The sequence below is a fragment of the Eleginops maclovinus genome, chromosome 7 (assembly GCF_036324505.1).
Source record: "Eleginops maclovinus isolate JMC-PN-2008 ecotype Puerto Natales chromosome 7, JC_Emac_rtc_rv5, whole genome shotgun sequence".
Taxonomy (NCBI): domain Eukaryota; kingdom Metazoa; phylum Chordata; class Actinopteri; order Perciformes; family Eleginopidae; genus Eleginops; species Eleginops maclovinus.
The window spans coordinates 21,265,083-21,553,440 of NC_086355.1; the positions used below are offsets into that span (position 1 = coordinate 21,265,083).

The following is a 288,358-nucleotide window of genomic DNA, read 5'->3' on the forward strand; positions in this document are numbered from 1 at the left end:
AGTGGTTGTTATTAATTTACATTTGTAGTTTCACTGAGTTCAGTTCAGGCTCCCCTGTCCTCCTGGCTCCTGCAGGAAGTTTGGCTGGACTCATCAATAACTGTCCCACTGGCAACTCCTCTCACTGACTGTAAAAGTAACAGCAGACATTGAGACTGTGACAGATACAGGTCATTAAGGACTCTGATGAGTCCATGCTCTAATGCATATCATTAAGTATAACTATTTAGAACTAAAAACGCCATAAATCAAAAGCAGGGCCACAGTTTAGAGAGAAGCATTAATAAATAACATTGTAAAATAAATGTCTACATCATTTAAATTCCAAATGGTTCTTAATAGTTGCAATACCTCTGCTCCCACACATCCTTATTTATATCAAAACTTTGATTATTTAATCAGTGTCCTGCTTTGAGTTTGTTTGAACTAAACACATATACGTACAGAGTTGCCTGTATCACCATTAACATTAAGAATGACAGATTCCATCCTTTACACAACATACAGCAAAGACAAATTATAATACTGTATCACATTTGTGAAGTTGTTTCATCTTGCTGGTTCAACATGTAACGGATTGCCTTGATTGCAACTGTATGATTTCCCTGAAGCTTTCTGGGGTAAACTCCAAAGAGGTATTTAAAAAAGAGAAAAAAAGATATGAGAGGATTTAAGAGTTTTTTGGGCAACCATTGCCACCAATATAGAGATGGATTAAAAATAAGGAAAAGACTGGTTGATGACAAGCAAAAATGTTCCCTAGGTCAGATTCAAACACTGGTCCACTGCAGCGGGAACCAAGCCCCTGATTTGGTCCCAAAGTTGGACATTTTATAATCCAAATTATATTCATTTTGCCACGAAATACGTAGCCATATATTGATTAAAACCTACTTCAAGATCGAATGTGCATTTACTGTAGGAATCCCCTTGTCTATCTCCATTATTATTCAAAAAAATATATACATATTTGTTCTAAGAATGTATTGTTGCAATACTCACTTCGGCCACAAGAGGCTGAATGCACCATTAGCCCCTGTTGTAAATAGGGGATTATCACACTGGTACTTCCGCATTCAGTTATCTTTGTGCACTGCCACTTCCGATGAATCACTCATCAATCTGGCGAACCCATGATGGACGACCCAAAGTTTACTTATACTGCATCCCTGGTAAATTTACCGAAAAATAACTTTTTCTGACGTACATCGACTAACTGAACAACACGCTCCAAAGTGGACAAGGGATATAGTTTATTTTTCGACAACTTCATCTACGACTACGAAGGTGAGTGGCTGCTAGCTAGCTAGCTAACATAACACTACATTAGCTAGGTAGGTTAGCTTATGCTAAGGTCAGTTTGGCGTCAGCTCAGATGTTTGTATGGTTATTAGGTGTTCAACCTACGTTAAACCCAACTAAAGTAAAATGATTAGTCAATTCACATCATTGACAGGGCGGGTGCTGTCAGGTCTAGGTGTTACAGGTCGATGATGAAGCGAGAACAGCCCCATTATTTGAAGGTTATTTTAGGAAGCCAAGGAATAATGGCAAGAAAGTAACCCCTTCCACTGTTGTCTGTTCACATCAAGTCAGTCAACAGCCATGTGCAATAAATTGCTATACCTTTGTGACATACGTACTGTATGCAAATATCAATACCATGATAATGTAACTTTGCATTTCAATTCTTTAATATCCTGTTTGTTGAATCCAACATGTTAATGGTGTAACTACTCTACTGCAGTTGCAGATTTCCTAGGATTTTTGGTTAATTGTAATTAGGGCTGCAACTAACGATTATTTCAGTAGTCGACTAGTCAGTAGATTATTGTTTCGATTAGTCAACGATTATCTCCCTCTGCTATGCTGCTTCCTCTCAGAGGCACTCTCTAGGGCTAGAGCTTGTAGTCTATTCTGCATGCTGAACTTCTCCTCTGGTCTCATGAATTTCAGTTTTCGAAATCTTGGGTCTAGTGCAGCTGCAATGACGTGTTTGCTTGGACTATCATCTGTGACATTGACCACTTTAGAGCAGCATTCGGTCATCGCCAATGAGGCAGTCTGAAAAGCCTGCACTGGCGCTGCATCATAGGCAACGCTGGTAGACTTCAATAGCCCTCTGTACAGAGGAGGCAAGGTAGAGATTGTCACATACCTTTCTCTGCTCAAGTACACAGTGGCACATTCAAATGCCTCAAGCGCTTTTGCAAGGTCTTCCAAGACGGTCCACTGATCGGGTTTGAGGTCAAGGTACCTTTTACCTTGCTGCGTTGTTGTTGGATCTGACAGAGTGGCAGTAACTGGCCATCTTTGTTCAAGTAGACGGGTGATCATGTGGTAAGTACTATTCCATCTAGTGGAGATGTCCTGGATAAGACGGTGATCCGGGGTCTCCATCTGTTTCTGCTTAACCTTTAGTTTGCTTGAAGCCAATTAACTTTTTTTAAAGTGCTCCACAAGTTTGCTTGAAGCCAATTCACTTTTTTTAAAGTGCTCCACAAGAGCCCCTTGCCGCTCCTTGTGCATGACTGATCTGTGTTTGCTTCAGAGCATGGTTGACCACCAGCTGTAAGGTGTGGCCTGCATAACGGACTGACAGCCACCCATGTCTATCTTGTAAAAGGTTAGCAGCCAGCGCCATATTACGGGCATTGTCATGGACAATCCCCACAATCTTGGAGGGAGGGAGTTCAAACTTTTCTAAAGCCTCCTCAATCCACTCTGCGATGTTGGCGCCAGTGTGCCGTTCCTCAAGTGGCATTGTTGTCAGGCAGACGTTTTTGAACACCCAACCATCACTTAAATAATGGCAAGTGATGCCCAGGTATGCTTCTGTGGCAATACTGGTCCAGGCATCGGTAGTCAGGGCGATCTTGCCGCTTGCTGATTTGAGAGCATCTTTAACGTGATTGAGAATTGCTTCTTACTTTCCCTCCATGAGCTTGGTAAAATGTGTTTTCAAGGTTTCAAGGTTTCAAGGTTTTATTTGTCATATGCACAGCAGATACAGCGTATATGTTGGCAATGAAAATCTTATGTCGCGTGCTCCTCCAACAACTCAACATACATGGTGCAAAAGATAAATAAAGTAGTGCAAAAAGAGAGAAGAATATTTACAATATTAACAATAAAGATTTGAGGATGTGAAATATATACATATGTGGAATACATTGAAAGTATTTAAATACTTTACACTGTTGAATGAGGAGGTATGGACAGATGCATATATTATGTATAGCAGATGTATATGGCAGATATGTACAATATATAGATATGTGTACTATAAACAGATATGTATGGCAGATGTGTATAATATATATGTATGTGTGTACTATAAACAGATGTGAGTAGACATTCACAGAGCTCAGGAGTTCAGTAGTCTTATAGCCTGTGGTATAAAACTGTCTCTGAGTCTGGTGGTCTTGGTCCGGATGCTGCGGTACCGTCTGCCAGACGGCAGCAGACAGAACAGATTGTTGCTGGGGTGATGGGGGTCCTTTAATATCCTACCGGCCTTCTTCCTACACCGCTGGGTGTAGAGGTCCTCCATGGATGGCAGCTCCGTCCTGGTGATGTGCTGAGCAGTTTTCACCACCCTCTGTAGAGTCTTACGGTTGAGGGCGGTGCAACTGCCATACCAGGCGGTGATGCAGCCAGTCAGGATACTCTCGATGGTGCACCTGTAGAAGTTGCAGAGTATCCTGGAGTCCATGTTGAACTTCCGCAGCCTGCGGAGGAAGAAGAGCCGCTGTCGAGCCGTCTTGGATATGACCCTGGTGTGATGTGTCCATGTCAGGTCCTCACTGATGTTTACCCCGAGGAACCTGAAGCTGCTGACTCTCTCCACAGGAGTCCCGTCGATGGTGATGGGTGTGTGTGCCTCTCTCTGCCTCTTCCTGTAGTCCACAATCAGCTCCTTTGTTTTGCTGACGTTGAGATGGAGGTTGTTGTCCTGGCACCAAGATGTCAGGGCTCTGACCTCCTCTCTGTACGCCGTCTCGTCGCCGTCTGTGATCAGGCCGATGACGGTCGTGTCGTCAGCAAACTTGATGATGGTGTTGGAGCTGTGTGTGGCCACGCAGTCGTGCGTGAACAGGGAGTAGAGGAGAGGGCTGAGCACACAACCCTGAGGGGCTCCGGTGTTGAGGGTCAAGGTGGAGGATGTGATGTTCCCCATCCGCACTGCCTGGGATCTGCCCGTCAGGAAGCTCATGATCCAGTCACAGAGGGCGCTGTTGAGCCCAAGGTCCCTGAGCTTAATGATGAGCTTGGAGGGCACAATGGTGTTGAATGCTGAACTGTAGTCAATGAACAGCATTCTCACATAAGTGTTCCTCTGGTCCAGGTGGGAGAGGGCAGTGTGGAGGGTGAGGGAGATGGCATCATCCGTGGACCTGTTTGCTCTGTAGGCAAACTGCAGGGGGTCCAGTGAGTCAGGGAGGGAGGAGGTGATAAAAGTTTTGACTAACCGCTCAAAGCACTTCATGATGATGGAGGTGAGTGCAACTGGGCGGTAGTCATTGAGGCAGATGGGTTTTGACTTTTTGGGGACAGGGACAATGATGGACTCTTTAAAACATGTGGGGACTACAGACTGGAGCAGTGACCTATTGAAAATGTCTGTGAACACATCTGCCAGCTGAACTGCACACACCTTGAGAGCACGGCCAGGGATGCCATCAGGTCCTGGAGCCCTGTGTGTGTTGATCCTTTTCAGAGATCTACACACATCTGCACTGGTTAAAACCAGTGAGCAGGGATCCTGGGCCTTTTGTGCCTCCACAGCCGGGGGCTTCTCAAAGCATGCATAAAATGTGTTCAGTTCATCTGGGAGAGATGCAGACACTTCCTCAGCACCACTCGTTGTCCTTTTGTAGTCTGTTATTGTTTTTAGTCCAGACCACATATTTCTGGCGTTGGAGCCCTTGTAGTTCGACTCCACCTTGTCCCTGTATTGTCTTTTCGCACTGCTAATAGCTCTCCGGAGTGCATACCTGGAATTCCTGTACTCATCCAAATCACCGCCGCTGTGCGCGATGGCCCGTGCTTTAAGTTTAGCTCGGACCTCGCCGTTTATCCAGGGCTTCTCATTTGGGAATGTCCGTACAGTAATCCGCGGCACGACGTCATCGATGCATTTGCCGATGTAGCAAATCACCGCGTCAGTGTGTGTGTTTATATCGTCCTCCTCAAACACACACCACTCCGTGATGCCAAAGCAGTGGCGGAGAGCAGAGTCAGACTGCTCGGACCAACGCTGCACTGTCCTTGTCACAGGTCGGTCCCTCTTCAGTCTCTGCCGGTAAACGGGGAGCAGAAGAAGAGATATGTGGTCTGACTTGCCGAAGGGGGGGCGGGGGAGGGCTTTATATCCATGCCGGAAAGGAGTGTAAACATGGTCCAGTGTATTTCCACCGCGCGTGGGGCAGCTGACGTGCTGATAGTATTTCGGCAGGACTTTCTTCATGTTGGCTCTGTTAAAATCCCCGGCCACAATAAATGCGGCCTCTGGCCGAGAAGTCTCTGTCCTGTCGATAATCCCATACAGCTCCTCCAGCGCTGTGTTGTTGTCAGCGTGCGGCGGAACATACACTGCTGTTAGAACAACAGATGTGAACTCCCTCGGCAGATAAAAAGGCCGGCATCCGATCATGATGTGCTCTAGGCTGGGAGAACAGTCCGAAGAAATGATCTCCACATCTGAGCACCAGTTGTTGTTGATCATGAAGCAGACACCTCCTCCCTTGCTCTTCCCTGAGTTTATTGTCCGGTCCTGGCGATGAATGGAGAATCCGTGTGGAGCAATGGCGGCGTCCGGTATCGTGGGGTCGAGCCAAGTCTCCGTGAAAACCAAAACATTACAGGTCTTAATGTCCCGTTGAAATGCCACCCTGCTACGGAGTTCGTCCAGCTTATTATCCAGGGATTGGACATTTGCCAGAAGTAAACTCGGTAGAGGAGGCCTGTTTTCACGTTTCCTCAGCCTGACCAGGACCCCGGCCCGGGAACCTCGTGGTCTCTTCCTCCTGCGCTCCACAGGTAGAGCTCCAGCAGGTAAACACGGAGACTCTCCATTGTTTGCAGGTCGTCGTGGATTATTGCTGTCCACCAGCGACCTGATGTGTAAAAGTTGTTCTCTATCATATTGGATGATAGGGCTCGCTTGGGCGGTTTGCATGTTGCAAAAAAAGTTAAAAACAACCAACAAAGTAAAACAATAAAAACACTAAGATGTGGAGTTGTTGAGGAGCTCGAGACACGGCAGCCATCCTCGGCGCCATCTTGTTTAACTTGAAGGTAACGTGTAGTCAGGATTGAAAGTATGGATCATTTGCTTGAAACCCTCGCATTCCACCATTGACATTGGCCTCATGTCGTAGATGTTTAGAACGCTCTCAGTGAGGAGTCTGGCCATTTGAGGGGTGCAGACGCCTCTCCGCAGAACGAAGTTATCCACACGCCTTTGCTTTGAACTTCTAAAATGGCAAAATGGAAATACAAAACTATTAGGCATAGTTACCACAAGTTGTAGACAAATTAATGATTTATAATTAGTTATGTATACACTTATTTATCTACGGTATTTATTTATCTTCATATGTATTTAGCATACGTGCAGTCATGCAGAGCTATGTAAAGTTAGGTAGGCGAGGTGACCGTGTGAATTTACAATGTTAACATGAGGGAAGAGGGACACTCAGACTGTAGTTCGAGGTTCTTATACAATTGGGTTAACACATTATCTTTCATGAGAGGGCCTAAAAGTAACTAATGTCACTCTGGACTAGAGGATGCGTTTTCCAAAAGGTAAACAACAACCGGCTAACTTACCCATCCGGAACTCCGGGCGCTAGATGTCCTGGGTGTTTGCGTTTAAGATGGTCATGCATCGCCGTTGTAATAATAATAATGATAATACATTTTATTTGAAGGCGCCTCTCTCGGCACTCAAAGACACCGTACATGATACAAACACAAAGACAATAAAAGGAATCAACAATGCAAATAAAAATAAAAAATACAAAAAACCAAACAATTCACGCTGACAGAGGAATTGGCATCAAGTGGAATAAGCCGTTTTGAACAGATGTGTTTTGAGTTGTGTTTTGAAATGGGGGAATGAATCCATGTTTCTGAGTTGGAGTGGTAATGAGTTCCAGAGACGAGGAGCAGAGTGGCTGAATGCTCTACTCCCCATGGTGATGACACGGGCGGATGGAACGGACAGGTGTATGGAGGAAGAAGATCTGAGGGAGCGGTAGGGAGTGGGAACATGGAGGAGGTCGGACAGATATGGGGGGGCGAGGTTGTGGATGGCTTTGAATGTTAACAGGAGGACTTTGAATTGAATACGGAACTGAACCGGGAGCCAGTGGAGCTGTTGGAGGATAGGAGTGATGTGGTGGTGGATGGAGGGGGTCCGAGTTATGATGCGGGCAGCTGAATTCTGGACCAATTGAAGTTTATGGAGAGTTTTTTGAGGGAGGCCGAAGAGGAGAGAGTTGCAGTAATCCAGACGGGAGGTGACGAGGCTGTGGACAAGGATAGCGGCAGTGGGGGGGGTAAGGGAGGGGTGGAGGCGATTGATGTTTCGTAGGTGGAAGTATGCAGACCGGGTGATGTTATTGATGTGGGATTGAAAGGATAGTATGCTGTCAAGGATGACACCCAGACTCCTAACCTGGGGGGAGGATGAAACAGAGGAGTTGTCGATAGTGAGGGAAAAGCTGTCGGTTTTGGATAGAGTGGATTTGGTGCCGATGAGGAGAACCTCATTTTTGTTACTGTTTAGCTTAAGGAGGTTTTGAGTGAACCAGGTTTTTATTTCAGAGATGCAATCGGTGAGGGAGGTGGGCGGGAGAGTGGACGAGGGTTGTACTGCCGTGGTAGGCCAGCTCTGCGTTGCAGACAGTACACTTGACTTGTTTATTAGCTTTTTTTTCCTTAAAAAATGCCCAGACTTTAGATAATCGCCGTCTCAATTTGACTGCAGTCTGCTCACGCTGATCCGGAGCCTCTGCCATGATTCATCTCTGTTAAACTTCGTCAGTGGTTGGTTTAGGACGTAGATGGTGCAAAGACGAAGCTGCTACTTCTTTTTTAATTTTATTGGTGGTTGGCATCCAACTCGGTGCATTACCGCCACCACCTGTTACGGGTGTGGAGCATCAATGGGGATTAGACACTTTATAAACAAAACAATGGGAAAATTAATGGTCCTTTTGCTTCCCCTTCAGAACCGGAAGCAGTCAAATGCTAATCCGCAGCATACAAAATGACGGTGGTGGCTTGCCAACTCTATTGCAGTTTCATTTGCGTGTGTTCTAATGAGTTAAATGCCTGGGTTGCTTAAATAATACGACGCGTCGACAACAAAATTTCACGTCGACAAAATGTCATTGTCGTCGTTGTCGACTAGTCGTTGCAGCTTTAATTGTAATGCTCTTCCTTACATTTCTATATCATTCGCAACAAGATTATCATTTTTGTTTAACTTTATCAATTAAAATTATTAGTTTTGTGTCTTTAATGTAGATGGTTTTCCAAGCTGATGCAGCCGAACTTCAAGAAACCTCATGCAGCTGTACAGCAGGCAAGGTTCTTTGCAACCATCTAGTGGCCTTGTTGTTCCAGAGTACCCATTACAGCATGTTGCAGGTGAGGGCTTTACCACCACCTGTGACCTGCACAAGCTCTCTGCAAACATGGCATCGACCAAGGACAAAGGTAACATTGTAGCCGCGCGGAGCTGCACCGCATTGCAAAGACTTCCAGTCTATTTTTCAGCCGCGGCGTGAGCTGCCCCACGTGCCACCTGTCAACATCATTCCCAGGGGATCCATGCAGAGCCGGTTCAGGACTTGGTTGTTAGGAGACCAAAGCCATCCATCAGGAGTGTATGCAAATCAATACTCTATCAAGCATACACAAGTAATGTTACTACTGTAACTAATATCATACTGTTGGCTGCCATATAATACATAATTGTATCTTGTAGCAAATATAACCCTGCAGTGAGCAATTCTCCAGAAAGACTCTTGACATCAGAATTGAAAACCAAAACAAGCTGCAAGAGATGTGTGGATAATTAAACACTTACTGTTTTTAATTTTACGTTTCAGGATCCCTCCCTCACCCGCAAGTCTTGTCTCTTGGGAAAGGACTGAAAAACCTCAGGCCGCAACCACTAATATTCGCAGTGCTGCATCGCTTGTCTCAACTCTCCATGGTCGACTCCAGGTTTGGACCTGTGCCGTGAGGTTCACCTCTGTCCTACCAGTGTCCTCCTGTGGGCAAACGCGGAAATTATGTCCAACACCTAGATGCACCAACATTCCCTAAACTGCCTTTATAGGGGTCAACATTTCCCACTTCTTTTCCAAACTTTGACCCAAACTCTTGGTCACTGAGCTGCTGGTTGGAGGAGTCTGGGCTCAGAAAGCTGGATGGCGGTTGGGTGTTGAAGGGAGAGTATCCTCAAAGGCGTTGATAAGGGGGATGGGTGGCAGTCGAGAACCCTCCTTTTGTCTCATAGGTCTCCTATAATCACGACTCTCCTCAGGCAGGTGCAGTGATAGGTCTTCAAGGCTTTCTATGCACTGTGTTGTGTCTTTCTCCTGTTTTGATTCCTCTTGTTGCTTGTCCTTGGCATAGGGAGCAGATTGATGACACAGGCATTTGAATATGTTGGAAATAAACAATTTTACTCCTGACTTGTTCAGAAAAAGTCCATCTGCTTTAAAAAGATGTCTGCGGTCCCAGAAAAAGTTAAAATTGTCAATAGAATGGACAGAATGTTCAGTACAGGCAGTTGAGAGCCACGTGTTCAGTGCGAACAATCTGCTGAATCTCTCCACTCCTCTTCTGACTGGCGGTAGAGGGCCACTGATGAACACCTCAGCATTTAGAGAGCTGACAGTTTTCAAGAGACATATAAAGTGTTCGTTTAACACTTCTGACTTGTTTCACGACATAATTTGTTCCAATGTGCAGTACCACATTTTTTACAGTCGGGTGTTCAGCCCCAATATGCAGGATCTAGTTAGCCAAGTCAGAGACCATATCCTTGGGAAAACCGAGTACTTTGGTGTAGTTTAGACTTTTTAAATCTCTTACAGCAGAGTCACCCACAATCAGAGTTTCAGGCCTAGTCGTTAGGTTTCCCTGTAGCCTTTTACTTTCCGAGTAACTTTTGGTCCTTACCCTGCTGTGTGAAGAAGACAGGTTATCCAGGTCATCAGAAAAAGATCTTGGGTTCTGTGTCAGTGGAGCATATCTGTTCTGAAGTGGCACGCTTGGTTGTTTAGGAGGATTGTTTGCAGTCCTCCCTTTAGCAGCTGTCCACGACTGATTCTTAGTATGAACTGGGGTTGAGGAGGCGCTCTGCCTGGGTGATATCAATGCAGGCCAGCCGGTCGCATCACAGACCTCAAAGCGCTGGGCTCTGCCGGTTATTCGTCCTCCCAAATCCCATGGAGATGATTTACTCTTAGGCTTTGCACCCAGAGAGTTCCAGGGAGGACTACCACTTGTATATTTATCACCCAGCACAAAGCCCTCCTGTTCCTTGGAATCCTTGTAGCTGCTAACTAGCTGTGAGTTAGCATGCCCTTGTCGATTCTTTTGGAAAACTGGTAGAGTGGTGTCATTCCCACATAGTCCATTCACTTCCACGTTAACTTCCAACCGGTGCATTTTTATTTCCAACACGGTGATCTTCTGTAGAAGTTTTTGGAAGTCATCTGCAGAGAGGGGTTAGCTGCTAACTAGCTTAGCTAAGTAGCACGCAGTACCAGCAGTCCAGGCTTTAGCTGTTGCTAGGCCACGCTACTATCAGGCTGAGGTTGTCGTAAAACTGCTGAAATATGGCCAAAGCCCTCCGTCTATTTTTGAAGAATAACCATCCCAGTGATAACTTAATGTCCAGGAGCTGCTGCTCGAGGTTTTCAGAAAGGAAAAATAGGAAAAATCATCAAAAAAGTAAGCAAAAGCAGGAGCAAGCAGAAAGGAGACTGTACTGTTGAAGTCCAAGGGCGTCCAGAGCTCAGGTCATCATGGTAGGTCATCATGAGGAGGTAGGCCAACATTTCCGAACACCGGCAAACACTGACATACCTGGTTTAGGAGCAGAACCGTAATCATGTTCTGTCATCACCACCGAAGCTGCAACCTCCTCCATCGCCTCTTCCTCACATGGAAGTGGCTGCTCCAGAGGAAGGGCTGGGCAAACGTCATGGCCTAAGCGAGTTGATGCTCTTTTATAAGCGGACTCCACTGGAAATGGGAGGGCACACACCCGATTTTCAGACGCTTGATGCGACCCCTGTTGGTAAACTTAGCCACGTCAGCTAACGCTAGCCTGCTAGCACTACCTGTAACGTTAGTGTAGTCTGATCACTGAAGTGCCGGCTACAAACAAACGTGCTACCTTGTTTTATTTTAAAGTTTGGCCCTTCATCCCGGCGAACCGCTTTAATCCACTTCTTCCTTAGACTCAATTCAGTCGGGAATCAATGAAAACTTAAGTAGGGTTGGCGTTGTTTGTTTGGTTTGCAAAGTGGAACAGAGCAGTGACATCTAGCCTTCGTTTCAGCCATTGTTGAACTGCGCCGGAAGTGGACATGCACAAAGTTGACAAATCCCGCCCATGAAACCCGGAAGCGTGATAATCCCCTATCCTCCTGAGAACCAAAGAAAGAAAGTGTCTTACAATGTCTTTTTTTGTGTGATTTCCTATCGATTTGGGCCTAAAAAACAACTTACATTTTTATTTTTTAAAATATATTTTTAATTTTAATTTCACAGCATGTCCACTGTAGAGGACAACAGGACAATTTCCGCGTGGAAATAGAACTAAATTTGGAAAATCAACAAATTGAGCAGATTATGTCTTTTAAAATGATATAAGAACACATTTAGTTTGATTTAAAAAAAGTAACATTCTGTTGCTTGCAAGGACAAAAAAAACATGTATGTACAACAGTAAACATGTATGTACAACAGTAAACTATAACACATAGAACATTAGCAGTTCTGCATTTCTTCTTCCTCTGGATATTTTTGCGGTGATAATCCTGGAAGCATGTTTTCTTTTTGGTTATCATCCCTGCAAACTAGTGACCTTTCAGCGAAATTCGCCGTTTTCAACTCAAAATATGTCATTGACGTGAATCGTGTAGATCCGAAGAGGTTTTTTTTAGGGGGGGGGGGGGCTGACCGACGACTGACCGACGACTGACCGACCAACCATAGACTGTATAACGGACTGTATAATGAGCAAGAAACAAGTTTGCTATCTTCACAATAAATAAAATCTTTGTTCAAATGACTCGCGTTCCACGACCACCGACCAATCATAAGCAAGATAAACCACAGCGCGCGTTCTTTTACCCATCGGTCCCTCTTGGAGTGGAGTGCTCAGTCGTCAGCGAGTGGTTCTTCTGGACTATTTTCGGGATACGTTACAGATACAAGTTTTGAGGTAAGTCTAGTAGCAGCTAATCTGGCAAAAACATTGTATGCTGTATCATTTTAACGTTGCTGAAGTAAAATTATTTGAGCCAAATAAAGTGTATTAACATGCTTAAGCTTATCAGCTTGTTAGGTTGCTAGCTAACCTCAGTGAATTGTGTTAAAGTTAGCCGAGCTAGACCAGTTCTACGTCACCTCGTTCAATGCGAAAAGAATGCGTTTGTGAAGGCTAATCTCCACAGCATCCGTCCTGTTACTGTTATTACTGGCGGCTATGTCATTGTGGTCAGATATGAGAGGGATGAAAACGAACACGTAATGAACAAATACACATCCGTGTGTGGTTTAGTGAGTAGCTAGTAGTGGTGCAACGGATAATCTTTGATCCGTGATCCGTTCGGATCAATTATTTCGGTTTCGCATTCATCAACTTTTTAGTAGCCACGAAAAGTTTGGAGTTACGAACAAAATCTACAAACGCTGGCGACCGTGTGTAGAGTTAGTTTACAGTAAGCACATATAACGCTTCACTGTTGGAAATGACAGTATTCATATTGCGCTGTGTTATGTACACAAGACGCAGATGCCTTTGAAACACGCGATCTAAAAACGAAAACATGTTTTATATGTAGTAACAATTGTTGGCAATTGGCAGGTTTAAGATCCAGATTAGGTTCATGGTTGTGAATTATCTATGTAAATCGACTCTATAGATTACACGTTCATTCTACATGTTGAATGATGATAGCGTAATACAAATATAGGCTATACATACAATGACAAAACTGCCGTGGGCGATATGTTATCCGTATCCTTTGTTAAAATTAATGTTCAATAGCTCTATGCCAATGGGAACAACAGAACGTGCGCATTACATATGGACCAATGCGACACGTTCATTACGGCCGTGGACCGATAAACACTCAGTACCGTACGCACACCAACCGGCATTGCGTGTTTAACACCTTGTTTAACACTGGCGTTACCGCCGCTTAGCTTAATAATGAAGAACTGCTTTTAATTACGACTTGGCCGAGATCTTAATGTGCTGTTCATGCGTTTTCCATGAATAGCCTACTACTGTAACTCGGAGCGGAGCAGGATATTATGCGCATGCGCGGCGTTGCTAGGCAACGTGTACAAAGCGAGAGTACAGGTCGTTTTGGTCAGAGCTATGAAGAGAATATATTTGAGGAAGCTCATACATATGATGGGTCACCTGCTGCCACCAGATGCTGACACAGACCAAGAAATTCTGCGTTTCAATGTTGACCAGGCGCTTCCCAGTTTTCAGCATGGAGAGGATGTTGTCAAGTGGTGGGCCGTCGTCTTCAATACAGGGAAGTACCCTGCACTGTGTCAGGCAGTCAAGGCTGCCCTCTCAATTTTCCATGGTGCCCTGGTTGAGTCTTCCTTCAGTGTCATGGGGACCATCATTCATCAACGATCAACGTCAATGAAGATCTCCACCCTCAGTGCTGTGCAGACTGTTAAATACACTTTGCAGACCAGGAACCAGACTGGGGTGGAAATGTTCAGAAGGGATGATTTGAAGTTTGGGGAGGTAGATAGGAGGTTGTGTTCTAACATTAGTGCAGCTGGAACTAGGGACAAAGCCCAACGACAGGAAAATCAGCTTGTAATCAGAGAAAGGAGGGTTGAGTTTGGCTGCCAGCCATCTACCAGTGCTGCTAGTAATAGGGCAGAGGTGGTGGAGAACGATAGTGGGGCCCGAAAGAGGCAAATTGCCAAGCAGCGAAAACGGGCCCTTGAAAGGCTTGTCCAGGCCAAAAGGATGAAAAAATGAAAATAATATTATGTTGATATGTTACCAAATTTGGCCAATGGGATTTACTGTTGACCTGTCCTGAATGCTTTTCACATTCAAAATGTTTTTAACTGACCAGTTTATGGGTCAATAAATGTGCCATTGTTACCATAAGAAAATGTTGTCTTTTCCCTTTATTTTCTTATGGGAGTACACCAGAATGCTTAATTTACATGTTAAAATAGCAAAAAATAGACCCCCCTACAACGGTTGTTTGTCACCTTGTTCAGCCCTTCTGAGTTTGCAGGTATGGGTTATGCAGAAGAACATCTTGCATTTGGTGCACCTCATGTATGTCTTGCCATTGCAGCCCTTGTTCCTGCATCTTTCCGCATGTTTTATGTCCATCATTTCTGGCATGTGTCTGGCTCCTAGTCTGCGTACAGATGGCTCTGGTTCTGGGATCTTTGTTTTGGTTGGTGGCTGATAGTCTTCCTCACTGTCTTCACTGCTGTCATCAAATGATGGACTATCCATCAGCTCTTCAGCCAGGTGCAGTTTGAAGTCCAGGTGCTCGTCGATTCAGCGCTGTACTGTCATACTTGTCGTACTGATCCAAGCGTTTGTGATGGCAACATCAAAGAAATGCGTCATCACACGTGACGTCCACTTCGTCCTGGTTGACATGTGGTAGAAGCTCAGCATTCGGTCACAGAGGTCTACGCCACCCATGTTGTCATTATATTCCCTGATGACTGCTGGCCATCTCACCTGGACATGAGCTCTGTCTTTCTTGGACCATCTGCTACATATATCCTCTGGATCTCTCCCATAGACGGTGGAGGCCATCAGAACTGGTTTATTATCAAACCATTTCGTCACTGCCAGCTCAGGCCCCCTCCGGACCAACGTCACTGAAGCCCCTCTCCCTTTTTTTCTCAGTTGCTTATCTGCGGGCAGCTGGCATTGCTTTGAAACCCTGTTCTTCATAATAGTTGCAGTTGCTGGAAGACCCTTTGAGAGCAAAGCATCCGTGAGATTGATCGTTGTCAAATATCGATCAAAGAACACATAAGTACCTGTAGGAACAGACTCGACCATTCGCAAGACCGCTGCAGCTCCAACTCCCAGTCTTTGGGCCCTGAATGTGTTCTTGCCCTGCTAGACCTCAAAATCCAGGACGAAACCGTTTGGCGAGGCAAGCACAAAAACCTTTAGGCCAGTAGGATTTGGCTTTCCTGCCACATACTGCCTGACTGGGCAGCGGCATGCGAAGGGGATGATTTGCTCATCAACGCACACCTTGTCACACCCTGGAAGGCTGAGACAACCTTGCCTCACACGGTCAAGCAATGTTCTGACTCTCCAAAGAATGTCTGACTTCTTCGTCTCTTCAGGTACATCCAGGTCATTGACAATCTTGAGTGAGCTTCTGAGCTTGAAGAACCTATCCCTTGTCATTTTCCTGCTAATTACTGGTACTTTAGTTTTTTGAGCCGAAAACATTTTCACTCTGGGATAGCCAAGGCAGGCCATGTGTACTGATATGCCAAAGAAAATCTTGATTTCTTGGGCAGTGGTATTCAGTGACACTCCTGTAGTTTGCAGCTGTCTTTGATTTGTAAAAGCTGCCAAATCCTCAAAGATGTTGTCATCGATGTACTGTGAAAAGTACTGGATTGGAATAGCCTACTACTATAACTCGGAGCGGAGCAGGATATAATGCGCATGCGCGGCGTTGCTAGGCAACGTGTACAAAGCGAGAGTACAGGTCGTTTTGGTCAGAGCTATGAAGAGAATATATTTGAGGAAGCTCATACATATGATGGGTCACCTGCTGCCACCAGATGCTGACACAGACCAAGAAATTCTGCGTTTCAATGTTGACCAGGCGCTTCCCAGTTTTCAGCATGGAGAGGATGTTGTCAAGTGGTGGGCCGTCGTCTTCAATACAGGGAAGTACCCTGCACTGTGTCAGGCAGTCAAGGCTGCCCTCTCAATTTTCCATGGTGCCCTGGTTGAGTCTTCCTTCAGTGTCATGGGGACCATCATTCATCAACGATCAACGTCAATGAAGATCTCCACCCTCAGTGCTGTGCAGACTGTTAAATACACTTTGCAGACCAGGAACCAGACTGGGGTGGAAATGTTCAGAAGGGATGATTTGAAGTTTGGGGAGGTAGATAGGAGGTTGTGTTCTAACATTAGTGCAGCTGGAACTAGGGACAAAGCCCAACGACAGGAAAATCAGCTTGTAATCAGAGAAAGGAGGGTTGAGTTTGGCTGCCAGCCATCTACCAGTGCTGCTAGTAATAGGGCAGAGGTGGTGGAGAACGATAGTGGGGCCCGAAAGAGGCACATTGCCAAGCAGCGAAAACGGGCCCTTGAAAGGCTTGTCCAGGCCAAAAGGATGAAAAAATGAAAATAATATTATGTTGATATGTTGTCAAATTTGGCCAATGGGATTTACTGTTGACCTGTCCTGAATGCTTTTCACATTCAAAATGTTTTTAACTGACCAGTTTATGGGTCAATAAATGTGCCATTGTTACCATAAGAAAATGTTGTCTTTTCCCTTTATTTTCTTATGGGAGTACACCAGAATGCTTAATTTACATGTTAAAATAGCAAAAAATAGACCCCCCTACAACGGTTTAGTTTGTCACCTTGTTCAGCCCTTCTGAGTTTGCAGGTATGGGTTATGCAGAAGAACATCTTGCATTTGGTGCACCTCATGTATGTCTTGCCATTGCAGCCCTTGTTCCTGCATCTTTCCGCATGTTTTATGTCCATCATTTCTGGCATGTGTCTGGCTCCTAGTCTGCGTACAGATGGCTCTGGTTCTGGGATCTTTGTTTTGGTTGGTGGCTGATAAGTCTTCCTCACTGTCTTCACTGCTGTCATCAAATGATGGACTATCCATCAGCTCTTCAGCCAGGTGCAGTTTGAAGTCCAGGTGCTCGTCGATTCAGCGCTGTACTGTCATACTTGTCGTACTGATCCAAGCGTTTGTGATGGCAACATCAAAGAAATGCGTCATCACACGTGACGTCCACTTCGTCCTGGTTGACATGTGGTAGAAGCTCAGCATTCGGTCACAGAGGTCTACGCCACCCATGTTGTCATTATATTCCCTGATGACTGCTGGCCATCTCACCTGGACATGAGCTCTGTCTTTCTTGGACCATCTGCTACATATATCCTCTGGATCTCTCCCATAGACGGTGGAGGCCATCAGAACTGGTTTATTATCAAACCATTTCGTCACTGCCAGCTCAGGCCCCCTCCGGACCAACGTCACTGAAGCCCCTCTCCCTTTTTTTCTCAGTTGCTTATCTGCGGGCAGCTGGCATTGCTTTGAAACCCTGTTCTTCATAATAGTTGCAGTTGCTGGAAGACCCTTTGAGAGCAAAGCATCCGTGAGATTGATCGTTGTGAAATATCGATCAAAGAACACATAAGTACCTGTAGGAACAGACTCGACCATTCGCAAGACCGCTGCAGCTCCAACTCCCAGTCTTTGGGCCCTGAATGTGTTCTTGCCCTGCTAGACCTCAAAATCCAGGACGAAACCGTTTGGCGAGGCAAGCACAAAAACCTTTAGGCCAGTAGGATTTGGCTTTCCTGCCACATACTGCCTGACTGGGCAGCGGCATGCGAAGGGGATGATTTGCTCATCAACGCACACCTTGTCACACCCTGGAAGGCTGAGACAACCTTGCCTCACACGGTCAAGCAATGTTCTGACTCTCCAAAGAATGTCTGACTTCTTCGTCTCTTCAGGTACATCCAGGTCATTGACAATCTTGAGTGAGCTTCTGAGCTTGAAGAACCTATCCCTTGTCATTTTCCTGCTAATTACTGGTACTTTAGTTTTTTGAGCCGAAAACATTTTCACTCTGGGATAGCCAAGGCAGGCCATGTGTACTGATATGCCAAAGAAAATCTTGATTTCTTGGACAGTGGTATTCAGTGACACTCCTGTAGTTTGCAGCTGTCTTTGATTTGTAAAAGCTGCCAGATCCTCAAAGATGTTGTCATCGATGTACTGTGAAAAGTACTGGATTGGACTCCAGTATTCACGGGTTTTAGGGTCATCTTGATACGCAGGAAGCCCAGGCAGCACAGGTGTGAATCTATTATGGTGGAGGAAAAAAAAAAAACACAAATAAATTCAAGTTAATAAAAGGAGTAACAGTTCATTTTTTACACATCAATTTTGATTAATGCAGTAACTTCAGTGTCATGAATGTAATATGACTCCCTATTGAGCAACCTCATGAGCATATTTTTAGGCGACTTACATAGATTTAAAAGCAATTACACATAGTACAAATACAACTAGGGATGTCCCGATCTCATTTTTTAGCTTCCGATCCGATCCCGATATTTCCCGATACCGGTTTTCCGATACCGATTTCCGATATCACTTTTTGTGTTGGCAAACAGCATTTAATTTCGTATACATTAAGAAATACAGGCATCCAAGCTGTGCTCAATAGCTTTTATTCTCTCACTATCACAAATAAGAGCATTTTTTTTGCAATAATAATAAAAAAAATCTGATCTTTCAGTTCCCTTTATTCTGGTAAATAGGACTTTGGTTGTTCAAGTTGCCAGTACTTAGAAACTATAGTATGAATATTCTGCAGGTAAACTTTACTATCAAACATAAAGTACCATTTACAACTCAAAAGGTTACTCATTTAACAGTAGTAAATACAACTAAGCTTCACTAAACTTTACTCTTGGAAGTAAGTAACCATAACTTAAAACTGTTTGCATTAATTGTACACATAAAGTAAACATAACATAACGTAAACAAAGTTTTGGTTACTTATTTGAGACAACGAGTTTCCACCCTTTTTTCAAGTAAACTGAACTTATTATTTTTCACAGTGTGGGTAATTAAGGGATCTCAGAGACATGTAATCATCACTAAACTTAAACATAAACATTTTTACAGTGTAATAGAGCTCCTTATTTCCTCCATCTTAATCTACTGCACTGACTGAAACCAACACCTGCACCTTATCGGCTGTCAACCGGTTCCTTTTTTCATCAAGGACATTCAACACTGCACTAAACAGTCTCTCACTGTCCACCAATGTACAAGGTGCACAAAGAAACTTCATGGCTGTATCAGCCAGTGCGGGTCGCTGTGTAGCATGTGCCCGCCAGTAGTGTAGAGGATTCTCTGACCTTGGGATGGTTTGTTCAGCCAGGTAGGCCTCCACCTGAGTGACGGCTGCTGACGTACTCACAGGCCTCGACTCCACCACACTCCCCTCCAAGATCTCGTCATATAGACTGACAAAGCTGCTGTTTGCAGCTGCACAGCCTACACCGCCTCGACGTACTGACTTTCTTGGAGGCTCTTCTGCAGACACCTCACTGGCAGCCTTCCTCTTTCTCTCCATGATCTCCACCTCTCTAATGAGAGCCTCCTTGGCAAGCTCCTGGTGGTCTGGACTTGTGAAGAATCTGAAAATGGATAGAATTTCATTTAGTTAAAAAGGATTATTTGTTTCCTAACATATTTTGTCGTTCCCTTAGCATATCGAAGTTATTGTTGTCAATGTCATAGAACAACATTTGGAACGTTTATTTTGATGTTATTTGATAATTAATAATCAAACAGGACTTGCCTTTCTTTGTATCTTGGGTCAACCAACGTAGCAACGGAGTAGATTGGTTCAGTCTCAGCGTAGTCGAAGCGCTCAGTGACAGCCTCAAGAAGTGTTCTCTTCATAGTCTTGATTCCAGCATCAGTGCACTCTTCACGGGAAAGATGACGCTTGAGGACAGTTATTGCAGGGATCACATCCGCGGCACTTGCAGTCGCAGCACTCACTGCCCTCGTCAGCTCTTCAAATGGACTCAAGACCACAACTGCCTTCTCCATAAGCGCCCATTGGTTGGCAGAGGGCATTCATGGAAGGTCGTGGTCCGCTGCATAGACACTGAGCGGCCTCTTTTGCTGAAGAAGGCTCTGCAAAATAAGTAAATAAATGTTAGTTTAACATTCATGTGTAAAATACAAGTAGATCTATATACCTCACATCTAAATGTATTTATTTAGGCTGATTCACCTGTAAAAAAAATAATCTATTCATTCTTTGCATTCATTCCTTCCATCCATATAGCCTACTAGCATCATGTACTGAGTACTGTTCCATCTGACTGACACGTCCTGCTGGAGTCGTTGTGTTGGCATGTGCAGATCTTCCTGTAAAGTAATAATAATGATAATAATTCAAATAAATCAGCTGTGTGTATCGCTTTTCTAGTAGGCCACTCAAAATGCTTCTATATTTAGGTCAATTATTTGTTGGCTAACATCCTTTCAACACTAGTGTAGCCTAATGATGGATTGCTTTACAATGACATGACAGGGAGGGGGGGAAAGTGCAATTACAAAAAGATAACATAGTACTGCTACTACTACTACTACTACTACTACTACTACTACTACTACTGATAATAATAATAATAATAATAAAATGATAACCACCTGAATGTCTTCGAGGATGGAGTAGGCCTTTGGGGAATGCTTAAAATGACCCACAAGCTTCCGTGCGTTGGCGACAGCTTCGATGATGCTTCGCTTGGCGAGAAGGCCTTGGATGACCACGAGTTGGAGTGTGTGTGCGAAGCAGCCCAGGCTCTGCACCCCCATGTCTGCAAATGCCTACAGTCGAGAGATTGGGAGAGAGGATGATGGCGAGTGTAGCGGCCCCTCAACTTGAATAAACAGGCTTGGAGTGTTTCCTTACGGGTGTACTTTATTCAGACGAGTGTGCATTGCACAAACACCGTGAAAACTTAAAAGGAAAATGACAAAGGCAATTTAGCTAGATACAAATAATGCCTTGACAAATGCACTTAAGCAAGCTAGCATCAAATAGATAACGACATTATCATGAAATGAATCACATTACTATTTACATTACATCATTTACACAAACGTAAGAAATGAATACATATGAAATAGACAGTACATTACAATGAAACACATACCTCGCTCCGCATATCGAGGGGTGCTAAAGAGTGGTGATCCAGGGAAGACTGCCGCCATTAACTTAACGTTGGAGAGCTAGCTAGCAACTTCATACGTTATTTTTTAAACTGCTACTGCCAAGCAAATAGAGCACTCATTCAAACGGGTTTGACCAGGAATGCTGCAACGTAATATAACACTTCAAGGAACGCTTTAGAGAACACGTTAATTTAAAGTTATAATACTATTTTGAGATCTCTGACTCTAGACATGCATTGTCTTGTAACATGCCTTCTTGTGTTATACCTTCAGCGAGCGTGCACGTTCTGGAAGGATTGGTTCACCGTGCAGATAGCATGATGTCAAAATAAAAGTCACATGAGATAAAAAGTAACTCAGAATAAAGGATAAAATATAATAACAGGATAAGCATAATAGACACTGCTAGTGGCCATCTACACTCCCACCACTCATGTTATGAAAAGTGAAGACAAGGATCAACCTGGCTGAACGGCTCATACTTGAGTCCTATCACTGTAAAAAATGTCCGTAGTTTTTACGGTGGAAAAATGTCAAAACGCTGCGGTAAAATGCCGTAAAGTAAAAAATTGTTTAAAACATTATTATAGACAGGGACACGCCGTAAATAAATATACTGGTCAGAACAATAATTTTAACTTTTTTATTCTTTAAAAAATATATTTACAGTCCGTCAAAAGCACAGACACACGCCGTAAATCATAATACATACATAACATAATACTATGTTCATTTTTATGGTTATTTTCTTGAACAAATTCAGTTTGTTACCGTAAAAAGGCAGCTTTTGCAGGGCTGAAATACTTTTGACAGCGAAATACCGTAACAATATTTTGAAAACATTTTCTCTTTAAAAACTACATTTTCTGGCAGTTAAAAATACATTTACTGGCCGTCAAAAGCACAGGCACACATCAATATTATTACTCTTCTATCAAATAGGCCTATCAGAAACATGCCTACTAGGCGACTACTGTTATTAGACCTGTATGGCTCTGCACCTGTGGTAACATAAGTCGGATGTCCTAACTGTTAGCCTACCCTTGGTTCAGTTTGCCAGGCAACATCACTGAATGTTTGTTTTGGTGCACTGATGACGGTCAGGATAATATCTAACTAGCTAGCTAGTATGTATTGTTCAGTTCGTGTCAGGCTTTACTTGATGAATGGATAAATGTCACAGACAATTATTAAATAAAGATTATAGGATCATTAAGCTTTAGGCTATTGTGTTCGGTGGATTGCATAACTTACTAGCAAGCTAGTGTCTGTTGAACCAGTTGAGTTATTGCTAACATTAGCTAGGTGCATTAACTATAGCTAATATCGTGGACATCGTCACTGCTCTAAGGTGTGCTGTGTTTGGCTGTCACCCCTCAAACTTGCCAAAGTTAGTTATACTCAGAAATGTTAAATTAAAGTACTTCAGGGACAACATTTTGGGTGCTTTGTGCAACTGGCATCTTACAGTTATTTTTTTTTGCAACTTAAAGGCATCTTACAGTTATAAACGTCTGTGGCATTTTACGATATAACGCCCCACCCCCTCCCCCCGCGCAAACTCCGCCTACACCTTCTCGCGCTTTGGATTTTACCTCAGCAGCAGCAAGCTAGCTGACGGCAGATAAATACAGAGGCAACAAGTGCACGGTAAACTGTTCATTTGGTACGATTTAAATTTTAAGTAGTTGGGGTATTTTTGTCGAAATTGCATGACAGGGCTGGGTATCTAGCCGTCTACAGAGAGATCTAGACCCTCGGTTGGGAGTTGGAATGAAAATGTGTTGTTAATGTTTTCCCTTCGGATGATTGGGAGGGAAACTCTTTGGTTCAGTCGACCGTGCCGTGCTCCTCCCATGTTAGTAGCTGTCACCACATTCTATATTCTATATAATCATATGAACAAACTTGGCATTCTAGAAACAATTTGCATATATTTACTTGGGAAAGCTTCAAACCTCAAGGATCACGGATACATTAGAAATATGTCTGCACTCAGGGTGGAATTACCCTGTTGCGCTGACTGAACCTGCAGATAAATGCTGTCAATTCTAACAAGAACTAGCAACTCAGTAACTTAATAATGAGTCTATGCTATTTAGCTTGCTAGGTAATTTGCAGTTTAAATTAAAGTTTTACATTTAAGTCCTTCAGGGACAAAACTTAAGGTGCTTTGTGCAACTGGCATCTTACAAACGTCTGTGGCATTTTACGATTTAACCCCCCACCCCCGCGCAAACTCCGCCTCCACCTTCTCGCGCTTTGGATTTTATTTTACCTCAGCAGCAAGCTAGCTGACGGCAGAGAAATACAGAGACTACAAGTGCACGATAAACTGTTCATTTGGTAAGATTTAAAATTTTAAGTAGTTGGGGCTGGTGTCGAAATTGCATGGCAGGGCTGGGTATCTAGCAGTCTACAGAGAGATCTAGACCCTCGGTTTGGAGTTGGAATGAAAATGTATTGTTAATGTTTTCCCTTCGGATGATTGGGAGGGAAACTCTTTGGTTCAGTCGACCGTGCTGTGCTCCTCCCATGTGCATTCTTACACGTGAATTTGAGTTGGTCACTGCTGTTGCTTGCTGACCGTAGTCCTATCAAGTCGTTACCGTGATAGACAAGCTAACTTTTGCATGCAGCTTTCTATATCTTAAATCTGACGTTAGCACTACTGTGAGTTGGCAGATTTGACACAAGAACACAACAATTTTTGATGTTTGCTGTGTTATATGGCTGAGCTGCTTAATCTTAGCAGATTCTGGCTAGTTAGCTAGCTTGGCTATGTATTCGTGTTGCATTTGTGGTGCATCATTTCCATCTGTAAAAGCACATGTTGTCCATTTGAAGCTCCATCGCAATGAACCCCGCGCGTTTTTCAAGTGTGTTAACATTAGCTGCAAGCGGGTGTTTTCCAAGTATCCTGCTTTTAAAGCTCATTACTATCGCCATCATGCTGGTAAATCATTAATTTCTCAGGATTTGGCCACAGCGTTTTTGAATTGCACAGTTCCCCTTTGTGAGCGCCAGTGTGGGAATGTGAAAGAGTTGGTCATTTAGTTATGGTTCACTGCTGATAATGGATCTGAGCGAAGTCAGGTCATGTAATTTGATTGTAGTTAGTGTTATTTCGGAAAAGTATTCCGTGGTGACAATTTCTTGATCACTTCAGAGGGTTGTATTCCAGTTTTGGGGATATTGATGTTTTAGTAATTTACAGAAAAAAGTACAAACTTTAACATGTTGAGCAAAAAAAAAAAAAAAAAGATATTGAACTATGCGTACATTACAAGCCCCAACCCTTAATTAGCAACTCACAGGAGTGAGCAAAGGATTGGCAGCAATAAATTGACTGAAATGTTTTATCTCTGGCAAAACTTTTAAAACATTAAAGTATTTGCTTCAAATGTAATTGATTGTTGTTGTTTTTGAAGTGTAGAAGGCATGGCCATTTGGTGAGTATAACATGCAGTGTTAGAACAAGTATTGAAACAATGAAGGTACCAGAGAGGGTTTAAGTAGTTCTTTAAGCCTGACTTCCTGATGACCACTACACTGTGTTCTCAACCTTTCCTGTCTTCTGAAAACTGGTAAGTATCCCTTCATTTTTGTTTCTATCTGTTTGTATAGCTTTTACATCTTACTTCATCATCCTAGGTCTGCCACTGCTATCTTTCTCCCCTCTCATTATTTGAAACTCCAGATGTATGCAAAAAGTGTTCCCTCTTCTTTCTCCTTATGCAGATGTTCTGGATCCCAACAAAGGCACCAGAGAGGATTGAAGTGGTTCTTCTCTAGCATTCCCGTAAGCCTGACTTCCTGATGACCACTGCACTGTGTTCTCAACCTTTCCTGTCTTCTGCAAACTGTGGTAAGTATCCCTTCATTTCTTGCACAACTTCATCAAACTTTATCCTCTCTAGCTCATTCCTTTTTTTTGAAAGACATCTCTTCCCAACTACTTTTTTATATTAGTCTGCCTCTGCTGTCTTACTTTCATTATATGAATTAGAAACTCTAAATCTCATTACTTGACACCTGTGTTCTCTGTGCTCTCTCCTTATAATGATCAGATTGCCTCCTTGTGTTGGATTCGTGATGTTCACCACGCTGCACGGCCCACTTTTTTGCTTCGCAAGCTATGGAAAGCAACTCTGTTTTGGGAACTCATTTTCATGCAAACATACTGTTCACATTTTTTGCAGTTACTATGCTCTCGTCATAGATACCTTGCATGCTACCCAGTGAGTACATTATATGATTTTGATTGCCAGTATCTGATGGACGTTTTGACTCCCATGTTGAAATACGATTATTTTATCATATTTTCTAATTACAACCAATAATTTGGATATAGGCCCAACAGAAGGAGACATTTTAACTGGCGCAAAGCTGCTCTATATATCGCAGGTCAATATTGTTGACCTTAAACTGACTGATGGAAGTGATTTGTTATTAGTTGTACATTTAGATAATTTCAAACAGTGATGACAACACACTGATATCAATTTGATTTTCAAACATGCCACTGTTCTTGTACCTATTAACTTGGAGTTTGTTATGGCAAAATGTGTTTAAAATATGTGATAGTTGACTTCACAGTAAACACTTGTGTTTGACAAACCCTTCTTCACATTGAACTTGTAGTAGAGTTGTATGCATGACTTAATTGTAGAATAGGCCGTCTTCGTTTTTTGTATTTGAAGCTCATGTACAAGGAATAAAATGTTTTTTTTCCTATAATTATGGCAATGGTATGTTTGGTGAATTTTTTTCAGTGTAAATCTTCATTGTTACTGTTGAAAGTGCAGTTTGTTTACTGTATTTATTACAGACAGGTTATGTAAGCCAGCTGCTGGTATTTCACCTTAAAATAAAAAACAGTAAGGTGCAGTAAGGTTCTGGAACCAGCTGCCGGTATTTCGGCGTTAAAAAAGGATGACATTTTTTCCGTATTTATTATGGTTAGATTCTGCCAACTGAGCTGCCGGTTATTTACCGTAAATAGGTCAATGGTATTTTTCTGTATCTATTACGGTGAGGTTCTGGCAACCAAGTTGCCGGTTATTTACTGTAAAATAAACAGATGGTATTTTTACGTATTTATTACGGTGAGGTTTTGGCAACCGAGCTGCCGGTTATTTACTGTAAAATGAACAGATGGTATTTTTCCGTATTTATTACGGTGAGGTTTTGGCAACCGAGCTGCCGGTTATTTACCGTAAAATAAACTGTTGGTATTTTTCCGTATTTATTACGGTGAGGTTCTTGCAACCGAGCTGCAGGTTATTTACCGTAAAATAAACAGGTGGTATTTTCCCGTAGTTATTACGGTGAGGCTCTGGCAACTGAGCTGCCAGTTATTAACCGTAAAATCAACAGATTTTTTTTTACAGTGTATATCTGTATCAGTGTTCTAGATATGTGCAGGTGAGTACTAATTAGTAACTAAGAGAGGGTAGCCTGTCATAAGAGGGATAAGGTGTAGACAACTGGACTGATCACTCACTCTCGAGGAGGAGAACTAGTTTCTGAATGGGCCTTTCTATAATCAAAGGTTTGGTAGGCCGATCTTGTTTCACTGACGTTCTTTCTCCTACTAACACTTTGACGCGACGCACTAGTCCATCACTCTCCTTTGTGGTTTCAACCACTCGTCCCAGGTGCCACTGATTTCTAGGGGTGTCTTCCTTTATAATGACTAAGTCATCTACCTTAAGATTGCGTCGAGTCGTGTGCCACTTTTGGCGCGTGGAGATGTTCATGAGATATTCTCTCTTCCAGTGGCCCCAGAATTGTTCGACGAGGTACTGGACTTTTCGCCACCTTTTAGCTGCATAGACATCCTCCTTCTCAAATTTGCCAGGTGGTGGAAGGGCAATCTTTGACTTCATCAGTATGAGATGGTTTGGAGTTAATGGCTCAAGTGAGGTAGGATCATTCACCCCGTTTACAGTTAACGGACGGCTGTTTACAATAGCCATTGCTTCATAGAACAAAGTACGAAGGGAAGAGTCGTCGAGTCTGCCTGAGTACTGACAGAGTGTGGCATTTAGGACATTACGGACAGTCCGAATCTGGCGCTCCCAGACACCGCCAGCGTGACTTGCTGAGGGAGCATTGAATATGAATTCACATTGCCTTTCTGCGAGGAAGCTCTCGATTGTTTTGGTGTCACATTGCTTCAGTGCTTCTTTGAACTCATTTTTTGCTCCCACAAAATTGGTTCCTTGATCGCAATGCAGTTGACGAACGGCTCCTCTGAGACTGATGAAGCATCTTAAGGCGTTGATAAATGCATCTGTGGATAAGTCCTCAAGCATTTCAATGTGTACAGATCGAGAGGCAAGGCAAGTGAAGATTAAGCCATAGCGCTTTTGCTCTTTGCGGGCTTTCTTAGTGATGAATGGGCCGAAGCAATCGATGCCGCAGTATGTAAAGGGAGCAGAGACTTCTACACGCTCCTTAGGGAGCTCTGCCATGCGTTGTTCTTCTGCAGGCCGTCGGAGTCTTCTGCACTTCACACATCTGTGTATCAGCTTAGCAACTGACTTACTTCCACCGATGACCCAAAACCCATTGGCTCGAAGTTCTGTTAGAGTTTGGTTCCGTCCTTGGTGACAGATCTTCTCGTGGCAGTGGGTCAAGATCAGCTTGGTAATATGTCCTTCTTTGGGTAGAATCAAAGGGTGTTTGACTTCTAGGCTTAAGGATGACTGATCTAGTCTACCACCGACACGAAGTGCTCCTCCTTCTAAGATGGGATCCAAGCGAAACAGAGGGCTGGAGTTTTGAAGACTTTCTCCCCTTTGAAGTATCTTCATCTCTTGGGAGAATGCTTCTTCTTGTGCAAGCCTCATCACTGATTCGGCAGCTCTCTCGCGTTCTTCCACACTCACAGGTTTGCCAGGATGGGTTTGCTTTGAATTCAGCCTCTTGATTCTTGCAATGACCTTCAGGAGTTTTGACCAGGAGGAGAATCTATTTAGACGGGTAAGAATGTCTGACTTGGACGGTTCAACTTTGGTTGCAAACGCCTGTATTTGCCTGACCTCAGGACACAAGCAACTCTGGAGTGAGGTGAGACTCTGGATGTATTTCCTGTTCCCGCAGGAACTTGGGTCCCGGTAGCCAGTTTGTTGAGGAGATGTCTACTGCATTGAGCCCTCTCGACGCATGGTCAGCCGGGTTTTCTGTTGTATCTATGTAGTGCCACTGGCTGGGGCTGGTGTGTTCTCTGATCATTTGCACACGATTGGCAACGAAGACATGAAACCTTCTTGCTTCATTGTTGATATAAGCCAGGACAACTTGGGAGTCGGTCCAGAAAAATTCAGCATGGATCGGCATTTCAAGTTCGTTTCTCAGCATGACACTCGATCTTACAGCGACCACTGCTGCTGAAAGTTCCAATCTTGGAATGCTTGTGAGTTTTGTAGGTGCAACTCTAGCCTTTGCCATCACGAGGCTGCAGTGAACTTCACCATCTTCATTCTTGCTTCTCAGATAGGAACACGAGCCATATCCTACATTGCTGGCATCTGAGAAGTGGTGTAGTTCCCTCATGACAGTTTTGTGGAAGCCTTGTGGTTGGTAGCATCTCGGTATTGAGACTTCCTTCTGCCTTTGTAGGTCGCTCTTCCATCTCTCCCACCGTGGACTTAAGTCTTCGGGAAGTGGGTCATCCCATTCAATGCCTCGACGGCACAGCTCCTGGAGGATGCACTTTCCGGTTAGGATAAACGGAGCCACGAATCCAACTGGATCGTACAAAGAAGCAATGACGGATAGGATGCCGCGACGTGTGGAGGGCCTGGTTTGTGGGTTCACATTGAAGCTGAAAGTGTCATGTTCAAGGGACCACTGGATACCGAGAGCACGTTCTGCTGGAGCTGCAGTTAGGTCCAGATTGAGTGGTTCAGATGTGACTGCTCTCTCAGTTGGGTCCACAGAGTCCAGGACTGACCTTTCATTTGAGTTGAACTTGTGTAGACGTAGGCCTCCTCTCTTGCACAACTCTCGTGCTTCAGCGATCAACTTCTTTGCTTCCTCTACGGAGGGGACGCTGATGGGCCCATCATCGACGTAGAAGTTCTTTTCAACAAAGGCTGATGCTGATGGGTACTCTTCCTTGTGTTGGCGTGCCAAGTACTTCAAACCGAAGTTGGCACATCCAGGTGACGAAGCGGCGCCAAATAGGTGGACAGCCATTTGATACTCTTGAGGCTCTGCTTCGAGGTCTCCATCCTCCCACCAGAGAAACCGTAAGTAGTTCCGTAGTTCAGGAGAAACGTAAAACTGGTGGAACATTTTCTCGATGTCGCATATGATGGCTACAGCCTCTTTCCTGAAACGACAGAGCACTCCAAGGAGAGAGTTGATCAGGTCAGGACCTGTTAACAGTGTATCATTTAGTGAGACACCACGGAACTTTGCTGAACAGTCGAAGACGACCCTTAGCTTCTCTGGCTTCTTGGGGTGGAACACCCCATGGTGTGGTATGTACCACGTAGTCTGCTGTCCTGTTGCAGGAGAGGCTGGCTCTGCATCGCCTTTCTTTATCATATCTGCCATGAAGGCCTTGTACTGTTCTTTATACCGCTGGTTAATTTTCAGTCTTTTCTTTAGGTGCTGCAGTCGAACTGTAGCCAGCTTCTTATTATCTGGTAGCAGAGGAGGCTCTGTGCTCTTGAAAGGGAGGGGCATTTCATAGTGTCCATCTTTCCTTTGAGTTATGTTGTCACTCAGGAACTGAATGAAGTGAATGTCATCTTGTGACACATACTTGTCTTTGTCTGCATACTTCCTTTCATTGAAGTCTGATTCCAAGGCCTTCAGCACGTCAGTGGTTGATGGCGCTGGTATTTCCTTCACCGTCACTCGATGGACGAACCTCTGGTTTCCCTGCCGATCCAGATGTGGATTGGATGAGCCTACGATGCTCCAGCCGAGTTCCGTTCTCTGGGCGAATGGATCATTTTCGCCTCCTGTGATGACTTCCAGGGGGGCTAACGCGAACGGGCAATCACTTCCAATTAACAGTCCCACCTCACAGTCCTTCAGCAGCGGAAGTTTGTTTGCTAGATGCTTTAGATGAGGCCAAAGCAGCGCTGTTTTGGAAGTCGGAATGTAGGACTTATCGACCGGGATGAAGCCACGAGTGTAAGCTTGGCGTAGCTGAATCTGTTTTTCAGACTGTAGTCCTCGAACTTGTAGACCGTAGACACTTCTACTTGCTATGGGTGTGTCAACAGCTGTCATGGTGCTCAGTTTGAGCTGTACTGGTTTAGTCTCCACATTCAGCTCTTCGAGTAGGTCTTCCAAGACGAATGTCGAATCACTCTGCGTATCCAGAAGAGCGTACGTTATAACTTCTTTCTGTGGTTCATTTGCAGATGACATGAAAACAGGGACGATGCTTGATGTAGCAAAGACACGCTGCGTCACTGCATGGGACGTCACCTTGATCTTCTCCTGGCCTTTGTCTGTAGAAGTGGACTGTTTCTCTTTTGCTTCCACATATCGTTTCTCTCTCTCTTCATGTAGGCAGGTGGGGTGACGTCTGCTGCATGTGCCACAAGTGTGTCGTGTTTTGCAATCTTTACTGTTATGTCCTTTTCTCAAACATCCGTAGCACAAATTGTTTTCCCGTATGAAGGCCTTCTTATCTTCCAGAGATTTAGCTGCAAAGGTAGGACACTTTACGACGCCGTGGGTCTCTTCTTTACAGATAGGACAAGGTGGCCTTGACTTGGTGCTGAACACTTTCTCGACCTTCTCCCAGGGATTGTTCCCTTTAGTGTTTGTGTGAAGTGCTCTAGCTCTCTTGGGCTGCCTGTCATCTGTGTCCTTGATCAGAAGTGGAGAGGCGACAGGGTTACAGGCTATCCGGGCCTCCTTTTGGATGAACCTTGTGAAACAGGAAAAGCTCGGGTAGTCCCCAGATTCGTCCAACCTTTCTGTGACGACTCTGCTCCATCTTCGTGTGATCCAGTCTGGTAATTTCTTCAGCAGCTTGTGGTTCTCTTCACAATCGTCCAAGATGGCCAATCCTTTCACATGAGGCATCGCTTCAACGCATGCCTGCAGGAAATCAGAAAACTCTCGAAGTGCAGCAGGATCACTGTTACCAACCTTGGGCCATTTCATGAGCTTGTCTCTAAAGGCCTTTTGCACAATGAAGTGGTTTCCGTACCTTTCTTCCAGGACTTTTAAGGCACCCTGATATGCTTCTTCTGAGTTTCTATAGAAGAATCCCTCTACAGCTTTAAGTGCTTCTCCACTCAGATAGTTTTTTAAATAGAACATTTTTTCATGAGCTGGGAGAGGCTTGCGGTCTATGAGGGCCATGAAGGACATCTTCCAGTCTACATACTTTAGGGCTTCACCGGAGAACTTTGGTGGCTCAGGAGCAGGCAGGCGATTCATACTGAGTGAGTTAATGAGTGCTTGGGTAAGGTCTTTCTCAGGAGGCGCTAGCGCATTGGCGTGTGCTTGTGGAGGCTGGTATGCGTTGTCCTTTGGATTAAGCTGGCCTTTGTATTCAACTGTGAGATCAACAGTCTCTTTTAGCCAGTTTCTGGAGTCATGTTCAAGGCTCTCGTATGCGTTTACTCTCGCCTCTGCTATTCTTACTTCTGACTGTGCTTGAATTTGCTGTAGTCTTTTCTTTTCCTGACGCATGTTTGCCTCTATCTTTTTAAGAGCTACTTGTTTTTCTTCTTCCAACCTTTTAAGAACTAGCTGCTTCTCTTCTTCTAACTTGCTAAGAACTTCTTCTTGAGCTTGTATTACATACAGTGGGGCAAAAAAGTATTTAGTCAGCCACCAATTGTGCAAGTTCTCCCATTTAAAAAGATGAGAGAGGCCTGTAATTGTTATCATAGGTATACCTCAACTATGAGAGACAAAATGAGAGAAAAAAATCCAGAAAATCACATTGTAGGATTTTTAAAGAATTTATTTTCAAATGATTGTGGAAAATAAGTATTTGGTCAATAACAAAAGTTCCTCTCAATACTTTGTTATATACCCTTTGTTGGCAATGACAGAGGTCAAACGTTTTCTGTAAGTCTTCACAAGGTTTTCACACACTGTTGCTGGTATTTTGGCCCATTCCTCCATGCAGATCTCCTCTAAAGCAGTGATGTTTTGGGGCTGTCGCTGGGCAACACAGACTTTCAACTCCCTCCAAAGATTTTCTATGGGGTTGAGATCTGGAGACTGGCTAGGCCACTCCAGGACCTTGAAATGCTTCTTACGAAGCCACTCCTTCGTTGCCCTGGCGGTGTGTTTGGGATCATTGTCATGCTGAAAGACCTAGCCACGCTTCATCTTCAGTGCCCTTGCTGATGGAAGGAGGTTTTCACTCAAAATCTCACGATACATGGCCCCATTCATTCTTTCCTTTACACGGATCAGTCGTCCTGGTCCCTTTGCAGAAAAACAGCCCCAAAGCATGATGTTTCCACCCCCATGCTTCACAGTAGGTATGGTGTTCTTTGGATGCAACTCTGCATTCTTTCTCCTCCAAACACGACGAGTTGAGTTTTTACCAAAAAGTTCTATTTTGGTTTCATCTGACCATATGACATTCTCCCAATCCTCTTCTGGATCATCCAAATGCCCTCTAGCAAACTTCAGACGGGCCTGGACATGTACTGGCTTAAGCAGGGGGACACGTCTGGAACGGCAGGATTTAAGTCCCTGGCGGCGTAGTGTGTTACTGATGGTAGCCTCTGTTACTTTGGTCCCAGCTCTCTGCAGGTCATTCACTAGGTCCCCCCGTGTGGTTCTGGGATTTTTGCTCACCGTTCTTGTGATCATTTTGACCCCACGGGGTGAGATCTTGCGTGGAGCCCCAGATGGAGGGAGATTAGCAGTGGTCTTCCATTTTCTAATAATTGCTCCCACAGTTGATTTCTTCACACCAAGCTGCTTACCTATTGCAGATTCAGTTTTCCCAGCCTGGTGCAGGTCTACAATTTTGTCTCTGGTCTCCTTTGACAGCTCTTTGGTCTTGGCCATAGTGGAGTTTGGAGTATGACTGTTTGAGGTTGTGGACAGGTGTCTTTTATACTGATAACGAGTTCAAAAAGGTGCCATTAATACAGGTAACGAGTGGAGGACAGAGGAGCCTCTTAAAGAAGAAGTTACAGGTCTGTGAGAGCCAGAAATCTTGCTTGTTTGTAGGTGACCAAATACTTATTTTACCGAGGAATTTATAATTAATTCTTTAAAAATCCTACAATGTGATTTCCTGGATTTTTTTTTCTCATTTTGTCTCTCATAGTTGAAGTGTACCTATGATAAAAATTACAGTCCTCTCTCATCTTTTTATATGGGAGAACTTGCACAATTGGTGGCTGACTAAATACTTTTTTGCCCCACTGTACACTGCTTTAACCTTTTCCTGTTGAGCTGCAAGTTCTGCTTCTGCATCTACATGTTGGCTTGAGGCCTGTGAGTGGATTGAATTTTCTGCTAGAGAGTGTACAGTATCTGTCTCTGTGTGTCCGAAGATAGATCCATACTCATCCTTCTTAAGTGCCATCCTCATTCCTACTTTCTCAAGTTCTGGATTGAAGACCTCTTCAACAGTTTCTAGCCGCTTCTCTATTATTTCGCTGATCTCTGCAGTGAGTGCTATACAAGCATCTATTTTTGGTACAATGTCTGGAGTGGCATTGTGGTTGCGTTGAATGGGCTCATAACATTCACTTACTGCATTGTGTCGCATTTGGATTTCTTCTCTGATTTTATTTAGTTCATCTTGAGAACAGAATGATTTTAGCGTTGTCCTAACCTTTCCTGCCACCTCTTTCCAGGAGCCATAAGCTCTCATGAATTCTCTCTTATGTTTAATGGCTTCCTGTTTGTGCATCTCTAATCCCTTTTCTGTAAATGCTCTTTCACGTGAACTAGATCTGACTGGCTGTGGGTTATCGGTCATGGGTGGGTCATGTGTGTTAGTTACTTCTTCCCTATCAAGTGACATTTTGTTAAAGTTGTGTAGCTGTTTGGTTATATTGAAGTAGTGAACTATAGTTTAATGACTGAAATATAGCTCAATACTTCTCTGCAAATACTTAATATCAAACATGCACTGGACGAGTAGCATCAACAAAATGTAGGCTAACACACAAACAGCTTAGCAATGACTGCTAACATACAGATTTACCCATGAATGAATTTACATTTAACAGGTTCAGTTTGTTCAATTTTTTTTTTGTTAAATTAATTTACCCTTCTGTATCTTTAAATTCACCTTTCATATATGCCTATGATTAAATCAGAGCATCAACCATGTAGGCTACAGTATATTGTTTATAAAGGTGATTTCAGTCCATTAGACCTACATAAATATCACTGTTCACAATCGAAAAGTCCCTGTGATTTTATGCAGCAATCAACATAAACGAAATGGACCGGTCTTGCCTGGATTCCGTTTGAAGTGAGGGCGTTGGAACAGTAGATAGCAGTCTTAGAATGGCGGATGGCAGGTCCTTCTCACGTCGAGTTGAGTTTCACTCCACGTCGAGCAGTCGAGTTTTCACTGTGGCGGCCCCTCAACTTGAATAAACAGGCTTGGAGTGTTTCCTTACGGGTGTACTTTATTCAGACGAGTGTGCATTGCACAAACACCGTGAAAACTTAAAAGGAAAATGACAAAGGCAATTTAGCTAGATACAAATAATGCCTTGACAAATGCACTTAAGCAAGCTAGCATCAAATAGATAACGACATTATCATGAAATGAATCACATTACTATTTACATTACATCATTTACACAAACGTAAGAAATGAATACATATGAAATAGACAGTACATTACAATGAAACACATACCTCGCTCCGCATATCGAGGGGTGCTAAAGAGTGGTGATCCAGGGAAGACTGCCGCCATTAACTTAACGTTGGAGAGCTAGCTAGCAACTTCATACGTTATTTTTTAAACTGCTACTGCCAAGCAAATAGAGCACTCATTCAAACGGGTTTGACCAGGAATGCTGCAACGTAATATAACACTTCAAGGAACGCTTTAGAGAACACGTTAATTTAAAGTTATAATACTATTTTGAGATCTCTGACTCTAGACATGCATTGTCTTGTAACATGCCTTCTTGTGTTATACCTTCAGCGAGCGTGCACGTTCTGGAAGGATTGGTTCACCGTGCAGATAGCATGATGTCAAAATAAAAGTCACATGAGATAAAAAGTAACCCAGAATAAAGGATAAAATATAATAACAGGATAAGCATAATAGACACTGCTAGTGGCCATCTACAGCGAGAGATAGATAGATGAATATCAATAGCCTATTGATACTGGTCAGTGAGGAAAATAAGCAGTCGATGTCACAATAGTATCAAATAGAGCGCAGCCATCTGCTGGTTGCAAAACTGATTGCAGTGTATGTAAGTCAATCAGAGGTAATGTCTTTACCTCTCATTCACTTACATACATTCTGGACTTTCCTTAACTTATTAAACAAACCTCGGGAAATTTCCATAACATTTGTGAGTAATTTATACACTTTGGTCCACCATCTGCATAATACCTCCAAACCATTATGATCTGATGAGGCTTTTTAACATCTCAAAAGTTGCACTGAATATTTTTCCTGCTGATAGGTAGCCTCTCAAAACTAGCTGTTTTGACATTAATGTGGTAGGCTACTTCCAAGTCTAACAAACGTATTGCAAGCCTGTAGTCTTAGATAAGACAGAATATTAATGTTTCGTTTTAATTCTTTGCTGTCGCAATAACAACTAGTGCTAGTTGAAGAAACACACTCCTCAATGTCAGTTTCGGTAATTTATTGACAAGGATGACGACACCCTGAAACAGAGTAATGCAGCAAGATAAGCTGACTAAGTATTACATCCATGCAATTTAATACTATTTAAATTTAAATTATATGTTGGCATCAATAAAATGAATTACATGCCTGAGATGGGAAATGTGTTTTAATTACTATTTGATCCATTAATGCCTGTTGTCGCTAATTTGCATCATACCCCAAATTACTATTTTATCCATTAATGCCTGTTGTCGCTAATTTGCATCATACCCCAAATTATATCTATTCTATGTGCTAAATTGAAATTAATAATCTCCACTTAATTTAGCATCTGCTTGAAAGCAAAAACACATAAAATACAATTTTTAACATAATTGCATTTAAATTCAGGCGTCAAGGGGTTAATCAACACAAATATATACCACGAAACAGAGTATAGTAGTATAACAGTATAATATATATATATAGTATAATATAATAGTGGAAACAGTCTTACATGAATGAGTGGACGAACGTCTCAACTCGAGGCGGAGTGAATGAACAATGTTTGAACTAAAATGGCCGCTCGGCACTCCCGGGTCAGAGCACGGCATAACCGGGCAGCAACAGCAGTGACACTGCCCTCTAGTGGCCGGCGATAAACTCTTCACTAGTGGCTAAGCTGAGGTGAGTTAGCTGACAACAAGCTAGGCTAACTTTTCTGCTAGCCTGTTGACATGGTTGCCGTCTAAAAGACACGTTATCTAGACATCATTTTAAATAAATCCAGGGCACACGTAATTATAACTGGGAATAGGCAACATTTAATATACATTCAGTAGATCATGTCAAAATCATCAAATGGAAGTTTACCCCGTGACCATTCATTAAAAGATGCTGTTGACGGAATTAGCATGAACTTTACTGACTGAATGCGTAGCTAAACATCAGTGGTCAATAACAAGAAGGCTTACCTTCTTCATGTTGGCGGCGTTGTCCCTCATTACAACATGCACCTTGTCATTATCAATGTCCCACTTGGCGAGCATCTCTTCTATAGCATTCCGGATACGCGTTGAAGTGTGAGAGCCACGCAGCTCACTTGCATACAGCACTACGTTGTGCAAAGTAAAACTGGAGTCTATCCAGTGGACGGTTAGACTGAGGAGCGACATCGGGGCTACATCTGAACTCCACAGGTCTGTGGTGAGGGCGATTGAGGTAGCCTCCTTTAGGTGCCGCTGCACTTGTTCACGCACCTTGGTGTGCAGGGCTGGGATTCCCTTTTCAGCAATGTAATGGCGGGATGGCATCCCATAGCGCGGCTCCAAATAATTTATTAGACGACAAAAACCGGAGTTTTCCACAAGTGAAATTGGCTGGTCGTCCTCTGCTATGCACTCCACAATCAGCTCAGTAATCTTGCCAAATCTCTCGGAGTCTCGAGGAAGTAAATCCTTTCCTTTTAAGCTGTCCCGCATGTGTTTGTTGATGGAGTCCATCAGTCGCAGAAGCTGTCGCTTTACAGTAGGCGGCGTGTTCGTCGGGGTGGTGCTTTTTAAGATGTTTGATTAGGTTTGTGGTGTTGTAGGAGACCCTGTTAGCACCACCTCGTGAGACTTTCACACCACAGACTGCATGTCGCAGTCGGCGACTCAAAATGATGCCAAACTGCAGACATTTTAACTAGCTAACGATGTGTCCGTTCCACTTTTCCAACTCGATAATGGCGGGTGATGCAATAGAACAACAACGACAAACAAACGTAACAATCGAATCATGGGAAATATTAAATATGGATCGGCCATGAAGTTTAATTGGATCTGCCGATCCCGATCCACCTTAAAACCCAGTATCGGGGACATCCCTAAATACAACTATAATCTAACATGTTAATACAATTGAATACATTAGGCTGAAACTAAATAAAACATACAAGTTTGTCCTGGCCCACAGAGAACGAAGATGTTCCTGCTCCTTCTCTGGCTCTGACTCTGTCTCATCAGATTCTCCTGCATTTTCTCCCTCTCCTTCGTCACCATATTCCCCTATCACAGTCTGATACTCATCCTCATCCTTTTCCTCATCTGACAGCTCCAAATCTGAGTCTCCCTCTATTATCCGGTACAGGATCCTCTCTGCTTCACTTCTTTCTCCTACTAATGTGCAGTCATTAAATACATTAAAATGGTCCTGGTGTCCTCTACAGTTGACATTCATTAAATGACTTATTTCAAAACAGAAATAATGAAACTGTTTTCAGATGTACAAATATTGTTATTGGCACGTTAATAAACAAGAATATAATTATCATGGTAAAAATAGCAACAGATAAAGAATATTTGACTTACCTCTCCTCTTTCCATAACATGTGGTTACTGGTATGGCGGCCATCTTGATAGAGAAAAAAAGTGAAGTTCCCAGCATGCAAACCCATCACATGACACATCACTGGAAAGCCCAGGATGTCCACTACAGAGTAAAATAGGCCTTGATAGGATAACTCCAAATACTTAAGGGAGATACAGGTGAACAAAATGTCCACTATAATGGACACAAATGAATGGGCCGGGTCTCAGCTATAGTAGTATAGTGAGTTTTGAATACAGAATATTTGTCTTTATTTGACAGTGCAAAAATAAATGGCATATGGCCTGGAAGAAAAACATGATGCCTTTGAACTGAAGCCTCCTGTGGCCAACATTAATATTACAACAACACACACTTATTTATCTTTTATTTTTTCTTGATTTCCTCACAGAATGGCTGATGTAATTTGAATGTAAATGTGTGCATTCTGAACTGTTCAACATGTTGTAATTAGTGTTAGCTGGTGACTTGGAGGATTGCAAAAATATTGCTGTAGAACTATGTACCATGTGTATACAGATTCAAACCTACTCCAAGCTTTAACTTGCATGTTTTGTCGCACCCCCGCTGTCAATTTCCTTTGTTAATGTAGAATAGCATATCCTGCCTGTTTCCTGTCAGTCCACCAATCTTTTTGTACAACAACATACAACTCTGGGCTAAACCTGTCAGCCTTAGGGTGGATTTTGTTGTGTTTTGGGCTTGGTGTTTCTGTGTCAGTATGAAAAGAGGAATGATGGCATCATCACTCACTGGATGCCGCCAAGAGAGTCTCTTAGTTCAATTATTAAATCCTGATGTGTGCAGCCAGCCCTCACACTGAGCCCAGCTTCTCTGCAGCTCGCTGTGTGCTGTATATCAATATGAGACCCAAAGTCATAATTTGCCTTTTGAAATAAACAAAATCATGTTTTTTGACTTTGCATGACAACGTATAAATCAGTAATAAAGAAGCATTTCCTCAAACATATTTATTTGCTATTGTGCTTCTTTCATCATACGTCAAGTAAACACACCGCACTGTCTATGCTGTCTGGGCTTGTCGGTAAAAAACAAACTTTTTTTCCATCAGAAGACTATGTTTGGAACCAGAGTGGGCCCCAAGTGGTTCCCGGGAACAATTTCAATGCCCCCCCCCCCCCCCTGCTCCCCCCCTCAGCTCAGGATAATACGCTCCTGTCACAGAGACGAACAATGGGAGCTGTCGCAGTGAACGCTGGCTATGTTTAGTGTCGTACGCCAACATACATGCTGCCCAAGGCAGGATATACACAATGTGGGGGGGGCCTTGGCGGGAAATCTTACCAGATGCTCAGGCAATGTGTGTAAGTATCAGTCATCTCTGCATGCAGGCTGCAGGGAGGTGTTGTTTTATATACAGTGGGGAGAACAAGTATTTGATATACTGCAGGTTATCCCACTTACAAAGCATGTAGAGGTCTGTAATTTTTATCATAGGTACTCTTCAACTGTGAGTGACGGAATCTAAAACAAAAATCCAGAAAATCCCATTGTATGATTTTTAAATAATTAATTTGCATTTTATTGCATGACATAAGTATTTGATCACCTACCAACCAGTAAGAATTCCGGCTCTCTCAGACCTGTTAGTGTTTCTTTAAGAAGCCCTCCTGTTCTCCACTCATTAGCTGTATTAACTGCACCTGTTTGAACTTGTTACCTGTATAAAAGAGACCTGTCCACACACTCAATCAAACAGACTCCAACCTCTCCACAATGGCCAAGACCAGAGAGCTGTGTAAGGACATCAGGGATAAAATTGTAGACCTGCACAAGGCTGGGATGGGCTACAGGACAATAGGCAAGCAGCTCGGTGAGAAGGCAACAACTGTTGGTGCAATTATTAGAAAATGGAAGAAGTTCAAGATGACGGTCAATCTCCCTCGGTCTGGGGCTCCATGCAAGATCTCACCTCTTTGGGCATCAATGATCATGAGAAAGGTGAGGGATCAGCCCACAACTACACGGCAGGACCTGGTCAATGACCTGAAGAGAGCTGGGACCACAGTCTCAAAGAAAACCATTAGTAACACACTACGCCGTCATGGATTAAAATCCTGCAGCGCACGCAAGGTCCCCCTGCTCAAGCCAGCGCATGTCCTGGCCCGTCTGAAGTTTGCCAATGACCATTTGGATGATCCAGAGGAGGAATGGGAGAAGGTCATGTGGTCTGATGAGACAAAAATAGAGCTTTTTGGTCTAAACTCCACTCGCCGTGTTTGGAGGAAGAAGAAGGATGAGTACAACCCCAAGAACACCATCCCAACCGTGAAGCATGGAGGTGGATCATCATTCTTTGGGGATGCTTTTCTGCAAAGGGGACAGGACGACTGCAGCATATTGAGGGGAGAATGGATGGGGCTATGTATCGCGAGATCTTGGCTAACAACATCCTTCCCTCAGTAAGAGCAGTGACGATGGCTCATGGCTGGGTCTTCCATCATGACAACGACCCGAAACACACAGCCAGGGCAACTAAGGAGTGGCTCCGTAAGAAGCATCTCAAGGTCCTGGAGTGGCCTAGCCAGTCTCCAGACCTGAACCCATAGAAATTCTTTGGAGGGAGCTGAAAGTCCGTATTGCCCAGCGACAGCCCCGAAACCTGAAGGATCTGGAGAAGATCTGTATGGAGGAGTGGGCCAAAATCCCTGCTGCAGTGTGTGCAAACCTGGTCAAGAACTACAGGACACATCTGATCTCTGTAATTGCAAACAAAGGTTTCTGTACCAAATATTAAGTTCTGTTTTTCTGATGTATCAAATACTTATGTCATGCAATAAAATGCAAACTAATTACTTAAAAATCATACAATGTGATTTTCTGGATTTTAGTTTTAGATTCCGTCTCTCACAGTTGAAGAGTACCTATGATAAAAATGACAGACTTCTGCATGGTTTGTAAGTGGAAGAACCTGCAAAATCGGCAGTGTATCAAATACTTGTTCTCCCCACTGTAGCTCTGTATACTTATTTATATACAGGTGTGTTACTGCAGTAAAGCTTAAACTATTACCCATGTGTTTAGATTTTGTTACAGCACAATAATTCCCCATTGCAATAGCAGAATACATAACAGGATTCATATTTCAGAAAGCGTTTTGAAACTGCACTGAATATTATGGAAGCCCTGAGAGAAAACAAAATTCCAGTAATCCTTTTCCAAAATCTTATCTACGAAAAAAATAAATTAAAAAAAGCAATGACTGAAATGTATAAAACCAAGTGTAAAGGTGATCCAAAAACACACCTTCAATCAGTCACAGGTAAAAAAAAAAATTGGAGAGCTTCATGAATGTAACCTAAAATATGAAATGTCTTATCCCAATCTAATTGTGAAATAACTCAACATAAATTCCGACATTATTTGAAGGAGCTGAAGAGCAATCCCCCTTTGAATAAATCAATGTGATGAGACAGGAATGTCGGAATGTGCATTAATCCTGTCCTGCAAAGCATCTCGATGCATCTCATTTCCACATAACTTCTAATGAGTAGCCCGCCGCTGCTGAGAATGCTCGCACTGTGCATCATTTCCAGCCGTGCACACCGATAATAAGTGCTGTGCTTTTCACTTGAGGCGTGGAGAGGGGCTGATTGCTAAACACCCTGAATGTTTCATTCAGCTGAACCATGTTGGCCTCAAAACTGGGTCTGCACTGGACCGTTTGGCTTTGGAGAGGAGGAAACGGACAAATCAGCAATCTTTTGTCTCCTTAGTAGGTCGTTCCACTGGAGACATGCTCGGCTGGTGGGTTGCCAAGATTCATTAAAGCTCAGATCCACATTCTTGCTCATTCTTTTGTACACTAGCAGCTTTGTTTGTTGCGTCACATTTGTTTTGTCCTCTCTTTTGTCTGACTTTTCCTCCATCCTCTCTACAGCTACAACTCTGAGACCCTAGGCTGGAGGATATGGGTGTAAAAAACGCAGGAAGTGTTGATAGAGCAGAAAATTGCCCGTGTTGGTCCCTAAAGTGCAGGCTGGGAAATTAGGTAGCCATGGTGATATATACCTCCATTGCTGCCACAGGGGCTCCATTTAGCAGCTCACCACACTGGGCAGGTATCGACCGTTCCCCTCTCTGCGCCAGACAAGCATCACCCTTTGCTTCCTGATAAATAAAAATAATCAAAATGAATTAAGTCTCAGGGCATATGAAGGGGCTACGCAAGAGCCAAATCCAGCAGAAGTAAAAGAATGAGTGACAGCTATGATATGTGGCTTTTTCTTCCGGTCTTTTGTTCTTCACTTTTTCCATTTTGGGCCAGCACAGCCATAGGGTGAACGACCCTCAGTGAAAGAATATGCTGAAAAAACATAGATGCATTCCTTATCCACTGTATTGTCATTTAATTCAATCAAGAAATGCATGACACACTGATAAGATAACTTCGAGGGCTTTTTACTTAATTATGACTGTATTAATTATTGGCCGACAATTTTCCGACATTGCACAGTGTGAGATAAACAGGGCAAATGCTCATATAGTAGTTTTCTCTCTCTGCTGCATTTGCCTCCCGTTTAAAAAAAATATTGCATTAAGACTCAGAGCATAATCCACAAGACTCTGGAAGAATGAATAACATCTATGATTTGTAGCTTTTTTTGTTTATTCACAGTTTTTTCTATTTTCGGCTGGCAGTTATATAGGGTTACCAACTCTCTGAGGAAGTATTCTGAAACATATCTATAGATGCATTCTACACCCACTGTACTGTATATAATAATATGTATTAAGACATGGTTAGTCACAAGTGTGAAATATTTGTATGTACTTGTATTATGTGGGGAAATACATGTGTGATGTTTTCACTTTGCATGAAGACAATTTTTCCCTGTCAAAGCGAGACGCCTGAGAGCCTCAGTGATTGCCCTTGTCTAATGTTCACGACACAGGGCATATGCTTGTATGGGGGTATTCTCTCTCTGCTGCTTTCGCCTCCTGATAATCAGTGCATATGAGGGGGGTAGGCAGGAGCCAAATCCTTCAGGAGTAAAAGAATTAATGACAGCTGACAGATATGCTTGCATGGTAGTATTCTCTGTGATAAAGAATTGCATACAAAATGGATTTTTTTTTAATTTAAGATAACTTAAATACATTTTTGCCATGAAGTCAAACAATTTTTCGACACTTAGGTAGGGGGGGGGATAAATGGCCTAAAAATAAAAAAATTGGAAAATGATTATGCCCACTTCAGTGATGGTGCATTGGGTCATTTGGGAGATATTTTGTATTGGAAGTTGGTACCTATCATGAAATAAACCCCCCACCCCAACCAAAAAACTAAATCGGACATGTTTTTTGCCCCCTTTTCCCCCCTTTTTAAAAATAAAATAAAATCTTAAGAGAAGACTTTGGTTCACCTGTCAGATGTTGCAATGTTCTAATGTGATAAAGTACATTTACATAATACATTGTGGCTGCTGGTTGACTGCAAGCAAACCGTTGAAATCCCCAAGCAGACAGTCATATTCAACACACCATCAGACAAGCAGTTAAACAAAGTTGTCCCAGGTATGTTTTTTCCTTTTAAACAAAATTATTATATTCTAATTGTATTATTATATGATTTATTGTACTATAATTTTGCTTGGTTTGTGTCAGGTTCCAATATTAGTCATACTTTTAGCTTTCTATCTGTTAAGAACATAGCTCAAACTAGCTAGCTAGCTAGCTTAGTGCAACAGTTGATTTGACATGTTTTTGCTCAAATTAGCCAGCTAACTTTATTATACAGTAATCACTTAGTCAACTGTTACATTAAGCTAAATTAGCAGGCAGCACCGAAGTTAATTAACACTCTCCTAGACCTAGTGCTTGTAACTTAATCTAAATCTAATTTAGAATATTTATCTATTTCAGAGAAGTCACATCAGTCTGATGACATACATCATCAAGCATGGCAGAGCCCAAATGCATGTCCAAAACTAGATCTACTGGAAACATTTATAATGCAGATACTGACTTTCCTCGACAACTACACTACGTTCACAACACCTGAGTATCCTGTAGTGTCTGACAAGCTTTTCAGTAGCGTAAAGAAGACCTACACGGAAGAGGTCCTGAACTCAGTGTCAGACGTGGCTGCCGAACACTTGGATGAAGTGAAGAAGCTGACAGATCTCATGCAGCCCCATCTGAAGACTGTCCTGGCCAGGCAGAGGAGGGACTATGGGATTGATGAGGAGACCTTCCCAATGGACTACCCTGTCAGTGAACAGTCAGTGAACAGGGTAAACATTGATGGCACCCCTGTGCACAACATTGGGATGGAGAGACAATGTGGCAAGGTGGACTACAGACTGAAGAAGCTAGGCACACTGAACGCAGTCAGTAGGTCAATAATTTTACAGAAGAGCTAGGAGCTTAGGGATGGACAGATTCCGTCCTTCAGAGGTTTCAAGGCAGCAGCCCAAGCAAAAAGAGAGGTTGAACTCAACTAGAGTAAACTCATGAAGGCGAAATTCGAGAGTGGGGCAGACGAGAAACAGGAGATGGCTCAAAGAAAGGAGAGGAAGAGACTAGACATGCTGGACACACTGAAATCTAGAGGTGGCCCCTTCACTGACAGTGGGGAAGTTGAAAAGTTCCTTGTGGATGAAAGTCTGAACAACAACGCAAAGCTGCAGAGGATGAAGCTTGAGGTTCAGTTTGCCAGAGAAAGCACCACGCTTCTGCCTAAAGTCGATCCTATCTTCAGAATCCAGGTGACACTGCCCAGTGGGAAGAGGAGGATGAAAACAGCACAGGAGTTTGGAGATGCTCTCATGGCGTACCTAGGCAAGAGGAGTGACCGAACCACACTGGAATATGCAAAATTCAAAGAAAGTCTTGAAAGGCTAAGAAAAATGTGAGGTGCTTCTTAAGACTGACAAGTTCAAGTTCTTTCCATGTCAATGTGACTGAATAAAATGAATTAACTGTTTTGTATTTGAAATAAAAAATGTCCAAATGAGTTTAGTCTTCTAGTATTGGCAGACTGTAAGAATAGTGAATGCATACAAAGGGCAGAACAGCTAAAAGAAACGCTTTTTGTGTTCTTTTTTTAATTTTAAAGAGGGATGGGGGATTATTTTCAAGATACAGGGTCACTTTGAGGTGTAACAGTTCTTCTATTAATAGTGTTTATTAAATATCAAATGGGTTTGAAAGCATTTATTCAACAGTATATAGGCAAACAGTAAGAACAGCTTATGCATACCAGGCGGAATGTGCAGAAAATGCCACTTTTGGGGTTCATTTTTCATTTTCAAGGGGTGGGGGGTTATTTTCAAGATACAGAGTTACTTTTGGTGTCAAAGTTCTTGTATTGATAGTGTTAATCAAGTCCCAAATGGGTGTGTTGAAATTTTGAACTTGATGATTATCCCCCCCCCTAACTTAGGCCTTGATAAAGCCACCGTCATGGAGAGCCGCTGTGATTGCCCTCTGTATAAAGTGCGATACACAGGACATATGCTTGTATGGTAGTATTCTCTCTCTGCTGCCTGATAAGATTAAAAACAAAATACATTACCACCAGTGTTCTGTGTAACGCGTTACAGTAATCTATTACTTTTAGCTGTAACGCAGTAATATAACGCATTACTTCTGAAATTTGGGTAATATAATACCCGTTACAATTCTCAATAATGCAGTTACAACACATTTTAACCCCAAATGATGTGGTGTTTAGTTTTTAAGAAATCACAATCACACACACACATACATTCCGACACCAGAGGAACAATTGTGCCGGTAGAACTCAGCAGACATGTGGACTCGAGTCACATGACTTGGACTCGAGTCAGACTCGAGTCATGATTTTAATGACTTCAGACTTGACTTGATCAAATTCGGCATGACTTACGACTCGACTTGGACTTGAATACTATTAACTCGAGACTTGACTCGGACTTTGCCTCTTTTACTTGTAATGACTTGACATGCCTCGAGTCAAAAGCTAAATTTCCTGATCATGGACATCCTTCCCTGCAATGCGAACCTGCGAAGCCCCAAAGACCGCAAAGTGAGAGAGCCGGCAGGCAAGTGCGAGCAATGCAATCATGTGGTGGATTTTGGCCTTTTTGGATTGGATCAGGGACCTAACCAGCGTGATTGGATAATCCCCGGGTTTCCCCTCATTAATATTCACGATTTCCCCGGATTTCATCTACGGAAAAGATGCAATTGTGCCACGGAAGGGAAGCCTAGTCGAGAGCTGTCCGTCTGGTCTGCGTCTCTCTCAGTTGCAATTGGCAGGTTTAAGATCCAGATTAGGTTCATGGTTGTGAATTATCTATGTAAATCGACTCTATAGATAACACGTTCATTCTACATGTTGAATGATGATAGCGTAATACAAATATAGGCTATACATACAATGACAAAACTGCCGTGGGCGATATGTTATCCGTATCCTTTGTTAAAATTAATGTTCAATAGCTCTATGCCAATGGGAACAACAGAACGTGCGCATTACATATGGACCAATGCGACACGTTCATTACGGCCGTGGACCGATAAACACTCAGTACCGTACGCACACCAACCGGCATTTGCGTGTTTAACACCTTGTTTAACACTGGCGTTACCGCCGCTTAACTTAAATAATGAAGAACTGCTTTTAATTACGACTTGGCCGAGATCTTAACGTGCTGTCCATGCGTTTCCCATGAATAGCCTACTACTATAACTCGGAGCGGAGCAGGATATAATGCGCATGTGCGACGTTGCTAGGCAACGTGTACAAAGGCTGGGGGGGTGGGGGGGGATGCCCCCAGACCCCCAGACCCCCCTACAACGGTTTAGTTTGTCACCTTTTTCAGCCCTTCTTTTTGAGTTTGCAGGTATGTACACAAATAACTAAGATTAGGGAGGTGTCTCTCTCTCTGTCTGTCTGTCTGTCTCTCAAGCGCCTACCCCCAGCACCTTTCATTGTGTGTAGTCATGCTGCTTAATTGTTATGCAGATTAAACATTGTTTTATTGAAATATTAGGTTTCTTTGTGATTTAAGCAAAATGTTGACCTACTGTAACTGGCATCCACTGAAGCATCAATGCCAGTTACATGCATCCACACAGTCCATGCCTCACTAGTCAAGGCGCTTTACCAACTTTAGGATGACAGTGGTGCCTTCCGTGCTCATACATTTCTAACCCACCATTCACACACAATACTTTGAAGGTCTTTGGGCGCATGCGTATATACAGATATATAAAATATATGCATAGTTTAATCTGTATGTATAAAAAAATACTGAAGATTAGGTTGATATGTTGAAATTGTGTGATCGTTAGTCTGATAATGGCATTATTAAGTGAAGAGTACATGATGACTTGTTCAGGACTCGAAGAAGCTTGGGACTTGGACTTGGACTCGACTTGGCTTTGGTGTTACTTGGACTTGGACTCGACTTGCCCTTCTCTGTCTTTACTTGGGACTTGACTTGGACTTGACTGCTGAGACTTGGGACTTACTTGGGACTTGCCAAACAGTGACTTGGTCCCACCTCTGGAACTCAGTGAGCCTGTTTACTATAGGTTAAGAGGGCTGCAGGAACAGTTTCGCGATTGAGAGCTGCAGGCTCGGAGAAAAGAAAAGAGAAACACACGAGTGCGCGCAGGCCAAAGCAACAGAAGGTAACTTTCTCTGGGTCTGCTGCTTGAACCCCGAGAAGTTCAGAGACTCGTGGCAGAGTGTTGAAGATCTGCAGCCTCTGTCCTCTGTGGAATCGCCGGCTTTTAGAAAGCTTGTCAGCCAAATCCCCGTTAACACACCAATGACCAGGTGAGCTAACGTTGAATAGAGACTCGTTCATATACAGCAGGTCACAGGGCCGTGCAGAGGCTCCACTAACATGTTATTAATAACACACAGAGACGTAATGTTACCGGTATCACATATTATTTAGCCCACTTAAACGGAGCATACGTTTAATTTCAGTATACTGCCATAGATAGCTTTAACTAATGAGCTGCAATAAACTACATTTAAGCATTTAAAGCCATACTTTTGCAGTTATTTTTGTAAGTAACTCAAAGTAACGCAAAAGTAGTGTAACGAAATACAGTTCAGAGACAGTAATAATGTAATGTAACTTATTACTTTAAAAAGACAGTAATAAGTAATATGTACTGTATCACATTTTGAAAGTAACTTGCCCATCACTGATTAACTCTCAGGGCACAAATTGGGGTAAAGCAGGAGCAAAGTCCAGCTGGACTAAAAGAATGAGTGACTGTGATAGCTGGCTTTTTCCTTTGTTGGTTTCCATTTTTTTTTTTGGCATAGACCTAGGGTTAACAAACCTTAGTCAGGAAATATGCTGAAAATATTTAGAAATGCTTTCCTCACCCATTGCATTTTAATTTCATTCCTCCAAAGTCACTGCTTAATCCAAAAAAATGGATCACAATAATAATAATAATCACCATAATCATAATCATCACAGGCTTAAGTTACTTGTCTTCACTTTTATTTTTGTGGCAAAATAAACATGACCATGGGTATTGTAATTTAAAAAATGCATGACACGCAAGACGTTTTTTCTTACTTTATTATAACATGATTTCTGAATTATCGCCATGCACTCCAACAATTTTCTGAATCATCTACAAAGCGGATGTCTGGGTGAGCCACTGTGATCGCTCTCTGTTTAATTTGCGCTACACAGGGCATGTATTCATAAGGTTGTATTCTCTGTAACAAAGAAATGCATTAAAAACAGAGGTTTCTTTACTGTAATGTATGATTGCTGAATTATTGGAGCGATGTCCAACAATTTTCCAACACTTTCCTAAAGCATCTACAAAGTCACTGTCATGGAGAGCTGCTGTGATTGCCCTCTGCATAATGTGCGATACACAGGTCTTACAGTATGTTCCTAGTATTCTCTCTCCACTGCCTTTGCTTTCTGATCAAATACAAAACAAAATGCATGAATACTCAGGACACACAAGGGTGGAAAGCAGGATTCAAAAGAATGAATGACAGCTGTGATAGGTGCCTTTTTCCTTTTTTTGGTTGTTTGTTTATAGCTTTTGACATTTTTGGCTGGCATAAAAAACCGTAGTGAGGAAATGTGTTGAAAAATATCTATAGATGCATTCCTCACCCACTGCATTGTTATTTAATTCCCCCACAGATGCTGGCCAGTGTGATATTGCTGCAGGCCATTCCCACACAACAATGAACAGCTCGGGTTGGCCTGATGAGCTGTCATGGAGTTGTCACTATAATGGAGCTTACCAGCATGTTGGCCAACAAAGCGCTTATTCTTTATCCACTTTGCAAAGCACTTCAATATTTGATAAAGGAAATACACTCACCACTGTAGTCTTTCTCTCTCTGTTGACGGTGCTTTGAATGCACTGGAGTTAATTACACACACACACATACGTCACTGGCTCATTGACCTGCATTAATATGCATCAAATAAACATTTTGGCTGCTTCATCACACTACATAAACTGGGTGACAGGTGGGAAATATAATGCGATTTTATGATGCTGATTTCATTTTTCTTTCAAGCATGTCTAATACGTACACATCTGACAGTAAACAGTGTTTGTTGGGTTTCTACATTTATGCTTTCCCCCCTCAGAGGGAATGTTAATGGTCCGGTGCAAATTTCTTTTTGATGAAGTCTTATATGGAGTGATTATTCTTAATGAGCCAATCTGCTGGCACCCTGCTGTAAAGCCTCGCTCATGATAGCGTTAATGCGTATTAATGCGCGCCCGCTGCCTCTCACCTAGTTAGAGACAACACTAGTGGAGCCTTCATGCTTTATGACTGATGAAATGACTCTGACTTCTGTATGGTTTTTGATTGATTAAGCTGTTATATACTTTGGGATTTCACAGCTAAGGATGTACTTCAATAGATTCTCAAATGGAACTATTGCAAATGATTAATGAGAGAGTTTTTTCTATTTAAAAGGAATCCAATCATATGTATCACACTTCTGCATTCAACTTTTTGCAATATACCAAAATTGAAGCATGTTTAAGCCAACAGTGTCTGAAAGAGCCAACTCTATTTGCCTCCGAGCACAGTATTGTCATTATAAAATGTCCTTCAAGTTCCCTCTGAGTGCTGGCAATTTATCTTGAAAGCTGTTCATATTTTCTCTGGCGCATCCTTACAAGCAGGAGGAAAATCGATGGCTAAGCTAAGTAATGAATTCCTATTGGCCTGCAGCAGCATGTGCACTGGTACTGGCACTGTGCAGTGGCAATGAGGGACTCCAAATAATGTGGTGGAAAACAATTTCACCTCTCAGGGATGAGCCATATTTCACACTTTAAAGACCACTCTCCCCATGACATCCTTATCAATACAGCATGCTCCCCCCTGGCTACCACTTCCTGATTTTGGCGCTGGACAAATTCATTTTTCGTACAGCTCTATTCATCATTTCCTCTGCGGTTGGGTGGAAAAAAGTTTCATAAATGACAAGAGGAACATATTATTTCTTCAGCTGGTTATCCATTGAAGCCTTGTTTGACTGAACATTTTCACAGGGAATGTGGAAACCAAGGAAGTGTTGGGCAAGCAGTTTTCTTTTTTGCATAACTTTGTGTGGATTTTGAAAGCCTATTCAGCAAGCAGCCTTTACACTTTCCCTTTCTTACATTCAGCATTTACCCATGGCACACAACCTAAAGCTCTGAGCAATCAATTCTAGTCCGAAATTTGGCAACTAACTCATGAACAAGTATTTAATTTCTTTTTTTCCCTGCCATGGAGGGTATGTTTTCGGAATGTGTCTGTTTATCATCAGGATTAAAGAGACATTGCTGGCCAGATTTGCATGAAACATATTGAAATCGTGAAGCATGGGTAAAGAAAGAAGACTTTACATTTAGCTGCAATTCTGAATCAAGGGGCAGATACACATAGATTTTTAACCCAAAAAAAAGGTATTTTTGGAGGTCTTCGATCTCCAAATGCCCTTCCAGTTCCTCTTAAAAATGTCTTCAAATGCACCTTCAAACTGATATATTTATGAGATTTTATGATTGAATATTTTTCTTTACCTTTTGTTTATTGTTCTGTTTGTTATGAAGTCATTTCCCAAAATGCATACCAATGTTGATGATACCAGAACCAGCTTAACATTGTTTTACCTGAACTAGTCGATCTGAATTGATTGCTAATTCCTAAAGTTTTTACTTTAGTTGTCAATGTGTATTCTCAATGCATGGAATTGTCAGAGCATTTCCTAAAGATCTGATACCGTAAGAAAGAGGCATTGATCTAATATTAATCGATGTTCCCCTGCTGTACGCTTTGGCACCACCCCTGTGTTGATGATGGATCTCTTTTCAGAAACACTACTTCCCCCCCGACTCCTTCACATATGAGAATGAACCTTTTTATAGACTCTGTGCTAGTTAAAGACTTATCACCCATGAGGTCTTTTTTTCTAACCATTGTGGTGTCGGAAATACTGAACCTCAAAGCTGTTTGAAACCTTATGATCCATAATAATCCCGTGGGCAATGGGTCAAATAAGTACATGCAACATGAAACAGTGTTTTATTGTCCCCAGCTCATTGTTTTAGTTTAAGACAAAAGGCATCTGTTTTAAAGGTCCCCTATTATGCAAAATGCACTTTTTAATGTCGGTAATAAATATATATGTCTCCCCTGTGTGTTAAGAGATTCAGAAAGTTTTAGCAAAAAGTTTTTCTCTCTTTACCTCCTGATCCAAGTATGTGAAAGCCTGTCAACAAGGTAATGACTGCTGAGTTTGGACACAGTTCATCGTTACCATCATACTGCTCTGGTGGGGGGGGGGGGAGATTCAGACACACTTCCGCAAAGGGGCGTGGGGAGCAGCAGCTCATTAGCATTTAAAGCTACACACACAGAATCAGCACTTTTGGTAAAGGCTGAAACAGTGGCATTTATGGCATGGTATAATTCATGATCTGTTTGGTATTTTGAGCAAAACACTTCAGAGACTGTTTTTTTTATATATCTGAGACCTATGATATATTATTAAAATATAGTTTAATACATGACCTTTAACAGAGATTGCTCTGATTGACCAACTGCCAAGCAACAAAGAGTGACTGTTAAATGATTTAGCACATAGTTCACTAACAGGCAGACCGCGGCCCGGGTCCGGACCCTGACACCGACCTATACGGACCCTGACACCGACTTATACGGACCCTTACCTATAATCAATACATTAATAAGGGATTTTCATTTTGACGGTGCAATTCCATTTTAACCGGCGCCAACAGGGGGCGAAAGAGACGAGTGAGCGATACAGGGAGATAAACACAAGAAGAAGAGACAAGGTAGAAGGAGACTTGGGGTTTGGTCGAATAGTCAGTTTAGCTTAGGAAGGTTCCTAACGGAGGGAAATGACCTGGAAGAACCCAAGTGGTCGCCATGATAAGAGCTGTTCGAATTCACTAGATCAGGGTTGCCCAATACGTAGATCAAGATCGACCAGTCAATCGCAAAGGTACTGTGGGTAGATCGCATGGCATTGAAAAAAAAAAGTTTGCCTATCATCCATCCTTACTATGGCATTTGCCACTTGATTGACGTGCAGGTAAGCCAGTCAGATCTCATCTTTTCTCAACTTTTCGCAGTTCACCACGCATGCACGGTCAACCGTGCCAGCTGCAAATCAGGGCTAGCTGAATATCTAATTAGCCTTCCAATTTATACAATTCTACTAAGGAAAGGGTATACAAATCAGTGGGGAAGCTGGACCAAGTAAGTAACCAAAAACGTACAACATCCAGAATGGAAGGAGGACTTTTTTTTCACAATGTCAAATTCGAAGTGCGTTTGTCTGATCTGCAAATGTACGATCGCTATTTCGAAGAAGGGAAATGTGGAGCGGCACTTTCGGACAGTTCACAGAACTTACGACACTGACTTTCCTCCAAAAAACAAGCTGAGGGCCCCGGCCCTTGCGCAACTGACTGGGGCACCTGCACCATACGCCGGCGACCCGGGTTAGATTCCCGACCCGTGATCCTTTCCGGATCCCACCCCGACTCTTTCTCCCACTTTCCTGTCACTCTCCACTGTCCTATCCGATTAAAGGTAAAAAGCCCCCAAAAAATTATGCACAAGAAGTCCTTCCAAGATGGAGAGATGGTTAAAGAGGCATTCGTTGAAGCAGCTGACTCGTTGTTTCGGGACTTTAAAAACAAACCGGGAATATTTTCTTCAATCAAAGCTCTCCAGCTATCAAAAAGTACAGTTACACGGCGCTGTGAAGTCATGGCCGAGGTTTTGACACAGCAGCTCCAGAAGGACATCGCGGATTGCGATTGTTTCAAACTGCAATTGGGCGAGTCTACAGATGTAAGTTATACAGCTCTGTTTTTTTTGGTTGTTTTTTTCCATTTTTATTCGGATGGTGTTTACAGATATGACTGCAGAAGAGGAGATGTTAACAATACTGGCCATGAAAGAACACACGCGGGGAGAAAACATTTTTCAAAAACTTCATCGAGAAGACCCAGCTCCCTCACGCTTGCAAATTGGTGTCAATCACCACGGACGGTGCGCCCGCAATGGTTTGCCACTCGAATGGATGTATTGCCAAGTGCAGGGAGGACGATGCTTTCCCCGACTTCTTCAACTATCACTGCATAATACACCAACAAGCATTATGCTAAAAAAATGCTTAACATCATGGATGTGGCAATGAAGATCGCCTGTTCTATTCGGGCCAGATTTCTTCAAAGACGACTGTTCCGTTCACATCTTAAGAAGGCTGACGACGACCATTCTGAGTTGTTGCTACACACTGATGTGAGATGGCTTAGTAGGGGGAAATTCCTGCAGAGATTTCAAGAGCTCTGTCTGGAGATAAAACAGTTTCTCCTTGTCACTAAACATGCATTTCCGAGAACCAGCACCTTATCGTGGTGGAGAGGTTTGTGTGCCCCGATGAACCTGGGGGCTGTGTTGTCTGGAACCTTGTGTTCCTGGTAGGGTCTCCCATGGCAAATTGGTCTCAGGTAAGGGGCCAGACTAAGATTGGTTCAAAAAGACTTCATGAATAACACAATTGGAAGCGAGGATACCCGGCCCGGAGGAAGCCCGGGGTCCCCTTCTGGAGCCATGCCCAGAAGGAGGACTCGTCAGCGAGCGTCTGGTGGCCGGGCTTGCCATGGAGCCCGGCCGGGCACAGCCCAAAAAAGCAACGTGGGCAACACCTCCGCTTCTCCGTCCCGCAGGCCCACCACCTACGGGAAACAACGATGGGGTCGGGTGCGCTGCCAGAAGGGTGGCAGTGAAAACAGAGGGTCTCGACGGACCAGACTCAGGCGACAGAAGTTGGCTTTGGGGACGTGGAATGTCACCTCTCTGGGGGGGAAGGAGCCGGAGCTTGTGCGGGAGGTGGAGCGTTACCAGTTGGATCTGGTGGGGCTCACCTCTACGCACAGCGTCGGCTCTGGAACCTTACTTCTGGATAAGGGTTGGACTCTATTCTTCTCCGGAGTTGCCCAAGGTGTGAGGCGCCGAGCGGGTGTGGGGATACTCACAAGCCCCCGGTTGAGTGCCGCTTTGTTGGAGTTTACCCCAGTGGACGAGAGGGTCGCCTCCCTACGCCTGCGGGTCATGGGGGGGAAAACTCTGACTGTTGTGTGTGCTTATGCACCAAACAGCAGTTCAGAGTATTCGGCCTTCTTGGAGACCCTGAAAGAAGTCCTGTATGGGGCTCCTGAAGGGGACTCCTTAGTCTTGCTGGGAGACTTCAACGCACACGTGATTGGGAGGAACGGCCCCCCAACTGAAGAAGGAGGCCTTCCGGGATATGTTATCCCTGGGTACTCCTGACGCAGTTGCAAGGTATCGACAGGCCCGAAGGGCAGCAGCCTCAGCCGTGGCCGACGCAAAGCAGCGGGTGTGGGAGAAGTTCGGAGAAGCCATGGAGAAGGACTTTCGGTCGGCACCAAAGTTGTTCTGGAAAACCGTCCGACACCTCAGGAGGGGGAAGCAGGGTACCATCCAAGCTGTGTACAGTAAGGATGGGGCGCTGTTGACCTCAACTGATAGTGTGTTAGGGCGGTGGAAGGAACACTTTGAGGAACTCCTGAATCCGACAACTCCGCACTCTATGTTAGAGGCAGAGCTGGAGTATGATGGGGATCAATTCCAATCTCACGGGGGGAAGTCACTGAGGTAGTTAAACAGCTCCACAGTGGCAAAGCCCCGGGGGTGGATGAGATCCGCCCAAAAATGCTGAAGGCTCTGGGTGTTGAGGGACTGTCATGGTTGACACGTCTCGTCAACATTGCGTGGAAGTCGGAAACAGTACCGAAGGAGTCGCAGACCGGGGTGGTGGTTCCTCTCTTTAAAAAGGGGGATCAGAAGGTGTGTGCCAATTACAGAGGCATCACATTACTCAGCCTCCCCGGGAAAGTTTACTCTAAGGTGCTGGAAAGGAGGGTCCGGCCGATTGTCGAACCTCAGATTGAAGAGGAACAATGCGGTTTTCGTCCTGGTCGTGGAACGACGGACCAGCTTTTCACTCTCGCAAGGATCCTGGAGGGGGCCTGGGAGTACGCTCATCCGGTCTACATGTGCTTTGTGGATTTGGAGAAGGCGTATGACCGGGTTCCCAGGGAGATACTGTGGGAGGTGCTGCGGGAGTATGGGGTGAGGGGGTGTCTGCTTAGGGCCATCCAATCTCTGTACTCCCAAAGCGAGAGCTGTGTCCGGGTCCTCGGCAGCACGTCGGACCGATTTCCGGTTAGGGTTGGCCTCCGCCAGGGCTGCGCTTTGTCACCAATCCTGTTTGTGATATTCATGGACAGGATTTCGAGGCGTAGTCGTGGGGGAGGGGGTTTGCAGTTCGGTGGGCTAAGGATTGCACCACTGCTTTTTGCAGATGATGTGGTCCTAATGGCTTCATCGGTCTGTGACCTTCAGCACTCACTGGATCGGTTCGAGTGTGAAGCGGCTGGGATGAAGATCAGCACCTCCAAATCTGAGGCCATGGTTCTCAGCAGGAAACCGATGGATTGTCCACTCCAGGTAGGGAATGAAGCCTTACCCCAAGTGAAGGAGTTCAAGTATCTCGGGGTCTTGTTCTCGAGTGAGGGAACAATGGAGCGTGAGATGGGCCGGAGAATCGGAGCAGCGGGAACGGTACTGCAGTCGCTTTACCGCACCGTTGTAACGAAAAGAGAGCTGAGCTAGAAGGCAAAGCTCTCTGTCTACCGGGCCATCTTCGTTCCTACCCTCACCTATGGTCATGAAGGATGGGTCATGACCGAAAGAACGAGATCGCGGATACAAGCGGCCGAAATGGGATTTCTCCGCAGGGTGGTTGGCATCTCCTTTAGGGATAAGGTGAGAAGTTCAGTCATCCGGGAGGGACTCGGAGTAGAACCGCTGCTCCTTCGCGTTGAAAGGAGCCAGTTGAGGTGGTTCGGGCACCTAGTGAGGATGCCACCTGGGCGCCTCCCTAGGGAGGTGTTCCAGGCACGTCCAGCTGGGAAGAGACCGAGGGGTAGACCTAGGACCAGGTGGAGGGATTATATCTCTTCGCTGGCCTAGGAGCGCCTTGGAATCCCCCAGTCAGAGCTGGTTGATGTGGCCAGGGAAAGGAAAGTTTGGGGCTCTCTGCTGGAGCTGTTACCTCCGCGACCCTGACGGAAAAGCGGGAGAAGATGGATGGATGGATGGATGGACTAAACATGCAGAATTACAACCAACCAAATGACGATCAGTGCCTGCTAGACTTGGCATTTTTAACCGATCTGACCAACATGTTGAATGACCTTAATTTAGAGCTGCAATGAAAAGAAAAAACCTTGGTCAATATGATTAGCTCAGTTAATGCTTTCAAATGAAAATTGCAACATTTGTCCTCAAAGCTGCAGCGCCATGATTTGGGGAACTTCCAAAACCTCGCGTCAGAGCTGGAGACGCAAAGGAAGGCTTGTCCGCAACTTGACATTGCGCGTTACACAGAGCAGATTGGGGCAACATTTATATGCTACCCATTTCGGGAAGATGTTTAGGTTGATTCACACGCATCAAAAATTGCAACGCACTTCCACCTGAACTCCTCTGGAGTGGAGGATGAGATGTTGACACTACAAGCTGACATTCAACTGAAGGCCAGGGCTCATGGACAGTTCTGGAACTTACTTACAGAGGAAAAGTACCCAAACATGAGGAAATGTGCTACCTTCTTGACTGCATTATTTGGCTCCACTTATTTATGTGAGTCAGCCTTTTCCCACATGAAGATTATTAAGTCCAAATACTGTTCCACCATGACTGATGATCATTCGGAAGTCTGCTTGAGGATGGCTACCTGCAGCTACTGCCCAAACTAAGCAACCCTGGCTGATTCCATTCAGTTCAAGTCATCAGAGTAAGGTAATGACCACAAATGTATTGAGTTGTATTGTGCCATACGGGTTCATGCAGCTATGCAAGGTACACCAACATAAGGTATACTCATATGTTTAGCATTTTTAATGTAGGTAGATCATTTTGACTTCATAATTTTAAAAGTAGCTCCCAAGCTTAAAACGTGTGGGCACCCCTGCTCTAGATGATAAGAAAGGAGCTCTGAAACTTCCTTTATAACCTCCCTTAGCTTAGGGAACACTGGCCCTTCATTTAGGAAAGGAAAGGAGAAAATGCTGTCCCACAATGCCTTGCAGCCGCAAGTGGCACAACATTCGGCGGTTCATATCGATCGTGACGAGGAATGCGTTTCATGAAAGTTACGGTGCTTATTAAGTAGTTTAAAACTTATACTGTAACTTGCTAAAGTTCTTTGTTTTGAACGTGCAGCTCTATATTAATCAAAAAGAGAAATATGAACATTACTTTTTTACTGAAATGATCAAATAAAGTCCACATTTCAGTGTAGGCCTACTGGAGCTGTGTGGGGTTTCTGAAACGTTTTAAAACATGTTTGAATTGTGAAATACAAAGTGGTAGGTTAAGGCATAACTAGTTTATTATAAACACATTTGTATTTATTTTCTAATATTTTCATATAATCGTACGTATTCATGTGGGGTTAATACGTGTGAACCGGAGGGTGAGGGTGAGGGTGACAAGAGTAAGTTTCACTTTCCTTTTTTATTTCAATTCATACCTTTGTAATGAAGAATATGTCTCACTGTTGTCCTCGTTCATAAAGGATAAAACAGCACCATCAGAGAGCACGGTGCAGAGTAGATGCGCTTTCAGTAGTCCATTTTATAGAAACCTGTAGCCCCCCCCCACAGCAGACGCACATTGATGGCGCATCATAAATACGTGGGATAGCGGAAGTGCAGTCGGATTCTCAAAGCACCGCAGTCTCTTTTCCTAAATGCTTTTGAATTCTCATATCCACTATTCCTTAACCCCTTGATGTTTCACGCAAAGGTCAAGGAATAGTAGATAGGAATAGACGATAGGAGCTGATTTTTGGATAATTCCACCGTACCCAGAGAGAGAGAGAGAGGTTGGAGAGAAGAGTGAGTGAAGAGACGAGTTAACGGGAGAGAGATAGAGGAATATAAGAGGGAAAGAAAGACAAACCTCAAAAATGTTCAATTGTTATGATGTGTTCGGGCTGATATGTTATATAATTAGCTGAAACTGTTAAGATGTGAAACGGTTAACAAAGAAAAAGGGAAACTCAAACTGCTGCTGCTGCACTTTATTTAATATTTCGAGTGGAACATTAAAAATATCTACAGTATTATACTGTATACCTGTATAGTTCAAGAGACAATACATAATGTTGTTATTGAGTTGTACTTTGTTTGTTTGATGAGACAGTCAGTTGTTGATTACATGCAGACGTTGATACAGCTTCTAGGTCACAGCTAATGTATATCACACTCATTCATAGTTACACATGTTGATGTTCCGGACCTTTGCTTGAGGATAGCGGATGAACATTTAAAAAAAGAAAAGAAAAATCCCTCGGAAGTTGCAGGAAAACCAAATAGAGATAGAAGGTGAATGATTATTGGACTTACACTCATCGGGTTAATAAAAACACGACTAAATATGAATGCTAATGTCACTCTGTGTCTGCTAGATGTATAAAACAAGAAAAAGATAACATCTTTAAGCTGCCTTCACATGATATGCAATTTTCAATTTGCACAACACAAGGTTGCTAACAGAACCTTGCGTCCAAAACAGCTAGCCAAGTTATATCTTTAGGGTTTTATGTCTGTTGTTACTTCCCTGCTAGCTTGCGCCACTAGATAAAGCTGTTATCTGATACTAGAGGTCAAGGTTGAGATAATTTCTACTTTGAGTGCAGTGCTGGAGGGAATTTTGAGCACTAGGCGACGCTAATGGTATAATTTCCGCCCAGTTGGAAGTTGGCCCGCTCTCCATAGGAAAACAACTATGTCAGCACAGAGTTGTTTTATTGTTGCTTATGTAAAGGCATCTAAAGAGGGCTATGATATGTCCACTGTTAGTGTGGTTTTCAGCTCGTTGTGAAGTCTTGCCCTGAAGAAATGGAATAAATGGTGGTTTCTAAACGTAATCCTGTTGCTTTATTGCCTTTAATGATGAGGGATTGAATGTAATCTAAGGTTTTGAATGAACATATGAGGACTGCAGAGTTTAGAAAATGAGGCACACAAATATCATAGACATTTGAATCAGGAGAATTAAATTCCGAATTATCATCATCATTCAAATCCGAGATAATACAGCACACGTCTGTACAACAATAGCTTACCAGCAGGCAACCCTCCCCAACAGCAGCAGAAGTGATTTATAGCAACAGTGAAGAGTCTTGGCTATTATCCTGTAGTCGGAACAGTGTGTTGAGAACAATGATGATGGAGGAACACACCTCCTACTATCAGCTCCAACTCTGCACATTCTGGACCTTGAAACCGAAGCCAGGAGTTAGGAGGGAGAGTGTGGACAGTATTTCATTTTGTTGAGATATTTTTGCAGCCATCTGCAGAGTTTAGACACACAGTTTGTTTTTATACTGAATAGGATTTGATGTATTGCATATGCAGTCTTCTTTCCAACTGCACCCTATCCTCGCCTTGAAAGGAGAGCAATGTTGAGGTGTGAAATTGGGAATCACTTGGAGCGCTATGCACTCATCTCTTTTATCAGCTGGACCATTTTAATGGGATTTCCTATTCCATGTGTTCTGTGCATGTGGGCTCCATCTTGTGTGGGGAACTCATTTGGTCATCTCCCACAGAGAGAGAGGTTTAAGGCTCAAAACAGCCTCCCTTTCACACATCCACAATCATGCAACCAGAGAAAACATACAAAGCCAACTACTCACATATTTATCTATCTGCTTTATACATTTTAATTGTTTCTTGCCTAAGATTGATGAGTAAATTCATCAGTATTTTCAAATGATACACATGCATGCACACACTTAATTACATATCTAATCTACCTCTAATATAAATGCGTTACCATTTTAATGCGTACTTTCATAATTTGAATATCATTAATCCACTAGATTATTAAATGATGTTTATTTTTCATTATAGGAACACATTCCATTATCCAACTGTCACATATTTTATCATCACAATACACATTGCCAGCTTGTAACACTTAATACATAATTGTATTTCATCATTTTCTTTTATTTCATGTCCATGTTATATTTAAAATCCTACAAACTTGTCTCCCTGTGTCTTGTGTGTTTATTTGATTGTGTCATTTATAAAGGAAAAATATAATGTTAAAAAATCTTGGATTTAAAGGTCCCATATTGTGGCCATTTTTACTGATCATAATTCCATTGTTGAGGTGTAGCCTACTAGAATATAATTTCATTGTTCAATGTTCCAAAATCACATTGGTTTTCTCATACAGCATGTTTGTGTAGTATCTCTATTCACTCTCTGTCCTAATGCCTTGACGGAGCTCCTGCCCCCCTTTCCCACAGCTATATAGATACTAAGAGCTGCAACACTCCAATAGACCTCCGTTGTAAAAAAATGGCGGCACTGACTTCCGGGGTATGGACATCGAGATAGTTCCAAACCTTGGCATTTGGGCGTTGGACCCCGTTCACTTACATTGCGGCGCGTCGATTAGTTCCAGAGGTAAGTTCATGGGCGAGGCTAGCCCTAAATTGAAGCTCAGCACCCCTAAAACTTGCAGTAAAAAATGTTGTTATTCTAAAAAATGTGTTCCTCTTTGACAAGCTTAAATAATATCCAAAACATACTCCGTAGTTTGTGGTCCAATTTTATATTTTAAGAATGAAAATGAAAACAACCCCGCCTAGCAAATGGTATCATCCTCTTCTGATACTGCTCCTCTGTACCTGCACCGCTCCGCAGCAATACACACACACACAGTGAGAATACATTTAGTTGTGGTGTTGTGAATCAAGTAAGTTGCTCCAAAGCTGTGTCTCACACTTCTTTCCTTTTACCTTTTTATATAGTCTATCTATGCCTTTTACCTAGAGTTGTTCCGATATCAAATCGGCGAGTACTGGAGTCCAGGCACCGTTTACCAGTTAGCTCCGTTATGCCGGCTGCACACTACATGCGGAAAATGACTCCGGTGGCCGGAATACGCCATCTAGTGGACACCGTACTACCTAAAAAAATAATCCGTACAAGTCGAGGCTCCGGTAAAAAAAAAAAAAAAACATGGCGGACGGGTCTGAGAAAATCATCCTGGCGGTTTCAGGGCACCTTGCACCTTGCTTATTTTTGGAGGGAAAACAAACATATTTTGCCCGCTGGATGCTCATTCATAATTTATTTGTGTGTATATATTTTTTTAAAACACACGTATGTTGGCATGTAAAGATGTTATGTGATAAAATAAGATTTTATGTGTAGCACAAATAATAAATGACTATTTCATTTGTATTTTTGGAGGAAAAATGACGTGGTAAGCAACAAATTGAACCTCATCAACCTTTATTTACATTAAATACAGTAGCATTTAATTTACACTTCAAATTATGAATGAAAAATATTCACAATTACACTTGTAATGTTGTTTTTATTATTATAACAGCAAAGTAATTTACGTTTGTTTATTGGCACCATAGCAACAACAACTTCCGGTCCTACCAGCCATACGGTCGAGCTTTGCGGTTGACCGGAGGAGTTCAATATTTTTAATGTATGCGGAGGGCCTCGGATCTGATCGCATACGGAGTGCGGATCTCCATTGACATTGAATGACTTCCGGTCAAATCGGATACGTATTACCGCATGTAGTGTGCAGCCGGCATTAGCGCCGTTAGCTCCGTTAGCTCCGTTAGCGCGGCTACACTGGAACTGGAGTGGTCTGTTTATTAAACGAAAAGAGCAGCGCTACAAATAACCAGTGTACCTGTGTACTGCGTATGTGTGTCTCTGTTGTTAAAGTTCAGCATTACCTTCGAGACTCATTTTAACAATCGGGAGTCATGTAAAGTTTAACATGAAGCGCTCAGCTCTACTGTGCAGCGTTTGGACCAGAGTGAAAACGAACGTGTACTGTGTACAATAGGGATGTGCATTTCTGGCAAAAATACTATTTTATATTTGCAGACAAGTTTTCGGATATTATTCGATAGTCGGTCCATTTTTTTTCCGGTCCTGATTTTAGGCTACAGGCATGACGGTAGGCTTAATACAACATAAACTTGGCGTCCAATTCTTCTTCCAAAACAAATACTTTTTTGTCAAATACAGGGATTTCCACTTGTATATTTATTATTAAAAGACAAAGGACCATATGACCCCAAGTCTCACGGCAGATAGGCCTACTATAATAATCCCGGTCGATATGTGTGTGTGTGGCCTGCCAGTGAACAATGGATATACGCCAGTTCTTCAAAAGAAAAAAGGCAGATTCAGTTGAGAGATAGGGACAGTCCATAAAGACCTCTGTCTTGTTTTTTTCTGAAAAGTGTTAAGCTGAAGTAACAGATAATATAAACCAGCTATCTGTATGTTGTATGAAATTAGTTCCAAGGGAAAGGGAGAAACATGGAGATGGAGAAGGAGAAAGGGAGAGCATGCAGGAAGAACCAGGTGAGAAAACAACAACAATAAATTGACACATAGTGAATAGTGGCAAGCAAAACAGTAACCACTCATACTCCTATACGAACGTATTGGCATTAAGTAGCCTATATTACGTTTACTTTTTGTAACACGTTATTTTACACCACATCTTTTCATAATAAAGGAGGAGGAGAAGAACAGGGAGAGTCCCAAGGGGATGAGAGGTAAAGAAATGAAGAGACAGAGCAACATACAGACCACCAAGCCAAAGCAGCAGGGACAGAAGAGATCTGATCAGATTTAGGGGCCAAGGATACCGGTCCTAAACAGTTAAAGCTTTCTCAATACCCTCATACTCAGTTTGGCACACAAAAAAGAGCCTTTCAAGAACAGTCGTTCAAAAGTTTCAAATGGCTACAATACTCAGCTAGACAAAATGCTGCTTTCTGCTTTCCTTGTAGGGTATTTGGCAAAAATGTCAGAAATGATGCACTAGTTAATAATGGAGTAAATAACTGGCAAAAGGCACTTGGCAAGTTTCAAAAACATGAAATAACACAATCACATAAGGATAGTGTGGTTTGTTGGAACAGCTACAAAGCAAGCCTGTCAAAAGGGAATGTTGTGGAGCAGATAGAGGCAGCGAGTGCCACTGAAATTAGTGAAAGAAGGGAGTACCTAGAGCATATTGTGGCAGTAACCTGCTTCTTGGGGAAGCAAGGCATAGCATTTAGAGGTCATGATGAAACAGATGAGAGTCACAACAAAGGTAATTTCCAAGAATGCATGTCACTTTTGACAAAATGTGATCCCCTCTTGCAGAGATACACAGCCCCTTCAAACACCACATACCTCTCATCTGATAGCCAAAATGAAAAGATAGAGTGCTGTTCGCAAGAACTAACAGAAAATATCATCCGTGAGATGAAGGGATCAAAAATATATGCCATTATGGCTGATGAGGCCAGGGATGGAAAGACAAAACAGTTGGCACTTTGTGTTACGTGTAGGTACGTGTCTGCAGAGGATGCCGTCAAAGAAAGGCTCCTAGCCCTTACAGAGGTGTCAAAGTTTGACGCTATTTCGATAACAGCTGCAATTGAAAATCAGTTGGTAAAGAAGGGAATTGATCAGTTGAAATGTGTGGCACAGACCTACGATGGGGCAGCTGTCATGAGTGGGGATGTTGGGGGTGTACAAGCCCATTTAAAAAAAAGCACCCTGAGGCAATTTATGTGCACTGCTATGCACATGAGTTAAATCTTGTTTTATGCCACACATGCAAAGCTGTCTCTGAAGCCACGGAGTTCTTCAACATGCTGGAAAGTCTTTATTCTTTCTTTAGTGTCTCCCTTGTAAACCACCATAAGTTAGTAGACACTCAAAAGAAGTTAGGGTTGCAGCCAAGAGAACTACATGCTGGGCATGCCAGCTTCATTCAGTGACTGCAGTGATTGATAATTTCCCTGCTATCATTGAGTGCCTCGCCACAATCAAGACACTTACAGCAGTTGGATTGAGGTCAAAACTCAGTACATTTTCCTCAGTGTATTTGCTGATAGTTTCCCACACTCTCCTGTCTGTAACGGCAGGTTTACATAGATACCTACAGAAGGAGGCCATTGACATTGCCCAAGCAGTGACATACAAAAATGCAGTGACTGACACCATGAAGCAAAAAACAGTGATACCACCGCTGCAGATGTTTACTCCAGAACAAAAGCTATGTGTGAAGCACACCAGATAGCAGTCTCAGAATCATCCTCAGGACACAGGCGGAAGACAAAGAGAATGGATGACTTTGTTGTTGAGTCAACTAGCGGGGCAGGCAGTGAAACCTGTGGCTCTTCAGAGTCTGAAGATCTCAAGAGGAAACTTTTGTTCCCTTGTCTGGACAGAATGATCTGAACTTGAGAGGCGTTTTTCTGGTGTGAATGAGGAGGTGCTCAATGGAACTCAGGCATGCAGTCCAACCTCAGCCCACTTCTTGTCTGAGCCTCATCTGACAGCACTGGCTCTGCATTACCATATTGAACTGCAGTCAGAGGAAATGATAGTTGCAAAAAACTTTCTGAAGCGCAAGAGTGAGGCTGGTACAGTTCAGGACATGCTAACAGTGTACAAACTTCTAGATTCTGAAATGTTCGCTTCACTGAAAGCTGTTATTCAGGTTGCCTTGACAATACCAGTTAGCAGCTGTTCATGTGAGCCGTCTTTTAGTGTCTTGCGTCGGCTCCATACATGGCTCAGGAGGATCACAGGCCAAAGCAGACTCCAGCACCTAGCTGTTATGTCTATTGAGAAGGAGTTGCTTGAAAGTATTGAACGCCAAAGGGTCATTGACAGGTTTGCCACCCTCAAAGTGCGGCGACATAGATTAATTCTCCCAAAGTAGAGTGTATTACCTGCATACATGGTAGATGAGTAAATGAGGATTCAAGGGAAGTACTTTCAAAGATTTCCCCCTCTTTTTCTTATTTTTAATATCTATACTTTCTAAGTATTTTCAAGACCTTGGACTTTTTGGTTTTACCTTATTTTTTTGCCCTTGATGTGAAGCTTGTTTTATTATTAATTATTGATGACGTATATTGGTTTATAAAAGTTCAGACAGGTGTGCAACCAAGTAGGTTAGAGATGGCCATTTGTAAATAATTTACAGAAGGAGACTGTTGATATAAAAGGAGGCACATAACACTTTCATAAGAACTGTATAGGAGCTTTATAGACTGTTTCTGACAGTAATGACGACACAGGTTCATTTGAATTGAGCAGAAGAAGAAAAGTAAATGTCAAGAAATGAGAAAAGACTGGGTTTTGTGTTTGTTACAGGGGGCTGTCTGTGTGAACTGTCACAATAGTGTTCTGGAAAGATAAAGTGTGGCATTAAAGTACTTTTTCAAAGATTTGCGCTTGTCTTTCCAGTCAGTTTTTCCCCAAAATATGATGCTCTTCTCTCACGAATATCAGAATGATTATCCAAAATTATTTTTCAATAGAAATATTTTTTGTTTTTGTGTGAAAAAAGGGTGGGTGGTGGTGGTGGGGCTCATTTGGTGCTCAGCACCCCTAAAGCTCTGACCCTAGAATTGCCCCTGGGTAAGTTGCTGAAATATTGACCTCTTTTGAATTAACTACTGTTTATATTGTATCACAGGCGCTTTATGATGCTTATACTGGTCTTCATTTGTATATGCACAGCAATTATCTATATTTTATCTTGGTTGTTACAATCAATTTGCAAGCATTACCTGCTAGTTAGCTAGTGTGACTTCGCCAGCTGTGAAGGTAAGAGTTCGGTAATGAATCGTTAGTGACTTTTATAAAAATTATTTTGGGTAACTAACAAGCAGGATTTGGATTGATTATCGGGGGGGGTGGGGTTAATTTATTTGAGGTTTTGGCTTTTATCATCAAAGAGTGTTGCAGCTCTTAATATCTATATAGCTCTGCCCGCTCCCTATGAGCCCAGTGTGCTCTGATTGGTCAGCTCGTCCACTCTGTTCTGATTGGTCAACAACCAGAGAGGCTCCGCCCCTGTCTAACAGAGTGCTTTTTTTTTTTTTGACTTGGATTTATAAAGCGCCTTTCATAATACCCAAGGTCGCTTCACAAAGTGGGAGGAGGGAGGTAGAGGGAGGGGTGGGGGTTTAGGGAGGATAGGCAAGAGAGAAGAGGTGTGTTTTGAGGTGCTTTTGGAACTGTGTAAGAGACGTGGCAGAACGGATATGAGGGGGCAGTTCCAGAGGGTAGGGGCAAGTACACAGAAAGCCCTATCGCCAAAGGTTCTGAGTCTGGTGCGAGGAGTGGAGAGTAAGTCCTTGCTGGTGGAGCGCAGGGACCGTGACTGGGAGTACGCCTGGAGGAGGTCGGTGATGTACTGGGGTGCCAATGAGTGAAGTGATTTGTAGGTGAGGGGGAGGATTTTGTAGCAGATCCTTTGTTTGATTGGCAGCCAATGGAGTTTCTTGAGGATGGGGGTGATGTGCTGCCAGGGCTTGGTGTGTGTTAACACCCTGGCAGCTGAGTTCTGGACAGCGTTCTTTCCCAGCCTTATATGTTTGAACCGGAGTCCGATCCTGAAAATGACACGGACCAACGTGATGAACCTGATCCACCGTCCGAAAGTAGACTGGAGCATGCGGTTTCACAGTGGAACTGAAGAAATACACTCCTCAATGTCAGTTTCGGTAATTTATTGACAAGGATGACGACACCCTGAAACAGAGTAATGCAGCAAGATAAGCTGACTAAGTATTACATCCATGCAATTTAATCAACACAAATATATACCACGAAACAGAGTATAGTAGTATAACAGTATAATATATATATAGTATAATATAATAGTGGAAACAGTCTTACATGAATGAGTGGACGAACGTCTCAACTCCAGGCGGAGTGAATGAACAATGTTTGAACTAAAATGGCCGCTCGGCACTCCCGGGTCAGAGCACGGCATAACCGGGCAGCGACAGCAGTGACACTGCCCTCTAGTGGCCGGCGATAAACTCTTCATCCCCCCCAGACCGGAAAGCTATGGGCCGGAATAGGTTAACGGTCTAGATCCCGTATCCAGCTGCCAGACTCGGGCTCGTAACGTGCAGGCGGTCTCCTCACGCGGCCCGGCCGAATCGGCTGGGGCAGCGTCGGCAGCGTCGGCAGCGTCGGCAGCGTCGGCGGCGACTGCGGCACCGGAGCGGTGCACCCAGGAAGGCACCCGTAGGAACAGTGAGGTCAGAGGACGCCTCATCAGCAGGCGTCGGTGGGGAAGCGCCAATAGCCGAGTCGCGGGGCCCGACTGCCGGCCGCTGAGCAATCCCCTGGGGCGTAGCCCAGCCCGGGTGGATAGGTGGGGGCTGATGACCCAGGGCAGCGGGCGGCGGCGACGGCGCAGCCAACTGCTCACGGGCGCAGGGTGTGGCCGGCGTGTAGGCACGGAGGAACCGCCGGTTGCGCAGTGTCAGACGTCCCGAACCGTCAACCCTGACCCGATACTGGTCGTGGCCCGGAGACTCCACCACGATCCCTGACCTGTCCCATTTGTGGGGGCTCGGGCCTTGCTGGTTCTGGAGGAATACCCTTTCGCCGAGTGCCAATGGGCGGAGCGGTCTCGAGTGAGTCCCCAGAGACTCGGTGGTACGGGACATACGGTTCCGAAGGGCGTCCTCCTTCGCCGCCCATGCCTCGCGCCATAGCAGGCGGATATGCGGGTTCGAGAACTTCTCGAGGCGGTTCACGAAGGAAAGCGAGCCACGAAGGGGGCGGCCGAAGATGATCTGTGCTGGCGAGAGGTCGCAGTCGGGGTCAGGCGTGTTACGCAACTGCAGCATAGCGCGCAGGAAGCGGTCCTGATCAAGGCTGCCCGACGGGCCGGTGTTGGACATCAAGAGGCGCTTAGCAGTCTTAACCGCAACCTCCGCCCTCCCATTCGACTGCGGAAAGCTAACGGAAGACACACGGTGTTTGACGTGCCATAAGCGGAGGAAGTCCTCAGTGTGGCTCGCCTTGAATTCCGTCGCTCGAGAGCTCCTCCGGTACGCCGAAGGTGGCGAAGAATGACCGGAGGTGTTGGACCAGGCCAGCTGAGCCCGCAAGGGCAGTACCCGCCGTAGAGCTCAGGACCTCTACCCAGCCCGAGAGCCGATCCCCGACAACTAGGTAGTGACGGCCCCCATAGTCGAAGAAGTCAGCAAACACCGCCTCGAATGGCGTGGAGGGGGTGAGGACGGCCGGGGGGGGTGTAGCCGCCTGTGACGGAGCATTGCGGTTGCAGTCTGCACACCCGTCCCTGGTGGCCTGAATGTCCCCAGACATCCCGGGCCAGTAAACTATGGCTCGGGCATGCTGCCCCATAGCTGAGGTCCCCTGGTGAGCGGCATGGAGATGCCGAAGGACCCTCTCATGGAGGGACGGGGGAACCACGACGCGGTCCCGATAGAGCAGGACGCCGTCCTGGGCGTAGACGGACTCACAGACCGATGACAGACTCGCCAGGGCAGGGTCGTTAACGTCAATCCCACCCTCCTGCTCGATGAGTTGGAGGAGGTGGCCGAGGCATCCATCAGCCGCTGTTTCCCGTGCGAGGAGGGGCCAAGAGACGGCTCCGAGCTCCCGTGCGTCGTCGCGGATGGAGGCCATGAGTGCTGACTCCACGGCGTCAGGTCCGCTCGGCAGCCCCAATGAGAGGCCGTTCGCTGAACCCGAGGGGGAAGGATGCCTCGACGTGGCATCAGCGGCATAGTTGCTCTTGCCAGGCAGATGCACAATGTCGAAGCGCCATGGGAGGGTGCGCTGCTTGAGTCTAAACAGACGCGAGTTTGTGATCTCATCCAGCGTACAGTCGCCAAAGATTTTCACCAACGGCTTATGGTCGGTGACCACGACGAGGTTGTCGGACCCCTGCGTGAAGTACCGCGTCTGTTCCAGGCCCCAGGCCACAGCTAGGGCCTCTCCCTCGACGGCCGCATAGCGCTGCTCCGCAGGGGACAGGAAACGCGACCCCGCGAGGGTGATCCTCCACCCTCCTGGACAGCAGTCCGGTATGCCCGAGGCACAGTGACAATGTTGCTGGAGCAGGAAGTAGCCAATGCCACGCATGGACCAGTCAGGGCGGAGGCAGGTACGCTTCTGCATGTCGTAGACCTCCACGCCCTCGCGGATGGCCTCCATTATGGCTTGCTTGGACGTCTGGAAGGCCTCCTCCAGAACGGGGGACCATAGGAACACACAGCGTGGGCTGAGGAACGGCTTAAATGGAGCCATCGTGTCACGCAACTGGGCATAGTTACTCCTGATGTCCGTCGTGGAGCCTGGGGTGGGGAAGTCCCGGATGGCGTCCAAGTATTTTGGGAGCAGTTCGAAACCCTGTGGTGCCCTGGTGTAGCGCCAACGGCCGAAGGGCGTGATGAAGGTAGTGAGGTGGCGATCCGACTCACGCAGGGGAACACTGTGGTAGCTGTTCCAGGCGTCCGTGACGGTCTTCCAGGTGCCCTTCGGGACGCGGCGTGCGAGGTGGAACGGGGACTCAGTGGCGAAGGTCTCACGTTGGCAGAACTTGTTGAGGGGGGAGAGGTCCACGGTCCTGCGGGGGGAACCGTCGTGCTTCCGAGTGACTACCATACGATGGCACCACGCCACCGGCTCGCCGTATGGCATGCGTTCAATGACCCCAAGGGCTTCGTCCCGCAGGAGGTCATCGTGAACCCTCCGCTGCCAGTGTAGAGGCACCGTAGCCGCGGTGTGGCATGCCTTAGGCGTAGCTGCGGGGTCCACGTGCATCTCGATAGGTGGCCCCTCCATGCATGGTAGTGCCCGATGGGGGCAAGTATTGAATGTCGACGGGGCATATCTCCCGAGTAGCCAACCTTTCATCCGGTTATTGTTCTCTGGCGTACAAGGGAACGGCAGTACTGCGGGGCGCGCCGGGGGGACATGTGCGCTGAGGACATGAGCACTGGGCGTCCCGGGGGTCACTTGGCCCCACGCAGCCGCCGTTGGTTGACCTCGTCGCATTGATGGACAGGGGCTGGACTGGTGTGTCAGCCGTGTCAGGGCTACGCCTGTCCTTGGGCCCCCCTGCAACGTCGTCCGACGGGAAGTTAATGGGCAAGAGGCCGAGGTTGAGCAACGACTCGTAGGAGAGGTACATGGCCCGGACTGAGCTGCTCACGTATACCATGGAACGGCAGGATGTAGTACGCCCCCCGCTGCAGGTCGTCGAGAGCCTAGCGAAGAACGCTCCCTCGATAGCTATAGGGGAGCGGTTGGCGGCCCACAGGCTGAGGCTGACGGGTCGCAGGTCGTCCCGCGCGAAACCGCAGTCATCGGATTTGAACTCGCAGCCGGGGACAGGGCATCCAACAACGACCATGGTGTCGTCATGAAGAAATACACTCCTCAATGTCAGTTTCGGTAATTTATTGACAAGGATGACGACACCCTGAAACAGAGTAGGCTAATGCAGCAAGATAAGCTGACTAAGTATTACAACCATGCAATTTAATCAACACAAATATATACCACGAAACAGAGTATAGTAGTATAACAGTATAATATATATATAGTATAATATATAGTATAATATAATAGTGGAAACAGTCTTACATGAATGAGTGGACGAACATCTCAACTCCAGGCGGAGGGAATGAACAATGTTTGAACTAAAATGGCCGCTCGGCACTCACGGGTCAGAGCACGGCATAACCGGGCAGCGACAGCAGTGACACTGCCCTCTAGTGGCCGGCGATAAACTCTTCAGGAACGTTTTTATTTTGTATCGCTCTTACATTGAAGATTTAATGTTAGAACTGAAACAAAGTAGGAACAGCCTCGTCTTTCAGTACTGCATGCTTTGCATATCGGCATCAACCTGTGCAAGGTTTTTGAAGCTGTCTTCCGTGAAATGCCGGGCACACAGTACAGTACTTCGAACCGTTGAAGGAACAGTGTTAACAATACATTTTAACCACTGACTTCTTCGTGGTAGTGCCTTCAGTAAGGCAAACTGATGACATTTCCCCTCACATGTCAGGGCACAGTACCTCCTTGACATTTCAGCCTTCCAACAAGGTTGGCAGAGGGTGTGCCTATTGGTCTATAGCTATGGGCCTGCAAACTTGCCGATTGGGTTCCAGATTTAGTGACGTCAATAGCCCCCAGAAGAAAAAAATGGAAAAAGAAAAATCTCCAACGAGGCATGGGAGGGCAGCATATACTCGCTACAGGGTGTACTTTGAGGGTTTGTGATGTTTACATGCACGAAAAGCTACATAACACAAGAAAGGACGGGTTATAACTGTAAAAGCATAAAAGGGGACCTTTAAATAGTTTAAAGCTTTCTCATTATAGGAGCAGTATTTTGTTTTAGCCACTAGGGGGCAGCAAATAAAAAGCTAAACACAACTAGTAAGGGCTAACATGCAAATACTTGTTATTTAAATATCCAGCAGGCACAGAACTATGACCTGATGACTATATTTCCCATATTTACTCGAAAACAAAGCTTAGAAGGTAATATCCGGCTTATTTAAGTTCATGAAAAATACTTCACCAGTCAGGTGGTTTTTGTTAGGTCCTGTAACGTGAAGTTTATCAGAGCTTATGGGTAGAATGAAAAATGATCTGCTGCTGCAAACTATATGAGATTAAACCACACAGTAAAGCTTGCAAGCTGTAAAACCCTAAATGACCCTAAAAAAGGCTTTATGGACCTGAAGAAAACTGCATAGTTGGTTCATAATTCTCGGTGGGTTGGTCTCTGTAAACACCACTTTGGCATTGCATTGCAGATAGTTATTTGATCATTCTCAATTGTAGATATTTTAATTAATAGTTTAAATCCAGGAACACTCCACATGAAATTACTTTTTCATCCAACATTCTCATATTCTTTGCAGTGAGGTTTGTTGCACGTATTGAAGAATTTAGGGAACACAGCAGACGACAAACTGGATAACCCCTATAATAGACCCTAAACTGATATGACAACAGATAATATTGTGTTTTAGGCCGCTGAACCAAAGCAGAAACAAAACCTTCAAAACCAGCGGGAGTAATAACATAGCCACAAAGAGCAACAGAAGGTTGCAGAAATGGTGGTAGACATTTGCATCTGATGCTAATAACGTCTATACCGTCACTGATTTCACAGCAAATCATGCAGGAAACAGCTGCAACACAGCGACTTCCTTGTTGTGGGCGGCTACAGTGAGTCATGTAATACAATCCAGAAAGTCCAGTTGGAGTTACATTAATATCATATAGACTCATTAGATGCAAAAAAAACTGCACCAAGGTTTGTGTTATTCCAAACAGCTACCCAGTGGAGAAAACGTAGTGCTCTATAGGTGCCCTTTAAGCGGAGAAAACATGATAAAGTAACATTGAAAAGTTATAAATCCCCCTCAAGGGTGCCCCTTCCATTGATGAATGTAATAAAGAGGCTTTGAAGGTGTCCTTCAAGCAGCCTGATAAAGGGTCTGTGAGGGTGGACTTACTGGAGAAAATTGTACTAAATGCCCCTGAGTGTGGCCTTCCGGTGGAGAATTTGTATAAAGTATCCTCTACGCAAATAAAATGTGATAAAGTGTCCTTGAAGGGCCCTCTAAGTGGAAATAACACGATAAAAAGTCCTAGAGGGTGCTCTTCCAGTGGAGAAAACGTAATAAAGTACCCATGGAGGGCGCTGTGAAAAGAGGTCATGTGATGAAGTGCCCCTCGAATGTGACCTTCCAGTGGAGAAAACATGTTAAAGTTGTTGAGGGTACCCTTGCAGCGGAGAGACGTCATAAAGTACCCTCTCAGCAAATAAAAAGTGATCAAGGGTCCTGAAGCGTGCCTTTTTCAGTATTAGAAAAATGTATAAAATTGACCTGCTGTTTGCCCCTCTGCAAGATAGAATATGTGTGAAATACCCTATATCGTTATGCAAAAAGAAGAGGTGCCCAATAGGGTGCCGTTCCAGAGGACGTGTGATGCAGTGCAATTTAAGCTGCTAGAAAGTTAGTTTGTTACCTGAGTCATAGATGAGTCATACAAATATTGAAATCATATCTGTGGTTTAGACCTTATCCAGGCACCTCCGCCCAAGCACTGATGCCGTATTCAATATTTTATTCCGTCCCTGCCCCTCAGATAGCCTGTGTCTACCACTGAAGAGAGGGATGTGTTCTGTTTATTGAACACAGTCATTACTAAATGTATAATTTGCTAATGGGAAATCCCACTTAACTTAATAAACCTATATGGAATACAGACATGCAGTAGACACATCGATACACACGTAAACCTCTCCTCTCTGATGGACCTCACGGAGAGCTAAATGCGGCATCTTAAATCATTAATTCTAGGTTTGCCTACAAATGTAAACTACCATACTGTTATATTTTACTCAAGTCTTTCCTAAGCAAAAAATAAATCACACAGGAGTCTGTAGCACACACACACACGGACATTGAATCAGCTTCTCGCCATTACCGAGATGAAAAGTCATCTTGTTGTGGCCTTTGATCTTCCATTTCTCTACATCCTGTAGCTGGATAATGAATCAGCAACCACGCTTCTGTGTAATATTTCTCAGCATGGATTCCATAACTTTATTTCAAAGCAAGGCCTCAGCTGAGACAAGTCCGATTCAACGGTCTTACTGATGGATGTGTGACTGCATGTGTGTATAAATCCTCTCCAAGGTCTCAACATGTGACCTTGTTAGTGGAATTAAGCCATGCATTTGATACATCACAGTTGAGGTGATTCAGTTAACATCATGGTCACTGTAGTGTTAAAATAGCTATACTGTATGTATCAGATAGTGATGCCATTAAGTGGACATTTAAAGACCTAGCAGTACTGGGGAAACTCATAGGCTTTCGTAAGGCAATGGACCATGATGCCCTTCAGGGTGGTCCCAGTCGAATTCTCCAATCTTTGGAATGAACGATAAACCATAAAAAAAGTAGCATAGAACAGCAAAATGTAGGAAAGTGCTATAAAGGCTTTTTATGCTATACCTTTTTTTGCATTAGAGCCACAAAAGGCAACATTGGAAATGGTCCCATTGTCTTTTAAAGACATTTTGAGTATGTGGCCAGAACATTTAGACCGAAAACTGATCCACACTGGTTTCATATAATGTGTTCTCAAAGGTATTATACCTCTGTAACTAAAGCCGAGACTCTGTTGTTGTTGTTGTAAAAGCTACCTTGAACCTCGGCAAGGTTCTGAGCAAGGTTCGGTTTTTGATGCCTCTGACAGTGACAGCCACATAATTACATATCCAGCAGCCATGAATCCTGAGTTTAACAGCCACACTGAGAATCAAAGGAAATAAGAAGGTTCACTGTAGAAGATCAGTATAGAGACATGCTGCAGTGAGAAGGCAGCCAGTGACTTTTGACAGGAAACTCAAGACCTATAGCGATACATACAAGCCACTCCGCCCACACACACCAACATACATGTTCCAGCTTACACTTTTATGTAACAGGAAGATCTAACTGCCCTTAAACTCTTATTTAGCGAGCTGTAAAGGTTGTTTCCACAACCAATTCCTACCATGCTTATGCCTCTGCGTTTAACATATCTCTTCAGTCAGTAGCACTTTAATCACTAACATGTGTTTTTTATGTCAGCATTCGTAGATTTCAACAAAAAAGTGGTAGATGTGGGATATGTGTGGTGGGAATGAACAATAAAAGGAAATAACTTCTAAACTGATCCTTAAACCATGGCTAAATGCATTACCTGTACATCATCAACTATAGTGGAAGGCATCATTACACAGTGTTTGGGATGTTGTGTATGTGTGTATTGGTTTGCTTTTATCATGAAAGAGTAGGAATTCAGAGACTTTTTTAGTAAGCTCGACAATGTCTGCTATCGGTCATTAAAAATGCCTACAAAACCAGACAATCTTTATTTGGCTTTGTTTAACCAGAGATCAGTTTGAAATATTGCAGGAAGTAATGGAATAGTCAGGAGCAGCCACAGTAAGCTGTTGGATAAGGAGCTGCAGAATCTTATTGCCTGCTTTCTTTATTAGCACAATATTTGTTTTTCTGTACCCCGGTGTCCTGGGAAAATTAAGACAAATCAAATTGCGTCGTCAACCCTAATCTTAAAAACTATTTTTCACTAAAGCAATGCGAAGAAAAAGTGTCCATGTCCAATCCACACAACAAAAAATGTTCTAGAGAGAGGATGTCTAAGGGGCCAACTACACAATATATAAAGTAATCAGAATCAAAATGTTTGTAGGCTAACGCTAGCTTTGGCTATCACCATTCTGCAAGTGCACATCAGCTTAATTGTATTACAGCTGCCATGCATCAAAAGCCTTATACAGTATTGTCCTATATTTGTTTGTCGTACATCATTCTTCCAAAAACCCCTTCAGAACAATTTGGAAAAAAATGTCTTGCAGTCCTCCAGAAGCACATGACTAGGACAAACATTTTTTTGATGACAGGTATTTGAAGAAAGCACAATAAATAAGGAAATCTGTGTTTGTTGTAACAATGCGTCTTGGCAACACTTACTTATACCTTTGGAAAGGCTGTTCATTTCACTTTTAACAGAGACCTTGATATTGGCACCTGGGTACCAGAAGATTTGGCAAGTTTTTCATGGGCGCAACCAACATATGCAAGTTCCTCTCAAATGTGGCACCATTTAAAAGGTAAATAAACATGCTATGCTATGCTATGCTATGTTAATATTTAAACTGCTAAAAATGTTCTTGCAGGAATGGTTGGTGTGCAAGCATTGATCAGAACATACACATTCATTCTAAATCTCCATGTACGTGTAAATCCGCAATAAGAATTTTCATTTTAAAGTTGTAAATGACAGGGAGATTGATGTTATTATGTAACCCACGGCAATAATGTAAATAAAAGTCTCTCCAATTTGATGGGAATAACCATTTATAACCCTCATTATTTCTGGGTTTTAACATGGGCACCGATTTTATGAAGATCTAAAAATATATTTTCCTGCATATTATATATTATATCTATGCAGTACATTGTTCAAGTTTGTCCTCGAAACAGGCTTAAATGAACATTAAGTAACGTGAAGTTATTAGTTACGCTGAATTAGTTTTATCTGATAACAGCCAAAGCATGTCAGACACAGAAAGATCAATAGAAGTGGCGTCAAATTGGGGGCTCAATCTGGATTTATTGGATTTTGCTTGACAATGCTCCTTCTATGACCTTAATTCCGTTTAGCCCTTTCCTTTTAATGCTCCAGAGAATACCTTATGCTAACAGGTTTCCCCAAACAAAGTCTTTAAGGTTGACGACAAAGCAACATGCTTTATTTCTTCAATAGATGCACACCAGATAGTCACACAGAGCAAAAGTGGTTACAGTTTGGGATCAGGAACAGAACCTGGTACATGCACTGAGACAATGTGACAGTGAACTCCTGTAATCCTCTGCTCTAATCCACCTCTACTAAAGGCAACTTGCCCACTTTTGCAGAGGTACTTCCCTCGCCAGAACAGCTGATTCAGCAGGCACAGTAGCCAAATGGCAGAAATCTATGAAAAACAACTTAAAGAACATCCCATTATCATAATGTGATAATAAAGGGGGATGTGCAGACAGAGCTGTATTCAGCAACAGCTTTGTGAGCCAATTTTAGCGCCATTGAATATTTCCGTTTTTTTCTCTGTAGTGGGGTATAAACAAAAGAAAAGTATTCGCTAGAATGATAGAGAGGTGTTATGAAATCATATACAAGTACCAAAATACATCATCTTATGTCTTTATTTGAATGAACAAGCTAATAAAATATATAAATCTCATCGCCAACAGGTTTTTGTTATGTCTTCCCAGTAGACTTCACAGGGTCATCACAGGTGAGTTGTAAATGTGTTTTTCATTCATCTCATAATCTCTTCTCTGAATGTATTGCATGTTTGGGAGGATCTTAACTTTGCTTATTACGTGCAGGCTTTTATTCCCAGGATTATCACGCTGAGTGACGGCCAATGTTTTTTCCTTGCGGTGGGAATTCTCGGGCCTGCGGGCCTCCGATAACAAGAACTCAAATTGGCAGTGTCTTTAAAGAGAGTAAATTAAAATGAAAAGGATGGGAGTTCTAAATTAGTCTCTGGGAGAGGTGGCTTGTAGTTTGTCTGATGACTTTTCCTGAATGTGTAATGATGAGTCATTTCAGTCGACCTGATCTGTCATCCTAAGTGCAAAAAAGCATATCCAAAAGCTATGATAGGAAGGACGTTTCTTTAAAATTGATAAAAGCCAGAAGAAATGACATAAGATAAGAACAAACCTGTGTGATATTGTCTTAAACAAATGCTTAAGACGATAAATTATAACATTAAATGTGGGAAACTTTGCTTTGGATTTTAAATTGACGTTAAAGAATTGCTTGTTAGTTTTGACTGCTGATCACAATCTTTCACTTTCCCATTACTGTAAAATTGATGAAATTGTAATAATACATCTTTGTTTGTATAGCAGTTAGGATGCATCTCAAAGTGCTTTAACAATTTGGCATACAACACAAGAGAAACAAAAAGCAAGACATTGAATTTAGGTCAGAGGTCAAAACATATAAGCACCCAGGCAGTGTGTGTACATGGTACATACACAATTACAAGAAGGTAAAAGAATAAAAAGAAGAAAGCGTAATCCAAAAGTAAGCAACAGATAACCCACTCATTAGAGGTATGACAGGAATAAGAAACAATTAATAATTACAATAAAATACATATACAAAATACATGTACAAAATATAAATGAACAAATTAAAAAGATGCAATAAAAGATCAATTGTAAATAAATGCCCAGTGGTGTTTAGACTTGGGCAGTAATGAGTCCTAAATCTTGAAAATGTAATTCTTGAGTTAGCATTTCACCACTTTGGGTCCGTCGTCTCAAAGTCAATGGGTTTTTGAGCTAGTTTTTGGTTGGATACCTAAATGAACATCTGTAGAGATTTTCCTGTATCATAAACATGTATCTGCCACGTATCAAATAGATTTTTTGTTGAGGGAGCTGTTGCAATGCTAACTTCCTGGTCAGTGTTCAAAATGACATCATCAGTGCCAAACTCTATTGCTTTTTAAAAGCTTGAGTAAAAGGTTATTTCAGCTGTTGTTTGAAAATGTCCACTGCGTTTGCCTCTCATTTTTCTCTGTATGGTGTTCCACAGTTCGGGGTAAACAGGTTTACCATCTAGTACATGTCTTTGGTTATTACTTTGAAGAAATGATGCTCACATGACTCTTTAGTGTTCCACCAAGGAGCACCATAATGAGGGTAGTTACATCGGCAATACATGGACTCTTCCAAACGGTAATGGAGGTTTGATTTACTCGTATCCACCCTCAGGGTCTGAGTCGCCTGTGGCTGCAATCACACTCAGCGCTTTCATGTTCCGTCTCAAATGGCTTCTCATATCTCTTTTTGTTTCTCCTTGTTTTTTTGTTGGCTGTAAAATTCTGTTGCATGCATGAAATACATAAACTATGAGCCTTTTTTGAACACACGACCGCACAAGTGGAGCATATTGACAAATAATTTACGAGCTGTGTCATCAAGAGTATGCAAAAACCAGTTCACTTTTAAGGTATTGCAAATTTGATGAGATGCACACTGCAAATACATGACTGCTTAGACAGATAACATAGTAATATATGTGGTTATGTATCGAGGTAAAGGGGAGTTAGACTAGCACCTTGATCTAAGAAAAAGGATTGGGGCCATATGTGAAAAATATAGTGTGTAATAATATCTGAAAGGGGCCTTTTTCTGCTTTTGGGCTTTTTCCTTTCCAGTGTTTTTGTGAATGTAAATTGTCTGCAAAGACTAAAATCCCAATGTTCCCTGCAGTGGGAGTTGCTCTCCAACACAACCCCCCCCCCCAGCCTGAAACGCCTCAGTTGGACTCCTTTGTTACATAGTGACATCACTGTGTAACAATTGCCCTTCCAATAGCTAGCGCTCCAACACATTGTACATGATAGACTAAGGGGCTATATATCTCTAAGTGGTTGATCAATCAGAACAGAGCTGGCCAGCTAACCAATCATAGTAGACTGGGCTCTGGTTTCAGACAGAGGGCGCAAAGAGGTGCTGCAGCACAGACAGTATGAGAACAATAAAGAGCTTTTAAAGCATGTACTCATGTCACAGTAGAGGCACCAAATACGAGTATGAACCTGAAAACAGGTAGCATACTGTAATATATCCTATTTAAATATAAAGTTAAAGTTAGTTAACTTGGTTTATAGCTGATATCTGCATGGCTGTGATAATACAAATGCTCTGTATCTTTTTTCTTAATACCTGCAGCCTTACTTTCTTGCTTATTATTTTCTAAACTTTTCTGGATGGAACACTGCCCTTTCATAAGGGTTCTGAATGACAATGATCAGAGAGGAAAAATAATTGGAGGAAACCAATCATCTCTTCTTTGTTTCTTATTAAATAAGGACACTTGAAAATGTTTTCGAAAAAATACCTTGATTTTCTGGTGAATAATAGAATAATCACAACCAGGAAAACAACTGTCTTTTCATCAAAGGAAATCATGAATAACACATTTTGAATCAAAAGAAAATGAAAATCAATGTCCTACATCTCCCCAAACACTTGTCCAAGTTTTTACGGCAGACTTGTATTATTCCTGATGTTCTTCCCCATCTTTAGCAAATGCCCCCAAATTACATGTGTAAAAGTTTTAATTTCATAGACAATAAGGGCATGGAAATGATGAACGTCAGTGCGTCTACAGCAAAGAAGGATGTGTGTGACTTGCTTATTGTGTCACAAAGTCTGCAGGGGGATTAGGTTGATTTTTGGATACAGTTGGAGACAGTTTTTGTGCTGTTTCCTGTACTGATTGTCACTATTGGGTGTTTTCTTTAACCAAAGTTATTTTCACCAAAATCAGATCTTACATGAACCACATCTTGATCTTACCAAACCTTAACCATTGGAACAATGCTGAATTTGCTCAAAAACATGTATTGTCTTTTATATTTTCAGGACTTGTGGGACGGCAGGGACTAGACAAACATAACTTCTTTCTGAATGATATGGTATGTTTAAAGGCAATGTTTCTCTAAAGAAATTAAGGGCTACAACACTGGGTATTCACCAAGGAAAACAATGTGCGTATTTCACATGTTACTTGCATACTTAAGTAATGTCTTTTTTTCTAAACCTCACAAAGTAGTTTTACTGTCTAAAATCAACCAAGTGGTTTCCTGGAAAGATGTACGTTTGTTTTGAAAAGAATGTATGCATGCAACAAGCAGAAAAGGACACCTACTGCTGAACATTCATAGGATAACAGACCAATCATTTTGTAATATATCATACAAACTAACTAATACAAGTTGAACAATAGCAGCAGTTGCACAATATAGAATTCCAATACCTAATATTTTGGGGCAAACCAAATCCAAGAAACATTTAGTATCAACATTTTTAAGATAAGTTCAATGTTTCCATATTATTATCATCAGAAGAAATTAAATCCGCTTTGCATTATCGAAACCTTTTTTCTGTTGCAAATTAGTTGCATATAGATAAATTAAACCACCATCAGAGAGGGTGTGGTGCTACACTTCCCTTAATTTTAACAATTTCAACATGGCTGCTCGTCATTTTGACAGAACAAGCTTCAGGTTTGGTTGTCTCTTGAAAAACAATATCGCTTTCAGTTAGAATCGGTTAAACCATGGTAGAAAAACAGAACTGAAAATAGCTGACAATGATAATGACCTAACCATAGCATTGCGTCACAAAGCTGAAAGTCAGAAGACTGATGGTGACACATATTCTTAAAAAGCCTGCTGGCTGAAAACAGGGGATTAGGATGTTGTTTGTTCTGATGTAGTGTCTTGCTCCCATCACATCTCCTCAGTATTCTATTTAGCTGCTGCCACTGTGTTGTAACTCTCCATTCTTCAATCATTCATGAGACTTCTCTTGTAGCTATTAGGATCTTGCCAAAAGGCTGGGCATGTAGCTCTGCTTTTGTCTTGCTCTACAAAGAGAAAGAAAATTACATTACCTGATCTAATTTTAATCATGACTTCAATTGCAAATGCACTTCCTGCAGCTGAGGAATCTTTTGAAGACAGAGTGATTCCAAATATGGAGAGATCACCTTCTTTTCCTTCGATACCTTTTATATTTAGAGACATACTTGACTAATTATGATGCTGTGACTATTCAATGATGCAAAGCCTGAATAGAGACCCATTTTATATAAAGTGTCATCACCCAAATTTGGTTTAAACTAACTGCATCCTAATCCATTTACTTATCTTTTTGGCATTAATGGTCAATATACCTAATTTGCATACAATGTAACCTTTTTTTGTTAAATAAAGGCATACATTTTAAAATATTTAGACAATATTCAGATGCATCTTGATGGAATATCACAGACTCGTCAGTGGTTTACATAACGGAAAGTATTTTTTGTGTTGGCATTGCTGAGGCCAGATCAGCTGTAACAGGCATTCACTGAAAAAACATACTTCAATGAAAGTAGTGATCAATCATTTTCCTCACAAACAATGTATCCATGTTCAATTTCTGTCTGAAATTATCCCTTCATCCGATATACAAACATTCAATAACTGGCCAAATTAAACCCATGGACAACAGGAGGTTTATTACTGAAATTAATAAATACAATAAACTGCATATTTATTTTAATAAACAACTCGGGAAAAGATAATCACTTTACAAGATCACATTTTAATTATGACTCCAATCAGCAAATGTACAACCTGCTGCAGAGGTATTTTAGGAAAACGTATAAGACTTATTACGCTGCTGTGAGTATTCCAGGATGCAGAGCCTGAATTGAGCTCACATTTATACTTATAAATAAATGTCAGATTTGCTCTCAGACTCACCTTTCTGCCTGGATCCTAAACACATAGAGAGGGAACAGAGAGGAAAGAGAAATTGATGTGAGTGAGGCGTGACAATGAAAGCAATCATGGTGACATTTTTTAAGCCAATGGAATCAAACAAAGACTGGTGAAGCACAGCTGCCTAATGGCTGCAATATGCAACATCAATACTCTCATTTTCTCATGATATTGGATGTACAGGGAATAATGCTGTGCTTCTGAAACAACCCAGAGCTCATTATGGAGCTACATGGATTTCTATTCCAATTATTGCAGCAGCAGATCACAGCTTCCTTTGGAAAACTGTGTGCATGAAATGTAGATTTGAGTTGGTGTGCAACGGTGTATTTAATGTAATAAACATGTTTTATATTCCACCGAAGACAAAGTGGTCTCCAGGTCTTAGTGGCCTCAAGGGGCAGAAACCCTTGAACTTCCTGGTGGAGACTGCTGGTGAGGGAATCCATCAGACTGAAGGAGGCCTTCAAGGATATGCTATCTTGGGGGACTCAGGCGGCTTCATCCGTGGCTGAGGCAAAGCAGCGGGTGTGAGAGAAGTTCGGAGAAGTCATGGAGAAGGACTTCCTGTCGGCACCAAAGTTATTCTGGAAAACCGTCCGACACTTCAGGAGGGGGAAGCAGGGAACCATCCAAGCTGTGTACAGTAAGGATGGGATGATGTTGACCTTAACTGATAGGGTGTTAGGGCGGTGGAAGGAAGACTTTGAGAAATTCCTGAACCTGAAAGTCCGCCCACTATGTTAGAGGCGGAGCTGGAGGATGATGGGGATTCAACAACAATCTCCTGGGTCATTGAGGTAGTCAAACAACTCCACAGTGGCAAAGCCCTGGGTGTTGATGAGATCCGCCCAGAAATGCAAAAACATTTTTTTGTTATGTTTATATAAATATGTATAATCATTTATTATATTTTTGCAATTATTTATCATTCTGTCACAAAACCCAGAAGCCGGGATAAATAAACTATTTAATTTCTGATTCTGATATCTCTACGCATCACCTTAGAAAGAAGATAATCAGCACCATTATTCATATTCTTATGCCTACCCACAGACAGCCGTGACCACAGCTATTCTCGTCAATGCCATGTCACAAAAGCTTATTTTGAGAGTTTATAGAGAGAATTTCTTTTCAATTTTGGCACAAACTTCCATTATTTTTAAGTATCAAAATCACCAAACACAGGACTTTACAAATACATGGTGATGACCAAAACTCAAGAATTCATCAGCTAAAAATTCTAAATCTAGAATAGGATTACATTTTATATTGATGATGTTTTGGATGGACATGGTTGCTGCCACTTGACTGTTTGGCCCAGGCAAACAACCTAGTCATATTTTAATAGCACACATTTATATACCGTGTAGTGTGTGACTGCTTCTATTGCAGTCTTTTGTATGTAATGCCATTGTTATTGTATTATAACGGAAGAACTTAAACACTTTGAATGACTTTGAAAGAGCTTTGAAGCCATGAGAGTGTCTCTGAAAAAACACAAGGGACGTCAGAAATATAGAATCAGAGTAAACAAAGAACACTTATTGTACAAAGAGACAGAAATAGAACCTGCACACTAGATAGAATTAAATGTATACAACATTCTGGTGCAGTAGATGGTGGTAAGCAGATCTGTCTTTAGCTCTGCTTTAATCCTCATCCTCATCTCACCTCAAGGATATGGATGGATTTTGTGAGTATTTCCTGAAATAGAACCCAGTTATGCACAGAGAAGGGGAATGCAAATAAAAATATGAAATAGAGGTGGCTGAAAAAGCTGCTGTTGCAAAAAAGGAAGAACTTCAGAGGAAGTGGGAAATCTAAATTGGATATAAGGATTCATCTGCAGGGTGGAGAAGGTGTGAATCTTTAATATTTGCCTTAAAATAACTGGTGCTGACTGTACAGTTAACCATGTCAATAACACCTAACAAGCAGGGTTTGGCGCGCAATTAGAATCAGCCGGCTTTGACTTCATTCGGAGTCCACAGCATCTCTAATGCAGGGAATCCTTTGAAAAATTATTTTTTTCTGTTGCATGCTCTGTGAAACAGGGAGGCTGAGGGAAACATTGGTAAATTGGGAGAAAGTGGATGGAGCCCTTTGCAGCTCTGCCATGCAAATCAGCAGCACAGGGTTTTATTCTACTGCAATGTATAACAAGGCCACAACCAGCCTTTAAAACTTAAATAAATAAACAAACTGCATATTTAATTTACAGAACAAATGTAGTATCCTGTTCCTACCCAAGGATTGGTTCACGCACAATATTAAAAAAGGAGGTTTCAGTTTTCCTCTCATAATCAGATGTCTTGACCATGAAACGTGACTGATTTTAAAAACAACAACATGAAAAACAATATTGCGCAGCTGTTTTGGTGACCCTGTAATCTTCTTCAGAGAATAAATATTTTTCTTCATCTTGATCAAAGACGAAGTAAAGCTTGTTATCTCACGGTAAAAATGAATCTATAAATCTAACACTGTCTGGATTTGTCTTAACACATTTCACATGACAAAAGATTTGGTTTACTAAACATTACAAAATGTTCTTGCTGAAGTATCTGTGTCTTTTTCATTATTTTCTCCACGGTATGTCATGGAATAAATCTGCTCATAAAATAGTTTGATGGTTTAGGAGCTCAAAGCACTTGGTTATGGGATAGGAAATGGTTGTGGTTAACTTAATCAGCTAATGAAAAAGACATTTAGAGAATATTCTATCATGTACCCATATCTAGCCCCTGAAGACCCCTGTGAATGAGGACTTCTCCAAATGTATTAATTTCAACACATCCAGATGCTCTCTGTCTCTCCTACTAAACACATGAATGCAAACTGAAAATCTTATACGGAATTTTGTAGCAAGGAAATCCACTCCAACACTCCTATATGTTAGTTTAGATCAGTAAATCCTTTAATAACTTAAAACAATTAGACTTCCAGTCTCTTAATATTAATATTCTATCTTGTTTTTGCAAAAAATTCCATGCAATGACTAAAATTATAAAGTAACAATTTCCTAAGTTTTACTTTTAATTTCAAACATTTCTTAATAAATCCATCCATGCTCTGATTCTCCAGCACATTTCACACTCAACTGTGCCCTCACTGGTGAACAAGACCTCGAAACCCTTCACTTCAGTTAAGGACTCATTCCCTACTTGGAGTGAGCAGTCCATCAGTTTCCAGCTCAGAACCATGGCCTAAGATTTGGAGGTGCTGATCTTCATCCCAGCCGATTCACACTCCTTAGCTAACTAAATGTAAACAGAGATGAATAAACATTTGGTTCGAACTATTTTCGGAGTGGATTAATACATGTTTAGAGCTTTACGTAGGGAGTAGGACTTTGAACCAAAGGGTCGCCGGTTCACGTCCCGATTGGACCAACATAATACTGAGCGTGGACTAGTAGCTCAAGGGTACCAGTTTACCAAGGTCCCCTTGAGCAAGGCACCAAACCCCCAGTCTCCCTGGTGCTGGAGACACTGGCAGCCTCTTCGCTCTGGCACCTCTCCAGATGTACAGTATGTGCATGTGCAACCTTACCTCTAAAAGTGTATAGTGTGTAACACTGTGTGTGTGTACTAAAAATGCATGTGCATGTGTTCCCCTACCTCTGTACTGTGTGGTTAATTTATGTTTCTTTGTAAAAACATAAACACAAATCTTCTTCTTCTAAAGCAGTGGGATGTGTGCAATTGACTCAACTGTAATATAATAATAAACTACATTTCCCAAGCTGTTGCTAAATAATGGGTTATAATATTCCTTTTTTTCAAAAGTTGAACTCCGTGGAACAGTTACTAGACTTCGGCTTTGTCAATTGTTATTTTTTATTGCCACTGACTGATAACCAAGCAGCAATTTAGATCAATATTTGACAAAACAAATTTCAATATAATTGCAATGTCTAGGAGATTATTTTGTGTTATCACTGGGGATTAAATCCAGACTGTGCGGCTGGAGGTAGGCCTTTAAATTTAACAGGGGAATAAAACAAGGTATGAATGCTTATTAAACGAGGAAGGTTATCTATAAAATATAATGCAAATATTCACAGTATTCATCCTCATGGACAATTTAATCCATCATTTTCAGGAAGAAAAAAATGTCGGCCCTAACCTGCCATCTGGAAGCCGAGACATACTGTATCTGCAATGTCATCGGCAGAGTCTGTGAAGTTGGTCATTGTGACAGTGCCCCAGTGATCGTCCTCGGATATTGATACAATTTTAGCAAACTGTGGACGAGGGAAAGTCATCTGAAGCCGCCTGTCTGCCTGGTCCTCTGGGATCAGCTCTGTAATCCTCTGTGAAATATAGAAGCCAGACATGGCCTGCCATGAAATGAACTTAATGTCCCTGTAAACGCTTTGAACAAGAGCCGATAATATCTGCCATCGTGGATACACTCGCTGACCTTTTTTCTAATTTTTCAGGGGGAGATTTTCAGTTTGAGTCCTCAAGACATAGATTTACATTTTTCTATATTTTTATAAACGGCCTTGCATTTTCTTCCACATCAAGGCGAATAAATATAATGATTGTGATTATTATGTTGTATTTATCATTCAAGTTTTCTGATTGCTAACGTCAATGCCAGAATTTTGTATTCGTATTATTTTCAAGTATTTTACTTATTTTCTTGACATTAATCAAGTAATAAAGCAGCCTATTTCTATATTCTGTTTGCACAGGTATTTATTTAAATATAATTTATATAAAATCTCAGTTTTTAATTGTTTCTAAAGTCTGCCACTATCAATAGGAAGATTCTCTTTGGGTCTTTTCATGACCTTTGTCGGACATTTCTATAACATATTCTAAGTAATGTGATTGCATTTCCGATAATCCAAATTTAAGTTATGAAATTAGTATTTATAACAATTTTACCATTAAATATTGTTCAAAAATTCAAAAATTAAAAACTAGAGATGAGTCTGCAGCAGCAAGAAACCTTGTTTGCCACTTTAACTTGACAATATATAATTTGGTAAATTTGCATCATAATCATTAACAGCAAAACATTTTTTTGATGACATTTATAAAGCTGCAGTACAAGTTGCTTGTAGCTCTTTGACTTTTTTTTTTCAGTTTTTCGATACCCAGATATTGTCTACAGTGAGACATGCTTTAGTTCAAAAATGTTTTTTCCCTCTCCACTTTGTTCCACAGTCAACATAAACAGATTTTCTGGCTGGGTGAATTGCTGTTATAGTGTGCTCAGAGAACTCTTGCAAAACTACAATAATATCCTCACCAGTCACGGTCGGGGGGGCTGTTGTATTGAAGAGAAAACAGCCTCATAAAATAATAATTTGATCAGCACTGAAGCCTGAGAATGACTGATATGTTTATTTATTCACAATACTTTTTTTTTAGATTCATAATTTAAAAAAAAGTGATTTAAATGAGCTTAGTGTGAGCCTTAATTACAGGCCATAGTCATATCTTCCATGAGCATCCCACTTGCTGCCATTAAAGTAAGATAAACATCAAGCTCCTCAATATTTTCCCCCATTCTATTCATTTTACAGACAAATGCATGTGGTTTAATTGAGAGCTTTAATATGGAACCCCAAACGACCTGACATATGTCTTATGTTTTGTTAAGATGGGGACAAACATATTCCAACTCAGAGAAATCAGTTATTTAAATCAAGATAATGATGCGTTTCATTTGGTTGATATAAAGAAGCATGAGTCAGAGGAATGGTTGTCTACCAAAAGCTGTCATAAATTGACATTTCCAAGTTTAAAAGATATCTTCAAGAGTCACTTTTTAGGTATATCCTCTTGAATGTTAAGATCGTAAGTTATTTAAGATGCCCTGTTGTGCTTTTTGAGGTTTGTCCTGTAGTGTGTTATATAGTTTTGAATGCTTCAACAAGCACAAACGAGCTGAGAAATGTGGCAACTTGACTCTCCGTTTCCTTGGGACATGTGTTCAGAACGGCATTGTAGAAACATACATTTTTAACATGAAACTTCTTTATTCAGTGTTTTTCTCAGTTTCACCCACCGGTTCCATTTGTTTTGTAGAAGAGGAGTCCTCTGTTTTTAATTTGACTGCAGGAAAACATGTGATCGACCAACAATGAATAAATCCTAACCTGAGAACTGACGGCAACTGATAGAAATGGTCATAAATGAAACAACTCAATGCTTCTTCACAATGCTACCCAACTACATCTTATGTTATTGTTTTGTTTTGTTTTGAAAACCCTCGAGCCAGCAAATTATATATTGTGCGTTTAGATCCAACATTTCTATACAGTACAGTTACAGACAGACTTCATTACTGTGGAGGGAAAGTCAGCTCCAGTGATAATTTACAAGGCGTTTCCTAATTTATAAAATCTCACATGAAGTATATTAATCTGATCCGTTGGAGTACTGTTTAATGTAAATGTATTCTGATTGACCCTGACTATGACCATGACAAATCTGATGTTACTTCACTGGGCAGTTTTGGAGAAGATTAAGGGGAAAGCTTAAATTACATTATTAAACCTTGGCATTAATAAAATATAAAATAAATGTTGTAATATATTTGTAAACATTTTCAATTGAAATGCTGTTCAGAATCACCTGGACTATTAAAACAAATCTACATTTAAAGTTCACTAAGGTTATTTTTTGTTGGTCTACATTCTGTGATTATAAAGTTGGCCGGCACGTTAGTCACTGTCAACGGAAACTAACCTAAAAAATAAAATAAAATAATAAAATAAATAGTTTTGTGCTGTTGTATCGCATTTGCACCTGTCGGCCACCACAGTATATATTCAAAATACATTTACCCTTTTACTATCTCACTCCAAACTAAACTGAAAAGTTGGCAGCCTGCTTTTTTTAGTGAACTAAACTGACTGAATGTGATAGCCTTGATTTATATTGGACAACTACATAACTCTGTTTCAGCCTCTTGTCTTTTTTTAGTGAATACTTTTGGGGGATATTTTGAATGATACCCCAATGCTGATGCAGACACACTGGTGCCTATTCACAGAAATAAAGGCTGCTTCATAACTTTTTTCTTAGCAACTGTATTTTCAAATGTACATTCTAAATCATTCATTTTGTCCACTCACTTTATTCACCTGTTAATAGCCTAGGCGCTCCTTTTCCTTTCTTTTTAATGCATATGGCCGTTGTAGTGAAAGGGTAGCCTCTAGCGTGGAGTCTGCCTCCCCGATTCTTTCCGGTCGCGTCTCCCCTCCTTTCCATGTATTATTCAAGTTGCGACCAAAGAGCTCCGCCGGCAGAGACCGAGTGCTCGGTGACGTCAGCAAAGTTATCCGGGAGCAGCAGCTGTAGAGGAGCCGAGGACTGAGGAGAGGAGGAGGAGAGGCAAGGACGCTGCTGGATGTGGATCTCTGACTGTGGAGCACCGAGGACCGGGGCTTTTTTTTTTCTTTCTACGGGACTTCACTGCTCGGACTTCTTCTTCTTGTTTGGTAAGTAAACGCGGTTTCATGTGTGTAGTAAAGATTCCTTCACTGCTGTGCGGAGTGAGCTGTCGAGTTCCGTGTGTTTTGGTGGACACATTAGTCTTGCGCTTGGTTTACAACTCTAAATTGAGATTGTTGTTAGCTTTCTGTTGTCATTGGCTGTTCTTTCCATACTTAATACATTCCCGTCCTAATGTGAAACTTTATTGTGCTAGTCCGTGCAAGGTGTACTGTGAGCTAACGTCGAGTTTGCATGTCTTTGTTGCTTGCAAATCTTTGACGAACTTTGATTTGAAAACATTGTGAATGTCCGCGTGCACTCTCCTCGTTCTGACGCTATTTGACAGGTCGTCGCTAAAAAAAGCTGTCGCTGTCATTTGTAGCGGTTACATCAAGAGGTCTTGTGACAGTGTTGTCGGTGATGGAAGTGGGACACACAAAGGTATATCTTATTCTTCCTTCTGTGTCTACACCCTTAAACCCTTATCTATTCCTAGCAGTGGCGGTTCTAGACCAATTCTTCTGGGGGGTCAGTTATTTTATGAGAGAGGCACATGGAATGCGCGACAAAAGAGACTGTTGACTCATAGCCAACAAGAAGAACCCATGAAATTCCATTATTGATGTTTGTTTTATTTCAGAATTATAGTCAATGACTTAATTCAGATTTTATTTTATTATTAAAAAAACAAAAACACTTTCCTGTAATTTTTTGAACCAATTTATAACCCTATCAGAAATGGTATTATTATATATATATTTTATTTTGGAGTGGGGCCACAGCCAGGTCCATGTTCAGTGTTACAGGGAGTCTGGCCCCTGTTGCCCCCCCAATCGTCCATGATTCTTAGTGACAAATATGTAATACTGAGGCACTATTTCAGAATTTCACTCATAATTGCTGAGAGCGTGTAGCCTATAACCTCCATGTGGAGAATGCATGTGTGTGAATGCACTTTGGATAATTGAGTGCATCGCTTTCATTACTTCAGACGCATGTTGAGACGAGTGGTACTCATAAATGAACAAGCATCTATCAAATGGCATATACCTTTCATCTTCACATGTCAGATATTCTGCCAACATGATTGTTTTCAATAGTTAATGACCATGACAGCATCTTTGTAAATTGTCTGCCACTGTGCGAGATATTAATACACCCATTATTTCGGTGATGGATAAGCATCTGACAGTGGAGCACTTCGGGTTTCTGTTCCCGACTGTTCTCATTTCACAGCCAAGGAGTCACCCTCTTTCTGTGGTTGTGAAACAGAGTTTTTTGAGAGACTTGTCAAAGTCAGCAATAACTATTATTACCCATCTCCGGTGTGCCTTTTAACAGGTTGATGGTGTAACGTCTATTGAACCTGCTCTGGATGTTTTGCAGTCACTGGTATATTGAAAGGGAGTTGCTCTCCAAGTGTATGCTGTAAAAATAAGCACGAGATAGCCCTGAAGGTTTGTGCTGATTGAAATATAGTCTTGTTCCTAGTTGTCTTTCATGAGTAAAACTGGCTTGTCATGAATTTTTAAGGCAGCATGATATGAGGAGTGTGTGCAATAACAGTTGAAGCTTGTTGAATTAAACATATGTATTCCTTTACGTTCATATGTCAAACCAATTATAATGAACACACAAATCACCAATAGAAACAATAATGATATTAGCTATTTTTCAAAAGGACTGTGGAAGCCTTGTATGTTTGTTGTTGACATATATTATTTTGTTGAGGTAATTATTTTGGACACTTGTTGTTGTTGCAGATTGTTAGATGCAGAGGATGTATACAGTGGAGGAAATAAGTATTTGATCCCCTGCCAATTTAGTTAGGCTAGTTTAACCACTTACAAAGAAATGCACAGTCTGTAATTTTTATGGTAGGTTTATTTTCACACTGAGAGACAGAATATAAAAAATAAAAATATTTATATATAAATTGATTAGCATTCAATTGGGGGGAGTACGTATTTGATCCCCTTGCAACCAACAAGGATTCTGGCTCCCACGGAGCGGTTAAATAAGTCCTCTCGCTTTAAGAAAGTGCTCCTGATGTCACTTCTTTACCTGGATACTAATGTCCAGGTAAAGAAGTGACATGGTGGAACTAATGTCTAAGGACATCAGGGACAAGACTGTAGACCGGCACAAGGCTGGAATAGAAGACAAGACCACCAGCAAGCAGCTTGGTGAGAGAGAGACAACTGGTTTGATTATTAGAAGATGGAAGAAGCACAAAATGACCATCAATTGCCCTCAATCTGGGGCTCCACCATCTAAGATCTCACCTCTTGGGGCATCAATGATCCCGAGAAAGGTGAGGGGTCAGCCAAGAGCTACACAGGAGGGATTGTTAATGATCTGAAGGCAGCTGGGACCACAGTCACCAAGAAAACTATTGGTAACACACTGCGCCGTAATGGATGAAAATCCTGCAGCGCCCCTGCTCAAGAAGGCACATGTGCAGGCCGTCTGAAGTCTGGCAGTGATCCTCTGAATGATTCAGAGAAGGCTTATGAGAAGGTGATGTGGTCAGATGAGACCAAAATCCAGATCTTTGGCATCAACTCGACATGTCGTGTTTGGAGGAAGAGAAATGCTGACTATTACCCCAAGAACACCATCCCTAGAGTCAAGCGTGGAGGTAGAAACTGCTGTGGGGGGGTTTCTCTGCTAAGGGGACAGGGCGGTTCACTGCATCGAGGGGATGATGGAGGGGGCCATATAGCGTAAAATATTGGCTGATAACCTCATTCCTTCAGCCAGGACACTGAAAATTGGACATGGATAGATCTCCCAGCACGATAATGACCCAAAACATACGGCCAAAGCAACAAAGGAGTGGCTAAAGAAGAAGCCCAATAAGGTGGTGGAGGGGCCTATCCATTCTCCGGACCTCCCTCTTATAGAAAATCTGTGGAGGGAGCTGAAGCTTCCAGTTGCCAAACATCAGCCTCCAAACCTTAAGGATTTTGAGAGAATCTGCAGAGAGGAGACGACCAAAATCCCTCCTGAGATGTGAGCAAACCTGGTGACCAACTACAGGAAACATCTGACCTCTGTGCTGTCCATCAAGGCTTTCTCCACCAAGAACTAAGTCATGTTTTGCAAGGGGATCAAATACTTATTTCCCACAATTAAATGGACATTGATTTATATCCTTTTTTGGATCTACATTTCTGGATTTTGTTGTTGATATTCTGTCTCTCACTGTTAAATTGAACCTACCATAAAAATGACGGACTTTTCATTCCTTTGTACGTGGGCAAATTAACTTAATTGGCAGGGGATCAAATGCATATCCTCCACTGTATATCGGGCAATCGTTGACAGGAAAAGGAGGGCATTGGTTGAAGAAGCGGTTCCTACGGACCAAACACCACTCACTTGCAGATTCTGAAAACTTAGTAATGTACAACAATTTAAAAAAACAACACAAAACTCTTCTGTTTGTGACTGCATATGATACCTAGCACACAACACACCAATGGCAAGAAGAAAGGGAGGACATTTGGATAAAATGTATTTAACATTACAGGGACGTTTCCTACTGATATTCTTCATAAATGTTGCAACATTGTCTTACTCAGCTGAGGCTGAACGGTATATATCATTTTAGCATCTGAATTGCGATAAGTATAATATAATGTATAGAGCTGAATAGTGTCTGAATAGATCCTAAACATTTGAACTGTTGACATTCCTATGAAGCTGGGATCGCTCAATAAGCTGTTTTACCCAAGTAAACATGCCTATAATTCACTGCTATTCTTAATAGAGAATGTTATAAAAACAAACAATATACAGTAAGGTTTCATGGGACATATTCAGAGGTCTAGTACAATAATCTTTTACTCTATTTTTCCCTTAGCTATATTTAATCAAAAGCAGTTCAGCTGGCAGATGTGTTCACAGACATTTTCAATAGGTCACTGCTCCAGTCTGTAGTCCCCACATGTTTTAAAGAGTCCATCATTGTCCCTGTCCCCAAAAAGACAATACCCATCTGCCTCAAGGACTACCGCCCAGTTGCACTCACCTCCATCATCATGAAGTGCTTTGAGCGGTTAGTCAAAACTTTTATCACCTCCTCCATCCCTGAATCACTGGACCCCCTGCAGTTTGCCTACAGAGCAAACAGGTCCACGGATGATGCCATCTCCCTCACCCTCCACACTGCCCTCTCCCACCTGGACCGGAGGAACACTTATGTGAGAATGCTGTTCATTGACTACAGTTCAGCATTCAACACCATTGTGCCCTCCAAGCTCATCATTAAGCTCAGGGACCTTGGGCTCAACAGCGCCCTCTGTGACTGGATCATGAGCTTCCTAACGGGCAGATCCCAGGCAGTGCGGATGGGGAACATCACATCCTCCACCTTGACCCTCAACACCGGAGCCCCTCAGGGTTGTGTGCTCAGCCCTCTCCTCTACTCCCTGTTCACGCACGACTGCGTGGCCACACACAGCTCCAACACCATCATCAAGTTTGCTGACGACACGACCGTCATCGGCCTGATCACAGACGGCGACGAGACGGCGTACAGAGAGGAGGTCAGAGCCCTGACATCTTGGTGCCAGGACAACAACCTCCATCTCAACGTCAGCAAAACAAAGGAGCTGATTGTGGACTACAGGAAGAGGCAGAGAGAGGCACACACACCCATCACCATCGACGGGACTCCTGTGGAGAGAGTCAGCAGCTTCAGGTTCCTCGGGGCAAACATCAGTGAGGACCTGACATGGACACATCACACCAGGGTCATATCCAAGACGGCTCGACAGCGGCTCTTCTTCCTCCGCAGGCTGCGGAAGTTCAACATGGACTCCAGGATACTCTGCAACTTCTACAGGTGCACCATCGAGAGTATCCTGACTGGCTGCATCACCGCCTGGTATGGCAGTTGCACCGCCCTCAACCGTAAGACTCTACAGAGGGTGGTGAAAACTGCTCAGCACATCACCAGGACGGAGCTGCCATCCATGGAGGACCTCTACACCCAGCGGTGTAGGAAGAAGGCCGGTAGGATATTAAAGGACCCCAATCACCCCAGCAACAATCTGTTCTGTCTGCTGCCGTCTGGCAGACGGTACCGCATCATCCGGACCAAGACCACCAGACTCAGAGACAGTTTTATACCACAGGCTATAAGACTGCTGAACTCCTGACCTCTGTGAATGTCTACTCACATCTTTTATAGTACACACGTACATATATATATATATATATATATATATATATATATATATATATATATATATATATATATATATATATATATATATATATATATATATATATATATATATATTATACACATCTGCCATACACATCTGTTTATAGTACACATATCTATATATTATACATATCTGCCATATACATCTGCTATACATAATATATGCATCTGTCCATACCTCCTCATTCAACAGTGTAAAGTGTTTAAATACTCTCAATGTATTCCACATATGTATATATTTCACATCCTCAAATCTTTATTGTTGATATTGTAAATATTCTTCTCTCTTTTTCACTATTTTATTTATCTTATTTGCACCATGTATGTTGAGTTGTAGGAGGAACATGGGATATAAGATTTTCATTGCCAACATATACGTTGTATCTGCTGTGCATATGACAAATAAAACCTTGAAACCTTGAAACCTTGAATCACAGGCTTTTGAGGTATTCAAAACGTGTCTTCGCTAAGGTTTTTGTATATGGTTATTTTTAGCCATCATTTGGCATGTCAACAACACTATACATGTTCTAAGAGATGTTCTATCAAAGAGAACTATTCAAAATGCAATCTTATTTTTCTAAATATAATGTCAAAAGGTTTTAAAAAACAGTAGAAGTTCAGAATGAATGAGATTGCCGATGTTTAGTAGATATTAGCAATTTGAATCCTTTTCCTCAGAATCTGTAAAACTATGTATTGATAGTGTACTTACACACACACGCACACAAGTCTTTTTTGTTTGTTTTGTTGTTGCTGCTATTTCATTGCCTGTATTTTTGAAATAAAATCATTTTTGGTTCATATTTAAACAAGAAGCATAAATTGTCATGGATATTTCCATTTCCATTTTGGTCACACAGCACACTGACTAATGCCTATACTTTGCATTATAACTATACATTCATGAATGTACTATCAGTTATTTCAATTTTTAATTCTCATTGTTATTGTATTGTTTCTCAGCAGTAAACAAGTGTATCCTCAATGGACACTGCTAGTGCGAGTAATGCATAAGAATGAGAGATTTGTTTTACGTAACATTTGTTATTTCAGAGAAACTGGCAGAGGCGCTCCACTGTAAAATAATGCCTGTGTAGCTAACACACCTGTGTGTCTATGTGGCAGTGTGTGAAGATGTGACTTGTTCTGTGCTCAATTTGCAAGATAATTGATTTGTAATGTTAGCAAGATTCTGAACACTTTGTTGTTGACATTAGTGATACACAGTCGTGATACACACAACTTTGGTATTAGGTTGAGGCCTAAATTCTGTGAAACTAGACCGTACTCGTTTCTTTTCAGTTCAGCCGGTACTGTTGTATCATCATCATGTGGTCCCGGGGAATACAGAGAATACCGCTTGATAACACAGTCATGTTCTGGCTAAAAGCTAGCATAATCCGAGCCAATTACCATTGAGTTAACATATGATCTGTTTGAACCTTATTCAGTAATAAACCGGATAGGTGAAGGTCTGTTCTACTTCATCATGTTGTGTTTAAGTCTCATAAAATGTATCTTTTTAGCCAGAAACTTGAATATGTTTGAAAGAGAAGTTTCCAAAGCAATTGGAATACCAATTATGGTATATAATGACCTGTTTAAACTCCTAAAAGAGAATGAAATAAACTGTAATAAGATTTTTAGTTTTTATATGAAGTGGAATTTCACTGGTATAGGTATTGACTACTACATTTCAATATTTGACATGAAATTTGCTTCATCTTAGAACAAAACCACTTTTAACAAAGACTTATACTGGTTTGTTAGTATGTAAGACACTTTGAACTTGCGGTATAGTGATTGTGATTACCGTAATAGCGTTCACATATTGATTAAATAAATCTAAGAAAGGACTTCTCAGCAGATGAGGACTACTGTAATGTTGACAGCACTCCTGTTTACCACTCACTTCCTGCCTTCAGAAGGTTCAGCGGACACTCAAGCTATCAGTGCGAGATCCCTCAGTGACTGATAACATCATTACTATCAGCCCATGCTCCCCATTCCTCACTGTCATACAAAAAACTCTATTACAAAGAGTTCATTTCTCCGCCTCGAGCTGTTTGCTGTCAGAAGCCTCATCCTCGGTTGGAAACATCAAACAGCTTTTTATTCACTGTGTCTATAGCAGCTGGTACCTCTGGAATCAAATTTAAGCAGGTAGATTACACATGCGCTTATCACTGTCTCTATTTTCTTATTGTCATGTCAAAATAAAATCCTTGTCATAGTCTAAAAGCAACCTGGTGCCTGACTCAAGGTAATAGATATGTTGGTCTTGCTGGGTTAAGGTGTGGTCACCTACAAATGTCAAAGCCTTCGTTCTCACCATCTTTGTGATTGAATTAACCCTCTCAGCATTTATTATACACCTCAATTAATCATGGGCTTTTGCAAATGAGACAGCTGGGGGCGCGTTGGGTCTACTGCCTGTTTTATGTCTTGTTTTCTTTTGTCCCGCTCTTATTCCTATGAGTCTGTCATTGATTTGTTGAGTGGAGGCTCCTTTGCAGCCCTGAATCATTCTGGAAGAATGTTGAGATGCACAAGGAGAAAAATGAAATTAATAAAGATGATGTCCCAGGTACATTAAAAGGTATTTTACAGACTATGTGCTTTGATGCTTGAGCTGGAAAGAACACTTTTGTGCTACTTCCTTCAGCATAAATCATTTGAAAATACAAGCCGGAAATATAGTGTTTGTAATGCATTAGGTTATATTAAATGTGACTGGACCAACCGCTACAGCAAACGTGGTTTGTTTGTGTGATCACCAAATAAATTAGCAATTACATAAATTATACATTTCCCCGTTGCCAACTTTTCAGCTTTGGCTATATTTTGTCAGATTGCAATGTTGTGGGGGGGAGAGAGAGAGAGAGAGAGAAGGCACAGGGTGAGGCAGGCCTGCTTCGTCGCATGAAGAAGCAGGCCTGCTTCGTCGCATGAAGAAGCAGGCCTGCTTCGTCGCATGAAGAAGCAGGCCTGCTTCGTCGCATGAAGAAGCAGGCCTGCTTCGTCGCATGAAGAAGCCCGTAAATTTTGTTTTTTCCAATTCATGACATGTTTTTTTTTATTATTACTTTTTAAAATGCGTTCTGCAGAGAAGGGAGGCTGGAATAAGAGAAAACAGGGCAGAGTAACACGGCGAATACCGCTCATAGTTTTTTTTTGTTAAGGCGGCAGGCGTGCGTTGCGTAAGTGGCCGCCTAAGCTGTAAAGTGCTGCGGGAAACCCTGATCCAACTGCGTGTAACTCGATAGGATCATTTTGATAGAGGGTAGAAAGGAACAAAGCTTGCAGCCCAATATAACTGAATGAATATTCAAAAACACTGCATTTAATAACGCTGACAAAATAACATGACCAAATTCTAGTTTTTCATTCTGAATCCAGTCTAGCATATAAGATATTGTGTCCCTATTAGTTATTTGGTTAATCCACAGAATCTTTTTTTGATTATTCAAAATGTCGAGCAACGACCAAATCAAGCTTCTCAAGGATGCTGCTTTTCTTTATTCATGAAACACTAACTTATTTACTTTGGACCATGGGTTGATGAAACTATTTAAAGCAAAAGTGTGAATTTTATTTTATGGACCAAGTCAGGTAAAATGTTCATTTAGAACCTTTTTGTTTGGTATAAGAATGAATAGTTTGTGAATTGGGTACATCACTGACCAGTTCTAATATCATATAGACCCCCTGTATTAGAAAAGGAGCTGGAGACATTGCTTCTGTAGCTCTCTAAAAACTCTGAAAACCTTGGTTCTGGAAACGTACCACTGCCTTTTGACTCGATAAGAGGCTTGTAGAGGCTTGTGTAATACAATCATGTGCACTTACTGAAAATTGGACTCGATAAAATGTAACAAAAACCAAAGACAAGCCTGTGTTTTGGAAATGTTCTTGTCTGGACTCTGTTTACAGCAGTTGGACTTGCTCCATTAAAAAGCCAAATGAGTCAAGGGTATATACAAGTCAATGCAACAGGGTGCAATACGTTCAGCGTGATAGATGAACCAAATTATTGGTTTCGCTCTTTTGGATGCCACATAACAAACCAGAATGGAAATTGCTTTTCTATAAGATACTTCCTGTAGTTTTGCCTTAAGGTGTGTTTACAGAAACAGCTTTTACTGCCTCAGTATCTGCAGTAAACAATTTGACATGGAATACTTCCTTTCACAAGATAAAATGTGTTTTTCAACTCATAATCCTACACACTGTGTAAGTTTATTGCTTTATTCACAGTGGCTGTGTTTGGATCTAGAGCTTTCTTCTCATTGGTAGTACTTTGAAAGGTCAGCTTTAAATAAAGTCAGAGTTGGAATATGCTGGGTGGCAGAGTGTGTTGCTGACACCAAGGTAGAAAACACAACTTAACCATTTGAAACAAAAGGTCATATCTGTTCCGCCATTGATTATGTGTCCAAGGGAGGGACTCATTGGGTCCATAGGTTTTAACAAGGCTGTTAAATTTAACTCACTGCTTGTACTTATATCTTTAAGTTAGGACAAGACTATTTTGAAGAAGGTCTCATTTGGATTTTCGATTAATGCCATTGCAATATGATTTGCGATCTTAGAGAGAATGATCATTTTTGAAGGTTATTCACATTATCATTTGAAAATATTTTTAATTACTCATTATGCAATTTTTTTCTACATAGGATTTGTAGAAAACTAAATAATTTTTTACCAGGTAAATAGAATAGCGTTTGTAGGCTGGAGCTTCTCTGCAATTCTACAAAACATTGTTCATATATTTTACAAAATATTTTGCTTACTGTGATTTGAATATTGCAATAAATCATTTTGATAAATAATTTTAATTAATGGGGCGAAGCCTGCGAGCTCGTTCAGGCAGTCAACTCGAGCACCAATGAAACATTCGCACATCACGCCCCTCGTCACTCTTGCAACCAACCAAACATAGTCTCCTAAATCTGGCGCTCTATTTGAACTGTTGGTTCCGCCTACCTCTGCCTCGCTAATGCAGCTGCTGCGACTGCTGCTGTTTCCACGCTGCTAATGCGTCCACCTCGCTGCGGCTGCTGCTGCTGCGTTCACGTTGGCGATGCTCGCCTGCCCCACCACAACCCCAGCTTCCTCCCCAGCTTCCACCTGTAGGCTCGGGGGATAGTTATCTAATCATAACTCAATGTTCTATGTTAATATGTGGAGTGATGAGGCCCAAGCCTAGACGCCAAACTCAAACTATATACTGTTTCTAATAAACATATTAATGAAACACGAGAGTTGTCCGACTGAAATCAATTTGATTAATGGTGCTGTCCTACTTTTTAGTAATACCAAGCAACTTAATCCATAAGCTGTAGGCCTCTATGTAAAGTGAGTTGTTGCCAAATCACGCAGCATTTTACTGAAGTAACAATAATTATAAACAATGCTCAGTGACACAAGACATCTCTTCCCATAGATTCTATTGTGTTTTGCAAGTGGAGGAAAAATTCTATCTGGGAGTTAAAAACATGCATATAAAATATAGAGCAAGGTCATACCAACAGAATACTTATAACCCTCCTGCTTACATTATTCATTTAAATGTACGGTATGTGCTAATGCTGTAGCGTCCACAAAGCAGCAGGCTAATATTAGCTCATTGCAGATAAAGTCTATCCGTATTGGCTTATTGTTTTTCAATCGAAAAAACTAGTTTGTAAAACTCTTATTTAGCTTCATTATATTCCTTGAGTTGATACTATTTCATTTAAAGTTGAGCTTGAGGTTCTATATTGAACTTTTAAGTATTAGTTTGACAAGCCTGTCCTTGGTCCCCTTTTTGAAAATGTCCCAAACTTTGAACCACTTTGGTATCAACCAAATAATCTCCATGGCAACTGAGCAAACTCAATGTGCTCATGAAGGCCATGAGACGTAGCTCCTTCAAGTTCTCAGTACCTGTTCACAATATTTTTTATTTGGGATAAATCCATCCATTTTTTTTACTGTTCAATAAATAAATCAATACACAGTATATAGACAATACATCTTTTCTTTCTTTTGCCAGAAGATCTAAGTGAACACAAAAACTAAACAATAGCATAATGGTCAACTGACTGGTTTCTGCATGGTCTCTATTTAATATTAGAAAATAACACATGATTATTTTCATTTTCAGTCTTTTTATTGTTTTCTAAATTAATCCTTTGGTCAAGTGCCATAAATCAAGTTGAAATTCCTTAACACTGTAACTAACGCTCCTGTAAAAAACTAAGTGAAGAACGTTGTAAACAAATCAAAGGGTTTTATCTAAAAAATGGTTCAAGTTCACTCTACATTATAGTCAGATATTTCAAACTGGCACTTGGAAATATACCAAAAATGTGACTTTTGAAGCAATATTTCATTAGAGTCAGATTCTACAACCTCCTACGAGCACCCTTCAAACATTTTTACGAAAAGGTGAAGGAATGTGGAAGGTGCTTTAGTATTCCTGAGCATCTGTTGCCCATTGACATTTGTCAGAAATGTCTTTCACCGTCCCCGGGACGCATCAGATTGATTCTTAGTAAATCACAACTTAGACAGTGGAAGCCAATAACAGAGGAAAATGAGCAGGCGATTTGATTATGGGAAAGCTCTCATCAGCCTCATTACATTATTGCTTTCACACTGTGACTCTAGACTTCCTCTGATCTGAGGCAAATCACAACCGCTGATCTGATTAAATGTGGTCGACATTTTCGGCTCTGTGTGCGGCGCTGCATGCTGGGTGCTGGTTCTGTCTCAAGCTGTTATACTTCCTTGCCCTGCGTGTCTGAAAGCCCTGAAAAACTAAAATTAGTCATACATTTGCAGACATTTAGCTATTTTTGCCAGTGTTATGTTTACATTTAGTAACAGGAACCGTTGACGTGTTTTCTTGTTTTTGTGTTATTGGGAATGACATTCAGCTGTGTCAACATCAATTGACACAGCTGAATGTCAATGGATGTTGCTATACATTGTGACTTAATGGAACTCTCGCCGCAATGTCATTTCCTGATGAATGTGGCTTCTGCCTTTTGTGAGAGATCAGCTAATGGGATCAGAAACATGGCTTCTCACAATTAACGCTCATAGCTATCAAAATGTTATAGCGATGCTAACTTCAAAGCGGACATGGACTGAATGCTGAATTGGTTTTATTCCTCACATCTCCAAGACATCAGAAGAGTTGACCTTTAATTTCTTGTAGAAATCCAAGCTGTTAAACATCCCTATTTCTGTTAGTTTGTGGTCAAAAGATTTCAAAAGTCTGCATCCACAGGGTGATGAATGCTGTTCCCTTCAGAGTACATTGGTATTCCTAAAGCTCTGTGCAAGATCAAGTCCCTGTGGCAGCGTGTTTGACTCATGGCTAACCCGGACTGTAGTGCAGAATAAGCTATCCACTCAGGCAAGAAAGCCTTAATAAAGTCTTTACTCAACATTCAATGGATACACTTGCTATAGCTAGAATAAAAGAAACACTGCCAAGGAAGCAACAAAATAGCCGCCTAAATAATAGCAATGTAAATCTGCAGCTGCCACTGGCTTCACAAAGAGGTATAGGGGACTGGCTCATAATGCATTTTATGTAAACATTATACTTTGACATTTTGTTTTATGGAAAAGCATTCAGGCCTGGGTATCACCACCGTAAAGACATTTGTCACAACATCCTCTTCTCTTGTTTAGTCCCAACACTGGAAAGCAGATGAAGGCTTCAGATATCCGCACTTCATGCCGTCACAGATTGTGTGCAGCGTTTATGGAGCTGACACTCAGTATTCTGGGCTGATGGCTGTTGGCAAATCAGACAGGGAGACAGACTAACGCTGTCTGCATTGGTGTTCCAATTTGGCTGATGCTTTATAACACGTGTCTTCACGATCCAACACCTCCGAAGAAATCAGCGGCATACGCCCGTCCAATGCGTCCCCCGTTAATTCAAGAAGTGGTCCCATTGTGGGGGAAGACAGACCACTTTTTATGGCTCTTTTATTTCTTCATGAGTACCATTAATTTGAAGGGGCAGGCCTCGGTGCTTTGCGGCAGGCTTTTCCTTATCTGCTTTAGACACCATGACTGCATTATCCTTCTTTCTTGTAAAGAATTGGCAGGAGTAACGTGTGTTTTATTGGTATTGTTTAGCACTTTTTGCTGGGAGGCTGATTTCTCTGTTCATTCTCTGAGTATACTGCATATCTCATCCTCGCAGGCCTCAATGGCTATTTATGTCTTCTGGATGTTCTGCCAGAGCTGCAGTCTGGATAAATACTTGTGCTTCTCAAGCACATTTATTTATTTATTTTCCTGAGCATTATTATCTTCCGCCATAAAGATCATTCACATTAAAACTAATTAGATTTATTTGGGCTCGTTACAACGCCGCCTCCCTGTGCACACACAGTCCGGATCCCAGTGTTGTTCTGCTGCTGTTGTTGTTGTTGACTCCAGCCTTCTTTATCTCTTTGACATATACTTGGCTGTCTTAGTTAAGCGGCATTCCTCCATTACTGGGGTTTATTCACAGAAAATATAATATATATATATATATAAATATATATATATATATATATATATATATTTATATATATAAATATATATATATATAAATATATATATATATATATATCGGATTGTTATTTATTTATATTTGTATCGTTTTTTTTACTTTAATGAATTTACTTTTTTTAAGGTGAGGTCTTGTCAGTTGATATATTTTATGTTTATTTTAGGATTGTTTCTTTGTAAGTTTTTTTTTTTTCTGTGTCGTTGTTGGTTTTTGCGTGTCTTTCAACATGGACAATTAAAAAAGTATTTATGGATATCAAATAACCATCTTCTTAGGTATTTTTGATACAATTCATCCTTTTCTCTGATCAGATCCTCCCCTTTTCATTTGCTGTACATATTATTAGTCACTATTTCATCACATCATTTTGGCCAGTTTCTTCTTTTAACTTGTTCTTGTTGATTAGATTTCAGAAATCTTCCAGTTGTGTTACAGCAGCACTACTTTTAAAAAGACAAGTTTATAAAAATATATAGTTTGTATATCCTAGAATTGCTATTTCTTTCCAGCTGTAGCACAGTAATTGTTCACTGCTTGGTAAGAATCAGCAGCAGCTTGAGACGGTCTACTGTTACATGGCGACAGCCGGCTGAGGCTCTCTATCAGATTTGCAGAATTCACTCCTGGCATTCAGTTTATTTGTCTCGGCTGGATAAATCCAAGTCTAACATTTACTCTCTTCCAATAGCTCTGTTTTGGTCTGCTTACTTTGTTGTGTATAGCTGTTTTGCTGCTTAGTGTTCCACTTTGTTAAGCAGCTAGTCAATAACTTACTGTATATGTCTGCTGCTCAGTGCTGAGCAGTTACGGTACAGTGGGTTTTTAGAGCTGTTTTTTTCTACTGCAAACAGAATCCTGTTGATGGGAGCAGTGAATGAGCAAAATCTATAAAGCTAGTGAGCGAAACTGTAGAGCTGGCTGATCGTTGGGTTTATCACAATTTAATGAAGAAGACATACTTTATTAATCCCACAAGGGAAACATCAATATACACTTCCCCTGAAATGAACACAATCTGGAACAGGACTTCTACACAATGGCCCCGAATACACACGTGCAGAATCCCATGCATTATTTAAGATGTGTCAAAGCTAACAGGCTGCCATGGTTTGGCGACAGGAAGCAGTTGAGGGTGCCTTGCTCAAGAACACTCGCAAGCTAACCAATCAGAGCAGACTGGGCTGTGGTTTCAGACAGAGGGCGAAAAGAGGAAGTATACAGGCAGTATGAGAAAAATAAAGACCTTCTTTTTAAAGACCTAACATTAAAGCATGGAGAGATGCCACAGTAGGGGCACAATAAACAAATGTGAACCAGAAAATGAGCAGGATAAGACCCCTTTAATATTTTCACATTTATTTTGATTGTGAAAAGTGTCTTCATGTAGATATCAAGTCTAACAGGCCAAACTCAACGGGTTTCAGTTGAATAAGCACAATTAATGTAGGCTAACTGAAGAATAATGCAATGTTTATGATGATGATTAATATTTCAATGTCATTTTTAGAATAATGGACATAAAAACATATTGTTTATTCATAGGCAATGTTCAAAGAATGACGACATACCATGTCAATTAAAAAGAAGTTCGAGTTGGGTTAAACAGAGGTTCAGTTGTCTCTGTTTCAGCAGCTCGGCTGGCGGCTGCTTTGAAAGCTGCTCTGGCACTGTGGGCAGAAATGAGGCCAGGGAGGAAATCCAGTGTGTAATTGCAGCGGTAACAGCAGCAGGGTTAGCTCTGTGTGCAGGAGCACAGATACACACCCAGGGGTGGGGGGACTCCTCAGAGACTGCTGATGCAAGCTCGGCTTGATAGTGAAGTCAAGACGATTTTTTTTTAGATAGAATAACAGAAATTACAAAGTTGTCTCACAGCCTCTGGCACCCTCTGTCCTTAGACACACGATAACAACATTAAAAACCCAAGATCTTAAAATGAGAGTACAGGCAAACAGAATTAAACATTTATAGAAAGATTATAAATAATTTATAAAAGATGGATAACAGATAATATTTATTCCCCACTAACACAACAAATGGTATTATTATGATTATTATTATTATTATTACTATTATTATTATTATTATTATGATTATTATTATTATTATTATCATCACTATAATTATGATTGTTATTACTATTACAATTATTATTATTGTCATCATTTTCCTTATACATTTATACGTTTTATTATTTGTATTTATTTAGTGATCTTTTAAACAAAAATACATTAGATACATTGATCTTTAGAAGAGAAAATATTATTTATGCCAGATTTATTATCAGCTATTGCCAAACACACAAAACACTCCACCCACTCCTCTCTTTCATTTTTGTATTTATTTGACGAAATTAAAATGATCTCCCGTGGTGAAATAGTAAACATAGGATATTGAAAGTCTTACTTACTCAGTAAAAAGTTAAATTACAAAAAAGCATTTATAGGGCATTTAGTATTACTATAGGAAACCCACCGTGTTCTAGGTTGGAAGAAGTAAAAAGCAAAGGCGCTTCCAAAAGGCTGTACTCCAGTAATGGAAAAAGAAGCAAGATGAAATCTAAATCCATAATAAGTAATAATATTACCCACTTTGTTAAGTGCAGTTCCACGAGAGAGACAGACTTTGAAAGCAGATGAAAATATAACCCTTAAATATAGAATGTTGGCCAAAAGCAGTTTGAGACAGTAATTATTCCTCTGGATTAAGACGTGATTTCTTGAGTAAAATCATTATGTCCAACCACAGTAGTTTTAAAGCTAGGGGGACAGTGGCACTCTGAAGTCACAAATGAACAACACTTCGCAGGATCCAGAAACCTTGCGTTAGGGTAAAGCAGGCAGGTTGTACGAACAGAGACTCTCTGGTTTTCAATTAATATTGTAATTCCAATTCTGCAGAAATAGCTGCAGCTAAAGGAACTAATCCTGTGTCTCATCTAATTTTCTGCAGAACAAATCTCCCCTCTCTCCCCCTGCTTTTGTGAAATAAGTGTTTGCCTTGAGGCGAGGTTGGACGTCTATGAGTTTCAAGCCCTGCCTTTAAATAAAGGATGCATTGATCTGATACTGCAGCAAGGTTGGATCAGGTATAAGGGCTGCATCACTTGGATAAAATAACTAATTGTGCTTATTTTCAGTTATTTTGCCAGTAGGTTATGAGTCGCTTTGAAGGAGGGCATGATTATTAATAGTGAAAAAGTAAGGGAATCTGTTCCAAACAACATTTTCTATTACTTCTGTATATAGCTTTTGTAAGTGGGGTCTTTTCTGCAGCAACACAGTTCTAGTACACAGTTTCTTTTTTAACATATTGCCTTTACCAAATACTCCGCTAACTGTATTTAAGATAGTGCTCTTTAGTCCAAATTGTAATTTTTATACAATTTCAAAAAGTTGTGCAGCCCAATAAGGTATCATTGACATAGTCTGAACTTTTAAATTCAACTCCCATGTTAATGTTATGCTTCAGCTGAAGCTAAGTGCGCAAACGTCAAAAATATCAGTTGCTTGGAGGTATTTGATGGTATTATTTTTGGGACAGGAGTGGTCTAGTCTGTAAAGACTTGGACTTTGGACAGAAGGGTCGCCGGTTCCGCATTTCATGTTCACATCCCTATCAGAACAAGAAATGCGGAGTGTGGATTGGTATAGGTACATGCTTTCTCTGCCAAAAAGTAACATGGCTACTTGCAATATCTGCAGAACAAATGCTTCCAGGGGTGGCATTAGCACTGCATAACAGGACAAAACAAAACAAATCGGGCTGCCCGTATGTGGTGTCTGCTGCCCAGTACAGGGGGCTCGTCTCGTCAAACTTTTAAGGCAATGTCCTCCATTCTGTCTCCGACCCTTCACCACTGTGTCTCTCAATAAATAATTCATTGAATTTATTTAGCGCCTTTCCAGGTGCTCAAAGCGCTTTACAATACATATTACACATATTAGACATGTAACACATCTTTACTGTGGACAATACCCACAGGAGCAATTTCGGGTGAAGTGTCGTGCCCAAGGACACAACGGCATACAGTGGCGGTCAAGGCAGGATTCAAACTGGTGTTCAAAAGGCACTCTCTGGCCCCCAAAAATATCATTAAATATGCAAAACACCTCCAGATGCATCTTGCAAAAATAATTCTACAAATGTGAAAATCTATTACCAAGCTGCTTGTGCAAAATACGTTATTTTATTAAGTAACAATTCCGTTAATCTCAATGTATGTATTTGTTTATTACGTTTGGTTTAACAAAGTTACAAAAGCAAGGTAAGACAAGCGTCATGTTTCCTCAAAGGATCCTGGTCACGTTCACATGATAAATCATACAACTCATATTTTAACACTGCAAAAATCCGATCAGTACTTCCCTTGGTGTTGGCTGACACTTAAAACCCAGGGTTCAGTATCTGTATGGGGACTACAGAGACTGGGGCATCTCTATTTTAAAGCTGCAGTTCCCTGATATGATTTCATTCTGCACCTTAGGGCAGAAGGTGGACGAGGAAGAGTCAGTCAGTAGACAGAGAATGGGACAACACGTCTCATAATAAAGAGCAGTATGAATCCACATGCTGAGATAGAACTGAAATGAATCTTACGTAGAATAACAGCAGGCAAAGTATGATTGATACTATTTGAATACACACTGACGGGGGAGTCTGTGTGACGGGGGTGGGGGGGGGGGGGAAACAATGCCAACAGTAACAAAAGGAGCTCCTGCAGCTTTGTCTTTGTATAATAGACTCATTAAACCAAAAACATTGCTTTGAAATCCCCCCTGTCATGAGGGAAATTAGAAGTCACAACATTTCAGACACACATTTAGTCAACCAGTGTTACTAAGGTGGTGTCGCTTCTCGGGGGGGAAATCAAATATGAGGGAATGGCCACGCTCTGCAGCCCTGCTCTAAGTGCTGATATCTTACATTTGCATTGGATTAGGTTTTTTTTGTGAAATGGAATTGTGGTATGAAAGGTGTTTGAAATGTAAGCTCTAAGACAGAAGTATTGTAATCCTGGAGAGATAAATGTTTGTAATCGCGTTGATCACAATAAAATCATTGTGTTTCTTTATTTTGGGCGAATATAACACAAATACATGTTGTTGTCATAAAGAAACGCATGACAAACTGGTTAGGGAAACCAGAGAGGTTTTTACTTTATTAGTACATGATTTCTGAATAATTGGCATGAATCTAACACTTTTCCGACACCTCCCTAAAGGATCTACAGAGCCGCTGTGATCGCCCTCTGTAAAAGGTGCACAACACGATGCATATTCTCTGTGCTGCTATCATACTGCGAGCGCTATGGTGACCGTGTCCGCTATGTTCCCATCCCCTCAAATTTTAAGAAACTTCTGCGTAGTTTGGCAATGCTTGTCTCGGTATCATGCTGGAATTAGCAGGGGTGATGTTTGGGTTTTATATAATAATGTGATTAATCGTGCATTTTTAGTTAATGCATTAAAGCCCTCTTAACGTCCTGAAAAATAATCAGTGAATGTATTTGTTTTAAAGACTACATTTACATAGTCAGAAGGTCCTTTTGTTCACCCTCACAATACTATTGGGTAGTAAATAAAATAAAGCAACATCTCTTTGTTTTATTGGAGTTGGATTTGTCAATAAGTGAAGTAGATTATTGCAATGTCTAGAACATGTACATGTTTAGGTATTGTGGAATACATTAATCATATTTTATTTAGATTTATTTTATATTGTAATATTACAACATTTAAATAAAAACTTACAAAATGTAAAACATTTGAAAACTCTTTAATTTCTGCACCAGAAGCTTCCTACAACAACGTCTGAAAGGTCAAAAAAGAAAGTGTTTGGCATCAAGTTCCAGCTCTCCCTGTGTCTCTCTGAGTTTCGTCTCCATTGCTTCAGAAGTTTCCATCAAAGGAGGATGCCATGCTTGCAAAAATTAGAACATCTTAAGAGGATAAGATAAGAGGATAGTGTAAGATGCCTTGTAGCATGTGTTAGGATTTGGCAACGCTCCATACTGATGTTTGTCCCAATTGAAAGAACCCTGTAATAATAAAATTCCACCTGAAGCGTACATATTTTTACCAATGCACCTTCCCCAGCTTCCCCAAACACAAACAACGACTATTCAGACTTCTATCATCTCCACACAGCTCACACTTTTCCCCTCTCCTTATCCTGACCTTTTCAAAAGCAGATGTCGAGCTCATCCTCTTCCCTCCCAGGCTTCTTTCTTCTGCCACACTGTGCTGTTTTGACCCCCCCTGATTGTTCCTCCTTCATCTGTCACAGCCCTCAGCCTGTCTGAGAGGAGCAGACAGTGATGGATGCTGATCGCTTTGCCTATGTGCCGCCCCCCCAAAGCCCCAGCGCCAGTCAACACGTTCAGCCCAGGCGTCCCTGTTCCATTAGGTAATGAGCTGCTCTCCTCATTTACAGCACCATACATTGGTCCAGGAATGAGTTCTTAGTACCAGAAATGAGTTTTTCCTGGTTCCATCCTCTCAAAGTCAACTTTTTTTAATCCCTGAATGATTTAATGGTGTCTGAAATAAGGTACATGGAGAATTGAAGCTCATGATATTCCATTTAATACATCATACACAAATAAATACCCCCACTGTAGAACGTCTGAAGCTCCTACATGTCTTATTTGTGGCTGTTGCTAACAACTGAATACATACAGTAATATGACTGGACATCATCACGCTGAACATTAGCCACACTGAGCTTAGCAGTTGGGCAGTATTGTGTCCACAATGTTTTTAATCGCTGGGAGTAAGCAATTTACTTCTGCCAATTGCATTTATGCTTCAACTATTACAAAAGAGGTGTCATATATGTTTTGCAATTTTAAAACACAAAACACAACAGATAACAAATTATAAAAAGAGCAGGAACCGGCCAATAATCCCCTGGGCCTATGATACGATAAAATCAAAAATAAGAACTGAAAGGAACAGCTCTGGAAAAAATTGAGAGATCACTTCAGCATTATATATTTCTCTTGTGTTATTATTTATAGGTACTGTATGTATTTGAGTTAAATTATTCTATTGTATTCTATAAACTACTGATAATGTTTCTGACACTGGACTGGCTGCCATACATGTAGAGATAAAGATTAAGAAACATTTGGAGTGGTCTCTATATTTATTCCAGAGCTGTATATAAAAAGCAGGTCAAATTATTTTCAGACATTTTTTAAGCAATCCATACAGCTCGGGTTTTTTCTTGAACATTATAGCATGAGGGCAATGGATCGACTAACAACAATATGTCATCCCTGCACCACTCTACACTGTTAGTAATTTGCCTGTACTCCATTATTGTTTAACTCAGGCAATATTCATCATTATGTTCATCACATAAAGAATTATGCCCTTAAAACATTGAAAACATATTATCTTAATCATAACAGCATCTCAAATTAAAAGTACTTGTTTTCTTTAGCTTTTCTCTTTTATGTTAAATACAAAGAGTGCTTCGTCTTCATCTCTACTATTCATAAAGTGTTTATAACGTTCTGGGAAATGAAGCACTTCACTGGCTCAGATGCTGTAAAGAAAAATCCAATATGATCTTTTTGTAGCCCAAAAGCATTTATTTTCAAAGCGGGAGATGATGTGCTGGTGAGTAAATGTCTCTGGGTGAAGCTACCTGAAAATAACCACTTTGATCTCAGCAGGCCTCATGTCGTGTTTGTCTGCAGCTTTGTTCTAAAAGATTTATATCCGCGTTTTTTTGGTCACAATAATCGTTTGAAATATTTCCGGGTGGGTGATTCAAATTCATGTCGCACAAACTATTAGAACCCCCAATACAAAGAAGCTTTGGTAGCATTGTTTTGGATTATTTGGTTTAAACTGTTGATTTCTTTATGTGGCATGTGTTTAAAACAGATGATGCGTTTATGTGGTTGCTTTGTGCTTCGCTGAAGGTCTTCTTTTGATATTCAGAAAAAGCATTTTCAGAAACAAATGGCTGAATTCCCTTATTCCCAAGCTATTAAATATCATGAATGTGTCCTCCTGTTATACTGTATAGTTTTTTATGAAAGCATGCTGTCAAAAAAATAATAATTCCAGGGCAATTGGGTTTGTGTTCTTAGCTTTGAATTTTGTTTTATTTTTTCCAGCTTTTAACCATTTTTGGTTTTGGGTTGTCAATCTACAATGTTCCTTATTACTTGTTATTCTGATATCTGTTCTCGATTAATAGAGCTACTATAAAAATACTACTTGGTTTAATTTTATTTTACATAAAACAACAAAAGCAGCATCCTCACATTTAGGAGAGCAGAATGTTTGACATTTTTCTGATAAAAAAGAATTGAGTAATAGATCAGCTGTTTTCTTGAGTTCACTAAAAATATCCATAATACATCCTAATAAGACCAATCAAGTAAGTCAATGACTAAGTGGTTAATATATACTATATAAGCCAGAACACACTCATGGAAAACTCTTAGAACATTTAGCTTTTTTATTTTCTTTTTTTAAGAGAAAATGTTCTCCCAAACAGAGTCTAATTGGAAAAAAAGACTTGGCTTAATATTCCCCTAAAAAATGGAAATGGTCAAAGTATGATTATATATATATATATATATATATATATATATATATATATATATATATATATATATACAGCTCCAGAAAAAATAAAATAAGAGACCACTTCAGCTTTATCAGTTTCTTTGATTTGACTATTTATAGGTTTGTCTTTGAGTTTATTTATTTATTTGTGTTATTGTATTCTATAAACTACTGACAACATTTCTCTGTGTTGAATTCAACAGACACTGGAATGACTGCCATGCATGTGATACATGAGATAAAGATTTAAGAAACATTTGGAGTGGTCTCTTCATTTTTTTTCCAGGGCTATATATATATATATATTCTAGGGTTGACTCTTTGATGCTTTCACAATATATTTACACAATGAAAAGTTTGATAAATAATCATTAGGACTGTGGATATAACAATTAAGTAGGCAGATCTTGTGATTATACAGCGAGAACAGTCTGGAAGCCTTTAAAACCAGGAAATGACAACACTTCTGGAATTACCATATCTAAAATATAAGACGACATCTAGTCTCATATCACAATACCATTCCTTAGTTGAATACTCTTTTCAACTTCTGGTCAACTTGGTCAATTTGTCGATACTCACTCATGCACTGCTGCTAAGGTTAACGTGATGATCGCTAAGGAGTATCAAAGGACTATATGCAGTCATATCATCCACGGGAACGAGTCGTGTTGATTTAACGTCAGCTGTGACAACAGACATTCATTTCCATCCCTGTTGGGTGTTCTTTTTACATTACTGACCGCCTCGCCTCTTACATAACACCCTATCATACCATAATATCTATAGTGTGCCCAGCCCTAGATCCAGTCCATACCCGTGGCACAGTTATCTTGTGTTTCTTCAGGAGCAGCGAGCTGGGAAATCTGCAGCTTATTGAGTATGATGGTTACCACGTTTACAAGGCACTGAAGTGTATTGACCTGAAACGTATTCCACACGAGCTTTGCTTTAATTCAGTAGGCACCATCCTTTTGAAAAGTGTCACCATTATTTGTCCTTTTTTATTCCTGATGACCGATTCATCTTGCTCACTGCATGGCAAGTGATGAATATAAATTATAGTTGCAGTCGGAGAACACAGCACCGCACTAGAATAACAAAGACACAGGTTTGACTTTGACATCTTTATTGAAAGGGAGTCTAAAGGGACTATGAAGTTGATTATTCTCAGTCATGCTGTTTAAATGTCTCACTCAAATGAGTTATAAGAGAAGGTACGGGGATGTTATAAATGATCTTTCTCTATGTCATGACTTTTTGAGAAAAACCTGAAAATGTGCCATGTCTGTTGTCAAGTGCTTGGCAAGGACTGTGATTTATACGCACATTTAAGTAACTGCTCACCTGAATACCCAGCAGAGAGTTTACATTTTACGTTATGTTCTTTTCACAGCTCCTGTACACTGTAAGTGGGACATCTGTTCTTTACGGACTGTGGCAAGGTTATCTGGAGTGTGATAAATACTGCATATCATGAATTATACAGTTGGTCCATCTAGAAATGTCGTAATGCTCGTTTGCCCGATGTACATGCAAGAGATAGCAATTTGTTGGAGCCTAATGGCTTTGGAAATATATTTGTCACACAATGCTCTTACTGTGCCCGAAAGGGAGTTCTAGCTACGGTCATTACTATGGTATCCTAACCTTTGAGTTGAACCACTAAATCCAGATGAGAAGAAATCTGAAGATGCATTTGGCTTGACTAGTCACCCTGGAATAGGTTGGCGCAGGTATAAATCCTAGAACCTGGCTCTAAAACTTAAATAGAAAATCGACTCAAAATTCATGAACTTGGCTCAATGGGAGTTGAAATATGTCCACCTTCTGGTTTAAACTGCGTCTTTGAAAGCTTGAAATGTCAGAAATGGATTCAGCATACTCAATAACCCCCCAAATCAACCCATACATTGACTTGGCCTATTGTCCATATCTTTCATAAGGCTAATTGATGTAAATTATGCAAATTGTTCAACATATGCAGGTTAACATCTGGCAATTTCTAAATGCCAATATCCATAAATACCTTTATACATTTCTAACATTAAACATTGATGTCAACAGTTGTGAATGTGTTTATGCTTAACACAAATGATTGGTGAGAGATATTCAGGTTTTGTTCTTAAAATACGTCAGTAAATACCCCAATCGTGGATGTCCGAGTCTTCTATCTGTCATAACAACACACTAACAAGTGATGAATAAGACTATTAAATGTCATCATGGAACATTATTCTACTTTAGCTTACTGTTTCGCAGCCATGATGTTGTTTTGTTTTTAGCGTTAGCTTTTTATTTCCGGAGGTACAGTTACGCTTCAAAAGTCCAAAATCTACAAGTCATAGGCGTGTGTTCGCCAAAGATCTTGTTTTCTGCAATGTTCTGAAATCCAATGAAAAAAGCCCTTCCTTTTTTGTCGAGGGACCCATTGCACTGCTACCTTCTGAGTCGGCCTACAGAAATACTTAATCACTGCACCACTATATTACCATTTCCTGTCACAGCTACTCTACACTAACACAGAAGGATAGCCCCCTGGCTGATTGTTTTGGTCCGCACATGGATTGAACTTTAAAGTTGGCATGAGGTCCGCCTTCCTTTGTGTGACTGGAATCTACTCCATTGAAGTTCAGTCTGATAGTCTTTAACGTAGGGCTGCTGAAAACATTCCGAAGCAGGGACAATGAACGACTCAACAGCACGATTTAAATAATGTCAGTTAATACTCTTCAACAGATATTTCTAGCTAACCCCTTTCATCCACCGCAGTGAGTCATATTTAATCCAGAGTGAAAAGTTCTACCTCTGCCAGTCATGCTTGTTTCTATAAAAAAGGGAAACAACAACTTCAATGGTGGAGAAGCTGAAGATGAGGAAGAGCTGGTACAGGAAAACAATGGCCAGGTACATTTTTAATATCACGAAAAGATGATACACAAAATAATTGAGGGAGAATAAAGGGGTAATTTGTTCCATATCACAGATCCAAATCATTATGAAGTATGCATTGCCAAGAGAAAGGAAGAAAATAAGGAAGTTTCCCAGAGCAGAACTTTGTCTTTATAGTTTCTATAGTTATCCTAAAACATACCTCTGATGAGATAATAGAAGCCATGAACATCTGATTTTATCCAAAGTTATAATGATTTGTTTTTTAATGCGATGAATCCTCTGGACCTTCATCTGAATGGGTCACAAAAAAATATGTTTATTTTTGACAAATTGTACTGTTACACCTTTGAATTATTTCTATCCTTCTTGAAGAATATATTTTTTGTTGTATTCTAATCAGCATTTTCTGATATGCAAATCTGGAATGTAAACTGAGCATTTAAAAGTGTGATTCAATCCATTAAATGTTTTATACGCTAGTAGTTAGTTTAACATTTCTTTTTCTTTTTTTTCCAAAATGTGTTTATTGAACTTTTTCTCAAGACACAAAAAACCCACAATAAGAAACACAACCACTAACTGCAAAATAAAGGAAAGGGAGAAGAGAAAAAAAAACAAAAACACAATTATGGCACACCCATTGGTACAGAGGTTGAAGGGTGATATGGCTTACTTATGCCCACTGGCTTTATGGAGGGGCAGACTCACTTTAGGGCATTGAGAAATTCTGGGCCCTTAACCAAGTCCAAAAAGGAAGTCCACATTTTTTCAAACAGAGTGTATTTTCCTTTCATTGAATATGTTATTTTTTCCATTGCTATAACTTGAACAATGTCCTCTAGCCAGCATTTCGTAGTTGGTCTTTGTGTAGATTTCCAACATTTTGCAATTGTCCGTCTGGCTTGAAGTAGACTGAGGGTAACCATCTTCATGTTGGCTTTGCTGAGGATCATTTTCTTGGGTATAAGTCCCAAAACACACATTTTGGGGCACATGGGAAGATTCACCTCAGAAGAAGTTGAAAGAATATTAATTACTTCTCTCCAAAATTCTTGTAATTTTGTACAGGACCATAAACAATGGAAAAGAGTCCCTTTATGTGCATCACATTTAAAACACACATCAGGAATATTACCATTGAAAGGATTCAGGACTACAGGAGTGATATATAGCCTCATTGTATGTTTGTGCCTGAGAAATGTTACAAATGGTTAGCCATTCACACTCTAGTTTAACATTTTAAATTATACTGTATAAGCCTATTCTTTTCTGAGAGAGAGAGCTTGCTATTTATTTTTTCTGATAAATTATGTGTTTACATTTTTTTTCACCACTGATAGTGAATAAAAACAGGATCATGTCTTGTGCAAAATATATTCGGCGATGGTAAGAAAATGTAAGTCACTCAATAGTGAGCTAACCAATGGGCAATTAATGCATCAGTGACGCAGGACACATATCTGGAAACATCACTGTAGTCTGGAAATACCTAAAGGGTACAAATTACATTAAATGACATGGCATTTAGATGAGCATTTTGAAAACAAATGCTTACATACATGCACTTCAATATCTTAGACAAATGCCTATGGGAGCAATTTTGAGTTCAGTACTAACTTTCACCACTGACTTTATTGATATCCTCAACTAAATTTCCTTCTAAGTGCAACAGTACTGCAACAATTTCATCACTCGATCTGAAAATGGTAAATGTTTTCAACATGTTATTGTTATGATATTCCACTGATATACTAGTTTCTTGTGTTAAATAGCGATAAGGTCTTGTTATCACAACCAACTTCCCCCTTTGATCCTGCAATAGTATTTCTGTGCAGTTACCTAAAAACAAGGTTTCACTGTATCTAAGTGTAGACTATCACTAATCATCTCTCTGACTACGAGTCCACTGTTATTATGTTACTGGAGCATTGACGTGATTAGTATGACATATAGGCTAACGTAGTCTTTGATACGTTGTGATATAATCATCAAAATCACATATTGTGTAATAGTATTTAGACAGTGTTGATTTAGGAAACTCTTGTGATGCTAACTTCCAATAGCTGCACTTTAAGGATTTGAAGAATTAATTAATGTTACTGACAGCATTCAATTTAATATATGACTTTATAAAAACTAGTTACAGTAATCAGGTATCCCAACATCATGATCCCATAAGATATGTGGTAGAATTGCCGACAGTTCTATTCGTATTGAAACCATTGTCACTGTAGCTTCAACACTGAAGCCTCATGAGATTTACAATAAGTTCATAAGCTCATATCACAATTACAATGGAAGCTTTAAAAGTCAGCAGTGGAAGAATCTGAGTCCTCCAGGTAGCATGTTACCTTGTCCGAGTAAAGTGTAGTGGTTCTAATAGTGGGGATGTTCCAAGAGTCACTACACAGCTTGCAAACCGCAATAGTTTTATATCTAAATTGTCACTTTCCTTCTTCTTTTTAAACCCGAAGTGCTCCCACACATCTGCTTTTAAGCGCGGAGGTGCTGGGTTAATGTCCGCCGCCATTCTCCTGAACCGCTTCGCACTCACCGCGAGAAGAAGACACACTAGATCTGTGTATCTAGAAATGCTCTACAGCGACACTAACGGCTGGCTGACGTAATGGGCAGCGAGCAGAGTGCCAGGCGGAACACGGGGGATTTGAATGGGATTTAATGTATCGATACTCGCGGCTGAAATATCGATACTTTCTCGGGAAACAAAATATCGATATATATCGCAGGATCGATTAAATTGCACAGCCCTAACTGTAATCCAGTTTAGCGTCTATCTTTGTCCTGCTCTTAGTTTCCAAACACTGGAATTTGCCTCAGAGATTTACAGTATTAAAGCTTCTCAGCCAGCCTCACACTGTCATTTATCTTTAGTGGAACGCTTAACGTCAGCAGTAAAGGTAATGAAAACTGATGACTCCCCATCACAGAGGGTAAGACCTGCCGTCTAACACGTTCCTGTCAAATCCAGAATCAAAAGTGAAGTTGGCTATCAACACATCACAGCTGCAGGGATGCTTCCAAAGGTCACCAGATTGGAAAGGTCGCTTTTCCTAAAATAGACGCTGAACACACGGAGTAAAAAGCACCGCTGAGTTTAACTTCCGGAAGAACCAGTAAGTGTCAAAGCTCGTCCTCGGAGTGAAAAAATTCCATTGTGAAAAATGCAGCTTACCCTCTCCGTGACACCCTGCTTATTCCACTCGCTGAAGTGTTTTTTTCACTTGTCTGACACGTTCATAGCTTTGAATTGGGTCAAAATAACTGATTTCTATTTTCATGAAGAAGAAAGAATATAAATATTTGTCTTGTCTATACCTTGACTTTAACTTTGGCATCTCAAACTCTGAGTTTCCTTACACATGTTTGTTTTGGGCCTGATCAAATCTTCTACATTTAAACCTATTACGCTTTTCTAAAGAACATTTGGAAAACATCATCACAGTGTAACCGCGATGAACATTCAGTACCAAGTTATACTTAGGGGACCCTATTGTGCTTTTTGGGGTTTTCTATTTCTTGTAGTGTGTTATTTAGGTGTTTGTGTTTATGGTCAGCAAAGGACAAAATCCCTGTGTTTAGTCCATAGGGAGTTTCTCCCCTCCCCCAACCCCAGTAACGCCCTCCATTGTACTCTTTTGTATACGTCTACACTTACACTCACACTTCTATTGGCTAGCGCTCCAACCCATTGTAAGTGATTTGCTTAGGGGTGGGACATCTCAATGCGGATGACCAATCACAAAAGAGCCAGCCAGCTTACCATCATTACATTACTCTTAAGGCACAAAATACAATTATAAAACCTGGAAAAGAGCAGAATAGGGCCTATTGAATCTGTACCTTATTTGATTTCAGCTATTAGCTATTCACGCAGCTTAAATCTCTTGGTTCCTCTGGCCCATATAATGCTTTTCAGTCAGGTTTTCCTGTTAAAATACCTTTTTTTGAGGCTAGTCAAGTGTAAAGCTGTGAGATTGTTGCATGAGAGTGTTTCAAAAGGAGTGCTCTGAGTGGGGATGATAGCATTTTCTCAGTAAGGAAGCAGGGATGGTCAGAGTGGAACCCCTGCGGTGCTAGATTGGCATCGGGCCGCAGGAGACAAAATGAGAGAATTTTACTCCCAGACAAAGTCTAGTAGCAGTGTAAGTGAACCACTTTCCAAAATGTAAATATAAAGTCTTAACTTATTTTGGGTTTCAAAGGAACAACTTTATCACAGAAGGCAAAAAAAAAAATGCAGACTAAGCAAATTAATTCTCACCAATTACATCTAAACACTGCTCTGCCTTTGGAAAACAAGGTTGATAAAACGTGTTTCAGGAAAAAATAAGTCTGAAGTTTAGTTCTGGTAATTCTTTGCCATAATTAGATTGGCCTTATACACATTCCCATAATTCTAATAACATTTTATTTTGCAGAGTATAGCAGCAAACAGGATTTAAATACAACGTTATTTAACCCCAGGCGAATTGGGTTTCATGCCAATTTCTGCATTTTTGAAGTAAACATGTGCAATAAAAAAAAAAAAAAGAATAGATTTTTCTAAACATAATGACTTAAAATAAAATACCCCAAAATTGATAAATAAAACAAATATATTCATATTAACAAACTGTGTTAAAATAAAATATCCCTAAAATAAAAATAAATAGATAAATATCAGAAGTTACAAATTAAATGTGCAAATTTAACTAAAATATAAACCATTCTATTGTAATTTATATAGTGTTTTATTAACATTAGTACAATATTAATACAGAATCTGGTACCACAATACCTAAGCGGCCTTTGTGTATCACTGAGTGTTACCGAGGTGGAATGCCAAGCTTTTTTGGATAATATGTCCAATTTTGGAATCGAACCTAAACTTGCATGACAGCCAGTGCAGCGATGTGAGGCCTATGTGTAATTTCCCTTTTTGTTAAAACTCTCACTGCGGCATTTTGAATGAACTCACTTCCCAGGCTTTTTAGAAAGTGAGAGCAGCGGGGAGGACATAGCAGTATTGTAATCTCTTGCAGATGAATGCATGTTCACGTTTTCTCTGAAATGAGGGCTGCAATTCTCACAGCCAGCCAGTCCTCTGAATAAGAATTGGGCCAAAGATAAACGAAATATATGTTCTGGGCTCCAACGTCTCAGCTAGAGTATGAAAATCCTTGAGCTCATTGGATAGCCTGAGCCTTCACCGGTTAGCACCTGCATGGACAATCACATTACGGGCTGTTGGATGGAAAGACATATCCGTAATCAATCAGCAATCTTCCCCATGTAGTTTTCACTCAATATCAGCCCTTAGCGCTAATGTTAGCTAGAAGCAATCAGTGGTCCTTGTGGTGTTGATTGAAGGAGTGATGTTTCCCTTGTTCTAGATAGGGAAATTACATCTCATTATAGCCAGTAAAACCCACTTCTTGATTCTTGATCAGTCTTGGAATTAGAACTGCCACCATTAGTCCATTGACAAATACATAATGGCCTACCATTTAGATAATTGCATAGTCGTTAGAGTATTTTTTTGATAAATAAGTGTCAGAAAATGCTGAGAGTACCTGCTTTTCTCTCTTTAATACCATATTAAATTGATTTTCTTTACACTTAAGACTGACAAAATAAGACATTTAATGACACCACCTCAGAGTTCTTGGAAATTGGGATGGATCATTTTGCAATTTTCCTGCAATTTCTAGACCACACAATAAATCTTGAAAAATTGATCAGCACATTAATCCACAATGAAAAGTAGTAGGAATTATTTGCAGCTCTACCCGGCATTCGCTGGTAATATCTGCAAGTTGTATGATTTACAAATTGTATTTCTTGGAGAAAGAATGTTGTTACCCATGTTCTACAACTCATTTTAGCCAGTACCAACCACGGTTTGTCTTCACTATCGGCCACCAAAAGTCGACTAATCAATGACTCTACTGATAAACTAGTCAAATGACGGATAAAGACCAAAAAGCCTAATCAATTACTATTTCTATTTCATTTCAAAATGCTGATTTCGGCCTCTTACAGATGTATATTTTCTGATTTTGTCCTTTTATAAATCAAATTAAACTGAATATCTTTAGTGTTAAGACAAAATGTTATTATTTTTTTGAGGACATTAGCATAGATAGATAGATAGAATCGGAGGATGAAACCCTCTTTATTTGTCACATGCATGCACACAGCAGAGCACACACAGTGAAATTAGTCCTCTGCATTTAACCCATCCTAGTACTAGGAGCAGTGGGCAGCTATCGTGCAGCGCCCGGGGAGCAATGGGGAGGGGGGATTGGAGATGTCCGGTGCCTTGCTCAAGGGCACCACAGAAGGGCCTAGGAGGTGAACTGGGACCTCTCCAAGTAGCAGTCCACTTTCCATATTTCAAGTCTGTTCGGGGACTTGAACCGGCGACCCTACGATTCCCAGTCCAAGCCCCTACTGACTGAGCCACTGCTGGTCCTGCATGGACTCTGATGGATGTTTTTTGCTTTTTTCAACAATCTTTAGTGCAATCAATAATTCTTAAAAAATAATTGCCATATTAATCCGCATGATAAGTAGTCAGTTGTTTTTTGTAGCTCTATTTTGCATTGAGTAGCAATGCTTAAATTTAAACATGCAGACTTATTTTAAACCAGAATTGATGTGACATAAAGCCTGTCGGTTTAAATGCTCAGGTAGCTGCTTTAAGCATCAACTCTATGACAACGGGAGAAAAGCTCTCGTCTGCTTTGCATGTTACGCACAGCAGGGGGTTTTTGTTTTCTGTCGGAAACCTCTAAACCCCATGAGACAACAGTAGATTTCACTCACACACTCTGAAGTGAAAATGTTTATTGTGCACGCTAAGCCTTGCTCAGCAGAAGCGGAGATGAGGAGCCCTTTTATATTTACTCCAAATCAAAGCGGTGTGCGTTAAGTAATGTTTTATCAATAATACAAATCCCCTTGTTGCGTTTTGCTTGTCAGCCAGTGTTCTTGCTGCCTGCACACGGGGGGGAGATTAATTCAGCTTGGCTCGCACCGTGTCACAGTTCAACGTAGCTTGGCTGAGGTTGACATGGAATATCAGTTAGTGTTGAACTGGGTCAGGTTGTACATTAATCCCCTTTTCTTCTGAAGCAAAGGAGAACAGAGCTGCATCAGAAGTATAATCTTCTCAGATGCGGTATTTGACATGAGTACAAACATTGTCTGCACATTTCTCAGACTTCAATATGCTTTTCAGACCTTTATTTTATTCATTACATGTCCAACTCAATTTTCTCCTCCCTATGAGCGTACACACTCTGGAGGACGCCTGCCTCGCAGCTCCTACCGAGGTGATGGAAATATAGTTGTTCACCTCCTGGATCTTATTTTTATGTTGCAATCTTTCCCGAAACATTTTACTCAACAACTCAGGATTGCAGACGAACAACGTCAGTCAACAATGTAAGAAAACGTACTGATAAAAAAGAGCTTATCAACATATATAGTGTGTTTCCAATGCATATGGTGGACACATCTGGGCTATGATGCATTAACCATGCCTGTATGGTTTGTAGTTTATAGTGTCCTCTACATGTCAATGTGTAGGTGCAGATTATTATTTGTATGTAAACTGGCTTGTTCTGACGAAAACAATTTAGATTTGACTGTCATGATTTTACACTCTATAAAATCCACCTTATAACAAAAAAACACATTTAGGAGATTCAGTAGAGTTTTGATCATATAATGTGATTTTCCTAAGAAGAGGTTGGAGCACATTTTCGGATAACTTTAGGACTTTTGGTCAATTCTTAATAAAGTTAGGAAAACAACAGATGAGAGTGCAGGGTTTCCACTTCATCCACTCAGTGCCAATTATTAAAGAGGCATTATGCTTTCTGTAGTTTTCCCTTTCCTGTAGTGTATTCTATAAGTTTTAGTGCATGTAAATGGTCTGCAAACACAAAAATCCCTGTGTTCCCTCTAGAGAGAGTTTCTCTCCCACACACTCCCCCCCTGCCTGAAACGCCTCCATTGGACTCCTTTGTTTACTCCAGGAACATATGACATCACTATATAACATAGCGCTCCAACACATTTTACATGATAGGCTTTGAGGCTGGACATCTCTAAGCCAGCCAGCTAACCAATCAGAGCAGACTGGGCTCCGGTTTCAAACAGAAGGTGAAAAGAGGAGCTGCAGCACAGGCAGTATGAGAACAAATAAAGAGCTTTTTGAACATTGAAGCATGTAGAGGCACAACATACAAAAATGAACCTGATACTTAGCATTTTAGCAGCTCTTTCAGCATTCAGTCATATTGCATAATCTATAACATCAGATGGAGATTTCTGTTTTTGTTTTTTTCTTATCATTGTTGGACATGGTTGAAAGCTCAAGAGCAGCTAATGGAACTGGTTGTTCATATTAATTCTTAAAAAAATTGCATTCATTCTTAAAACCTTGATCTTCTGTACTCAAAACAGTCGTTATGCATCATCTGAGGTGTTTTGACCTTCTGCAACATTTCCACTGAATGGCACCGGTTTCTCAAGGTTCTGAATGAGCTGAGCGGATACGGGAACACGGAGTCACAACACCTCCGACCACTGATTGGTTAGGGTGAATTTTAACTTGGCGTACACAAGTCTAGCCATTTTCAAATAGCCAAGCATCATTAGCCACTGCAATTATTATTTGCCAAAGCCATGTTTTAGACCCTGCATACAATTGACAAACTGCAGCCTTTCCTTTGTTTGGTTGCCCAAGAAAGGATTACGTGAGTGGCTCTTCGATATGATGTCATGACAGTAGAAAATTCCTTCAGTCTAGTGGAGAAAAGCCCAATCACACATTGGAAACAGCATTTTCAACTTCTGTCGTGTTTCCCAGAAGACGCACTTAAAAGTGCATCCTGAGTATACCTGGATCCCAAAATGAAACCCGTATTTATAACCCTTGAATAAAATGGTTGGCGTAAAAAAAGAGAGTCTTGGCCCAATTAAATAAAAAGAAGAAAACACTTTCCAATCCAAGGATAATCACGGATCTGTAAGTTGAAGTCTTTAAATTAATGCTATTAATAAAAGCTCTTCACAGTGGTGTATTTAAAGGCACTTTAATCTTTTCCCGTCGTCATTTTAATGCTATAAGAGCTTTAATGTACCGTGAAAGATGAGCTATTTAGAAGCCAAGAGTCACAAAGTCTCTGCTTGTTATTTTGGGCAACCTATTTTCTCAGATGACTCATAGCTGATGCAGTTTGACTCTGTACTTCCTCTCTCAGGATTCTGCAGCTTTTAAGTTGCCAGCCCGTACCCTTTGCACACACAGAACCTGCAGAACATCTGCCAGGTCCGGACCCTCAGGATGTGTGATGGGTCGGAGCCAGTCTGCTGCTATCTCTGGGTCCCATGTCTCTTATCTCCCACTTCCAGCATGATATACACTGGATCTGTGCTGCTGCCCCATGATGCTGCTCTCTTATCAGTACACTTTTAGAGCCCAGAGGGATGGAAAAGGTTCAAGTTCTTTAGGAAACTTTGTTTTTAATGAGGTTTGTTTAATGGGAGTGCAAGATCGAATGTGCTGCAAGGCATGAACTCAGCCGATTACCCTTTGAACTTAATAGAAAGACATTAGCATTTTTTCTTATTGTAAAGTAATTACTCAAAGTGTTCATAAAAGCTTAAAGTCTGTATAAACTGAGCTCCAAGGTTTTCTTAAGTCATGGAACCAAGCTCATATTTAAAAAATAGAAGAAAAAAAAAGACACACAAATAAAAATAATAATTGATTTCAAACAACACACACCATCATATAACACACCATCAATTACAGATTAAAAGCGGTTTTAAAAGGTGAGTCTTGATTTGAGATTCAAACAGGGTGAGGTCGGGGCAGTCTCGGAGGTTTTTGGGGAATGAGTTCCAGATGGAAGGGGGCAGAGACAGAGAAGGCTCTGTACCCCCCGGGTCTGGAGCTTGGTCCTGTGAGGAAGTGAGAGGAGGTTGGTCTGTGAGGAGCGGAGGCTGTGGGAAGGAGTGTGGTGCTGGAGCAGGTCTGTGAGGTAGGAGGGGGCCTGGTGATGGAGGGCTTTCTGGGTGAGGAGAAGGATCTTGAAGTGGATGCGTTATGGGACGGGGTGCCAGTGGAGGTTCTGCAGGACAGGGGTGATGTGGTAATGATCCAAAACATTTCTAAACATAGTACAATTAGCTAAATATTTCTCAACCCTCAAAAAGTTATTTGAACTATGTGCATTTGTTCATTTTACAAATATGCACATCTTGACGAGAAGCCCCGGCAAACAGTTTTGCACCGCACCAAGGTCTAAGCTTCACACAAACAAATATAAGTTGTTTTATCTATTGTGGTTTTGACTTTGGCTCTAATCCTACAAAGAACAATAACCGGGAGCTCCATTGACATGGGATAGTAACGCTTTTTTCACAATATAATTGCAGTGATTACTTCTTTTTTTTTGTAGTAAGCATTGAGTAGGCACCCTTGAATAAAAGTTAACGGGATAAAAAATATCTAAACACTTTGAGAGCTGGTGTTTTTGTTTTTATAAAAAAGGACACTTCATGGTGACGTCTGTGGTCAAAACTGCATAAAGGACTACAATTCCCACAGCACCTTCCTCTAAAGTGAAAGAGATGGGCAACCTGTTGAAAAGATGCCGTGGAGGCACAGTTTTTAACCGTTTAACTTCCAAAGTTATACAAGCCTAAGATAAAAAGAAAGACAAAAAAGAGCACCTATTGTTTATTATTTTATTTGAGTTTTTCCTCTTTTGTTTGATTTGTTTTGACTATTGTAAAGGCCTGTCTTCTTTGTTTGCTGTGTGAAAAAGCTATTTTATTTTGAGCAAACCTATTGCATTCTATCATCACACCATCTGAGACCCAGCAAAGAAAAACACGTTAGAGATGTCTGCTTAAGATGATTGTGGCTTGATGGAAAAATAGAGAAGGAAGCCACGACAAACACGTTTTGTCAGCAGGAATGCAATCGGTAAATAACTGGTGAGTGTATGTTTTGGTCATTGGATTTTCTCTTCACAAAAGGATATTCAAAAACCAAAAACAAGTGGATATTTCAATTTTTACATTTTAAAAATTGAAATACAAGGCATTTTTCTTTATCATGGTCAAAAAGGCAGTAACTAGGATTTTCATTTTCTACTTCTAAAAATAAACAATAAAATCACTAGAAAACAGAAACAAAAAAACACCAGTTTTTTTTCATATTCTGCTTCCAGAAGTTGCTGTCAAATCAGCCAAAGCCTAATACGTGATCTTTAACCCCTGTGCCCTCCTCAAATGTACTACCCTTCAGACACCTTTGTGACAAAAATGTATATTCTTTGAAATATCTTTCTATAAATCTCTTAAACAACTTCTCACTTGCTCAAAACTACCAAACATTCAATCATTTTTAGGATTTCCGCCCTGTCTGTTTATTTGCAGTATTTATTATTAAAAGCACAAAACATTATTTTTTTCCATTTAATAAATACTTCTTCATTTCTGTTTTCTAGTAATGTTATTTTTTGTTTTTAAAAGTAGAAAATGAAAATGATCCCGTATCCTTTTGTGAATCAAAAATACAATGACCAAAACTAATGTGAAAAACACATTACATGATAGTTGCATGACGTTTCGTGACCGCTGCTAACCTCAAGGCAGCTACCATAGGGTGTGACAACATTTATTGGTCACGGAGCCAAGAAGTGCCAAAATGATAACTCATTTCCAGGTTTAGGACTCATTCCTGTATGACTGTTTATTCTTAATCCACTAAAACGTCACCCCCCCCCCCCCCCCCGCCGTGCCTCCTCTGACCTGCATTAGAAACAATAGGAAGATCTGATTCCGGCATGTGATTGGACTGAAGTTATCCTGGATATATTCCTCAGGTTTATTGTGTAATATACCACAGTATTATTAGACCTGTTCTAATCCTCTTGTTGGCTTTTAATCCAATTACACTTTCCCTCCTTGGTCTACTGCAGCCCTGGCCCTCTGAGGAGTGTGATTTGAGTATTTTTGGAAGCCTTTTTTGTTGAGACCTTCAGCTGGGTTCATATTCTGGGCCTGCTAATCCCCTCTGAGTCATATTTCATATTGGACCATACAAATAAAGTTGACTTGACTTGGAATACGAGAACGAGACCCGCTTCTTTGAGTTTGTTTTGGAGTCGACTTTCTGCTGAGCTGTCAAAACTTGCCTAAGAAGACTAATCCAGCAGACCTCCCTCTTTCATAACAAGGAACCCGCCCCTGTCCTCGGGACTCTCAGCTCCTCATTGCCAGCAGATTGTAATTATGATTTTTGGGTGATTGGCTTCCAATAATGAGGAGGAACAGGGTGAATTAATTTCAGCTGAATAGGGCTGTGATCCTCTGCCATTTTCCTTCACATGATTCTCCAACGTGCAGTTATTACAGGGAAGGGTAACGCAGCAAACTGAAGCTGCCTGCCTTCTAGCTAGAGCTCATTGCTTGAGGGGAAATCAAAATGTTTATGTTTCTTTTCTCTTACATTATTCAGTGCTATATTTACCATGACATGCCACTTTTACACACTGAGAGAATTCCTCAGCTGCAGGCAGATTATTATATCGGCTTTAGTTTTCACTGAGATGGAAATTACATTAAGATTTGAGTTATGGAGTATATTTATCCTCGTGAAATAATACAAGCAGGCTCTGTAGTTAAGACTTGAATGAACCAGTCTCTGAATAAACTTGGGGTGGGTGATATTGCAATAACTTTACAACACATTAATAGTTTATATTAAAATGAGGTCCTTGTTCTGTACATACAGTAAATAAATGGTTTAAATAACCATAAAGTTCTGCAATAAACTAGATTATTTTATTTGCACCACTTGAGACAACAACATCATTTCACAATAATTCAATTTTATGGATTAACAGGTGCTAAAAAGCCATTGAAATACCAGCCTGACATATGTCATAACAATATAAAGCAGTAAGAACAATAACAATGTCTTCTTTTGGGTAGAAAGTACCTCAAAAGAAGAAGAAATAGCCTTGACTTTTCCTGCAGGTATTGCCCTTTTATATCAAAAAAGCTGACAAGATAATAACAGCAGAGTAGTTTCTGCTTCGGATTTTCCGAAGGCAGCTAGATATCAAATCAAAGTTTATTTATATGACAAAACACGTTTGCCTCAGTGGGTTTTACAGAAAAATAAATGTAGATGAATGTAGAATACAGTTAAATTACAATAAAATGTAAAAAAATCATACAAATAAAATAGATGAAATTGAAAAGAGATAACCTAGCTTATTTTTAAATAGTTAAGTTACTCATTTATTTACTTCCATAATACTAGGAGTAGACTGGGCTCTGGTTTCAGACAGGGTGATAAAATACAACAAACAGACAGTAAAAACTATGCAATAAAATACCATAACATGTAGGATTCAGGAGGACAGGCATAAGGACATTTGAAATCATCTGTAAGTATAGACTTTATTAAAAAGTAAAGTCTTCAACAAGCTCTTAACATTTTGTAACTGAAAGCTCTGACTCCTGATCTGGTTTTCTGGATATAAAGGGAGAATTGTGTGATCACACCAGAATACCTACCATGGTACGAAAAGTAATGCAGAAGCTGTACCTGCAGGTACATTTTTACCCATGTGTGATACTGTCATATTACCCAACCCCTACAATGCATTATCATTTTTTTAGTGCATTCCCTTTTCCTTTTTCAGTAAACTGCATCCTTTGCTCGAGACTACACGTTTTCCATTTTTTTCTGGCTGTTAGATTTCTGCTGATGTAATCAATTTACGGGTAAGTATAATATTACCATCTTTAGCAGCATGAACTCGCGGGGCAAAGCAAAAGTTATTATGAACTCAAAAAATGCTGCTCCTAATGACTCGCATGTTCATTTTAATATTTCAAAATGTTTGCATGTGCATGGATGATCTGCAGCAGTACTCACTCAGCACTTATTAAGGCAGGATCTTCCACATTTATGCACTCTCGTTGCCCTTTTACATCTGTTTCCCACAAATCCCTCCGGCACTTTCATGATAACTTCTCAACACTACAGGGTAGCACTTAATAGAAAACTCTGGCCCTCATTTATCAAGTGAAGTAACCTACAACCACTTTAATCTGGAAAGGACAGTGTCCCTTTAAAAAAAACTACTAGTTACCAACCCTCACAAGTTAAAGAAAAGTCCCTAGGACAGAAACTTGGGGGAATGCACGTCTAATAAAGACAAAGGACACATTGCATTCGAGCAGATGGGACTGACCACCGTATTGTTTTTGATCTGAGATTTTCCAGAGAAGCATTTCATCGATTTTTGTTACTCAACGTTGCATTTTTGAGAGTGATTGATCAATGTGTTTGTTTGCTTTCTTTTAAACCATTAATAAACACTGACAGCTCACAAATATCCACGGCTGACACTGCGCTGTAAATTCAATAGCCTATATGAGCAGAAAATGCTTTATAGTATTGAACAGAAGGCACTGCTCATGGGGCTTGAATTGTGTGCTACCAGTGGAACCAGCTGAGTCAGCACCTCGGTTATCAAGCATACTGTAACGTAATAACTCTGGAGCAATATAGTTTATATAATTACGTTTTATTTTTAACCCTAACCCTAACCATTTTTTACACAACCTGCCCAGTGTGTTCCAAGTTCTCATTTGTACTTTGTATTGTGTTGTACTTTTGTATGGTCTGATCTATACACTTCTACAATCTTTAAAAAGGTGTACACTGTTCATACTTACATAAGTAATGCACTATTACTAGTGAGTTTGGTGAATGAGGACAGGTGACATAGTATGAAAAGCCACCCAAACTTTCGGTTGGAAAAGACCGTCTAAAAAACAAACAAAGGCCATTCACCTCTGGAAACTTTGCTTATCTCCCAGGCCAACGTGGATTTATTTGTTATGTAACTCCCATACTTAAGAACCGCCTCTTTCATAGTTGTTTTAATTCAAATCACAATGTTTTTCTAAACCTAACCAAGTAGTGTTGTTGCTGGAACAATTTCTCCTTGTCTTGTTACAAGAGTGCTGATTCTGTGACTGTCAATTTAAATTTGAGCTGACCTGAAGCTGGCCACCCCCTTTGGAGCATCATGCAGCTCTCTTCTCACTCAAGAGAGTTTTCTAACGGCAGAAAAGTAAACGCTGCTGTGATTAAATGCCAGATAATGTTCCAAACCACATCAAACATTATTTCTGAAACAGCATGGAGCTTAAACGTTTCTCTCTCGTGGGTTTACCACAAGGACAGGACCTTTTATATTACACACAGTCTCTCCAGTACAGCGTTAGCTCTGAGTGTTAGCAATGCTTGCTAATGTAAACACAGACCATATTACTTACAAAACAGAGTGGATTCAGCTCGCCGACTGTATATTGCAAATGATAGGTTGGGACTTGTCACTTGGGTGGGAGGTTGCCAGGAGTTCAATGTAAAGCCAACCCACATTTGCCTTATGACGTCATATCGGCAGCAAATCTGGATCAGCTCTGTTGTACCCCCGTTTTTAGAGATGTGGGTATGGAGAAAAAGAGAGGGTTGCATTTTCTCACACTGAGTCTCCTTACACACAGTGGACACACATTTATGTATAAAAGATAGCAAAAAGTGCATTTTGCATAATAGGGGGACCTTTAACTTTAAAGTTTGGATCCTTCTTCCACTTGGCAGTCTGGTCAAAATACATTAACGCTGAACATGTTGTAACCGCCTGCTTGAAAAGTTTTTTAATGGTCTTTCATGCGTGGGTTTGATAAATTCCAATTATTTACTATAGATCAGTGTTTTTTTTGTATGAGGGGTTTGTTATGTTTATTGAGAACAAAACGTTGTACAATGTTTCAATCAGATTGACAATGGAAAGGGCAGAACAAGACAAAGGTACCTCCGAGCAAAAGATCATAAGAGTAGAAGCATCAAAATCTGCACAGGTTCAAAACTAACAGGTTTCTGTTTCATTATCTAGTGCACAATATTCCCTTAAACAACCTTGAATTGATAGGCAACGTGTTGCTTTTGAAAAGACAGAAATACACAATTAGTCTATCGTTAGTTCCATAGGAACGGGAAGGAATATCATCTGAACATACTATGGACTGACACATCCTGGTTGAAGATCCTGATGTTAACACTGAGTAGACTGCAGAGAGCCCAAAGAAAAATGGCTTCACAATATTTCAGAGTTTAATAACAATAATAATAACAATAACAATAATAATAATAATAATAATAATAATAATAATAATAATAATAATAATAATAATAATAATAATAATAATAATACATTGGATTTATAATACCCTTTTCATCAAAGATTTCGAAGTGCTTCAAGTTAAAAACTAAAAAAAGAGAAAAGAAAAAAGGGAAAGGAAATAAAAACAAGATGAGCAGTTTTCTTGAAGAATAAAATACTGTTTTAAAAAAAACATCTAAGGGGGACCAAAAGCTTTGCTAAAAAGAAATGTCTTTAGACCTTTTTTAAACAGTCAGCGGATTGTGGTGCCCTCAAGGTGTCAGGGAGGGCATTCCACAGACGTGGGGCCGCAGCACAGAAGGTCCTATCTCCCATGGTCCTGAGTCTGGTTCTGGGTATGTGGAGGAGGTTTGAGTGAGTGGAGCGGAGGGAGCGTGTTATGTTTTGTGGGTTGAGAAGTTTTTGAGGTAGGGGGGAGCACGTCCATGGATACATTGGTGTGTGAGGAGGGAAACCTTGTACTCAATCCTGGTGGAGATGGGAAGCCAGTGGAGTGAGTGGAGAATGGGGGTAATGTGCTCATGTTTCCGCACTCTCATCAGGATCCTAGCTGCAGAGTTTTGGATGTATTGAAGCCTCTCATGCTCTTGCTAGGAATCCCAATGAGAAGTGCGTTATAGTAATCCAGTCTGGAGGAGATAAAGGCATGAACCAGCTTTTCGGTATCTGAGAGCGAGATAATGGGGCGGAGTTTGGAAATGTTACGGAGGTGGTAGAAGGAGGTCTTGCAGAGGTGATTGATATGGGCTTCAAAGATGAGTTGGGGGTCCATTTTTACACCAAGATTTGTGACTGTTGATGAGAGGGGGATGTTGAAGCCAGAAAAGGTCATGCTGGTTATGGATGACGATTTGGTCTGGTGAGGGGTGCCAACCAGGATGGCTTCAGTTTTGGAGCTGTTGAGTTGGAGGAAGTTGTGCTCCATCCATACCTTTATCTCCTCCAGACAGGTGGTGAGTTTTGACGGGGATGACTGTGATGATGAGGGTAGGGTTGCAGCTGTGGCATTTACATAGAGCTGTGTGTCATCGGCATAGCAGTGGAATGAAATTCCGTGACAGGCTGATGACTTGGCCGAGGGGGATGAGGTAGAGGATGAAGAGGATAGGGCCAAGGACTGACCCCTGGGGGACACCGCAAGTGACTGTGTGGATTTGATTTGGAGTGACCCAGGGAAATGTATTCTGTCCGGTTTGTGAGGTATGATTTGAACCAACTGAGGGCAGTGTCATTGAGTCCAGTGGTGAGGTGAGCCGGTTTAATAGAATGCCATGGTTGACAGTATCAATTGCAGCAGAAAGGTCCAGGAAGATGAGGAGGGAGGGAGAGCCAGCATCGGATGATATGAGGAGGTTGTTAGTGACTCTTACGAGGGCAGTTTCTGTGCTGTGGGCGGAGCTGGAAACTGGACTGGAATTTTTCGAAGAGGTTGTTATGTTTGAGGTGGTCCTGAAGGTGGGTGGAAACTGCTTTCTCAAGTACTTTGGATATGAAGAGAGATTGGAGATGGGCCTGTAGTTGGATAGGACTTCCGGATCAAGAGTGGGTTTTTTGAGCAATGGTCTGATTATGGCATTTTTTAGGACAGGGGGAATGTGACCAGTTTGGAGGGAGTGATTTATAACAGCGGTGATCAGGGGACTTAAGACAGTGATATGGGTTTTTACCAGGGAGGTTGGGAGAGGGTCCAGGGCACAGGTGGAGGATTTCATCTTCCTAATGATGATCTGCACCTCTTCTGATGAAAGCTCAGGAAAGCAGTTTAGGGGTTGGGAGATGGCATATGTTGGTGGAACAGTTAGGGTGGGAGGACCAGAAAGGGCAGAGCGAATATGTGCAATTTTAGATGTGAAAAAATCCATGAATTTATTGCACTGCTCTTCTGTAGTGCCAGTAAGTGGGGGGGATTGTGGTTTTAGAAAGTGGTTGACAGTGGAGAAAAGCTGCTTGGAGTTTCCTGGACTGTTTCTGATGGCATCGGATTAAAACTGTGACCTTGCCTCTTAGAGGGACTGTGCATATTTTTGTTGGTGCTCCCGGTAATTGTGTTTGTGGACAGTGAGGCCAGAGGCTTTGAAGCACAGCTCAAGGACCCGCCCTACTGCCTTCATCTTACGAAGCCCATCTGTGAGCCAGGGAGCTGAGCGGGTGAAGGTGACTGTTCTGGTTTTAACAGGGGCGGGCGTGGAGGTCCAGGAGGCTGCTCAGATGGCTGTTGTAGTAGTCCAATGCTTCGTCGACTGATGACAAGTGTGTGGAAAGATGCTGAAGGTCTGCTGCCAAGAGTTCTGGGTTTATGTTTCTTAGGTTTCTGAAACAGATATTCCGTTTAGGCTTGGAGAGGCTGGATGGGTATGGCAATGCCATAGAAAATGGCCTTGTGATCAGACACACCTAGGTCATACACCTGCAGGTTGTTGAGAGGGGCAGAGTTTGTAATGACCAGGTCCAAGGTGTGCCCCCTGGTGTGTGTAAGGACAGCAGCAAGTTGCTTTAAATTAAAGCAGTCCAGTAGTTGAAGAAATTCAGCTGCAAAACGGCAGGAGGGGGTGTCAACGTGGATGTTCATATCACCTAAAATTATAACATCGGCAAAGGATGTGCAGAAAGTTGTGAGAAGATTTGACATCTCAGTGATAAATGATGAGTCTGGTTTTGGTGGTTGGTAAATGAGGAGGAACAGCACAGGGGAGGGGGACTTACATTTAAATGCAAGGCATTCAAATGAAAACAGTTCAGGTAGTGACTGCAGAGATAACTCCAGATGCAATGTATTGAGTGTGCGAGGAGCGACAGTTCGCGTAGCTGACCAAAGAGCCGGGAAGGTAGGATTTGTATCTGAGTAGACAAACTTTCTGCGGGAACTTCTGTGGATGTAGCGCGGACGGCGGAGAAGTCCTAGTTGTTTAATCACTGCAGTGCACGGTGGAGTGAAGAAACTGTTGAGATTCATCAGCTGGTTGACGGAGTAACTCAACATAGTGGTGGTGCCGGCGGCGACGTGGAAGAAGCGCAGGTTGTTTTTAGCCGCGTAGCCAGGATGCTACAAGGACTTCCAACTCTGCGGCGGTGGCAGCGATGGGTGGTTTCAGGCTTCCCAGGTGCACTACAACATGGCAGGGAGAAGCTGAGTCCACCATTTATTCTTTTTTTGATCTAAAAACAAATTTAGAAAAGTAGATTATTTCAGGCAAAATGGTTCTTCGCTCTTAACGCTGTGGTGACATTGCTTACACAGAAGTTGGCTTAGGGGATAAATGGGTGAATACCAATTCATTCGTCCCCCTGTTTCTGCTGTCTACATGTCTATGTTTCCTTGGCCAAGATACTTAAAGAGGCCCTATTAGGCTTATTGGGGTTTCCATTTCATGTAGTGTGTTATAAAAGTGTTTCTGGATGTAAATGGTCTGCAAAGGCTAAAATCCCTAAGGGAGATGTTCTTGACATCACTATATAACAATCACGCTTCTATTGGCTAGCGCTCAAATACATTGTACGAGATAGGCTAAGGGGCAGACTATCCAAGCTATTGATCACAACAGAGCCAGCCAGCTAACCAATCAGAGCAGACTGGACTCTGGTTTCAGACAGAGGGTGAAAGAGTTGCCGCTGCACAGTCAGTATGAGAAAATGAAATAGCTTTTTTTAACGTTTAAGCATGGAAACTTGTCACAGTAGAGGCACTAAATACAATTATGAATATTTGCATAATAGGGCCATTCTAACATAGTTTCTTTTCAGTAGACATGTTTATGTTATTGAAGTGTTTTTAAGTTGCTTTGGATAAAAGCGTGAAAAATATTATTATTTTTTGGACAAAAAAATATTCAAAATGTTGTCTTAATGTTGTGTCTGCAATATTCAGTTTTTAAAGTTTGGTTAAAAAAGCTGTTGGTGAAGAAAATGCAAACCATCAACAGCCTAGGGCAGGGGTGTCCAAACTTTTTTCACTGAGGGCCACATACAGAAAAATGTACAAAGAGGTGAATATCGCCTCATAAGTTAAGTTATAAGTTAGCAAAACAAATCAAATGTAGGTGAATAATGCACAATACTTGCTTTAAGGAAAACAGCCATTTATTTTGTTGGCAGCTCATTCCTTAAAACAGAAGCCTCAGATTGCTGATAATAAGAGTGAATATGAAGGTTACATTTCAAGCTTGTTATATAAATAAGTGATTGAGTTTTTTATCAACTCAGATTTGTTAGAAAATGTTTTACATTTTAAATGACTACATTTATTTGAAAATTGGGCTCATTAACACCTGAATAATGTGTAATATATGTTAACATACAGTGGGGCAAAAAAGTATTTAGTCAGCCACCAATTGTGCAAGTTCTCCCATTTAAAAAGATGAGAGAGGCCTGTAATTTTTATCATAGGTATACCTCAACTATGAGAGACAAACTGAGAAAAACAAATCCAGGAAATCACATTGTAGGATTTTTAATGAATTTCTTTTCCAATTGTTGTGGAAAATAAGTATATGGTCAATAACAAAAGTTCATCTCAATACTTTGTTATATACCCTTTGTTGGCAATGACAGAGGTCAAACGTTTTCTGTAAGTCTTCACAAGGTTTTCACACACTGTTGCTGGTATTTTGGCCCATTCCTCCATGCAGATCTCCTCTAAAGCAGTGATGTTTTGGGGCTGTCGCTGGGCAACACAGACTTTCAACTCCCTCCAAAGATTTTCTATGGGGTTGAGATCTGGAGACTGGCTAGGCCACTCCAGGACCTTGAAATGCTTCTTACGAAGCCACTCCTTCGTTGCCCTGGCGGTGTGTTTGGGGTCATTGTCATGCTGAAAGACCCAGCCACGCTTTATCTTCAGTGCCCTTGCTGATGGAAGGAGGTTTTCACTCAAAATCTCACGATACATGGCCCCATTCATTCTTTCCTTTACACGGATCAGTCGTCCTGGTCCCTTTGCAGAAAAACAGCCCCAAAGCATGATGTTTCCACCCCCATGCTTCCCAGTAGGTATGGTGTTCTTTGGATGCAACTCTGCATTCTTTCTCCTCCAAACACGACGAGTTGAGTTTTTACCAAAAAGTTCTATTTTGGTTTCATCTGACCATATGACATTCTCCCAATCCTCTTCTGGATCATCCAAATGCCCTCTAGCAAACTTCAGACGGGCCTGGACATGTACTGGCTTAAGCAGGGGGACACGTCTGGAACTGCAGGATTTAAGTCCCTGGCGGCGTAGTGTGTTACTGATGGTAGCCTCTGTTACTTTGGTCCCAGCTCTCTGCAGGTCATTCACTAGGTCCCCCCGTGTGGTTCTGGGATTTTTGCTCACCGTTCTTGTGATCATTTTGACCCCACGGGGTGAGATCTTGCGTGGAGCCCCAGATCGAGGGAGATTAGCAGTGGTCTTGTATGTCTTCCATTTTCTAATAATTGCTCCCACAGTTGATTTCTTCACACCAAGCTGCTTACCTATTGCAGATTCAGTTTTCCCAGCCTGGTGCAGGTCTACAATTTTGTCTCTGGTCTCCTTTGACAGCTCTTTGGTCTTGGCCATAGTGGAGTTTGGAGTATGGCTGTTTGAGGTTGTGGACAGGTGTCTTTTATACTGATAACGAGTTCAAAAAGGTGCCATTAATACAGGTAACGAGTGGAAGACAGAGGAGCCTCTTAAAGAAGAAGTTACAGGTCTGTGAGAGCCAGAAATCTTGCTTGTTTGTAGGTGACCATATACTTATTTTACCGAGGAATTTACCAATTAATTCATTAAAAATCCTACAATGTGATTTCCTGGATTTTTTTTCTCATTCTGTCTCTCATAGTTGAAGTGTACCTATGATGAAAATGACAGGCCTCTCTCATCTTTTTAAATGGGAGAACTTGCACAATTGGTGGCTGACTAAACACTTTTTTGCCCCACTGTATATAGTTGAGAAGTACAATATAAGACAAGCAAAAGTTTAATTTGTGGGCCATATTCCATTATACTTTTAGAGGGCCCTCGGGCCATACTTTGGACACCCCTGGCGTAGGGGGACTTGTGAAAGCCTCTGCAGTTAGGTGGAAAAACAATCTTTGACGGTGTAAACAGAAAAACTAAAAATCAGCTCCACATTATGCGTCTGTCACAGCCTTAATTGCGACTCAAACACGCTGTGATTTCTTTCAATCTTCAAATATATTTTCTCCTGCTAAACGAGAAGAGTAAATAACATTCAGACACATAAATAACTGTATTAAATGGCTTAATGTAATCAGCGCAGGGTCGACTTGCAGCAGCAGCATCAGCGCTCTCTGAAAGCTCGATTCTAAAGTGTGTTTTTTTCTTGTCTGGCAGAAGATGCAGCACTAATGAGCTCCCACCAGCCTTTAGATGAGTGAAGCACAACAAAGAAACCTGAACATCAACAGCACACAGTAACAGTAAGAAACCTTATCTCTCTCACCGCATTCATCAAGATACACCACCATTATCATTACATATCATTATAACTCCCTGAAAGTCAAATCCCCAGCCGCCTACATCCTCCCACTACACATGCACCTGTTTATTGTTCAGTGATTTTCTGTGTGATTATACAGAAGACAGGCAGTAGAATATGCTTACACTCAGCTCTGACACAGCGCAGTGTGTATTCCTGTCAGGCTCTCTTTGCTCTGTGATATAACTTAAAGAGGAGTGAGGTGACATTTTGATGCCATCCTTCTTATCTTCTTCGAACATGCATATATGCTTGGCAGTGCTTTTTCTGCTCTCTTCTTTAAATAGCAATTTTTGTATTCATATACTTATGCTAAAAATCACAGCAGAATAGAGACACTAAAACACGGCCCTATTTTTCCTCCCCTGTCGTGTGTTATATAGGTTTTTATGCATGTAATTTCTTTTATTTTTTACAAGGTCTAACAATAAATAATAAAGTGGTTTTCCTTCATGTTCAAAAGGGGCAAGAAGAAGAAGCATCAAAACTTTTCTTGTCCGACCCCCTCTAGCAAACATTGCTAATCGAAAGTCATACAAAGTTCAGATCATGGTCGTCGACGGTCGTGATATTTGATATTTTTATATAAAGAGCTTTTTGTTGCAGTAAAGAAACAAAATGCAGCCGGAGAATTAACAAGACATTTGATGCAGCCCTGAGGTGACACAGCGGGTTCCTGACCAATTCTGAAGATCTCTTCTGCAGTCCGAGGTTTTAACCAGTTCAGAGTGTATAATCAACATTCCTCATCAGCCAGACTAAACAAATATGGACCCTGAATCTAACTAGAGCTGTCTTCCATGGCAAAGGAATGTTCGCCAGGGAACCTACGTCCCAGATAAGAAGGGTTTCTAGACGTCCCTAAACAGTAAATATCTCATGTCAGCTTGTGCTCGGTCAGAAACTGGCAACCACAAAGCGCCCAAGCTGCCCCTCCTTAAGGGAGATAACAACACATCCCAAGGGGAAGGAGAACATTATGAACTGTGTCAAAGCTTAACTACCTAATACTACAGAAACATGTTTTTTGCACAATTAACACTAATCAAACATGTCATTTACAACATTAATACTTATCAAACATGTCATTTACAACATTAATACTTATCAAACATGTCATTTACAACATTAATACTTATCAAACATGTCATTTACAACATTAATACTTATCAAACATGATATTTGCACCGTTTACATTTGTCTTACATGTTATTTGTACTATACTGTATATACTTCAAACATGTACTTTACTTTACAATGAGGCTTTTGCATCATTAATTCTTATCGAACATGTTATTTGCACTAGTAATATTCATCAAATATAAAAATATCAAAGACGATATAAAATTTAAATGTATGGACATGTAACAGCATGCTTTTGGACATGTGAGTGCAAGAAAATCCAGCTGCATGTTTGTTTAAGACGTCACTAAAGATCAATGATTATATGTATGAGTAAATAACAACAACGAAAAACATTACATTTCCCATCATAATAATACTCTCTGTGGCACGGTTCATTGGGACAGGCTTCTGTCAGGCGCGGACTATGTGCAGCGGTGAGAGAAATATTCAGAAAATACTCCACTATAAATGTAAGTCTTGCATTCAAAACCATTCTTAATCAAAATATATTACATTATCCGTTACATCTGCCAAAAGTTAAGGTACTCATTTTGCTGATTTGTGTGTTATTCTTACTGCTGCGTTAATGTGTGTTGCAATGTACTGCTGTACTTGTTTGACGTTGTGCTAATATCGTTGGGTAGTTTATTCTACAGCCACGTTTTAAATTCTATAAGATCATCATTCTGTATTTTTTTTTACTACACATTGCACTTATCGTGACTGTGTTAACCCTTATGTTGTGTTTGGGTCTCCCGTGACCCGTTTCAAGTTAAAATACAATAACTACCCTCTAGTTTTTTTTATCCTAACAAGCTTCATGATATACTCCACAACAAGTACATAAAACTTGATTTTGACAATTTTAGCCAAGTCTGAAGGTTTCCCAAAAATAAAGTGTATAAGCAGTTGTTGTTGGTGACTCTGGGTCAAAATTGGCCCAATCAAGATTCATCTTTTCCTTTAGACGCTTTGATGTTTTATTGCATTAAGAATAAGGAAGTGGTAGAAAATGTGATCAACCTTTTTTTTTGTAGACCGGTGTGCTCCATAGCAGCTTTTTGCTTTCCACCTCAAAAGGGACCTTATGTATGTTGGCAGAGGTGCTTTATTATGTCTGTGGATCTTTTGACACTTACCGAGTGCCTCCTCTACTTCTCATTATACTTTCATTTAAAGTAAACACGATCCAAACAGTTATTCCTATTAGAGCCTCCCAGTTTAGTCACTACATGTACAACAGTCAGACAGTAAAATCTGGCCCTGGTACAAATAATTTTGCCTGGATTTTATGTTGAAGCTCAGGAATGCCTTATCACGCAGAAACAGAAGCATAGATTACAGGTGAATTATCGAGGGACGATTGGGTCATAAATGGACCATTGAATTCCTTCTTTAAGATTTATGAGTGTGTTCCATCAGCCAAAAGAGGCATTTTTATTCCCCGTGAAACATGTTGGCAATCCTGAGGCAATGTATTTGCTACCTGCAGTGTATTACACAGAATTGTTTTCTGCCTCACAGATTTCCCGTTATTTTATTTACACCTTAAACCTTATTTACATCTAGGAATCTGAAAGGGTATATTCTAGATAGGAGATAAAGAGAAATATGTTTAGTGTTGGGATATAAAAAGGCAATGAACACATGTGTTGCCATCTGTAATAAAGCATAAGAATCCATTCATTATGGATAATGCTGACAGGGGCGGACGTGCTACAACTGCAAGAAAACATTTTCCTTTATTGTTTTGAAGAAATGTCCTTATTTGCGTCAAATAGTCACAGATGAAAAATCATAGGAGAAATACTGTTTGAAAACTTCAAAATAGTTTAGAATTTTTGAAAAGGCCATTGCACTTGTTGCTGTCTGTAATGAAGTGTAAGAAACCATTCATTATGGATGACTTGACAGATTCATGTGATCTGTCTCTGAGACTGATAATGTGTCTCGTACCCATCAGTGATGCACTACTTTAAAAAAAGACACTTTCTATTGATCTTAAAAGCAAATATGGAACTTCAGCAACAGCCCACACAGTTACTTCTATGTCTAGTGTATTGCAAAATATAGGACATTTCACAATAAATATCCATTTCTATATATTAGTTGTTCCTCATACTCTGAGTTAGCAATCTCCACTTCAGTAACACTTACACACACCACTCTTTACACTCCATTTCAAGATTCAATATTCAAGAAGCTTTATTTATCCCGAGGGAAATTGAGGATTTCCATTCCTATCTATATTCTGAAGATTATAACAAAAGGGTTTCTTCATTCACTATTCTTGGAACATGTTATTCCTACAGACAGCTACATCTTTTGACAGTATTTACTGATTTATAAAGGGAAACAAAAAGATATCCACAGTTCCATCTGCTTCAGCTCATAGGACTTGACTGTACAATCCCTCATAGTAATTGGCCCCTTCTTGATTCCTTGAGTGGACAAAGGGTTAATAACTTCATTGGGGTCATCAGGGGGGGATCCTCCTTCCTCAGTGTTTCGTTGATGATAGTCCCACTACACCTCTAGATGGCTCAAGGTGTATGGGGTCGGATTCCAACTGGGCTGCAAGGTGACCAGCATGAGGGGTAAAAGCGGAGGGGGGCTCACCTTTATGGGTTCAGATCAGTCTCATAATACACAAATGCAGGGTGCGATTTGTAGGGGGGGATGGTGAGGATTTCCCCCCCTCTGGTTTTCCTATCCCTACCTCTGCTAAATTATTTTTATCTCCGGTGGGGACAAGGATTTCCCCCCCTTGATAGCGATGAATGCAACTTAACTGCTAGACTACTTAAACTCTTGAAATCTAACGATCTTCAGTGTCTTTACATCAGAGTAGGCTATTCAGCAGCCTTCTGGCAGACGGTGCATATTTCTGAACGTCATCGAACACAAAAACATTGTAACATTTTTGTGCGGGAACTTCGCAGGAAAAACAGCGCTGAACCAAACATGAAACGCGTTCAGAGCAGCATATCATCTTACTTTACAGGACCCATTTGCAGAATTGTGGATAGAAGAGGGCCGAAATGCTGCAGACAATGCCCCGATAGGAAAAACGAAAAAGCCACCACAAATTTGTCACCAGAGCCGACTGTTTACTTTGTCTAGTTTTCCAGACCTGTCCCTGAGTGTTGACAGCACGTTGTGCTATTTAGTGAATTATTTTGAGTGTTTGATTTAAGTTAATTGGAGGGTCTTTTCATGGAGAGCATTGATGCTGTTCTATGGTGCTTTCTGCCTGTTAGTGCGTACGCATGTTTTTGTGACGTTGAATAGAAATCCATGTATGGGTTATTAAAAGTTTTGCCATGTTGTGATGGGGACTAATCCACGGACCCGAAAAAAGGGCCTGTCTACTTTTTGCGTTTTTTTCTCCTATGTTATGCAAGTTAAAAGTCCAATGTTCTTGTCTATGAATAAATTAAAAAAAACATCCCCCCCTCTGTTTTTTTGTCAAATCGCACCCTGCACAAATGCACACAGAACGATTCACACTTGTATTTCATGAGCCGCAAAATAATTTACACTTGTATTTTCAATGCACACACAAATTCTGTGTGTTCCGTTTCACATACATGTAAATAAAATCCAAATACAGAAAAAGTTGTACATGTGTATTTTGGATCCACACATATTTTGTATCCGTTTCAAACCGCTGAACCTGCAAACACAAAGCGCTCTCTGTGCATGGATAGCTGTGCATTCGTGTGTGGGTTTTTTGAGACTGACGGTCACCTGATTAGTACTTATGTAATGTTTTACATCTATGGCCAATCAGATGTCTCCTCCATTCTAAGCCAATCACGTGAGCGCCCCCCACGAGGGTATGATTTCTTGCGTTCATGACGTAGCGCTTCATTTACGCATTTTGCGCTGTCCGGAGCTGACAGGTCAACTTCAACATGGCGTCTAGCAAAATTTTAAGTGATAAGTGTCTCTGCGTTAATGATTTAAAAGGTTTTAGGTATGAATTGTTGTGGCGTTAGTGATGTGTTACTATTAGCATGGAAGTAATATGGGTGGCATGTAATGCTAGCGTTTGCTGGCAAGTTAGCTATATAATGCTAATAGACTACCTAGGATTATTGCCTTAAATATCTAACATTAGCCATAAATGTCTTTAACTTCTTTCATTCTCTTGTTTTCTTTTTTAGTGACAGCTTAGCAAGAATGAATCCAAAGTTTCCTGCTCAAATTATATTCAAACATATATTCCGTTGTGTTTAATGATGGAGTGGAATTGAACATTTAGAGCTGATGTTAAATAGGATTAACCGGTTAAGGTCCTAGGTAGTCTATTAGCATTACATACCTGACTTGCCACCCATATTACTTCCATGCTAACAGGAACACATCACTAACATCACAAGAATTCATACCTAAAACATATTCAATCATTCATGCAGAGCGGACCGGCACCACAAGGGGGCAAAAGGGGGGCTTTGCCCCCTCATTTGAACTTTTTGCCCACTCAGTTTGATCCTCATACATCCATCAAAAAGTACAAAATATGTCACAATTATTAAATAACTATAAACCATTACTCCCCCCAATTCTAAGGGGCCTTAATTTTTCTTGAAACGGTTGTTAACTTACAAAGTAAAAGGACAAATAAATATTTGTTTACTTGTTTCATTCTGTTTCTATTCATCTGCTCGGTAAACTCGCACGCGCCGCTCGCACTTTTCTTGATAGCCCACACACGTACAGTACCTGAGAGCACTTCACTGTCCCACTTAACTGCATGAATTCTGCTTTCTGCCGCTTCGACATATATATATATATATATATATATATATAATACCCACGTGGGGGCGCGCTCATGTAATTGGCTTAGAATGGAGGAGACATCTGATAGGCTATAGATGGAAAACATTACAAGTACGAATCGGGTGACCATCAGGGGAGTCTCAAAAAACCCACACACGAATGCACAGCGGTCCATGCACAGAGGTTTGAAATGAATGAAAAATTTGTGTGGATCAAAAATACACAGAACTTTTTTCTGTATTTGGATTTTATTTATATGTATGTGAAACGGAACACACACAACGGAATTTGTGTGTGCATTATACAAGTGTAAATGCTTGTGCGGATCATGAAATACAAGTGTGAATCGTTCTGTGTGCATTTGTGTATTATGAGACTGATCTGACCCCATAAAGGTGAGCCCCCCTCCGATTTTACCCCTCATGCTGGTAACCTTGCAGCCCAGTTGGAATCCTTTTTTTTCAGCCACAGCCAGTTGCTACATAGGTCAGCAACTTCTGCCAGCGACTTCACGGCCTGTCAGAGTGTCTGCCCTCGGACACCCGTTCCTTTCAGAAGCCTGGTGGTTGATGCAACCGACCTCCACTCGAGGAGGTTGATGCAGCCTTGTTGTACTGCTCTGGCCTCTATGTCCGACTACTTTAACTGTTTGCGCTGTAGATTTGATCAACTGCAGCCTCCTATGGTAATGGTTATTTCAACAGTGAACAGGGAATTTAGTGAGCTTGACCACATGATCAAATCTGGTCTGAGATATGTTGTTTGAGTCCCGAGTCGTGTCCAACTTGTTCAATTCCCTTCTTACAGAATTTTTCGTTGGTAATGTGTTTGTAACTGCTGCAACCTATGGCTCCAGAAAAATTAAGAGACCACTCCACATTTTTCTTAAATCTTAATCGATACATGTATGGCAGCCAGTCCAGTGTCTGTTGAATTCCAACACAGAGAAAATGATAATCCTGAAGTGATCTCTTTTTTTTCTTTTCAATCCTGGTTAAATAAAGATGAAATTGAATAAAAGTGTTCTGTTTGAACAAAGGCAATGTTGTCTGAGCATCCGCATGTTAGTGGGCCGGTGGTAGTTATCCTTACTTCCACGATAATAGTTGTTGGAAGAACATGGTTGTGCCTCCAGGTATAGCGGCCTTGGGACAGACTTGTTTTGCAGCAAGTGAGTAAATGGAAGAAACTTTAACTCTACAAAACCGACCAAAAAACACGCATTTTGAACATAGCTTTATCCAAAGCTCTGATTTCTGTTCTTGAAATACAAAAACACATACATGTATGTAACATACATACAACTTGCACCAAATGAAACCTACCCAGTTGATTACTTGCATTAACTAAAATGATATTTCATATTACAAGTTGTCCCTAATGTTATGATTAAATATGCAAATGGGCATTATCTTATCTTATATGTGCCCATTTGCATCAAGTAGCTTTGCCACAAATTGAATTCATAATGACCACCATCAAGAAAGATGTAATGAGTTCAGAGATTGCAGCTCATACATTTTAGTGGCCATTGCCCTGTCTGGTCCGAATTGTACTATTTTTAGCCTTAGTACAAAACTGTCGGCAGAGTTACTTTAGATTATTCTGCTAAACCTCCCAAGTATTGAACCTACAAGAATATTCAAAATATACTGGGCTGGCCCAAAGCACTTCCAAGAAATGCCCATCATTTTCAAAAACGAGGCAAATAACCAAACCAAAATGTGCTAAAAAACATGCAAATGAACAATCTTTTTCACCAACTTGAAAAAAACATTTGCAGCATTTCCTAAAAGAGCTGCATAAACAAAATGCTGCAAGAAGCTGAAAACAGAAGCTGCATGTTTTCTTAAGTTGGTGAATGTTTTCTTAAGTTGGTGAATGTTTTCTGAATACTGCATGCAGTCCTCCTAATGGAAGTGTTTTAGACTAGATCATTTTCTTAAGTAAAAAAGGTGAATAGAGGGTTGCTTTGGTTTTTTTCCCTTGGCTAATGGAAGTAGGTTGCACTACTTTTTCTCGCTGGCTAACTACCATAAAGAGTTTGAAAACTATTCTACCATCAAACCTTACAAAGACATCCCACAGGGATAAACATATCGGAGTCAGAACAGCCTGAAACCTATTTCCTTCACGCCACTCATGGGATATTTGTACTCCTTCTGATCCTTCGCATCTGAAGGATACGCTAAAGATCTTGGAAATGTTTGAACTTGCACATCACATATCCCAAAGAGATGTATCATTTACCAGTGAATGCCAGTGATCTAAAGTCACAAACATTTGAAGCAAAAGTGTGATTCTGTCACAGATTGGTGTTTCTGAACTGACTTACCACCTCAGCAATCCACAACTGTCCTCCGTGGAATACCACACACATGTCTCTAGCAATATGTTCCGACATTTGAATCTTATGCCCCTTTTCCACCAAACCGGATCCGGTTCAAGATCCGATTTTTTGCTTTTCTGGTTCTAGCCTGTAGCACCCCTTGTGCTTCCACGGCTCAGAGGCCGAGTGGAGCTCAAGTGGAGCTGCGTCATTGCGTCATCGTTTGCGTAATGACGTAACAGTTTACGTGCCCTCTTATGACAACAACGTCAATAGAGGACTGCGTCGGGTCAATGGTTGTGCCGTTTTTAATCATGCTAGGCCAGATTAAATTAAAGAACTACTTCTTCAACCTTATACTTCTCTCTAGAGAGCCGTGGTTCAGCGGCATTTACCTCCCGCTGGAGTGCTGCTCGTCCACCGGCGTTTATTCTAATATTAACTCACGGCGGTGTTCGTTGAAAAGTATTCACTGTCTGACTGTCACACAAGCTGACCCCCCCACCCCATAAGTGAATGTGTTTCAGTCTGAATTGACGCTGTTTGGCATCACAATGCTGTTATGAAAGTGTCTCTGGCTTTAGACAGGTAATGTTAGCATAGCAAGCGAGGCTACTCTGACTATCTTCACTACTTTGCTATCCTGATGTGGCATAAGCCGTTTTCTACAGGCACATTGTACCGGCGTAGTTTTCGTTATGGTTTTACTTCTGATGGCAGCCTGTGTAGCCCATCTATTGATTCCTTCCGATAGCTGCAATAGTACAAAACAACAGGAAAACGTCTGCCTGCTCTGTACTACGGTGGTGTATTGCTATCACACTAAAAAAAAAAATAATTTTCACGTTATAACGTGATATTTTCACGTTATAACGTGAAAATGTAATTATCACGTTATAACGTGATAATTTCACGTTATAACGTGAAAATATAATTATCACGTTATAACGTGATATTTTCACGTTATAACGTGAAAATATAATTATCACGTTATAACGTGATATTTTCACGTTATAACGTGATAATTATATTTTCACGTTATAACGTGAAATTATCACGTTATAACGTGAAAATATCATGTTATTTCAAGATAATGACATGGACGAAACAGCGTTGGCTTCAAAGAAATAGCCTATAAAGGAAGTAAAACGGACCGACGCGCAACCGAATTGCCCGAGATGGATGTTTCTGATAATATATGCTTTTATTTCCTACTTGGCCTGAGACACTGGGAGATATTGGCATTTCTTAGGATGGACGGAATTATAATAAGCATGCCAACGCTAAGGAGGCGACTGAAGTTCTTGGGGTTGTTCAGGAGGAAAGCCCAGTCAGACTTGGTGGATTTCTTATCTCAGAATAACGTGATAGTTGCATATCTTGTAAAAACGTGAAAATATCATATCTTGAAATAACGTGATAATTTCACGTTATAACGTGATATGATATTTTCACGTTATAACGTGAAAATATAATTATCATGAAATAACGTGATAATTTCATGTAATAACATGATACTTATCTTGTTTAAACGTGAAAAAGATCTTGTTATAACAACAAACTTTCACGTAATTACTTGATACTGAGCCTTATTTTTTTTTTTAGTGTGATAGCAATACACCACCGTAGGTTAGTGTTGCCTGACTTTATAAAGTGTGTATTTTATAAGTGCGTGGTCGCGTTGTAGTCACTTTACTGCTTTTTAACTTGTACTCGCTGTACTCGCCATGAACTAGTAAGTAAGTAAGCGTGACATATTTGGTTCTTGGATTTTGAAGGTTCCGGTTTTTCGGTGCTTAAAGTCGGCGCCGCTGCGTTGGAAACACGAAAAAAGGCTCCAGCTCCGGCTCTGGGTTGGTGGAAAAGCGGCATTAATCTCAGAGGGAATTGGTTTTGTCGAAATGCCTTACTTAAGAATGCCTGACAGCTCCTTGACTTGTGGGCACTCTGTGTGGATATTAGGGCTGAAACACTGCAATTTGGTTTCACTAAAAGTGTGTTTCCTCCCTCTTTTACTTTCCATCCTCATGAAGCATACCAACATTTTACTTTTTCAAAATGATGTGGTGGAAGGTTTTCCTTTCTCTCTCCTGAAACATCTGTTTTTTTATTAATGTATTACAAGGGTGTGCAGTTGTGTTTAACCCTAGACCCGCATAACAGGAATAATTCAATGTACCAAGTTGCAGTTGGTGATGTTTAACCAAAGTCCAACTGCGCCCCTGTGAACATTTTGTCAAAACTAGGTAAATCAGAAAGTAAACAATCCACTTCCTTTATCTCAAGTGTAATACAGGAATTCCCCCAAAGATCAAATTCCAAAAAAAGGTTACTTACCACACATAATTATCACCTCCGCAATGATTTAGAAGTCAATGTTTCTCAAGACATATAAACATTGAGAAGTGCATTGAGAAATACAAACAGTATATAACACCAGAAAACAATTTCAGGAAGACTTGTTTGTTAGGAACTGGTACATCAACTTCTGAACAGCTTGAAGGAATAGCTAATGCTATAAACAAACAGTTGCATGACTTCACGTCACCTCCACTAAGGTGGGACTTATATGAGGCATCCGAACGAAAGTCAATAAAAAAGACAAAGGGACATGGAAGTGTTCAAATGCAAACTCACTTTGGGGTTTTAAGACTGATTCCCGCACCACTCCATTGCGACAATGACATTAATTTAGATTCAGACTGTTTACTGTGGAACAGAACCACAAATGGCACTCCTCTTCCTGGAGTAAAGGTGTTATAACATGACTCATTACATTTCATATACAGAGTCTCAATATGGTACTCACTTCCAGTTTAGCCTGAAATTAAAGGAAATGTATGTTGCCTTAAGGATAGTTTAAATGTATGCCTGTATATATGCATGTAGTCAACACTGTAAGAATACATTTGGACCTTGACTGTGGTTGTCCATCTTTCTAACACAGCTTCAGAGTCAAATGTACCTCATCACTGGTCGAACTTTTGCAAAACCTGGAGAGATGAAGCATCTTTGAACTTCCACCATTTATTGTGTACTTAAGAAGAGGGTCAGAATTTGTTACTCCAACATAGTGTATAATAACATGTCAAATGGACAGATGAAATTGATGTGTGTCCTCTGTTGGTTTAGAATGTTACACCAAAAAACCCAAAGGGATCAGTACTTCATAACCTGTGGGTGTGAGTATAAAATCCATATTTGTTTGCGATTTCATCTACGCATGACTATTTGCTCTTCTAACTTTGAACTAGCCGAATAATGCTGTGCTCAATAAAGTATTGACCTTGTCAGAGTAGAGAACTCACTATACTGTCTTACTGTTGCCACTTATAATCAAGCTGTCTTGATAGAGCGTTATTGTATAAATATCCAAAGTACAGGTTTGCTTTTCACACCGACGCTGAAGCTTGCTTATCTTTAAATTACTGAAGGATATCTCTTATACAGGATTTGAATTGAAACCAAATAATCTGTTCCTCCCTGACTTGTGCAAATACCTTATAAAAAATGTGTATCTCTCGCATTCAGCCCACCAATTTAAGCTGATAACCCCCAATAATGTCCTCTGAAAGACTTCTGTCGTCTGGTAAATTGCTCAATTGTCGCTAAATAATGTTAATCCTGTGAATTTGCCAGACTACAAGATGAAACTCTTTGCTCAAAGCACTCACAGTGTTTGTGTGTGTGTGGTAGTGTGTGGTAGTACATAAATGAGGGATGTTAGTGTTGGCGTCTGGCACTGGAGATGAGTAGAATAAAAGATGTTGAATTGAAGAATGGCTCAGGAGGCCAAAGTCCGTGCTAAAGAGGCAGTGTTTTTATTCAACAAATATTTCAATGTACAAAGTGGAAGAACTAAAGTCCCTGGAAAATTTGACTCATTAAAAAGAACTGCATTTTCTCAGCAAGCTGCCAGAAACAACCACTCTCACACACCCTTCTGCCAAACCCTAATTGGGCTAAAACACTGCATTAGAGAAATTACTAATTATACCTGATTATACCAGGAACAAAGCAAACATTTAAACTAGCAGTATTTAAAGGTGAGCAACTAATAATAAAATCTTCAGAATTGAACCTCCCGCTGCCCTAACTACCCTTTGGTCACACAAAAGAATATGAAACGATTACTTGGCCCTTCCTCTTCGACTCCTAATGATCAGAATAAGACTGGTACCAAAAGAAAATTAAGCAAATGTGACTGATGAATACAAACTGTGGAGACAAGCACACAATGTTGTTTTCATTGCATTTGAAGGGCATTCCATCAACAGGTATGGAACAATAAGCTTTGTCAGAGGTTTCCAGATTGGCTATACTAAACTATATTACTATTACTAATAATATTACTAATACTATACGTATTGCTGTAATCCTCCTGTGGAACAAAAAAAAAAATGTCCCAAACAAGAAACAAACCTCGATTTGTCTATTCATTTGTTTCAAATTGACAAATAACTGTTGTCTTAAATCAGCTAGTTTTGGTCTTGTTTCAAACTCTCCAGAAACAAAGACCAAATATTGCAGCAATTCTTGATTCAAAAATGTCTGCTTTTTCTTCAAAGGCAAAAAGTACCTCCAGCTAGTGAAGAAATCTTTTTGCATGATTGAGGAAATTGTATCAAGCTTTTCTGTTTCAATTAAGCTTTTCTGACGGGATAATCTAAAATCTGAATAGAAATGCTTTAATGGATACACAGCTAGTGTGTTGCACATTTCTCAAGAAAGGAAACATTAGGTATTGATATTTGAAAAGCTAGAACATATGACAGCATCTTAGTCTGTTTTAGTTTGACTGGTGCTCTTCAGACAAACACATGGAATCATGGCCAGCAAACCCTGATTGCTGAGGCTTTGATCCATTTTGTCTGTCTCCAATTTTCTATTCTGTTGAGTTATCTGAAAAATAAGATGGGTTTTAACAATACAGAACACCCTTAGTTCATCAAAATCGAAAGAAAAATGCTGCATAGTGTTTTTCTGTGAAACATGTTAGAATTCCTCCTTGGCATTTCTACAAATTTCTACAAATGCCAAGAGAAACCTGTTGGAGTGATTCCCGAGGCTGTCAACATTTTAGAGTTAGAGCAATGTTTGTTTGTCTTGATAAACTTGCAATAAAGAGTCTTGTTTCTGACCACCTGATGAATAAAAGTAAATTATTATTTTAGCTCTGTTGTGATCAACCTCATCATGCTACAGATGCTACCACTTCACGTTTATTAAAACCGACGTGGATAACCCTATCAAATTATATTTTCCAATCAGACTCAGCCATTGCAATGATTGGGTCTAATTACAAGTAAACACACACACTGATGTGATGTTATGATCTGAAACTACAATGCCATGGACAAATGAAGGATATCGCCCTGTTTCATACTCAAATAGTGTGTGCATGTGGCTTTCTGTTTACTGCTGTAGGGAGAAGAGGTTGATCCAACCTTGAATGAAGGTTCCTTGATAAAAGAAACACATTTTTTAAGAGGTTTTTCTCTTGTAAATTTAATCCAAGAGAAATTCAGATTTATTTCTCACAATATTTTAGGTTTTTTTCCTTGGAATATTACCAACCTACCAACCTATGGGAAAAGGAGGTTGCAGAAATAGAAACCTCTCTGGAGCTGGTCAAAGCGACCAGGTCAGTTCATAACCAAATTACTAGCTATTTTTCAGCTTTCACTAATGCTGAAAACCCTCTATTCCTTCTGTCTCTCTGGAATGCGGCATTGTTTTTAGGATTCCTGTTGATGAAAAACTAAAGGTGAAGTTTAAACTCAAAAGTAAATTTATTCATACCAATAGTACAACATGACAGCAGACATTATATGACCTTTTGAGCTGTCGAGAGCGAGTGTGTTTCTCTGCAGTGACACCAACGCCCTGTGTTTCATAATATTGCTTACCTTGTCTCTTTTAATTAGCTTGCTCGTGTAGATTCAGCGAAAAAAGGGCAGTTCATGACCTATTGAGGTTTCATGCTGTACAGTTTGGAGGCAAATTGATCTGTGTGACGTGATTCTGTTTTAAATGAGCGTCAATTCACTTTGCCTTCCAACGACTTACCGCTTGACTTAACAATGAGAACACATTCTATAGATTGCTCCCCAGGTGACATTATGTTTGACTTGTAAACAGGAGCTGAGTATACAGTTCTAGTATGGTACTTTATTTTTCCGCCATAATATAAAGATACAAATCTTATCTGTTTGGCAGCTGTAGTATCTGGTATATAATATTATAATCTTTACATAAAAAGCTTCTGGGCCTCCAAATATCTAAGAACTAGCTTTTTTGAATATTCTGATTATTGAAGTAGCAAATTATAGCCTGACGTCTTCCTGTAGAAATGTTATATCTCCTTCTGTTTTTCCCAATCACTTCAACAAAACAAAAATGTTCTTGAAGCCATCTCGTGGCTGCTTGAGGGACTACACTTCCCTAGAACAACTTTAGCTTTGGTGGTTTCTTGTTGTGCACCTCTAAAGATATCATTTGACTTTTTGGCATAACTCATGTATTCATAGGATGTGTTCCAAATTGCCTTTTTGTACTTTTAGTACGTACTGCAGCTCTCTAAAGAAGTGCGTATGTTGCATGCCATGTGCAAACGATTGGGACTTACTACTTAGTCATGACATTGCGCCTTTGACCCTCTTACTCATATATCTGTCGCAATCTGTAGCGCATAATTATGATGAACTGTCATTAGGCTGTCTGTGCTCTCTAGGCGGCTCATTCACTGTGACCTTTCTCCAGTGCAGAGGATGGTGGTTAGGAATAGCAAGAAAAGATTCCTGTTTGCATGCTTTTAGATACAACTGGAGGCATTTAACATCCTGTCTTTTACATTCAATCTGTTCGGAAATACTCAATCTTTTTTATGGCTTCATAAAGGGTATGGCAGTATAATAATTGGAAGGCATCCACGCTGTATGTTATGAACAAATAGAATGAAGTCATTCCTTCCCATATTTGGTTAAGGCCACCAGTTGAATTCTGCGGATTGGATTGAGATCAAGAATCAAGTAATATTATTTATTGAATGACTGGAAAATAAGTGTACGTTTTGAGCATGGTGCTAGCATCATGCATGCTCAATCCCCCTTTTAATATTTGAGGTTTTTAGTGATGGGGCTCGACAACTATCGGATGGTTTGACATTAGACTTTATAGATTTAGGAGTGGTTCTCTTAAAGTGTCAACATAAGGTCAATATTTGATTGTTTGAAATATATTAAAAACTATTGACATTCAAGTCAGCCTTGGTTGTGCTTTTTGCTCAGTACTTATAGTAAATGTTGACATGCACAACCATTATGAGCATGTACGTACAGCTTCACAGATCAGGTAGGTAGATCATATCTTCGATACACTTTTCTCTGATCATGCTGAACGTGTTTGGCAGTTGTACAATTCCTGCTTTTTGTTTGATGTTTGGAAAATCTGAATGATTTGATAACAAGCTTTGTGAGACCACTAACCCATGGATGACTGTGTTTGTTCTTCCGACAAAAGAGGTACAGACTACATTGACAATGATTCAAGGACAAGACAGTCCGGTCTCAAAATCTTGAGTTCAAAGAATGCGATTGGCCCAAAATTCCCTTCTGTATTTAGCAGTATAGGAAGAAATGTAAACCCATTTAATTCCTGCTACTTGAGACTTTGATTCAAGGATAGGTAAATTATTTCATCTCACATTGGCTTGTGGTAATGTAGTTAAAAGCAGTAGATGAGGATAGAAAGTTTTGCTTTTACTCAGGGCTACAGTCATCATAACGGTTGGTGCAGTGGTGCAGGGACGTTCAGGACAAGCCATGCCAACTGGAAATCCACCGACTGTACCACCGCTACTTTGCATTACTGCTTAGATGGTACACAAATCATGTGGAGGCTGCAAATCTCAATGAGAATCCACTGAGACACTTCTCATTGAGATGCACATTCCTGCTTTTCCACCCCCTCCCCACCCCCACACACACATCAAAGCCAGGAGTGAAATAATTGGATTTTTCTGAAGTTGTGTAAACGTGTAAACTATGAGGACGGTCAGCATTGGTGCAGAAAGAAGATAAAGGTATATATGTTGGGTATTTATTTATCATATTGCTCATTATACTACATATTACAACTGACTTTTTGTTCTTGTACATTTTGCTTACCTTAAACAATGGAAAATTATGATGCGGTAGCCTAGTTACCAAACAAAGTCTGGAAAGATGTCTCATTCAAATTGTTTTCAACAGTTGACCTAGATGCGTTTCAGTTATGTCTGTCCTGCTACTTTTCTTTTTTTTGCTCACTCATAAGACCGCATACAATTCAGATGATGAGCAAATAAGAAATGTGTCAGGAAGGGTAAAAAAAACATTGTCTCATACTTAAATTGCACTGTGGTACATCCAACCAAGCATGCTGTATTATCACTGTTGGCAGGGTTACTGTACTGTATTCTGTTACAACTACTAGTTACATGGGAAATCAGTAACCTTATCTAAGTATCATAATACAACAGTAATGTTACCTGATTACTTTATGTTGATTACCTCAAAATCAAATGATACAAATACATATCAATAAGAGGTTTTTCACTTAAAAAGGCCCTATTTGCTTTTGGGGTTTTAAATAGGTTTTAGTGCCTGTAAATGCTCTGCAAAGGCTGAACGTTTTTTTTACCACCCCACCACCCCTGCCTGAACGACCTCCATTGGACTCCTTTGGTTACTTCCAGAACATAGTGACATCACTATGTAATACTTGTAATTCTATTTTCGAATACATTGTACATTATATTGTAAGGTGCGGGGCATTTCCAACAGATCTCTGAACGGTTGACGAATCACAATAGAGCTAACCAATCAGAGCAGACTGTAAAGACATCATAGGCAGTTTGAGAAAAAGAGCTTTTTGAACATTAAATGATGTAAACATGTCCCAGTAGAGACACTAAATACAAATATGAAACTGAAAGGGAGCAGAATAGGGCCCCTTGAAGTGCATTATGTAAAACAACAGAACAATTAAACATAAGCATGAGAGAAAACTGGGTATTTAGTATCAAAAACATGCATTTTCAAATTATAATCTAGGCCTACAAAGTAAGAATAGCGTTGTAATCCAGCTAATAATCCCCATTTAAAAAACATATATCATTCTGACACAGTTAGCATTTTTGTATCCTGATTATGTAATCCCGTGACAGGAAATCCCTCACTCCCAAAGCTTATGTATAATATAAACATAGACAAATGTGTAAAAAACGGTTACGTATGTCATCAATCATATAGCAAGTTGTTCCACTTCATCTGTATATGGGGCATATTCTTTTCTTTATTTTCCCCCCAAGTTTTGTCCACGGCCCCACTTTTCCCGGAAAGTGTCTGGGCCAACCACTTCCCTTATCCCACCGCAGCTGTTAATACAAGACGCAAAACATGAAATGATACACAAAAAACTAGAAAAATAAAGTGTGAACAGAACAGCCCAAAAAGTCCAGAGACCCTCCCTGCTCTAAATGCTCTCTCATGCAAAACCCAACCAAAGGTCTGCTTCCTGGCCAGAAAAAACACAGCGCCACCCAAGGCCCTGACCAAGCTAAATCTCCAGACCACAGACCATTTAAGGAGTGCCTTCCACTCAGCCTGTTGACCTTTATGAATTGATTGGCAATTGTGTGTGACCTTTTTTATTTTTCATTTGTCTTGTTTTTGTTTTTTGGCAGATTTTTCTCAAACATTCTCCAATGTCACCTACACAATATATTAAAGCAACTCTTTGAAGTGCAAACTACTGTACCAGCACACTCATGCATTCACATCAATGCTAATGCAGACATGCATTCATCTGGGTCTAGAGCACGCTCATTATATTTGCATGAATGTACACATTGTTGTAAAACCAGCTGAAGGCCAATATTTGAAATTCCACTCCTGCCAGAGAGCTGTGTGCTTCTAACAATTTAACAAGACATGCAAGACATTTATCAATGAAAGTTTAATAACAGCCTTTTAGCTTTTTCAATGATGATCATTAACCCAAATGTGTTCTTGTGTAGTTTCTTTATTTCTTAAAATACCCATTGCAGTCTGTAAAAGATTGTTTTGAACTCTTCAAACATTGCCCCTCCTTAAGGTGGCAAAACTCAGTCCAGATTTGTTTATACATTATTATTTTGTTATGTTTTTATTATTATTTATTTCAGTTTAATTTAAAAAACATAATCACACTTTTGGCAATATTATATATGTTTTTCCATTTTCCTCCAGCTCTATATACTCAGACAATACAAAGGAAAAAAATCATGAAAGAAAAGAACATAAATGGAAATAAACAAGTGGACAATTATTTATAAATGATTTCTGATTCAAAACAACGTGCTTCGTGTTGAGTAGTCTCAAAAGTGTTTTGTTGATGCACGAGTATGGAATCTTTCTGAATTGTTTGCATAACTAAAGCTTTGTTTGGTATAAACATTTTCCTGGGAATGTCGCCACAGAAAATCAGTTCGTAATACTGCAAATGTTACGCCCTGAGAAATGGGAAGAAATATTTGCAAGAGGGAAATATTTAGCGAGTGGAAGTGGAGCTTTGTCAGTGAACATTCTATTGAATTGCATTTACAAAAAGCTTTCTTTTGTACACAGCAATTATGTAAGACTCGGCACATACTCGGTTATATCTGTTGCAATGAAATACTTTTAACACCTCTAACCTTTCACAAAAGCCAGTTAAGTGCATTAAACATGGAATGAAAAGATAAAATAATAAATAATTGTAGGTTCACAGCTGAGTTGATCCGAATTTGCGTTGGCCAAGGTTTCTTTCTACTTCCAGGCAGGGATCTCTTTTCTGAACGGTTGCTGCCAGCGCGGAGCTGTTTTACCACGTATCATGTCAATGCAACTTTAGACTATCTAGTAATCAGTGTACAACAGTTTTACCTTGTTATAAATACTAGCATCACAAATACATGCAAACTGCTTTTTTTAGCAAGCATTTCAAAACATTTTGAACATGTAGATTACATTATTTACATTTATGGTTTTATTTGACCATTGTATGTTTAATGCTATATTATCTTTTAGAACTCATTACATATGTTGAGCATCATTACAATGAATGTGCTATTCCTTGCCAACAGTAGCAGGCTATTAGTGTATCAGATTTGAACTTTTCCCAGAAATAAATAAATATTGCAATACATTCATGAGAGGGCCTCGGGCTCTATCACTATTGTGTTGCCTCTTTCAGCGATAATAGTGACATTTATTCAAATTAAAATTGCCATTTAAAGTATTTTAATTGAAACACCTAAAAGCTTGTGAGGACGCAGTGTCAGAAAGAATAATTGGACCCCAAGGACACAACATTTGCATTAAAAAAAATGTCACTGCCCTCCAAGAGCAAAGTAATTGGACTTGTAGGTGTTTTTCAGCTCCAACAGTGTGCTTTTTTCGGATTCCCCTGCCATCTGCTCTTCACTTTGAGGTTTCCCAGACAGTTTATTCTCGTGTGATAAAACAGCAATCTAACGTCACATTTTAAAGTGCTATAACAGCGTTATAGGTGGCCGGGCAGCACACTTTGAACCTTGAATGTGTCTGGAGTGCAGTGGGAAAGGAAAGGGTGTCATTAGGTTGTCATTCACCCTCATGTTAGGGAGGTTTTCGGCACTTCTACTTCATAATGTTTTGGCCGTACCGCTGTTTTGATCGATGCCAAGGTGTTGAACTAAGGTCGTAGCCGGTGTGCAAGGTGTGATGATGAATCACACACTGTGGCTAAAGGGTCAGACTTTAACCTCGCGGCTCTGCCTCAGTGCGTCTCGGTAGAACGCTTCCTATCCAAAGGGGTCTCTTTTTTCTTTTGCACAACTCCAAAAAAGAATCCTTTTGGACTGAATGTGGGCGGAGGAAGTTGGGGTTTGAAGTCAAGTATCATGTGTCGAGGCAAAAACATCTTGTTGAGTTTGCAAACCCCATCATCGCTCCTTGCTGCAGTGCTTAGTGTAGCACCATCTGGCCCACAGCTGAAAACTATTAAGATCCACTGGAACTTCCTCCTCACTATTTCTCTCCGGTTTGAAGGCAAGTAAGTAGCTTTTCATCTCAGTTCTGTTGTTGTTTGCACGTTTCTCTCCATAGAGCTTGCCTGTCTCTTTCCTGTAAAGGGTAGCGGGGAGATAAACCATGTCAGGGTGCTGTATTTGATCTGCGGAAGTTTAAGGCTTGTGAGAGCACAAGCCTGGCTTTTAGATTAGACACCACGGTCGTTTCAACTGAGGAATTCTGACTGGGACTAAATTCATAAACAGATTGCGATGTCAAATCCTTAGCCAGCAAGATTCCAGAGCCTTAGTGAAAGCAAAGTGAAGAAAACAAAGGATCTTTGTCGATTTTCTTCTTTCTCTGAGGCTTTATGTTGGGACCACAGTGATTGCTCTGCTTCTATTCCATGGTGAAGCCCGCTGCCTTTTACTGCATATGGGTCAGATTAGTGACTGGCAGAGAGGCTCTTAGAAATGGGACGTTAACGTTTAGCTTTTCTCCTCTTCCGTTTATTCATTTTTTAAATGAGTCTTTTTAAACATTGTTTACTTTCAACTTGTGCATTATGATTCTTTTTCAGTTTTAGCTTGTTGTTTGGGCTTGAGGGAGTTGACTCAACAGGGTCAAAGTAGGTCATGCTCATTTCCAGAAAAAGTCTTTCCCAAAATAAATTCCTAATGTTTGAGTCACTGAAGGTAAGCTGTTAGACTCTTGACATGGATTTTGCTTTGCATTTAAGAGGATATTCAAAGTGAGTGAAGTATTGGCATATAGTTTCCATTACTTTTAAAACACAAGTTCAGAAACACAATTCAGAACAAATATTTTGCATTTCTAGTTGGTTTCATACCTAAATAATGGGCTTAAGTTATTTTCCAAGCTTTTTTGAGAGTTTTACTTTTATTTCTTTGCTGTGTAACCCCATTCTGTGATTTAAAGTAGCATTTAAACATGGCATAATTCTTGCGGAGAGCCAGGTATGGACTGTTGAGAGACATTAAACCCATTTTTATGTGTTTTCTATACACACTCTTCTAGTGAAGAGCTGAGCAGACTTAACCTGATGCTCCCACTGCAGCTGGCAAACATCGCAGGGAGACTGAGGAAGTTTGCAGCTCAGTGTTAAGTCTGGGTGTATGTGTAGGTGTGTGTTTATGTTTCCATGTGTGTGCGTCCCGGGGTCGACAGCCCTCCCAAGGGGGTGCTGTTGATTCACCAGACAGGAAGCTATTAAAACAGGCCAAACAGTGCAGCTGCCAATCAAAATGAGTGACATCACAGTCAGGTGTCAGGCGAGGCAATGCATTACACCACAGTGTGTCACACACAAACAGAAAAGTAGCCAGGCTCTGATTGTGGCCAGACCAGCCTCTACTTTAAGAACTTAAAGCTCTTAATGGTGACTTTAAGGGACGCCGTAAGCCAATCCACAGGATCAGGATTGGAGCCAATTAAGCTTTTTTTATTTTATTCCGTATCGGAAATAAAAGCCTGATAAGTTTCCAATCCTTCGTTTGTTGCCACAAGTTTAACTTAGTGAATAAAAGCTGTAAAACATGCCTTATGTAATTTATATTTTAAATTCTAGAACACAGCCCCTGTGGGAGTTCATTTAAAAGCTTATTTAGGCTACATTCAAGGTGTACCACACCTCTAGTGCTGCACTTATATACATACAGTATATTGTTCTATGTTCCTGATGGGAATGAAGAGAGGCAGTCTAAATCCCCTCCATACTTTCTGCCGAAAAAACATTATTTTGGTCTCTCTTCCCAGGTTTTGATAAAAAAAAAAACATTGTGTCACCAGAAGCTGTTGAAGAAAAGCTGTATTTTCTTAATACGGTTCTACACTGCAGCCAATGATAGTGATTTTTGCTTTGAAGTGAAACGCAGCAGTGCACCTAAATCCAAAAAGCCAGCTCTCTAAAATACTAAGGCCACCACTGCCAAGGTCTTAATTTGTCAGTCCAGATACAGAAGAGTAGTTTGGTGCTGCGACGTGCAGAATAACACCCTCCACAGCTTTGGTGAAATGTAAACAATAGCAGTGTCCTTGTTCATCGGCCCATGCAATGTCAACAGCAGCATGTTAAACCTGTAAATAAGAACCACAAGTTGTCTTTCTGAGCAGCAGAGATATTCTGTTTTGGCAGACTGAGGAATGTCCCAGTCTCCACCCTGAAGCTTGTTCCATTTAACTTTTTCTCCAGCCCTTTGCAGGGCCTCTTGCATTAAAATACCCCACTTACTGTGAGAAACCACATACATTGTATCTGCAAACTGTTTCCCTCAATCATATATTAATATGTATCCTATTATGTACAGTCTGCAGCTAAGATGTTTTTCCTTTCCGTTTTAGGAAGTTCGAAAAGGCTGTTCAACGCAAAATCAGAAATAATTGGAGCTCTGTCACCAAAGTCTCTATTTTTAAAGGATGGATTGTCACTACCGTCTCCTAACAGATATATGCAGTTAGTTTTTTCACTTGATAGCATAGCTCCATCATTTTGCAGTGGCACCTCACTGCTATTCAGTCGCAGCTAATGACCCATTACCTCCTATTTTACAGTGATCGATTTGTTTCCACATACTTCAGTTTTTATCTATTTTTTTTCAGACCCAACGACTACTGGTGGATAATTGCCGTTTCAAAATAGTTTATTTTTTAAATGGCACACTCATAATTGTAGTTGAGCATCATAAATGGCACTATGCAGCATAGACTTCCTTAGCGTTTGTTGCAGAGGCAGGTGATGTAACAAGCAGAGATTATTGTGAGAAGCAGCTACCCAATGAGAGATACAGGATAAACTATCTGAAATGTAGTCCCATACATATATTTTTCACTGGGCCCAGTACATTATATAAAAAATGTGTTGTGTGATGCAAGATAGAGAGCCAATCTGCATATTGTTGTTGTTTTTATGGAGGTTAGACAGGGTACTGGCAAGTGGGCCTTTTGCTTTGGCACTTGAGACTACTGAAATACATCCTTTAAAACATTCATTTATGTCTAACTTCTGCATCCGGATTTATTTCAATTTGGTTTGTACCTGAGGGGGGTTGACTCAACAGGGTCAAGTAGGTTGAGCTCAATTCCACAAAGCTTTGTCAAGCTAAATTCCAAATGTTTTAGTCAGAAAAGTGAACTGTTAGACTATGGACATATTTCTCACTGCTCTTGAGTAATGTGCTTTTTCTTTGCATTCATTCAAGTCTTTTTTAACAGTCTGTGTGCTCATTTACTTTTGCTATTAGGCCTAATAATGTTGGAGCATTTCAAATAATGAAGTAAGAATGAGAGGATCAGTGATGATGAAAGCCTGGTAAGGACTGCTACACAATTGTGGGTCAAGTTGCTTTCTTTCGGTCTTTTTGACCCTCTGCGTATACTTTAAACCAAAAATAATCCCAAAATGGTGCATTTGCTGTAAATTGGGATGTAGGGAGTACTGAAACCCCTGCCCACTGCGCTCTCAGCAAACACACCTGTGCAAACCCAAGTATAATAGCTGCTTGTTAGGCTTACGGTTGGAGGCCCTACTAACCCTAACCATTGGAACGATTTACCGTCACCAAACCCTAGTTTAAATCCCTCTGGTCAAAGCCTTGTTAGCATATTGGGTGGTTTTTCCAAAGTTGTGTTTCACATAAAAAAAATCCTCATCCTTTTAGATACCTTTGTGTAAAGCTATCATGATTTAAGGTAACACCAGATTTGCATAATTCATCTACAACTTTGATTTCAAACCTAACCATGTACTACAACGGTTTCCAATTTCCCTTTCAAGTTTAAAGACATTTTGAAGGTTGGTATGTTCCTGGTGTTATTTGAGTATATAAGGCAGACATTTGAACTATTTTCTTATCTGATTACCTAGTGGAATGTATTTTCTCCACCGTTTTCATAAATCATATCTTGTTTGAAAATGTGGAGCCGTTTATCTCGGGATACAACATGTTGTCAGTGGTTTGCAAGACATGAATAGGATTTGTCATTCAATTTACTAAAATCTTGTAATCTCTCAGGTTTCCCTTGATAAGTGGAAAATGCCAAAGATGGAAGAATACAATTCATTTTTCTAAATTGCCCAGGGGCGAACTATTTACCGTAATCCTTGCATATTCATGTATGGTAACAGAGTAAAGGATATGTATTGTGGAGCCCGCTGACAGCTACCTAGTCCACTAGACACTTTGTCCTTGTAGTCCTCTAGATTGCTGAACTTTCATGGGGAATTAATGTGAAAGTGTCACATTTTAGAGAAGCTGTGGAGGCCGAATTGTTGTATTTGTTAAAGAAATGGCTTATTTTTCTGTGATGTAGTGTCAATGTTATCTGCAAGTAGTTTTTTAAAGGCAAAACCACTGCTATGAATACAGTACATTTTAAATAAAGAAGAAATGCTGACCATGACCACAGCCCACATTCATCTTTTACTTTATCTGTCCTCTTTCAATACAAGTAGAATAATGGTGTACTACTGTTTATGCCAATGTAGCTTATAAATGTTACACTGAAGGTCAACTATCACATTGATGAAATGATTATAAAATAATGCTTTTATTTGTAAAAGGTTGTTACAGTTTAGAGTGCTAAACATAGTACTTGACTTTATCCCGATTCTAAGACATATCAGCATATTTGAAATACTTTCTTTACAGATGATGTGTGTGGTGTTGTCCAGTGGTAAACAACCGTAATGTAAATGGTCTTGGAGTTAAATGGGAACATATTCTGACAAGCTAAACATTGCCTCACTCTCAGAGAGTGGGGATATTTTTTCAGACTGTATGCGTTCAGACATTCAGTCTTTTTAGTGAAGGCCTGAGGTTGAAGCCACTTTTAACTCACTTCTCCCTGCTGCTTTTCCAGGTGGAATATAGGCAGACACTCCGGAGGCACCTCGGAGACGCACATTTTCCACTATGAACCGCGCCTTCAACAGGAAAAAAGGTGAGCAGAAATAACCAAATGCTCATTGAGTTAATGGTGTTTAGCATGGCCTGTTATAGCTGCAGGAACTGACTCTTTCAGACGTCTTAAAGAAGAACTGTGGGGTATGACAAACTCAGACTTATCTTTGCTATGGGACCATTTATACTGCAAGAAAACTATCATATGAAGTTATTTTAACACTTACATTTAAGGCTGCCTGAAAAAAAAAAGTACATTATTTCAGTAGTGTTCATCTAAATGTTATAAGACATTAATCGCGCCACCAATTGACCAAATTAAGATACATTTCATCTTGACAAGGACCACTGCTTAGCATTTCTAAACAGCTGTATATAGTCTGGCTCTGGAAATAACTCCCAGACGTTAACTGGGTTATCTCAGCCTTGGAATCAGAACGTCTGCAATACATACTGGGAGTGTTGGGTTCTAAAGAAACATGTTCTAGGCAGTATAGGGTGTCTAATATAAATTCTCCCCTGTTGCGTTGTCAGGAACGTAGGATCCAATATGCGCTTGAAACACATTAGATAATAACAGTTTTCTTATCCGTCTCTATTGTGTCTACCAATCTATCGGAGGTTTTTTCTAAGTTCCTTTTCATAAACTATTATAACTTTCAAATGAAATGTCTCTATACAACAGCAATAATCCTAAAGAGCTTTTATATGAATGAAACCCTTTTTTTTGACAAGAAATGTTCTGGTGTACTTATCTCACATTTAAATTTGAATCCTTTAACCCCCACGTTTAATGAATCTACCATCTCTGAACTGAGGTCTGGAATGACCTTAGTATTTGGTCTTATTTCCTTTTCTTTATTTTACACAAAAACATATTTAAGAGATCTGAAAAGATGATGCCTGTGCTACAAAGCCAGTTCCACAGACCCAGGGTGTCTTTTTGTTATCTGGCTTCACTAACCCAAACAAGCCTGACTCCCGCCAAGCTTTTACACAACTTATCAACTAAGTCAACCTAGGTTTACCTAATTAGGCCATTAGAATGCTCACATACAAATGGGTTGGGGCTTTTGCACAATTTAACCACAAACTATAATATAAGACACATACAAATGTATCCTATTGTCACAAACAGCATCAGTAATATACTTTGCAATGCAATGCAAACTACTCCAATGTGTCGCCTGGCAACATACGGCACTAGAAGCTGCCACAGATAAGTCAGTCAAGTATGGTAGGCCTCCCAGGTCTTGTCATCGGGGTCTGTAAGTGAAAATGTGATTTAGGACCTTCTTGAGCCAACTATTATATTAGGCGTCCAGCTAATAGAGTTGTAAAGTCCTGGGATGACCTGGTTCATTTTTTAAGCCCCGTGCAATTCATTAATTTGGCAGGACAATAATCTCTTCACACTTGAAAGCTCCAGATGAAAAAAACAAAACGGTGTGATGTTTGTGTTTATTATCCTGGCTGATCAGATGATTTCATTATTTGGATAAATATCACGTACTGGGTGACTTCAAAGGCTGTATCACCGACACCGGATCCCTATGAAAATAACCCAAAGGGACATTTTTATATTCCGTAAAAGCTGTGAAAGACTAAAGAGCTGTCAAAATAAGGAGAAAAACAAGCCATGCATTCACATTTTGGACATTTAAGGTGGTTGTGCAACGCTGCAGAGTGTTGAGGTGACCCTGCCATGAGAAAGGATATTTGGGAGTGCAGTTTGTGAAACAGCTTGAAGTGTTTTACCACCATCTGTCCTGCTCCCTCTGGTGCTGATCAACAGACCTGGAGGAGCCTTGGACGGCGTTGGAGAAAGTGTCCGTGCCCAGGTGGTGCGATGGGCTTGATGATGTTTGGGTGTTATAATTCACTTTTACCCAATCAACTCCATTAAAAAAAAGCTAAAGAGGGTAATGAGGGTGTATAGTCCCTTTGCACCTCATATTAAATTTCCTCTTGATTGCGCATGATTGAAATGGCTCCAGTCCATTCCTTTTCGGTGAATTCTAGTTGATACCCATGCTGTATATTTGCCTGTGCCTATATTGTGGGGGCATTGTGAAAAAAGGTAATTGTTGCTTAAACTAGGCCAGAAGCAGACAGATAATAAGAGCCCCTGCAGAAAGGAAGTAGAGTTAAATATACACTAGGGCAGGGGTGCCCAACCAGTCGATCGCGGTCTACCATTAAAACTTCCAACTTGTGTTCATTAGAATGATTTTTGACAATATGTGTGTAAAAGAAGAACTGCTGACCATTTTGCCTTTGAAAGGGCACGCAAGAGGCACAGATATTTTTCAGGTTTTTATGGAATTCGTTAGTAAGAGCAAGTTGCCCCTCTTCAAACTCATCTCCATTACAACCGATAGGGCTCCAGCAATGATTGGACGTACTGCTGGGTTCATTGGATTGTGCAAACAGTCTGAATCTTTCCCGGATTTCCTGAATTACCATTGTATAATTCACCAGCAAGGGTTGTGCGGGAAGATTTTAAATATGAAAGACGTGATGGATGTGGCTAACAAGATTGCCTGTTCTGTTCGGGCCAGGATTCTGCAGAGGTGATTATTCCGTGCGCTGGAGGAGACCGGTGCAGAACACACAGATCTGCTGCTGCACACAGATGTAAAGTGGCTCAGCAGAGGTACATTTCCGGAACGGTTTTCTGAATTGTTGCCCGAAATTAAAGACTTTCTGAAACGTTCAAACCATGCTGAATATGCACAGCTAGAAGACAGTCAGTGGCTCTTGGATTTAGCCTTTCTTACTGATCTGACTGAAAAGCTCAATCACTTGAATCTAGAGCTGCAGGGTAAGAACAAACACATCATCAACATGGTCAGCTCCGTGAACACCTTTAAAAGCAAGTTACAGCTGCTATCAAGCAGGTTGCAACAGTGTGATCTGCGGAACTTTCCACACATGGACACAGAACTTAAGCGTCAGGGCAAAGACTGTGCGGAGCTTGAGAGTGCACGTTATGATGATCAAGTGCAAAGCATCTTGTCAGAATTTGACAGGCGCTTTACTGACTTTGCATCCATTGAGCCTGTTGTCAGTTTTCTCAGTTTTTCATTTGGGGAAAATATAGATGTGGATTGTATAACGTCCAAAGTGGCATCACTCTTCAACCTGGATAGTGGTGCTATTGAGAATGAGATCCTCACACTAAATAATGACATTGAGCTCAAATCAAGAGCTACACCTGACACAAATGTCCAATTCTGGAATCTAATGCAGAAAGAAAAGTACCCCAACCTCAGACAAGCTGCAAAGAATTTGACTGCACTTTTTGGATCAACATATTTGTGTGAGTCTGCCTTTTCACATGATAAATCATTAAGTCAAAATACAGATCCACCAGGACTGATGACCACCTTGCTGCCTGCTTACGGCTGGCACTCAGCTCCTACTGTCCGGACTATGAGAGACTAGCTTCCTCCTCTCAGTGCCAGAAGCCCCACTAAGGTAGAGAACCACTTTTCCAACTTGAATTAGGCATTGTATTAATTGGGTTGTATGTTGTTGTGTTGTTACGGGCCAGTCCTAGGCCTTCTTGTGCTTATTCTTTGCACGACGTACATTTACTTCAATTAACGTATTATTATTGTTAAAACTTGATCTTTGTGTCAGAACATTGTGTTATTATATAGGTCCACAATTAATTGTGGCTACGCTATGGCTTTCAATATGGCTTGGTAGATCTCGACACACTATCAACTTTAAAAGTAGATCTTGGTTCAAAAAAGGTTGGGCACCCCTGCACTAGGGTATATAGTTCTCTCTATACTTGCGATGCATTTCTCTACAAATTTAAAGAACTGAACCCAGTCACCCCCAAAAGTTTGTTGAAGCCCTTTTTTACAAACAGGACAACAGTTATCTGGACAGTTATCTGAAATCTAAATCCCAACAGATGCCTGACCCTAAGGCTTCTCTCTTAATTTCATTTCTTGTTGTTACAGTCAGTCTATAGTTAATGGATCCAAAAGGTCAACAAAAGATAGCTTTTTCTCCCAGAAAGGTTTTTTATTTTTTATTTGAAAGCATATGCCAAAATATACAAAATATCTGTGAGCATTCATGTGCATGCTTGGTATATTTAGCTCCTGGCATGCATGCTCAGTGGATCTCAGTAGTATTTCTTTTAGCCATAACAACATGACTGTAGATGAGCAGATTAAATGTCACTTTTAAGTTTAAACTTTAAAGATTTTAATTGAACAATGTGAACAAAGGCCTTTAAATGAGGTTTGGTTTTTGAACTTGCTGGTATCTCGAACTGGAAGATAAGAAGATGCTATAATTGCTCCTCTGGGCAGGACTTTGAATCATATTAGAATAGATTTAGACGAGCCTGGTAGATTGTTTCTTGCAAAGATTTGATTCCTTTGAAAACATGACTTTTCAGTTTCTTCCCAAATTTGACTTTGTGGATGAAATGTCTAACATCAGTCAAAGACATAATTTTATATTTGACATTGTGTTTGCATCTCACAGCCTGAATAATACTTTACTTGCACTCAGTCATTTCACATTTCACTGAATGATTTATGCTTTGTCTTTTCGGTTATCACAGTAATATACAAATAAAACATAAATATATGGGTATTTTTATCAGTATTTAACCTTTGTTGGACTTTTTATGAAGTATTTAGTACAAGATATATCCCTATTCTGTGTGACTCATTTTAAATCACTTCAATGCAACTCATTATTACAAGTTGTATCCTACTTTATGGACTTTATGGTCAACACATCTAAATTACACTTACATTACACGTCACTTGTTAGATGCTTTTATCCAAAGCGACTTCCATACATTCCATACTGTGGGCAATCCCCACAGGAGCAATTTGGGGTGAAATGGCATGCCAAAGGACACAGCAACATGCTGACTGCAGTGGGGATGGAACCAGTGATCCCCTGATCCGAAAATCAGCAGCTGAGCCACATCCTCCACACAAGTTGATGGATAATCACATACTGTCAAGTCATTTTCAAGCACAGTGAGAAATTCAATCAAAATGGACCAATTGAAGACCTAGATGCTTTGAATTTGAACAAACACTAATCATCAACGTAAGAACTGATCATACATTGTTAATGCAAAGAACCTAGGAACCATCCATCTAGTTTTAATGCAAATAAGGACAACAGGAACGTTAATAAATGAAACACCATTTATTTGATTGAGTTAATTAGGCAATCTGTGTTGAATTGGTTCCCCGACAATAAGCCTTGCTAGCTAGCCAACAACAGTTATCATAACCTTTGGTGAGGGCAAAGCAGCTGTGTGTGATTTGAGACAACATTACGCAGTGGAAATGTTCACATTTATTTTAAGTGTGAGACATCAGAAACAGCTTCAGTCTTGATTTATTTAGTTATACACACAAGCAGGTGGTTTTGGATGAAGGCTACAGGATCAGCTTGTGTCTCATTTATTGGTTTTTACATCATGATATGTAATAGCAACAATTAAGCCTCGTGAAACAGTCAACATAAAGTTCACAATGTGTGTAAAAGGTTTTGGTCTTCCCAATGTTTTGCACCTGTCATGCCTGCGTCTGCTCCTCTTGGCTGTGAGAGTGAAGCCTGTCTCTGGCAGCAGGCCCACTCCCCTGATTTACCTCCCTCTTTATCTTTGTAGCTGGCTGTGTTCTGTGGGCCTGATCAGACCGAGCAGGTAATGCCAATAGGGATTTTGATCATTTTTATCTCTGTCTAGGACGTGACTTGCACTGAAGAGTTGGACAGAGTTTTTTGTGATCCATAGAGAAGCAGTTTAGAAAACAGAACTCAGACTAGAAAAGTGCACTTATTGGACTGCAGATCTCCCCGGGCTAATGTTCCTTCTCCATCATAACAAGCCGCGTATGGTATTTATCTGCAGATGTTCGAGTTCAAAATGAGACAAAACTTTTCTTCTGATGACTGTTATTTAGTCACATTGAAGGCCAGACTTGTTCCAAGGCTTGTGTTTATCCCAGCCAAGCATGGAAATGTACATTGTAAAAGCAAAGGTGACAATGAATAAAACAAATAAAACAGTAGACTAACATATTTAATAAAGAGGATAGTACACTAAATAAAATACAAATCTAATCAGTACACATCCAAAGAAGAAAAGATAAGTAGCAGTGTTATAAAAAGTAAATGAACATAAAAAAGAAATGAAGAAGCAGCCAGTACAAACAGTTGTAAAAAGTATATATACACAGTGTTATTTTTAATCAGTTGATCCTGTAAAGCCCCTACCGACTGGTCAAGAGGATAGAAGAGTCTGCAGTCATTGATGGTATAATACAGTCAATAAAATAGTTATTTGAATATAAAAAAACAGGTCATCAGCATACAAAGAGGAGTACAATAAATATAACATTAGCTGTGGAGAAAAAGAAACACAATCACAACCATACACATGATGTTCCTTACATCTGATAAAGTTAATATAATATCCTGTACCTATAAGGGGAGCGACCATAGGGGAAGGGGAGGGCTGCCCAAGGGCCCACCCTCAGCAGGGACCATCTACTGAGCCACCAAACACCGATCAGCTGTACCATTATGACCACTGACAGGTGAGGTGAATAACATTGATTTTCTCTCTATGATGGCACCTGTCCGAGGGTGGGATATTTAAGGCAGCAAGTGAACACTTTGCCTTCAAAGTTGATGTGTTGGAAGCAGGAAAAATGGGTTGGCGTAAGGATGTGAGCGACTTTGACAAGGGCCAAATTGTGATGGATGGATGACCAGACGACAGAGCATCTCCAAAACTGCAGCTCTTTTGGGTGGTTCCACGTCTGCAGTGGTCAGTACCTTCCAAAACTGGTCCAAGGAAGGAAAACCGGTGAAGCGGTGACAGGCTCATGGGCTCCCAAGGGTCATTGATGCACGTGGGGAACAAAGGCTGGCCTGTGGGGTCTGATTGCTGAAACAATACAAAGCATCAGAACTGGACCACAGAGCAATGGAAGAAGGTGGCTTGGTCTGTTGGATCACATTTTCTTTGACATAATGTGGATGGTGTGATGCTCCGGGCAATATTTTGCTGGGATACATTGGGTCCTGCCATTCATGTGGATGTCATGTGGATGGCACCACCTACCTAAACTTGTTGCAGACCAAGTACACCCTTTCATGGAGACGGTATTCCCTAATGGCAGTGGCCTCTTTCAGCAGGATAATGCGCCCTGCCACACTGGTGAAATTGTTCAGGAATGGTTTGAGGAACAAGACAACAAGTTTAAGGTGTTGACTTGGCCTCCAAATTCCCCAGATCTCAATCCAATCGAGCATCTGTGGGATGTGCTGGATAAACAAGTCCGATCCATGGAAGCCCCACCTCGCAAATTAGAGGACTTAAAGGATCTGCTGCTTACGTCCTGGTGCCAGATTCCACAGCACACCTTCAGAGGTCTAGTGGAGTCCATGTCTCGACGGGTCAGGGCTGTTTTGGACGCAAAAGGGGGACCTACACAATATTAGGTGTCATAATGTTGGACCACAGGTTTGTATTACAGCTGGAGTTAGAAAATTAGAAAACTCAATATTGGATAAAATGGCACAAAAAAGGCGATATTCTGAACAGACACTGACGAAACTAACAAAAAAAGAAGGAAAATATGTAACTTCAAAAATACTCTGTTCAGTACTAGGCTTTATGGGAAATGTGGCCTGTGACTACAATATTGAACTTTGAAGCATTATATTGATCCTTTCCCCCTTTGCCCTCTTGTGGGTTGTTTTTTGTAATCTAGCTAGGCTGGGAAATGGAGAAAAAAGTAGCCTGCAAATCGACTGCATTAAAAAGCAATGAGCAGGAGGGTAAGATAAGTTTAATTGCATCCTGTGCTCCTCTTACATTTTAGTTCTTGAGGTCTGAGGCTTAAACATTTATAAGAAAAAGAGGTTTTCACCATGAAGCAGAGGAGGATGTTTTAGAGAAGTGAAGGTTGTGGAGGTTATCTACACATTATCAGCAGTCCTGAGTTGGAAAGTGGTTTATCAACCACTTGTCAATTAAGGTGTTAAGCTTGAACATTTCTTTACCAATATTATCATTGTAATTAATGTCAACAACTTGTATTATGTGACCGCTCCAACAACAGTGAATCCAAAGGCATTTCATTTTTCTTAGTCCCATGGATTAGATATCTAAAGAAAACCTTGATGATTTAAAAAAAAAAATAATAAATGACATTTGGCACATAATATATCCACTTTATTTAAATAAGCCGATTAGAATTTGTTGGACGAAAGTCAATGTCTTTTTGGGACATAACTTCATAATTCATACCCTGATTAAGAACCTGGGAAGAGAAATGGAAGTATATTACAACTTGACGAATTAGCTGAGGCATACAAGGCAGTAAACCTGACAAGCTACATTCTGTCTAATGACCTGGAACATGTCCAAACAAAGACAATGGTCTTAAAAACACATCTGAAAGAGAAAGCCCCCCACCATGTTATTATGTTATTTTACCTATTATATCTGCAAATGTACAACAGTTGGTTTGCTGATTGTTGGTTTGGATTCTATTTAAGACGTTTGCCGCAACATTTAAGGGATAATTTGCAGACCTTGACACAAATCCTTACCAATTAATTTCACATAACATACTGATGTTTGTACTGATTGAATAATTTCCATTATGAAAAAAATAGTACATGTTACTGAATAGCAACAGCAACTGCCATAACCCATACAGTGTTCCCTGAAGTGTTTACTTCCTGTCTGTCTTCTTCTGTGGATTTCTCTGTCGTCTAGCTCTTTGTGTCTTATACGTCTGTCCTTTTTCTCTTGTCCTTGTATTTAAACTCAAAAAGTATTCTATAATGTTTTCTGAAGGGAAGAAAACAAATGTTGTTTTTCAGCCACAGCTGATGTTGAATTGATAAGACTTGCTGAGTGTCCATATTGACCAATCAGAATTGTGTTTAATAAGCCATTTAAAAAAACTAAATAAATCATGTGTAGTCAAAGATTGATCTAGAAAATGTGAACATCTGAGAATCCTTGGGGTGTGACAACAAATAAATACAATGTTGTATGAAGGTGGCCTTAAAAGATGTATATAGTAAAATATAATGTTTATTGCAGTGCCACTACTGTACATACAACGGGTTACAGAACAGTTGAGATAATGAGAAATTGCTACACGTCCAGTTCTATGTCACAATGTCCTGGTGATGTATTAAGAAACTCCCAGACTTATTAATTCTATTAATGATTGCGAGCACACACACAGTGAAGCCACATTGTGTGTTTTTCTGAGCTGGAGAAATCCTTTTTAATTTCATCGAGGTCAGTGCAGTGTGCTGCATCATATCTGAGCTAATTGACTGCAGTAATACATATTTCACAATTATGTCACAGCAACAGATGGTAGCTGATGATAAAGCATGTTAGAGCAGAAGAATAGCCCAGATATAACGCTCCAACGTGCTGGGATTAGACACAAGACGGGGACAGTGCACTGGTCTGCATTCTATAACAGCTAATTTTTCTCTTTATGTATACCTCTCTAGAGCTCTCCTTCCTCTACCAATTACAGAACAAACTAAATGTTAAGTATAACCGTATTGAATATAGGGTTACGGTTTCAGTTGCTTTATTCCCCCTTGATATCTTGTCATTTGTCATATTTTCAAAATGTTCTATAATAAGTAGTGCTGGGCAACGATTAACATTTTTAATCGCGATTAATTGCATAGTTTTCTGTATTCCTCATTGTTATGCGCACAATTCAATAATTTATTCAAAAGTAGTGTATTGCGCACTTTTCTTTTAAAAGTACTGCTATATGAACAAAAGCGCAGTAACATTTGATTTGCAAACACTTTTAACAGCGATATTCCCTTTACACAGTTGCAGTTAAAATATGTCTCGTAAATCTCAACTTGAACATTAATTTATGTAATCAGATTAAATATAAAACCGTCTGGAAGAGATTTAAAATGTCCATGCCAGAGTTCGGTAACTTTCTCCATGTTTCTGTCCCCGCCGGTTCTTTTCTGTTTCGGTTCTTAGGGCCGCCCCAAATACTCTCATTGGTCGAAACGCTTGATGACGCCCATCCTAAGCCAATATTGATCAACATCCCACCCCATGTGTATTCAGAATCAGTGAGCAATGGACTTTCAAAAATAATAATGTTAATAAAAAAACTATTAATTTGCGATAAAATAATTGTGGCCGTTAATAAATGAATGGTTAACACAATAATAACGTGTTCACTTGCCCAGCCATAATAATAATATAAATATTATATTCAACATCATCATCATCATTATGAATCTATAATTACTGCGACAAAATAGATTTCCTACTTGGTGTTTATTTTCTCACTTTTGAACAAAAGCCTTATTTGAGAACTCTCAGGATCTGTGTGTCAATGACAGCAAGTGAAACCGAGCCAACTAAAAAGTGATTGGATGGATCATTCGGGAATGCTCATGGACACTTATTCATTAAAATTGTGACATTCATATCATTTTTAAACAGTTTTTTATTAAGGTCAGATGACCTCAATCCATCATTGTGATGGGATCGGCAGAAAGCGCTCATTCAGAAAATTAGATTGCTCGGGATACACAAGTCTTTTAATTTCTTGGCCTTGTAAGTTTTAATGCCGGACAATATAAAGACAGTCTGAAGGATGTTTCGGAAAAGTACTATGCTCAAGAAGTAATGAATGGTTAGCAATATGATTGGAAATCAGATACATTTATGGTGTATTTTTTTCCTAAATGTAATTAAGGTATGGATAATTGGAAGGACTCTGCGAGGGAAAAGGAGAGTCCGGAGCTTTATATTGTGTGTCATTGCCTGAATGTCGTTTTGCTGCTTTACAAATCCATGTGTCCACGATCCTTGAGCGTTTCTTTTCTTGCCTCTCTGTAATCCGTATTAGCATTGAATGGACCAGAAATATTTTTAGCATTTGATCCCCCCCATTAAATTGAGTGAACCCTTTCAAGAGCTTCTCGGCGTAATGGAGAAGTGGCTTGAAATAAACTTAAGGGAGAAATCACATTTGCATTAATCCAGTACAGAAACCCTTCCTTGTGATATTCAGTTTTTACTGTCAGAGAGGTTCAGTCAAGCTGTATATGCATACTACAGCGTTGTTGTTTTATGGGGTGCAGCCCAGGAGCTTGGCCCCGTTAATAAGACATTAACTCCCATTGAAAGATGCCTTGTGAAAATTTGAGGGGGGTTTAAAATATTGGCAATCTGATTTGTTGCCATGCATTTTAATGTGTTCAGCATTTGTTATCAATGTGGACCATATATCAAATTAGGCTCTTATTTATTGACGGTTAATTTTAATGACTGTCGAGAAGACTTTATCCCATGTAGAGACAGTCTGCCGTGTCCTGCTATTGATTTAATGCTTAAACATGTGTGTGTTTATACAGTTATTCAAGTCTAATCTTTGCCTTTATACTTAAACATGTACTACAATGCTCTGCAGAATACTGAACCCTGCTTTAATTGTGATGTTTGGTTTTGTTACCAATATGCACTTGTGATTTGATTTTGCTGATATAATGCAGGTATATAGAGGCACATGTTGAAAAAGTGAGCTCCCTCCTGTTTTATTGCATTGAATTCCAAATTGTCAAACAGTTGTTGACAGTGTTGCCAACTCCATAGTAAGGAAAGTAGCTATTGGCTGTCCCTTAAAGTTACTGGAAGTCGCTAAATTACCTCATCGCCTTCTTTGCATAATTTGCAATTTGACTGTAATGGACTTTGTAGGAGAGAAAAAGTGGGAAAAAACAGCCTTAATATGTTTCAAACTACAAAAAGCTTCCTTTTGTTGATCTTAGATTATTTTTTATGTTTACCATTGAAATAGGCCCATCACTTGAGGACTTTAAGTCTTTGTCTAGAGTCTAGACAAAGACATAAACATAAATCAATTGTGTCCTGTATTGTTAAACTTTAGAATATCACATTTAATCAAAAGACTGTTAGGTTGGGCTTTATCTGGGCTTGGGACCAGCAATGTGAGAAAAAATCTACTCTCGCCGACGGCTTTGTGCATGCGCAATTCATTTGCAGTCAACACCAGAAAAGTATCCAATGACATCAGAACAAGTAGCTAGATATGTCGCTACTTTTGATAAAAATTAGGAGGAGATGGCGACACTGGTTGTTGACATATGAACATACAGTATGGAGTATGGAGACATATTTAGCAAAACTGCTCTTTTTCTGATAACTGCTAATACATTTGTTTGTTAATCGGCTGTTTTCATTTGTGCCTATATAATGAAGAATAAAGTGCATCACTCTGAATATACTGTGCCCTGCTGTAGTTAGGATATTTGCTTGTATACCTGTGTGGAGGTTTGATGTGGTCATTACCATATATAAGATATGCTGACATAGTAAGTAGCCTTGCGTTTTTGCAGCTTTGAATATTTATTCACAAGTTATTCAATTGTAAGTGTCTTATGATAAATCCACATATTTACTGTAAGTTTGCATGATACAACTTTATGTCCTGGATAAACTCAGTATTGAGTGTTGACTGCTACTTTGGAAGATGCCACCTCCACCCCCGCATTTGTCCCTGGGTGCAGTATATTAGCTACCCACTGCTCCTAATAAGGATATATGTGGAGACTAACTTTCGGTGTGCGGTGTGACGATTAAGCAGGATTTCATTTAAATCCTCTATTTCCATTCCACTGTCACTGTTCGGATTCTACTATTTATGTCAAACATAGTTGACATATGGAACTAGATGGATATTTTTTTCCCCCTTACATTTCTAAATGCTTCTCCTCAAAGTAAGACATGTCCTATTTGGCATCAGTTGAAGTGTGGTCTGGTCCCCTCTGCTCTGAGCCACTCTGTGTTTGTCTCCTGCGCGATGAAGAACTGTGCATGACCAGCACATTCATTGTGTGTCATTGATTGAGCACTGCAGTGAATTAAGCTATTGCCTGCCCACTTCTGGAGACCCTATGGAAAAGATTGTGTACTTACAGTGCAGCACTCAAGCTCTATGGGAGCTGAGCTGGGAGAATTTTAAGAGGGCAGACCACAACACGTATTCATTGAAAAATATATTCTTTTACATAGGGTTGTTTTTGTTGTTATATCAGTAGTAGTAGTGACAGAAACTATATGTTACCATTTATCTGTATTTACCAGTTTCTCACCCGATCTGCACAGGTGAAAAGGCAATAAAATAGACTATTAACAAATAAACATGTTTTTGTTTTTTTTGGTGGTGCTTAATTCGGAGAATGCCAAACGCTTTTTCTTAGACAATTGTTTAAAAAAATGTAGCTGCTTTGACAGCGTGTTGTTGGCCATTTGACTTTTTCTTTTTAATTATTTAAATGATTTTCAGTAAGGTATTATCTTTGACCTTACAGTATTTTAGGTGAAAAAACATATGCATGGAAGCATATGAGGACCAATGTATGTAAACAGACAATATGGAGCCTGGGGACGGAGGTAATACAATAACAAAACAACTTTTTTTGAGATAATAGTCTCCAGTTAACGAGAAAAACACTTTTTTATCAACAAACCACATTTCTTTACCTTCCAAGGTTGGATCAACCTCATCACGCGCACCACTGGTTAGCATGTATAATGCATGTGCCCTCTCCCCAAGCTCTGCACATTTTTCACCCACAACGGTCCTTCGGGAGCCTATCTCATTGACTGTGAATCCCCTTTATCACCTCAGTGCCTGGATCCACAGTAGAATGTGAGATAACGGGGAAAAACAACTGTTAGCTTGTAGATAAGGAGAGATAGTTAGTGATAAAGGTCTGATGGATCGAAACATCAATAAATCCACAAACGACTCTCTCTTTTCCCAAGTATACAACGGAACAAAGACTTGGTAGGCCTGCGGTGCAGTTTTTGCAACACAAAATGTGTTGTTTATTTAAAAAAATAGTTTCCAACATTTTTGGTTTCTGAGTCATAGCTTGGAGAAACTTTATATCTGATAATATGCCGTTGATGTGAACTGCTCAACGCTTCATGTGAATAGAGTGGTATTTTACAGCATTTAAACTCCAGAGCCTTTTTAATTAACCAAAGCAAAACAACTTCGCTGTTGTTTCTCCATGAAAAAAACGGTCTTCTGTCTGCTCTTCGCAATTAGAGAATCTACCTTTGTGAATCATTATAGATTCTATTCCACAGTCTTGCTATGTAGTAAGTCATTCATTTTTCACCAATTTGTTCATCAAATGGGGCCCCACAAGACACTGCAAACATAACAAGCAGGAGAAATAACACGAACAAAACAAATAACTATAATACACCTCCATGCATTTTAAAAAAAGTCAAACTTTTTCTAAACAAATATGAATGCAATCCATTTCCTGCCTTACAGCTACTGAACATTACATCTGAAGCACAGCAGTGCCTTAAACGAATCAAACACAAAGCGGCCTCCTACACATTGGGGGGGAAATTAAAACAACTGAGCCAGGTGAAACTCTTTGTCTGTAAAACAGTTAATGTAGTCTGCATTCATCAGACAGAACAAAGTTTCCGGTTTCCACTGCCTAACACATTTCAACTACAGACAGACTTCTGTTTTTTTCTCAGGTTAACAGGGACAAAGAGCTCTGCATGGAGAATACACAATATCTAACTCACAGAAGTAAGTTAGGTTGCAGAAGTTCCACAAGTAGGATTCTTTCTGCCAGTCAGCAGGAGGTTGCTCCACTGGTTGTAAGAAGAAGGCAGATTGTATAGAAGTCTACAAAAACATGACCTTACTTCACAGTTCATTTGAGTGCTTCAGTAACTATTTCCTGACAAGTTTGTGATCTCATTTGCGATTGTTGAATTACTTATTCCTTGCAGAAGGATGTTAATTTAGTAAATGATGATCCAATCTTGATTAAAATAGACAATAAAGCTGGGTTTAGGACCCGGTTTGCCCCCGTGATTAACAGGTCACTACAACATAGTATCATAGTTAGGGATTTCAGTTCTTCAAAGGTGATTTTAACATTTCGTTTGCCTAATAATATGTTTTGCTTTTCGTGTCCTTACTGGTTCCAAGATACCAAGTTGGGAAAAAAATGAAATGCCAAAATACCAAGGCTGTCGTACAGACACTAATGAGTGATGTCACAGTGACCACATACTCTTCTTATATACAGTCTAAAATGAAATAATTTAGATATATATATTTAAACGAGAGAAACAGAGGTAAACAGTATGCCTCTTGTATTTGAAGTCTTACAGATTTTGATTGTCAGGATCGGAAATGATAAAATACTCATTTTAAAAAACAGCAAAAATGTGAAAGGGGAAACATGACGTCAACTATGTTTAGTAACAGTAGTTGCTGGAGGGTGCAAGCATAAAGTACATGTGACCTTTATGCTTTCACATCTTTACTGGTCCCGCAGGAAGCAGGAAGACATACGACAGTCATGTCGCCTAGAGACATGCCTGCAGTACACTACAGTGTGTCAGAGAAGCATTGACACTTCCCAGACTGTCATCCGTGAATTGTCCCTCATTTTCATCCAATACCTGACAACTCAACCACACAGTGACCTTCAGACGCCACGACTCATCCTAATACTTCAACAGTTACTCTCTGCGTTTGGCAACCCGGACAGCACATTTTATGCAGCAAAGTGGGAGAAATAAGTTTGCCCTCCCCCACCAACCCTCCTTCTTTTAATCAGTACAGTGTGTGCTGACACCTTAAAAAACAGATTCAGTCTACCTGCCATGCCCCTGTGTCAGCCCTCACCACTCTCCTACTTCCTCATTTTGGAATTTACAATTTATAACCCTCCTTAGTGGTACAAGAGAGGAAGAGATGCATCATCCTTCGATCAACTTTCATTCAAGAGCAAATTGATTACACCTCGGAGTTGCAAGGTGCAAGCAAGGGATAATCTCATTGCACAGCTGTTGATTAAATTCAAAAAGTACACAATGTGAGTAGAGGAAAGGATCCGAAAAGAAGTTACCAGCTCTGCATTCTTATTTCCTGCTGTCAAATGGACTTCGGTAGAATTGAACACGACAAGCCTTGGTTTCATGTAAATAATATGACAGCTAATCCAAACATAAGCAATCACAATTAAGCAAATGCAGGCCACTAAATGAACACTAATTAGAAGAGACTTGGAATTCATTAAGCTACTTAGCCAACAACATCAGTGTAAACAAAAGCGTTAGCATTAGCAGAGGACAAGATGAAGTGTGTTCGCATCACCAAGTCTTGATTACGCGACTGACCTACAGGAGCCGAGAGCCCCCAAGGTCACTGCCATGGATCTCTTGTCCCGGGATTCATTAGCAGGCCGACAAGTCATTTATGAAAAGGAAATGAAGTAGGAAATGGATGCTTAATCAGTGGATCATTAAGAAATGTTGAAAAACATCACCCATAGTGACCTCAGACCCACTGCTCATTTTGCCTTTGTGGTAATTATCATAACTTTTGTTTCATTATTTCATTGCAATTTGTCAATCATTTTAGACGTAATGGCTACAAGTTTTTTTCAGTTTTAATAAGTGCGTTTCTGAAGAAATACTAATGTACTGAGGTTATGGTTGGACGATGTGTTCAAGTTTTCCAACCGGCCATCCTCAGCCTAAAGAAAATGTGTCAACACATTTAAGAGAAGACTTCCATAACCATATCTGCAGGGCAAATGAGGGCGGGAAAAGTAAAACGCACCATCCCCCGTCACCTAATTGCCACTTTTAATGTGCCCTTGAGAACTTCCTGTAGCCCCCTGCTGTGCAGTGAAGCTACTCAGTGACCAACCAATCAGACTGTGATTGCACTGGAAACGTGTAAATGTGTTAGAGAGGGAAGCTGCGTATTTTTCAGTGAAATCAACGTGGTTAAACAAAGACTGAAAAATGTTATCTTGTAAAAAGGAAAGCTTTGATCAGGTCCATTTTGATATTTCTCTTTGGTTTGGAAAGCTCCTCATGTAATTCCAATGTCTGTCCCTAACTTCCTTTATCTGGGAGGTTTTTCTTTATTCTATGATATTTATTCCTTGCCCGTGTGAGATTAAAACACTGATACTGATGATTTTGCCTCTGTCGATGTTCTTAAATGAGACCATTGATTCTGATTTATTGATCGAGCTGTTTTTTTATCGTTTCAGACAAATCATGGATGCACACCCCGGAAGCGCTGGCTAAGCATTACATACCCTACAATGTCAAGGTATGTTCCACCATCAGACTGTTGCAGAGCTTTGTGTCTGTAAAATATTTCAAAAACATAAAACCCAGGAGAATATTGCTGTTAAACAACGATGACGCTTTGCTTTTCCCCACATTGAAATATCGAATCCATCCTTTTGTTGCTCCCATCTTTTTGATCAATTGCCAGCTTTCTGTCAGGCCTATCAAACCCATGCCTCGGTCCATGATGCATTTCTCCTGAGACAACCAGGTCATTTGTTGCAACTCAGGATGACAAATTAGTTTTCGTATTTGCATGGCACCTGATGAAACCACCATATTGCCCTGCACCTTTTACCCCTTAACATCGATTTAATTTCTCAAGTTAAATCATTTAAACATACTTCATGATATGGAAATGTAATGGTTTGTTTTTTATTCGAATGCCATTGAACATCTGACCTGTAATCTTTTTCCGCATTTTGACATCAAAGTAGGCTTGTACATTTCAATTTCACTCTAAAGTACGCAATTTAACAGGTCAGACCTCATGAGCCTAGCCTTCAAAGAAGAAAAAGACGAGTTTGCTCAATCAAAGTGACAATTGAGTTGTGGTAGAGGGTTACCTTTGATTGACAAAACTCTAATATATTTTTCACAAAGTTTTGGAAATCAAAGGTAACGTCCATTTGCTGTTGCGCACCATAAGCAAATTGACAGCAACACTGTTGACCTTCATTTTTTCTTGTCTAGTTTGACAACCTCACTCTGGTTCCTTAAGTGAGGACCTTTCTGTCTGGAATGTAAAGTTGAGATTCCGAGGTTACCGTAAGCCTTACATTACGAAAGTTTTTGCTCGCTAGCTTGCTTGTAAACCTGTCCTTTAAACTGCCAGTTACATGTCTGTGTGTTGCAGATGGTTAAACCCACATGATTCTTCATATTGATCATAATTAATCATTATAGCAGCTGAACCTGTTATTGTTATGAGTGGTTCATGGCACCCCTTGCTAGTCCTATTAAGTTACATAAAGAGATAGTCATGCCTCCTAATCACCAGATTTTCCACCATGGCTTATTTACAGTCTGTAATAGTGATATTACATCAATCAACTAGGCTCAGCAGTTAAGAATTGGAAATTAAAATAAAATATAAAAATTCAGCAAATGCTTAAATATCGACATCAGGTAAATCCCTCAGAAAATAAACAACTTTAAAGGTCCATGGTTTAGGGTTAGGGTAAGGGTATTTAATTTGTATTTTGGACAAAAGGAATATGATATATGGATAAATATAAGTAATAATTTGAAAATGCCCCAAAAATCCCTTTCCAGCATTATGCAGTTCTCCAAGACTTTCTCAGGGTTGGCAGCTTTGCTTCAGTCTGAACTGTTGTAATATATATTCTAGTATTTATCTTCTGGAGCAGCTGTTTTCTCCGCTGTGATGGGGGAAGGTTGCACTCGTCAAACTTTAATTGAAAGGGTTTCTCTGAGTTTCAGCCTTCCTGATTTGTTAAGTTATGAATGAGTGCGGAGTGTTTATGTGAAGTGACTCACGCTTCTGTCAAAGCCAGTCAAAAAAGTTCCTGACACGAATAGAATTTGAAATTAGCCACCGCACTGGAAACAAGGCATGTGACAAAACGCTTTCAAAGAAGTATTTTTTAAATATCCGCAATTCTTGATGGAGGATAGTGCTGAATAACTTGAGGAGCACTTCCCTGTCTGACAGGGTTTTCTGCTTAATTTCGGCAAAGGGTTTCTCTCCTGTGAGGCGATGGATCTGTCAGCCTACGTCCTCCTGGTTTTTAGAAATGTTTTGAAGGGAATGTGAAAGAGCTCCAAAATAACTTCCTTACAGTATGCAACTAGAAAGTACCACTGGCAGAAGACACCTCTCTAATATCAAAGAATATTGTCAGTTCTCTTACTGTCTCCAAATTGTCGGCTTCTACTTAAGAGTTGCCTTTCTTCGTACATTTGCTAAGATCTACAGCACTCATCACTAAAGGAATTGGAGGGAATGAGGCAGCCAGATTCTCCGTGCTTTAAAGCAATCAGAATTTCGGTTAGTCATTAACTGCATCTTGTAGCTGTGGTAAAAAAAAAAGAGAAGGACCCCTCAAGAAAAGACAGAATTCTTAAATGATTCGATCTATTCATTCAACGAGATCATAAAACTTCTCTTTGTCTTGAATCATTTTTGATTTGATGGAACCACTAAACTACCTGCTGTATTTGACCTCTTCTGATCCTGAAGGTTTCCGCCCGGGCTTTCTGGAAGTAAACCGAAGATAAGGTGTGATTTATGTGACGTGACTTGTAGTGAAAAGCTGGGCTGTAGGTACAAATATGAACTCTAAGGTCATATTCTCTCTGTTTTAAAATAGAATACCTACATGGGGGGTATTTCTTCGGTTCATTTAGCATGTGTTCATTCGTGACTGTGAGTACTTTCAGGGCCACAACAAAAAGAACCAAATTATTCAGAATTTCTTATAACCAGAATTAAGATGGTGAAATTAGAATGTTACAGTTACCATTTTAGGACTGCAACTTCAGATTATTTTCATTACCTCATTAATCTGTTGTGTGTATGTTTTAATTAGTTTCCGTTATTGTTTAGTCGATAAAAAGTCAGTAAATAATGAAAAACTGTCATTTAAGTTTTCCAAAGCCCATGGTCAGATGTGGAAATTGTTTGTTTTGTAGACCAGTTTACAAAGATATTTCATTTGAATTAATTATCTAAAACCAATGAAAGAAGCTAATCCTCACATTTGATGAGCTGGAACGACATTAATCCTGATCATTTCTGGTTCATCTACAACACATTTAAGAGTGTGGTACTTTCCTAAAAACATGGAATGAGTAATGTGTTTTGGTAATAATAATTTAGAAAGATTTCAAATTCTTGGACTTTCTTGTAGAGAGTTTTACGCGGTGATCGATTTACAAATTGCCTGGAACGAACTGCTCCATTTTAAATCAAACTTGGGGAAACTGTAATTGAACAGCTTACTGAATAAATTGGATATGGAAACATTCAAAAAATATGTTGGAGGTGGGATTAAAGGAGCTTCAACACAACCCCAGCAGGTGGCTTCAGCACAAATCTTTGCTACAGCCCTACTTATAAGTCTCAGAAAGAATAGGTTATCCATATGCTCTGCTGTGTTTCTCTGAAGCTACGTCAGCTGCAATGATCAGTTAATTCCTTTATAAGTCATTGGACAGAATATTAATCACCATCACTTTTTGAGAACTCATTAATCAACTGAAGTTTTTCAAGAAAATTGGCAAACATTATCTTGTGCCAGCTTCCCAAATGTGAAGATTTGCTAGTTCTCTGTAAGACCATGAACTGGATATCTTTTGGGTTTTGGGACCAAAACATTTCATAGGGCTGTGGGGGACTTGCAAAAGACAATCCTTTGTGAAACCAGGATTTATCTGTTTTTAATGTAATACGTTTTATGTTCATGAGGTAAGATTTCATTATAGACTGTCATCTACCTGAGCCCCTCTGATTTAATGCTCTGACAGGCACTTGTATCTGGCTGCTGTACAAAGCTGCCATTGATGCTTTTGATGAGTTTCCATTGACCTTTGCATTTAGCAAATGCAACTGACCTCACAGATGACATGTTGAGAGGTTTCTGAGCAGGCTGGATGTCTAACATCAACAGTCATATCACATTCTGAAACCACTGTAATTGCACATGACATAGATCCTGCTCTTTCTAGAGTAGTGTCAACAAAAAGGATAAAACCCTTCAATCAATGGAAAGCTGTGCAAGGACGATGAGCTGAGGTCAATCAAGATATTGTTCAGATAAGGCTACCATGGAGAAGCCATTTTTGACATGTTTGTTAAAAAGATAAATAAATGAAGGGTTTACAGTCCCACTGAAAGCATATACCTATTGAGATTTATCACCAATACATTAAAGGAAATGCTGTTTGTTTTACATGTATAAGGTAACTTGTTTTTCTTCTGATGAATACAAAAATAAATATTGCAGTTTCTAACTTATATCCTGCATTCATCTATATTTTTTGGACACATAGAGACAGTGCAACAAGTTGTAAACACACAGTTACTCATTGTATCACATCACAAAGTTGACTTTACCATCTACTATGGTAGGTACCAACTACACTTAAATGAACATATTTTACCGTGATGTGATTTTAATTTTAAATGAAACATGTTGTTTCAGGCTAAACTCACATTGTAGCTGCTCCGTCAACACTCACAACAAAGTCATGCAGACATGAATAAAGCAGCGACTGTATTCGCCATACCATGGACAGTCTGCGTGCGGTTTGTAAACGTATAACTTTTCTCCAGTTTGTGAATAGATATGAGGAGCTGGGGGCTCTGTGTGCTAACGGTTAGCGGCTGCCGTTTTGGTTTTCTGATTAAACGTCAGTAACAGCAGGTTGAGATCCTTGTCACTGATTGGCTTATGCGAAAACGCGTTACGCTAATTTGACACTCGAGTTGAAAAAATGGAAGTTGCGCGCCGCCCGAGCGAGTTCACATCTCTCTGCGTCTTTACATGTAATCGCGGCGCGCCAACAAAAATACATCGCATCCAGTCTGAATGCACCATTTGGGTTTGGCCATGTAAACATGTTCCATTTTCACTCAGAATGTTAACACTTGACAATAAAAGTTAAATGTTTCGCAGTGACATAGCCCTCATCTTTTCTATTTGCCTGATATTTTTGCATTGGAGGGTGTAGAGTCCCCTTGAATGCTCATTGCGGGGGCGGCAGGGTCAGGAGTGGTGTGTCTCTTGACTGGACGCACCAGGTGATGGATGAGCCCCGAGGCTTAGTCTTACGTTCTGGAACCTCCCTAGTCACCTCCCAGAATGCACTGGTCAGGAACATGCAGTTCTATTCTGGGCATCTGTCAGCGGCGCGCTCATACGTGTTATGTCCTGAAGTGTGCAGAGTACATTTGTCACAGCAGTGCTGACACTTTGGTACACAGCCTCCATCTGTTTCTGGTACTTTTGGTAACTGCCGTGTTGGTTCACCTCCTTTCATTCAGACATGTTCTATGTACATTACTTACTGTATTTATAAAAATACTTGTTTTAATCCTTTCATTTTTAGTTTATTGTAATTAACATGCATCATCCCACTTTCATGCTAATGGTGTCCATGTTCATTAAATTCCAAGAAATCACTTATAAAGAATACTAGCATTATTACACACATTATACATGTTTGTTTAACAGTGAACACGCATTAAACATACATTTCCACATTTGAAATCTGATGCATCTTACAGAGATATAAGTAAAGACAAGATACTCCAGGCAAAAACATGTTTTTCTCTTCTACTGGTCAACTCTAAAAGTCTGTGTTTTCTATACTTTCATAACATGAGGAATGTAACACCTCAGCTCCTGTCCGTTTACTGAAACTAAAACATCCAAAACACACATTTAGATGTTTTATTTGACAAACTACGTTTTCTGTTGTAGATTTGTCAAAAATGTACAAAAAGCTGTCACTAAATGATGCCTGTTAAACATATTGGAGTTAAGATTTCAGTAATGTGCAACTACCGGACCCCCACATCACTAGGGGTAGTTTAAGATTTGGTAAATATGGATTCTTTTAACAGCTTTTGACACTATTTTCTGCTTCAAATCTTATCTGTAAAAAAAAATTAAACAATCAGTTTGAACCTGGTATTATCTAACCTTTATGAAAGGTATGCGAATGAGCACAAATCAAACATATTTGCATTTTAAACACAACTGATACCCTTTTCATTTGGGTAGTCTCTTATAAACTCATGGTTTCAACTCCATTCCCCGGGCATGTAAACAATAACACAAACTGAACAAATAATACATTATGTACATGGTAACAGGATGCATATGGTATTAACAGAAAAAAAAAACACCTTTTATCACCATAGAACAATACTAATATCTGGGAATTTTTTAATTTAGAATCAAAGAGTTTTTTGTTTGGCTTTAATGGAACAAGTGGACCGGTAGAGTACAAGGACATATTGCCTCCAAACCAAGCTTTGGGATTAAATGGTTGTTAGTTAAGCCAAGTCACGGAGAGCTTCACAGACTCCGCTGTGTGGGAGAAACAACCCCCGTCTGTCTGAGCTGTTTGCTAAGTTCCAGTGGGAGACATTGTTATTCTGTTTTCCCAAACCTTTAAGGGGCTGACACCAGTGTTTATGAAGTCTGATATTGGAACGGGTTACACACATTAAGCCCAGGGAGGCATTGAAGCAGTGTGTGTGACTGCGACAATCACTGCATCTGCTGCTGCTGCTGCTGCTGCTGCCAGATGGAAACACCATACCCGGGCTCAAAGGTTAATGGCTCCATCTGTTGGACGCTGGCAGAAGTGCTCTGTGTGTGTGTGTGTGTGTGTGTGTGTGTGTGTGTGTGTGTGTGTGTGTGTGTGTGTGTGTGTGTGTGTGTGTGTGTGTGTGTGTGTGGAGGACATTTTTGTATGCCTCTGGAAGTTGTGTTCATGAATAATTTGACACAAATGTGAACAAGTGGTGTGTATTTATTATGTGAATTAATTTGAACACAGAAAAAAAAGACCAGATGATATTGAGTTAAAGTTCACCAGTGATTGGTGTGTTCATTCTTTATGCAGTGAAAAATATCATCCTCTACAATTTATGAAATACATTTTTAAGTAAAGGAGGCTTATGGAATACCATGTACCTCCATCCATCCATCTATCCATCTCCCACTTTTCCGTCAGGGTCGCGGAGGTAACAGCTCCAGCAGAGAGCCCCAAACTTCTCTTTCCCTGGCCACATCAGCCAGCTCTGACTGGGGGATTCCAAGACGCTACCAGGCCAGCGAAGAGATATAATCCCTCCACCTGGTGCTAGGTCTACCCCTCGGTCTCTTCCCAGCTGGACGTGCCTGGAACACCTCCCTAGGGAGGCGCCCAGGTGGCATCCTCACTAGGTGCCCGAACCACCTCAACTGGCCCCTTTCAACGCGAAGGAGCAGTGGTTCTACTCCGAGTCCCTCCCGGATCACTGAACTTTTCACCTTATCCCAAAGGGAGATGCCAGCCACCCTGCGGAGAAATCCCATTTCGGCCGCTTGTATCCGCGATCTCGTTCTTTCGGTCATGACCCATCCTTCATGACCATAGGTGAGGGTAGGAACGAAGATGGCCCGGTAGACAGAGAGCTTTGCTTTCGGGCTCAGCTCTCTTTTCGTCACAGCGGTGCGGTAAAGCGACTGCAGTACCGCTCCCGCTGCTCCGCTTAGGCTACCGGCCCATCTCACACTCCATTGTTCCCCTCACTCGAGAACAAGACCCCGACATACTTGAACTCCTTCACTTGGGGTAAGGCTTCATTCCCTACCTGGAGTGGACAGTCCATCGGTTTCCTGCTGAGAACCATGGCCTCAGATTTGGAGGTGCTGATCCTCATCCCACCCGCTTCACACTCGGCCACGAACCGATCCAGTGAGTGCTGAAGGTCACAGACCAATGAAGCCTTTAGGACCACATCATCTGGCAAAAGCAGTGGTGCAATCCTTAGCCCACCGAACTGCAGACCCCCTCCCCCACGACTACACCTCGAAATCCTGTCCATGAATATCACAAACAGGATTGGTGACAAAGCGGAGCCCTGGCGGAGGCCAACCCTCAGCGGAAATCGGTCCGATGTGCTACCGAGGACCCGGACACATCTCTCGCTTTGGGAGTACAGAGATTGGATGGCCCTGAGTAGAGACCCCCTCACCCCATACTCCCACAGCACCTCCTACAGTATCTCCCTGGGAACCCGGTCATACGCCTTCTCGAAATCCACAAAGAACATGTAGACCGGATGAGCGTACTCCCAGACCCCTCCAGGATCCTTGCGAGAGTAAAAAGCTGGTCCGTCGTTCCACGACCAGGACGAAAACCGCATTGTTCCTCTTCAATCTGAGGTTCAACAATCAGCCGGACCCTCCTTTCCAGCACCTTAGAGTAAACTTTCCCGGGTAGGCTGAGTAATGTGATGCCTCTGTAATTTGCACACATCCTCTGATACCCCTTTTTAAAAAGGGGACCCACCACCCCTGTCTGCCACTCCTTCAGTACTGTTTCCGACTTACACGCAATGTTGATGAGACGTGTCAACCATGACAGTCCCTCAACACCCAGAGCCTTCAGCATTTCTGGGCGGATCTCATCCACCCCCGGGGTTTTGCCACTGTGGAGTTGTTTGACTACCTCAGTGACTTCCCCCCGTGAGATTGGAGTTGATCCCCCTTCATACTCCAGCTCCGCCTCTAACATAGAGGGTGGAGTTGTCGGGTTCAGGAGTTCCTCAAAGTGCTCCTTCCACCGCCCTAACACCCTATCAGTTGAGGTCAACAGCGTCCCATCCTTACTGTACACAGCTTGGATGGTTCCCTGCTTGTCAGGGTTGGGGAAACTGGACCCAAGTGCAGTAAATCAAGGGGAAGCAGGTAAGGGTCAAAAACAAAAAGCGAGCTTTATTCAAAAGCTGTTGATGAAAACACGAAGCAAGGGGAACACAGGACATGAAAAACACTTAGCTCCAGACATGAAGGGCGACAGGAACAGGCAGGTAACATGGACAAGATCAGGGAAGAAATGATGACCGAACAACAGACAAAAGGGAAACAGGGACTAAATACACAAGGGTAATCACAAGACAGAGACAGCTGGAAGGGGGAGGAGAAACACAGGGGCAACAGGTGAACACAATAACGCAATCAGGCACAGGAGGGAAACGCAGACAGGAAGTGAAGCTTAACATGAAACAGAGGGGAAACATTTCAAAATAAAACACACAACACAAAGACATGACAGACACCAAACAAAGATCATGACACCCCTCCTGAGGTATCGGACGGTTTTCCAGAACAACTTTTATTGTTTCAATTTATTCCTTGGGCCAATTTACTATATATCCTCATAAACACTAACATATGTGTATGCATTAAACACAAATGTTTGGTTATTAACTGTATATAAATTGCATACACAAAGTGGGACATGTTAATGATTAGTAACAACAATAAGTTTAACGTATTGAATTTTTTTGTGAAAGACATCAGGAAAGAAGCATGCATAGCATTCTCAGTCTGGCAGAAAACTGCAGTTTTTAAGCCTGTACTTTAAGCAGAAAGCCTGATATACTCAAATGCATGATTGTTACTGGAATGGCCCATCATTATGATTATAATGAGTTTCAATTGGGGCATGTTGGCTGCAAATTTGTTTATAGATGTATTACAGGAGCTCAGGTAGAACTTAAAACGTAGAAAAATTAGATGAAACAAAACCCAAACCTTTGCCAAAATGTATTTCATTTGCATTTACGCAGCCAAAAACATACAAAATCCCCATAGCCAAAAATGTCCCTAGGTAGGCACAGAGATTAAGTATACAAGTATTGGTAAGTGGTGGCAAAGTCCATAGGGACTTCGCTTGGGAACTGAAAGGTCACCAGTTCATGTCCCGTATAGACCAAGTGCTACCGAGGTGTCCCTGAGCAAGGCACAGTTCCCTACACTGCTCCCCAGGCGCTGTACATATGGCAGTCAGCTGCTCCTAACCATAGGATGGATCAAATGCAGAATGTACATTTCTCCTCTGTGGGACCATTAAGGGTTCCTTCTTCTATAAACAGCATATGCTTTCATTGTGTTGCTGTCAAATCATAGTTTGCCTCTCTCTCTCTCTCTCTTTTCAGTTCCTTGGAAACACGGAGGTTGAAGCGCCGAAAGGCACAGAGGTCGTAAAGGATGCAGTCAGGAAGTTAAAGGTAAAGCCAGTCCTGACGCTGTAGCCTGAAGGATAGAAAAAGTTTGGTTCCTGAGCGGCCAAACTGGATAACAGATTGACAAATGATTGCCTCCCTCATCAGTTACAGCAAGGTGCCCTTGGAGTTCCAGCTCCCAAGTGTGGGGGCCTGTAACTGCTGGATAAGCTCAGTACAACCTTGCCCCAAGTAGATGCAGTATTCTGTTAAAGAAGGGATATTTATATTCTGTCAAACCTGTTGTTCCTCACCCTGAGCTCGAACCCATTAACCTTAAAATTTTCCCTAAAATGCCAACCTACTGTTTGGGTATGAAAAGTCACTTCATAAAAGCGCAGGTACTTCATTACTCGCTGACAGAACTCAGTGACACATGGTTGAAACTCTTGTCACTTGCCCCGCCACTAGTTCCTGCTTTGAATTATGGGATCTAATTAGCTGCTACAGCCGGAATTTGCATATTAATGGGGAAAAATACATTTCTTGAAACAATATAATCCTTTAATGCTAAAGTACACTGTGTTGATACCACTCATGTACACCCACGTGTGTAATGATAATAGCATTGGATAATGAATGCATTAATAAAAACGGAAAATGGGACTGAATGTCATGTGAAATTAGCACCAACGAGTAAATGAATGCCTGTGTTGCTCTGTTTCGTTTTCTTTAAACTCAGCTTTCTAATAAAGCGTTTAATGACGACACCACTCTTTTTTTCTCTTTTAAGCTACCTTAATTTTTTGGGGGGGCCACTTAGGGACAATATAGCAAGCTGGAATCCCAAACTTTGAAGTTATCACATCATAATGTCCATTTGGTCATTCCAATGTTAGCTCTGTTTTTGGTCTCCACCACAGAAAGAAAATTGTGTTTTTCTTTAGCTGCTACATGTTCCTCTAGATTCACAAGCTAGTCCCCAATTTAAAGGTCATTCCAGTGTACAAATGTTTCGTATTCAATCTGAATTTTGCCACTTGGTAATATAAGTTGGATTTAGCGCAGTGACAGTAGTTGCTTATTTATTTTTAATTTGCCTAATCATTTCATAAATATAAATGTCAGTTTAGCCAGTTTGCAAAAGCTCAAACAGGTTTAAGGTCATACAGCAGACCTTACGCTACCTACTTTATCTTCCAATTGATGCTCGACAGGTAGGGTCCATAACTCATCATCATTAGCCTTAGGACATCTTCATTTACAGACCTACCGTCATTTAAAAAGCTCAGGCTATGAAAAATAAGCCTAACTTTTTTCATAATTTTAACATTTATTCAAAGTAACAGTAAAAACACAGGGCCGTAGATCAGGATAAAAAGCATCCAACCTACTGTGCATACATTTTATTTTTTAAACTATCTTCTTTAACCCTATAGACCTCCTAGAGAAAACATTAGAACAACATGTTTCTTTATAATGTTTGATATTTCGACACCAGATCATAGAAAAACCAAATATTTTGAGGAATACGAGAGAGGTGGGTTAACTTTAACATATTTAGACAGTGTATTTTGTAGTCCCAGGTCCCTTCAGACCAGAGGAGTGTGTTTTCAGGGTCTGATGCAGCAGTCTCTCTTTCTCACAGCTTCTTGGTAATATAGCCGTGCTCTCTCTCTGCTGGCCTGGCCTCTGTCCTCTCCTGCCAACAGTCGAATCTGTGAGGCCACTTGTAAGGGGAGCACTGTTTTCCCAAACCCGTACCTCTATTGTTACACTACATTTGATCTTGAAGCCTGTTTTGAGCCCAAAGCTCCATGGTTACTCTCCCAGATACACTGGCAACTAGGACAGGGCTTAGGTTTCCAAAGATCCTGTGGAGAGATTTAAAGAGCCCTGGAAGGCATTTGTCCACTATGTAGGGCAAACAATTTGGTCTCCTATCAGTTAAAATATAAGTGCTTGTTTTTTTACTCCAGTAGGAATAATGTTCTCTCTCTTCGGTTGTATGTATCTGCCAGCCAAAAAGAGCAAATGTGTTAAATTATAGAAGCTTAACTCAATGCCTTACAAGGGCTTAGTTAAAGTTGAACATATTATGTTTACAGTAAAGCCTTAGAGTGCTGTTGTGTTAGAGCAGGGATTCCCAAAGTGTGGTGCGCGAGATGAAACATGTAATGGTGGTCTGGTGTAAAAATATTACAGTGTTGTTTTTTAAGTGGAATTTTTCCATAGGCTACAATAAAACACAGGGAAAATAAACATTTCCTTTGTGATCCCTTTTATTTTAAATCAAAAAAACTTTAATTTATTAGTTTTTGATAGAAACGTAGAAGAAAACAGTTGTCTTATTCTACGTTTCACTGTAGCCTAGGATATATGCAAATATGATTAACTGGCTGAAATCAGGGAAACTGTCAAGTGGGACATCTCATGACAAAGTTATTTATATGGCGATAAAACAAAGCTTTGTTGCGGGGTTTTTTGTTGCGTTTTTTTGGGGGGTGCGTCAACCCGGTTGGGACGTAGAAGGGGGTGCACCGCAAAAAAAGTTTGGGAACCGCTGTGTTAGAGGCTATTATCACTCTGCAGAAATGTGTTGGCACACACACACACACACACGCACGCACGCACGCACGCACACACACACACACACACACTGTTGAAAAGTGAAATTGAACATTATGTGGTGCAGATTTATTTATGAGTGATGGCATTATATTTATTAGATCCAACTGAAGTCGTGATATGGTTTTATCAGCTTCCTGCAAGTTACCCTGCGTCTCCTTGACTGACAGTGATCACGCCCCTTTTACAGACATTTTTATTGGTTAACGGCTTTAATTCACTGCCAAGTCCTGTTGATATTTATGTCAGTTGGCAAGATAAGAGGGAAGCACATAAATTGTTTTTTGGCAGAGTTTGAAAGAATGATCCACAGAATGAATCACAGATGTTTTCCATGTCCTCTTGAGTTTCCTATTTAACACTTGACCTTAACGATAATATCTTCTTAAACAAATTATAACTGCACTTAAAAGACAACATAGGGCTCATTTTTCCCCCCTAAGCGAGTCACTCATGAAAATAGCTCTAATAAACAAACAGCACATTAAATGATCATCATCAAACAGCAGATATACAAGGTTAAACAAATAGCTGTTGTTTAGCATAGTGGAGCCTTCAGCTACTTAAAATACAGATATCTTGAGACCAAAACCGAGCTAAAATAACACTAACATGCATTGTGCATTGTTCCGAAAGCCAAAAACGACTTGCTAATGTGGCGTTATATATAAACAGCCCATTGATACCTGGCGTGTTCACAGCACTTACTCAAACTTAGTGACTGGAATATTTTTCTACTGACTGCTAGACAGTTGTATACAGTATACGTTTATTATGTTTCACGTGGGGTAATGGTCGCACAAAGTCAGTTTTAATATTTAAAGTTGGGAATTGGTTACATTTAACTATTTGGTACATGTTTAGCTACACTTTTTGGTTTCTCTTTCGGAAAATATAGATGTCTGCGTTAAATGAGAGCAGGGTTTTGCCCAAACTGGGAAACAGGGACGCGGTCCTCATACCAAAATGCCGATTTCCTCCGTAACATTTTAAAGTGACGCCGGAAAACAATATTTCTGCTCGTCAAAAACGGTATAATTACATCACATTTAGAAAATTGTGTCAAATAGACCGTCAGACGGCAGAGACAGCTTTGTTTTTACGGAGAATAAATATGGGATGCATCTCCGGTGGGTCTGCCAGTGGACGAGTGGCAGGCAGCAGGCTGAAGCGGAAGTAAAGAAACCGTAAATCTGGAGTTATTTGTTGTTTGAGGTGCAATATATGACTCAGCAGCTTTAAAGACATGAACAACTATTATTTTCTGCTTCGCTCTAATCTTCAACGTTTTTCAGGCCAGGGACCCCCAAACTGATGGAGAGTTGGAGCAGGGACCCCCTACTATTAATATGGCATACAATTGTGTTTTATATTAAACGGGGCCTAGTGCAGTGTGTAAACATAGATACTGTTATTGTACATTCAATACTAAGCTATTCAAATAATACACAGGTTAATATATTCATGTTTTTATTTTAAACAAGTGCAAGGTACAGTGTGGCCGTACCACTGCCATTTATGAACATATATCTTGCACACAACACAGGGCTATTAAAATAAATCACAATAAAAGTTTGAACTTTAAACAAGTGCAAGGTGCAGAGTGGCTGTGCCACTGTCACTGAGCTATGAGATTTTAACACTAAACATGCATGTAGATGGGACAATGAATCCTCAAACCATCTGTGGATGGCACACGTACTCTCACATCAGTGAGATGTCTGACCCTGATGAGCAGCACACAGCTGATCCAGCCTTGGACGGATGGAGGTTGTCAGGCAGAGGGTCATATCAGCCTCAGGCTGCAGCCTTGACCTGTATTTGTTTTTCAAGTAAGTCAGTGAGGAAAATCCACTTTCGCAAAGATAGGTTGTGGCAAAGGGCAAAAGGCTCATCATGGCTTTTCCTGCCAATTGCGGAAAGTCTTTCTGGCAAGAGATCCAGAACTGGGTGAGTGGTTTTGTGTCATATATGTGTCTGAACGTACTGTCAGTGGATAGTTCGATTAGCTGATCCTCCTCCGTCACTGTCAGGTGTGTGCCGTCTGCTGCGTTGTCTGTGAATGGAAACAGTATCCATGTCTTGTCCCTGCGCCAGGAGTCAGCCTCAGAAAAGTAGTGCCCAAATTGTCCCTCGAGCGCCTCCAAATGCGCAAGAATTGCGCGTGTAATGGGGGGCGAGAGCACAGCAGAATCTCCCAGCTCATCCACTGATGGAAACATGGAAAATATTTCCTCCCCGATGCGCTCCCTCCACCTTTTGATTTTTTTTTTAGAAGGCCTTCCATTTTGTCATACAGTTGAATGGCATGGGTATTGCGGCCTTGCATTGAACTGTTCAGTTTGTTCAGCTCAGCGAAAACATCAGCAAGATAGGCAAGTTTGGTGACCCAAACATTGTCACTGAAAAGTGCAGCCAGCTCTGTGCGCTTTTGGAGAAGTAAAAACTCCCGAATAGACTTGCGCAATTCAAGCACACGTGACAACACTGTTCCACGTGAAAGCCACCGAACCTCGGAATGGTAGAGTAGCGCAGTGTGTTCTTCTCCCTCAGCAGCACAGAGATTCGAGAAGAGACGTGTTTGCAATGCGCTCTTCTTGACTAGGTTGACTACTTTCACTACCGAGTCCATGACATCTGCCAATTCAGCGCTCATATCTTTGGCAACAAGTGACTCCCTGTGTAGCATGCAGTGCGTCCAAATCACTTGCGGAGACACATCCCTTACAAGCGCGATTAGTCCACTTTTTAAACCAGCCATGGCTCTTGCACCGTCAGTGCACAGCGCAATACATTTTGTCCACGGAATGTCATTCTCTCTGAAAAAAACATCGATCACTTTGAAGATTTCAGAACTAGTTGTGCGTTGAGGGAGGCACTTACAAAACAAAAATTCCTCCTGCATTTCCTTATCATCGACAAAGCGCACAAACGCCAGAAGCTGGGCGTCCTTCGACACATCTGTTGACTCGTCTAATTGTAACGCAAATGCATCTGCCTTACTCAGCTTCTCTATCAGTTGCATCCTCACATCAGATGCCATCTCGTCTATACGGCGAGCTATGGTTGTGTCCGACACTGGAATGGTTTTCAGTTTATTAATGTCAATATCATTTCCATACATGGTTTTACACATATCGGTTGCTGAAGGCAATATTAAATCCTCTGCAAGTGTGTATGGCTGTTTCTTCTGGGCAATCCGAAGAGCAATTTGATAAGAGCATTTCAAAGCTAGCTCCCCAACTTTGGCTGATTTTCTGATCAATGTCTGTTGACCTTGGAGGGATTTGAGGCTAGCTCGGAAGTATTCAACAGGTTTGTCTTTTAAGTGGCTGTGTGTTGTCTCCAAGTGACGCTGCAGCTTTGATGGCTTCATAGATTCATTTGAAAGAACAGTAGAGCAAATGACACACATTGGAAACTCAATGCCATCTGTCTCCTTAAAGGCAAACCCGAACTTCAGATAATGATCTGAATATTTTCGTGTCTTCTCCCTTTTGCGCTTACCCTTATTAGCTGCAACATCTGCAGGCGCAGCAGGTTCTGCCTCGTCACTTGCATGTTCACTGGTGGATGGTATCTCGCTTGTGCTTGTTGATTTTTTCGCTCGAGTTACAAAACGATCCATTTTATATGTATGGTCTTCTCAATAATGTCGCTGCGTGCATCCCTGTGTCTGGGTCTTCAGTAAACTGGGGCCTGAATAGGCTCTCGTCCAATCATGAGGAACCTGACAGAGCCAGCGCATAGACATAATATTATGTCTATGAGCCAGCGTGTGTCACACGGCCTCGTGATTGGCACATCTGCCTCCATTTTTCCGTTCACTATAATATTTTGGATTTGTGTTGTGCATTTAAAGACATTGCAATTTGTGGGAAAAAACGGTTTGTAAAAAAAAAATATATATATAAAAAATTGTCTAATCAACCAAAGATTTTGCGACCCCCCTGCAGTACCTCCGCGGACCCCCTGGGGGTCGCGACCCCCCTGTTGAAGACCTCTGCCTAATGCATTATTTTCCCCTGAAAGTGGGCGGGGCCGTATTATAACCGGAAGTGGTGTTAGGTTTGTAGAAAAACCCCTGGAGAGTATTTGTTGTATGTATGTAACCCGAGTAGGTGTACATTACACATGTGCTGTCGTCATTTAGTAACGTATTAACCCAGTTACACATTATCGTGTTAAAGTTGAAATACCTCACCAAAAGACCCATCCTACACGGACTTTGTCGCTCTTTATAATACGACATTTAGTTTCCTCTCCTTATTACGTCATATTTATTACCACCACTAGAGGTCGTCGCCTTGAAACAAAATTCACAAAAATTGCTGCTTGCACAGACCACCTAAACACACCTTTTTTCTTTGAGGTTGGCTGACATCGTGTTTGAGGTGAAAATGTGTTTTTAGCTGGTTAAAACAAATATAAAGATGTTATTTTTTTTAGGTAGGCTACGTAGTTTTAGTGTTGTATACTGTTTAACTAGCATGTGCTTTTAGTACTCCATATTGTTGCTTAAGTAGAGTGGACTCATTTTCTGTGTTCAATATTTCTCTAATTCTGCAGTTTCAGAGACATATCAAGAAGTCAGAGGGACAGAAGACGCCCAAAGTGGAATTACAGATCTCCATTTATGGCGTGAAGATACTCGACCTCAAGACAAAAGTGAGACTAAAGATTATAATTGTGTTTTTGCAAAGCTGTACATGACAGCTTTAGTTCTACTGACCACACCATGTGGAAAAAGTAGTGACTCTTACATGAAGTAAATAAATAATAAATGTGTTTGTTTTCCAGGATGTGCAGCATAACTGTCAGTTACACAGGATATCCTTCTGTGCCGATGACAAAACCGATAAAAGGATATTTACTTTCATCTGCAAAGACTCAGAGTCCAATAAACACCTCTGCTTCGTGTTTGACAGTGAAAAGTGTGTAAGTGCCTTCTCATCCTTCTCTTTTCAGGGGAACAGAACAGCCAGAATGTCAAATTATAGGTTATGTTGTACATTTTGACATCTTGTAATTACTGTGAAAGCTCAAGTCAGCTGTAAACAAGCTTTAGCTAGTGACATTTACGCTGATAAGATGATTATATATAATATTCTTCCTTCCACGCTACAGGCAGAAGAGATAACTCTAACCATCGGTCAGGCCTTCGACTTGGCCTACAAGAAGTTCCTGGAGTCTGGAGGCAAGGACGTGGAAACCAGGAAACAGATCGGGACTCTACAGAAGAGAGTACGTCTCCCCTCTTTAGCTTTTTAATTCAGCTTCACACAGACTTTAATCTACTTTGAAAACTTGCAGCGCCATACTGACACATTTAAATTTCTATTAATTAATGCAGGGCTTGTTTCTATTGATTGGTGTGAGTCACGCAGCGTGGATGATTAAACACTGTTGATGAAGAATGTTGGTAACGAATATTAATGAGCTCTGGTGTTACAACCTGTAACTGGATTATTGTAAACCCTGCTGTAATTATGGAACTTTCCCAGTGTTTTTTTTTAAATGATTGCTTATTAAAACATTCATATGGATTAGAAAAATGAGGGGGACAGTGTGACATGTATATTAATGTTGACTTGAATTGATCAGTTCTGAAATGGGTGTTAAAAAAATGTGTTTTTAAAAGCTTTGCTTTTCTCAATACCAGGGTTAATGCTAACTAATAAATAGGTTTCATCGTTGATGTGATGATTGTAAACACAACCTTACATTTAGTTCCATGTCCTGTGAATTCTAAATGAACTGATTGCTCTTGATTTGATGAAGATTCAAGAACTGGAAACAGAAAACTCTGAGCTAAAGCAGCAGCTTCAAGACCTGGAGGAGCAGCTGATGATCTCTCATGAGCCACCAGTGAGGACACACACACACACACACACACACACACACACACACACACATGCATGAATGCACACCTTGTCAGACTATTTTTCAACTAACTGTAGATTCTACATATTGAATCTCTGTGTGCCTGTGTCTGTAAAGCAAGTAAAAGTGTTTTATTACTGACTAAGCAATATCCACCGAAACATTAGCTTACGTTAGCCACCATAGGCTAACGTTGGGACCACGTCAAGTGAGGCTGCAGCAAAACCTCTGCCTGCAGTGAATTAAAAAAGGGTGTGTTTTATTGCTTATGAATATATACTCTTATATTCTTTCATTAGTTCAGTTAACCAATATGTTTTTCAAAACCAAAATAAACTATACTATGTAAAACTGGTTATATAGGGTTATTGTAATATATAGCGATGTGTTTATGTACTTGTATAACATTTATTTTCTCTTCCTTCTTCCTCCATGACTTTGTCAAACTCTTACCTTTAGACTTGATATTAAAACTAAACTTTTGGAAATGTTTTAGTTATTCCACCGTAAGTTTTGATAAGAAACGATGTAACAGGAGGACTATATTTGTTATGATCTATGCTACCCCATCACACTTCAACTAACTTTAGTTTTCTCATACTTTGTCTTATACTTACTTATACATTTATATTGAATTGGTTGAAATCCCCCCAGAAATGTGGTTGCTTCTTATTCCAACAGATCCACAGTCTTGCCTAACTGCAGACTCAGATCATTTAGCATTCAAATGATCCACCTCAGCCAGAAATTCACAACCACAAACATCTTTAAAATATGAAAGTCTATCAAATGTAAGCTCCCTGAAATGATGTCTCAGGACAGCTGGACTTGCAGATATGTCCTATATGATTAAACGCCTCTAACTCCAGTGTGTGTGTGTGTGTGTGTGTGTGTGTGTGTGTGTGTGTGTGTGTGTGTGTGTGTTTGTGTGTGTGTGTGTGTGTGTGTGAGAGCTGCTGCCTGAAGCAAAGCAATTACACACCTGAGCGCCCTGATGAGGAACCTGATAGATTCAGCATGTAATTGGGCCAAATGCCACTACTGATGACAGGCTCCTGTGAACCTGCCCCCCCCCCCCCTCTGACACTGACTAATATTGTTCCTCTGTGCTCTTCTATTGTGTGTCTGCGCTCTCTTCTCAGCCGCTGCACATAAACGCCTCTAACGAAGCGTACATGCTGCAGAGGCCCTCCTCTCTCTTCTGGTGTCACAGCCTCTCCTGTCTGGAGATTTCCTCTGTCACGCTCACCCCTATGAGCTCGCCGGAGTCCAACCTGTCCAGCGGGCTACTAACTCCTCCACCGGCCAAACCCGCTCTCCTTCCTCTTAAACCTCCCGAGGGATGCAGCATCCCACGGCCTCGCGTAAACACTTTCTCTCTGCTTCCTGAGGGTCTGTGTCCACAAAGCCACCACTTTTTTTCCATCACAATGGCGCTGTTAGGTCGCCAAGGAGAGCCTCCTCCCAGTGTTTCAACCAAAAACACTCCCATTACTATTTCTGCTTAGTTTTATTATCTATTTGCGCGACTATATATTGGTTTGACATAGTTTTTTCACCTTGAACACCAACCAGAAGATGCTTGCTCTCACACTCTGTATGGAAAAGCTCCACCAGGCAGTCTGACAGCTGTAGAACTAGGAGTACATCCCACCTACGCCCATAAGAGTATAAAACTCACAAGTCAACGTATACTGGTCTACATTGACTCGTGGAGCTTGTAGGCTTTTGGTCGTTTCCCTATGAAAGACACGGCCAACAACAAGCTTCTCTGCCAATTACCACAGTGACATCAGGTGCGCTTTCCTGAGAAGTTGACATTTTCTCAGGCTCTAAAAGCATCAGAGCGCTGAGGACAAGACACTGAGTGCTGCACTTCTTCTCGGCATGCTCTCACTCCCTTTTGGAAACAGTTAAAAAAGGTGCTGGCGTTCAGTTCAGGTTGCTTTGTGGACACAGGCCCTCAGTGTCTCCTGCTCTTGTGTCTTCTGCTTTCTTTCTGCGTCTCCTCTTGCTTTGGGATAAGAACATGGCTGTGTGTCTGAGCTGAAATCAGTGTGACCCTGAGCTAACCGTCTTCTCCACACAGGCAGGGAGTATGTCCATGAAGCCGCCGCTGTCTACGGATGTTTTCGACATGATCCCCTTCTCCCCCGTCACCCCACTGGTGCCGACACCGGCCAGCAACGGATGCCCACCCCCACCCCCGACCACGTTACCACCTGATATAAGTGAGTAGTTACCTCAATGATTAGAACAGGTATGAGATTAGTTCTTAGGCTTCTGAAAGATTTGTTTTTTATAATGAGGGAATGCAGCCCTGAAAATAGTTTGTTTTAAGGTTTAACAAAGTATTGCCAATTGGAGAATTGTTATTTTTTAACTGGTATGTTTTCATTAACAGAAAAAAATCTACTTTCATTTGTACATAATTCCTGAAAAAATGCTAATCTCTTTACATAATCAGTTTCTTTTTAATTGACACAAACACCAATCCAACAATATTTGACTATGTCACATAAATAATCATACAGAGTAAATGTGAACATGGTTATAGAGCAATTCTATAAACTGGACGACACACGTAGAGATGTCTTCTTTTAAAGTTGGCACACCTCTACTGTACGATAAGGAGAAACTAACTCCATACACACAGATCCTAATTTCTATCACAGAAGACATGATGGCACAGACAGGCATGGTTTTTTGACACAGAGTCATCCCAAAGTGTCCGTTAGGTAGTACACTGTTGATTTTGATGCACGTCTATTTGCACTTCTACGGTTTATTGTGCTCGCTAACCAAAGTCCAAAGTTGGTCAGTCTAAAGCAGTGATTTTCAACCACTGTGCCGCGGCACACTAGTGTGCCGTAAGAGATCGTCAGGTGTGCCGTGAAAAAATATCCAATTGCATTTCATTAGTCTTCATTTTTTTTCTCAAAAATTAACATTTATGAATTATTATCTGCAAACAATAAGCCATCGTGGAGTGTCTGTGCTGTAATATAGTTACTGGCAGAGTAATGTAATATTCGTCTGGGTGGTAACAGGTATGTAATTGCCTCGTTCCTTCTTAGAGACAAGAGAATTAGTGACGCCTGCGACAGGTCTTGGTGACAGTGAGGCCCTGGACAAGATTCTGACCCAGATGAAGGCCCTATTATGAGTGGTGGTAAAAAGAAAGTAAAGACGGTGAGCTCGAGGCAAAACAACGAGAGCTATCTTTCGTTCGGATTTACTTTCACCGGGGATGAGACGACACCGACTCCATTATGCTTGGTGTGTGGGGAGAAGCTGTCCAACAGCGCCATGGTGCCAAGCAAGCTTAAACGCCATCTCCACACTAAACACCCGTCGCTTCTTAACAAGCTGATGGACTATTTTGTTCGCCTGCGTGAAAACACAGCGAAACAGGCAACTTTTATGAGAAAAACCACAAAGGTAAATGAGAAAGCCCTCAAAGCTAGTTACCTAGTTGCTGAAAGCGTAGCTAAATCCAAAAAGTCCCACACTGTGGCAGAGACATTAATATACCTGCCTGCAAAGCCATAGTCAACGAGATGCTCGGCCCTGACACGGTTAAAGACATAGCTAAAGTCCCGCTCTCAGATAACACAATTGCCAGACGTATTAATGACATGTCTACAGACATCGAAAGTCATGTTTTTGAAAAGATACGCATCAGTGGGAAATTTGCATTGCAACTTGAGTCTACGGACATTAGTGGCCATGCTCAGCTGTTGGCCAATGTGCGTTTTGTGAATGGAGATGCCATTAGAGAAAACTTCCTATTTTGCAAGACACTGCCAGAGAAAACGACAGTAGAGGAAATTTTTCGGGTCGCATCGGGATATCTTGACACACACAAGTGTTTGCACTGATGGAGCTGCAGCCATGGTCGGCACACCAAAGGCTTTGTTAGAAGAGTGAAGGATAGAAACCCTGATCTTATTACCACGCACTGTTTTTTGCACTGTGAGGCCCTTGTTGCAAAGACTTTACCAGCAGAACTAGTTCCTGTGTTGGATGATGTTGTGCGCATAGTGAACTTTGTAAAGAGACGACCTTTGAAAAGTCGTATATTTGCATCTTTGTGTGAGGAAATGGGAGCGGAGCATACAGCCCTATTGCTCCATACGGAGGTCCAATGGTTGTCGCGCGGCAAGGTGCTGGCCCGTGTGTATGAGCTGCGGGAGGAACTTAAGGTGTTTCTGACAAACGAGAGGTCCGATTACTCCAATCTGTTTTCAAGTGATGAGTGGTGTGCAATGCTGGCATACCTGGCAGATATATTTCATCATCTGAATGAACTCAACACCCGGATGCAAGGCCGAAATGAAAACCTGCTTACAAGCACAGATAAAATAAACAGATTCCGTTTAAAGGTGCATCTCTCGCAACAACATGTGCCAAGTGCCAACCTTGAGATGTTCCCACTCACAGACAAACGGCAAGATCACACTGCTGCACTGTGCTTGGTAATAGATAAACATTTGAAAACTCTTGAGGAGAAGTTGTCATTTTATTTCTCTTCAGCCTCCACTGAATGTCTCGACTGGGTTAGGGACCCATACAGCTCAGCATCAGTTGTTGGAAAGGACATGCCTTTACAGGAGCAGGAGGAACAAACTGAACTGAAACAAGATCGTGGGTTAAAGCTAAGATTTGCTGATCTTCCTTTGGACAGTTTTTGGCTGACTGCTTCCAAGGAGTTCCCCATTCTGGCCAACAAAGCTGTTCTGACATTGCTCCCATTTTCCACAACATATCTGTGTGAGCTGAGCTTTTCAAGCCTGACTGCGATAAAAACAAAAAACAGAGAGAGACTGAGAAATGTTGAGGAAGAGCTTCGTGTGTGTCTTTCTTCCATTCCTGCCAGGAGATCGGCTTTGTGTTCATCTAAACAGGCCCAGGTTTCACACTGAGTGAGTGTAAACAAATTGAGAAACTACATTGTAATTGAATATACTGTATTAGGCTACAGAGTGTCATTTTGTAATATTTTTGGTTTGTGGTGTGCCGCAAGATTTTTCCAATGTAAAAAATGTTCCGTGGTTCAATAAAGGTTGAAAAACACTGCTGTAAAGGACGCTGAGACATTAGAAAATGCAGAGACACGATGAAGTACTCATGTAGATGTGATCAAGAGTTCCAGATGTCAATATATTTTTGCTATAAATACCTTTTAATTGCTTGAATTTAAAAGTATCCCTGTTGTTATTAATGGTTTTATTCATATTATTGTATTTAAACATGATTTGAATTACATCATTTCTGTTGCATCGCACAGATAAGGCTTTATTTCAACATTTTTAAAAGCTGTTTTTAGTGTGTGATGAGTCTGTGTGTGTGTGTATGTGTGTGTGTTTGTGCCTGTGTGTCTGTGTGTGTGTCTGTGCAGGGAAGGATCTGTTTGGTGCCGAGCCGTTTGATCCGTTCACCTGCGGCTCCGCTGACTTCCCTCCAGACATCCAGTCCAAGCTGGACGAGATGCAGGTGAGGCTTTATTATCACTGTCAGCTCTACTCATATGAGACAGCCTCTAAGCATTATGGGAGATGCTTCGGTAGTGGGCCGTTTCTAGACTTTAAGAGAGCTCCAGCAAGTTGTGAATTAAAAGTGAATCATTTTAGTAGAGATCAAGTTTGACTTAATACAGCACATAAAGCAGTAAAACCAGCACATCTGTATTCTGATTATATTTCTGTAAATGAGTCCCGCGCTGACTCAGGAATAATTATGACTAGATTTATTCTTATCAGGCACATGAACCCAGGCACACATTAATTTAGAAATGCATTCAATAAAAGGTATTTTATGAATCACTTAATGTGTAATTAGGTTCCTTTACGCGTCTTAATGCACTGCACACAAATGAAGAGGTTTCAATATTACATTTCTATGTGACAGTGTTTGTGGAGGGAATAAATGAGGAGCTGAGTTTTAAATATCCCACGCTGTCTGGAAGAAGGAATAAAAGACACTTGGCAGTATTTCACTTTCTGTGGCTCCATGGTTCTCTAACTGATGGGGAGGGGGGGTCTCTAGGGCGACACACAGCCAACACAAACTGATTTTAATTAACTCAACATGAAAAAACACGTTTTTAATTATCAGCTCTTTGATTAGATTATTACATGGTTCAGTTCATTGTTCTTTACGTGTTTATACATTTTTAAGAATCAATTTTCACTGACCACACATTCTACATGTACCGTATGCAGAGATTGGATACTAATCGTTATCATGGTGCATACTGTTTTGGTATCACACGTCTCTTGAGTTTAATTTCTACTTCCGAAATGTTATGTTGTCAGTAAACACTCTGAGATCCACATTTAGTGTTTTTAATTCTGCTTTTCTTTATGAGATTGTCATTGTCAGTATTATCAAGTTCTGTACACACTCAGATCTATCACACGCTCCAGAAAATGTCTCTCAAAACTAATTCAAAACACTAAAGTATTATAGACCAATAGTAAAAACCAAATAATAAAAAACAAGTGGAAGTATTGATATATGTTTCTAAAAATATCACAGAAAACCTTTATATTAACAAATGATTTGTTCTGATTTAGGTGATTTGTATTTTAGGGCCTCTCTTTTAGGAAATAGTCAGAACAATCAGCAGTGTGTTCATATTCAGCAGTCACAGATGAAACTGACAAACAAATACAATGTATGTATTTACTTGAATTATTATTAAAGGTTAAGCTGTTTACTCTAAAAGCTAAGCTGTTCCATGTGCAGTCTCAAAACATTGTTTATGTTTGGCAACAGTAAATGGGCTGCATCATGAGGGACAATGTAGTTCTGTTCTTTCCAAAGCATGTACAGTATAAGCAGTAGTACTGCACTTACGTACAACTTTTAGGTACTTTTACTTCTACTCCACTACAATTCAGAGATAAATTGTGTACTTTTACTCTACTACATGTATTTAATAGCTGTAGTTGCTAGGCAGATTTGGATTAATGATGGTAAATATAATCAGCCCTCAAATCAGACTTTAGTTCACCTGCAGTAAATCCAGCAGCTACCCTGCAGTATACAAAGCCATTCAAACTAGCTGCACCTTTACCAGCTCTGAGAACACTTTAATGATCAATCATTATAAAACATATCATATATAATATTCTGAAATGGACCAATCAAACAATGACTTCTTTTACTGTCACTACTTTAAGTTCTTTGATGCTAATACTTTTACTTGAGGAACATTTTGAATGCAGGACTTTTACTGTAGCGGAGTATTCCTACACTTTGGTACTCCTGCTTTTACTCAAATACAAGATCTGAGTACTTGTTCCATCTCTGAATATGAGAAACAATTTAACAGCTGCTGCTGTCAGAAAATCAAATACAGCAACAGTAATTATTATATCCACAGTAATCTATAATTCCATGTGTGTCTGTGTGAAGCATAACAAATACAGTAGGATTCTTAAATAATGACTTCTGGAACTGAACATTCTGCAACCCCTATGACTGTCTGCATGAGATTCAGCAGGGCTCGGCCACTAGGTGGCGGTGTTGCACTTGCACTCTTATTCTCACTTTTCCTTCAGAGTCTTCTTTACTATTAACAAGTGAATGCCTCTCCTCTCTTTTCCACCTGTAGCGTCAGAGATGGTCAGTACTCTCTGCCTGTGTGTTTTGCATGCCTTCAGAGCATGTTGCATGCTGGTACATCGTGTGATGTCACTCACCTCGTCCTTCTTTTTGTAGAACTGTGTAAAGGATCATCAGTATACATTCAGTTTACAGTGCTGCGGCTTCAGTGTGTTTATTAGCAGTGTTGTTTCAGCTCTGTAGGTAATGAGCTGCTCCTGAACAGACTGAGGCTTATTAATCAATGTGAGCACACACATTTATTATCATGTAGGATGTTGATTTTCAGCCAATAATTGCCTGAAAGTGTGCTGTAGCTTATGAAATGAATGTCATATTTCATTAAGAAAATAATGCAGCTTTATTATCGAGCAAAATAAAATATTTATTACCCGATGTAAATTAAATAGCTTTTTCATCTGGTATAAATGAGTTCCACCAGTGCTTCTCATTAGCTGCATGCTTTGTTGTGTTTGTTGAGTTTATGATGTTGCACCTAATACACATAAGCATGATGGAACAACAGTAGGTCCTTTTGTTGTATTTCATCCTCTTTTATCACACGTTTTTATGACTTTTTTCCCATTGGCTCCATTCAAACATCACTTAAACATCCTGGACCTGATTTAAATTTGGACATTTGATCTGTGAGGTGTTTGAGGTCGCTGAGCCTCACAGCTCTCTGTTTCTTCCAGGAGGGGTTCAAAATGGGACTGACCCTCGAGGGCACCGTCTTCTCCCTGGACCCGCTCGACAGCCGCTGCTGATGCCATGAAGATGCTCTTTGTCGCGTACTTTTAACCCGTTTGTATGAAGAAGTGCCAAAATCCACTCCACGGTCGAGTCAAGATGTCACAGTGTTCATCTTGAGGTTTATATGCATTTGCATTTCGATTGGTTTTTCGATATTTCCAGGTGAACTCAGATCCATTGTAGAAAAGAACTATTTTTGTAAGAAGTACTTTTGCTTGCACAGGCAATGAGAGATGTAAATATATGTCCAATGGTACACTCTGTGGCAGGATTTTCATATGAGATCGTTTGTGTGTGTGCACTGTTGAATTCTGTATCGTTAACACATTCCTGTTTGTATGCCAAACACAAGCTGGCAAGGAAAATAAATGGACTCTGTATCATAAACTTTTAGCCTACCCGTAACACCACATAGCTTATTTTACTCCACATTAATCAACTCTTTGTTTAATTCATTAATACAGTCTAATATTTTTAGCTTACTCACTTTTTTACTTTTTGACATTTTTTTTTTGACTTTGGTTTTTAGTTTTTTTCACTTCACTAGTATGAGTTGCCATGTCAGTATTTACTACTCGTATTTTTAATTTGTATCATTTAAATCTCCTTTTCTTGCACCAGAAGGCACTTTTTAGGACTCTGTCCATATACAGTACTATTCCATTATTCTTTTGGGTGCATTGACTTTGCTGTTACAGATATTAAAGAAAATGTTACTGCGAAAAATCCCAGCCTGCTTATTTCCTTATTTGATCTGTGTGTGTATTTGAGTTTGAGATGTTCTCTCTTCACTTCAATGAGTTAATAGCAGCCACGCTGTCAGGATGTTATTACAGTATGGACGGTCAATCAGTCCATCATCGTGCCCTGACCAAAAAATCTCAATGGCCGTCACATTGTAGAGACATTCGTGGTTCCCAGAGGATGAACCCTACTGACGTCAGTGATCCTCTGATTTGTTTTGGTACCACTAGCTGGTCAAAACTTTCACATTTTAATTTCCAAAATGATGGTTAATGCATTTAAAATAAAATCTAAACTGGAGTTTACTGAACTCCCTATAGTCAAACTGTCAGCAGTACGTCATTTTAACCAAAAAGTCACTGTTTACTAAAAAGTAGTGTCAATATTATCATGAAAGAAGTCAGACTAGAATATATGAAATAAACATTTAAAACTGTCAAAGTATACTATGTCAAAGAAATTATAAAAAAGTAAAGAGTAATTCCAAGATATCATGAAAAAAGTCACAGTATAGTGTGCCGAAATACGTCTGTATAATATTTGGGGAAATATTGGAATATAATATGAAAATACCATGAGTCATGCTATAGTATCTTTTAGAAAAGTAAAAAAAGCTGAAATATATCAGAAATATTACAGAAAATGACATAGTATAGTATGTCAATGATTGGAAAAAATAATATTATGGTATACCGAAAATATATTAACAAAACAAGTATAAAATGTAAACAAAAAGTGACTGAGTAGTTTATCAAAAATACAACAACAAAAAACATATGGTATAGTACTGTATGCCCACAATGTGAGAAAAAACAACATAGTATTTAGTATGTCGAAAATATTAACTACAAAATGCTGTATGTAAAACCTTTATAGAAAAAAGCGACATGGTATAGTACTGTATGTCCTAAATCTTTGTTTAAAACTACACATTAAGTATTAGGTGACCTACGACCTACTATAGTCTCAACAAATTATTTGTGTAAAAGGTCATATCATGGTTTGTCAAAAATATAAAAAACAACAACATAGTAGATTCAGTCTGTTTTTATAAAAACTGACACAGTATAGTATATCAAAAATATCAGAAAAAAATACATCGTATACTATGTCGTAAATATCAGAAGAACTACTTAGTATAGGAAGTCAAAATGGATGGGACTGTTGGAACTTGTTGGCGTTCAAAGATTATAGCGTTGGTCAACTGTCACTTGAAACGGAAACTTACCTAAAAACCAAGTTTTATTGCCTTATTTAATGAAGTGATCACATGATTCCTTCCGATAGTATTGCAGAGCTGCGTAGTTAACCTAGTCATTTCAAATGTGCTGACAACGACAGCGCTCTTTGAGAGTTACCTTTGGCCAACTCCGGTCCCAGCTGTGAGAATCACTTTTTAGTGTCCCCATTTCAGTTGCAGTTGTGTTCCGAGCTGGTCGGTGAAGATGTCTTAGAAGTTCAGAGCATTTCTTCTGATGTAAGTGTTTGGGCCATTGTAGCGCGTTTTCACCTGTTGGCCACCACATCAAAAAGTGCAAAAAAAAAAACAAAACAACCAAATTTGATCTTAATATTAATCAAACATATTCTGTATTATTATGTTGGCTTTAACTGTGCAGGATAAAGTGTATTCCATGAGTAGACGTCAAGCTGCTTTTTACTTTTCATGGAACAGTTTGGATATTTAAAAACATGTATATTGTAATAATTTACAACCACACAAACCCCTGACATTTTTTCCCCAGTTTGGGATAAATAAAGTATTTCTGATTCTGATTCTGATTCTGAAAATGACCAAACTCTAAGGAGCTTGCAGCACCTGAATCAATATGACAAGAGCTTGGGGGGATTAACAAGCAGTTTGTTTAATTTGTTGCATAGCAAGAAATACAAAGCAAACGCACTCACAGCCACCTTAATCTATAAAACTGGTTATAAAAAAGATTTCAAGAGCATATACGTGTAGGAAAAGGGGGAACTGACATGCATAAAAGAAAAAAAAGGCTGTGCAAGCTTTGACTGTAGGATATGTGATGTGAAAAGGGGAGATAAAAAGTTACAAATCACCACACACCACTCACACGACACCATATTGGTCTCTCCTTCGTCGACAGAAAGATCTTTATTGTACCCCCCACACCCCGCCCTGTAGCGCGCAGCCAGGAGGAGTGCACGAGGATCACACTACTTACAAACAGCACCTGTGATGTACATGCAGTGTCATCGGTGACGAGGTAGCTAACACTGAGGAATGGACAGTCTTAATGTGTCTTTAATGTTCTACGTAATCGGTGGTACAGAGTTTAAAAAATACACAAACTGTCTTGAGAAAATACCAGCGCCAGTGAACGCATCATCGGCTTTATTCGTTTCCTCAATAGCACCACAATGTTGTTGTATATGCAAACAGTACAAACAGTAAAAGGATAGACAAATCTGTAAAAAAAAAAAAAAAGTAACGGGGCAACATTTGGTTTCAGTGGGATTTCTCTACGCTTATAAACAGCAGTTTCATTACTACTTTAAAGCTTTCATATTCATAAATCTTTGGCAATGTTGCTGGGTGAAATAACATTAAAAGGGGAGATATCTTTGGAGCACCGCAGTGAGCCCAACAAGACCACAGAGGAATGATTCTTACCAATTGTTTTAGAGTAAATCCCAAACATTCATTGTAACTTACAAATCTTCGATGTCTTGAACTGGGTAAAGGCACAATAAATATCCTGCCACAGGCCACAATAGTCCTCAGTACTCCGTATGTACAATGTGGCTGATCACGTCAGCTGTCAGTTCAACAGTCTCAGGATTCTCCTCCACGCGTCCCCGCTGACCGTTTTACAAGAAGCACACGGGCCCGATATCGATGCCGAACTCTTGATTTGGGCCGCCAATGTCCACGGGGGCAATGTCCACTATAGGAAGTCTGGCAGTTTTCTGTGTCCTGTACTCAAACACTGTCTTGCCCCAGTTGCCATTTGCTTGCTGTAAGAGATTGAAAAATAAAAGCTTGGTTACTCAATAGTTCTCTACAGTGAAGAGCTTTACGTCTCAAAGACATTTTTCTGGATGAACTTTGATGTATTCATCCAAGACTTAAGTCAAATAAGTCTTGTTTGCTAATTGTTTTAAAATCTCATGAAAAGACCAAAACCAACAATGGAACCGTAGCGTTACCAAGTACTTCCTGCTTCTTCACAGCCTGATTCATCATATTTCCCTGAGCTACAGGGCAACACTGCCCCACTGTACACTTGGTCTTGAATGAGATTGTCGTGGACAGCACACACAAGTGTAAACAACACTAAGACTCACTGTGATGCGATCAACAACAACAATTGCTGTTGTGTTCTAGGATGCATTTGACCACGTATATCACTTGTAGCATTAACACTAATCCGTCCTAATGCTTCCTCAACAAGAACGAAACAGGAAGTACGTTGGCAAAGGGGCAGACTCTTTTTCATAATGTTTCTATTTGACCAAGATGTCTAAATGATTTGAACTTAGAAAAATCATGAGGGCTTAAAACATATTTAGCTATTCAGTGTTAAATGAAACATGGAATGGAAACCCATTGGTTGATTCCTAACAATTTACAGGCAAAATGACCCACTTTAATTACCCGGCAGCCATGATGAGATACATCATTTTTTATTTATATTAGATCAGCCCTTCCTAGTTTGACACTCTGATCACAGTTCCCAAACTATAATGACACTGCAATAATGAAAAATCTGCTCTGATTGGTTGATTATATTAGCGGATTAAATGTCTCATGCACAAATGTTATATTTTATTTATTTAAAAATATATAATTTGTTTCATTCAAGCAACTTCAGTCTCCACCTGGTTTAGGAATGAACTTTACAAACAATAATATATGTGTGATCATCTCAGAAGGCATTGAGGGACAGAATACCTCATTGTTGGTTTTGTTCATTTCATAAGATTTGTAGATATCGTGAGCAAATAATAATACTGAATGACTTACTGAGCAGGAGTCCTCCACCACCGTGTATCTGAAGCGGTTGTTTCCCTCTGCTTTGAGCTCCAGGTCGTTGGAGCCCTTCAGGATCACGGCTTTCTTCAGGTTGCCATTCTTCTCGTCCTTGTAGCCTACAGAGTTCTTGCAGTGGTAGGTGAGGGTCTGAGAGGCCTCTTTGGAGAGCAGGCGGATGAAGGTCATCTGAACGGTGACGGCGTTCAGCGACTGATCTTTGTTGCCGTAAATGAACTAGGGACAGAAACACAGACATCAGTACAGAGGCAATTAACCCAGCCTGTAGATCCATGTTGCTTTTCTTTACACGTGTTCTCCACCCCCATTCTCCCCAAGTGCTCACATGTGTTCCGCGGTTCATGTCGCCCCGAACCACACAGGCTTGTTCCTGGAGGAACTCCACCACTGTTTACGAGGGATGCTGTCTGGGTTGGCGGCGATGCACGTCTCCCCCGTGTCCATGTTGCAGTGCACTCTGATGGCGTCCTCCACACTGCCCTGGTTTGGATCCACCCAGTACTCTCCTGCACAACAACCCCATCGGGGAGGATGGACATGTACGTTAGTGTGTGAGCACGTTAATAATCTAACATAGTTCAAATCAGAGACATCCCACAACATGACTTTAACATGTAGGGTGTGAAAGAGCAGCATTATTCAGCAACAGCTAAGGTAAGAGCAAGAACGATTTGAAAATGTTGTTAAGAAACAAATCATTGCAGCACAGATATCTGCCTTGTGTAGACAGAACTTTTAGTAAGAAGCAAACAGATACACCGCATGATTAAAAGATAAATCAAACTGTTTAAAGAGAAGCTACTTTGTGAGGCGTCTTCTTGTATTTTTTACTTCAGGCGCGCATTTCTTCTTCTACATGATATCAAGCTGCACAGATTTGTTGAGTCCCACAGAACTCATACAGAGCAATACAATAATGGAACAATATTCCCAATGAACAAAAAGCTAACACTATTTCTCATTAAATTACGCAAACATTAGTTTAGCTTTCTGCAGGTTTGTATCGATATTATTAAATCTAAATTTTAATCTAGCTTTTGAATTTTGAAGATAGAAATATAAATGTGTATTAATTTTAGTGCGTGTGTATGAAATATGTTGTGGTATCATATGTGTTAATGTTGTTATTGAATTGTTTGTGCAGTATTTTGTGTTGACCTGTCCAGGGACCGCAGATGGAAATGAGCAAACTGCTATTATCTGGTACAAACTATTTTATCTCTTGAGATTTATGCTCTTTTTGTATATGGTCCCTGACACCTAATCCCATAAACTAAACGGTGTGAGGATGCTCTCCCTGATGAAGAAAACCCACCATGATGAATATGTTTTAACCCCTTTCCACATTAAAACACTTTATTGTTTTATTTTCCCCACAACTCGATCATACTAGCATTTAAAAATTATTTACTTATTCTTTCTTCCATTTCTTGTTTCATATTTTCTTTCTGAGAATAAACTATGTGGATTAAGCTGAAGGAAAGATGTGTTTTTCAAGGTCACCTAGACTGAATAAAATCCAAGTTGAGAACCCTATACTGTCTCATAAAGCCTGAGACACAGGAAGAGAAAGGAGAGTATTACGTTCTGATTGGCCCACGGTAAGTGTAGAAGATAGATTCCTCTGTCTTCTATCTACTGCATCCTGCCCCCCCGACTGACTCACCGCTGGTCTTGGCAGGGTAGCACCTCTTCAGGTCATCACAGGTCCGGGCCGGGTGCTTCTTGCTGCCGTCGGGGCTCTTCATGCTGTTGATCTGGCTGCTGAGGGCCTTCAGGGTGGCCTGCACGCCGGGGTCCACCGCCAGGATGGTGGAGCCATTGCTGTTGGGCATGGCCTCATCCTCGCTGAACTCGGGAGGAGGTGGGGGGCCGCCGTCGTAGTCGTGAAGGCCGCTGAAGAGGTCGTCCCCGGCAGCAGTGGGGGGTCCTGGTGGGCCAGGAGGGCCAGCGGGTCCAGACTCTCCAGGAGGGCCCTGTGGATTAACAGATGGATTATGTGTATGTTTTTATTTCCTGTCTGTGCGGACAGTAACAACCAATCACAGCGTTCCTGTTCCTTCCTACCCAACATCTGCTGGAAACATGTCCAGCAGTTTAATGATGTCTCCTCCCATCTGGCTCTTTAACCGTTTGCTGCCATCGTTTTATTAGTTTAGCTCTGAATAATGAGTAAATACCTCGGGTCCAACTTCTCCACTCAGTCCTCGAGTTCCAGGAGGGCCCATGGGTCCGGGCTGTCCGATGTAACCTTCCTTTCCAGGGGGCCCGATGGGTCCTGGTGGTCCCTGAATCACAATCATGTTAAAGACTGTCAGTGATGAAAGCAGGAGTTGGATTCTAAAGTGATTTCTGGTGTAAAATATATGTTATGTTGCTCCGTGGTTGAGTATATACCCTGGTTCCGCCTGGTCCGACGATTCCGGAAGCTCCCTGCTCTCCTGTTGTACCCTAAAGCAAGAGTTCAATCATTAGCTTTACACACATTATTTACACAATCTGGAATTAAACATGTTCCCAGAATGCACAGGAGTCTATGAGCCTTAGAAAGACACTGAAGCAGGAGACTTTACGTGTCGATAACATCAACATACAGCTTTAGACTATTTCTGAATAATGCCCTAATACAAGATACCCATCTCCAAGTTGCTCCTGTAGGCATGTCTTCGTATTTAAGTGTGTGAAAGTGTCAGCTAAATGACATCTGTATCACAGCTGCTCTAACATTCTCCTCGGTCAGACATCTTGGACAGACTGCAGCGATGTCCTCAGGATACCCGGACATCAGATTTGTGATAGTATTCTTTATATTATTTGATACTGAAATTAAATTACAGGGTGAGAATGTGTTGGAGCCTCTCTTTAACTACAGCACTAGGATTTGAGGATACACTAGCTTTATTAACCCCAGGATTAAATCTGCAGGAGTTCTCCATTCAGGAGGCCTAAATATAACATCAAACCAAAACACATTGGACTTTTTTAAAAAGCATTGCAGTAAATGTTTGGACATATACAGGGACTAAATAATGTCCAAGCGCAAAACTTTACTTGGATAAGAAGACTGTATTCTGCAGATACCGGACAAGCTTACAAGGCGGACCATCAGTTGTCCTTGGTGTGAGACAAAATAAAACAGATGAGGTTCATTTGTTGACCTAGGTTTAGGAGCATGGCCACGCCTCAACCCCATCTCTAATCACGGTTAAGACCACAGCACGTCCTCCCAGACCACACCAACAGACGGCATTTGTCATAATCACATCTTCAGCACCTCCGTATCAATTCATGGTCACTTCTTTCAATAAACCTGCAAACATCACATCGTTGTGGTGTGGTCCCTACTAGTGAACAACAGGAAGACATGAAGTATCTCTGATATAACTTCCTATTTGACATGTATCAAATAAACTGATTTCATTCTGGTTTCATGTGTTATTCAGCTAGTTGGCCTGATGTTCCAAGATTTAGAAATGGCTTTCTTTCATTCTGATCAGACCAAATGAATGCAGGTTCCGTTCTCTGAATTCTTACAAACAGGCTGAGGGGTCACAGTTTATTGAAGTCTGTTCCACTACATCCTGCTAAAGCACAATAACCAGTGTTAAAAATAAGCTGAATGGGAGTCCTCTTGTCCCAGCAGATCACTTCACAGCAATAGAGTTGTGGTAAGGTATATAAAATGGAACTGACATCATTTAAAGTTCAGTTAATGCAGTTTAACCTGTAATTGCTTGCCCACTTCCTGCGCATTTCAAAGACAGTGAGGTGTTCAGGATCAGACTGGGCTACTTACTGGAGGTCCAGGTAGTCCCTGCAGACCGGTGAAGCCTCTGTGTCCTTTCTGCCCTCTCTCTCCATGATCTCCCAGGTCACCCTTATCACCTCTTGGTCCTTGAGGTCCCTGAATTAGAAAAAGATTTAACACAATTCATGATCATTGTTTTTCTATGGTTTTAGTGTGTATTAGTGCACCGTGGAGCTGCATGATGTTCACTCACCACTAATCCTCTCTTCCCCGCTGAGCCAGGGGGGCCGAGGGGTCCTCTGGAGCCCTGTAATATGAGGGATATCATCAGAAATGCCAAAGGCAACACACAACTCTAAAGACTGCTTCCTGTACCTGAACACCTCGATCTGTCTCTCAGTGTTCACACATGTTCCAAACCTGGCTGCGTTCCAATCAGATCCTCTGGAGTGTAATCGTGAGTAAACGTGTTATTAAAGTCTGCCTGCTGATGGACTGACAAACAGAGCTTCACCAAATGCCTTCTGTTTATATTTGAAGTGTCTACTGAGGCTTTTAATTGAAGCTCCAAGGGTCTGTTAGCATATTTAATGTGGTAGAAGTCAAATATCATCATTATCAATCATTTCATTAAATATATTTTTTAAATCTAATAAAGTGTCATTTGAAAGTGTTTGTTGGGCAAAGTGAAAATGGTGGTTAACACCATTATTAAGTGGTTTGAAAGGCCAAAGGTCAACAAATATGGATGAATTAATTTGTTAAATAAAATCCTGATCTACATTTTTTCAATAAATATTGACTTTTTGACATCCCCGCTCTAGGAAATGTTTAGAAAACAAGTCAGAAATAATACCAGCTAGTGATAATATTGTGTAGCTAACGTCAGTGTAGTCTCATCTCTTTCTGGAACCCTCCTAACATACACAATTTACTCAGAGAGCACCCTAGCAAAAAAGTTGCAATGTTGATTTAGGTTTTGTGTTTGGGTTCCTCGATAAGAAAAAGCCCACTCACAGCCTCTCCTCTCCTGCCAGCATCACCCGGAGCTCCGACAGGGCCCGGGGGGCCAGGGATTCCGTGAGCACCCATCAAACCCTCTGGACCAGAGTCTCCTCGGTCTCCCTGTTAGAGTAACATAGTCAGTCACTAACAGTGTGTAAAACAACACAGGGGCAACTTTTCAATGTGTTTGTCTCTTACTCTTTGTCCCAGAACTCCATCTTTGCCTGGGGGCCCGTCAGATCCTGCAGGGCCCTGAGGAGCACACAGAAATAACATTAGGAGAGCTGTAACATTACAGAGGTACCTGTGTGATATCTTGTGAGAAATGCAGCATATTCAGATTACTCACATCAGGACCAGGGTCACCACGAGGTCCGTTAGCACCTGGAGAACCAACTGGTCCTGAGGGGCCTTTGTCTCCTGTGGGTCCTGTGGAGCCCTGTTTTCCTGGAGGCCCCTAAAACAACAACAGACAAATCAAAACGCAGCAGTAAAAAAAACTTTTAACAAAACAAATAATATAACATATGCAAAAGATGATTTTTTTTTAGCATGTTTTAACAATAAATTCAGAACAGATTTTATGAAAAAAGGAATTCTCATAATGTGATGAATCTGCTGGGGAAGGTTTGTGGTGAGACTGTTAGTTAAAAATGATTCATTCAGGTTCCTCCTCAGGCTGATTCAGCAGTAACAGCATCTTTATAGGTCCTGCTCAGACTGACTTCAGGAAGTGTGTAGATACTGACCGCGGGTCCTGGAAGGCCGGGCATCCCGCGCTCTCCTCTCTGACCAGGAAGACCCACAATTCCTCTCTGTCCTGTAGTTCCATCTGGGCCTGGAGGACCATCAGGTCCCTGAAGGAGGAACAAAAGCAAAAGATTGAGCAGACCCGCAATACATCTATTCTTTATATTAAATGTTGTTAATTAACTTTTTTTGTTGCTTAAAAGCAATATATGGGTTTGTTCATTTATTTCTTACAATATGAAGATTGTGATTCAACATATATTGGCAATAACAACTCCATTCTGCAATATTCTGGTCTTAATACTGCATTTAAACTGTACATTTCAACTTATATCCTTATTATATACCATTCTTGCTTTTTAACACTTATAATCAATACATGTTTTAACATTATGAATATTATTTACACTGTTGTTAAATGTTCTATACATATACACATACGTTATGTTGATATTTAGTGTTCTACTATATAGTTTGTTATGTCTTACATGTTTAAATAGCCTTTTCTTTATCTTTATGTTAGTATAAACTGCTATTCTGGAATGGATGCAACACAGTTCCCCTGCGAGTGATAAATAATGTCTGATCTGATTCAGAGATTGATGAAACTAACTACATGTAAAATGGAGAATGGAGAAATCAGAAGAGCAAGGGTTTACCGTGGGTCCGTCCTCTCCAGAGTCCCCTTTGTCTCCGGGGCTGCCGGGGGGTCCGGCTGGTCCTCGCTCTCCTTGTCTGCCGTTGGATCCATGGTCTCCACGGAGACCGACAGGACCCTCTTTACCAGGGGGTCCAAGGGGTCCGGGCTCTCCCAGTGGACCCTGGCAGGAGATGGAAGATATTGATGAGACAGAGGCTGTACAGCAGTAAGGGGTCAGCGTGTTCAAACAGCACGAGGGTGTGTATAGCCGCTCAGCTGCTGGGTAAAGTGTGTGTGTGTGTTTGAAAAATCTGTTTTGTTTTTAAATAATCAAAATGTTTGGCAGCAGCCCCCTCCTCAGTCAAGATGTTTTTAATGATCCAGCAGTGCATTTGAATATTTCAAACATTTTGAGGCCTACTCATCAATTGTTAGTGCATATGGTATGTTGGCAAGACTGTGGGTTTTATTTCATTCATTTTTTTATGTTTTCATTTTGTTAGTTAAACCTCAGTGGAGGTGAGAGCCAATAGAAATACACTCTTAACAAGGGGGAAATTGTCTCCAATTGAAACAACATGTTTTGATCCCATAGCCATCACAGCATGAAAACATATTAAAGCTGGTTTTACATCAATATCCCTGGCTTTAAGACATGTTATATTTATTATTTACCTACTTCAGAATTTTGTTTAGTTTTGACTTGTGATGTGAATATGAGTAAAAGCAGTGTTCACTGTTTCCTGCTCTATTGGAGCAGACAGTGTGTGATGAAACACTGACAACCCTAAACTGAAAAAAAACCCAACCTTGTATTTACAATTCTTAAAATAATACAATCAAATCTATTTCTAATTCTTCCTGTTGACCTTAGAAACTCAGGGCAATACTTACAGTGGGGCCTGGGGGGCCAACTCGTCCTGCAGATCCAGGGAAACCAGTGGGGCCCTGGAAGCAGAAAAACACACACACGCTGCTCAGATACTGCTTTACAGGTTTAACAACAGAGGTGATAGCGACACACTGCGTGTGCTCAGGAAACCCTCTGCCTGTCATTAACACGATGTGTGTGATTATGAAATAATCTTACAGGTGCGCCCTGAGTTCCTCTGCCGCCTTTCAATCCAGCAACACCAGTCGGCCCCTACAACAGAACAACACAGATTAAAAGATGCATTCATCAGTGTGATAGCAAACAGTGAAAGCTGACCTCTGGGACCACAGCATTAAAAAGTAGCCTGTACAAAAATATCATGTATCTTATAGTGTCTTTTAACTCACAGGAGGACCGTGAGCACCGGATAAGCCTTGGGGTCCTGGTGATCCAGCATCTCCTTTCTGGCCTGGCTCTCCAGGCTCTCCTTTGACTCCAGGTTGGCCGTCAGGACCCTGTAAACCATACCGTAATATTACAAAATACATAAAAACTAGTTGAACCTGTTCTCACTTTTACATCTCCTCCTGGAAAATCTATAAATAATATTCAGGTAAAAAGATATATGACTACTTACAGGAGGTCCAGCAAATCCAACAGCACCGATGGGGCCGGGGTCTCCTCTTGATCCCTGTTGTAGGACAGAGGTTGCTTTAATAAAGTGCTCTAATAACACACATGCATTCTGTATCACCATCATAAACAGGACCGGGTCTACTCACTGGCACTCCTCTGGAACCTGGGGGTCCGTGTGGTCCTTTGGGTCCGGGCTCTCCCTGCACAGATATTAAATGTTTACTGACAACAAGTTCTACAACCCCTCATCGAGCCTGTGCTGCTACATAAATCCTGAAGAGGCAAAGCAAGCCAAAGCCTGTCCTGTAGCCAAGAAAATAAAAGCAGGATTAACGCAGAGGCAACCTGGGAACTCACGCTCTCCTGAAACACAACCTGTCATCACCTTGAATCATTGTGAAGAGAATAGCAGCCTCTTAAAGGAATACTTCACTCCCAACCCGACTACTTGTGTATAAATGACTCCATGTTCCCTCTTGTGGTGTAAATTGTGTTTTCTCTCATGCCTCTGCCGTCTGGATGAACAAAACTCTATTAAAACATGTTGTGTGTTACAAACTCTCACACAACTTGTGCAGTATTATCCACATTAGGTTTGAACAGTTATATGCTCACTTCTTCAACAGCTTAAAACTAAAATATTTAAAGTGATTTTGCATTAATAGTCAGGCACTTGTAGAGTGCACGTTTCTCACAACCTTAACCCTAACCCTATCAAATCTTAATTATGTGTTTTAAAAGTCAAGTTTTAGCATAAAATCCTGTGTTTGTGAAGAAGTGAGAACAAGACTACTTGAGTTTTACTTAACAGGTGTTTTGATGTTGGCTGTTTTTAAACATGGTCCCCATTTGCTTCTGTGTTGTTTGATGTTTTGTCATCATGCCAGAAAACCAAATGTTCTTTCAAGAAGTCAAGAGGACATACGTTGAGCAACTAATATATAAACGATTATTTGATTATGTGTGTTGTGAAGAAAAGAAAAACGGTACCTTTTCACCGCTGGGTCCCGCAGGTCCTAGCGGGCCGACAGGACCTGGAGCTCCCTGTGGACAGAGGACAGATCAGGGGGTTATCTTTAACCTGGCAGTCAAGGCAGTGCACACACTTCTTAGAACAAGCTGCGACGAGTCCTGAGGTGCACCATTACATCATCAGAATGGTTCCTTGTTATGGTTGTGAGTGAGAGAGATCTGGCTTACTCTTGCACCGTCATTTCCAGCTGTTCCCTCTGATCCTTTCTCTCCAATGGCTCCCTACACACAGAACAGGAGAAGAGCTGTAAGACTCCTTCATTTGCAGTAAACAGCAAACTCAGATCTGTTGAATGATAGTAAGAAAGGAGATATCGATGAACTTACTCTGTCACCTTTCGGACCGGGGGGGCCAGAGATGCCCCTCTCTCCTGGCATCCCCTGCAGACCTGGAGGACCTGCGTCACCAAGGGCCCCAGTAGGACCAGGACTTCCCTTCAGGGACAAACACACACTCGCATTAGCAGGAGTAGTGCTCAGAATAACACATGTTTCCATTACACAGCTACACTGCTGACTGACATTTATATTTTTACATTATAAACTTTTATATAATTTCTTCTTCATTTTTCAGCAGAAGTCATTGTTCTGGAGTATAAACGTAAAACAGTCATCGCAGTGAGTGCATGTTTTCTGTCTAGATGTGTGATGAACCTGCAGTGTATTATCCTCTGTAACCTTTAATCCAGACTTTTGATTGGTACCATTATCAAACACATTTGATGTATACTATTGGCAGTTCTTTCAGGTGATGCGTCTGTACACTACCTTTGGACCATCAGGACCAGGTGCACCAGGGATGCCTTTAGGTCCCTGTAGACCAGTAGACCCCAGTTCTCCTCTCTCTCCGGGTATACCTCGCTCTCCCTGAGGAAGAAAGAGCATCATCTTCAGTCTCAGGGATCTTACCTCACTGACCGCCTGAATCATTTAGTACTGTGGAGTTGACCTACCCTTGGTCCAATTTGTCCGACAGAACCAAGCTCTCCAGGAATACCCTGAAAACAGATAATGGTATTAGTGAAGTTGAGTCAAACACAAGCAAGCTCTGAATAAAACCATTTAAGTGTGGCACATTAGATGAACATGTAAAGACAAAAGGAATGTGCTTCAGTTAGATTAATTTACCCCGAAGCAGCATCTATAGCTTGTGTCACACTTACCAGGTCACCTGGCTTTCCAGATTCTCCAGGTGGGCCTTGATTTCCTGGCAATCCCTAAAAACACAACACATTCAAAAGTGAGTCCTTCAACACAGACTAAGCTCTTACTCTTTTTAAAACCGATTTCTACAGTCTCAAAGGCGTAAACAACAGCTTTGGAATGTCGATCTACAAACCAAAAATAATGACGTACCTGGAATCCATTTACACCTGGAGGTCCCTGCTCTCCTCTTTCTCCTGCGACTCCCTTTGAGAGCATACAGTCAATCATCCGTCATTTGTGACAGCAGTGACTAAAATATGTAATTGATGCAACAACACAGAAATCAGACTTACAGCGGGGCCAGGGGGGCCAGAAGGGCCAACTTCTCCATCTTTCCCAGGAGGACCCTGAAGACAAAGAGAGAATTAACATGCTGCCCATTGCACATGTGGAGTGCTACCCCAACCCAATGTACCAACTATCCCAGTAGCATGTGGTATTGTACCCTTATTATGTGCAGGGTTTTTTATCCTAAGCGTTCTTACATGTATTGCGTTGTGTGAAAAAACTACAGTACATGTGACACAGTCATGTGTGGTGAGGTCCAGGGAGGTAAATACATTAGACATATTACATACAGTCATATAATAATGTATTTGTTGTTTAAGATCAGGAGTGGTAGTGGCATTTCTCACAGCTAAATGCTTCCATGTACGTGATGACAAATGAAGTACTCTATTGGTATCAGTATCACCTTGATGGTGCTGGTATTGATAATAGTATAGGGACAAAACACAACAGCATTTTTGTTTCGTAAGCAGTACTCACTCTTTGACCTGACACTCCAGCAGAACCTTGTTCTCCTGTCTTTCCTGGGTCACCCTTTAGGTGTGAAAAGGACATCATGTATTAGAAACAGAGCAGGAGATAGAGATTAACCTGAATGAATCTCAATGCAAGGTTCTAAGTGACTGCAGCCTTACATTGAAGCCCTTGGGGCCCGGTCCTCCCATAATTCCTGCAGGCCCTCGGTTCCCGATGGACCCTGAGGGGCCTGGACGACCGTCTTCACCTGGGCCACCCTTAATAAAAGGTACAACACATTTAATCAATTATTTAATATGATTTATCAAAAGCTGGAGGTAATTCCATTGTGAAATTGTGACTGTGTTTGAGTGCGGCAACCTACCAGAGGACCTGGCTTGCCCTCTGCTCCCTGGACTCCTGGGGTTCCAGTGAGACCCTTTCATAACGAGGAAGAAAAACTATGAGCAAGGAAATATGGGCGACAGACAAACAGTAAAACAAAAAGTAGATCAAATGTAGTGCCAAGCTGGTCAGTGTTACCCTTGCACCTGGCAGACCAGGCTCTCCTGGTCGTCCTGGGTCTCCTACTGCAGCTTTTGGCCCTGGGGGGCCAGATGTTCCACGGTCTCCGACAGCACCCTTTAGAAAACAAAAAGGTTTTTTGATTGAGCGTCAAACCAAAAACCAGCACCACAATTTGCTTTATTAGTTTGATAAATGTACTTAAACATCTTTGATCCTATCGAGAAATGTTTGCTATTTGCATAGATCGATATGAAACATATTATGATTTTAATAAACAGCAGAAGACAGTAACGTACCTTAGGTCCTGGCAGACCATCAGCACCAGGGAATCCTCTGTTACCAGGAGCTCCCTGAAGAACAATAGTTAGAAATTAGATAGAGATAGAGTCAGGTTTTCTCCAGAAACAGTGTTTATATACCAAGAAACGGTGGAAGTTCTGTCGTCAAAGTTGAGAATTGAAACAAAACCATTTAGCTCTGTTCACGAAAGATCCTGCTTTGAGTTAAACATGAGCTCAAAGTCAACTTTGTCTTCTGGATTCACCCGGTCCAGTTGACCTGACTTTCAATCGGTGGCAATACACCAGAGACAGTATTATAATAAAACAAATAATTAATAATTAAAGTAATCCTAATTCAATGATTGCTTTTCTTCTTCTCATTTCCTGAGATCACCCTGTTTTTAAAGTGAAGCTCTCTGTTGGAGGAGTTTTACGGAAGGGGGGGCACAGAATGCTGACTCACTCTCTCGCCGACGGGACCTAGGGGGCCAACAGAGCCGGGGTCTCCACGTTGTCCACGCTTTCCTTCCTCACCCTGAGGGCCAAGTGGTCCCTGAGAGCCTGAAGGACCCTAGAGAGTTGACACACAAGGCACAAAATGCTAAATAAGGGAAAATCACTCGTACAGGTTGGTTAATTTGAATCATGAATGCATATCTTACTCATAGTCATGTTCTATGTCTCAGTAAAGCAGCATTTAAAGACATTATTAGATGTATAATGCTTACAGGTTCTCCTTTGGGTCCAGCCTCTCCTTTAAATCCTCCTACGCCAAGATCTCCCTGTAACACACACATGTGTTTTCTGAGGCAATTGTCCCAGTTGGGTTCAGAATGTGCAGCAATAAACACGGCTAGGATCTTCAAAACTTAAAGACAGTTTACCAGTTGTCCCTTGATACCAGGCTGCCCAGTGCTCCCCTGAGGTCCTGGGGGGCCATGGGGTCCAGCATGGCCTCCTGGACCTTGTGGACCCAGATTACCCTGTAAACAGGAAGCCGCGTATGAGTAAATTGATCTCATCAATAGTGAATAAGTTGTTTAAAAAGAAATACGTACCACTGGTCCTTTGGTTCCTGTGCCTCCGTCTGTGCCCATGGGTCCCTGTGAACACAACAAGTCTCCAATTAGATCATCTAAGCCAAGCATGTTGACATGTTAAGAATTGTATAAAAATATGAAAATGTTTCCAATCAGATTTAAATAAACCTAATTTCCGGGGACTTCTAAACAAGATAATTCACTCTGAAATGTATTTAATTGTCACCATAATTGTCACTATCCATCTATATCTCTATTATGAATATGATTGTAATTGTATTTCTAAAGAGTTTGTAAACAAAATGTATTTAATTGAATTGAATCTTTCAAAAAAGCTGCTTCATTAAACTTTATTTTGAGGAAATGTGTAAGTAAAGTAAGACATTACCCTGAGGCCGACTGGTCCAGATCTACCCAGATGACCAGTCTCTCCTCTCTGTCCTTGTGGGCCCTCTGGCCCCCGGACTCCTGTGGGGCCAGGTTGTCCCTGTAGAACAACAAAGTGCAGTTAATACAGAAATGTGACACTGTGGCAGTTTAATCACAAGCAGATGATGGGAAATAATAATATTAAAGAAACCCGTAAAGTGAATAAGAGCAGTTTAGGTGAAGGACTGATTTGTTCTTTCAATTCCTCTTATAGTTCCATACTCAATATGTGGTAAAACACACACAAAACAATAACAAATACAAAAAGATTATGCTCCAGAAATGATCAATAAGAAGTCAGTGTAAAGACTGGATTACCATAAAACAGCCAATATATTCTTTATGGAACCATATGCTCTCAAATTTAAATATTTGGTACGTTGGGACCGCACAATTAATGTATAATGAAGTATTACACCAAGTAGTCACTCCCTTTGTGGAATAGTCCAAAGAAAGAAAGAAATAAAAAAATGTATATTTTGTTCTGGATTTATTTCATTTGACATATAAAAAGATGAAAAGTGTTAGAGTAAGAAGACCTCTTGAAATGAGAGTGATAAACTAAACTAAACTAAACCTTGTATTAGACGTGAAAGTCATTAAGGAGCTAATTAGCATGAGCCTACAAGTGTTTTCTGTTCTTACCTTCATTCCTGGACTTCCTGGATATCCAGCCGACCCACTGATTCCCAGCGGACCCTGTAAAGTAACAACAATAACTTCATAAAAAGGGTGCAATTGTAGAAACTAAATGATTAATTGAAATGTGAGTTTAAGCAGGTGATAAGTAGGTCCCATCCCTCACTACTCAAGTATCTGTGCTAACTATAAAGGAGGGTCTCTGAGGGGTCAGTAAATCCATCATGATGAAATGTCTTACCATTGGACCAGGCTTTCCCAAGTTACCAGGGGATCCACGTTTACCCTGAAACACAACATGTGGTCATTAATATGACAGTTAAACACTTTGTAGTGATTGTGGTGACCGATGTGTCTGATGCAGTAGTGATGTCATCCTTACGGCTACACCGCTGGGTCCGGAGCGTCCTCTCTCCCCGGGCATGCCAGCAGGACCCTGACACACACACAGGGAATTAGAGCTGATATTAATAATAATCATGAAGCTTAATTTGAAGCACTTTTACTGTTCATTACAACGTTCATACACATTCAAGTCAGAGGTTAAAAATATTATTGTCTAAACGATACATTCATGATAAATAAATACAATAAATAATCCAAAATTCAACAACAAATAACCCTCTCAGTGAAAGTCAGATAAAACAAACAAATAAATAAATAAAGATGGTGAGCTGTCCCCAATTAACAGCTTTATTTTAAAGTTAGGAGGTTCAAAGAGTCATTTACAGAATACAGAAGCCTGGCCTCATCAAGATCAGATAACATTCTGAGTAATGTGTGGAGGGTTAGATCTCCTCAATAATTTACTAGCTCTATTGACACATACAAAATACAATATGAATATGAGAATATGACCTACCATGGGTCCAGGTCCTCCCATTTGACCAGGAGGCCCATTAGCCCCCTATAAAACCACAGAAAAAGAACTAGATTAGAAAAAGGTTGGACGCTTCAGGCAAGGTGTTTAGACGGCACTGTATTTTAGCCAATCGTGTAACTGAAATAGAAATGGAGTCAGACGGATTTCACTTCACCAGCTACAGTAATCAGCTTTCCAACACATTGAACAGACTAACAGACTCAAAATAATGTAACTTTATTAATTCATACCTTGGATCCTACAGTTCCAGTTTCACCTTTTTGTCCGATTATTCCACCATGGCCCTGATGTCAGAAAGAGAAGAGAATCAGTAACCACATGCATGACATGTATTCTTTAGCAAGCTGTGTCTGCATGTTTGAGAGAATGTCCTCTCACCCTGTGACCCTTCAGTCCAGGAGGCCCTGGAGTACCTGGAAATCCTCTCCCTCCCTGAAATATTAGACATCATCATCCGTTATATATTTTGACAGTGCACAAATACATCAAGAGCGTGCAGTGAGGAAAGTTGGGTGTGCTATGGAGGTCTACGGGCTTACAGCTGATCCAGGGAATCCATTCTCTCCTCTGTTTCCTGCTTTGCCAGCTTCTCCCTGTGTGAGGAGGCAACACATCAAGCTGTTACAAACTGTGTGGCTGTAAAACATTTAGTGCTAACAATGAAATAAATGACTCTGCATCAAAATCAGATTTCTTCCCTTGAGTTTTGTGCTAGCCTGTAACTGAACTGTTCTGGGGTTATTTAGGATATCATTCACACATCCTTTTTTATTTTGTCTTCATAGCCATGACCGAAAAACTAGGAGAATTCTATGAAATGTATCAAAATAGCACATTTTACAGTTTATAGTTGTTCTTTTCATACTATGTGTCTCCTTGTATCTTCAGGATCTTTCGCTTGACTTAAAGATAGACGTAGTCGGTTCTGTCTAGGTGTAATTTATGGATAAAAAGTCCAAATGAACCTTTTTCTAGCTTTCATAATAATTACAGACTAAGTGTAGATTCATTCAGAGGATCTTAGTAACTGGAACAATACAGAAGAGGCTGGGTTATTTTTCCCTGGTAAAACCGATGATTTAGTAAACAGGGCACCATGTGACTTACATCTTCACCTGGTTTCCCTGAAGGGCCCTCAGGTCCCCTCTGCCCGGATTGCCCCTGTAAAAGTCACAGATTGTTAAAATACAGTGAATAACTCCTCCCTCTGAAATCCATCACAGTGAAATGAAAAAGCTCAGCTGTGTGTGATCTGGAGGGCTGTATACACAAATCGTACAAAACAATGATGTCATACCATGTGCCCTGGTTCACCAACTTCTCCTGGAGGCCCTTGGGGTCCAGCTTGACCCTTAGAAGATGGACAACAAGTTTAAAATATTAAAATATAATAACATGCCTTCAAGTATTATCTGTATTCACTGCACAGAAATACAAGTGTCGAAGCTGTTGTGGACTTACAGGGTTGCCGCTTGGCCCTGGGGGGCCCCTTGTTCCAGCCTCTCCCTAAAACACACATAATGCAAAGTTAAATGATGGATAGAATCACACCTCACACACATAAATAATTAAATGTGCTCTTTGGGAGTAAAGCACCAGCATCAGGACAAAGATACTTGATCTATTTGGTGGATTTATTTTGGTTGTAAAAGCTTAAATAACCAAAGTCATGGAGAATGTTAATCAATCATTTCAGTCATTTCTGGAAGATCAGCACACAACGGTGCTTAATTTTCATGATTAAAAGGCGAGGAACTTCAGCCGAACAATAATCTCCTGTCACCTGTCATCTGACAACAAATATATAATCGAAAGACCTGAGTTATCTGTTTCATTCCACTTGGTGAACGTGTTTACGAGAAACGGAGGAGATAACGAAAGATGCACAAAATGGACAATTGGAAAGGTCTCTGGAGTTCCCTAACTTTATAAAAGTGGAATACTACATTTCTGATTAACCTAAAAAATGTCCTATTTGGTAAAAGAATGAGAAACTTGAGAGAAACAATCTGAAGCTAGGCAGTTTAGCAGATTTTGAATCAAAATCAAACCCTTTACAGACAGTGGTTTGCTGATTGTATTTATTAAGAGGACTCCAAAACAAATCAAGTCAGCTTTATTATATAGCTCAAAATGATTTCAGAGAGCTTTGCAAATCTGTGCAACATATTATCCATCCTCAAAATTGAAAAAATAAGTTGTTTTAAAAAGTAATGGGTAACCAGCTTGATAGCCGCTGTTCTCTAGCAAAGAAAAAGTGTTTTTCAAATACATTTCTAAATCACATATTGAAAGATAAGTAGTGTATTAATCTTAATTAATCTTCCTAATCAATCAACCAATTCTGCCACTTACTTATTAGACAGGTTCATATTCAGATAACATCCTCTTACCCTTGAGCCACTCAACATGGCCTGAGGTCCGTGCTTCCCATCAAAGCCTCCAGCCATCTGAGATCCCAGACCCTGCAGGAGAGGGGGGGGGGGCACACTCTGGTTTAACATAACATAAAATAATCTGGATACAAATGATAAACAACAAAACAGATGAAGGACAGGTGGAAGCTGTGTGTGAATGTGGCCTTGTGTATTTCAGCTGTCTGTTTCAACCCTAAAAAGCCCCACAGAAAACTTAGTATATGTTTCTGCTGATTGTTTTTTAACTTAGGATGGCTATATAACATCAGAGTGTGTGTTTTTATGTGTGTAAGCACCCCCTTGTCTTGTGTTAGTGTGTAAATACATGTAAGTGTGCATATGTGTGTTTGCGGCTTGTGAGCGCCCTCAGTGCTCGACTCACTCCTTGGTGTGCTGGAGGTCCTGGAGGTCCTGCCTCACCGGGCATACCTGGTATACCTGGCTCTCCATCATAACCTGGGGGGCCACGCAGTCCCTAGATGGGGAGAGAGAGAGAGAGAGACGTGCTGAGTCACTCAATGAAAATCACTTCCTTACTACTCAGTCGGACACTGATTCATTGGCTGTGAAAATGTGTACTTGTGTTTTCAGTTTCTATTGTTCTCTTTCCCCGTGAAATGAAGTTGATTAAATGAGTTTAGCTCAAACACTTTGCTTTGGGACCTGTCATTGCAGTTTGATGCAGGGATGCAGCCTGATTTGTGTTTGTTAAGCAGTATAGCGTGTACAGTAGGAAGCAGCTGGTTAATAAATCTCTGCCTCGGACTGCACTGTACCTCATTCATCACCCTGCTACAGGACAGCTGAGCAAAGCACATTATACATCCGCCTGGCACATCACGCTGCACTCTGACTGTTAGTCTATGCCCTTGAACCAAAAATAAGAATATACTGTATAAACTGCATTATATTGAACACTTTCTGATGAACATGCTATATTCAAGGGCAGAGATAGCATCCAATGCCTTCTCATCATGGCACATTCAAAACTAAAACATAACATTGTAAAAAAACAATAAAACATATAAGTCTAAATAACCAATGAACCATCTGTTTAATAATAGTTCAAATAATTTAGAAAATGTATTATTTTACTGTTTTTCCATTAGCCACTAGACACTTTTGATGTTATTTGTTATGTTTTGCTGTTTATGTATTTGTTTTATTTCATTAAATGTTTTCATTTCTTTCATTTTTCTAGATTTGCCTTACTGATTGGTATTATTTTAAGGGTCAGTGTTAGTATTACTTCTAATACACTTTATATTTTTGTAGTTGTGTTAGTACTACTTATTATGCACTTCTTATTTCATTTTGAGTTATGATATGTTGCTGTGCTTTTGAGAAATGTCTGGCAGCATCATATTCTTCAGGATTAAAAAAGCTGTTATCATATCTTGTCTTTTTGACCTACACGTCTGAGAAGCTCGATCCCATAGTATGGTTTTAGATATGCAGGAACATACACATAAATATGGACTGTAATATATCTAAGATAACAATGATTTGCACTGTGGATGTTAATAATACAAACTGTAACCCATTAAATCTTATTTATCACTTTGTGTTCTGCCATACACCCTTTGAAACCCCCATAATAAATGTCATGATGTTGTTTCTGATAGTGTTACGAGCAGAGAGGTGTAAGTAAAATAACATGTGATCACACTACTTTAAGCTTTATTGTGATGTTACGTTGTGATTCATGCATGGAGACTTACAGGCCTTCCTTTGTTTCCACGAGCTCCTCTTTCTCCTGGTGAGCCCGGACCCCCCTGGAGTTGTGACAAACAGAAAGAACCAATGAGTGTCTGACAGTGATGACATCACAATCACAGCCTCAGCTGTCACAGGAAGGTTTAACATGTCACAGTGAATCAGATTAATAATGTGCAAGAGGTGCAGGAGGTTACTGTTCCTCTAATGCCATCTAGTGTCAGTTCAGGTAGTTGAATGTGCAAACTTTCAGAAGAAGACATTATTTTAAATAATAAAAGCAGGATGCTCACCATAGGTCCAGGGCGGCCTCTGATACCAGTCACCTGCAGGAAAATCATCAAAGTTACAATGTGCATTTAGTCGGGTTTAACACTTAAAGTAAGCCTGTTTAAAAAGGCTTGTATTTTGCAAAAACTCACGAGTGGGATATCCCCGGGTTCTCCTTTCGGACCCTGGATGAACAGAAAGGACAACATATTTTAAACTCTGTGATGGAAGTGATATTTATAACGAGAATCAGCCTAAATGAGGAGACTGTGGCCTACCTTATAGACTCTTTCTTCACCTACAGAGAGGAAAAAGGAAAAATAGATCACATGATTTGTTTATCCTACCATAATTAGCAGATCATCAAGTGGAAAATGCAATGCAGACAGTGAAGCAGTACATTCATTCTCATCATTATGGAAGTCCTTCAAGTAAATAAAGGCAACATAATTAAATAAAAATAATTAATACAATTTCCCTGATGTCACTCATTCTTAAAAGAGGGTTGAATTGAAATGTAAAAGTGTGATATAATCAGTATCTTTCTTATTTTCTTACTTTTAACCTGACAAAACGACATCATATATTATGGTAATATAACAGTTCCATATCATTGTAAATATTATTTGTTATTTGTCTTTCTTCTTTGCAGGAGAATATTGCTAACATTGGACAAAAAGAAAATTGTTGACTTTATATCATTTACAAAGATTGTTTTCAATCATGAAAAGACACATTGATTTTATATTTTTAAGTTGTGATCACCTTTTAACGATATTCTTTCATGCAATAAGAATATCTTTCACAGCTTTAACAAGATTATTACAAGATATGTTCAAGTTTCATCACTTATTCTCACCTCTTCAGTGGATATTCTCATCTTATATCGTGATATTTTATGTTTGGAAAAAGGATTTCTTGTTATTATATAAAGTAAAGATTTTCATTTAACATTATGTCATAATCTTGTTTTCTTTTTAAAACTTGTTTAAATGTGCTAAATAGTTTGAAACTGACCAAGTCCTTCACTGAAGATTTTTTTTAGATGTGTGTTAAACATGGTGTTTGATTATTTACTCTGAATACACGGACAGGTGTCAAACAACGTTATTTTCCTCTGATCACAGACATGTTTTTTTTAATTCTCTCTTACCACCACCAAAGCTGCCCTGCCTGCCGTCGGTGGAGGAGTCGGTCTGACAGATGGGGCAGCACTCGCCCTCGGGGACCACCACCTTGTCGCAGTTGCTCAGCTCATCACACTGGATTTCGTCGCAGAGGACCTGACCGTTGTCACACACACACATCCGGCATGGCTCCGGCTTCCAGATGTCCCTGTTGCTGTATACCTGGCCGTCCGCCGTGCAGCTCATGTCATCTGCAACACAGGGTGGGGGGGACAGTTAGTTTATCAGGTGGACTGAAATCCTCTCAACACAATACGTTATTATGAGCACTTTGAGACAACTGGAGCCTCCAGGTATCGAGCTCCTCTTCTGTGGAACCTGCTCTCAGTCTGTGTTCGGGAGGCAGACACACTCTATACATTTAGGACAACCTTTAAGACTTTCCTTTTTGATAAAGCTTAAAGTTAGGGCTGGCTCAGGCTTTCCTTCCTTGCACGTGATATTGGGCTTAAAAATCTAATTTGATTGATTGGCTGTTGGGATCAGAAAACATGATAATAAGTAAAGGTGTGAGATTACAGGGATCAAACCCTTTATTTGTGAACCATTGAAACAAAAAAACAGTCATCCATCAGTCCTCTATTCCTCTTTTCCTCTGTATGTATAGAGGCCTATCCCATTAACCCTCAGGCCTTTGAGAGAACCTCACCACCAACACAGAGAGGATATTCTTTCTACAAACCAGCTGCCTCCAAGAGAGTAGTTACCATCTTGTTGATCCCAATAAATCCATAATCTCAGGTGTGACTGTCAAGCAGCTGACCTTACCAACAGGAAACCTTATCGAAACTAATAATCCAAATAAAAAGGTAAACTGGAGGGATATAAAATATTTCATAGTGAAAAAAACCAAACAAGTGTGTCCGACAGCAAAGGTCTGGTGATTCTTGGCTGTAGGGAAAGAGTGAGGTCATTTCCTCAAGAGACAGGGTGCTAAAAACTTGGCTCATGTTCAAAAGAAAAAAAGAAAACCTGCAGCCTCCTGTGAAGCATCTGTCGCTCCCAGCAGTCCTTCAAGGGTTCCTTATTCACCTTATATGTCTACTCTGCGCAAATATCTGAAAGTGGTACCTTACATTTGCAACAAATGATCTAAAGCTGAATAAACAAAAGAGCAAACACATATTTTCTCTAAAATCAGAGATCAATCTCTCCAGAAGGGTTTTCAAATAAGAGATGAGGATGTAAAGGGATGTTTTGGACTAAGCCTGGCTTTAACACTTTGTAATGTGAGTCCACCTCCATATGACTCCACCTGTTCCCCAGCAGGGGGCAGCACTCACCTCTGCAGGTGAGCCAGGTTAACCTGCAGAGGAGCCCTGACTACTGACAGAGGCTTTTATTATTGTGGTTTTCTGCCAAAATATCTACATTTCAACTTCACTCACTGTGCTTTCTGGATGGTTCCAAAAACCTTCAATCAAAGAGTCAGCAGGTATGAGTGCAGGTGTACTTAAACTGAGGATGATACAACGTGTTTTAACACAGCTTAATACACAGCTATATTTAAATTAGTTAGACAAGCCAAGGAATGTAAACACACTGCCTAGGACAGAAGAACAGGAAGAGACTAATACAGATATATAACAAGGCTACACCCACACACTCAAGTGAGCAAACATGGACATAAGCACACATTCATATCACACACACCCAAGGTTACAATATAAATGATTTGGGGATGTGCTCACTCGCTCTCTGTAATATGCTAGTTTAACAGGGAATCTAAGCGTTGAGCATATTGTCGTGGCTTCCTTCTCACTTTTCCTATTAAGCCACTAGACGCCATAAACAGACATTTTCTCACGAGTTCTTTCCTGTTTATATTTGTTTTACTTACATAATTGTTGATTTGCTTGGCCTCAGATGGTGGTGATATTGCGCGATGTTTGCTCAAAATAAAGTAACAAACTTGTTGACACAAATAACAAAGAAAACAGGCAAAACTCTAATAAAATAATAAACAACTTAGGTAGTCCTTTCTTTCTTTCTACTCACACAGTATCATTTCTTGAGAGTTCAACAGGAGAAAGTCTCATAACAATATGTTGGGTTGTGTTAAAGTGTATAATAAGATTAATTGCGGTTATGAAAAAGCATTGGCGGCACCTTTAGCAGCAAAAAATACACAGCGTTCTATCACTCTATACCACACTATTAACAGATTGATACGAACAACCACATTTTAAGCCCTCATTTTGATACAATTCTATAATACCACCTGGGCTTCAAATATGAATCCGGTGTAGATATAAGATACAGAAAGGCTATGGTAAAAGATCAACGATGTCAGTGATTAATTCTGTTTTTAGACTTGTCCTAACAAGAGATCCTCTGAAATACCTCCAATCACAGGAAACATGCTTGGATATTGTTCAAATGCAGCAGCAAGTCAATTAAATCTAATCCCAGCAGTATGGGTGGCTGGGATTTGGGTAATATCTCAAACTCAGATTTTTATTCTCTGCATGAGTATTTGTTTTCTTTTTTCTCAGTCACAACAACATGTACAGATGTTTTAAGGCTAGAATTATTACAAATAAGTATATGTATGTAAACAAAAATTACATGCGAGACAGCCATTCATCAGTTCTAAGGGAACAAAAAAGTTTAGTCTTGTGAAACCAAGAAACAAAACATCCGAGTAAACACAAAACAATCTTTCCAAAAAATAGATTTGTTACTAAAATGATTCCAAGTGTTTCCACAAATGAAGAGAAATGTACTCAGTGTCCCAGGGAGAACTGGTGTTCATTTATGGGATTTAATTTCTTGTAAACATGTCCTTATATTGTGTATTATATGTTGTTCTACTCTCATTACGGTAAGTATCCTCTTTACAGGAGTGAAAAAGTCTGTTCCTTTCATTTCTGAGCCATTAAAGCGTCACAGCAGCGGTGTCTGGCCACAGAGCTGGAGAGACAGTTTTCCTGTTGGGTTTGAGAGATTTGAAACTCTGCATGTTGGGACAGTTTGAAATTTACTGGAAGAGAAGTGTGGTTTTTTAGAGCGGTCTTAAAAACCCTACCACAAGCCTGGAGGAGGAGGAGAAGGAGGAGGAGGAGGAGGAGGAGGAGGAGAGGGACGTTCACTTTTTCCCCTCCTCTCAGATAATTCTTTGCAGGTTCCACTCTTTTCCACAGACGCCGTAAAAGAAAACAGATTAACCGTGACAACTGCGAAAAGGCATGCTGCCCTCCGAAGGTGACTGCTTGATCAGGATTTTCCACGAGTCAGCTCAACGGGTAGACAGTTTCCTCCTCTGGTTTAAAACATGGAGTCTGGAGCTCTTCAACATGACTCATGTGTCTACTCTGTGCCCGCCATTCACTCCGCTCACCACACGGCAGACAGATAAAATACTTTGAAAGAAGTGACGGCACACATCAGAGAGAAGAAACTACTATTTAAACTGTATGACTCCAACAACCATGAAAATTAAATACAAATAATGTCTTTATTTAATTAAAACAAATCAGGAAATGCGTTTTGTCAAAAGTGCACCATTTTAGAAAATTAAATATAAAATAAAATATCTCTATCAACTGCAGAAGTTGCAGTAAAAGTGTGCAATACAAGGGGAAAAAAAGAAGGAAAAGTATAAACGCACACATTTTTATAAGGAAAATGTCAAAAATGTGACAAAGTAAAAAAGTTGTTTTAATGAGTACAATATTTCTAGCAAAAATAATGTTTTTTCAACTCACAATTGGGAGAAATTCCCTTCAGGCGCTCCTGAGATATCACATTTAGCAGGGTACAGATGTGAGGTCACAGTGGCCTTGACCTCTGACCACCAAATTCTAACCAGCTCATGCTTGAGTGGATGTTTGTGTCAAACCTGACATCCTTTTCTCCAGGTGTTACTGAGATGTAGTGTTTGCAATAATTCGATCAACAGATGGCACGGACGTATAATAACTGAAAAAAAATGTCTCTTGCATTGCTGTACTTGGCAAAGGTGGACAAGAAATGTAGACGGTTTATAGATTTTCCTTGGCTAATATGGAAATACTCATAACAAGCTGCGTTCGCGAGAATCTCTTGCAGCCACAAGTGGAGGGGTTAGAAAATGACCTTATGGAAACAATGAGTCACATAAAGCTGGAACTCTCATTTCCTTTAGGAGAAAAAAGAAAAGAAAAGTTGTTCCAAGTGCAGCCCCCGAAACTAATGGACACAACTCAGTCTCATTTTCAGAGAGATATTCCCACCTGCATGGTAAGTTTATGAAATCATGCTCGTTGTTTCCATTCTTGTTGTGAAGAGGATCTTTATGTCGGTAACTAACTTTAATACAGCCTGATTCCTGCTCCAGATGCTGATGAGTTACAGCTGCTGAGGGCTGGCTCTGTGTGAACCAGCTTCTCCTTCCTGCTCTCAAACCCCCGGTGTCATGGCCGAACATAAATCTTCCCCCTGTGAAAGACCTGCAGCTCAACCTGTGATTGAGTTGTAATTGGTTAAAAACATGTCAACACAGTGTTTGGCTTCAAAGGTCATCAACGCCCTGTGATTATCCCTCCCCGTATGTCCTTTTCAACGACCGGCAGAAGGGTTTTAATACGTAAAAAGAAAAAGCATACATTCCATCTGTTTAATATTCTGAAGCATGGAGGATTCGCTGAATTGTGTTCACAGGGCTTGCAATCTGGAACAACGCTCTAGTTTGAACATGCTCGCTTTTCACCTTGGCTTCCACAAACAAAGCTGAGAGTCTCGAGGGAGGGGTAGGAAGCTCGGGCCAGGAAAGTTGAAATGAATAAGTAGCTTGCTGATTACATGTCTAGGCTTTTCCATCAGCAGCTCCTACTCCAATGGCTCTTCCATTAAAGAGGCAACTACAGCTAGGAGCTTTTCCAGTCCCACGTCCAGCCAATCCCCCCCCCCCCACACACACACACACACTCCCCGTTGGCTTCTATATCTATTTAGTTACTGACTCATTGCTTTCTTCTTAATTAGATTCATCTCATCCTTTTAAAGAGGTCATATTCTGCTCATTTTCAGGATCATATTTGTACTTTGTTTCTCTACTGGGACATGTCTCCATGCTTTAATGTTCAAAAAGCTCTTTATTTTTCTCATACTGTCTGTGCTGCAGCTCCTCTTTTCACCCTCTGTCTGAAACCACAGCCCAGTCTGCTCTGATTGGTTAGCTTGCCGGCTCTGTTGTGATTGGTAAACCGCTCAAAGATGTGTCGGAAATGTCCTGCCCCTTAGCCTATCGCGTATCATATGTTGAAGTGCTAGCCAATAGAAGCGCAATTGTTACATAGTGATGTAATTATGTTATGGAAGTAAAGAAAGGAATCCGATGGAGGCGTTTCAGGCAGGAGGGGGAGTGTGTGGGAGAGAAACTCCCACGGGAGGGAACTTTGGGAATTTAGCCTTTGCAGACCATTTAACTGCAGAAAAAGCTATATTACAAGAAAAGGAAAAAAACAAAAAAGCAGAGGAGCAACTTTAACTGCAGATGTCGGAGCAGAACTTGTAAGTGTAGTCTAAATCTGCACCTCAGTTACTAAACGAAATCAACCCTCAAAAGTTACTTTATTTCAGTTCACTTTAATAAGCTGTACAGGAAGACCACCCTGTTTTCATTACAAAGGTTCCCATAAACTAATTGCTTCCTCCCAAATTAGGATTGCAGTTTTAAAGACGTGGTTAACTTATGTTTATGAAAAAAGCATACTACTTGGTAATGTTAAGGCAAAAAAAATAAAATACTTGGCTGGATTAAGTAACAGTTACAGCTAAAATAGATATGTCCATCATATGTTACATTGTGATGGACATAGATTTAAAACTAAAATGACTGCCGACAGTAACACACTTTGACACAGTCTGTGTTTTAAACACAGGGTTAACATTGTCTATGAAACTGAAACTACTTGGTAAGGTTGAAACAAGCGTTTATAAAGTTGGATTATGTACATGGTCAGATGTCACTGTCAAATTCACATGAAATATTGGGACAGAACAAAAAACTGTTGTACCAATCAAACTGTCTGCAGACCATGTGGATAATGCAATTTCCAGCTTGTGTGTGTGCTCATTATGAAATCAATATGCTGACGACAGATGGCATCCTCTGAAATGAGAGGTTTGCTGTAATTAGAGGGTTAGAAATAAGCTGCTGGAATGAAAAAGCAATTAACTAAATAGTGAATGCTACAGACACCAAAGACTGGACGCTCTCTGGTCAGAGGCCCTCACCAAGGTCAGGGTCAAAGCCAGGACCATCTTTTTTTTGATCTGGGCGTGAAGTGTACTCCGAATAAACGTAATGAGAAAAACACAATCGTTGCAACATGGTGTTATATCCCTCTGATCTTTGTGTAAACTGTGGCTTTAACTTTGATATTGTTCATGATACTCTTTAACCACATACTTTCTTTCTCTCGGCTCATCTGCATCACATTACGGACATGTGAGTTCATGAAGCAGTACTGTTGTTTAGCATTTATCAAATGCTTTGCAGAACTTCACCCTAACAAACTTGGAATATACATCTTGGCTTCGGAAACAAAGAATTGGCATAAATAAACAAACTTCAACTGAAAATGGAAACATTGGAATTACTCTCTGGGAAAACGTTTAATTGGCAATGAAGAAAAATTTCCACCAAAAAAAACAACACAGGCACTAAGATATTGTTTAATCTCAGGCTGACTTCTGATGTTTTTACGATGATGATGTTTCTTTCTTCATGTCATTCATTGTTTCATGTTGTTTTATTTAATTATACTGACATGGGTTTTTATTTACATTTTGTTGGTCAGTATTGTAGCATGGATGAAAGAGGATAGAAGGATTTACATATAATTTGCACATTATAGAGATGATTTCACTCCTTCCCTGTATCTTTGTGAATTGAACTGACTTATTGCATACATCATAAGAACATTTTGAGCAGAAATCCAACCAACCTATTTATTTTGGCAATATTTTAGTTTTTATTTAGGCAAAAAAAGCCTTATTTACATGCTAAAGTGTATTATAAAATGTTGGTTGAAATAGGATTTTAACATTTTCCGGTTTGGCCAATACTGGAACATTAAAGGTCAAACTAAAATCCATTACTGCCTTTTTTCCCTCAGTGAAACTTTTTTCCTTGAAAACAATAAAGAACCATTTTTTTTAATGTGCATTTTCCTGTCCTTGCTCAATTTTAATACACCACCTTTATAATCTTTACTTCATGTGATAAACTTGATTGAATAAAAATACAGTATGTATCTGCAAAAAATATGTATAAAACCACTGAATCAGTCAATAGCCAGCCAGCCATCAGCTCCATATGATCAAACAGAGTAAACTCTGAGACATTTCCTGTTGGTGCTCCTTATCACACACAGAAAGTCCCATGCTACATGATCAGTGAAAACTAAATGTACTCACTCTATGAACATTGCTAATGTCTTAATTCTTTATCAATTAACAGTATGACATTAGGCAAGTCAAAGCAGATCTGCAGCAGAGGAAAATGTGACATCACACATTCCAGTTGAGCAGAGCAGAGCGGTAACATATACAGGAGGTCAGAGCACCCCGGTGATTCACATCAACTGAGCACACCGCCAGATGTGAAGCATAAACTGTGAATAGGAGAGCCATGTGGCTGAGACACAGAGCAAGACCATGAAGACTAGGGTTTCAGGCATATGTATTTTAGGAACAAATGGCAGGGAAATATAATACCTGAAGATGTGGGCAGAGACAATAGATGTTTCTGGACTACAAGCATGTCTCTTTAACATCATGCCCTCATGCTTTATCCACTGAGAGTTCCTCACAACTACTACAACTTTTTTCACAACCAATTTTATAAGTAAAAACCATTTAGGTTATAATGATTATTTTATATCAGTGGCAAAAAGTTACAAACCCTCAATGTAATGTGATTGCTTGATCTCAGGGACAAGCATTAACTTTGTAATGTCTGTCTTACCATAGAAGAAGAAGCTGCACACTGTGATTCAGTTTTCCTAATTTGAGCTCTCAGATCTTCATCAGCGTACACATGATTCAACACTGGACAGGCAGGCCAAACCCAACAACAGTAATCTTATCATTGGCAGTATGCAGCTGTGCACACCCTGGTGGAAAATACATTACTTGGGAATTGTAGTTTGTATGTACTAAATGGTGTACTGTGCTGAATTCAAAGCATGGAAACGTTTTTTTTAGGTGTGTGACAGAGCTCACTGTAAACTGTTTTAATTTGAGCTCTTTTCCACAAAAGAAGTAGTCCCTGCTGACTGCATGCTATGCTAATTATCCTGATAAATGGTATGCACATGGGACACATTTTAGAGATATCATCACCTTAGCCTAAATTCTAAAATGATATGCATGGCTAGACAATAAATGAGTAAATGTGTTTTTGTGATTGAGGTTGCTCAACAGTTTGAATAAATAAAATGCATGCTCTGCTCTGTTAACCGCACTGTCTGCAGCTCTCATCACATCTGGTTTCTGCCTCAGTGTGCAGACAGAACGTCTCTTCCTCTGTCTCTCTGAATATGTGAGTACAGAATCACAATCACAGGCAGTAACATTAACACAACATGTTTCTATCTATTCCCCCACTGAGTGCTGTGGCTTCAAATCAATACCACAGCAACATCTTAATTAAGTATTGCAGTGGAGGAGGAAGTGTTCAGGGCTTTAAGTACTGAAGTATTCAAACCACACTGCAAATAGTACAAGTCAAAGTGCTGCATCGAACATGCTATTAAGTGAAAATACACACAGTACAAATAATTAAGCATTCGCTGAAAGTAGTGCTTACCTATTTTAACTACTTTTTATTAATTAGAGGATTAAAAGTAAACATACTCAATGCAGAAAGAAAAAAACAGAACTACAATCAAAGATTTTATCAAAAGATAACTAGCAAAACTTCACAATGACTAAGTTGGAACCATATTGTTTTTACATTTTTGCACTAAAACTGACAAATAAAAGTTCTGCAAATGTACTTTTTGAAATGGTTCAAGGGCAAGCTAAGAAACATACAGTTTTTGCATATTTTTATATATTTCTTATATATTTCATGTGTAAGTAACTCAAATATGTAAAATAGTATAGTGAGGTAAAAGGTGTGAACATAAAATCTTAAAATAAAGTACAATACATCAAATCGCCTTTCAGATTTCTGTACAGCATATGGCCACAGACGAAAATGTAAGAGACACTTTTTATTTAGGAACATTTCTCAGAATCTTAATGCAGATGATGGGATAAACATGTCCGACTGTTCTTCTGGTTGGGAACGATCTTGAGTCGCTTCATGAAGCGTATCATTTAAATGGAGGGGAGCAGGCCCGAAGGCTGCAGAGATTTACTGCCTCCTCATTTTGTCTGACCTCAGAGCTGCAGCATTTGCAGGATGCTGCTTCCACTCTGCAAACCAAATGGCCGCCGGAGGCTCCGTTTTAAATCCCACTCTTTCTTTTTGCATTAGCCTGCGTTTTCTCATATCCCCGTCAAGCTCTCAAATCTCTTTTTCCTTCCCTCTTATCCCTATCAAAGCACGCAGGCTGCTTTCTGGACTTTTCCTCCACACTCCTCTGTTTTCCCCTTTAGTGCTCTGTTCTTTGTCTCTGATTTTCCGTTGTGTTTTTCTAACAGCTCCGAGAAGTGATGCAATGGCTAGGCTGCGACAGGCAGAAGACTTTAAAAGATATATATTTATACTTTTAACTAGATTGCATGGTCTGAGGTCACAAGCTTGACATTACTGTGACTTTAGCTGTTGCTTTATCGAGAATGTCTGCAACAACAATAAGGATTATTATGAGGAATTAGTACAAAAAGCTATAAGTATTCACACGGACGTACGGGCACAGACAGACAGACAGACAGACAGACAGACAGACAGACAGACAGACAGACAGACAGACAGACAGACAGACAGACAGACAGACAGACAGACAGACAGACAGACACACAGACACACAGACACACAGACAGACACACAGACACACAGACAGACACACAGACAGACAGACAGACACACAGACAGACAGACACACAGACACACAGACACACAGACACACACGCTTAAAGTTAAAACTATTATTAGTTTTGAGGTTTGCCCTTTACTATAGTGTGTTCTATGAGTTTGGTGCATGTCAATGGTCTGCAAAGGCTACAATCCCTGTGCTCCCTCCAGAGGGAGTTTCTCTCCAACAAACCCCCACCTGCCTGAAACGCCTCCATTGGACTCCTTTGTTTACCTCTGTAACATAGTGAAATCAATATGTGATGCATGCTTCCATTGGTTAGCGCTCCAGCACATTGTACATGAAAGGCTAATGCACTTTTTGAACATTAAAGCATATAAACATGTCACAGTAGAGGCACAACATACAAATATGAACCTGAAAAGGGGATAATAGGGCCCCTTTAATTATCTTCCTTACATTGTAAAATGAATTAAACGTGACAGTAATGACTTCCTCCATGAATGTTGTAATTGATTTTCTCTTATTTTACAAAACAAAGATGTTTAAAGCAGAACTTTTTTTTGCAATTGTCTGAAACTCAAGCACAGAGCTGACGTTATGGAGAAGTTTGTAGAAGCACAGTCTGACTTTCTGTGGAGAAAACATTTTGTGAGCAGATGTTAAGGCCAAAGATTCCTCAAAACATTAGCAGAAAAGCTTGAGTTGGCGTAAGCCCAGCAGCAACTCTGAAATGGAAACCATGACTTAACTCCAGGTGAACTAGAGCCCCTATTACCCTACACATGGTTTAATATTCTAACAGAAATTAGAGTCTTTTCATTGTAACTAAAACACATAGCGATAACCGTTTGGGCAGTGGTAGTATCAGGGACACTGTGTCCCATATCCATCCCAATAATGGATTAAAATGAGTTTTTAAGCCGAATTTGAATCAAATTTAAAGCTCACATTCCTTAAAGTGGTCAGTACATTGACAGGAAATGAATCTGCGACTAGTTGTTAAATATCTAAGTGAAGCATCATTTAATAATTTCCTGTTTTTTATCAGCTGTGATAGCTACAGTCTGCTGAGTGTTACTAAACATGAAGGCTTCCTCTCCTCAAACCGCATGGGACTGCTAGTAACACTGATCCTTATTCTGGGATAAACTGTTCGGCTCTGCAGTTGGGTAACACTGGTCAGATAAATGAGCACAGAGTCAAACCTGAGAGTGGATCGACACTGTGAGGCCCCTTTGTGTGGTGACATCACTCATGCTGGAGCCCCAGGGGACACACGGTATTTATCACACTTTCTCTTTATTGCTAAATGGAGCCCCTTGAAGTTAACTGCAGCCTGCATTTTTGTAAATGCTGGAGGCAGAAACAGACAGACAGGAGAGGAGGTCAGAGGTGAACTGATATGATGCATCTGAGCTCAGAAGAGTAGGTCAGGTAAAGAATGTCTGAGTACAACACTTTGGAAAAGGTTGCACCAGTGCACAAAATAGGCATTCACCTCAACAACTGGTGATGTTTTAAAAGTCACTAGAGGTGTATATGTTGCACAAATGGAAAGTATCCTTATCAAAAGAGGTTGCATCAGCCAAAAGCCAAGCAACGCCATCTGGTGTTGATAGCAGCGTTTAAGAGCCCAATGTATTCTGGTTGTTGTAGATTTTTTTACGCTTTGATCTAAGGGAATAACCTTTTTCTCTCTCAATAAGTGCACATTCCTAAAATATTTGCAACTTCCTACTCCATAGTCACACAATGTTTTTTTAAGATAATTTTATAAGCTGTTAAATACAATTTTAAATTGCAACATAACATGGACTAGTCTGACTTACGGCTTTGTGACTTCAGAAATGAAAAATGATGAAATACAATTTTGCATTTTGTGTTGTGTTAAAATCTACTACAAATAAATTGGACTCCCTAATTTGTCACACACACACACACACACACACACACACACACACACACACACACACACACACACACACACACACACACACACACACACACACACACACACAAACACAGGTCTAAGTTCCCCTCAAGATAGAAGTATGAGGGGAATAGTGGAGCACTCTTTAACCAGCATCTTGAGACTGTATTTGCAATGTCATGTCAAACGGAGGATTATTTATTGGCCGATGTGCAGCAGTTTGTTTACTTGAACTCCGCCCCTCCATCAGTAACAGCTGCATACTTTATTCAACATGTCATCAGCAGCTGGCTGAATCCTAAACATGTCCTCCCAAAGGCAGATTCGGAAAAGGCTCCAAAGGGCTCAAGAAAGAAAGAAAGCCTGCTGATCGAATGTATATAAACATCCATATACATACATATGTCCCTCAACTATTAATGAAGGGGGTACTGTACAAAGGCAAACAATAATCTGAATAAAACAATGTTTTAATCTCAAGTGTTCTCTCATTTGACTGTGAATCAAATGGTTGTTAGTGACAACAACCAGAGCAGGAACAGATGATCTTCCACAGGAAATTCCACATGATTTCCTGTGCTGGAGTGGGACCAGTGTACTGCGATGTGCAGGGGGTACAGGGTGAGTCTACAGAGAAGTATTTTCCCTTAAATGACGTGTCCCAAACAATCCTCTGGGCTTCCCTCACTGCCGCGTCTCCCACCCCCGCCGCATTCTCACTCCTGTTTCTCTCCCCCTCCACTCCCCCATTGTAGATCTTCCCCTGCCCTGATTCCTCTCTGTCCTCCTCCTCCTTCTCCTTCTTCTCCTCCTCATTTCTCTTCCAGCTCTTTGTTCTTTCGCCTCTGGCTGCAGCCCTCTCGTAATAGATATGCAATTATGATAAAATGACGCTCTGTTTTTATCCCATGTTTAAAGCTGAAGCCCCTAAATAGCAGGCCAGATCAGTGAAAGGCTTAGAAAACAAGAGAGGGAAAGAGATTAAATAGAAATCAAGACGCAAAGTCTGTACTTAGAGCATCAATTTAGCCCAGGTAAATAAAGCCTGGCATGGTGAACAACATAAACCTGAGGCATGTGTCGGAGAGGCTGATTAAGTAAAGCCTGAGAGAATAAAGTATGGAGTAATTACAAGGTTAGTGTGCAGGATACTGTGTCTTAAGAAAACCCATGTGGCTTTGCTTTAATTCCTTAGTATATTTACAAAAGCACAAAGTGCTAGGGTTTGATGTCATTCATGTGGATTATATTTTAAAGATAGGGGACTATAAATGCCAGAATTTGAAATGGTTATTCTTAACTTTCCACAATGTAGTGTAAAGAGTTACAAGTTAGGGCAGTACCGTCTCTTGATGTATGAAAACTATGTCTTCTACAAAATTAAGTTTACAAACAACTAAATTGCAATTTCAATTACGTTCGTATTTAAATGTATTTTCCCCAAGAATACAGCTGCAGTTTTAAACATGCAGTTAAGACTGTAAACTGAAACAAAACCAAACAGAAAGGTAGCGAACTTGGTTATTTCTAAGCAGCCAAACTTTTGGTTGGTTTAGAAAAAGATATTATGATTTTGCCAAGAACAACTTTGTTTGTGTCATTTTTAAGCTACATGGCGCAACCAAAGACGGCCACTTGTGGGAAAGTCCGACCTCTATTTCCGGACTTTCTTCAAGCTTGCAATTTAAATACAAACTAATGATGATCACCAAATACACGTAGCTTTGCCAGTTTAACACATTCTCAAACACACTTTTTTCTCTGCAGCAGGGTTTTACCCCTTTGGTGACATCATCTAGGTTCAATGGCAGCCATGAGTCATCGGCTACAAGTAGACGTTTCCATTGGTCTGGATCTGTGTGAGAGGTGTTTGTCTGGGAACACTGACTGGACATTGCGGCCAGTAAAGTTAAGGGCAGCACAGACTCACATTGTGTTAAAGAATGCACCCTTCTCTCTACTGAATGACTTACTTCTAAACTGAACATCTTTTGAGATGGTCACATAGGAATCTGAATGAACAATGCCAAAGATTTGGAAACCAGGCCACGATCTAATAAATTGCTAAAAAAAGTATTTTTCGGCACTTTTATTCACTTTGTGCCCTCAGATGTGATGCTGTTCTCAGCTAAAACATGTATCTGCTTTGCACACGATATGAGTTTAGTAGTAGATGACATTTTTGCGAAACATCATCCGTTCTGTTGAGTTCTGGCAGTGTTGTGTGGTTAAGACTCCAGAGCTAGGTGTGTTGGAAGAAACTCTACTTCAGCTAATGCATTTTCCTCATGAACATGGAGGTAATCCTGGATGGTGCAATGGAAAACCTTTGCACGTTTTTCATAATGATTTATTTTGTCACAGATCCTCTTTGTTTAAGACTGTATTCCATTGATGTGTTGGATAATATAAAGACCAGTCCTGACAGGGGAATCCAACATGTGGTCCAACTCAGGCAACATTAAGCAAAACAGCATCCTCATACAACATGACATCCTTCAATGCTTCCATCCTCATTGACCTCTATACTCAGACTTTATTTGCTCTTTATTCTAAATAGCCTATCCTCTATGAAGTTCACGAGTGGCTTAGTAAAGTTTTAATTGTTTTAAATGCTTTAAGTTACTTATGAGATAATCTGTGGTAGACTCAAGATTCAGGTGTTCTTTGTGGAGGGACGAGTAAATCAACTTATCGTATCGAAGGCTAGTCGACTAAGAATTTCTTGGGGTTTAAGACAAGCCCAATAATTTATAACTTGGGTTATTTCCATTTTTATCACATTTTTTTCCATAGAAACTAGAAGAAAATGTGTTTGAGTATAACAAATTGACAGTTTTATTGGTTTCTGACAAATACAGCATGTCAGAGCTTGCTGATTATGTTACCTCTTGGTTAAAATCACATAGGTACTGTGGTTCCTAACTAACAACGAATCAACTACAAACAGTCTACTGTATACCTTTAATGGACTGCAGTACTGTCAACACATCTGCTTGAGCTCCACTACAAATGGACCACCTGCATACAAAACTGGCCCCGAGGCATTTCACCACACTTATATGAGGCGTTCACCATAGAGTCAATCAGCTGTCCAACAAGTTGTAAAGAGTCTAAACATAACTCAGGCCACATTGCTAACCCTTGTCACCCATGTACAGCAGCTCCACTCGTTCACCCACTGCACATGTAATATACACAACCTAGCTACAACTTAGAATTTAGGTCAGACCACAACCTGCAATTATGGCTGACAGACACCATGTTGTGGCGTACGGGCCAGTGATGCTTGAGAGTCGGACTTGTTTGTATTTTTGAAGAATTTATGAGGAGCAGGCCACATCTCGGGTGTTTCTTGTTATTAAAATGCCATTATTTCCAAAGCAAATACGCTCCTACTATAGGTAAATTCTCAACAGCTTTGTCATGAAAGGAAATGCATGATATCGTTTGGTTATTACTGACAATAACGTAATGGGAAAATCACTGAAAATAATCTATTTCTGCTGAATCATTAGCTGGCCTAAAGCACTTGACCACAGAGAGAGGGAGACCAGATGGGACCTAACTTCTCGTGAAATTGGAAGATTTGAAGCAATTACCGCAGCCTTTGTAAAAGTCACCAGGGGAGAGAGAGAGACCATGTTCAGAGGGAGTGCTATATTACACTAAGGCCTGCCAACCTGCAGAGGATAAGCTCCAAAGGGCAAGAGTCCTCCTGATCTCCTGAAGAAACTACAAGCAGCTGTATCAACACTCCCGCTACAGGAGAACGGTTCTTTTCAAAGGCTTGGCGGTCATGTTTGTTTTTCGGGATGGATATTATTACTTTTTAATTGTTAGGAGAGATAATGTGAGCCTTAATAAGATGATACAAATGAGTACAAATGTTTTTCAACGGAGGACATTGAACTATCAGCATCTAAGATATCCGTTTATAACTTTAGGGCAAGCTACCAAAACACTAGGTCCTGCATTTCCCATGATGCAACGGGATAGCATTTTTTCAGGCCCTGTTGCCTCCAATATGCCTTCTTTTTTGAAACCTCTCAATTCAAAGTTTTTCTAAAATGAAAATAATGAAAAGCCCAATCAAATCTGTAGTTGGCGCCTTAAATTATAAACTTCTTTAAACATTGATTGACAGCACAGATGTTAACCTGCAAATGTGTTTTATTTAGGTTTTGTGACATTCAAAAGAAGGGTCAAATATCTTCAATGTAACTAGTATGAGAAGCAGTTTTGGCACATTCTTAATTAGAATGAAATAAAGAGAATTGTAGCGCTCGGGAAACACTTCCCCTTCTGTGTTTACATTGTGTCCTGTCATCCTCCCACACGGACAGGCTGAGAGGATGACAGGGCAGAGGTAACTAAGTGCCAATCAAGGACCAGGAAGTCTGTCCGAGGGGAGCTGTAATTGCATGGCTTTCGAACAAATAGTTACTTTAACTTGAACCTGCGGAGGAGTAAAGTTACAGGGGAAAACTGTTTAGGCAAACCATGAGCCAGTTGTATACACTGTCACCTCAACGTAAAGAAATATAGACACCGTATGTCTTGCATCAGCCAGTTACTGTCCTCCATTTCCAACTATATCTTAAGGCTAAGCTGTTTTAAAAAAAAAACTATATTCCAAACACTGCCAAAGCAACTATTTTAACATCTGGAAGTCATCCCCCCACCCCAAGCCTCCATTTGCTGACTGCAATAATTTGGTTTATAAGCGGTTCCCATGGAGCAGTCCTCCAGGCACAATCTGTATTGAGAATCAATCAACTCCTTCGTCTGTGCCACCGAGACATCCCGAACTTGGCCACCAGGCGCTATATATCAGACCACTGTAAAAACGTTATCTTCTCAGCGTGTAACTCAAGCCAAAGTACAATCCGGTGAGCCCATCCCCCTTAAACTCTGGGTGAAAAGAGGCGTGTAATCAAGTCATAGCTCAAAAATGTGCCATGTGTTTCTAATCAGGGCCGTCTGTGGACCTGGTTGAATTCACATGTTTGGACGTTTCAGCTTTGGTAGAAAACAGCCCATTTGTTGCGATGTCAGTGATGTGGCAACAACAACTGGAACCAATTTGGAAGACGGGGTGACCTCATGAAGGTTTTTGTTCATTTGGAAAAGCTGATATTTGCTTTCTGTTCACGTGTTTCTCACACAGAGGGAAACACATTTTGAGTTGATTTACGTTTTCAGGCTGTGTGAAGATTAGAAAACCAAGATGAATGTTAGTGCTAACTGAAGTAATCCACTGGTGTAACTAAGACTTACTCTTTGATGCACGGCGCTAAGTGGCATCTTTGAAGATGTTTTACAGCTATGTCAGCGTCTGGGAGGAGCAATGTTCAACACACACACACACACACACACACACACACACACACACACACACACACACACACACACACACACACACACACACACACACACACACACACACACACACACACACACACACACACACACACACACACACACTTTTCAGGATGAAACTGTGGGCTAGTTTCCTGTTTTCTTTTTTATTATGGGAGTGAGTTATCTAATGCAGTAGTCTTTTTCTTTTTCCATGTTCACATTGGTAGACTTTTGTCCAAATATGATTTTAATACATCTGCTTCTCCATTTACAGGTCATAGGTTTTCAGTGAAGGATGCACATTATTTTCCTGTTAATCTGTTCTGGCGTCACCATTTCCAACTGCTTGAAGCCTGAAGTCTGCTCCTTGATCTCACTTGCCAACTAATGTCCTTTTGCATGCAGACTTTCCGCACATGTGCAGCCCGCCATATGACTTTCATTTTGAGCTGCATAACTGCATTGAGTAAAAAAATAAAAATCAACATTTGTTTTAAAGATGTTCTCAGTCTTCAAAAGAACCATACTTGATTTAATAAATCCCACGAAAGTCTTAATATTCAGATTTCTTTACAATAACCTTGGACTTTTGCTTTTTTCTCTAATTGTGTTAATAGTTTACTTCGGGATTGAGCCTGCTTGCAATTACTTAGTTTGATCAACATTTAACAACTTTCCACATAAAAGTCCTAATTAAATGGAGGAAAGCTATTATTTGTAGCCATAGGCATATAATACCCCAGTACTACTTTATTTTAAGCATTGTTTCGGAGGTGTACGATTGATTGTGTCATATGATGTTCTCATCGGCCCTCATTGGTGGTTAGCTTAGCATTAGCATTCCTCCGGGATAACATTCAACGTTTTTGACACGTGGTTTAAAATTTAACAAGATTAATTATTAGGGTTAAGGAGAAGATCGGAACTAAAAATAAGTCACTGATGTCTTTTAGCTTCTGGACACACAACAGCAAAAAGCTCAAAGTATCATGTTTGTTTGGCCTATCCATCCTACTCACTGCAGGAACTTCCATTGACTTATATTACGTCAAAGACTATCAAAGAGAAAATACATTTCCCTTGATGACGCAATTTCTTTTATTGAAAAGTATCAAAACATTCAATAAAACACTAACTGGTCATTTTGAAAAAAAACTATCTGAAAAGTCCCCCTCTCACACACACACTCATTGTTTCAAAGTAGTGGTGAACCGCATTTTCCCTTCGTCTACCAAACCATGAACTTTCCACTGTTTTTATTCGCTCGAAAGGCAATCGCCTCACCCACCACTGTTCCATGGAAAGAAATGTGCAAGATCACTGTGCTGTTACACATGAACTAACATAGAGAGACACAGGCATTTGGAAAACTGATTAAAACTAAATAATAGACAAACATAGATTAACATAAAGTAATTTTCCTCATCATGACAGTCACATGTTCCTTTTAGAGCTTAGTAAATGCCCATATATTCAGGGGAAACTAATGTAACTGTAGTGTTGCCCTATTTGTTCAGTCCAGCATTAGCAGAGTTGAGGATATGTTGGAACAAAACAGAAAGGCAGTGACAAAAATACTTTTTCTAGCCAATAAATGTGTGCTTACAGTATGAGAGATGTTTTGGGCCCTTAGCTGCTTTCACCACAGGGTGGTGCTCTATCTGATGCCACACTATCACACAGCTGTCTCTGCTTAATGTGAATTTAAGGAGTAAAGCCAACTTATTTGAGTTGATGATATAATGTCAAAGAAAACTTTAATTATCCAGAGGTATCCATAGCTTTAAAAAAGAATAAACAGTTATTGTCTGTACTGCACTACTCAACTCAACTCTTCATTAGGGGCCAATCAAATTAACTTTCCAGTGATCATTGTGACATCATACGTAGAAACAACACAGTCCGTGTGACGACACACCAGATCAAACATTCAGTTGGGGAAAAAAAGGGGGAAGCACAGTTCAAGTAAAACAAGAACACTCAGGTGTTCCAGCTCTGTGTGTTGCCAACTGAAGACCTCAGCAGCACAGAGTGAGTCAGAGAATCCAACAGCATCTCTCTTCCAATGTCTCCTCACATCTGGCCTGTATTAACAAGCAGTATGTGTTCCGTCAGAGGCGCGCAAGCTCTGGTGCTGAAATCCTTTTTGCAGATGTTCAATGTAAGTCCGAAGGGGAAGAAAACGGCTGTGGTAACACTTAATGAATGTTCCAAAGTGGTGAAGTAGTCCAAAAGTAATGCAAAACCGCAAAGGTGCTCATTTCCCCTCCACTACACATTTTCAGTGCCTGAGGGTGACATCACTTGCAATCACTGACAGATGTCCACAGGACTGTTCCGAACACAAAGGGGTTGTTCACCTATTGCAGATAATCCACATAAGAGCTGGCATTATCTCTTTTAAATCTTCACTAAGCTAGTCTTCAATAACTATGCAGGTTTTGTCTCAATCATCTCTACCAAAGATCTTACACACATGTTCCGTGCAGTAACTACATTTCCAGCTGTTGTGCCACTATTCTTTACAAAAAAATAAAGTTGCAATTGGAGGAGAAGTGACTTTATCCAAAAAGACAATGCTTGGCATAGGAAGTTAACAATATCTAACAAAAGGTCTTATCAAGAATAAGTTCTGCTTTAATCAAGAGCAAACTGGCACAAATATCAAATTGAAAATCCAAATGCTTACCAATCCAAGACAATGTTCAGTCCATTCAAAGGGCAACCGTCAGCCACCTTCACACATTATACTCAACACATTTAGGTGTTAAAATAAACAGCAGATGAGTTCACTTACCGTCTTGACATGTAACAATCAAAACCTGAGCGACGGAGACGACCAGAAAAAGGAAAGTCCTTAAATGCACAAAGCCCATTATGTCTATAAAAGAGACATGAGCCTTTCTTGTGCGTAAAGCAAAAGGAAAAAGAATGAAAACGAAAAATAAAAAATGTTCAGGTTATCACTGCACCACCATGAATTCAAGAGTAGCTCTCCTTGTAAGCAGCAAGCAGACCCAGCCCCGACTGCGTGAGTGCTTTTTTGTGTAGTTACAGCTTTAAATGAGAAGAATGCTGGCCAGCCTAATTTTCCTCCCCCTTTTGTCAGCCCTCTCCCATAACCATCCTCTCACAGGCTTTTTGTGGCTGTGGGAGAACTACACCCATGTTCACAAGTTCTCGTACTTTCCAGCATTTTTTTCCATCTAGTTATCTCACAATGTATTAGTATTCATTTAGAAAACAGTAAAAGATGCAAGGGAGCAGATAAGGAAAAAAGACTGTGGCTTGTCTTTAGGTGTCACTGATTTTTTGACTCTTTTTAGAAGTGGTTGCTAAGTAAGATCATAAAACTGCTGTTTTATTGCCGTCTCTGGGGCACCAAACAAGACCCACAGTAAGATCAGAATCCTTTTTTACTGGCCAATTAAAAGCAAGAATAGAGTTTATAACAACTCTTTTCTGAAGAGAAATCGTAGTGCAGTAATTTGAACATACAAGCTTGTCTGTTAATTTCTTCTTATTTTTTTGATTCTGTAGCATCTCTTTAGCTACCAGTGAAGTGCAGAAAAGTAGACAAAAAGCAAAGTGAAACTGTGTGTGACGGTCACTGTGGGTGGTCACGACTTGCAGGTGGTCAAGATGGGGAGTGTAAATTTAGAGAGAAATCTGAGGTCAACAACACCTCTTGATTTATGGCGACAACATGGAATCTACAGAGTGCTAATACCAGTTTTGAATCTGATTAGAGTGCAACAGTTTGGATACCTACTGCAAAGGCAAAAGTAGCAGAGATTTGTCTGATACACAGTGTTAGTTTGTGTAAAGTTCTTAAACTGAACCCTTACATACCGTAATATGAAAAAAGCAGATTTTCAACACATCTCACATTTCCAACACATATCATGTCATCAGAAGTCCAATCATGATGCCAGATTAAGGCAGACACATAACATTTATAGATTCAACTCCTAATTTGACCCCGCCTCTGACAAGTGAGACTACTTGGAATGATGAGCCATTCCTTCTCCTCCCAAAAGACAAGAAGGAATCTGTTTCTACTTCAGTTCTCTAAGTCACTGAGATGCTCTGCAGACAAGCCATTGATTCATCTATTGGAAAATAAATGTAGGAGGGGAAAAAAAGACCGGTGGAAGGATTCCCTACAGAGCAGTTTCTCACTGTCTCATTCAGTCGTGTTGAATCATGGTCAGGAGGATACAAACATATTACCAATGCTTAACATTTAAAGCCAAACGTTCAAACCTGTATGTTTTAGCTGTAATTTATAGTTAAACAAACTGGTTGAACATGTAGTTTAATAAATATCTCTAAATACAGATTTAAATCTATTTGCAATGATTATATTTTAAGTAGTCAACGCTAATATTCACATACGGCTGCATTGCTGCAGTTTAAAACATATAAAGGTTTTGGTTGATTAAAATAAGTTCATTACATAACTTGGGCACATTGAACACCAACAGTGAGCCATCCATCAATCCAGTCCTCCTCCCTTTCATGGAATGTTTTGCTCTTTATACTACATCATCAGCTGGGGTCAAAAATGTTTGATTGTTTATCATACACCATTTGGTGATACCAGGTTGCACACAAAACTAACCCTGAAGTGTGTGACAGGAAACAGCTGTTTGCCGTGTTCACAAGGTGCTAAAAGCATTGTGTTATTGGCTTTCCATCAAACAGGGTGTGTGTGTGTGCGAGTGTGTGTCTAGAAAGAGAGGGGGGTTCAAGAGACTATAGCTAATGAGTTAGACAGCTGTTTTCTTGTTGGCCCTGCCCACAAACCAGGTCCGCCAACTCAGAGTTCCTCTTAACAAGACTCACAAGAAGCATTCAATGTGTTTACCGTGGAAACATTGGTGGAAAAAAAAGGAAGCATCAGGACACTGCCAGTTTGCCAAGCATTCTGTCATTGTAGAGAATGTTGCCAAAAACAGGAAAGGTTCTCTGGGAATCAATTTGTGTTGTGTCCCCCTGGTCTGTATACAAAGTAGATTTGTAACAGATTTGTTGAAAAGTAAACAAAAGAACACTGCATCCATCTTCCTGGATATGTGTGCTTCTTGTAAGGACTGCTGTATTTCAACCAGGAAGTCTTAACAGTTTTCTTAAAATACCAAAATGGTGATATCCTATGGTACTTTTCTTGTCAGCAGATCCCATAAAAACAGTAGTCACATCATTGTTACTGCTAGGACAACATGCAAGATGAATACTAGCAAACGTTGTTCATAAAGCAACATTTTTGCATGAGAGTGTGCATCAACAGGGCGATCCCCATCTGATAGGCAGCAAATCAATCTACAACTCCTGGTTTCCTCTTACATAAAGGCACAGTTATCAACATTAGGCTGTCATCACTTACAGTTATTCAAGAAAGAAGGATTATTTTGATTCAGATTACCGGGGATCTGGAGATAAGCATTCATTTGTACTTCCTGCTTTAATACATCTCAACGTTTTTTACCTTATTTGACTGGACTTATTTTGTTTGGAATGAATGAAATGGTACAGGTTTCATTATGTGACAAGGTATAAGTTATCCATGTGGGAAAATAGTAAAATCATTGAGTCACTGAAGTAAAATAAATGACTCTTAATCTTCGTTTATTCATGTAGTTACCTCTCAAGATAAAAGAAAAGACAGTCTACAGCCAAATTAATTTGAGGACACGGTTTTGTACTCTGTAAAAGTTCATTTTTCATCACATAATCCTTATTGAATTTAATATATATGCCATTTTAAACTTAATAACATTGAATATTAACATAAACTGTGGTGAACCTACATTAAACAGAAACTTACAAAGTGTAATTTAATTAAGTCTAATTACATTTATTCCCAAACTATTTCTGCAAGAGGACTTAAAAAAAACATACTTCTAGTTGAGTAGAAAAACACAGCTGCAGAAATGCAGCTAGATGTGTTCGCTAAGGTAAAATGCTAGAAGGTAATTTAGTTGCACCTACAGTTGTGACATTTAAGCTAACAAAACCTTTCCCATTTATTGTTAATTCAAACACTAACCTGCGTCTTCTCTTTGGATTCAGAACCTGTGAGTCATCCAGAGTCAACCTGCTACAAAAAAAAAACAACAACACTGTCAATAACTTTGTAACCCAAATAAAAAATTCAATATAGGTCCTGGCTAATTAGTCTTCTTTGCTGGCAGAGTACAGAGAAAACAGGTGACGCTTAAAAGTGTAACTAAGGCCCTGTAATCAATTGTAAGTGAGCATGGAAATCTCAGAAACTAGCAGCCAATAGCTGGGTTTCAGTCACGTGGTTATAATACGCGCGAAGGTGGCGTGATTTCAAATGGAGGGCAGGAAGTAAAAATGGAGAATACGTTTATGGAGGAAACCGTTGCAGAGTTCGTATTGTACAGATTTAGATCCAGTTTCAAGACAAAGATACAAGCAATTAATTAACAAATATGTTGGACGTGACCGGTATCTCATAAGATGATTGAGTTTTGGACAGAACCTAAAGATTTGCCGTCAATCGAGGCTGTTATCACAAACTATCTGGTCCTTCAGACACCCTACTACACCAAACAGCAGATGCAAACCTATAAAAGTCTGGAGGCACATAACTTTTTTGTCAGCGGGTGGGTCCACAACCTCGGTACAAAACGGCTCCACGATGATTATTGTTTGGTCTTCGCCAGGGTGAGTGTTTGTTAGATAGCTAGCAGTAGCGGCTATAATGTCAACAAACATGAAACACATGCAGGAGTAGGACTAAGTATAGGGGTTAGGGTAATGGCATTTAAATCACTGAACTGGCTCTACACATCCAATACTAAGTAATAATTTCCTTTTCATGTTTTGCATGTATACTGTTAACAGTTATAGATGCAAACATGAAGCACAAGCGTATGAGAAGCTGACGGGTCGGGAGCATGCACGCTTGTCATGTATGGACAGTGGTCTCTGGCTGAACCCCAAGTGGCCATACATGGGGTCCTCCCCTGATGGGATTGTCACTTGTGACTGTCACGGAACTGGCATCTGCGAGATTAAGGTAATATTACAGTCTCTGTCGTAGTCAAGTCCCTAAATCTCGAGTCCGAGTCGAGTCTCAAGTCCCCAGAGCTCAAGTCTGAGTCAAGTCACGAGTCACCAAAGAAGAGAATGCTCGAGTCTGAGTCAAGTCCGAGTCCTGGACTCGAGCACTACAACACTAACTAGTGTCAGTGTTGTAGTACTCGAGTCGAGGACTCACACTCGAGCTTGGAGGACTCGGACTTGACTTGTATTCATTCTTGGCAGGTGGAGGCGAGTTCGGGCCATAGGTAACACTATTAGTGTCCTCTTTTCATAAGAATCAGTGAACTGAGCAAAAAGGCAGAAAATATCTTTGCTAATCTATTGTTCACATGACCTTCTCACTGTGATTTTAGTGCCGACACTCTCACCAAGATGAGGCCAATCTGCGCTTGTGTGCTGAGGGAAAGGGCTTCTGCCTCATCAATGATGGGGATAATGTCACGCTGGACCGGAGTCATGACTACTACTACCAAGTTCAGGCACAGCCTCACATTGTAGACGCTGAGTACGGTGACTTTGTTGTGTGGAACCGCAATGACATTTTTGTTGAAAGGATTTTGCCTGATCTTGAATTTTGGGGTGATGTGATTCCTAAAGTTGAGTGCTTTTTTAGAAACAGTATACTTCCAGAAATACTGGGACAGCAAGTTACAAACGTACATGTGTAATGTGATGGAAGGATATGAACTTAGGTCCAGGCACTCTTGAAAGTGGGCTGTGATATATTGCTGTTATATCAATACTGTTGTATGACACAAGATGACATTTTGAGTATTGTTACTACACAATTTGGAAGATGTTTACTGAAAAGATAAAATGCCATTGAGAGGACAGAATAATACATGGTGGTTTATTTACAAGATTAGATTTTCAACAATTGTTATAATAACTACAAGAACTTGGTGCAATAATAGATTAGAAACCATTTCTTTATATATAATACATATCACCAGTACAATTGGACTAGTGGAGAAAAATATTACATTTGAAAACATATTTACAGACTGATGTGTGTCAGGGCTCATGTACTACTACTACTCCACCCTGTCCTCCTACTTATCATCATCATCAGAGTCAAGCAGCAGGGATCAGGTACCGGACACTACTACTATACTCCTCCCCTTCCCCCCTCCTGTGAGCCTAGCAGGTGCTCCAGACCAACATGTCTGGAGCACCTGCACCTATCTTCTCCTCCCCCCTCTTCCCTCCTCCTTACTCCAATGGGACGACAGACTCCGAAAGATTAGACAAGACACAGCAAATAACCCCAATCTTGTCAATCAATGCTAGTGCCTCACCTGGTTTTGTTGTCATGTGCTCTATGGGCATAGCCCTGCTTTGCAGAATCTAGTATTTCCTTCTGACTAAACATATGACTCTCTCTCAACATGAATACGCAAATTAGCTATTTTTTCTAGCTTCTGACACCTCGCTGATAGCTGTTTATCTGTAATGAAGCACAGTAAAATCCCACACTATCGCCAATATTGAACCCACGGTCTGCAAGGACAATATCTCCAGGTAACAGTTATTTTAGGAGGCCACTCTCTATTGTGATCTGTTTATCACTGACTCTCCCTCCCCAGGCACAAGATATGTAAGTGACATAGCCTTGGGGTGCAACACCAATCAGATCATTTTACAGTATCCTGATGCTTGTAGTTGGACCACGTTTGTGCTTGGGCTAGTAAATTAGAGGGCCTCTCAATACAAACTTTGAAACTATCACAGCAACTCTACGTCCAAATGCCTGTCTGAATCCCATTGGCATTGTAGCTTGAAGTACATGTCGCTCTGGCCACTCAATTTGAAATTCTAACCTTTCAAGAAGCATGTTAATTACGTTATGCCAAACTCTAGAAGCAGTGGGCAGAGAGATCTTGAACCTGAAAGCTAAATCTTTCAGCGGAAGATTTATTCTCAGCAAAACTAAAATGAACTGTTTAAATTTAGACAGCACAGACATGGGTCCACAGGTGATGTAGGGCTCGCACAGCTCGAAAACCTGAATTAAAACTAAGAAGTTGGAGAGCCCCGTGTAGAACTTTGTCTTGTCCTCGTTTTTTTCAAAGGACTCCTGGTTGAACTGTGTGTCCAGTGCCTTGGTCCGAAGATCTCCCAACTCTGTTGTGTTCTGTCTCAGAACATCCTCCATCTTCTCGATGTCATCCATCGTTAGCTCAGTCTGGCATCCGGCATCTGCATAGCCTGCAATATAGCAGTGGGGGGCATAATTTGTTAATTTGTGAATATGAATTATATGAATTTTTGTGAAGTTATCTTTTTGACAACCTTTTTACAAACATGCAAGTTCTCTGGTCCAATTACAGGGTGTCCACAAAGTCTCTTTACAATTTAAAAAAATGTATTACAAAAGCAGTTGAGGAATGTTAATCAGATTTTTTCTATGTGTTCAGTGTTTATCAACATGTTTAATCACATTGCATTTGTGTATTTCAATGAGTATTGTGGTTTATTGAAACAAAATCGGATACGCAGACTCAGCGAATCTACAGGATTAAGTATGGAAGACATCCGCCGTGACGTCTGTCAGTTCGTGCATGCCAACAGGACATTTATGGAGACAGGGACAGTGTTGGATGAAGGGAGGAGTGGACGACCAAAAACATCCATCGTGTAAGACAAGCCTATGATCGTTCCCTCTCATCCATCCGTAGGATACTACTGCGATTGTACACGAACGTGTGTGAAAACCTAATTCGAGGTTTGCATAGAATTTCTGACAATCACGAGTCCAGTCTACCGACTCAACGTCACTCAATGCGCTAGGGCAGCCTAAAAAGTCCCAAGAAGTCCATATTAGACTACCGACAACGTAATAATCATTACTAAGTAAATGAGCATTTAAGGACAACTGTAAGAAATAATAATCAATATCATGTGTAACTACAACACTGTCTTATTTTGAAAACCGTTTTATTTTGAAACTTTATTTTGTAACCGGATGTTGGTTTTAGCCTCAGATAGCATGTAGCTAATATTGTATTGTATATATGAGTAGAGGGAGAAGGACACGTGGATTTACATACTAAACACACCACCTCTACCTCTCACTCATTGATGCTGCAATAATACTATTGCGTGTTTAATAACTGATAAACCTCAGAAGGATTGCACAATAGAATATCCTACGTGGAAGCTTCACGACTACGCCAACAGATGGCGGCGGTGACGTCATAGGATGACCCGCCCCCGACGACGTAAGCCAATAGAAGAGACCGGGAAACACCCATGTGACGATAAGGGGCCAACAGGATCCAGCCCCATGCCACCAACCAATGAGAGAAGACGAGACCGGAGCTGGTCTTATTTTGAAGTTGTTTATTTTTATGACCGGAAAGGGATAGTAGTACAAAAGATGTTTGTATTGTAAAATCGATCTCTTTTTGTCCGCTCACCGCCAGAAAGCTATATACTTATGAGCTCCTACTCATCTGTGGCCTGTGGAAGCGTGTTCCGAGCTATTGAGCCACAGCTGTGAAACTTTTGTAAAACCTACTGCCGCATCATTTTATTAAATACTCCTTTTGAAACTTATATGAGGAGCTTCACTTTGTTTTCTTTTATCTACTCCTGGACTTTAAATGAAAGAACACTTCTACACAACCTAATGCTATATAAACACAGCCACAAAAACCAAGTTAGCTAGCTAACATAGCTCTGACGAAGTGGTCGCTGCAGACACAGGCATTAGCAGACTCTGCTCCTCCCGACCGCAGACGTAGGTTTAACATCCACTTTTTACGGCGTTGTTCTGAGAGCTTTTTACATTTCTCACCTTTGTGAACGACAATCTTTGGTACTCTATAAAACCCCTTTTCCTTTTCTCGGTTAGAACGATTGGAGCAGCCGTAAACCTCACAAAACATGGGCATTTTTTCGGATGGCAGAAGCTACATCACTTCCTGCCCTCCATCAGAATTTTGCGCTCTCGCGATGCAGCAATGTGACGTCACGTGAAACCAACCTATTGGTATAAAACCATCAGATTACAAATTTACAATAATAATAACCCAAGAAAACTAGCTAAACTTGCACAGTAGCCATTAACGTTAGCATTGTTAATGTCTTTCATTGTTAGCAAATAGTTTGAGAGGCTGTTTTTAGAGCTTATTTCATGTTAGTATTATCTAAGATACAATGCTAAAAGGTTATTTATTTTTGACTACAGCTGTGACATTTACCCTTTGTCTACTAACAAAAACTTTGTCATTTATTATTAGGGCTCTGGATCGATTAAAATATTTAATTGCGATTAACCGCTTGATTGTCCACAGTTAACTTGTGAGTAATCGCGATTAATCGCAAATTATTTGCTTTATCTGTTATAAATTGACCTTAACATGGTATTTTACGTGTTTCTATTAGTGGTTGAATATGATTGGTTTTAATAAATAATACATTCATTATTTATTATAAATAATCATTTTATAATTATTGAAAATTATGAATGTTTATTATAAAGATTGTTTATTATAAATTATATAAAAATAAACTATTCTTTTATTTATATACAATAAATTATGTATTTACTATAAATAATAATTGTTTAATTATTATAAATGTATGGGCCAATTCTAATCATTCAACAGTGAGGTGCAACTGGAATCAATCCTTATGTTAAGTTCAAAGGTTCTATCATTATAATGGGGAAAGGCAGTTAATTGAAGTCATTTGTCTCTCTGCTGTCTCTCTTGTCCTCACCAAGTTGATCATCCCGTCTAGTTGGAGGTTTTATTTTACTGGGAGCATTTCGGGTCAATACTTCCTGTTACCTAGAGTGGTTGGAAATCTCTTAATATTACGTGCTGTGTTTGCAAGTAGTTTCTCCTCCCCGACCTCTAATGATAACATGATTGTTCTAATTCATGCTTTTATAGGATTTCAGTTCACAATGATAGAACAATAAGAGGAACGTAAAAAAGACTGTAGATGGTTTTTTTTTGTTACAATTTCTGCAGAAACTAGTCTACTACTCTGCTACCAATGTTACTTGGAGTTAATTGGTAACATGGTTTAAAAGGGCCCAGTTATTGTAATTTTTTAGGTTCATATATATATATATATAATTATTTTTTATTGCTTCTACTGTGACTCGTTTACATGCTTTAATGTTCAAAATGTGCTTTATTGTTCTCATACAGCCTATGCTACAGCATAGTATATTGGTAAGCCAGTCTACTCTGTTGTGATTGGTCAACCACTTAAAGATGTCCCACCCATTAGCCTATCATGTACAATGTGTTGGAGCGCTAGCCAATAGAAGCACAAGTGTAACATAGTGATGTCATTATTTTGTGGTGAGAATATATTTATCAAATGTGGATACATAATCAAACCATTCAACTGTCTTTCTCATATTTTATTTATTGCAAGAAAGCTTAGTCAGTCATACAGAGAGCTAAGTGTCTGCAGAGTGAAAGACGAAAAATAGAGTTTGCATATTTAAACACAGAGAGAGGAGAAAGGGGGGGTCAACCATGGCAAAAATGAAAGGAGCATTCTGGAAGTTTAGGGAGGTATCAGGATGTTCTCAGTTCAACAGAAGTTGAAGGTCATACTGTTGGTGCACATTGAGTGTAACTAACAACATTGCAACACATCTTCATAATAAGGAATTTTCCCAAGCTTAGCAAAGAAGTGAAAGCCATAAATAGAGATAAACATTAGAAAAAATTAATCACACAATGATACTAATAAAGTATGTATGTGAGTATAATATTTTCCTGTTACAATTCCACTCTTTTGATCATTTCCGAATCACATACTGTAAGTAAAAGCAAAATATTTCACAGGATTCGTACACCCCTAGGACTCAAAAGGTAACAGTGAATGTTGCTAGAGCTATGACACACAAAGTGTCTCTGAGACCACATTAACCTGGCTGTTTTAAAGGATTATATGGTTTTGGGCGATGTTTTTACATTAGCGTCATAGTGCCTGAGTAACGCAGTGTTTTCCACCAAAACCACCTCCTTCACACCCCTTCAGTTGTTAGGTTCCAAGGCTTGGAGGGCACTCCCTCCACCATTATTCCCTGGGTGTTTGGGATTAGGATATATAGGTTAAATATACTCAAACACTCATAGTTTACATGTGCGCTTTGTTGGAGCCTGGCATCCTACTGTTGGATAAATAAGAGGTTTTTGTTGTTAAATCAATATCATGTGCAACATTTGACCACACACTCAACTCGACTTGACTTTAGAATTAGAATCGGAGGATGAAACCCTCTTTATTGGTCACACACATGCACACAGCACAGCACACACAGTGAAATTTGTCCTCTGCATTCTGGGGGTGTAGAGGACACATTTGCAACCCCAGAATGCCCTTGAGCAAGGCACTGGACACCACAACAGGGCCCAGGAGGTGAACTCGGGCCTCTCCAAGTAGCAGTCCACTTTCCATATTTCAAGTCGGTTCGGGGACTTGAACCGGCAACCCTTGGATGAATGAGTCTGCAACAATATTATAAAGGAGTTCAGCGTTAGTGCCACTGCCAGCATCTGAAACTATGACATCCAATACGTTCTCCCCTGGTTGGTTTCCTTCTGCAAAATCTACCTCAATCAATGTTGAGGAGAATATTGGTGAGTTGTCATTCAAATCAGTAACCTGCACCTTCAGAGAATTTGTGCCAGTGAGTGCCAGATTTCCAGAATCAACAACCACAATTTCACTACACATTTACACTAAAGCAACAGCTGTTCCAACTGGCATGTCCTCTGAAAGGTTGGCCACTCCTTCGCTGTGTGTCACAAGACCAATTCCCCTAGCCCCGCAACTGGAGCGTTGTCATTTTGCTCAGTCACCTCAATTGTTATAAATGTCTTTGAGCTTTTAGGTTGTTGACCCTTATCCCTCGCCACCACATAGAAGGACAACCTGCTTATTTCTTCCCTGTCCAGGGGTCCTTTGACGTAGATGACGCCGGTGGACTGGTCAAAGATGCGGCACTGAGTCTGCTGCTTGGTGAAGGGTGTGCTCAATTTCTCCATTAGGGCCCATGTCAGAGTCATTCGCTATGACCTGCAATGAAAGGAATTCTGTGGTTAAAGGCATGATTTATGTGGAGCGCTGTGTGGTTAGGATTAAAGGAAGTCACTGTAAGATTTTCTCTACAAATGATTGGTCAATGAATGAATGAAAATCAACAGCTGCCTGATCACTTCAAAGCAAAGCAAGTGAACAGCTTTATTTAGGCATGTTTTATTATTGCCCTTCCTCTGTGCTTTTCATGGTTATGCCCCCTCCCTTCCTTTTATTATAGAAATAGGCAAGAGAAAAGATTCACAAAGAACCAAATGGCAAAATATAGAGGCTGCTTTGTCTTTCATGACAAGGACAATCCTAATACTATTTGACTACAGTCATTTAATATTTTCAGGCCAGTATGATAGCACCAAAAACAAAATGCGCTTATTACCTGGATATACAATGTGTTGAAGAATTTTGTAAGTTTCTTTCTTTGAGTCTGTGTTTACTTGCTGAATATATGATTCAAGTAGTACATCAAGCAGCAGAAACAATTTTCTTTGCAATTGTACTTTTCCTTCAGACTGCAGTTTGAATTAAATTAAGTTCTTGAAGTCAAGCTTATTTGGTGCCAAATCTTACCTGCAAAACAGAGTGCCCCATTGGGCTGTTTTCGGATACTTCCACCTCATACGTTGGGCTTTCAAACTTGGGAGAGTTGTCATTGGCATCAGTGACTACCACTCTCAGCAGAGCACTGCTGTGTCGCTGTGGATTTCTTCCATCCTTCACCTTGATGGTGAGGTCATAGGAATCCTTCAACTCGCAAACTAGGTTGCCCAGGACAATAAGCTGGGCAACCTGTAAACCAAATAGGGTTGCTGCATCTGGCCCTGCAGTCAGAGAATAATCCGCCACCCCATTCCTCTCTGAGTCCCTGTCAGTAGCCAGAGGTATGGAGAATAGCACCCCTGTTACGTCCCCACTAAAGTCTAGGGGACCTGGAGACAGTAACACACGACCACCAATTAATGAGCAAGTCAGATTAAATGTAGACAGACAATGTTTATTTCTAATAACTAAAGAATGAACAACAACTGTTCTTCAGGTGAGGAGGAGGAGGAGACAAGGGAGATTGTGCCAAATAAAAGAAATAAATATAACAAAAACCAGGCCTATCCCTACATCTCTTCTGAAACAAACTCAAACAAAAACCCTCACTTCCTGAACTACTAATAAGTGGACAAAGCAAAATACAGGGGTGGCAACAATCCGCTAACCTAGTGTCTCTAACATATGTTATCTACGTGATGAGATGTAAAGGGAACCCCAAACTTACCTAACTCCTCCACCTCCCACCACACACACACAGTCACAACATATAGCACAGGATACACGATTGTCACAGTAATTTAACACGCAGTCAAATTGAGGCTCTCCAGTCAGCAGCAGGCCCAGCAGTGAGACCCCCGAGAAGGCTTCCTGGTTGTCTCCTTTATGGCTGGTCCTGGGTGCTGATTGGTCAGCTGAGGGTGGGAGGAGCCAATCAGTCATCAGTCAGAGATGCCCAGGCAGGTACTGATCAGCTGCTGATTAGCTGTAGCGAATGACAGGGAGTAGAGAAAGAGCAGGAGGCAAGAAACAAAAGTACAGCCTGCCCGGCACGTAACAACCCCCATGATTGTGTTTTCAGGGACTGAGATGATGAGCACAGAAGAGGGAAAATGTGGAGTGTTGTCATTGATGTCCTGTACCTCGATACATCCTATAATCCCCTCAGGGTCTCTCTGTCAATGGGAATCTCTTTGGTGAAAATGTCCCCCTGTCTTTACATGAACACATATGTAGGGGGCCCCGAACTCCAGCTTGTAGAGATGGCCCAAGTCTGGCAGGCCCTGGTCTGCTGCCAAGCTATCAATCAGAGTGTTGGGGGCCTGCTCCTCCTGGACACTGTACAGGAAACTGCCTTCAGCAGAGCCACAGTGCAGCACCAGGACCCATAGCAACACTAGTCTTACATTTAGTTCCATTAGGTCATCAGAAGATCTACCAGTAAAATGACAAAGAGTATTTCTGTTAAAATGTTGTCTCTTTTATTTCGGGTTAAGCTACTAAATACCTGGCACAATACTTGCTGAACCCTAAATTAACATAAAGGCAAGGAACTCACATCAACAGCTTCGTTATCCAGCATTCAGTCAGCAGGGAAAAAATGTGTCTTTAGTGCTTTTTCAAGGGGCTGTCAATCAATTAAAACAACTCCACTGACACTTTGACAGTAAGTACATATTCCCTTGGTCTTGTGAAGAAAACCAACTGGCAGGCTTTATAGCTGCGACTTTTCCTTCTCGAGGTGTGGTGTGTTTCTGGTTTCTGCTGTAATCCACAATGTTACCACGGTACTATGGAATCAGTTTTGGGTCAAAAAACTCAAACAAAACTTTCTCAGTATCAAAAAGAAATACGAGTTTAAGAGAAAAAAAAGTCAAGCAAAATAAATGTAATCTTAAAAGTAAAACTATAACTTCCAAACAAATTATTTGTGTAATCATGTAAACTATTGGTCTTTTTTCTTTTTGTAACATATCTTTTTGTTTGCAGTTATCTTTGCTTCTTTCTCAATGATCAGAGCTTTGCTCTCGCTGCAGCTTTCTCTCATTTTTTTGTTTCCCATTCTGAGACAAACCTCTCGGGTGGGCTTTTTCTAACTAGAGCACTGGTGTTACAAATAAGTTTCAGGATGACCCTGTTCTACTTTAGTGAGAGCCAGCATCCAAATGTTTTTCTTGATAAAGCTGCTGTGGGAGGAAATAGTTAACAAAACGTGTACAATGGTAACACTGGAATCCTCCCCCATTTCACTCCTCCATCTCCAGTGATAAACTCCTCCTATTGGCTTTGTTTTTAGTTATTCTAAAACTGTGCTCAACATATTCCCCTCCTCCATTATGATGTTACAATGGCTCTAATGGAGGACTAAAGCAATGGTACATGCAGCATTTTTTAAAAAGGCGTTATGCTTTAAATTACCATGTTCTTTATTTAAACATATGTGTGTTGTGTTTTGGGGCTGATGCACAAAAAGACAACTCATGCTTCAACTGTACATTATGTGCTTTCAGATATCAGGTCACTCTTTGATCCCAAATAACCTTAGCTTTGGAACGAAACAGAGACTGGAAATAATTATCAGTGTCTTGAGTCTCCAAGGCTACGCCTGCCAGAATATTGCAATAAACAGCTTCTCCAGCTAGAGCGCTGTCAGCAATCTCACCTTGGACAAAGTAGCCATCCATAACCAAGAACTAACATAGTCACCACCTCGGGTTGCAAAAATCACATTTGAATCCACAGAGCATAATTCCTTTTAATTTTTGTAACTTCTTGTAAACTCATCCTTTGCACTGGACAGGAAGAATGTTAGAGCAGATGGAATGCACATGGAATCCATTGTGAAATGCAGACCTCCATGTTGTATGTCGTTGTATTATATGGTGTTGTCAAACGATCACAGTAATTAAAAAAGAAACCTCTAGAGGATTTGCAAAAATTTAACACAGCTGTATTATGATGATCATGTTTATGATGTCTTTATTGATGTAGCCCTTTCCTAAAACTTACATCATAAAAAAAATCTAACCCAGAATAAAAGAGCCCCTTTTTTGTCATTTGAAGTCATTGGACATGTGGATAAATTCAAAGGGAACCTGCACTGCAAAGATAAACACAACATATCCTTGTTACGACAGACTGGGAACCTGTGTTGGATTGTCATTCCTATCCTCTCATTTTCTGTAATTTCTCTACTGTTGGCTGTCTATTTAAGGCCTAAGATACCCTACTTTAATAACAATTAAATGTACAATATTTATTGGGTAATCTTTTACATTAAGCAGGCTGTTCCAGTTTAGGGACCTCTTGAATGTTAGGAAGATCAAGAATAAACAGATCTAATGATACATTTAACGCGTGGAGTCCAACGTGAAAGGTAAAGCTATGGGGTAGTGCGCTGATCTTCGGATCAGGGCTACACTGATTCTATCCCCACTGCATTCAGCATGTCGTTGTGCCCCTGGGCAAGACACTTCACCCCAAACTGCTCCTGTGGGGATTGTGCACAGTATTGAGTATGTAAGTCACTTTGGATAAAAGTATCTAATAAGTGACATGTAATTTAATGTAATTAACTGCTATACAATCTAGACATTAATCCAATTCAGTAGGAAACCTGTCTTTCTGAGGCATTTGAAAGCCTGGCTGCTGTGTATAGAGTGGGATAATGATAATGAATGGTTGTAGGATGAAAAAGAAGTTAGCATTGCAAGGGCTGTCTTAATAAAAAGCTATAGGTTTTTTCCACAAGATTTCAGAATATTAAATTAGATAAAAAGCACGGCTAGACTCGTGTTTGGCATGTTGATGTGTAGCACTCTCATTTAGTCACCTACTGTATAATCAACAGGTGATTTAATGACAAATAGAAGCTTCCGATATGTAAGTGGGGTATTTGCTAAGATATTTTATGTTGCAGAACAAAATGTGAAAATCTTATGTTAACCACAGATCATATTTCAGGCAACTAATCCAAAACAAGTACAAAAAAAGTTGACTTTGAAATTAGGGAACCCAAAGTTCTAAAATGATAACTTATTTGGAGCGTTTTAGGACTCATTCCTGCACCACTCAATTGCGCCAGTTGTAAACAGGAGCTAACGCCAGAGTAAATAAAGCGGGAGTAGGTGAGATGAAATGAAATGAATGACTTAACCTTAGTTTGAAAAGATAAACAGATATATTGTAGTAGATATACAGTATGTTTGTATTATGACATTAAGTTTTGTGTTGTTAAATTTGATGTCCGTCTAAGGAAAAATCACACAAAACCTGTGCTTCAATGGGAGCTGATGTGACAGACAGAGGCGGGCAGTTAGCCCTGACAGAATTCTCTCAGGCAATGTAAGCTTTGAGCGAACTTCCTACAGTGGAAAACCCTCTGTGCTATCTCTTCCTTGTACTTCAGAAATCCTCCCACCACTCCAAACTAAGCTCTGACTGCCAAGGCTCTGATGATTTTCCACTCTTTCCTAACATGCCGTTTTGTGGCCTGGGCTCATCTGCTAAAGTCATCTCTCCCCAACCCCCCTTCAACCAAACCTAGCAGACATTTGAAGTCAATAAAACGGAGGCAATAACAAGAGAAAACTTGAAACAAGAAATCTGATTTTCTTAACAGCACAAAAACAAAGGCACAAAATGTTCAAGACACACAATGATCCCATTAAAATGCCAGTTTTCCAAACATCAGTGAAAATCTGTTTTGACGAATAAACTGCTGTAGACCTGTCATCTGATCCTCTAAGATGAATGAGCCAAATTAGGAGAGATATGTCCTCCTGATTCATGGTACTATCCTCTTATGTCAAAGGGGACTAATGAGCAGCTAGGGCTCAATGAATACTGTATTTCAAAAGCTGTGTGACCAATTTGGCTTTGAGTTTAGTTAGTATACATATTTTGACATTCACACTTTGTTTTTAGAGCTAAATTCTCCTTTTCTCAATGTAACTGAGGATAAAACAGTGTACTCACAAAATTAGCTTCTTTGATCACGTAATTCGAAACTCATCTGGGCGGCAGGGGACTGTTGTGTTTAGCATGAAGCACATTTCCGGCAAGTACGAGTGAAGGAAACTTTGTAACGTGCATCAGGGGCCCTCCTCAGCGCCCACATATGAACGCCGTATGATGCAGTGAACCGGGGCTGACCTACTTTACCCCAAAGAGAAATGAATAATTTCCTTCCCTCTGAACCCTTGACCTCTGATAAGATAAGACGTACGTTTATTAATCCCCGTGGGGAAATTCAAGAGTTTATGCAGCAACAGATAGAGATAAGAAAATACACAACAGATTCACACAAAGATATGAAATAAAAATACAAATATAAAAAGTAAAAATATAAAAACGATATACAGATAATGGTTTTAAAACTGTTAGAGCAGAAAGTAAGACAAATAATGTCAGCATACATTTGTGACAGGTATGATATCCTGAAGAAAGCAGGAATGTTTGCTAATGAGTTAATAATCACAAAAACTAAGTCTCTACTTCACCCTGTCAGTTAATACAGGAGTAAATATAGTAAGGTCCTTAGCAAGGGGGGATTTGTTAAATAAAAATGTGCTTCTCCTATAGTTTCATGGAAAGTCTCATAAAATAACTACGAAAGTCATACTTTTCATTCTTCGGTTTAGACAGTGACTAACTGTAGATTGAATAGCCATACAATTAAGTTAAAGCAAGATTTGGACACTTGAGAGTGTCAAAATGAAGACATTAGCAAACATTTGGATATGTACACATCGACCTGAGACATAGCAATAGTAGCATTCAGTTGAAGGAACTGTTTTTTTGCTTTGTTTTGGTCTTCACCCATTTCTGACACATATACCTGGCTTTTCTAGCTGCTAACCTCTCCACTACTTTCACTAGCTATAGTCTTTTTCTTTGTGCTGCCAAAAACACTGCATGTCATTTTATTACCTTCTAAAAGTTGTTTATGCTGGATGAGTTAACAACCAGGTGTCTGTTTACATCAAGCTGATCCGAGGATAATGGAGGCTAATTTCTGGTAAGCTGAAGTCCAGTCCAGTATGCATCTTTATTCAGCTCTGTTCTCGGTCTCTTCTAGCTACGTTACTTTGCTAGATACTCCTATGTTACACAGCTAATGGCTATGTTTGACTGGGTATTGTACATTGAATTTCTCAACCCTTTTTAACTTAAAAAGGGATGTCTGCTACAGCTGTGAACAAGGTTTATGAGGCAAGAAAATAATTGCGCAAAAGGAGGCTAAGCATGTAGTAAATATGGGAGTAGTAGATTAATTGGGTAATAAATCTCTGTGGTTATTCTACAAAAATATTAATTAAATAGAAAAACAGTCTCCTGACCCATTTAAAGAGGCTGTCTCATGCTCTGGGGGTTTTTCTCTTTCTTGTATTGTAATGAGCACAATGTGACCTCTTTAAAAAGGTACCTTGTGTAATAATACAAAATAAATAAAAATAGATCTATGGAAAACTTTGACATGGAGCATTTCTATCATTGGATCACCCTTTTTTTGTCTGTCCAATGGTTTTCAAACACTTGTTTTGATCTACAAGATGTGAATGCGCCAAAAAGGTGGCAATGCAACAGCAAAGGCCAGCAAATGCTCAACGATGTAAAAAATGAATGTATCAATGAAGAGGAAAACACATTTAATTTACTTGTGAGACCTCACAGAAAGCATATTGCGGAGTAAAAATTAGCATAAACACAACTTTTATTTGCTTACAAAATAACTGCACTGGGCCCCTTTAAGGAGGTAGACCTGAAGCTACCGGCCCTTTGCCCTTTCTCCTGACAACAGGCTTTCTGACTTTGTAATGGAGATGAATGCTCTTAAATAGATTGTCGAGGAGCCGCCAGAACAAGTCCTGACAAACCCCTCGAACAGAGCAACCAATAGGAAAGCCGGGTGAAAAATGAGAAAACTAAGTCATAACACAACAGTCATCAGTCAAGACAAAGACAAGCTCCTCTAGACGACCAGGGCCAGATCTGGGGAAGGGATTTCCTCAGTGATGTGGGAGGACTAACATGGGAAGTAAGCATTTCACTGATGGCAAAAAAATGAATTTCTCTTCAGTTGAGAGCATTACTGAAAGACTCCATTCCACAGTGTGTTAGTGTCTGGGTGTATATCACTTCATGCACTGTAGATCATTATTGCAACCACATATTTATGATGTTAAAGATAATGAAGAACGCTGCCTTCTAGTGGAAAAAAGGATGGCAAATATGTATTTTATGCTGACTAAATCAACTGAACTGATGGGCTAATTCACTAAGAATGGATTGCAACTTCTGACAGAACCATGAGTTGTGTACTTGCAACCGCTTTCTGGTAGAAAAAGTAGAAATGTTGCCTTTACGCCAAGAACCCAGTAGGCAAGACAATGGCAGAGAGGAAAGAAAAACATGACATTCTCAACCCGTGGGCTACAGGTGCTGACTGACAAGCTGCTGAGGCATTCCTTAAACATCAGCCAGGGAATTTAAATGGGACAGAAAGTCTTGGTGATTAAGTCCATATGCGGATTCTGTCAGTGCTGTCTGTGTTTTAATGTGCACGCCTCAAGACCATAAAAATAGTAAATTTTAAGTAGGAGAACACTTAATGCATGTCTGTTTTAACCATCTCGCTAAGATGCTTATAATTTCACTGGAACTTTGTGGGGCTATTAGCGCTGATCTTTGTCATTTGGACTGTTTCATCAAGGAAGCTCATTTGCATAAAAGCACTAAATGTCAGCTTATTATTACCTTGTTCTAATACATGCAAATTGAAGAATATGTTTGAAGGGAAGCGCAGAAAGGAGTGTATTTCAACATTTGCAGTTGCACAGGAAATGAAACTGTTTATTCTTGTCTTATTTCTTACATTACATTTCTTATTTAGCAGGCACTTTTATCCAAAGCAATTTACAATAAGTGCAGTAAACCATAAAGATACAAACTCAGAACAAAAACAAAAGTGCAGGTATATTCGCTTCAAATAAGCCAAACCTGGCTGGTCCATTAGATACAAATGGGCTAAGCTCAGTAAGTACTTTATTTTAATGGCCAATGTAAATTTGTGAGGAATAACCATAAAAAGGTAAAAAAGATGGCAGTAGTGTATGATACGCCCTGGTTGAGACCTGATATGGTTAGACACAAAAATGACTCATACATTTGTCATGATCTAAGATTTATTTAGGGAGTTAGAATGCCAATCATTTGCACACACAAATGGAATGGAATACTTTTTTTACTCTGCCGAAGTTAGTTCCACAATGGGAGGTTGCACTGAAGGCTGACTGCTTTAGCTTTTTAGTGCCTTGCTTCTTCAAATGAGCAGGAACAACCAGAGAACTGGAACAATCAAAGAAAATAAGTGGCAAAAAGGTTTTCAGAGTGGCCTAATGCCTAACCACATGTTCATTTGGTTTTACATGGTTGTGGGAAAATGATTTGCACCTTGTGGAAAATGTGAGGAGAGCTGAGGCTGCTGAGCATGAGTCATTGGCCAGCTATCTCTGAGGGGGATGGAAGTCCTGCCTTAGAGTGCCGGACTCAGACATTTGTTTACTTCCCAGAGAAAGGAGCTGAGAGGCACACGGAGGGGAAAATGGAAAGCTGAAGCATCACGTAACACATTTCAGTGGTTTTGATTGAATATTCGTACAGTTAAAGTACTTATTAAGACTATTGAGTTTGGACATTTTAAGAATTCCATTAGAAAGTTCTGTTACATTGCAAAATTTATAAAAATCAGCCGACTGTAATCCCTTACAGAGTTGCTTAAGAGTGGAAAAATACTTAAACTTGTAGAAATGGTACAAGGGTCTCTGTGAACTGAACTCAAAGTGTAAATGCATTAGATTTTTTGACATCAGATCAAAACAAAAATGACTCTGCACTGACCCTGAACCAACCTCAACAGCTGGGACAATTAAGACTTTTTATCATGCCTTCATAAAAAAAGGCTGTTTTCCTAATAACTTATAATAAAAGATAACAAATATTATAAGACATAATCAAATCCCCTTTTTAAAGCGGAAGTTGGCGTCTGTGGATGGAGTTCCCATGAGATCATGGCTAGTCAGATGATCTTAGTGTCTGAAAAAGAGAATATGCAGCAGATGGGGGAAAGTATGACCACCTCTCAGAAGCTCACCCAAGTCTTTAGTGATGAGCAGCCATTTGACAACTTTCAAGGAACATGCATCCATCTGAATGGTGACACTTGCCCTGTCTTTTAACAAAGTAAATTATTACCATTACTTCATATGAGAATAAGATATTGGCCTCTATTTCCATGAAGATTGAGATGTGTTTCTGCCTATCAGCATTTGTCCTTGGTGTTGCTGCCGAGTTATGTTGGCATTCTCTCTCTCTACATCCCTACAGCAATTAATGTGGGAATCTGTGGCTGTTGCATGACTGAAATAAGTCCATCCAACCATTTCATTTGGTCGAATTAAACTGGTGTTCTGCCCACCTGTTTCCCTTCTTGCATGTCTAAAGACTACGTCATCGGAGGCCTCCACAAGCTGCTAGCTTGACAGACATTAAGTACTTACAATTGCCAAGTTTGTTTTGATGTTCTTTATGATGTGTTTTCATTCATAATGATCATTTTCATTGAGGGAGAACTTTTCTGTGGAGTTAGTGCTTGTAGCCAATTTCATTTGAAAGTGTTTGCAACACTGGGCTGGTTTTTAAAAAAAAACTTTACTACCTTTATACTTTAATTAACCATACTCTTGCTAGCTTCTCAAGATTCCCAACCTTAGCTTTAAAGTCTTTAACCGTTATTGATGCACTACTTTCTAAAGATGTTCTGTTTCAAAAGTAAAAGGATCAAGTCATTGTATTAATTAAGTGTAATCTGTTGCTTTTCCTTTTTCCACATTTTGTGTTGACAAAAATATGATAATACAAAAGGCACAAATAATGCCTTTTGTATTATATGCACTAGTGGCCGCAACAACAATGATGATTTCACATTGGGTCAGTCAATCCACCTCTTTGGTCCGGACTGAAAAAATGTCAAACACTTTCCAATGGATTGCTCTGAAATGTTGTAGAAACATTCAAGGTGAGCAGAGGATTAAGACATTACCTCTCAAACTTGTGCTGCATATTTTGGTTTTGGATTGAAATATCCTGACAACTACCCTTTGGATAGCTAGGATATTGGTTATAGATAGTCAAGGTCCCCAGAGGGTGAATAGTAATAACCTCTGTAAAGACTTAACTTTATCTGGCAAATTGCTCTGTAGCAGTTACAATACAAAGTGGAAGTGTTCATATGTGGGACTATAATACCAATACCACAGGGTGCAAATCCCAAAATACATACAATATGACACCAAAATCAGGCTAGCAGAAGGGTTAAGTTAGTGTTGCATATAAATATTTATGTGGAATATCAGATGTGAAGAGGAGAGGTTTTGTGTGTGACGATAAGCAAAGGTTAGTAGGAGGTAGGCTACATTGCTTTACTTCCGTGCCGGTAATCCTCTCCAGGGGCATGTTGACCGCCATCCTATGTAGGCAATACACACTTTGGATAAGTACCTCGTACAACCACACTTCAAACAATCAGAACTATCCCTTTAAGCTCAAAGTATCACAATGTAATTTGTACAGCCTCACAGGACTACTAGCATGGCTGTTTTGTCTTATGATTAGCATAAAAATAAACCGTTTTATTCACAATTACAATGCAATTTATTATTGTTCTCCTAGTGATTGATGACACGTTAGCATTAGTCAGTCTTGACAACTGCTGTATTCATGATCATGAGAGTATCATTTTAAAAAGTTAGATGACCATCTGACCCGTCATCCATAATTATGTATCATGTAAAATATAGACTTCGATGTGGACTTTTATGACCGCAGAGAATTAATCCTAACTATTTTTCATGACCTCCCACTCTCCAAAATGTTTTCTTGATCTCGAGAAAAAATCTAAAGCTAACTCAGAAACTCCAAAGCCTTACATTTTCTAGCCAAAGTATCACACTTAAGGCCTTTAAAATGGAACAAGATTTAGCTTGCATGTTTGTGAGTGCAGCGGAGGCTTTATATCCACTTCAAGCATTTTGCATGTCTTCAGGGCTCGCAGCGTGGCCGTCAAACAGTTTGGAAACTGGCAGGCAACACGACTCTTCGCTGATGTTTGATGGGAGCTCAAACTTGACTTGAAGAGACGAGGAAATACTTGAGTTCATTACTTTTCAACTTAATCTGACACACTGTGTCCCACAGGCATCCAGGCCTTGATGATGCAGTAGTGAGAGTGTAAAACAATGATAGATGTGAATGTACCAACATATCAGGGAAAGTCTGTAGCACCAAAGCACTGTTTTTCATGTTAAGAGGCACTTATATTATCACAAAAAATACCTTTGTTTTTTCAGCTCTCCTTATTTCAAGAGTAAAATGCATTGGTACTTAGATCGCATTTTAAAACTAAAGAACTATGAAGAAGACAGCTTGAAGTCGCTCTCAGTAGGCATTGGTGTTATAAGAGTTCAGTTTGTATTTTTATAATTGCTATGTTTATTTAATGATTTGCAATGAAAATTATTTATTTTTCATGATTTATTTGGAGAATATTTCACGTAACTTTTTTTCTGGCACGTCTGTTATATATATACTTATATGAACTTTTTGATATTTAATCGCAATGTGTTTGAGAGCAATCCATCAGGGTACTCTACATCGTGTCCGTTTCCCTTTTTGAGAGAATGTATCTTCTGTCATGTATCTGCTGTCATATCTGCTTGGATGAAAAGAAGGATAAGAATTCACAACAATGTGCTGACACATTGACCTCTGTGTGAATTAATATCAATCCATCCATTTTCAGTTTCCCAATTGGTTTAAAGTGGTAATGGTATCAATTACCACTTTAAACATGTCCCTTTTCTGGGGCTACTTCCTCCAACTACTTCTAGAGAAATCAAAGGGGTTCCCAGATCAAATATGCTGTATTATCTCTCCACTTTCTTTCTGGGCCTGTCCCTGGGTCTTCTCACATTATAATGTGGAACAAATCAGGTTAAAGCCAATTTCTGATTGCTTAAACATTAAGGAGACATTCCGAAATAAATGAAAAAAACGATTTAAATGTTTGTTTAATACTCTCAGCTGTGATGATCAAAATAAATATTCTGCTGCCAACAGACAAACTTTTACTGACGGAATTTGGTTGCAGCTGCCTTATACACATATCAGAGTGCTAAGCAACAACAACAATTTAGCTAATTTAAAAATATATATAAATTACCGGAATCATTTTCCATTTGGCAATTCCATTTCACCTCTGCAGCCCAATCGTTTTGAACAGCTAGCCTAGAATATCTCCACTAAGAAACATCCAAGAGCCATAAGGGTGGAACCAAAGGAACCGTACTTCGTTTCATCTGATAGAATCTAGACAGTTTGCTTTGCCAGATGCAGAAAAGTCCAAAAGATTAATACAAAATATCACTGCATCACATCATGGTGACCAACCCTCTGAAACACCAGAACTGGTTTAACAGGATCAAACATTCCATTTCATCTTAGAAATATGAGCGATTTGAAAGATTTTCTTCTATCTGAGGCCTAGACCAATTAGAAGTATTTGGTGTAATAGCAGATGACGTTCTCTTCCAGGCCCCAGTGACCACAAGCAGGGGAGCAATTCTGCATACTGAGGCAGAAAGCCTCCACGCTATGTGGAGCTTGGATAATAAAGCCATCTCTCCTTACAATGCACTGCAGATGAGGCAGAATAAACTTCATAGTCACCGGGAATGTGAATATGGGAAATTATTGAATAAAAGTTACACCTTTGGCTCAAACTTATGTAGGACTACAACCCTCCTGACTGTTAACTGTTCTACGGAAGAGATGTATACAACACTCACATATTCCTAATACTGCATTCAAATACAAATAAGAGATCACCTAAATCCTGGTTGTGAATTTCTTGAATCCAAAAGAAGTGAGAGGAAAGAAGATTTTTCATGAGAAAGTTATGGTTTCTAACACAGGGATAATTACTGGGTATAAAATAAATTATTGTACTTTGGTGATGTCACGCTTTTATTAGGATGTGGGCCTTTTCTTTCCATAGCCGAGAGGGGAAAAAGAGAAGAAAATCCTGGCCCTCATATTCCAGTCGATCCTACAGATGGGCAAACCCATCCCCCCCCCGCGTGTGTCTGGTGAGTGGGGGTCCAAACTGGAATGTAACCAGTAATTCATCACTCCGAGGTCTATGAGTCAAGAGGAAAGATGTATAATTCCCTTAGAGAGAACAAAAAAAAAGCAATGGTTAAGGAAATATATGTGGAGCGTTTTATGATGAAAAGTTACAAAGGCACCTAATACAACAAGAAATACCACGGAGGCAAAGGGCAACTCATCTGATATTCTTTATCAACAGGAAGAACTCAAATGGAAACTTCCAGCCACCTCTTAAAGGGATAGTTTGGATTTTTGAATGAAGTTCTTAATAGTTATTTTACTACCTTCACTTGAGGTTGCCCAATAGTGCTTCAGGAATAAGTCCTAAACCCGAATTGAGTTAACAAATTAGTGCTTACGAGTTCTCTTGAGTCCAATTGAATGTTTTTGTCAAATAAAATTAGTCGGATGATTACAAGCTTAAAACACTTTCACATTTTGTTCTACAATATAAAATGTATTGGTAAATACCCCATTGGTGGAGATGTTACATGTCATAAAAAAGCAGTCGCTGACAAGTAACTTAAAAAGACTATAAAAAATCATCCTGCGTTGGTGATTTGAGGTCATTTCACCGTGATGTAGTCTGTTAATAGCAAAATATTGACTTTTGGTGATTGCATTTTTTGAGCGTTCGGGCTGCTTGGAATGGTGTTAACAAAATGAAATCTTTATTGCAAAACGGGCACTTTAACTTAGGTTCGGAATTAGTCACTCTCGTCAGGTGTGGGAGGGGAAACAGTCCTCACTCAGGACCCAGTCTACTGCAAAGAGCCCAGAACCAGGTTACAACCATGCTTTTATTCAGTGACTCATTACCTGATTCTGATCAGCTGTCTGGCCTCCGGCTGGGCCACTCCCGCCACTCCAGCAGCCGGCGCCCTAACCACACCCCACTGCCACACATTTACACTTCACTATTATAAAAGTGGTTTTAATATGTTAAGATTATCCTGCTTAAAGACACTTCATAGTATCATAAATGTGTGTAGCCCGCATATCTTGTTTTCTTCAATACTCATTCTGGTCAGCCTACATAAATACCACCTCTGTATACGGGCCTAATATGGAGAAACAAACAGGAGTACCAACAGAAAGCTAAGTGATGTAAAAGTGTGTACGGAGGAAGGCAAGCATGTTTTGGCCACCTAAAATAAACTCCCACCTAAAACAATCAATATCAGTTTAAGCATGGGCTGTATTTTCAACGAGGGAATGAATCTGTTTCAAACGGTTGGTTTTATTTAGGTATATTTTGACTTTTGTGAATATGTACTAACCCTTTAAAACATAAGATACCCAATTAAACCATCAAGATTGTTGGCGCTAGATGTCAAAAATAGACAGAATGGGAATTCAGAAGTACCTGCTTAGATTATCTAGGGGTTTGGGCCAATAGAGCATGCACACATCAGTGCCTTCGATCAGCTAGACTAGGCTCAGTCAAATATTCTGCTTTCAGTGCATTCTACAACTTTTTTTTTTTAACCCTAATGGTTCAAAAAAGGGTTATAAAACTGTGCGTGCTAGTTGATTATGCTAAAAACTAATTATACGCTGATTTACAGATGTCTCCTTCCCAATGTAAGTGAATGGAAAGAAGTGTTTTTAGGCCCAAATAAAGTCAGACTAGTATTAGTGTAGTACCACCGTTTGGCCACTAATGAAGACTGTCACACTTCCTAGCGGCTGGGCTTCCCCAAACTAAAGCCGTGCTGACCACAATCCACTGTTAACCTCAGGTTGCTAGTAAATCATGGTTCTTAAAAAAGATGGAAGGCAATTCTGAAAAAGCAACGGCATTAAAGCTATCCCCTCAACCTCCCTGGACTCCTAAGACAACAGTATCTGTTTTGATTCTTTGCAACATGCCTGCTGCATGCCTGTGCAGAATCCTCTTAATGTATACAGAAGCTTTAAAGCAGAATGACTCGCATTATGCTATAGAGCTGAGGAGTGATGCAGAGTGGAAGCTAACCCGGGGCAGGTCATGTTACAAATAGCTGATAGCTGAGTAATGACAGCTCTTCATAAATGTATTTATTCAACCATGTCGGGCTGCAGTTGGTACAGGTAGGTAGGATTGTTTGCCTTCCTCGACCCTGCCTGCAGATATCTGTGTGTGTGTGTGTGTGTGTGTGTGTGTGTGTGTGTGTGTGTGTGTGTGTGTGTGTGTGTGTGTGTGTGTGTGTGTGTGTGTGTGTGTGTGTGTGTGTGTGTGTGTCTCTTGTCACCTTTTTTTTCCCTCCTAACTGCTAGGCATTGATGATGTGTTGAGTTTGCCAGTTGCCAATAACTCAGGGAGAACACCTTCCTCATCCTGTCCTGACTTGTAAAGCTTCAAAAAGGAGAGAGAAGTTCAACGTGTCGTTTTGTCTTGTATGGAGATAAATCAAGTTCAAATGGAGTCTACATGTTATTTTTTACATTCTTCACAAAGTAAACATGTCCGGCATTTAACAGTTGACCCCTTGAAAAAAGATGGTTGACATGGATTTTTTTTAAACTCATAGTATGTTCTGTACACCTAATTATACATGCATTGTTTTAGCAGAAATGGCCTTTATTGTCACATTGTGAAGCAAGCCAACATTTGATTTGATGTGTTTCATATTAAAATGTGTGCTGCTGGAATGACTTTGGACTGAAGCAATGTTCTTCAGCTTGCAAGCATGTTTTGATCTGGCCATCATACCAGCCTTAAACTCTACTCATGAACATGCATTTATTTACCTTAAGGATGTAAAGTGTCTGCAGAAAATGCTGTCCTTCGTGGATGCAGATTCAGGCATGCATATAAACAATTGCATGCATGTGTGCACGCATTGACAGAAAAAGCCTCTGAACAAATAAAAGTCTGCTTTTACTCTTCCCCTCTCTTGCTGGCAAGACCACTCATACGCAATTTGTACAGCCAACTATTTTTCAAAGCCACAGAATGTTATGATCCCCAAAGTTATTAGAAAGTGTTTGGAAAATGTGTATTAAATGATTGCCAAGACATGTATAATATTCAATTTGCAGAATGATGCTGCTACAAAAAGTGTTTTGATAGATAACATTAACAGTGTTCAGCTGTAGTAAAGAATATGTACAGTATACTGACATGCAGTTTGAAATTAGATACTACTTAGATACTAAGACACAGCATCCACTTTCAGTCACTCCAGATTCTTTTTAATACAGACACTTTGGTTGAGGATTTATCTGACTTATTTTTAAATGAATAGACTATATCTCTCAGGCTATGTTTACATACAAATTACATAAGTACATCATGAACTTTCTACTCTGGATTCGGGGTGTAGACTAATACATACTATTATGACATCGAAACATCTGCTAGGAGTTCAAGATGCATTGTAATGTTTTTCTTTTGTACCTAGAAGTCAAAATATAGCAGCTGGGTTATGTTGTAGTTCTAAAGCCTCCTCATAGCCTGTCACTAGAAATACTGTATCTTTAAAAATTAAGTTGTGTTTGTTTTTTTCTCAGTTACTTGGCACCGTTTCACTTCAGTCTTTCATCAAACTCGCTTTTTTTGTATAAATTGTGCTGCTGCTGCTGTTTTTAAACCCACTGGCTGGCTTCAGAAGTTTTTTGTCCGGAAAACACTATCAGTGAAGATCATATTACAACTCACTCAACTCGTGCTTTTACATCTTTTTTATTGTACTGCGTAGTGAAAAGCTTTTGAAAAATATTGAGAATGTAGGGAAAGAGGGACGGAGAGGGAAAAAGGAAGCCCCCTCTCCAAGATGAATCCTCGACGATGACATCAGAGCTCAGATCTGTTCACCACATTGGACTGGAAAGGCTGGGCTAATTATCCTTGTTTCCTGGAGATGCAGGGGCCTTGACCGAACTCCCCCAGTGTGGTGAAGACTTGCCTCCTAAAACGATGAGTTTTACTGCTGAGTCAAATTCCAGAGAGTGGGTGACTGTACAAGGACGTACTGCATGTGCTGCTCGAGTTTTAGAGTGGGGTCCACTCTGAAAAGAATATCCACAGCTTCTTTGTGTGATAAAAATGGCAGTTGCTAACTAGTAAATTAATGAGACTTCTTCACCTCAACAAGCCGAAAAATTAGCCACCATTAGCTTAGCAGTATTAATGCTCCATCATACAGCTGCGATGTTGTTGGTTTGTAGCCCAGCGCTTTTTACTTTTGTCAATTTCATCAACGCTTAAAAAAATGTAACAATATAGCCAAAACATGTGGAGATTGTCCTTCTGAACAAAACATGTAAGTAAATAAATATTTGTTTATCACAGATCTGATTTTTCAGCAATATTTTGAAATCCGATACAAGAATTCCATTGCTTTTTGTCAGGGGAGGCCTTGTGATGCTTACTTAAGGGTCAGACTACAAAAACACGTCTTCACTGCACCAGTCTCACATCTTTTCCTCATCCTCACAATGTTCCAAGTGGCCCACCCCCAGATGGATATATTAAAGTAACAGGCTGTGCATTTCACACCTAGGCCTTCAGTAGTGTCCTACCTGAATAAACCACAATCTTAATACCACCACATCATGACGTCAGATACATAAACCATTACTATTGTACAGAAACTCACTTTAACAGGGCGTTTCATCAAAGAACAGTATGTAATGTATCGAGAATGAATTACATGACAAAGCAAGAAACCCAAATAACACAATTCAACCAGTCTCCTTTAACTGCAGCCACATACATCATCTTTAGCAGAAATAGAGTTAAATTGTATATTAACTCACCAGTTAATATAAAAAATACAAAAAACATTTGATTATGTGTTAAAATCTAAACAAAAATGTGTTGCAACTTTAGGTTGCTAAAGACGCTACAGATGCCATTTGCTAGCAGGTCGCTACACAAGCTAATGTTTGCTAGCGCTGACAATACAATTAAAGGACGTGAAAATGCCAACGTCACACTGTTGATTCTGAAGGCTTCAGGGCAGATTTCTTTGACCCACAACACATTCTGACTTAAATATAACCTTGAATAGACTATTAGAAATATTAATGATGTTTGGCAAAAAAACTATACTAAAAGGTTGGTCAGTGATTCTGAAAGTGTGCAGACGGCCCACCACTGTATTAAAGTGCAATGCCATGAACATTTTGAAAGTCATTCCCTTACTTTCATTTTTTTAATACATATTGTCAGTACTTCCTAAGATTGACATGACAATATAAATTGTTCTGAGACTCTACACTCCCTAATGTTTTGGTTACTGCTAGACAGGCTTGTAATTCAAATCCTTGTTTAGCCTTGTTTAGCCAGAGCAGATATGAGGCTGTGCCACACCATGCATAACATCATTTGGACTAGGGGTAGTTTGACACTGTTTACACAGTTACTCTCTGGCAGCAGCCCATTTTTTTCTCTATGTAGATGTGTCTGGGTTTGTGCTTATGCAGGGGTTAGGCCTTTATACTGCCATCCCAGTAAAAACTGTCAGAATCCAGCTGACGCCTTGATGTATGGCTCAAGTGGTGAAAAAGTTGCACTTTAAAGTAGCATTCAGCGTTTGTCATCAATGTTCCCTATAATTTGGGTTCACTCATAAAAGAAACTGAGGTCAGCAAATGTTTCTTCTTAAGGCTGAAGTGCCATTACCAGATACTTTATTACAATGAACAATTCAGCAGACTATATTCATTTAAGGTGTACATTTGTTTCTTAAAGTCAGCATAAAGAATAAAAATAAGGCAGTATACATACTTAAATATAATATAATACAAACAAATTATTTTAGTAAGAACATTTTAATGAGTGTAAAACAGCTTTGTTTTTTAACTGAACTCTGACCAGTTCTACTATCTTAACCCTTTAGAGTCCCTGGGCTAATTTGGAAGTTTTCAAGCTACTTCTATCTGTTGATTTGTCTTACTAAACCCCATCAAGAAATATTTAGCATGTCAATGTTTAGTATCCTTTTTTTAGGACAACCTCACCTGTATGACCTGAAAGGTTTTTTTTTTTTTTTTCATTTTTCCATACTATATGAACATTTTGGACCCAAAATCACACGGATTTTGAAAATGATATTATTTTTTATATGGGTAACACAAACATGCACAACAACATTTTGAAAGCTGAACATATAAACAGGGATTGTCACTATGGCAGTGGTTCTTAACCTGGGTTCGATCGAACCCCAGGGGTTCGGTGAGTCAGTCTCAGGGGTTCGGCGGAGGTCAAGACACACACCCGACTCATATGATTTGTGATGACACGCCCCGCTTTGCCATCACTGGCTGCAGGTGATCACACTACATCGCTTGGCCTATCTGTGCTGCAGGGAATTTGGTGCGCTCAGTAGTCGACTTTTGACTGTTGTGATGGTACGTCGTTTGATCTCTTTCTTAATATTTTAATCCCTTCATACTAACTATGTCGAGCGAAAAGAGAAAGTGGTCGGACGAATATGGATTCACATGTATAACGGAACGTGATGGGAGTCAGCGTCCTAACTGCATGATTTGCAATGCCAAGTTGAGCAATTCTAGTCTAGCACTGGCAAAACTAAGGGAACACTTCCTAAGCAGCATGGACATGGGGAATACAAGAACACAACGCTTGCTAAATGCAAGGTGAAGAGAGCCAGATTCGATGAAAAGGCTACTCTGCCTGTTCTCGGCTTTTTCAACAAACTGATCCTCACAGCATCGTACGAAGTTGCTTACCTGATCGCAAAGCAGGGCAAACCACACACCATTGGTGAAACACTCATAAAACCAGCTGTGTTGAAGATGGTGAATATCATGCTGGGAAAAGCGGCTGAAGTTAAGTTATCCCAAATTCCTCCTTCAAATGACACCATCAGCGACAGAATAGAGGAGATGAGCAAAGACATCTTGGCTCAAGTAGTTGCAGGTCTGATTTCAAGCCCGGCAAAATTCAGCCTCCAACTCGACTGAGACCACAGACGTTTCCAATCTAAGCCAGCTTGCTGTATTCGTGCGCTATGTGAAAGACGACGTGATAAAGGAAGATGTTTTATTTTGTAAGCCTCTTACAACAACAACTAAGGCAGCCGATGTGAAGAAACTTGTGGATGACTTCTTCAGAGACAACAATCTTTCGTGGGATATGGTTTCTGCAGTTTGTTCGGACGGAGCTCCAGTCATGCTGGGAAGAAAGTCTGGTTTTGGTGCACTAGTGAAAGCCGATACACCACACATCATTGTTACGCATTGTATTCTGCACAGACATGCGTTGGCAACAAAAACTTTGCCTCCAAAACTGGCAGAAGTATTAAAAATTGTAGTGGAATGCGTGAACTATGTGCGAAATAGTGCTCTGAGGCACCGTTATCTTCAGTGAGCTGTGTAAAGAAATGGGCTCTGAATTCGAGGTACTTCTGTACCATTCTAACGTTCGGTGGTTATCCCGGGGACAGGTGCTGAATCGTGTTTTTGCCATGCGTGTGGAATTAGCCCTGTTTTTGCAAGAGCACCAACATTGTCATGCAGATTGCTTCAAAAATTCTGAGTTCATTCTCATTTTAGCGTACATGGCTGATATCTTCGCAGCTCTCAATCGTGTCAATCAGCAGATGCAGGGCGATGGAGTCAACATCATCGAAGCAGAAGAAAACCTGAAGGCTTTTCAAAAAAAGCTACCGTTATGGAAACAATGAACAGAGAACGATAACTTCGCACATTTTCCCTGCTGGACTACTGTGTAACTAAGATCGAAGATTTGTCTGGAATCGGAGACATTTTTGTACCCGCGGAACTGAAGCAAGCAATTGCCACGCACTTGGATGAGCTTACAAAGTCTCTCAACGGATACTTCCCTACAAGAGAGTCATATCCAGCATGGGTGAGACAGCCGTTCACGTTTGGTGCTGGACAGCAGGTGTCAATGATGAATACCTCGACGAAATCATTGAAATTAAGCAGAGCCAGGTTCAACAGCAACTCTTCAGAAAAACAACGCTCTCAATGTTTTGGTGTCAACAAATGGTAACGTACCCTGTTATTGCTAAGAAAGCCCTGGAGATGTTCATACCGTTTGTTACAACATATCTTTGAGAGCAATCCTTTTCGAGGATGCTGGACATAAAAACGAAGAAAAGGAACAGACTTTGTTGCGAAAATGACTTGAGAGTGGCACTTGCCAAAGTGAAGCCGCGCATTTCTGAACTGGTCTCTCAAAGGCAACAGCAGAAGTCGCACTGATTTGCAGTAAGTATTCATTATTATGTTTTTGTTTTGTGTGAAAATCATGTTTTGCTGGTTTTGTTCTTGGAACACAGTGATGTTGATGCACGGTTCATTTTGTGCACCAGTAAAACATATAGCTAAGTATGTCTTGAATTTGAAAATAAAGAAGGGTTCGGTGAATGCACATATGAAACTGGTGGGGTACAGTACCTCCAACAAGGTTAAGAACCACTGCACTATGGTAATGTAAATGTCTGATTGAGGTATCATGAACCTATACACATCTCATGAACAAATAGCAAGTGTGTCAATAGGCGTTTTTCACTCATTACTCAAAGTTCTGTCAACCATGACACAGAGTATTGTAGAATATTGTATCTTCAAAACTCTAAATCAATCTAACTATTCACCCTATTACGCCCCGCCCATTTTTAACGGCTTTTTTCTTCCGCTTTGTGTATGATCTTCCGGTCAGCTAGTTCCGGTTAGCTAGTGTAACCTAACCTTTAGTGTGACCTTTAAGATGGATGTTACCTGGGCAGAGACAAGCGATGCTGTTCGTAGTAGTGGAGGTGAAATTTTACAACACCCTAGTCAAATAAAAGAGTGGATGGACGACATGAGGAGATGTCGCGATGTCCATCACCCTCCGGCTCGAGCTCAGGCTCAGCCTCAGCAGCATTGCTGGTTGATGCCTCTATGAAAATAATGACTCAGTTAAAACTAAGATGTATCCGTGTTGTCATGGCTTAACTAAGGTTAACACTATTTTGAAAACATTTACTCCTAAACTACAATCGTTTAAAACTGTGTTGACAAGCAGTCAATAACAGAATGTTACCACAGCTACTAACTCGCGTTATGGCAAAGTATGTTCTGAGAACTTACCTGATTGCCTAACAAGCTGTTGTCGCGGACGTCGCACCGGAGCTTCATACCCAAGCCATTTCTCGGGATACGGGTGTTGGGTAGTAGGTCTACCATCCACAAAATGAAACGAACAGACATAGGGTCTTTTTGGAGTTTTTTTTAAGTGAAGTGCCCTCAGCCAAAGACGCCGGTCTTCCTCAACGCTAGGAGGCGGATATAGATGAAACGATGGCCCACAGCATTCAATTTGCTTCTTCCCGTGAGTAAAAGGCTATGTCTCGAACCGGACACTTCAGACCCAGGTTCAGGGTCCTGCATTGCAGAGCACTGACATCTGTGGTGCGCAGCTTGGCTGATAAGTGTTCGATTCGGGACAGCACTTAACGTTAAGCACCTGGCGGAAGTGACGAACGCAAATCTGCTTGCGACTCTAAACCCGCGAAACATTAGCAAAAATAAACTACATTTGTAAACAAACCTACATGAGCAAAAATTAAAAATGAGTGTGGTTTTGGTGATTTTTCTCTCCTTGGTCTACCCCTTTCTCCACCCCATGTGGAAACTTCACCGTCTCCGCAGTCGTGGGAGGATACTGCGTTTACTTGCTGAACGCGAGCTGGTATGCAAATTTGACATTTTGAGGGGAGGGAGGGGGAATGTGCGTAAACATTTAGCATACACGCATGAAAGCAGCCCAGCGCTCCTCCTCTTCCGCTACGTAGCCAAGATGGCGCCCGTGAGGTGCGCGAAGTGTCCATCGTTTCACACTCAATTTTTTTCCATCTGAGGGGCACCATCCGGGTACTTTTAGTGCGCTGAACTCTGCCGATTTTGCCAGTGTGAACGCCCTAAGCCCCCAAAGTCAGTGTCCGAAGGGCAGAAGCAGTGCCGCTGCTAGCCATTTTGGTGCCCTAAGCATAATTCCTTCATGATGCCCTCCCCCCCCCCCCCAATAAAAAAACATTCGCGGAAAAGTTTAACTTTTTTATTACCAAACATATAAAACAATAGCAGCAGCAAACACACAGCAAAACAACAAACTTTTGCAGTGGCGCGGGAACCTCTTTTTGACCAGGGGTGCTGAATAAGAAAAAAATAAGGAATGTCCAACGATTTCTCCACCTATAAATGTTTTGAATTTTGACTGCTAAATACGTAATTTTAGCGCGGTGTACGGTTGAGGGTGAGACGTTTTAGAAATGTCCTTTGCAGCCACAAATTTCAATATTCTACACTCAGATAACATATGCAGGCATATGTCATCAACCATAGGCCTAGGCACATTAACTTTTTTTTTTACGATAGTTTTACGATAGGATTCTTTATAATTTAACTGATGTTTATTAGCCTACTTTGGTCAAAGTCAGACAGTTAGTTAGCTGACTAGCACAACTTAGATCTAACGTTACCTGGAGTAGAATCTGATGTCTGCGTCGGAGCCAGCAAACCACTGCGCCAATATCTCGCTGGACCTTTATTTTACTGTGCACGTAACTCCCGTATTTCCTTTCTCAGATCCTCTACTTCTTTGGACAGGTCTTCCGTAGCTGATGCATACATGTCCAGTGCAGACGGTTCAGGGACTTAATACAAAAAGTTAATGTGTAGCCTAGTGTCATGCAGACGCATTGTTGTTTAAAAAGTAGCCTAACGTTACAGTAAAAATACAGAGTCGGAAGTACGTCACAAAGCTTAATGCAAGTAGCGAATTACCAATTGTGCCCAATAGATGGCACTCTAATACAAAAAACGGCTTGTCATTCATGCTCATCAGCTAGCCTAATGTGTATCATTCATGTCTACTAAGACCATGATAAATACAATTGTCTTGATCTTCATCGTTTTGACAGCTCACCAGTCTCTTGTCTGCACTGTCAGTTACCTTTATGACCTTTACATTCTAAACATTTTAAATTAAAACAGTCTCTTAATCTTGTGTCTCTCAATATTGTG

The 288,358-nt window shown here is 40.5% G+C and overlaps 2 protein-coding genes and 1 pseudogene across 7 annotated transcripts; 1 reads left to right on the forward strand and 2 right to left on the reverse strand.

Moving 5' to 3' along the window:
- The first annotated feature begins 90,091 nt into the window (after nt 1-90,091).
- On the forward strand, nt 90,092-208,119 carry LOC134867673 (PTB domain-containing engulfment adapter protein 1). Of its 6 annotated transcripts, none has more exons than XM_063888407.1 (12): nt 90,092-90,317; nt 138,221-138,306; nt 163,536-163,616; nt 180,746-180,807; nt 190,513-190,584; nt 197,716-197,814; nt 197,947-198,084; nt 198,274-198,390; nt 198,928-199,014; nt 201,119-201,260; nt 204,431-204,525; nt 207,336-208,119. In XM_063888407.1, the coding sequence occupies exons 3-12, from the start codon at nt 163,589-163,591 to the stop codon at nt 207,405-207,407; spliced, it is 912 nt and encodes a 303-aa protein (XP_063744477.1). In that variant the 5' UTR covers nt 90,092-90,317; nt 138,221-138,306; nt 163,536-163,588; the 3' UTR covers nt 207,408-208,119. The 6 variants fall into 6 exon arrangements, with proteins under 6 accessions (XP_063744477.1, XP_063744481.1, XP_063744478.1 ...); XM_063888411.1 differs by lacking the exon at nt 138,221-138,306 and adding an exon at nt 200,172-200,393 and having other exon boundaries at nt 90,097-90,317; XM_063888408.1 differs by having other exon boundaries at nt 90,109-90,317; nt 138,224-138,306.
- A 2,110-nt stretch (nt 208,120-210,229) lies between these two features.
- On the reverse strand, nt 210,230-252,509 carry LOC134867257 (collagen alpha-2(V) chain-like). Its single transcript, XM_063887686.1, is given in 55 exon segments — nt 210,230-211,122; nt 212,132-212,374; nt 212,484-212,503; nt 212,506-212,664; nt 213,825-214,134; nt 214,339-214,446; nt 214,556-214,609; nt 215,955-216,062; nt 216,160-216,213; nt 216,924-217,031; nt 217,110-217,163; nt 217,261-217,368; nt 217,661-217,768; nt 218,321-218,482; nt 219,196-219,249; nt 219,392-219,445; nt 219,583-219,690; nt 219,813-219,866; nt 219,958-220,011; nt 220,802-220,855; nt 221,012-221,065; nt 221,171-221,278; nt 221,612-221,710; nt 221,797-221,841; nt 222,007-222,060; nt 222,200-222,253; nt 222,343-222,396; nt 222,818-222,871; nt 222,973-223,071; nt 223,179-223,232; nt 223,337-223,435; nt 223,618-223,671; nt 224,066-224,173; nt 224,331-224,384; nt 224,487-224,585; nt 224,661-224,705; nt 225,031-225,129; nt 225,717-225,770; nt 225,952-225,996; nt 226,093-226,146; nt 226,573-226,617; nt 226,824-226,877; nt 226,972-227,025; nt 227,133-227,186; nt 227,701-227,754; nt 227,891-227,944; nt 228,055-228,099; nt 228,987-229,058; nt 229,393-229,485; nt 230,732-230,785; nt 231,020-231,052; nt 231,149-231,181; nt 231,275-231,294; nt 232,150-232,374; nt 252,252-252,509. Coding segments are annotated over 55 exon segments (4,476 nt in total). The 5' UTR covers nt 252,331-252,509; the 3' UTR covers nt 210,230-210,975.
- Nucleotides 252,510-256,869: 4,360 nt separating this feature from the next.
- Nucleotides 256,870-265,877, reverse strand: LOC134867464 (protocadherin-1-like; annotated as a pseudogene).
- Between the last annotated feature and the right edge of the window lie 22,481 nt (nt 265,878-288,358).

Bases quoted from the DNA above. Each gene is read 5' to 3' on its own strand.
- LOC134867673 (XM_063888411.1), top strand. From the start codon at position 163,589: ATGAACCGCGCCTTCAACAGGAAAAAAG. The intron at 180,808-190,512 runs GTATGTTCCACC...CTCTCTTTTCAG, and splicing joins ACATACCCTACAATGTCAAG to TTCCTTGGAAACACGGAGGT. The intron at 199,015-200,171 runs GTGAGGACACAC...CTCTCTTCTCAG, and splicing joins TGATCTCTCATGAGCCACCA to CCGCTGCACATAAACGCCTC.